The sequence below is a fragment of the Falco rusticolus genome, chromosome 12 (genome assembly GCF_015220075.1).
Source record: "Falco rusticolus isolate bFalRus1 chromosome 12, bFalRus1.pri, whole genome shotgun sequence".
NCBI classification, from domain to species: Eukaryota; Metazoa; Chordata; class Aves; order Falconiformes; family Falconidae; genus Falco; species Falco rusticolus.
The window spans coordinates 1,897,948-2,149,974 of NC_051198.1; the positions used below are offsets into that span (position 1 = coordinate 1,897,948).

General features: G+C 40.0%; 6 protein-coding genes across 20 annotated transcripts; 3 read left to right on the plus strand and 3 right to left on the minus strand.

Moving 5' to 3' along the window:
• Window positions 1-6,238: 6,238 nt before the first annotated feature.
• Window positions 6,239-126,465, plus strand: EML6 (EMAP like 6). Of its 6 annotated transcripts, XM_037404986.1 has the most exons (44): window positions 6,248-7,040; window positions 42,455-42,614; window positions 48,534-48,632; window positions 50,755-50,823; window positions 53,477-53,662; window positions 55,571-55,706; window positions 59,638-59,839; window positions 66,104-66,241; window positions 68,884-69,140; window positions 70,762-70,974; window positions 71,881-72,048; window positions 72,964-73,070; window positions 76,083-76,201; window positions 76,862-77,048; window positions 77,742-77,847; window positions 81,366-81,459; window positions 85,224-85,324; window positions 87,187-87,389; window positions 88,771-88,882; window positions 89,489-89,616; window positions 91,248-91,389; window positions 92,598-92,750; window positions 93,021-93,152; window positions 94,936-95,024; window positions 95,633-95,809; window positions 95,918-96,119; window positions 96,347-96,473; window positions 105,508-105,522; window positions 106,783-106,791; window positions 108,381-108,459; window positions 109,649-109,778; window positions 110,983-111,081; window positions 112,273-112,293; window positions 112,660-112,833; window positions 113,537-113,745; window positions 114,700-114,857; window positions 115,583-115,697; window positions 116,942-117,130; window positions 118,240-118,412; window positions 119,003-119,165; window positions 119,879-119,982; window positions 121,110-121,263; window positions 121,665-121,765; window positions 123,330-126,465. In XM_037404986.1, the coding sequence occupies exons 1-44, from the start codon at window positions 6,844-6,846 to the stop codon at window positions 123,352-123,354; spliced, it is 5,922 nt and encodes a 1,973-aa protein (XP_037260883.1). In that variant the 5' UTR covers window positions 6,248-6,843; the 3' UTR covers window positions 123,355-126,465. The 6 variants fall into 6 exon arrangements, with proteins under 6 accessions (XP_037260889.1, XP_037260887.1, XP_037260883.1 ...); XM_037404987.1 differs by lacking the exon at window positions 112,273-112,293; XM_037404988.1 differs by lacking the exons at window positions 105,508-105,522; window positions 106,783-106,791.
• RTN4 (reticulon 4) lies at window positions 126,318-173,604 on the minus strand. 5 transcript variants are annotated; one of them, XM_037404993.1, is made up of 9 exons: window positions 173,006-173,604; window positions 157,187-157,243; window positions 153,899-156,349; window positions 138,602-138,809; window positions 135,668-135,806; window positions 129,741-129,810; window positions 129,016-129,062; window positions 127,728-127,786; window positions 126,318-127,343 (listed from the first exon to the last, which is right to left on the minus strand). In XM_037404993.1, the coding sequence occupies exons 1-9, from the start codon at window positions 173,466-173,468 to the stop codon at window positions 127,301-127,303; spliced, it is 3,537 nt and encodes a 1,178-aa protein (XP_037260890.1). In that variant the 5' UTR covers window positions 173,469-173,604; the 3' UTR covers window positions 126,318-127,300. The 5 variants fall into 5 exon arrangements, with proteins under 5 accessions (XP_037260890.1, XP_037260891.1, XP_037260892.1 ...); XM_037404994.1 differs by lacking the exon at window positions 153,899-156,349 and having other exon boundaries at window positions 173,006-173,586; XM_037404995.1 differs by lacking the exons at window positions 153,899-156,349; window positions 157,187-157,243 and having other exon boundaries at window positions 173,006-173,585.
• A 49,805-nt stretch (window positions 173,605-223,409) lies between these two features.
• Window positions 223,410-229,977, minus strand: CLHC1 (clathrin heavy chain linker domain containing 1). The gene is made up of 6 exons (XM_037405839.1): window positions 229,864-229,977; window positions 229,029-229,238; window positions 228,833-228,947; window positions 228,080-228,257; window positions 225,848-225,948; window positions 223,410-223,767 (listed from the first exon to the last, which is right to left on the minus strand). The coding sequence occupies exons 1-6, from the start codon at window positions 229,975-229,977 to the stop codon at window positions 223,565-223,567; spliced, it is 921 nt and encodes a 306-aa protein (XP_037261736.1). The 3' UTR covers window positions 223,410-223,564.
• Window positions 229,866-231,884, plus strand: RPS27A (ribosomal protein S27a). The gene is made up of 5 exons (XM_037405401.1): window positions 229,866-230,023; window positions 230,380-230,434; window positions 230,576-230,661; window positions 231,274-231,405; window positions 231,687-231,884. The coding sequence occupies exons 1-5, from the start codon at window positions 229,976-229,978 to the stop codon at window positions 231,834-231,836; spliced, it is 471 nt and encodes a 156-aa protein (XP_037261298.1). The 5' UTR covers window positions 229,866-229,975; the 3' UTR covers window positions 231,837-231,884.
• A 562-nt stretch (window positions 231,885-232,446) lies between these two features.
• On the minus strand, window positions 232,447-244,278 carry MTIF2 (mitochondrial translational initiation factor 2). Of its 6 annotated transcripts, none has more exons than XM_037405397.1 (15): window positions 244,070-244,278; window positions 243,549-243,674; window positions 242,647-242,875; window positions 241,494-241,599; window positions 240,415-240,586; window positions 239,804-239,964; window positions 239,198-239,374; window positions 238,536-238,675; window positions 237,239-237,363; window positions 236,255-236,459; window positions 235,133-235,385; window positions 234,372-234,512; window positions 233,443-233,607; window positions 233,091-233,231; window positions 232,471-232,710 (listed from the first exon to the last, which is right to left on the minus strand). In XM_037405397.1, exons 3-15 carry the CDS (start codon window positions 242,866-242,868, stop codon window positions 232,541-232,543), a joined length of 2,178 nt encoding a protein of 725 aa, XP_037261294.1. In that variant the 5' UTR covers window positions 242,869-242,875; window positions 243,549-243,674; window positions 244,070-244,278; the 3' UTR covers window positions 232,471-232,540. The 6 variants fall into 6 exon arrangements, with proteins under 6 accessions (XP_037261291.1, XP_037261294.1, XP_037261293.1 ...); XM_037405396.1 differs by having other exon boundaries at window positions 244,042-244,278; XM_037405395.1 differs by having other exon boundaries at window positions 243,814-244,278.
• Window positions 244,279-246,833: 2,555 nt separating this feature from the next.
• LOC119156004 (prolyl-tRNA synthetase associated domain-containing protein 1-like) lies at window positions 246,834-248,164 on the plus strand. Its single transcript, XM_037405231.1, has 2 exons — window positions 246,834-246,962; window positions 247,627-248,164. Exons 1-2 carry the CDS (start codon window positions 246,879-246,881, stop codon window positions 248,050-248,052), a joined length of 510 nt encoding a protein of 169 aa, XP_037261128.1. The 5' UTR covers window positions 246,834-246,878; the 3' UTR covers window positions 248,053-248,164.
• Window positions 248,165-252,027: the final 3,863 nt, after the last annotated feature.

The following is a 252,027-nucleotide window of genomic DNA, read 5'->3' on the forward strand; positions in this document are numbered from 1 at the left end:
TGCTGGCATTATCCATGAGAGGTCACCCTGTCCAGAGAGATGCTTAGCTGCAGCAGATCCACTACCGCCCGCACAGTACACCAAGTAGTATTTGTGCACTGGAGGGAATTAAGAGCTTGGATGAAAGATCTCTTAACTTGGAAAAGTCAGATATTGAAAGAGTTATGTAAACTTGTGGCAAGATTTAGTCACATCTCACATGAATCATCGTAGGAAGGAAGCAGAGTCAAGTATGGCAGCCAGAATACTGAAAGGTGAGGAACACCACCATCCTTGCTGCGGCAGGGAAAATTAGACTGTGGTTTCTGTGGGAAGATCAAGATCTCTGCGGTGGTGATAGTGATTTTAAGTCAGTCACTGAGGCTCCATAAAAAGCCTACAGAAAGCCAGCCCCATACGCAGGTCTGGATGAAGGCAGGCAGCAGCCTGCCAGAGGCTGGATCTGCTGCTGGGCCTGGGGTGCCCTGGGCAGGAGGTGCTGTGTTAGCCGGGGGCGGCTCGGGGGGGCTCAGCCAGGCTGCCGCAGGGGCTGGCCGGTCTCTGCGGCCCACCCTGCGCACTCTACCTGCAGACTCTGAGCAGGGATGAGCGCGGTAGACTAAGACAGGTGTTTTTTATTGATCTGCTGTACGTGGCAGTCCTGGACTGCACTTAAGACATGCAGCAAAACAAATGTATTATGGCTGGTCAGAAGGACTTTCTCTCCGGGCTAGGATTTGAAAGGCTCTGCTGTGTCTGATCTTTCAGAAATGAGCTTGCTTTGCATTTGAGGATGGAAAAGACTCATTTTTTTCTTTTCTCTTTTTTTTTTTTTTCCTAACACTGTTTCTGGCCAGATCCTAGCATTTCATCAATGCAAATCAGTATTTCTGCCCACAAAGAGTAAGAGCTTAGAGCCAATTCCCCTGTTATTTATTTTGTAGTTAAATTGTAAAATCACTGAGAGGCATCAATCAGGATTGGATTAATGTAATGCCAGGCAACAAACAGAAATAGATCACAGTTCCTGCTCCTGATCCCTCCCCCCAGGTTCTTATAGATTTTATATAATTTAAATATTTACAGCTCAAATAAGATGTACCTGTTTTGACATACCAATTAATATGCCATCTCTGTGCATCTGCTATACATTCATCCATAAAAATAGGAGTTATAAATGGTATTTTTTGTAGCAAAGATCTAGGGCATAGCACAGATGTTTCTGGGAGGGAAAATCTCAGTGTTTATTGTTAATCAGAGCTCTTAGATATGTATAGAGTGGGCAGGATATATCACAGAGGATTGGAGTTAATTTGAGATCTGGTGCTTTTTGGCATCTTCTGTACAAGGCATGCTTTAAAACAACAACAAAACACCACCACCACAAAAAACCCCAAAGCCCTCAAAAATCCCAGCAGCAGTGAATGGTCCCTTTAGCAGAGAGCGATTGTGGTACCTGTCATTCAGGTACTACTCATGCAAGATGCTATATTAGGGGATTTTGCATTTAAAACAAAGGAAGTAGTAAATGTCATGAGATGTATGTTCTAGGCTAGGCCAACAGGCTTCTTGCCACTATGAGGAGGAAAAATGGTGCTATTGCAAATTTTTATTTATCTTTTGATTATGTTCTTAAATATATTTTGAAGAGTGATTTTTACAAGAGTTACGTTAAATTGGAAGTGCATTCAGACTACTCTTTTTCAAACATAAATACCTTTCTGTACTGAGGTTCACACTGTCTTGGTTTGTATTCATCCTTCCCAGCCTTCCTCATATTTGTGATACTGAGAACTCCAGAACCCCATTTATGGTTCTTTGCAGCTGCCAATCTAAAATAAAGCATATGTTATTAGGCCTCTAGCTCAAGAATTACATTCAGTTAGATTTATACCTAGTGCTAATGCTGAAAAGATGATGTGAAAGTGTCGGTGATATTGGCGCTGTTCCGAGGCTGAATGGTAGCTTGCAGTATCGAGGAGTGCTTTTAGTGACATGACAGCTCTGAATAGGAAAGCAATAATGCCTTCATGTTTTGTAATTGGAAAATAATACAAAAATACCATGTCACAAAATCCTTGAGAGTACAGATTATAGGAAAATAAGTAAAAACAGCTTAGAGTTCCATGTGTTTAGTTTTAAGGTTTTTCAGAGTGTTGCATCACGACTAGCGTACTTCATTGCTACAATAATGATAATGATTTATAACACAATTTTTTGAAAACAGAGGGTATATTTTTAGTAAAACATGTCTATTGTTTAATCCCCACACACTTTGACAATGCTAAATGGCTCCCCCCCCCCCGCCCCCCCCCCCCAAAAATCAACCACCCATAGTTTTACTGAAGGATGAAATCAGCTTGGCCACCGCTGCTCACAGCAAGATAGCAGCTGTACAAGCAGAGACTTGAAACTAGTTTTTTGTTTGTCCTTGTTGAGTAGGTGAGGAGCCTATTTTTCATCTGTATTAATTTTTTAATCAGAGTTATTCAGTGTCACAGCAAATGTAAAAAAAGAAGGCTAAGATCACACGGAGGTTATTCCATTACATAGTGCTGAGATGAGAGAGGATGAAGAATTCATAATTCATTGGAAGTCTTATTAGATACCCACATCCACTGCTCGACAAAACAATTTTCCACATTCTGATGTTTCAGACCATCAAAAATAAAATAATGAGACTGAAATTTTTCCATAACTACATGAAGATAATTTACGCTGGTTTCCAGCACAAGTGGGTAACGCAACACATGGTTGCTTTAAAGCTGTTCTTGCTTCTGTCCTTCTGAGGCTACACAAAGATTATGAAACACAAAAGAATGTGAGAGGTTATATCAAATTTCTCTTCTAGGAGAAAAAGCACCTGCCTACACGTGGATGGCTGTGGCAGCGTTGTCAGTGGGACCACCCAAGTTCGTTACATGACCTGTTGGGGAGTGGTGAGCAGATTACAAGTCAACAGAACGCTAGCTCTGTTTTATTAGCGGTTTTGTCATCGTTTAGCCCCAGCTGGCAACTAAACCGCACACAGCCACTCGCTTTGCCCCCCTGCAGCGGGGTGGGGAGCGGATCGGAAGGGTGGAGGTGAGAAAGCTCATGGGTTGACGTAAGGACAGCTTAATAAGTAAGGCAAAAGCCGCACACGCAAGCGAAGCTGCTCCCCACGGGCAGGCAGGTGCTCGGCCATCCCTGGGACAGCCGGGCTCCATCACATGTAGCAGGGACTTGGGAAGGCAAACGCCATCGCTCCGAATGTCCCCCCCTTCCTCCTCCCCCCGGCTTCACGTGCCGAGCGTGAGGCTGTACGGTGTGGGATACCCTGTGGGAGCTGGGGCTGGCCGTGTGCCCCCGCAGCTCCGTGTGCCCCCAGCCTCTGTGTTGGCGGGGTGGGGTGAGGGGCAGGAAAGGCCTTGGCTCTGTGTAATTCTGGCCAGCAGCGACTGAAACATCCCTGGGTTGTCAGCGCTGTTCCAGCACAGATCCAAAACAGCCCTGTAGCCGCTGTCGTGAAGGACATGAATTCTATCCCAGCCCAAACCAGCACCCTTGTGTGGTCCGGGGCATCACAAGGTTCTTCCAAGAATGAATCTGTAAGAAAAGAAGTATCTTAAACCCTAAAGGGTTCCTTTATGATAAAAGTTAAATACATATTCATCATTTTAAATACATTTTCTAAAAAGAAGGCAAGACAGAGGGTTGATTTGGCAATTGCACATTACTGTAATTTTCAGTGTCTAAGTTTATTTCTCTAAATGAGTGGGAGATAATCATAAAGGCACTCAGGAAACTGCTGCACCCTGTATGAATGTGAAATATTTTAAATAGCTCTTAAAACCATTCCAATTACATGCAGAACTGACTTTTAACATCGGTAAACAGCAGCCTTAAAAGTCTTTGCGACTAGGTTCCTCAGGGACTGCTGGAAGAGGGTCTTTTTATACAGGCATGCCAGTCCCGAGGACCTGGCATATTACCAAAGGGAAATGAATGAAAGATCAAAGACTTGTCCCGACAGATTTGAAATGGCAGAGATCAGCACACGAATGTAAATGTATTTGCTGTTTTCTGTGTTATCATTCTGTTTGAAAAGGGCTTTTGCAGTAATGGATTGTGAGCTCGGCCACAACGATCGCCGTGCTGGCAGTCCAGGAGCGCACAGAGCAAGGTGTGTATGTGGCTGCGTGACTGCTGCGATTTGCCCAGCGACCTGCTGGAAAATCCAAGTGAATGCAGCAAAATGTGGACTGCAAAGAAAGGATGGACTCATTTTGTTGTACCTTCGTTTTCCTAAATTCTTGTGAGACTTTTGGATACAATTGCAACAGGAAAAGCAGAAAGATGAGATTTCTCGTGTGCGTTTGCATATGGCCCGTGTAAATACGCAGCACGACTTCTGAGGGAAGGGCTGGGGGCAGGTGCGTTCAGCGTCTGCCGCTCCTTTTCGGCTCGCCGGTGGAAGTGCCTGCGCGAGGTAACCCCACGCACGCCTGCACACGAGCAGCCCCCGCCGCAGGACGCGCCCTCGGCACGGCGGGAACGGCGGCGCGCGGGCGGGCGCGCGTGGCGGGCGCCGGGCGGGAAGGGCTCGCGCCGCTCCCGTTGCAGCCGGGCCGCCGCCAGGGCCCCCGCCCGCCGCCAGGGCCCCCGCCCGCCGCCAGGGCCACCGCCCGCCGCCAGAGCCCCCGCCCGCCGCCAGAGCCCCCGCCCGCCGCCAGAGCCCCCGCCCGCCGCCAGGGCCGTCCCGCCGCCAGAGCCACCGCCCGCCGCCAGGGCCACCGCCCGCCGCCAGGGCCACCGCCCGCCGCCAGGGCCACCGCCCGCCGCCAGAGCCCCCGCCCGCCGCCAGAGCCCCCGCCCGCCGCCAGAGCCCCCGCCCGCCGCCAGGGCCGTCCCGCCGCCAGAGCCACCGCCCGCCGCCAGGGCCACCGCCCGCCGCCAGGGCCGTCCCGCCGCCAGGGCCACCGCCCGCCGCCAGGGCCACCGCCCGCCGCCAGGGCCACCGCCCGCCGCCAGGGCCACCGCCCGCCGCGGCAGAGCCGTCCCGCCGCCAGAGCCACCGCCCGCCGCCTCGCCGCGCGGCGCCCTGGGAGTCGTAGTCTGCGCCCTCGCGCTGGCGCCGCCGTGAGGCGCCGCGGCGGCCCGGCTGAGCCCCGCCGTTGCCGCTCATCGCGCTGAGGGAGCGCCGGCCTGTGGCGCCGCCGCCTCCGGTGCGCACGGGGAAGGGGCGGCTGTCGTCGGGCGGCGGGGGAGCCGCCGCTGCCCGCCCCGCCGGGCTCCAGCTCGCCGAGGCGGAGGCGCGCTCCCGCCTCCCGGCGGTGTCCGGCCCTGAGGCGCCGGGGGTGGCCCGGCTCGCCCGCCCCGGGCGGGGACGTTGCTGCGTCGGCTGGCGAGCGCCAGGCTGATCGCGGTAGGGGCCGGGGGCCGTGAGAGGCGATACCCTCGTGGCGGCTGTGGCTTTGGGCGTGATGCCAGGTTTTACTGTAAGGTTTGCCCCAGGTGTGGAGCGCAATTCACTCGGGGCAGGTGGTGCCGCTTGCGGGTTATGTTGCCTGCGTCCCGGGGAGCGCTGCCGGCGCCGTGGCCGTTTATGTAAGCCGCTATCGACACGCTGCTCTTCGGTTTGGGCAGACAGGGAACGTGAGGCAAGTTGTGTGGGGAAAGGTAAAGGGGTTAGCCTGCTAGCGGGCAGTTGATCCTTCCCTTCTCCCTGGCGCTATGCTGTATGAATGAGCCTTCGGTTTTGCTCCTCTGATTTTAGCGTCCTGTTCCCTGTGGTTGTGGCCGAGTTTCCGGAGGGTTGGGATTGGTTTCTTGTTGAGTGATACTATAAAGCGCTGGATACCTTATCACAAACAACATGCAGCAACCTGACGCAGCTGATAATGACAATACAAATCTTGCTTTAGAAAAAGCAGAAGACAGGAAAGGAAATTTTTCCTTGGTAATATTCCAAAGGATGACAGTAAATAAAAACACAAGCCCCCGCTGCTTCGTGGCAAATTGGAGCGGTTTGTAACTGAAAAATGGGAAACGCAGTACTGTTTTAATCACCTAGTTGCTGTAGACTCCAAAAGAAGGAAGTGTTGGGTTGCTGGGGGATAAGGAAAGGTGGGGTAATATCACCATGTTTATGCTGGATGTTCTATATGAATCCTCTCTTCTCATATTATCTCATACGAGGACTCAGAGCATTGGATCCTGCTGGAAAGGCTTGAAAGACCCTAGACCACTCAGAACTGCCACAGCATGGATCAAACAGTGCCCCCCCCCCCCCGCCCCCCGCCAGAGTAGTCCCTTTGCATTTGAAATACACATGCATTCTGCAATTCAAAACCACGGGTTTTGTGTTTTCTGTCTTTCAGTTTTGACCCAAAGATAGCTATCTTAAAAAGGAGAGCTCCCAGGAAGCTTTTTGCAGGAAGCCAAGAAGGTGCAATACGGGAGATGCAGCAGAGAGCCTTTGGCAGGTGGTGGTGGTGACGCACAGAAGTTACTTTGCCTTCGGAAAGAAAAAGCCCTGTCTGCTGCTGATGTAGGTGTGTTTTTGTGATCTCCCTTCTCCCCCAAGAAGTTGCCTGGGTCGCGCAGCGGCGGGGAAACGGCAGCTGCTCGTCCTGGGCAGCAGCAGCAGCAGCAGCAGATTATGGTGGCAGCGCAGCGGCGAGAGCAGCGGCGGCGGCAGACCTGATCCGCGAATGCGTTTTCCACTTCAGATCGTCGCTCGGAGGTGCCACCTGAAGCTTCTCAGCTGGGCAGGGATCGCTAACGTTTGAGAGCGGAAAACCCTGGAGGGGGAAGGAGTTAAGGGAAGGAGGGGCAGCGCTAGGTTTTGTGTGTGCTTGTGGGGAGAGGGGATTGGTTATCATGGCGGATCGGACAGCTCCTAGATGCCAGCTCCGTCTGGAGTGGGTTTACGGGTACAGGGGTCACCAGTGCCGCAACAACCTGTACTACACGGCAGGCAAAGAGGTGGTTTACTTCGTGGCTGGAGTCGGCGTGGTTTACAACACCAGAGAGCACAGCCAGAAATTCTTCCTCGGGCACAACGATGATATTATCAGGTAAGGGGGCTGACTTTTCTGCTGGTGGGGTGGGGTGGGGTTTAAAGGGAAGGGAGGAGAATGTAGGGCTGGCAGAATACCCCCTCCTTGCTGCATACAGCTCAGCTTGTACCTGTCGTTTCAAAGCAGCTCAGATTTGTTAGCAGCAGGGTCTGTGAAAGCTGAATTTCTAGATACTGTTGATCGTCATCATCTTTGTAGCAAAGCTTCAAAATGTTGCACTAAGAGAGAAGATAAGGTTTTCTATGGCACTGCACCAAAAGGAAAGCACTTTGTTTCGGTGTGGAAATGCACTGGAAAGGTCTTGGTTCAACAGTGCTGCAAAATTGTGGATCCCGCACCTTGACCTTTCCACAGCTGGGACCCTGGCTTACTCATTCTGATGTCTTATAGAAGGCAGGTGTAGCTCACCTTACACTCAGCAAACCTCAGCACAAGTGTGCCAATAATTTGGCACACAGGTCAAACTAATATTTTTTATTATTATTTATTTTATATATTTATATATCTATAAAATCTGGAAAATTTAAATCAAAATCAAGTTTAGCTTTTTGTACTGCAGCCAAAAACTCCCAAGCGTGCTGGTGCAAGATGGCTACAGATGCCCAGGTCTTGCTCCTGGTCTGACCGGTTCTTTGTCTCTTTCTCTTAAATTCTGCCCAAGAAGTGAATTTAATTGATGATGTTGTCCTACTGAAATACTACTTTTGTTGCATCTCACAAAAAAACACAGTAAAAATGTGGTTACAGAGTAAAAAGGTAGCCTTTTAACACATCTGTCCAAAATACAGAAATTTACATCTGTAAAATAGAAAATGAATGTTGTATCTACTACTTTATGACAGAAATCTGAACCTAGAAAATCCTTATAAAGGATGTTGTGTGGTAATGATACTCCTTTGAGCATAGCTAACTGCTGCCCTCCCTATTCACCTAATTCAGCATGAATGAAGTGTTTTCCTGATGATGTGAAACCAGAATAGTCCCAGGTGACTCATGGTGCGGTAGTACTGTGGAAACATCTGCTGAAGTCAGAGTTTTGACACTCAGTAGCAAAATCACATAACTGCCATGTAATCATTCTGGAACCTTGTTTACAGAAAACCATCCACTTTTCCTAGTGAGAGCTTGTGGCTGCTGTGTATCCTCATAGCATTCTTCTCTTTATAATGTATTAAAGCAGTAGCATTTTATGAAGTACGGTGGATGTTTGTAAAAGTTTGTTCTGGTTTCAAAGGTATTATCAGTTCCAAAAGGCTGTTTATATAGACACTCAGCTGCTCCAGACCTTCAGAGAAGAATGAGTATTTTAGCTGTTTATTTTAGGACATCTCATATTAGGTGACTGCTTTTGGCAGCGTCACATTTAGAATGTACCATGGGAATAGAAAGAATATCGGATTCTGATATTTGTACTTCGATACTGCCTATGCCTGTTCTCTTTAAAGAAAACTAGCAACCACCTCTTCAGGCTAGGAGGTGTTTTGAGGGACTCGCTGTATGTCCAACTAATGCTTTGGAAAGATGAGTTTGGTTTCTGATATGCAATGAGATCAAAATTCTGTAGGACAACTGTAGTTTCTATAAAGGATGAAACATTTGGGTCCAGAGAGCATGAGCAGGACCCAAATAACAGTTAATTTCACCTTTTAGTGGCTGAGAAATGTTGCTGTCGCATGGGATTTAAGGAAGTAGAGAATCTCCAAAATACTGCTAGAATATTCTATTGTTTGCAACCATTTGTTTGCCTCCTTTGCTGTTGATGCACTTTGCAGTCCTTATTGATGCGATATCCCATCACTGTAAGCACTTTTAAGTAGATGGTTCCTTGTGTGGTTATGTGGTATGGCTAATAAATGCGGGAATTTAAATTCTCATATTTTCGGCTTCACAGCTCTCATCCAATTGAGATGAATGGGATGAATGTACTTATTCAATTTTTCTGGTTTTGTTGGTATTTGCTTGCCTGAGACCAGCTTCTAAACAGCAGGGCTTACATTCGCAGTCCAACATGTTGTAATTTCTAAAGAGATTTGAAACACCATTTAAAAAAAGAAACCTTGCAGATTTTGCAAAATACCGCAAAATCAGGAAGACTGGAAGACCTTGAAGTGGGAAGATCTTCCCTTCTGAGGACTGCCATTAGCCATTTCTGTGTTGAAAGGTTTCAGTGAATACTATTTTGTGGAAAAAAACCCTAGATGAACCCATAATTCAGAGAGTTGAGAACCTGTGTATTACCTTGAAGTATTTATTAAAATCATGAAAGTGGATATTTGTCCTTGGTGAAAAGGTCAGATGTTCAATGTGTTTTCACAAGATAAATAGTTCTGCCTCTTGTTTTTGTATCAAGATAATGCAGTTGGACATAATTTAGTTTGGCCTAAGGTAGACCAGAATGTATGGGATTAATGGAGAAATACCATTTTTTTTTCCCAAAATTTGTATTTGAAAAACAAGTTCTGTTTGTATAAAGAACTTGACCTATGCACTCAGCTAATAAGGTGGAGGTTCAGAGTACGAACAGGAGAGCTCTGAAGCATCTGTTTTCTGTGCAAAGCCACTGCAAGGTGTTGTGCTTCCAAGTTCTTCCTCCTTTTAACTTCAGGATGAGATGAGGTCCTGAACTACCCGAATTAGCTTTGAAGTGAGCCCTGCTTTGTGGAGGGGTTGGACTGGCTATCCTCCAGAGTTCTCCTTCAACCTAAAGTGTTCTGTGACTCTTTTGTTATTTCCAGCCATATAATACAGTTCTTTTTGCATGTTACTTAGTTCATGCTATTGATTAACAAGTACTGTCGTTATATGTCCTTACTTTGGATCAACACGTAGTTGAAATGAATAGAGTTGGCTCCAGTCTCTGAAGTCTGCCAATGCATTTTGTTTAGAGAATAAAAAGTCATGTCATTTATGAAGTTTACTTTATAATCAGATCATGAAATACACCCTGTTCTTCTCCCTTCCTCTTTAAAAAAAAAATAAAAATTAAAATTTTTGAGTGAAAATCTTTGATTCTTGAGTGCAGCCTGGCAGCTCTGGGGTGGTGATGGTCAGAATGCTCCTCCTTTCTCTGAGCTGTGAGCCCTACAGTTTACCCGACAGTCTGTGTTACAGGCTACAAAGCAATCGTGAAGTGTCTTGCACGGTAGTTCTACATTTGATTGTTCTGGAAAGGTGATCTAGCTGAAGCATCATAGCTAACGTGTAATAGCTAGGTAAAAGCATAGCTATTGCCACGTTTTAATGTGGAAAGTGTCATGTAGCCGTATCGTTGTGCGTGTAACTGATTTTCACTGAATTCAGTCATTCGTGCTTGGCAGGATTAGGTATCAGAAGCTGTAATATTACCATATGGGGATTGTTTCCTTCTTGAGTAAAAATGGCCTTTTGCAGCAGCTCATCATAATGGCTGTTAGGTTGATGTATTAATGAGAATCTTGCAATTCATGCAGTGTCACCACCTTCAATGGAATTCATGCAAGTGTAGGATCTATGTTTAGCATTACCACTTGCAAGACTGGATCGTTAGTTTTGACAGTAATTGAACACTTTCAAAAGAACAGTAGGTTTTCTTACTTCTATAGTATTACTTCTATAGCAGCAAGCAATTAGATCACTCCTCTTTTTTAATCTTGATGAAATATTGAATAGAGGCAGTTCTTTCCTCTAATTTTTCTACAATTTCTGCATGTGAAAGCCAAAAAATCTTGCCATGGAAAACATCAAGAATAAAAATATAACCAGCTGATACACTTTCCAGTATAATTCAAAATACAGTTGATTTTATTTATTTTTACAGAATTCATTTGCAAACAGAGGTTCCTAACTGTGAGAAAATTTTCCAGTGGTGTTATAATAAAGTTATATCATATGACCCTGTTCTTGTAGTTCTAAGAAATTTTGCAGTATTGATCAGTATTCCTGAATATGTCGAAACTTACTGAGAGAACACCTTTGACAGCATATTGAAGACTTCACCTACCTCAGTTTCTTCTGTTATCTGTTGTAGTGTTACACACTTACAGAAGCACATTTTGCATTCCAGTTGCCTTCAGGCAAGTCACTGGTGAGGCAGAGTGCCACAAGAGACCGTTCCCTTTCTCAGATCTCTCTGCAGTGTTTGCTGCCTGGGCATGGTACCTGGAAAGCCATCCTCTTATCTGTGGATACCAAAGCATGTTGTTTGTCTAAGGCTGCTTACAATGTAATAGCAATGTCGGATTTATCGGAATACTGCTGTAAGTATGCTGGGGGGGGATGTTCCACTGTGCTGACAGATTGAGATTAAAAATGTGGATGTGCCAGTGGTGATTAGATTTACTGGGCTGTGAGAGTGACTAGAGGCCTGGTTTGTTCTTTGGAGCGATTGTTTCAGGAGACAGGATGCATATTGGAACATGACTGCACGTTTTCCTGACTTTCTGCAGCTTGGAAAAAAGAAATACGATGCTTGAAGCAATGTCATATATTGTTGGCTGTAGTAAATCAAATTTTGGAGTAAGTAAATTGATGGCAGAGGTATGCAAATCAAAACCTCAGAGTTAAAATATCTAAACTATACTTTAATATTTTTACTTAGAATTGTGTATTATAATATTTCTGGTTATAGGGTCGTGCTTACTTGAAGGGATCTAAAATACTTTGAATTTATGTTTAGTTGCCACCACTTGGATGGTAAATGACAGCACTTGTTTGCTACAGAACGAAGCTCAAGTTGCTGTGGTTATAAGTGCATGGAAGACTGTACTGCTTGTGGCTTGTGCTAAACCTTCACAGAAGGTGGACATACAGGACTTCTGAAATGTAGTGACCTAAAAGATAGCAAAATAGCAATGAAGCAGTCGGAGGTTTTCAACAACAGAAATTCCAGACCTGTTTCTTATGTGAATGCTATGCAAGTTCCTGTGCAAAGCCATTAAAACTTGAAAGGACTTTGGAACAGCTAGGGCGAAGCAGAATGTGAGATCCACGTACACTAAGGTGCTTTGGGAACTGGTTTGAGACAGTAGGTTGTTAAGAGTTTCATATTTGAGAAATTAATCCCCCATAAAAACTCATCTAATCAGCTTATTGCTTCTTTTGCTTTCCATCTCAAAAGAAAAAAGGGGAAAATGCCATTTTTTTCATGAAATTCTGGTGGCCACTTTTTGCTCTGCCTCATTGCTGTGCTGCATTTAGATTTTAAGTCTTTTCTGGGGCATGAGCAGCTATAAATATTTGTTTCTTAAATATCCATATTAATGCATCAGACATGTTGGAATATATAGTTAGAGTATCTTATTGAATGTTATCTTAAAAATGCATAGATGAGTTAAAAGTGTAGAGAAACTCAGCAGGCGTTTGCAGCAATATGTCTGGGAGAACAGCTGTCCTTTAACTGCAGTATTTCAGCAGACCAGTCCACATGAATCCCAGTGGTAGGGGATGGGTCAGGTATGGTAGCAGAAGAATAAGTAAGATCTATTGCTTGTCCAGCCACAGCTCGCTTGCTTGTTTGGACAACTGAAAATATGTTTATTATTAAAAATCACAATTAGAATTTTGAACATTCAAATAATCAAATTGATTTAACTCATTTTCAAAATGGAAAAGAAATTACCATGTCCAACAAAACAGGAAGTACTTGCATTGCTCTGTAGAAAATGTTTGGATCTTTATTATGATTTTAGCTTTTCACAGCTGAAAAAGACAAGTGGTTAAGTCTGTATCAGATAATATATTAAATTTCTTATTGGATTTCCATGAATAAACTCATTAACACGCAGAACTGAGTATCTAGCTTATTAAATATCAGCGTTTTCGTATGTGTTAGTCTTATATTGGTATTTTGCAGTTAGAGATTTCTCTGTCACATTATTTCACCTTACCCCTGCCCCTTCACTGCTTACAGTATCTTAAAAAAATTAAACTTTTTTTTTTTTTTTTTTTTTACACATTTGCTCTGCATTAGCTATCTGCAAGTCTTTGCGGTTTTTATTTTAATTTTATCAGGTAGTGGTGTATAATTGCTGTTTTAACAGGATGAAAACTCATGGAAAACATTTTGATATGAATAACCAAATTATCTTTTTTATTAGAAGTATAGGGGTGGGGGGAACTTAGAGGTTAGTTTTATATTACCATTTTCTACTATAAAAATTCCTGCAAAAGTATACAAATTGTAATTTTTACAGAAGTTTATAAAATGTATCTTGTAGGACAGAAAAGATCAACCTCTATGAACTATTATTTGTATCTTTCTTACTGACTAAATAGATGTCAGATAGATTTACCTAGGCAATTTCCAGACACGCAGTTTCTTCCAAGTCTTGATTAGGATTTTGCAGGAAGAATCATATCTCTCTTTTAACACTTAATGGAAAAATACTATTGTGTATTTCAGCAATTAGGATTAAAAATTCATACTTTTGCCTGTAATAACTTGTTCATAACTGGGTATCTCAAGAAAAAGTTGTGTCTGGTAGGGGCTGCAAGCATCCTTCCAACATATTCACCATGCAGACTGGCAACTAGGATTTTTCAGATGAGGAGGTGCAAGTTGCTGTAGGCCAGGCTTTGGGCTTTTCCTCAAGGACACAAGGCCTGCACTTCCTTTGGTGAAACTAGAAGAGAGAGTGTTTTGGTTTTGTACTGCATTGCAGAAGAAAGCTCTTTTGCTGTAGTATATTTAGGAATAGAAACAGGGTTTTCAGTTTGTGGAGGCTGTTACTTATTTTTTTAAAAAAGTCTTGGATAAGAAGAACTGCAGCAATATTTGTAGGAGTACTTCTGAAACATCTCTGTAGAAGGACAAACTGCTGGCACTGTTTTCAGGTACCATAAATATTCTATGAAGTATCCTCCATGACTTTAGTACTAGGCTTGTGGCTGGCATCTATGTGCTTTCTACAGCTCCAAGGGTTTGAATGTTCCTCTGCAAAAGTAGGAGGGGTGTTAAGGTCTTCAGAAGTTTTCTGCTCACTTGCCTACTGCTCAGGCTTTTAGGAACCTTGGTGAACAGCAAAAATGCCTACTTTTTTTCCCGCTTAAAGTCTCTTCTTTGGAATAGCAGCTTGTTTTTCATGACATGCATTTCCACCCCAAGGACATTTAGTTGTCCAGAGTTTCTGTCTTAACACATGTTGAATTGTTCTTTAGAGGTGGTATTTATAATGGACTTGGAATGAGACCTCCAAAGCTTTAGGTAGGCCTGAACTTAAGGCCAAGTATAAACCATATGTTTATGTCTGTCTTGAAGACTGACGCGATGAACCAACCCATGGGATCTCTAAAGGAGACACCGTTGAACCCTGCTGTGTTTCCGGGGACAGTGGCATTGGGTGCACCCCGGGAAGAACATCACAGTGCTTTTGGCTGGGGTCATTGGTAGTGCAGGGAAAGGGTTATAGGCATTATGCAAATATGCTGGAAAGAAAAGTTACTGGTTTAGTTTTCACCTCACTTCTATGTTATGTTCTGAACAAAATTGTGAAAGTTGTTAAGAGCAACTTAATGATGGTGTATTACTCAAACGAAGCAAGGAGGTGTTGCTGTTTGCGTGACACTGCATAGTGGTGATGTATATAGTGAGTTGTACACTGGCTTTTGCAACCTCCTGAGCTTTTTGCGCTTACCGGTGCAGTCCCACTTACAGCGTAGTGACTCAACTCCACAGTCAGAGATGGACGTGTTGATTCCAAATGTTGGTGTGTTGTGTTGCTATCCACATTCAGATTTCAGAATTCTTGAGGTATTTTGTGTGTACTAATGTGGTTTTAATATAAAATGCATCAAGTTTCTTTAAACAGCCTAACAGTATAATGAACTTTGGTATGCTGTATCTTGGTGATATAATTTCTCTTGATGCTGGCACTGAAGCCTGTTCTTTGTTTTGTGACAGATGGATTGGAATACACTGAACCTATGGTATTGAAATAGAATATGAAATAAACTATACTCTGAGAGAGATATAGCAACCCCTTAATTTTGGTTGCTTGACACTCCTTGTTACAAAAGGTGTTACTGAATTTTTACCGGGAATTTTGAGCACCTTCATTATTTTTAGCAGACCTGCACATTCAAGCAATAATCCTACATGAAAGTTACAGACTAGTAATATAGTTGATGTATAGGCATACTAATATTGATGCATCTACATCAAAATTGGACGTGTATTTATGCAAAACATCTGCTTCCTCATCTTCAGAAATTGTCTTCCATATGCAGGGATAAAAATTGCAAGTGTCACTTACTCTTGTACTGTCTTTAGTAGTAACATTACTTGCAAATATTAATTGCAAAGTAAGGTTATCTATAACAGTTTAGGCCAAGATAAGCTGAACTGAAGAGTTCAGGATACAGTATAATATTTTCCCCGCTCTTTTTTTTTTAAAAGTAATGCTGTTAATTCTAGAAATTATTTAAGTTAACTATAGTAAAAAGAGAGAAACACTAAAATATCCCTTCAGTTTATTACAGCTTTACTTGCAATTAAGGTTAGAGTATTTTTTCCTGTCGCCCTGACTAATCAGACCATACTTCCTTCTATCTTAAGCTGTGTTTAACAAAAGGTTAGTCACTGCCAGCTTCTGTCTGACCAGAAAACATGTTAAATTTCCTTCATTTTTTCTTTCATATCTTTATTTTTTGAATACTATTCATAAAGCATCTCAAGGAACTTCTGGCTTAGTTCTTCAAATGCTGGTGTCTATGATTAAGTAGAAGCTGAGCTTTCTTTTTGGCCTTTTATCTGTCAGAATATAAGAAGGATGATGATATGTATGTGACAAGTTGCACTAACAGGGCCAGCTCTTTGGTCCTGTTTACACTGGTCTTGAGTATGTATTAGTGTGGCTGCATTTAAACAAGATTTTAGCAGTAGGTCTATAGCAGAAACCTGATCCCTCTAGGATTCCGAGATGTTTAGAAATGATACTTTTTTTTTTAAAAACATTCATTGAAATGCTGTTCAATGAAGCTACTCTTTCTATTAGCAGCTGTAAAACAAGTTTGAAATGTGCAATTATGCTCCTGATCCAAGGTCTTACGCAGGTCCAGTGACTACTGCGTGTGGACTGGCTCCACTACTTTGAGGTTTGCATTTTTTTAAAAATACCTGACAAGAGGAGGAGGCCACAGATGTCTAAAAGGATATTGCATTGAGCCTTTAGGAAAACTGTCTCTTGTTGAAAGAGCCATTTTAAAACTTTTGCTTGTCAGACAGAAGAGACTTGATTACATCTGGGAATTAGATACAACCATCGCAGTTTGACAAGCTGCCTTAAGGATGGGCAGCTCTGTGCTATATTCCTTGTAAGACTGCTTATAATGCAATCCCTCTTTCCCAAGAGGTAAATACTGTCAATGTCTTTTGCCAGAGAGTTCTCTTGGCTGTTTGGTTAAGCATCTGGAGGTGGCCTTGCACTAAACCGTAAGACTGTACCTGTGTTTTCCCTGCGTCTGTGCAGCTGACACCTTCAGTGTGGTTGCCTTAGGGTTGGCTATGTAAGTTGCGTTCCAGCACCTGTAGTCCTGATCTGTGGCATAAGAATGTAATGGTGTTGTACAAATGAGGATCTAACCCAGAATTACTTCTGTCGGACTAATCTTAAAGACATACTCTAGTTTTGGCCTGTAGTGGCTATTTTACGTCTTAATCCAGGAAACAGTTTTTAAAGAATTGCCCCTGAGCTACGTGGTTGTGGAAAACTGCATTTTGCAAAAGGTGCTTAAAGCAGGTAGCCCACTAAAATCACAAACAGGAATATTGCTTTCTCTTCTTAGAAGCATGTTAGTTTAATGTAACACCATAGGTCTGGCAGGTAAGTATCATTAATTGGGTAAACAAGTAATAATTCATTAAACATTTTAAAAAGAAATGTACCCCAGAGAACTTTATTACCTAGTAATAGATACATGTCTTCCTTAAGTGGTATGTTTTCACAAAAGGTTTTACCAGAACTTGTTCAGGTAATGCTGTTTCAGGAAATTTGCTAGATGCATCTCTTTGGATAGAGCCACCTGAAAGAAATAGAAAGGGATTGTGCACTAAAGTTTAACATAGACATGACATTGATAATGATAGAAAAGTTGCTTATCCAGACGCTTGCACAGAGCCTTCCTGGATATTTTTAGAAGATTGAGATTATTGGACATGGGCTCAGGATATGAAACTCTGCTCTTTGACACTCAGTAAGATTTTTGAGTGGTTAATGTTGCTAAATAATGGTGTTAAAAAGAAATGCCACTGTCTTTTGTGCATTGTCACTGTTTTTTAGGTGCATGGCACTTTCCTCCTCTTTATTTCCCACGTCTTCATTTAATGAATTGGTTTCTATACCACATGTCATGCTATTCAGAATGTAATTACAATTGGGGGGGGGGATTCTTTTGGATATGGGACTCTTTTGAACATAGAATTTTGAATATAAATTGTATCACAGATCTCAAAATAAATGTTTCCAATTAATTTCAAATGAAAATTTGATACTTCATATTGTGACTGGAAACTTTAGCAAGGACTAGATTTAAATCAGAGAGCTAATGCTCTTTATTTCTCTTCTATGAAGTGGAGATAGAACACCTTTTTTAAGAAATCTGCACATCTGTGTTAGGTTCATCTCTCTTCCATCCACTTCAGAGGAGCCTCCTTCTCTCTGCCAGAGAAGCTGGGGGATGCTAAGGCTTGCTAGACTAGAGCTGGCTTTTGTGAACATTGCTGGAGCCTGACGTTAGCTACTAGAGCTTTTGGATTCCTCCTTTCTCCTTTGTATATACTCTAAAAAGTTTTGCAATGATAGTTCAAGAAATGGGTCATGGTGTTGCTGGAGTAGGCTGAAGTTCTTTGGGAGCAAATGGGGGGCGGGGGGGGGGAAGCAGTCTGTGTGATGTATTTTTTGAGATGTGACCACTACGTAAGTGACCTTGGGATAAATGGAAAATGGGCTAGCAGCACTGAGGAGGATAGTTAAGATTATTAAGTGAATAGGCCGGTAATAAAGTGGTTATTGAGCAGTTTGTATCCATTTCCTATGCATCAACTTGTGAACTGTACCTCCGGACAGTGTTAAGTTGGCCTAATAGCCAGTAAGGAGTTGGACTTGATGATCCTTATGGGTCCCTTCCAACTCGAGATAGTCTATGATTGCATGTAATAGGTACTGGTAGCCTGCTGCATTCATAAAAAAGTGTTGATGATTAAGGTAAAGGACAACAAAGTGGTTTTGGAATAAGGCTCGTGTTAGCCATAATTGGTTTCTGCATTTTGTTACCTCCTGAACAGCACATCGATCCCATGACTTTCTCTGAATCAAAGAATATACAACTATTGCTTTGTTCCAAGTGAAACTTCCTTAATCTACCCAATAACAAAATTTTTGCCGGTGCATTGTTCACAGTTCAGAAGAGTTCTAAGAAGCAGCTGTGCAGGTGCTGATTACTTTTATTTCAAACTAGAAACTTTAAAACAAGCTGTGTAGGCCATGTGACAGATCTGTGTAAATAGGCTTGCTGTTTACAGGTTTGGTCTTGCAAATCTTTTTGTCTTGGTGGGAGGTTGGTGCAGTCAATACAGTGACAGTGAAAGCTGATGTTTGAGACGGAGGCAGTAGCTGCAAAGTATTTTAGACTAGACTTCTTCTGGTGATAGAGGTCTGGAAAAGCTGATTTCTCTGTAATTGCCACATTTAAAAATATATTATTTTGTAACCTGTGACTAGTGAGGACAACTAGTGTGTAAGATGTATGCATTTATTAATGGTCGTAAACCATTACTTTGGATCCAGCTAAAAGGGTGAAAGCTTTTACATTTCTGCTGTGAAATGTGTTTTGAGAAATAGATGAAAAACGGGAAGAGTTTAATCCACTATATAACTATAGCCATTGAATGTTGATAACTAGATTAATCCATCCAATATCCTCCATAGCCTCTAATTTAAGCTTATACAATGGATCAGTGAACGTACTTCATTCCTTGCAAAGGTAAATATCATTACATCTTTAAAATGTACATACACCTTTCTAAACTAAGGATAGTAATCCTGAGTTCATTTGGCTAAGTGGTAGTTGGTTTTGTTTTTTTTTAATTTCCCTGCATGGTCATATTTCTGGTTCAGTGAAATTAATAATTCAGAAATAGAGCTAAGATGAGAAAATGTTCAGGGATCTGCATCATAAATCCCTGTAAAGGGAAAGACAAGATTAAAAGACAGTAATAAAGCATGCATGCATGTGCACACACACAGAGTGTAAACATTGTTCTAAAAAAACCTGGGGTGTTAAAGAATTTGGAGATGATGAACTCCAGATACTAGCATTTTAATGAAATTTGCATTTAATTAAATCCCTCAAATTCTATCCAAAGATCGAATACGATGAAAACATGTGGGGTTTTATTTTTTGCTGTGACCAAAATGTATCGGGCTGTGTCTGGAATTTTGCCCAGCCAACCAAAAGGGAGATTTTAATTATTGGAAGGGGTAGAGGCACTGAAATACCACAGTTGCATTCTGTTTAATTGAGCAGCATATTTGTATCCCTATTCACTTTATATCACAGCCTTATATCACTAGTATACAGGTTTTGGACTATTCTGGTATTCCTATAGCTTATAGATTGCAAGCTTCTTAGCTGCTCTTGTACCATACTGCTTCAATTAATTATATTTTAGATGATGATGAATTGCCAACAAAATCACTTTTGATACTAAAACATTTCTTGTATGAGTGATGTCCTAGTCTGTATGGCAGCCTAAAATTACTTACTGCCTTTTAAAAATTATTCTTTTATCCTTTTAAGTTTTCTTATATCCTTTTTAAAATTACTTTTCATAAATTCAGGTCTTCTCTGGCAAAACGCAAATAGTTCTATCAAAAAGAAGTGCAGTTTTATCAATAATTACTATCTTAAGGAATAGATATAAAGTGATTTCTTTGAGATAGAACTGAGCTAAGAACTTAGTTTTGAGGTTTTGAGGCATTTGCATTTTTTGTTTTGTTTTCACGTTTACTTTTCTCTAGGTTTCTATCAGATTTTCAGATTTCTAAGTTATATTGCTTCTCTCCTTGTAAGGAGATTAATTTCTTCGAGAGAGAAATAAAATACAGCATGAAAGAATATCGTATCATTTTAGTTATGTTTGCAGAGTGAGTGGAGTGCATGGCGCTAGCTATGCTAGTCTCCTACCAGTTCTTGGCTACTCACCTCCAAGGCATCACCACTGTATTACACAGCTAGGAAGGGGGCAATAAGGAGTTGTTACAAGCAGCCAGCAGTATCATTATAATAGAAGCTATAGAAAATAATTCCTCTCTTCATGTAGCAAGAAAATACAGAAGTTGATAAATGTTGGTACCTTTAAAGGCTTTTAGCAAAATATGACCTATTGTTTTATTGCCTGCTCTGCAGATGTAGAGAAGAATTCTAGAATAGTAGAACTTCAAAAGCACGTAAGGCAACAGCCTCCTACAGTTTTCAACTCTTGCACCAAACTAACAATGTCAGTGTGTATTTTCAATTTTTTTTATTGCAGTATAGATTAATGAATTACTGGAGAAATTATAAATAATAATATAATTATACAGAAAATGCGTGGCTCACATTAACAATAAATGCCAGGAATGGGATATGTTTTTGGAGAGTCCACTGTATTTTTTTGCTTAGGCTTATACTGAAGAATCAGGTATGATATATCTTTTTGCAATAGGTAACTAGCATGGATGCAGTTTAATTCTCAAAATTCCTTGATTAAGAGAGGTTGTTTTGCTCAGGAAACCTGTAAGAGGACAGAAGAGTAAGTAGATATCTGAACTGTATAGAAGGACACATGAAATCTTTAAGAGCTTGTATTTTTCAAAGCTCTGAACTAGCTCTAACTAGTATCTTAAATCAGTAATGAAGACCTGTTTCTTTGTCTGCCCACAATTAAGTCCATTGTTATTTCACACACCTGGCGGTCTGCCATCATATGGTTAAATCTGGATGTCTGCTAAGCCAAACTGAATGCAGTTGATTAGCTTGTTTTATTGAAACTGCATTCCTTTAATCCTAAATTGGGTTCATGCTCAAATAGTCTGTTCAGTTTTAGCTTCTGAGTATCATATGAGTTATTAGCAAAACCCACTTTCTCCGTGTAAGGGGAGAGTGTAATGCTTTGTCTACAGAGGCAGAAGTAAATAGAAAATAAGGATATGAAGAGGAAGATGAATTTAGTTCTTCAGATGAGCCTGACAGTTGTGGCATGAAGCCTGCTGTCTCTCCTACTGTAATGTAGAAGGCAAAAACCGCTGTAACATCCATGATGCCATAAGCTAGAGAAAAAACAGAGTATTAGAAAATGACAAGCAGTAAACCGGATTATAACTGCCTGAAACTACATGCTGCCAGGCAGCTACATAATTGCATGAAACTATTTAGTCTCCCCTGCAGCCCTGAACCAAAAATACAGCAAAAAGGTCTCTGATGAGGTCTGCTCTCTGAGATTTCACAGAAAGCAGAACTCCAGATTCAGAATCTCTGCTTTGAATAGTTTGCTAAGAAGTCAAGAGAAACAATAATAGGCAAGAGAATGAGTCATAGTGCTTATGTAAAAAAAAACCCCAAACAAATATTATGACTTTTTAACTCCTAGTACCAGACTCGAAAAAGAATAATAATAATTTAAAAGGTGTTCTTTGGATAACTGTAATCTCTGTCAAATACAGCACTTAATGGATTTTGGTAGTGTAATAACTTTACAATACCTGCTCTTTCATATTTGTATCTGTGGCTGGCTGCACATCCAATAAGACACAGATAAAATTAATAACTATATGGATAATTAGTAACTGTATATTGTATAAAAAGATGCATGTGTTCTGAATAATAGGGTGTCTTGTATTATGAGGGTCCCTAATGTAGCTGCTCCTACTGAAGAAAAAATAAGCTGAAGTGGTTTGTGTATATCTTCAAAATGTATGATCAGTCATTCACCAGAACATGGAGGTTAGTGAACACTTCCAGTGATACCCTGGTTCCTCAGATATTTAATATTGAAAATTTTATCTACGTATGTAAAGCCTAAATTAACTACATGGCATTACTTTTTATTTGAAACTTACTGTATTTGCATTTTATAACAAATCAAAGCAATCCTGCCAACACTACTTAACTCAAGATAAGTCAGTATCAAGTGAGATAGTGCGTGTAGCCTGAGGGCTTTGAAGAGCGTGTCAAGTATTTATGTAGTTTCTTTCAGTTATTTAGCTTAGGTGCTACTTGAGTCAGGAGCCCAAGTTTATTTGGTTGTCAAAGGACTGTTTCCAGTCAGGCAATTCAAACCTCTACCAAGTTTGTTGCCTAAAATAACCTTAAATAGAGGTACTGAGTGATTTCCCTTCATACTTTTTTTCCCAACTATCCATTTTGTAGCCAGCACAGAAGAGAAGTTACCTGATTCAAAGAACATGCTAAATTTCCAAACTCCCTCTTCGTTTTTTGGATACTTCTCTTACCATTCTGTAGAGTTGCCACAGATGTAATTTGCTTTTCAGCTATTGTGATGGCTCTGTGGGCACCACCCTATGTGCCAACATATGAATTGCTCTGTTAACACAGATGGATCATTTTAAAAGTTTGGAAGTAAATTAGTCTTCAATTTCTAGAAAATACTTGAATTTCCAGGAGTTATTTGTATGCTATGATGGAAACTAGGATGTAGATCTTTAACTGTAAAGTACTAACACAAGTAATCTAAAAATCTTTACCCTTTTTCAAACCAAAAATCTTTATGGTTTACTAATGTAACTCTGCTGAAACTTTCAATAAAAATTTCTGTAGTTCAATTGACACTGAACTTAGCTCTTAATTGCATGATTTTAATATTGATGGTGAAGCTCTTCTCTTTTAAATCATCAGCCTGAAATGTCATTCAAATTAGAGTGTGACAGTGATAAACATAACAACTGCTAGAGATGGTGGAAGTCCTGGTGTGTGTAAATACTTCTGTTTAGCTGTCTATGTTATATGGCTCTTCCTCTGTTTGCTAGCAATGATCGCACTGACTCTATCTGCATGTGATCTCTGCTGTTCTTAGAGTACACTGGTTAAACCAAGTTCAAAACAAGTGAAATCAGCATACTAGATTTTGGGTAAGAGATTTACTTTACAAAATCTGGTGAATACTTGAGTGTGACTAGTCATGTAAGGAGATCTTAGATCTACCTAGAAGATGGGTGACAGCTGTTTATTTTTGTAAATGCCTATCTAAGAATATTTTCAACCTGAACAGATACTATTTTTCTCTGCAAGTTGGCATCATGTGAGATACAATTTTTCTGTAAGAGAGCTGAGAAAACAGTGTCCATTTATCTGAGCAAGGAACGTTTTGACACTTGTGTCTACATCAGTATAATTTTACAATTATATTTCAGTTAAATGTTAGACCTGGTGATGGGTCATAAAATAATTTAAATTAGGAGTAACCATGGTATTTTGTTTTTCAATAGAGGACAGATGAAATCAAATATGAGTACACTGCTGTTAAATAAGACAGCTCTTTAGAAAGTGCTGTGTTTCTTGCTGTATTGAATAGTTATTTGATGGAAGTATTCTGAATGTGCTCTGTTCATAGTGTATTGCATTTCACGCTTTCCCTGTGGTATCCATTATTTTTCATTTTGAATCTATGAGATGCCCTACTGCCTAGAGCTAAATGTTCTTTTACCTCATCATTTAGTTTGTTATGAATTACTTTATACATGGTGACAGTTAAGTGCTCTGCACAGATATTTTTTTTTTTGCCTTCTTCCTCCCTAACAGATACAACTATTTAATCAGCCTCACCCCCTTGAAATGGAGCATTTTCTGCAGTTGTCACAGATTACCATCACTTGCACTATAGTTTCTGTGTACCGATCCCCCTCAATCTTTTGTCAGGATTGCGTTCTGGTTTTTAAGTATTTTTTAATATGTATATGCACACACAAATATCTGTAGTGTGTGTGTGTATATATATATATATGTGGAATGATTATATAATTATGTAGATTTATATAATACATAAATATGTAAAATATACATATTTGCTTTTCAAATGAATTGTTGACTAAATCTTTTACATAAACGTTCAATATTACAAAAAGCCCCACACCTTTCTTCCATGTTACAGCATCATCTGTGCTTTGGATTTATGGACAACTGAGCTGATCATGGCCACAGTCTATGTAATTATGAGTTACCCCTGGCTAAACAGGAATATGTCTCTCCCAGAAAGATGTGTGTTCATACAGCAACAAATTAGGGAATGAGCTTCCCTTCAGCTTTCCAAAAAGTCCATTTCACCATAATTTCAGATCAATAGTGTTAGAACTCTTGACAATGAAATCATACTGATTGTGGCTGCCCCAGATTACTCCTTTAACTTCTAGACACTTCTGTCCTGGTGGTAGTAGTGATGCTGTCCCTTCATTCAATTCAGGAGTGTACTGGACTTCAACCTGGAATTTTTAAGCAGTTGGAACTAAATAGAGATGTTCAATACTGGCAAATCTGAGACTTTTCTGAGTTGTGACAGAATTTTAGGCTCCTAGGAAACGTTACCAGTAAAAAATAAGCTCCTGCAGTGTGACAGGAGGGGGTTTTTTGGTTGTGGTATGTGATAGAAATTAAAAAAAAAAAAAAAAGTGATAGGCACCAAAAAAAGTGACAGTCACAACCATATTAGTTCTTTGTGGATTGATCTACTGGCTTTTACAATGACGTGTCCAAATCTAGTTTATTGGTAATAGCATACATACTCTCTAAATCACAGATAGAAGAGCTTCACTCTATTTCAACATAATTTTAAGGCAAGAGCCTAAGCGATTACATTCTGCTCAGAAGATGATGGGGATTTTTAGCTCTTCATTTCTTTCTGAAGACAGATAATGGTGTTTCACGTGCCATTTCCAGTTATCTTCTGTACTGATTATTCCTGTGGGAATGTTACCATACTCGTTCTAACATGTTGTACTTCAGTGTTTCTTCTGTCTCCATTGAGTCAGTTAGGTAGAACAAGTTTCCTGTTTCCCTTGGCATCCACCACCCCATGTAGAATAGCGTCGATGGAACTGTAACTAAAGTACATTTGTCTCTCTCCTGTTTTGTTCTTGGATTGCTCACGGGTGTGGGACTTCCCAGACTCAATTGTTCATACAATATGCCAACATATTTTACCAATCTTATTTTGAAAATTTTAGCATGTGTCTTTGATCAGCTGTTTCAGAAACCAGTAAAAAAGCCCTGACATATTTAGTTCATAGAAAAACTTGCCAGCATATCATAAGTTTTGAACATAATTTTCTTGTTAGATATGTAATCTTTATTTTTCTTGATTAGTCTTCATTTATATTTTAAAGTATGCTTCCCTTGATTTAATATTTTTTCCCTTTTTTTCTCAAATTTATTATACTTCTTACATTGTTGTAAAAAGAAAGCTTAACTTTGTGAATAACACTTTGTGACAGTGAATAAAAATGAGTGCTTCTGGCTAGCCTTTAGGGAGATGACTTCATAGTTATCAATTAAACTCCCACGCAGCTGCAACAATCTGCTTTGACTGATGACCGAAGTCACCTCCCTAAAGGCTGGCTAAAGGTCTCTCTTCTCTACACTAACTCAGAGACATTCTTTGACAAGTATGTGGAAAGTTTCCTTGCTGTGTTTTCTTTTAGTTCTGTTCAGCTTGCAAGATTACATCCTTTTTTTTTAAAAAAAAAAAAAAGAAAACAGTATCTATTTTCACTCTTCTGTGTTAATCTAAATATTTATGTTATAGTTCCTTCTAGTCAACATAAGACGATACCCCTTGGGTAAACAATAATTTGTTACAAATCTGCATTGTTTCACCAGATCTGTGAGAGTTAACTCTTAGCTGTGTAAATCAGGATCTGTTTCTTTCTCTAAAATGAGGTTCTGTTGTTTGTAATTTTTCTAACACAAGAGAGTGCTGTTGGGTCAAGGGGCAGCTGACCGCTTGTAAAAAAGAGATGAGGCGTTTGGTTCTCCAGCCTTGAGAACAAATAGCATGGTACAGCTTGCATCCACACACTAGCCTGGTTTGCTTCCTCAAAAGAGGTGACAGCAACCAGATCACAGGAAATGTCCGTGCCACGTTTTTTCTTCCAAACCTTGTTCAGGCATTGTATGGGAAAGCACTAAATGCCATGGGCCAAAACTGCTGCAGTTTCAGTGACACAGATCGCAGCGGGTCAGTGCTGAATCCATGTTCTGGCAGTGGTTTATTTGCTAGTATAGACATAGCTATTAACACGGTTTATGCTGAGGGCTTGGCGATTAAATATCCAGCTCTGAATAATAAATCAGGAAATTGCTATTGAAGACCCTTTCTTGGTGGAATGCTAGGGTGGTAGCAGACTTCCATCAGGCCGCAGTACTAGAGGTCCTGGAGGTACAACAAGCCAGGTTGGGTACAGAACTGACAATTAAAACTTGGTCACTTGTAGAAGCTCTCAGGATTGTGCTACACATCTAGATATTTTCGCATTTGTAGAAGTAAGTAAAATAAAGCCCATCAAAGTGTAATCTTTTTCTCTTCTTTGCCCTCATACAAACATAACACAATTGCATGTATCCCTGAAAATTGCCTGCAGTACTGTTATGCAGATTTCCAGGAAGGATGGCTTTCCCAGAAGAGTGCTGCAGAAACTTTTGCTATTAATCTCTCCCACACTTCAGTGGCTGAACCGTTCTGTCCAAGCTATCCAGGCTAGTGTAAAACACAGAAATAATGGCACATATTCCCTGTTCGTTAATATTTTTATTTTCTGTGCATGTCCGTAGTCTCTTGCAGTTTCAGTGTATGTTGCTTACATTCAGTTGTGCACCAGAAACTAGTGACATGTTTACCTTGTTCATCAATAGAAGTGTTTCTCCTGAAGAAGGGACCTTGTTTCTTTTGAGGATTGTTTTCAAAATACTCAAATGAAACCTAAAAGAGATTATCTTTGTATGTAACAAGCTATTTCCATCTGGCTAGGAGGAACTGTGACTCAAATGCGTGCATTATCTGTAAAGAGATTAAACGAAAACTTAAAAGGGGCCTCTTTCTAAGCCTACTATATAGATATGATGATGGTTTTTAAATGAGGAATTGTTGGAAAAATGTATGGCAATCTTCAGGTTTGGGTTTTTTTGTTTAATATTGTTGAACTGCACCAGAAGGGTTATTTAGGTTTGTTCTTGATGCTTATAATATAACCAAATTACAGATTTATTTTGTTGTGGTCAAGAAACCAACAAGGGGTGACATCCTGTTGGACCTCATATTTACAAACAAGAACTGGTCAGGGATGTCACAGTCAGGAGCAGACTTGGCTGCAGCAACCACCAAGGTATTCAGGATCCTGAAAGACAGCAGTGAGGAAATTAAGCAAGATCACAAACCCAGATTTCAGGAGAGCAGACTTGGGCCTTTTCAGGGATCTGCTTAGCAGAATCTCATGTATCAGCATTTGATACATAGTGCTATTGCTCGTCTGTTTTTTGCTTTTAGTTTCGAATCTTTATCTTAAATGTGGAGCACCTCCTTGTTTTTATGTTGTTAGGCCATCATGTATAGTTTAAAATTTGTTTTAAAAAAAGGTCCAGTGAGCCATATTTTCAGCCAAATAGGATAATTTTAGTATTATTAGACTTAAATACAATCATTTCAGTCATTTTTTAATTAAATAAAAAAATATATATTTATCTAATGCCATGTGAAAAAAAAGACACGAAACTTTTTTTTTTTTTAAAAGGTGTGTTCCAGTCAGGTTGTGAAGCTCATTTCCAAAGTAAAAATGCAAATGTTTCTAAATATATTTATGACTTTGCTATGAGATCATAAAACCCAAAGTATATAATTTTAATATTTTAATCATGAATATGAAATAAAACTTTGGCTTACAATTTTTTTTTAATTCTGAGTTGATTACAGATCTTTTTTTACTTATTCTAGCTGCCTGCATAATACAAAAATGAAATCAAATTTATGCAAAATGCATTGAACAAATTAACATATTAAAAATCTAGTTGTTTCTCAACTAGTCTGATATTTTTGCCAGAAAGAGAAGAATGTGGATAATGTGTCACACATCAGTCAGATGTATTAATCTTTTGCTTTCAAAAATACAAATGTAATCAGAAAATATTCATGGCTGTATTTTTGGCTGAACTGCAAGTATATTAGTACTGCAGAGTATAATGTTCCTGGAGATATTTTAAACTAGCTAGCTTAGGTACCACTAGCACGGAACTCAAAAAGGGCAAACTTATCCTTAGTTTTATTATTCTTTCAGTGGCAAATCTGGGAATTCCTCCAATGTACCATTGCTTAAAATACATCTGCTTCCCATTTGATCTATTTGCCTATACTGAGAACACAACACATGAATACCCAAATCAGCTCAGAAGCTGTTTTGCCACACAACATTTTGAAAGCTATACCCTGAGTATGCTGTATCTATGATATATCCCGTAGACCCTGTAGATGCAGTAATTTGAATTAGGTGGATTTATTGTATTAAAATCTTAAATTAAATTTTAATATGCATGTAAAAAGTTATGATTGTATAAACAGTTATTGGTAAAACAGCTTTTCGATTTATTTCACTTGTAGAAGTTGTATTTGCTGTCATACGTTTCTGTTCTGAAGCTAATGAAGAATGAAATCTGTATATAGTTTTTCTAGAGTTGCATATGAAGCTTGGGATGTATTAAGACAACTTATACCTGGTATATCCTTCTCCTTTATGGAATTCTGCATTTATGAATCCAGTGCCAAATAATACATTTGCTTTGTTTCTTGAGAAGAGGTACTAGTCACTCTCATTCAGTTCTTTGATTTGTTCTGGTAAAGTATGAGGCTGTCCACATGATATAAGAATTTAGAGAATTTTAATTGTCATTAAGGTAGACAGCTTGAGGCTTTTTGAACTTTCTTACCCATCATCTCTATTGCTTTTAGCAATACTAATTTATGGTGCCTCCCTGTGTTAGGTCAGAGACATTTGGGAGAAGTAGATTCTGCTGTCATCTGTAGCAGAGGAGCTGGTGAATCTCGGTGGCAGAGACAAGGGATGTCTTTTATACAGTACCCAGACTACGTACAATGGGCTTTCTTAGATACAGACTGCATAGTGACTTGCGTGTGCATACTCTTTATGTTGTATATATGTTATTATGCACATAGACATAGTCCTGATATGCTTTCAAACAGTTATCACATGTTCTTCCTGAATATCGTTAAAATACTATGTTTATGTTAGTATTAACTCCTGATTTTTGGAATTATAATCTCAAGGATAAACTTTTATATCATAGAAGTCTAAGAAGTAATTTGTTTTTCTAGACCTGCTGAACTGCAGTGTCTCATCTGAAAGCACTGCTCATGCCCACATTACCCTGGAAAACAAAAAACATTGTTAGAGCTTATACAGTCTTCTGTGGGATTCCAAAAGGCAATAGCAAAGAAAGATTTTACTTTGATTTGTGTAATTAGTATAAACATTTACAGCTGAAGCTGCTTCTTTCTTTTCCTTGGTTAGACAGTGGGTTGATGGAATAATATAATTGACTTTCTAATGGACTTTCTAGCTCCTCAGGCAGTCTGCTTTTGTATGGACCACCTGTCTACAGTGAACTTGACGTACTGAGTAACTAGTAAAGCCATTTACTTTTTCTCCTTGGTTTCTCTCTTTTTTTAGAAAAGCATGAAAAGTACTTACATAACATGGCAGTAAATGACTTAAAGGAAATAATACTATCAAAAGAAAATACTAAGGGTTAAAAACAAATTAGAAGTGGAATAATTAAAATTTTTTTTAGTAACCATACAAAGTTTATTTGAATATTAAGCATCATAGAATTATTCTAACACATAAAAATGATCAATGAATCAGGAAAGACATAAGAAAATTAAAAGAAACCTACCTTCCTGATTATAATTTTTCTATACAGTTCAGTTTTAAAAATGACATAAGTGAATTTCTGTCTTTCACCAGATACAGGTGTGAGATAAATTTGTTTAAATCACATAGTTTTGGGTTTTACACTGCTATGGCAAAGGGTAATATTTTCATACTATCTTAGTGATTTCTGTAAAGATAAAATCAATGTTTGTACATGTTGAGTGAAGCAAGATTTTTAAGGGCTTTAATGTGTTTATCTAATTCTTACGGTATTTTTAGTTGTTTTAATAGGAAATGTAGGTCTCAGTGACATATGTCAGTGTTAGGTTTGTTTCTGTTAGCCAGTAGCCGAAAATATAACTAAGAAAAACTTGGCAGAATCTGACTTTTAAGTAAATTTGGAAAAATGTCAGTTTATTGAAATACTTTGAGTTACAGTTCTCAGATTGACAAAGGCCACAGGTTATATGGCCTAAATAAAATCACCATTTACCTACAGTTTGTGAAGAAATAACTTTACAGATATATTTGGTATCTGCCCTTGTTTGTAGTGGATATATTTATATGTACTGCCTTCAGGAAGAAAGGCTGCTTCCTTTATTACTGTGATGAAGAGGGAGGCACTAAGCTAACTGTACATCTGTTTTGTTATCTTTTACATAGGCTTTCACAGTCCTTTAACCTTCACAGTGCCTCTCTGTGATGAACAGCTAGAAGGAGGTGAGATAAACCCTTTGCTAGTAAACTTCCATCTAGTTGGCAGCTGTAATGTGGAGCCGGAGAAATTTTGAGTTCACTTCCAGTTTCTGAGAAGAAATGGACCTTGGTAGTCCCACAGATTTCTGTTGCTGCTAGATTAAAGAACTCTTAACATCTTAAGACATTTTCACCTCCAGTCTCCCTGTTCCCAGTTCCTGCATCTAGTGTAACAGTCAGAGATGGAGCAATCACAGCTGAAGTCTTGGTGCCTGTGTCCGAGATCTTCAGAGAATTCCACTAGCAAATAGATGTCTTGATGGTGATTTTCTAAGACATGTGAGTTGGCCATATGTAGGCATATTTTCACAGGTGAAGCAAAACACATACCATGCTTCAGTTTGAGCAACTGAGCTTTGGAAACATTTTCGATTACTGCAGGCAGTGCTATGAGCCAGATTTCTGTTGAAATTGTATCCTTTGATTACTTTTGATTAATAAGGTTTTTATTTCAGTGTAAGACTTCAAAATTATCTTGCTTTACCTAGACATCGGAAAACCTCCACCTGGCAAAGTGAACACCTTAACTATGCTTAGTGTGTAATGTCTGTGTCTCAGGTGCTAGAGATTCCAGTGGGGAAAAGACCTTGACTGTAGAATGAATTCTGTGATATCAAATTTATGTGGACTTGAATTTTAGCTTTTTCTAATGTCTTTATATTGTGTCCTGTGAGGATTTTCTAAAGCAGTTAAGCACACATTTTTCTCAGCTGTGTCTTTCACCTCTACTTCACCTGCTGAACTTGAAAAAACAGAAGTTTCTACTACAGCATGATCAACAAAGATTAGCTGCTTTTTGCAGCAGTTGGCTAATGTAGATACTTCCAGTTCCTGTGTACTGTGCAAGATTCTGCTCTTCATTATACCTAGAGGTCGCTTAGCTTATGGAGGGATAACTGGCTGCAGAATATGGATAGTTGTCATTCAGAAAGTACAAAAGTAAACTTAAATCTAATCTCCACCACAGGAAAATTTTTTATCTCCCTCACTGTGATCTGATGATCCAGAGTACAGTCCTATATTTTTGAAAAGTAACAAAATTTCTAGTCTTACCATCTCACAGAAATGCAAGGCCAAGAAACGTCAGCTGGCAGTGTTCAAAGGAAGAAAATCCATTCTTAGTAGCACTGAAAACTCCCCATAGTTCATGGCACCTAAAAATTAATCTTTTTTCTCCAGCCACGTTTAGTGTCATCACATTTATCATTTCTGTAGACATCTGTAGACATTCTGTGTAAAAAGAATCATCATCTGCTTCTGACTGACTGAATGCAGCTCTGCGTGCATTCGTTTGATATATTATTGAATCAAGCTCTTGCTGTTCTCTACTTCTTTCCATTAAAGTGCTTAAACTCAAAATGTTGTATGACAGCGTTATTGTTAGAAGAATGCCTAAGCAGGATGCATCTGTAACACCATGCGTTCATCGTTCTTCAGGTAAGAACAGTTTCCCAGTTCTGCTTATCAGTTAAAGGCAAACCTATACAAACAATATTGTTATCCCATGTGATTTTTTTAGCAGGAGCCTATGAGTTTTGTCAGATCATACAGATTGTCATAGATGTGAATGCTCAGGGTGAGATGGGATGATGAGATGAAATCTCTTAAAATTAAAGTGGGAGTGATCCAGAAAAGTTATGACACTGGCTGTTTTTTTCTGTGGTCTCAACAGTATTTCCTATTTCTCCTTGACTGTTGTTCTCTGGGCTTTTTCTATTTATTTTTATATCCTTTAAAAAAGATTTTAATATTTTTATAGTCTGTTACATATTTTTATATTTTATGTATTATATATTTATATTTAATTTCAATATATTTTATATTTTTAGTTTTTATATAGTCTTCTATATTTTATTGATTTTGTAAGTCCATCTTGATTCCTCCTTTTGTTAGCTATATCTATTTATCTGTCCTTTTTCCATGATTTTCTTTCTGTTTCCTCTCTCCTTTTTCTCAGGTGTTTCTGCAAACATTTTGACTTGGATTGTGTCTTGGGTGATCTGCATACTTAACACCTATATTCACTGCCGGTTGTTAGCTATACAAAAAATAGAGTAGACCCAGGAAATCCCAAAGCAGTTAATTACTGAATTAGCCTCTGGAAGGAATACCTTCAGCAGTGCTGTCAGGAATAGGACCCATCTGCAGCAGCACTAGTACAACTTGATTGACATCATCATTCTGTGGGCAATTAATTATCACACAGATATTTGCTGTTCATTGTGACCACCAGTTTTAGAGCTGCTGGCTTAACCTTTTGCCTGCATTATGGTCACATGTCTGCATTTGGGAGAAAAGGCACAGCTCCGTTCAGTCCAGTTGTTTCAGCCCTAGAGTGTGATGAAATCAGAAAAATAAGGAGTTTGATTACTAGTAGCAGTGCACAGTTCATGTCATCTGTTTTGACTGCACTTTGAATCTGGTATTTCAACACAGTCAGACTGAAATAGGGTGAACACAGGAAATAAAGGAGGCTACAGCATGTGACAGTGGCTGTGATTTCTTAACTTAAAAATTTTATCTGATGTGTAAATTGCATTTTCAATCACAGTGTTCAGAGTGGCTTTAAAATTCTTTATACCAGATGAACATGAAACTTTTTCTAGTTTCTGTTGAGCAATACTAAATTTACAGCTGTGTGTAATTAGTTTTTCATGTATTGAAAAATCATTGAGTTAACCTGATATCATTTATGTTACTGTTTTTATCTCAACATCATAGACCAAATATCTACTTGATGTTTTACTATGCATTTTATTGCAAAACATTATACATTGTCCATTTAACTGTCATAAAAATTGAACAAAATAGGGTAGGGGGCAAATGAAATGCTGAACTGAAAGTCTTCCCTCTCTCCTGACCCTCCATTTTTGGTCTCCAATTGTAGCATGTTTTTCTTTACAATTGATTTGATTCAGCTCTGTCTTACTGATTTTGTCAAATCACAATGCTTAAGTCAAGAAGTGCCACATATATCTGTCTTGGGTATTTATTTACTCATTCTTTGGCCAAAGCCTTTACAGTCTTGTCACCATTTTTTAGTGATTGCTATGATTTTCAGACTTACATGCCTATAATTTTCAAGCAGAGCAAAGAATGAGGCCATGCAGGAAGAGGTTATCCAGAAATTCTTCAGGTATCTGAAAAGCCTATTCCCTCTCCTTTCTAATTTATGGCTTTGGTAGTTTCCTGCTCTGTTTCTACACCAAAAAAAAAAAACCAACCAAAAACCCCAGTAAGTTTTATTTCAGACCAGAAAAAGTACTATAGCTGTTCTGGCTAAACCTCGCACATCAATGCAACTTTTTCCAGCTCATGTTTGTTTAGCAGTATCTCCATACTTCTCTCAGCATGGGCCAAGGCCCTCTCTTTCCAGTATAGCTTTATAGCTTTAGGTCTTTCTTGAAAAAATACTCACACCATGCTACATATGAAAAGTTCTGGGAATGTCATAGTTGTGTCATTTTGGGGGTTATTTTCACATGTTGCAGCATGCTGCAATCAGCATTGTGAATGCAAATATGATTGGACTCAAATGGAAACTCTGTGCACTCAGTGAAAGCTGAAGGGGAAAACTGCTATATGGTAGTTTAATTTCAGAATTGCACAGTGGGTTCTGTTTGGTGCAGTGCAGCTAATATGAAATACTGTCTATTTTTCTGATCACTTGTTGCTCAAAAACCACATGAAGACATCAACTGTTGTTTATACTTAGCTTTCAATGTCACTAAATGGGCGTTGGATAAAATCTAGGACTACTTTTCACTGGCAGAAGCTTAGAGTTGCAGAACATACATGAGATATATGTGAAGTAAATATGCATGAGAAAAATATGTCCTTAGAGAACCGTGTGACCTTTGTGTTACTGCAGCCGTGTGTGATGAGGAACCACTGTGCTGCAGTGCCATTCCCTTTTATTGAACCTGCCCAATTTTCGTCTGTGTACAGGTGCATGAGTGTAAATTGGAGCTGGCCTTAATTACAGCGCAGAATAGTTCTGCTCAAAACATTACATTTTAAAGAGTTTGTTTTCTCTTGCTTCTTTTCCCTTCTGTTGTTGGGGAAATCTTAATCATTTGATGAAAAGCAATTTAGTCTTTAAATCTGGACTGACACTGTGACCCTTCTGTAGCTCTGCAGCGCAATCACAAATTCCATGTTCTGCTAGGTTGCTTACACAGCCTTTTGGGCCTGATCTGTCAAGACTTCTAATAAGCACTGAGCAGCTGAACAAATGTTATTGAAATGTGGTGGAATAACTCCGTAGGCTTGAATAAGAAACACTGGCACAGGGAGCAGCTCAGCAGTAATTTCCCCAAAGACAAAGAGGAGTAATTTTAGAGTGGCAGGAATGGTTATAACTTTGCATGCTTTTGTCACCATTCTGCTCCCCCCCGAAGTGAGTTCTGGAAAATAGAAATAAAATCCTTGTCAAAATGCCCCTTGCATTTCCAGGACACTGTAAGTATACTTTAGCATAACAACAACTATTATACTTTAGCATAACGACAGCTATTACTGTGTGTGCTTCAAAGACCTGCATCAAGGCCAGCTGAGCCGAACATCCACCTCATAAATGATTAAACTTAAGACTCAGTTTGTGACCAAGACCAGTTGTGAGCACCAAGCCTAAACCAGTGATTTTCAATCACAGTCTGCATTGACTTCATTCAGAACTGTAGGTGTTTACTTCCTCTGACAAACAGATGGTAGCTGTCTGAGGCAGGCCACCAAATTCAGAAATTGCTGCTGAGAAAGTTAGCCTGTAATGACTTGTTCTAGGTAGGAAGCCAGTGCAGAATGACAAATAAGTGCTCGAACCTCTAGCTGTATCACTCTTCTTCCTACACAGGGAAGATGGAAGGGAAAAGCAAGCAGTGGAATAGTTAGTAAGAACGTAGACCTAAAAAGTGCCTTACTTGCCAGATGATCTTAAAAACATATTTCTGTAGCCATATGCTGTTCTGTGATATATATATATATAAAAGCAAGATATTACCGAATGAAAATCAAGCCAGTAAACTAAGATTTTGTCATTGCCCTTACCCAGTGGTGTTTCCATCAATATTTATATTCTTATTTTTTCAGGACAAACATGTTCTGTACTTGAGTTGTTTGCAACAAGTGTGTGGCAATATTTTGTAAATTTGAAAGTGTTATTACAGCTATATGTTCACATGTGTAAAAAGTAATTCATTTGTATGGGTGTGTGCATTAACTGTGTTATACACACACGGTCTGTGTGTGCATCAGAGCTACCAGGTCACTGTTGTCTGTTCTGGCAGTGAGACCTGCAGCGCACTCGCATAGCCTGTCACCTGCACTGTGGAACGTGCCAGATATAATTGGTTATCCTGGTGTGTGGTCTGCCCGCCAGCTCTTTACTGCATGTGGGGGTCACTGCCTTGCACTGGAAGAGCAAAATTTGGGAGCTGTGTATGTGCATGAGTAGCCATCACTTTCATTATTAAGAGACTGATTTTCCTCAAATAATAGTTGTGGTGTTTATGTTTCAGAAGTAATCTGGGAGGAGATGATATTCAGAATAAGCCTGTCAAATTCCTGGAGTTTTCTTGTCAACACTCCTTTTTGTTTTTACAGCATGATCTAGTGGGGTTTGTGCAGGTTGCTTTGTTCTTGCCTTGTTCCACTTCCCTTTTCCTCACTCCCCTTTCCTTTCTCTTGTTCCCTTGCTCCTGCAGGCCCCCACATTTGCTTCCATTTAACTGCTGATCTTTATTCCGTTGCTCCTTTTCATTAGGCTTCGTTATGTTTTGTGTTCTATTCAGAAATGGGGATCAGGCTGCGTCTTGCCTTACTTTGCTCGTAATACGCTCTGTCTGTACAGTGCATTACAGTCTTCCCTTTGGCCCCAACAGCTGAGGAAAGAAATTAATTTTGTTCTGTGAAATGAGGAATTCCTGAAAGAGCGTTTGTGTTCTTTGCTGACATGTGAAGACAGCTCTGTCCTTAGCACCGCATGAGCAGTGAAATGTAGCTGAAAAGTTCCCTGGTCTTCAGACATGCCTGCTGGTCTCTCAGGATCTTGAAAGTGTCACTCTTTCTGCACTGAGAACTAAGTGGCGGAGCTGAAGGAGGCAGCAAAGTAGAAAATACCTACTGGCACGTAATGGCCTGTTAAGGGGCAAGCTTGGAGCTTCTTGGAAATATTCTTTCTTCAGAGATATTTTTTTGCTGCAGAGAAAAGAAAATCATAGTTGTGTTATTTATCTGTCCGTCATTCAAGCACAGTGCAGTCAGTGCCCCGAGTACTTTGCTACAAGTTTGGCCTAAATTCTGAGGAAAGACTGCTATGTTTGTTCTGCAAAACAGTAGGGTTTGTAGCAGGTTTTGAGCAAGAAAGCATGAATTCTTTCATTAATTTCTGAAGAAAATTAACATATACAGACAGTATCTAAATTGCTATGGAATTTGATTTTAAATTTACCTCACATTTCTCCCCAAGTCTTCATTATCATTGTATAGCACTGTGTTACATAAAACGGCATAATTCTGTAAATGTTTGTCTAAACATGAAAGTTATCCCAAATTTAAAACAGGATGGATTTGAAGTAGGGAATAATTTATCTGTTTCTAACTATCTAGAGTTATTTTAGAACAGCATCAAATTGGCGCGCAGCTTTAGGGTGCACAACAGCCCTAGCACTGGGAATGACATCTTGCATTGTCAAGAGATGGATACAAGTCCATCTAACGCGGTGATTGTCAATGACAGTCTGCATTGACTGGATCCAGAACTCCAGGGGTTTGCTTCCCCTTTCAAAAAGCAGTTCTTGTTTGTCAAGTGGGGCATTCTGGAAACCTAGGTTTAGTTTGTATGAAAAGTGTATTTGCTTGATTTATGCTCACCAAAGGATAGTTAATAGGATGGTTACAAAAAGATTCAATTTAATACAACATTCATTAATACAAAACAAACCATGAAAAATTACACACTCAAAATTTGGAATCATAGAAAAGTTTAGTTTGGAAGGGGCCTCTGGAGATCATCCAGACCACCTTTCTCTTGAGAGCACAGCCTTAGATTAGGTTATCCAGGGTCCTGTCAAGCCAAGTAAGTCTTGAATCTGTTCCAATGGGGGAGATTGTGCCACTTCTCTGGGCAAACTATTCCAATCTTCAATTCTTCTTGTGGCGAAGAATGCTTTTCTTGTATCCAGACAGAATTTCCCATGAAGCAACTTGTGTCTCTTACCTTTTGTCGTCTCACCGTGCATCCTTGTGAAAAGGGTACTCCGCCTTCCCTGTAACTGCTTTTGATGTTCTGGAAGACTGTCATTAAATCCACCCTGAGCCTTCTCTTATCTCCTTGAAACTTCTCTTCCTCAACCGTCATCTGTTCCCTCATCCCTTTTTTGTTCTTCCCAGTCATCTATTCTTTCTACCATCTGTAATCCTCTGGTTCCTTGACTGTGTGCTTTATGAAGCAAAAGTTGTTGTATCCACAGTTTGGGAACAAATTAAATACGGAAATTACAATTTAATATTCAATGTAATATTCAACTATTTGAAGTAGCTTGCATTCCATATCTAAACTTTTCTACTTAGCTCTGTCTGTTTTAAACTTTAAATCTGTATTATATATACATAAGCGTATAGAACCTGTTGCAGAAAAAAGACTTATAGACAAGAAACAAATACTTTCAGTGCCTTGAAGTTCTCATGTGGTTATAAAAGAGAAAGAAAATCTTGGAGCGGAATGTTATTGCAACAGAAATTGCGGAGGTAGTAAGAGTTTACCATCTGGCAGGGCCCCCAGACCAGATGGATCCACTAATGACTTTTATAAAGCATTTCATCAGACCCTGCTGGAACACGACTGGCATCTTTAATTATCCTAAATTAACAGGGTTCCAGCCTTGGATGCTGGATTCATGATTGTTGATCTTGGACGGGAAGGAAAAGGAAATGTTCCCTGAAATCTCTTCTTCCTAACAGAGCTTTTTATTAATGAAGTGTAATGTTAAAATATTACCTAAAGTTTATTGGTTCATCTTAAATGGATTGTTGGCTTAAGAGAAGTGCCTATCAAGGTACTTAAAAGACATTTTTTGCAAACATATCAGAGTGGCTTTGGTATTCACAGTTAGCTTTATGAATACACAAAAGCATTCAGCTGCCCAGAAGAGCAGACTGCCAGGAATCCCCTTGCTTGCTTTAACCTTCCGTGGAAGGAAGGGAACATACATTTCCAAAGCAGTTATCTCTGCTTCTTACTTTACATGTGCATCTGCTCCTGTTAACTGTTGCCACAGAGAGAGGGTCGAGTCTATGGGGAAGTGGCTGCCACTACCAGCGAGCAGTGCCAGCAGCAACTGCTGCTACTTTTATCCTCTCTTGTTTCCACCCCAACTCTTTAGCAAGAGAGCATCCGCTTCCTTTTCCCACAAACCTGGAAAGCAGGGACAAAGTTTCTTGTGAAATTTCTTCTGCCCTTCCTGCTTAGAGCTTGTGGGACTACATCCTGGTCAGCAAGGCTGCCCTTGGTTTTCTGCTTCTTTCCCCTTGGAGCAACCCTTCTCTCAATGCTCATTGATAGTAAACCCTTTGCTAGTGTAATTTGTGGTTTGCTTATGGGAAAAGCACAAGAACTACGCGAATTACATTTAAGAGAAATGCTGATTTTAAGGTGTAAGTCTTGATTTTATTTTCCCATTTTATTTATTTTTGTTATTGGTTACTGGAACTGTTAGGTATTCTCTAAGCTGAGAACAGGTCTGCAAATGTACATACCCTGAGAAGACTGGGCAGACGCTAGCGGATGAGCAAGCAAGGGAGTACAGGCACGGGGAGGTACCATTGTGTGGTAGGGGGTGTGGGAGTGAAGAAATTCATAGCTTACTCAGAGGTGTTAAGTCTTCAGTGGTCCAGCCATTCAGTTTAGTCGAACAGCTCTGTTGTACAATAATGCATCTTGAACAGCTAATCTGCAGACCTGTTGCCTGTGACTTGCAGAAGAATGTCTGGTTGCATGATAAATACTTTTGTTTCTAGATGATCTTCCTGTTGGGAGGAACAGGAAGTAATTCCCTAATAATATTTTTCTATATCATAAATTTATGTTGTTTAAATGCTTAATCTATTCTAATAATCTGTTCATACTGCACTAATACCATAGTATTTCAGTATCTTCCCGTGGCACAAATGGTGATGTGGTATCGTTATAAATGGTATAGATACAGGATAGGATGTTTGCTTAGAAAGGTTGAATAAATGCACCTAACAGTTCAAAACACAAGCATTGAAGTTCATATTCATTTTAAAAGTCAGGGAAGGTCACAAAACCTGTGCCAGCAGGAAATCTTACAGTCCGAAGACAGGAAGTGACCCATGCAGCAGGATATATTTTATAGGTGTACATATACTTTTTATATTTTAACACACAACAGATACTTAAATCATATACGGGTTTCAAATCATCACCAAGATTTGTTCTTGAAATTGGACTCCTTTTCCTTACTCTGTAACCCACTGTTCTGTCTGCCAAAAATAAATGCTTGGTTATCTAACAGCCAGACTGAACGTAGGCAGTTATAGTGCATTGTAAAGGCTGTTAGCAAGAGATGAATGTCCTTAGCGGTTCTGAAAAATCAGACTTCTTATTTAGGTGCCAAAAATTGATATTAGTTCCTAATTTTAGTTCCCCCACTAGTTGACTTCATGCATCAAAAACGATAAAAGAAATAACAGATACATTAAGTACAGGTGTATTTACGTTGTAGGAAATGTGTTCTTGTTTTTAACGTTATATCCTGGAATGGAAATACAAAACATAAAATAGGAAGTTCTAGTATGTGAAAACTGAACTGTGCAAAACAGTGGTAGATGTAATTAAGCTGCAGTTCTGTTCTAGCAGTACGATAGATGAGCCCAATTAATCTTTTCCATCTGGTTCTTAGCATTGAGGGAAAGTATTCTGACTTAATTATAGGTATCACAGCTTAAGTATGGTGGAGTCATCCTTTATTCCCCTTATAGGTTTAGAATTGAGGTGAACTAGTTGACACGCAGTTGTAATGTAGAATCCAATCCTATAAAGGAAAGGAGGAATGCACAAGTGCAGGAGCAGATAAGACAATTTTACTGGGCATTGTGCTGAAATTGTTCTTTTTGCATGAATTGTTCTTTAACATGAAAAACTGAGTACCTATGTTTGTGACACTTCCTTAACTTTTTTGATGAATTCTTCTTAATAATTAGAATTATCTACTCCTGGGATAGAAGACATATTCAGCTTCCCTAAGCAATCTGTTGAATGTCAGTTTATTAATAGGATATTTTTCCTTATTCCATCTGTAGCTCACGTACTCAGACATTGTTCAAATTTGTTTCCTGGATAATAGTGTAAAACTGTCTTTGTATTCATATTACTTTAGGGAGGGTTTTTTATTAATAAAATCCCCAAGTTAGATTTTTTCAAACTAGATCCTCTGGGTTTTGGCAAAGAGAATACCTCAAGGGTTGAAGAGTAGCTTCATAATAGGTCAGAATAATTGCAAACAACAGCTTCTGGTACTGTGTCACTACTGATAGCCTGCATTCCTCATGTTAATGTGCAATGAGGTTTGCTAATTGGTGGCCTTTCGTCTTTTGTGTTACAGTGAAAATCTGGTATGTGTGATGAGCAAAATGGAATTTATTTTTTTTAAAATGATGCTACTGCTCGGTTCCAGAAAATGTATGTAATCTAAGAGAAATGCTCCCAACACAACAAAATGGAAGTCAATACTAGTGTTCATACTTAGGCAGGGGCGAGAGAGGATAGTGTGGGCTGCCTGGTGGAGATTTTCATGTATGAGAGATTGTGAACAGAAACCTAGTTTGCTTCTGCTAATAGAGCCAGCATTAGAGTGCAGCTTGCAGTAACAGATCTCTGTACAAATACTACACAGAATAAAAAAGTTGAGTGTTTAATATGTTTAATAAATGTATAAGAAAGAGTTGGCCAAAACAAGTCTTCTGAATGGTGGTAGTAGAGTTAATCGCTGAAAACCAGGAAACAGTTTCTGAAACATTGGCACCTTTCTTGGATTTAAGTAGTGGAAATAGTGCTTGATGTGAAAGTTCTTGTGCAAAGTACTGTTTCTAATTGGTTGTTAGAGAAAATGAGGTAAACTAATGGTTACAGTAAATTTTATCTCTCCGTAGACAGCAGTAACTTCAAGTAGATCTTAAAATACAGATCATTGTTCTTCAAATGTAGGAGAAACAATTTATTTCTCTGTCTCTTCTGAGGCTACTACCTTTAAACATGTAAAGATAAGAGCATTTCTTGCATGTGTTTTGCATAGTGAAAAATATTCATTAAACAGCCACTGGTCCATATTTCAGAATATTTGAGCTGATGTGTGAAAGGGGAATAAATTGTACAAAATGATCCACTGACTTCATAAAGCTATGAAAGACTAAGATAAAAGCCTGTGTGTTCATTCAGCTTATCAGTCAAAAGTATTAAAAAAAATTCTGGTTATGTTTTCCTTAAGTTTTCTAGTTAAAATATTATTATGTGATAAATTGTATTCAGCACTAGTCATGTTGGTCTACGTAAAACATATTAGGTAAATAATGGGATAAACTGTGTTTTGAAGACAGTCGGTGTGATCATTTCAATAAATCAAAAGGAGCTCATAGTTTTTGAGAATTAAAAAAAATATTACTTTTAAATCTGATTTTTACATTTTATACTACTTTACTGATCCAGAAAGTGTAATTATAACCAACTGTGTTCTATTTCAGCCTTGCAGTTCACCCGGATAAAACTTTAGTAGCTACAGGGCAGGTTGGGAAGGACCCTTACATTTGCATCTGGGATTCCTACCGTGTACAGACTGTGTCTGTTCTTAAGGATGCACATACACATGGAGTTGCCTGCTTAGCTTTCGATTCAGATGGCCAGGTTTGTATATCTTATTTCTCTGTGAAATTTCTCCGTGAAATCTTATTTCTCTTTGAATTTAGTTTGATTTCTGATTCTAGATGATATGCCCATTAAAGTATTTTATGTTTAGGTAGCTGTATGGCTGTAGCACTGAAAGTCCTATTACAATTAATTTTTTAATGCAAGGACTGTAAACATAACTCCTTCAAAGATGATGTTTCTGAGGCAAAAATCATGATGTAGAGGGATTGGGTGTTGGACAAATATCCAGAGAAGAAACGGCCCTCTGGCTCAAATGTATTACCTCCACCACATACTTGTCACCTGCTGTACAAAGAGATCAGTTCCTGGCAAAGTTCTCACAATCCTGCAGCTTTTTTGGCAGAGGAGCTCCAGCGATCTCACTGCTAGGAGAGCTCGTTGGCTGGGGTGTGCAGTCAATTTAATTGAATAATGGGGTTAGGACACAGAGTGTGTGGCTTTGTACAATGTGATTAGATTATATGATATTTTGAGACAAAATTGAAAATATAAGTAAATGGTGGGCTATTCACAGCTAAGCACGTTGATTTCCACACACATACACACACACAGAGGCAAACTGTTTAAAGCATTCAGTTGTGAGTGAAGTAGGACAATAGAGCTACGATTCACATAAACCTGAGAAATATTTCACATTCATAGTTTTATAGATACTTATCTGTGCAATTTTGTTGTTATTGATATCCAAACGAGCTTTCTGCTGTAATGCTGTGGTCATACTTTATAGATGGTTGCTGAAGTATTTTTTGGAATGCTTTGATTAGCTGATACCTGGATTCTTGCACAGATCCTGATTGTTTTTTGTATTTGCTTGTGTACCTCAGATTTACATCCCAATAGGGTGGAACTGCCTTTAGATGATTTTCTTAGAACAGCTGTACTAGATGGTTAGCTGTCTATTGAGAAGTGTGTTATTATCATGTGCCTAGCTACTCTTCCACTGACCCCACAGTGCTTTCACTTTTTACTCTTTCAGAGAACAGAACTGGCCGTGCAATGCATAAAATGTATTCTCACAGGAAACAAAAGTACTTTGGGGGGGGCGGGCATTATCTTGTGTATTTTCAGTTTAAAGATTAGTCTGAAATGAAGGACACCAACATGAGCAATTGCCTTGAACGCCTTTAAAAAGCATTGGGTAACTTGAATTACTGAACAGCAGTATGGATTGCATTTCCCCATTAAAAATTGGAACTAGCTTTCTATTTTAAGCCCAGTTTTCAAATATCTTCCTCCAGTTTTCTTAAAAGTAAAGCCATTTCCTCTGAAATCTCCTGTGCCAATTATAATTAAAGAAAAAGGTGTTTCTGGGAATTGTGGAATAAAAAAATCAACAGAACAAAATTTCTAATGCTATTATATTTTTAAAGACATTGCGTGTTCAGAAATACCTGTTTTTACATTTTTTGCTTATTCTGAACTTTGTAAGACTGGTAGATAAACTTATTTAAGCACCTAATGGGAATAAAGCCTCACAAAAGAGCCTGGTCAGTATGAATTAAAGGTGGAGGCTCTTCTGAAAATCCTGCTGGGTGCTGTGCTGTAATTTAAAACTGAACTTTCTGTGGTGTTGACCTTGCAGAACAGTAACGTTCTGTTTCTGGAAATGCTGGAGAAGTTGCGGTTTGTTCTGGAAATAAAAATTTGCATGGGACGCTTTTATATCTGGAGCAAGACCAATGCTGGAAAACATAAATATGGATAATGTATCTTGGCTTTTTGCTGCTCTTTCTGGCTTTGCAGAAGAAGCTGCTGTGCTGAGCCAAAATCAAAGGGCATGGTAGAAAGACGTTGAGTATTTGGAATTCAGAGCTGCTAGCAGTTCCAGTTTATTTAGTCAGCACACCCAAGAGAGCTGGCATCTTGTGACAGGGCAAAACAGACTCCATACATTGCTTACACCTTTCCTTCTAATGCATATCTTTATTTTATATTGATTATCTATTAATATCCAAGAAAGATTGGTATTTTAGTCCCAAACCACAAATAAATTCAAGTCATGTAAGGTATAGATGCAATAAGAAATGTATTCTTTTCTCTGCTACCTCTGTCAGCTGTCCACTTTCTAAATAAAAGTGGACTGAGGAAAAGCCCAGATAATTCTGCTTCTCTACCTGAGCTGGATCCCTATGGTCAGCTTGGCTTCCTCCCACTGCTGTGCACAGCTTCTAGTTCCAAGGGTAGCTGCTGTGTTGAGCACCACACAGCTCCAGAATGTGGACTTAGTGTGGATCTCAAAATAGTGACACTGCGTCTATATTTTAGCCAAGTTAATTAGCTATGCTTGTACCAGAAACTCTAGGGTGTCTGTTTCAGGCATTCAAATGAATTAGTTCTGAAATATTACTCCCTGCTGGACTTCAGCTGACCCTGCCTGGAGACAGCATAGTAGTTTCTGTGGTGCTTGCCTGGCATAATTTACCACAAACTGGCTAACGGAGAGTAAACAGGGTTTGTTATTTTTTTATACTATATGAAGAAGATCAATATGCAGCTTAAATGAAGGGATAGCTTATATGCTTCCTTTATTTTATGTACCTTCAATATGGCTTTACATTTGGAAACAGATATATTTTGAGTAAATTTTCCATTTTGTATGTTACGTGTAATTATTACTGTATTTTAAAAGTACTGATGGGAGCTGAATATCTTGCAGAACTGTTGCTATTTGAAAATACTTTTTTTTTGGTGGGGGGGCCTTTTTTTGTATGGTCAGGAGGTGACATTTGATGGGAGGCAAGCTGCACTTTGGTCAAATGTTTAATGAATAGCTGTCAGTTTGCCTATGATTAAAAACATCTTTTGTTGAATCGGGAATTAATTGCAGTTTCTCCTTAAATTACTAATACCTACCCTTCACAGAATTACCTACAAGGCTGATGTCTTTTATATTGAAGTATTTCACCAATACCGCACAGTTCAATTTCTGGTCTGAGTTATTCTAGATGAGCCCTTTTGTGTGCTTTCTAAAAATAATACTTTTTTTTTTTAAATGAAGTGAGGAGGGCACTGCCATAATACATACATACACTTCCAAATTTGGCATTAGGTAGCAGTAAGCTTCTTTAGCCAATCTTCTAAATCTGTGTAGATTTAAAAATAATTGTTTAATTATGTGCGTAAACTACTTGGCAGATATTTTCTTCTGGTAGTTCTGTGAATACTCTAAACATAATTCTGTCAACTTCTCTTCCAGAAGGAGGACTTAAAAGGGTGTTTCAACCAAAAAGGAAATTCTGCGTTTATCACTTTTCTGCCAGCAAGAGATCTTCCTCAGTAGACCTATGTTAAAAGAAAATATAAAATATTTCCTAATTTCCCCTAGTACTTTCACTGTCCATCTACCGCCCTAATGGTAATTTCCTGACTGGTAGTTACAGTTCAGATCTGCTGTTGTTCACATTATGAATCTAAAAGATACTGTAAGTACTGCCATGGTTTCCATGGTGAAGAGGGAGAGTATAAAAGAGGTGAGAAAAAGTTGGAATCGGTGAAGGTTCCATGAAAAATATCCTGTGTTTTGATCAGTACATCCAAGCCCCTGGCTAGGTGTAGATTGCTCAAGGACAAGTAAGACTTCTGCTACAACAGTCTTTTCTGAAAGTAAATGTTTCTGTGTTGGTAACTGGCAGGAGCAGGTTTCTTTCCCATATTTGATTTTCTTTTTCCTTCATGACCACACATCTGATAATCAAGCATGTTACCTTTGGTTAAATGTAGATATTCAGTACACATCTGAGATAGAACTCCAGATTTTGAACCTACCTTTATCTGCCATTTCAAAAACTCACATATGGTGAGTCTTTGGGCAGATTTTGTGTTAATGTATCATAATCAAATCTTCCAATTATTTGGTGTCTTGCAAGTTCCTGCAGTAGATTCTCACGCAGTTTGGTTTTTCAAGACCTTGAGTATTTTTATTTCAGTGAATGACAACATAAAAGTAGGCTGGGCTCAGAGATATTTGTGGCATGAATCTGTAATTAGGTTTTTGGGTTTTTTTGTTGGTTTGGTGGGGTTTTGGGTTTTATTTTTTTCTTTTCATTAATACCATGTTGCTTAGTACATTTGCTGGTAAGATATTGGTTGGGTTATGCATTATTCACTAGGCAGAGTTCAGGTATTATATTAGGCATAACGCATGTTGTCAACTCCCATGAAACCAGTCAAAAAAGATATATTTCATTGCTCTGAAATAAAGGAACTGTAACTGTTAAGAAGGCAGTGAAGGATGCATGTGGGCCTACTGCATTTAAACCAGAGCCTTTTGGTGTAGTGGCTGGCCTAAGAAGGAAGACGAACACTATGTTTCTACACTTTAAAATGGTGTGGAAAGGCATGGAGTACCTGGTCTCTGAATTATTTTGCTACAGAATGAAAACCAGAACCTTCTGTTTCTTTATGAATAATGATTTATTATCTCAGTTGTACAGTAGTTGATAGCCTTACTGCAATTAGTATTTTTTCTAATGTAGCATTTCAGAGGAATCTCTGGTAATTATGCTTGTTTTCTTTGCCAGCTCAGTCTTTTGGATTATCATAGACATCTCTAGACTGTAAACAATTTGCCTATTGAAAATTTGAGCCAAAAAATAGTGGACATTTAGTTCAAGGAAATCCAGTTGAAGAGATTCACTTTGCAAGTCATGTTCTTGAAGCAAATCTTGAGGGAAAGGATCTGGTCAATCTGATCTCTGAAGCATATGTCCCTTTGGACCAGATGGTTCATCTGCTGATCTTTGAGGCAAATAGAAAGGTTTCATTTATTGCATGTTCTTGAAGTGCAGGCTTTCCTATAACAGAGCAAAATGCATAGAAGTTTCAGTTGGACTGTTAATTCCTTACGATAAGAAGTTATTAGACAGGACAATGAGAACAAGGGATAGGCAGTATGGACACAACAGATCTGGCTGTTTTTAAGAAGTCATGTTACTGAGCTGCAAGATTGTTTCCCATAGAAACAGCCTCGCCTCTTCCCAAGGGGCAAGTTACTCAGGCATATTCCTTTTAACTAATGCATGTTGGACATATCCATTACATACCCCTATCCACACGCATTGGTATCACATCCATTATGTACACTTGCAGTTATGTACATTTGGCATTGGCTTGGTCTTTGGTACAGATCACAACACCCAGTTGTAACATCTCTGATCTGCAGTCAAAGCTTTCTCACCTAATAAGAAATCCTGGAAATAATATAAAGTTGGACATAATTAGTGCAGTCACTGGAAGGGAAAAAGTCTACAACCTTCACAATAACCGTTGGTCATCTGGGTATGTTGCAGATTTTCCCTTCCATTTTATTTTATCCTTTTTCTTTCTTGCATTATTGAGATTTATAAGTGTTAGAATTATTAGTTATCTTAATTGATGATTAATTAATAATTTTAATAATTTTAGTTACTTTGGTGGTTAATTAATAATTTAAGTTATTTTAATTGGTTTGATATACTAAGCTATGTAAAAGGCAATTATTAAAATTATATCCAGTTCTGATTCTAAAGGTCAACAAAATGAGCATAATGAACAAAATTGTATTTGGAAATAAGAGGGCTTCTATTTCCCCTTCACTTTTATTGTGAGATTAATAAATCAAATGCTAGAATGGTGTGTACCTGAAACAAACACTTCAAGTATTTCATTATAAGGATTGTACTTGAAACATTGGTAACCTGAAATCAATGATCTGATTTTTTAGAAAAGATGAGACATTTCAGTACTTTCTACAGGGAGTAAATGTTAAGCGCAAGTATCATGATGGTGCCTTTGTGATGTAGTTCAAACCCAAGTCACATGTGGGAAAATCAGTTTGTACACCTAATAATCTGAAATACAGTAAAGTGATTTTGGAGTTGTTTTTCTGTTAACTGGATTACTATTGTTTTTCCTTAGCGTTTAGCTTCAGTGGGACTGGATGCCAAAAATACAGTGTGTGTTTGGGACTGGAAGAGAGGAAAACTACTGGCAACAGCCACAGGCCATTCAGACAGGGTAATTGTATGAAGGATTTACTGAATTTTTTCTGGGAGTTGCAAAATTTTATTAAAATAATTTTGGTTTGTATTAGGTTAATGCAAAGATGATTTTGATCATTCTACCTGGCTTTTAAAATACTGAACAAGGTATTTGTTTATTCTCATTATGCCAGATATAGCATGCAGCACTGTGTTAGTAACTGAGGCGCATGATGGATCCTTGAGCTGACTAGTAAGCCTAGGGAGGAAGTACTTTGTAATTGCACACTGATTAGGACGATTTAGTGCTCTTTACATGAGCTGCGAAATGCTATATCAATGGACACAGATAATGTTCCTTCTGAATATGTCAAAAAGACAGTTTATCCTGAGGGAAAGTTTAATTCTCTCTTTTATTTTGCTTAAGAGAGTTACCTGTAGAAGAAACACAATTAGGATAAATATTCCTTTTATATCTATTAACTTCAGGTAAAGGATCATAAACCCAATAAATAGGAGAACTGAACAGGTTTGAGTTTGGAATATTATTCAGGATTAGGAAATGTTTAACAGGTTTAGCATAAGTGGAATACCTCCCCAATATATATAAGCACTAGGATGCAAACATTAAAATAAATTAAGGACATGTTCTGACAATTTTTCTTTTATCCATATTATGATATTATAGCATGTTAGAATGTTATAATATTGAAATAGCATAATGTTTTACTACATGTGATGGAGTATTTATATATGCAAAGCAACAGACTAAACCCTTCTTTACAGTTTGTGCGCACATGCAGTCTATTTGCATCTTCTGTGTCATCTCAATCAATCTGGTAGTTAATTTTTACTTACAGTGTTCACAACAGAACAGAATCTTTGTCCTTATTCGAATTTCTCTTTCAGAACTGATTCACTTCCAAGTTACATCAGTGGAAGTTTTGCTACTGACCTCAGTAGGTACAAGATCAGGTTCTGAATTAGCGGAAGACTCCAGGACAGGCAAGAAGTACTAAGATCTTAGTCCCAGTAGAGTTTCACAACCACAAAAAGGAGATTTTGCACTGAAGAGGGAGTGGGAAAGAATGCATATCTAATTAGGGCACAAATTCTGATGATTTAGCATGCACGCATCATAAAGCATTTCTGGAGTTGAAGTATCTTCTGTGTTCTAACAAGATTCAAACAAAATAGTACTTGAACTATTGTAAATCCTGATGATATCTTTATAAAGAAAACAAGTAGTTTGCAGGAAGGCATTGCTTCCTCGTGTATAAAATGAACGATGGGTAAGCTTAAGATAGTATGGTCCTGTAAGGTGATTGAAATTCTCTTGTGACTTAGCTCCTCAGCTAGCTGTTAAGTATATCAGAAGCAAAATGTCCCATTGTCTTTCTCTACAGACATACATTTCCTGAAGTAATTTATGGTTGTGGTAACCTCACTGTTTTTCAGCTTGGGTGTTGAAAAGCTGAATGCCGGGGGTAAAAAGTCTAAAAATGACATATTGTTGAAAATCTGGGCCAAATTACAAACTTTTTGTTTCCAGTCTTTATACAATATTCTTCATTTGTCATAATCCCATAGGCATAGAATAGACTGTAAGTTTGTTCTGGTAAGCTACGCAGGATCTGATACTTCATTTTTTGATGTGTACTATTAAAAATGTAAATGTAACATTAATCAAAACGAAAAATTCAATTTTAACTCTGTAGATTAGGTCAGATGAACTACATTCACTCATTTTGTCACCGTGGTCTTCCATAATCTTGTTAAATTAGACACTGTACCTTTTACCTAAAATAATGAATAAAGATAAATATACTGATCTTTCATCCCTAAAGGAGAAGAACGTTATATTACACTATAATTCCCATTTTATGTGAGACAGTAAGTACCATTTATTCAGTAACACCTTGGAGCTGGGATAGATTGGAAGTGTGAAGGCAGGAATGAGGTGTGTTGACAGAACTGTGTGAGGAAGCCTGCATATTTGCCTTCATCTTTGTTTACAAAGAGTTCCAAATTTACCTAAATATCATTCTTTCCTTTTTAGTAGTACTTTGTACAACAGAGATTATGCCTAAAAATTGGTGGAAGCTAACTGACCTGAAATGCAATTAATGTATAAATCAGCTTATTGTATTTCTTAACAGATATTTGATATTTCCTGGGACCATTATCAACCAAATAGAATCGTCAGCTGTGGAGTAAAACACATAAAGGTAAATAGTTTTTATTGCTTACTTGTTAAAAAGTAAATAAATATCATGAAATAAAATTGTCCTCTTACATGATGTAGGCTTTAAATATAAGATTATATATATTTTTCTTTCTTTACTCTATAAACATTTTAGCAAAACTTTTTGTTTGAAGCCTATTTAGACATTGTGACTGAGGCACAGATCCACTTAACAAGCAAGGAAGGAAGATCATTGGTACAGTTTTTATCATTATATACTTGTAATTTTGGGGTTTTCTGCTTTCTCCATTCCACCTAAATTGTCTCAAAATTGTCTCAGCTGTTAGTGATTTCTCTCAGTTACTGAACAGGTATAGGAGGAACTAAGTTAAAAGAATGAATTGAATGAACTGCTTGCTATTTGGCCTATCATGCTACCAGCATTTGTAGCAGTACCAAAGAGAAGGTATGCAAGACCTGCAGAGATGAACAGATGAAAACTCTAGTGCCCCACTATTTGCTCCTTCTAAGTCACCTTTTCTGGAGTTGTTTTAAATATGAAAATTAATATATACTATAGTTTAGGACACAACATTCTCATGTCTGTGAAAAGCTTAGAAAGTAATCCTTCTGTTTGCCAATATTCCTTGCAGGTTTCTAGTTTTCTTGTGTCTTATCAAAAGCATTCCTAACAGATGGCAATTATTTCACATGACTGGGGTGGGAAGAGCTTTAACTGGAAGTTTAGGAAACCCGTTAATATCTCTAGTTCTGGTTACTGAGAAGCTTGTGCCCTTAAAACCACCGCTGCTTTCAAACTGTGGGTGGTTTTGACAGCAATGATACCATCTGTTGTATTCTGCAAGCTGTTTTCCCAAACCTGTCATTGTTTGGCACCTGTATTCTGTTTAAAATGGCCATAATTACCCTGCACATGCATAATACCAGGCAAAGTAAATACGTATAGAGGCATGCCAAAAGAAAAGAAAAGAAAAAAATAGTGAGGAGGGGAAATGAATCCTCTCCAGTTCCCCTCCAGTGATGCTCAAACAGCAGTCTGTATACTTGCCATTTGTTGTAAGGCTGTGGACATGTGATAATTAACTTGCAACAAAGCAAAAGAACAGCTCTAAAGTAATTGTATGACTGTGAGAATTGGAACTAATGCTTGGGAATAGTGCCATTTATTCCTTTAGTGTTACAGGTCTGTTGGCTTATTTGGCTGAGCAGACATTAGAAGCTGTGGTAAAGCCTAGGAGCTGAGGAATCTCACACTGATCTCAGGATCCTCCCTCCGCCCGTTTCCTAACACTGCTACCCGCTCTCTTGCCCTTCTACAGCTAACCAGAAGTGAGGCGAGTATATGTTTTACTCACAGGATGAAAGCCCTGGGGAAGTATTCCCGCTGTCTTCTCATAAATTGTCTTAAGAGGCAAAGGGAAAATTTAATTGAATTAGAAGTACAGAAGGATCTGAAATAAAAAGTCTTGATCCAAGGATTTGCTGGAATTCAGCTTTATAGGAATTTTATAGGAGTGAGTACAGAGAGGAAGACCTAAGAATTCAGCTTATAGCCATGAAAAGATGTAGGCATATAAAGCAGGAATGAGATAGACATTATGCATCTATGTTAGACATTTCAATATTCCTGTCCAGTCCCTGACAGTATCTCTGCAGTGCACAACAGACCACAGGGCATAGATGCCTTGACTAATAAAGACCTGAGCTGGCAAGTCCATTCAGGACTGTGCTACACCACGTAGATTTACTGTTCTGTTCCTGCGTGTGTCCAGAACGTCCTAGTGCTGGCAGGCCTGAATATTTCAGCATGTCTCTTACAAATCTAATTGAAATGCTTTTTGCCTTCCCAGGAAAGTCTGGTCCTTGAGAGGGAGCTGAGTACATGAACTATCCTCTCTGCTTGATAGAATTAATGTTTATTTTTTAAAAAGGGACTCTGATTCTAAAAGAAATAGTATGGTATTTCTAGCCCACCACTACAGGCACCCTTCCAAGACAAACTTTGTATTGTCTTGACTCTTTTTCTCTTCCCCAGTCAGTCTTACGTTCTTTTTTTGCAGAATGTTACTGTGTCTGTGTAGACGTAGAGAACCTATTACTCTCATAGTTCGAGAGTTGTTTCTTATACAAGCATTTGCAGTCTCCATCCAGTAGATGGTTACTCAGTAAATGTAACTATATTTGAGGGATGTATATCTCTCAGTACACTGGAAAAGGGCAGAGATGTCTACTCCAGGCACATAAATTCTGTAAGATAAAGTATTTTATTACTTCAGAACTACACCTGTATTTTAAGTTTTGCAGGCAAGAAAATTGAGATGTTCCTGGCTTTAAAAGGTGTGCATTCTTACTGACAGATATCACTGAGCAAAACACCGTAAAAGATAGTGAGATAATGAGAAGGGGTAGTGTAGCAATAGCGAGTCAGAACTGTGCCTCACTTTCTCAAACAATTTGCTTATTTTGGTTTATTCTTAGACTTACTGCGTTTACCTGGGGGGTTCCTTGGTTAAGTGGGCAGTTTTGGAGTAATGGGCAGCCTGGTAGGACTACCAGGAGCATGTCTGTCCAGATACTGCTCTGTAAGGATGTACATCTGTGAGATCTGCATACTAATATGAAAAAAACAGAAATTGTGCAGAAATTTTTCCTAATATGCCGTTTACATTTCACAGTTTTGGACATTGTGTGGAAACGCACTGACAGCAAAGAGAGGAATATTTGGTAAAACAGGAGATCTCCAAACTATACTTTGTTTAGCATGTGCAAAAGAAGATATCACGTACTCTGGTGCTTTAAATGGAGACATCTATGTTTGGAAAGGGCTAAACTTAGTCCGCACAATTCAAGGAGCACATAGTGTAAGTTATGGTTTTAATGTCAATTTCTGAAATTATCTTTTTTTGAATTGAAAAACTTCTTGAAGGCTTATCTACAGAGATGTTCTTCTGTTTCAGGTCAGAAGAATGTCTAAGACTGTTTATCAATTAAGAACTTATATGTAATCTTAGATTTGTTTACATGTTGTCAACAGATGCTAGCTGCTGAACTGATACTGACAGGACTGCTGATATTTATAGCATTGATTTAACCAAGCAGACTAAAGTGACCTGTCTAAATCTAAAGTTTTACAGATTGAGTAGCTTCAGTTATGATCAGTTTACTTAAAAATAGTTGGTAATTAAATCATCTTATTTTAAATAGAATTTTATCACTAAAATTCCCAACAAAGAAGACTGACTCCTCATAAAAGCTTCAATGTGGAGTAAACCTGTTTAATCTGTGAATTGCACTCCAGATATATTCCAAAGACAGTTTACTCCAGTTGGCTTTGTAACACCACCACCACCACCCCTCCCAGTTTGGAGCACTTATAATGACAGAGAGAAGGGGGAGTGCATTGGATCGATTTCTAACCAGTCTAATAAATGTGTATCTCTGTTGTTGCTGCAGTAAAGGCACAGTAGGATGGTTTTTTTTTTACTAGTTTCAAATGTATTTGAGAACTACTCCAATTTTGAATATGATTGTGGCTAATGGCATTCTAGCAAGGGGGGGGGGGTGTTGAACAAAAGGAAACAAGTGTATTTTCCTTAGGAGTGATATGAAATCTAACAGTTGTTGCTATAGTTTTCTTCTAGAACCTTTCTAGAAATAGCACTGCAAACAACAGGGTTTTTTTCTGATCTTCCCAAATTAGTTACGTTGATAGTGAATCAAGATTCATAGTAGCTCTTCAAATTAGATCTAAGTGTTCAGGAGACTAATTGTTATTTATAGATATAATCCCTAGTTTGTGAAAGCAGTCAGACTGAAGTCAGTGGGACACCTTACCTGCAGAACTACTGTGTACTTGCCAGGTTGTGGTTATGTGCAACTGCAATAACGTGGGAATATCTTTGGCAAACGGTAAACCCCGGTAGTATGTTTGCAGAATTCTGTTTGCAGGATTTTATTTAGATTCATTAGAATGATTAAATACAATCTCTTTCTATATAATGTGTTCTGTTTCATCATTAGAAATTATGGGGTTTGCATAGCTAACGTGCATTCGCTTGCCCAATTCCTAATCTCCATGTAATTGATTATTAGAAATGTTCATTTATTAAGACAATGAACAAGGCCATTTTGAAAACAGTTGTTCATTGTATTAATTTCCATGCAGTTCGACATGTCTCATAACTGAGAAATGTTCCTAATAAAATACTGAATCAGCAGGCATTCCATGAGCTATTCCAATGTAGTACAGCATACTCATCATAATGAGGTGTTTTCAAAAATGAAGAAGGAATTCAAACTGTAATAGAAACTTGTCTTTCAACAAAGAGAATGAATTGACACTCTTTCAGTTCCTGTCAGATTCCAATGATGTCTGAATTCATGAAAGAATGTCTCAATCGTCTCTGCACCTGTAAGAATATTCGTATTGCTTGTTTGCTTGTTTTTGTTTATTCTGGGTAGCTATTTATTTTAAGTGTTCCATTATTTATTTAACAGTCCTTATAATAGTATTAACTAAACTAAATTTAAAGTTCTGCAAATAGGCTATATCACTGCTATTTGTACAAAAATTTCTACATAAATCACTGAAGTGGGAGCACTTGAAATAAAAGTATCCCCCTGTGTTTGCTGGTTTGCTTTCTGGATGGACAACATTTTGCTGCCTAGCAGTTTCTAGACTTTAACAAGAGTCTGTTCAAAAACATTTGGTTTGTGTGTTTAAATCAATTGTAAAGAACTTTAAAACTTGTTATACTGTTGGTTAACAGGCTGGAATTTTTAGTATGTATGCTTGTGAGGAAGGTTTTGCCACTGGAGGGAGAGATGGTTGCATTCGGTTATGGGACACTGAATTCAAACCAATTACTAAAATTGATCTCAGGGAGACTGAACAAGGATACAAAGGTAATGAGTTATTACTTTAATGGTTTTTCACACATCTAGATAATGGATTATGACACAATTTAATCTGAAGCATTAATGTATCTGCATACTGCTGATTTTCTTAATGACTGTATTTACTTTTGAGATCTGTATTCCCCTTTTTTCTCTGACAATGATGTAGCCTGAAGAGAAGGGGTTTCCATGTTTTGTACTATAAACAGAGGGATGCTTATAGTTGCAGCTCCCCACCATGCAAATAAAAGAAGATAAGTAAAACTAATTAATCACAAAACAATAGGAGAATGAAGTTGGCCAACCTTTAACTTAATTAATTGCAATTTGTTTAACTAATTGAGATTTCTGGAACCTGATATTCAAAGATGCTGACCATCTTAGCGCTCTATTAGGTTCATTTGGAATGGTAGCACCTGGCATATTTAATAGAGAGAATGTTATTAAATTCTTGACCATCATATGCTTCCTATGAGCTTAGTCATCATTTCATTTAATGATTAGACTCTCGGAGCACTTATAACCTCCATAGATCATAATGCATGCTTTATCAAGACCTTAGTCTTCTGGGAATTCTACTCTTGCATTTGGATTGAGAGTATAGCAGTCTGTTGGCTGGTTTGAAGCAAGCTTTATACGCTTTTGGCAGCCAACTTTGTAATGGCTAGCGTTAATTTCCCCTGCTTCTTGGCTTGTGTTTTCAGACCTAGTCTTCATACTAAAATTGCCATTGAAATAGTCAAGAGGCCACTAAGAAGGAAAAAATTTTCTTTCTCAGTTCTGGATATTTTGGCCTGTGATCTAGTAATGAGCTAGTTATGTTTATTTTTCATCTTAAACCAAGTGAGCTGATGATTCTAATACTTGTAAAATGCATAGGTTTGCAATATCTAGGTTCATCCAACAAGCAAACTGCCAGCAGCCTTAGATGAACACTGCTCCAACAGTGCTTACTGTAGTGTAAACTCATGGAATTTAGCCCTTAAGAAAGTCAGATACCCAACCAGGAGTCCCTTTGCTCTCCTGTTCTGTCTTTATGTAGTTTTTTGCAGCCAGGATCATAATGTTTAACATTCATTTCTAGAAAACAATAGCAGTACTTTATGACCATTTACAGCAGTTTTGATAAATTTAGAAATACTTTCTAAAACTGTGGAGAAATAAGCTTGTATACCTGGGTTAGACAGGTCATTCTGGCTGATACCAGTCTTGCAGGCCATCTGTTCCTAATAAAAGTCAAAATAAATAGGAAGGGTGACACAGAGAAAGCAGTGCTCACCAGTGAAACACGCATCTTCAACTTCCTTGGTTCTTTGTGAAGTGATTCTGGGAGGGAGATTTATCCCACACATTTGTGAGACCAGAGTAGAAGCTTTTTTTTTTTTTTTTTCTCTCACTGCTGCCTGGGATGTGTCAACACTGAAGGCAAAACAGACTTTAGCTAACTTCAGTTACTTTTAATTGACTGTAGTTATCTTCTGTGGCAAATTATTACTTCAAAATTATAACTTACATTACAGAGCTGTAATGTAGTCATAAGGTATCTTCTTGCTGCACGTTATCTGCAGAAAGCACCTAGCTATCCTGCAGGTTGCCTAAGAAATTTTGATCTTGATGGAAGTGAAATCAAGGAAGGGCTTAGTGAAGGTGAATTCTCATTAGACACGCGATGGAGTGATTCTAACTTGATGCCGTTATTTCTACCATCTCTTCAGTGCTACAGGATATAGAACATATAGATGAGAGCAGCTGAGTAGAACCAGGCACTGTAACAACAGCGATATGGCTGAGAGACAGTCAGTAGAGGTTTTTGCTGTCTTCTTACTCAGGGAAAGTAGTAGAAAATTTCATTTCCAGAAAGTGAATTGAGTTGCCATTTAGACTTGTATGTAGGTGCTAACAGTTTGTTCAAAATTGATACATTAATTGATTTCTAAAAACTAAAACTAGAACACTGTCCAAATTTTGTCTTCGAAGTATTTATTCAGGTTTACGTTTGTTTGTTAAAATAAAAACATTGCCTGGTTTAATGGCAAGAAACTGACTTAAGCAAAATTTATCAAAGCTTAGGCAAAGACGGTGTTCCCATGAGCATAATCATTGAGACTAAGTAAAAAGACATAATGGTGTATCTGTGAAAAGTGTGGTGGGACTGCTGATCTGACTACAACTATAAAAAATTAGTGCCTTGAGGGTGACTGCAGGTCATAATAGCCAAGCATACACTTACACCTTGTCACCACAATTTTTTAAAATCTTTACCTTTTTCCTATTTCAGGGTTTCTTCTCTCTCTGTTCTTTCAGTGTGATGGAACTCTTGCCTGCAATGTTTCTGTTATGTCTGTCCTTTTCTGCTGTTTCTGTCTAACATGTCACCCACTGATGATCACTTCCATTTATTGCTTGCTACTAACAGACTGTGGAAATTCTGTTTCTGTTTTCAGTTATGTCAATGGCACTGATTAGTTTAAGCACATATGTAACTTCAGGCAATGGTGGTAGCCTTAACTGCTTACCTATGACCTTCTGTCCCTCCTTTCCAATTACCTTTTCCAAAGCAGTTTGCAAAGGCATCAGCTTTGAAACTTAAAACATCTTTCTAGGGTGCCAGGAAGACTTTTTCCCCACCCTCTTATATACCAGTCATCCTGTACTGAAGGGTACTAAACACCTGTTAAGTGAGATGCATCACCAGTAACAATCTGATCATGGGCTTGGGTTTTGTATTTAAATATATATATATTAGTAAAAAAATCTAATACATAATCTTTCTTTATGTGCAGTACCTCACAGAAAACATTACCTTTCCCACATCAAAAGATGTACTTTGTATTCTAAAACTTAACAGTATCCATTTTCCACTTAACATCTGAACATCATTTATTGTGTGGCCTTTGGCGTGTACCAAGAAGATGTAAGTCATAACTTCAGTTTTAATTTAGCTAAGTCACAAAACGTCATTATCAAAAGTAAAAAGTACAGGGAATGGACAAGACAATAAATGAAAATTAATTTGCCCTTCTCAAGAGATGACACAAAATGCCTACAATGTGTTTTATTTATGTGACCAGTAGTTAATTGCATTATGTATTTGGTGCCAAAAGATGTTGAAATGATGAAGTGGTTGACAATGACTATGCGACAAATGGATTTTTTTATTCATTCACATCTCACAGCATCTAGACCCATTATTCAAACTTTGATTTCCATATACTGGAACAGAAAATACAAATGCTGCAGGCAGTTCACCAGAGAATGCTATCAAATTGCTCAGCCACCTAAGAGGGTATTTTTAAGATTGTGGGTAGTAAAATTCCAGCTGCTAAGTTAGGATCAGATTTGTGGAATAAGGTCAAGTTCTCTAAAAGTTATGCAAAGCAAGATTCTGTTGGTTTGGGGTTTTTGGAGGATTTTTTGTTCATGGTTTGTTGGTGTTTTTCAATAATCTTTTGGGGCTAAAATGGGGAAGCATGGTAACGTCGGCACAAACCATTTAAGTTCACCATTTGAATTTTATTCAACATTTTATTTAAATGTGCAAATAAGAAAAGTACTGATAAAAAGGAATAAAACCAACTTCAGTCACAGGAAACTACTCTAATCTAAAATTTAGATTTTTAAATCATGTGAAATTAATTGTTTTTTTGAATTCAGTTCCCAAGGTGTGCACAAAGCGTAAGAGCTTGATCCATTGAGAAACTGGCAGCAGCAGTATTAGACACTCAGCATTTTCGCAGGATTGAGCTTTCTCTCTTTGTCAGGTGGAGATAATGTAACAGAATTGTTTTGAGATTTTAATCAGCTGTCATGTATCGTAGGACTTCAGTGTCAAAACATAACAGTTGTTGCAAATTAACTCTTGAAGTCTTAATGATCTTCATTGTGCTATCACTTTGTCTTGTCATTTCCATTAATCTAAGATTATTCTGTCCCCTGTCAGGTTTGTCCATCCGAAGTGTCTGTTGGAAAGCGGACAGACTTTTAGCAGGGACACAGGACAGTGAAATATTTGAGGTGCTAGTAAGAGAGAGAGATAAACCCATGCTGATTATGCAGGGCCATTGTGAAGGGGAGCTCTGGGCCCTGGCGGTCCATCCAAAGAAGCCTTTAGCAGTCACAGGCAGTGATGATCGATCTGTACGGTAAGGCTAGATCTTATTTATTTTTTATCTATTCTTTCATGTACACATTAATTTGTAATTTATTCATTTTATGGCCCTATGTTATGACTCCACCCCCCTTATTCTTAGCAGCTTTGCTTTTTCTTGTCAGCCCTCATATTTGGGCTCTACACATCATGCAAAAAGTATTCAGAATTTGTGTTCAAAACATGTTGGATTTATATACTCTGCTTTATGTACCAATTCATTACTGTTCTGAACAGCAGATGTAGGTATCTAAATGGAGAATGGTCACCTCATACTTCTCTTCTGTTAATAATATGCCACAAAGCTAAAACCTGAATATCTTTGACCGGTGTTTTACACAGCAGGTGTCTGCCTCAGCCTCGAGTATTTAGAAAATTTGATCTAAAACCTATTCAGTTAAAATGCCAGAAAATGAGATTAATGAAAATGGGCTGGTGTACCCCAGTGAAACAGATCTGCCTCAAGGCTTTGTAGCAGAGATTTGAAATTTTGTACACATTTGTGGGAATTGTTGCAAAGTCAAGGATGTTCCTTTTCCTGTCCCTGTTAAAATTTGGCAAAGTGATAAGCCTCTGAAAAAAACCCTCAGCATTTTTAATATGCTTAGTAAGGCTTTACTGTAAAGGTTAGAAGTTAAGCTAAGATTCTCATTGTAGTGGAAGTACTCCCATACCCATGCAGCCGTTGTGTGGTGTCTCAACTGGGCGTGGACACTACGCATTGTGACTTACTGTTTACCTGTGACTAAAGAGAGTGAGATTTTCCTGACTGCCAAAGCTACACAGGGGGACTGGAGAAATTTTGGGGAGACCTGGCTTTATTATGGCAGTCTCTGGAGTCTTTCATCAAATTGTGGTTCTGCTCTTGCCCTGAAGCCCTTGCAGCACAGCGCATACAGTGGGGTTCATCACAGCTTGGCTTCCCAAGCTCTGATTCCCCTAATGTCCTTCTTAGTGGTTTCTCCTGACCGTACTATCCTAATTTCTAGTCCCTCCATCAGGTTTTTCTCCAGCCCTGTGCTAGATGGATGATGACTGCTTTTCATCTTTTGTAGATAATTTGAGTGTGTATTTTCAAATCAACCCCAGGCAGTTACCAAACAGTTTTTCTTTTTTTACGGGCTACTGGTCAACTTATTTCAGAGACGTACATGTGGATTCTACCACTCAGCCATATTTCAATAGGAAAAAACAATCTCCTGCCATACGTACAGCTTCTAATTTATGCTCCTTCAGATTACACATTATGATTCACCTCTGCCATGAAGCTTGCTGGTCAGTTGGAATTTCTTTTTCGCTTTTCTTTCTATCTTTTTACTTGTACTGGTTTCCTGTCCCTGCCATCCCTCATCTCTTTTTAACCATAATTAAAATCCAGAGTGTGTTCACTGCAGTCTGTTCACTGTACTAAGTTCACTGCAGTCATGTTATCTCCCCATTTCCTACATATTAGTATTACTTCTTTCAGTTGATAAAATGCATGAATAGTCTCTTCTGCTTGGGTTTGCCTGCAGAGTTTTATAGACAGGCACAAATTCACACTGCCTGCTTTCTGATAGGGTGCAAGTCCGTTCAGAAACAAGAGCTGCAAAGCTGGGATTAGTATTGTACTGCCCTCAAGCTAATAAGCCATGCTAAGACTTTGGATTTATTGTCTTGGACTCTTGGTTAGCATGGTAATTCAGCTCTGGCTTGGTGCTGGATAACGTACTGCTACTGAAAGTGTGTGTGAACAAACTTGTGCCCCTGCCCCTCTATGGAAGACACTGCAAGCATGCTCTTTGGGCACATAAAGCCTTAATTAGTGGTGCTCTTATGATTATTATTATTGTTTAGTTATTATTATATTACTGATGCCTTTGAACACTGCCGTTCTATAAAATGTGTGTTTGTTAACATTGCAGGTATTTTACTGCACTACATTACACATCCATTTAGGTGTTTAGGCACTAGAGAAAGTGGGATTTGAATTCTAGTTCAGACAGTGGTATTTTTTTTAAACTATGGCTTCATGCAGGGAATTCCAGTGAAATATATAAATATTTTCATTAAGATAAAGAAGTACAAAATGTTTTCTTACAATTCTTTTTTCCAAATAATAAAGCTGCATTGACAGGAATGTTTCTGTATTGCTGTTCATTGTATAATTTTTATTAGTATTTGGTTATCACATTATTTTGAAAAGAATGGCTATATAAATTGCTTTACAAATAAAAGTATTTAGTGGCCCAGGTTATATACTCATGTCTAAGTGAGGTTCTAAATGAAAAAGACCTCTGTGGAGTTAAGGGGAATTACCGTAGATTTTCCCTAGTGCAGCTGAGAGAAGGCTCTAGCCAAATACAGGTTTCCTACATTTTGAACTTCAAAAGCCTATCAACTAGGAAAGCTGCCTGCTTCCTGTCTCATACAACAGGAACAGGAAAAAAGCATCATTCTCATCTGAGTGCTGAGGCATACAAAATTATTACATTTGTTCCGTGGACCCCATGTGTCTTTTTGTAATGTAACACTAGAAAGTCTGGCTGCCAGACCAGAAGTAGCTGCTGTTCTGGCAGAATATCTCTGCTCCACTGTCTGCCTTCCTGAATGATCTCTTTCTGTGTTCCTGCATTTATGAGAAGATTGATTAGAAACCTGTTTTTATGTGAATGCATTTGAATATTCATATCTCTGATTTTTGTGTGGAATATTGTTGTGCCAGCTGAATGTAACAAAGCGGCAGTAAAGCTCCTGTCATCAGCCACGGCTTTTCCTGCAAATGAAGTGGTTACCAGTAAGCCTTTGGGGAGGCTGTAATCTGTAGGTACTCCAATAAGCAAACTCACCTGTCAGGTATATGACAGAAAAGACCAGAATACTGACTAATAAAATAATGTTTCATGAGCCTATCTGTGTTTTTTTAAACAAACACATAGGAAAGTTGCCAAAGAATGGTGGAAACACATCTTTGCTTTATTTGGAAATATATACACTATATGGAAATTGTTTGTTTGTCTGGCTTTTCCAAAAACAGCGTGCAGAAGTATTTTGCCAGAAAAGATACTTTTTCTGGTTTTGTAAGCAAAGCCAGGCTTTTATTTTGTCAGTGGTGTAAACAAATGCCTGTATGTATATGTGTCGTGGTTTAACCCCGGCTGGTAATTAAGTACCACGCAGCCACTCACTCACTGCCCCCTCACGGAGAGGGATGGGGAGGAGACTTGAAAGGAGTGTAAAACTCAAGGGCTAAGATAAGAACACTTTAATAATGTAAATAGAAGAAAATGAAAGAACAATAATAACAACTATGACAATATCAGTTATAATGAAAAGCGGGAGGGAAGGAATAAAATCCAGAGGGAGAGGAAGAAAGACAACGTGCTGCGCAAAGCAGCTGCTCGCCGCCCGCCCCTGACGCCCAGCCAGTCCCCAAGCAATGATCTGCCCGCCCGGGCCGGAATGACCTCCCATGCTATGTTTGGGTCACCTGGGCTGGCTGCATCCCCTCCCAACTCCTTCTGCCCCTCCAGCCTTTTTGCTAGCAAGGCCTGAGGAACTGAGAAGTCCTTAGTATAAACATTACCTAGCAGCAACTGAAAACATCAGTGCATTATCAATATTCTTCTCACATCAGAGCCAAAACACAGCTCTGTACTAGCTACTAAGAAGTTAATTATCTCCATCCCAGCTGAAACCATGACAATGTGTACAAAATACTTTTTTTTCTGTTATGAAATTAAAAAGCCAATATTTGAGATTACCTTTCCATTAATTTGCAAAGCTTTTTTGGTGGGTTTTTTTTTTTTTCTTGTTTTTTTTTACAGAAAATTGAATCGTTCTACTTGCAATGCCATTATTGCAATTATGCTTCTAATGTATTGGACAAAGTGATTCACATGGAAACAACGTTTTGGAGGCATACTTTATCTTGGTGTTTCCTTTGAAATCTTTGCAAATTCTTTCTGGTTCATTCCTTATTGTATTGGGCTCATAGCTTCTTCCTAGCAAGGCTGCTAAGATTCTTGCATCTGATCCTACTTCTGTTTTGTCTTTGAAAACATCTGTTTTTTCATGAGGAAATGGTACTTGTCAGTTTTTTCCACAGAAAAGCCTTTCAAGTTCTTTCTCATCCTTGAATTCTCTCAGCCTAAGAGGAAATCAGCATCATTCAGGGTTGTTGATTCTCGACTGATCCTGATAAACATTAACCTCACAAGGCCTGAAGGGTTTCTGTTTGAAAAGAATTGCTCAAGTCATAGGTTACCACCCTTTCCCAATGCAGGCAGGCAAAGCCTGTAATGTAATCCTCTTACTAAATTTATCAAACTTTTCTTTTTTCCCCTGTTACTCCAAGACTGTATCTAAATGTTACTGCTGGGGTGTCAGAAAATTCCTTCTTTTCAGGAGATATTCATGTTCTGTTTATGCTATTTGTTCTAGTGCCAACATGTTCCTTCAACATAACTTTTTCTCCTTTGACGTTTATCCTACTGATGTATTTTTCGAAGCAATGCTATCTCTTCCCAGCCTTTGTTTCGCTCAGGTATAAAAGTTCAAGTCTTTTGATCTTCTTTAATGTGATACAATCTTCATTCTCTTATTCATCCTAATAATCCCTCACTGCCTCTGTTCCTGTTTTTATTCTGATTTCTTGAGGTAATTCATAAAGAACGTGCCAGATGAGGTCACTATGTGTTGTGTGCTATTGTTTTCATGTACCTCCTGGAATAGCACCCAGGATATATTTTAGGATCAAATTTCCTTTTTCCTGTCTGCAGCTCACTTGTGGATGATGGTCATTCTATAATTGAAAAGTAGTGTGAGATCTTACTCCTTTTTGCTGGTTCCACTTGTGTTTCAAGCTTACAGCACCGTGCTAGGCATAAGGCTCTGAAAATAGGGCTTTGGTTAAATTTCATTCCATGTCTGTTTGTTTCATCATCAAGAAACTTCTGTTCCTTCTGATACAATAAATCCATCCCTGGGTTCACAGTGCCTCCCAGCTTGCTGTCCATAGCAAATCTCATTAGCATTCTCATCTTTTGTGCCAGTGTCTTTAGTGAAAATATTAAATGTTACTATTCCAAAGCTTGTACCTAGAAATCTCAGTAGTATCTTCCATCCAGCCTAATTGTTTCTTTCTGTAAAGCTTGCTATAAAACTTCATTCAGTATCACATTGCACTTCTTGTACAAATTGTCATTTTCTTGAGTTTAGCCAATAATCACATATGCTACGATTCAAATATTTTACTGAATATTTTATAAATCTTGTACAAATGCATTAATTTATGACACTGTCCTCAAAATAAAGATAGTTGGGTGTTGATGACTTAATTTTTCTACCCCAAGAGGTCTTTTGTGCATTTTGTTCTGTACTTTATTAATTATCCTTTTCTTTAAATTTTTTTCTAAATCTTACATGCTAATGAGATCTGATTAACCAGTTTGTAGTGATCTGGGAAACTCCTTCCATTCCTTCTTAAAGACATGGGTACATTATTTGCATTTCTCTATCTTATGGCATAATTTATTGGTTGATTCTTTTTATTTAAAATTATGTAAATGAGCAAATCAGCATGTGGTTTTGTCCATTAGCTCATTCAGGGTTATGACAAGAAAATTTTCCCCACAGTGGGTATGTTTATGCTCTGAATATTGCTTTCACTTTTAGTGAAAATTTTAGTCTGATCTGCATTGACCCTTTCTGTCTACAGAAACTGCATTTTTTTATTATTCATCCAAGGGAGTTCTATTATACCAAATACAGTTTGGAGATAACACCAAATGATTATGTAATTTAGCTTCACCCTGTTTTCTCTTCTGCTATCACAGATGTATGTTCAGGCCTGAGGTGCCATTCCTGCTAGAACTGGGGACAGTAGAGACTCCTTCATTTTTGAAAGAATTTTGAACCTGGAGCTTCACTTGAAGGTGTCCAAAAGCTGCATTTGATAGTATTTGCCAAGACATTCAGTGCCACTGTCGTGAAATTCTGTGTTCATGTATTGATTCAGGCAGTCGTTGTACACCCTCTTTCTCTTCTGGATTAATAAGCAGTTTTGAGTTTTTGTGTAAGTCTGTAAGCTCAAGTCAGTGAAATTATCTTCGTTCCATGGTTGGAAAGGAATCAATACATTATAAAATCTAAATATAAGATATGCATTTAAATAGGCCTTTCCCAGTTGGGTTAGGCTTTTCCTTTTTTCTCTTGATGATACTGAAATATTGCACAGCCGGGAAAAATCTGCTACTGCTTTCAATTTCCCTTGATGCAGATTGTGGAGTCTTGCTGACCATGCCTTGATAGCTCGTTGTAACATGGAAGAAGCAGTGCGGAGTGTGTCTTTCAGTCCTGATGGATCACAGTTAGCACTTGGAATGAAGGATGGCTCCTTCATTGTTCTTCGAGTGAGGTAAGATGGAAAATTCTTACATTAGTTTCTCATGTTAGTGGGGTTTTTTTCTCTGAGTAACTCAAGATCATATTATAAAGTCTTTTATTCCTATAAAAATAATAAAAAAAAATCATCGGGTATTTTATCAGAAACAGAGAGTAAAAATTGAACATATGTTTCCATAATATCACTTGGTGTTTTAAAAGTTGGTAGTTTGGCAATGAGGAGAAAACCTGTGCTTTATTTAATTCCAAATATTATGTCTTAGTAATAATGTAGATAAAATTCAAGATTTTCAAGTTTTACTTTTTTCCTTTATTGAGAAATTATAGAGATATTTTGTGAAAAGAAATGTGCATAACAGAGATAACAACATAGTTTTGAGAGGGATCTCCTTGATTAAGTGGTTCATTTCCTGTCATTGACAAGAATGGCTGATTGAAAGACTTTGAAGCATTTGCAAGACACACGTGAATTCTGCTTTTCATATGAGATGGCAAGTGGGTTTTTGCATGACTCCATCTTATACCGCAGATGTTTTCTGTCTGTAATTCTATTATGGAAGACACACAAAAGCATGTAAAACATAAAATTAGCCATAGAGTGAAATAGCCAAACAAAATAGTGTGATTTCAAGACACATACGCTATTTTAATTGATAATTGGAAGAGCTTACCACTTATTTAACATTACTCCATATGTTTGGTAAGCATATATTTAAAATATTTTGAACTACTAGCCGATAGGAGGGAAAAGACTGTCATCAACAGAAGATCTGTGAAATCTCCTGTAATGCGCTGCTTTAATGACTTCAATAAAACTGATCTGTTCATATTAATTTAAAATCCCTTTCAAAGACCAGTGTTTTTCTAAAGAAGTTAATCTTCTTTGTCTCACAGTAATCTTGTTTTTGCTAATGGGCCTGATTCCTAACATTATTCATGATTCAGCTGGTGGAGACTGATAATGATAAGCCCAGCAGTATTCCTTGACAGTGGCAACACCCTCATGTAAGGCACTGAATGCAATTGCTTCTCCACCTGTTCCTTTGCCATGACAGGTCTTCTGTGAGAGTAACAGATCTACAGCCTGTGATCCAGGAAAACTAGACAATGGCAATGTTGGTTGTTGGCATTTCTTTTCAATCATGCACTCAGCAACGTGAATCTTTATTCTCATTTTTCTTGGCCATAAAGGATCTGGATCTATGGAAAAATCCGGAGAATTATCTGCTCTTCTCAGTAGCAGTATTTACTGCTATGGAATAGTTATGTTACTAGTTTTCAGTAATAAGGCAGAGCTAAGAATATTTTTCTTTTCTAAAATATATTTTGAAGGGAAAAAATGGCTATGAATAAATAAGAATATTCCCAGCAAAATTTCTCCTGTTAATTGACTTTTGGAGTTTCACCTTTTTAAGAGAAGTGTCTAACAAAATTATTCTGTTAGATTTTTTTAAGATCCTGATTGTCTGCAATATGAACCTTTCCAATCATATCGGCATTTTCCAGAAATCTTTGTCTTCAGTTATAGATTATTCTCCTTCCAGGATTCTGCTTGCAACAGTTTTATGTATCAGTGTTTTTAAGACATATTAACAAAAATTATTGTTTTTTAAGTAAATTCAGGTATTTTCATAAATTTGATACTACTAGCCATAATTAATTAAAGCAAGGATCAGGAAGAATACTTAAAAAGCTTAGAATAGTAACAGAAGCATGACACCTGCAGAAGACACTTCCTCCCAAAATTTCTTTACAGCACAAATGTATAATCTGGTATGGATTGTCTTTGTAAATACATAATTAATGGCACTGAGACGACTCATTGTTCAGTCAACTCAAGAGAAGATTTGTTTTTGATTTAGTCTTAATTTTTTCCTCATAGCCAAAGAATTTGGGAAACGTACTTGCAAAAATTTTGTCTGCATTCACTAGCATTGCAGTTTTTTGTTTCTTGATTGATAGGAAAAGGGGTTATATCAAATGTAATTTGATACAGAAGAATTGAATATATTTTTGAAAACTATACTATATAGCTGCCTCTAATTTTTTTTCAAAGACACATGCAAGGTATTATCCCTTCTCTGTTTTCCCACTGTTTGATGATGGTGGTGCTGGAACCTCAAGACCTGTAGCTGACTGGTCATGGTGTGTGGGATTAGTTATATCTAACTTTAGCCATCTTAATTGTTAGCCTTTAATCTAAACTTTTCTTGTCTCCCCAAGAGTCAGTGTGGAGAAACAGGTATCTCTCTCCCACAGGCCATTTCAACAGGGTCTTGCGAGAGACAAGGTAATTGCTTTTTAGATAGAACTCTCTTCCCTTTGTCTGTGTAAAACAAACAATAAACCCCCCCAAAAATGTAACAAAGAAAGTCTGGTCTGGTTTAGATTAGATAGCTAACAACATTACAGCTAGAATTAAGTGAATAGAATGAAAAGTATCGTTGACAGCTAAAGTCATCTCTTGTCTTTTGCTTTAGAAGTGTGCTTGTAACCAAAGAAAGCAATAGGAACTTAGCAAAAAAAGGTTTTTAGTGAAATCTGTTTTTTGTTGTACAAATAATTCAGTGCATCTATTTTCATAATTGTCTTAAATATTTGTGGATTGTGTGTTCACAAGTTTACAGTTCACGTTTTCACTATTGTTTCTTGCAGAGACATGACAGAGGTAGTTCATATTAAAGACCGAAAAGAAGTGATCCATGAAATGAAATTTTCACCAGATGGCTCTTACCTTGCTGTGGGTTCTAATGATGGCCCAGTGGATATCTATGCGGTTGCTCAGCGATACAAAAAAATAGGAGAATGCAACAAATCTTCTAGTTTTATTACTCATATTGACTGGTCTGTGGATAGTAAATTCTTGCAAACCAATGATGGTGCAGGAGAAAGACTGTTCTACAAGATGCCGTGTAAGTTTGCAAGTGGCTTATGTTATGAACAAGGAAACTTCAGTGTGGAGTTGCAGAGAACAACAAAAATATAATAGTAATAGTACACTTACAAGCAGAGTTTCTTTGCTGAAACTTACATAAATATTTACTGTTCATTTTTAAAAGCAGTGTTCACAGAATATACCCACCTTCAGCTTTGATTAGGTAAAAGCTGCCTCTGCATTTACTGTGCATAATTGCATGTTTCTGTATAGCAGCTTTAACAAAATGACTCATTTTTGCTTTGTAGATAAATACCAAAAGCACCTCTGTCCTTGTTGTAGTTCATTCAAATGATGAACAATTCCAATATTAGTGATTAGAATGTTTTTAAGAATGTAATAACTAAAAATGGGAGAGATGATTGGGTCAAATTATTTAACTGATTAAGTTTTAATGTTAAAATTTGTTATTAGAAACAACATTCCAAACTGATAGTACTAAACTTTGACAGGCCAAGTGAAAGCCCTGAAAGCCACAACCAATATGTGGATCATAGCAGGGAGTGTGCAGCAGAAATTGAGAACGCTGTTGGTAACGGCTGTGACTCGAGTAGCACAGCCAGAATTGCAGAAGACAATTCAAAAGACTTCAAATAAATTAGAGATGCCTCTATGGCATCATACATGTTACCTCAGTACCTCTTCTGTTATTGCAACAAAACTCAGAATTCTAATTATGGGGTTGTGATAACGACATAGAACGGGCTTAGAATGAAAGTATGAATATCACATTCACTTGTAATGTGGGACATTGATATTCACATCATCAAATTAAAAAAACACCCCACAAATTCATGTATACCAAACGTGTAACCTTTCCTTATATATTTGGAAGAGTGCATTTTTCATTTGTTGGTAGCAACCTCAACTTTATATATATATGTCATATATATTAAGATCTATGCCCAGTACAATCGCACTACATGCCCACAATCCAGCTCATCACCTTTCAGGATGATTGTCCTGTAAAAGTATTTTTAATTAATCTGTAACAGCTTGATAAATAATTGATTTATTCTTACTCTTATTTGAGAATGCTTTCTAATATTGAGAAGCAACTGGCATGGAACAGAAGAGAGCTTTAGGAATAAGATTTGTTCTTATTTGAGCTAGTTTGGCAGCCTTCAATCAACTATAAAGCAGACTCTGTAAATGAAAAGTACCATAGTACGACTGGCTGACCAGTTACTCAGATTTGAGTGACTTTATATGATTAGAACGAAACAATTCCTTCTAGCACATGTAGCATTGTTTTAAAATGTGTGTTATTATAGCACTGGAAAGCGTTCTAGGAACTCATGTTATGTAGATGTACTTTTTATTGAAGACATTTCTTTGGTATAAGTGATGTGGAATTACAAAGGTTTTCCACTGTTGTATGTTCTTGGCATGTTTCTGTGCAGCTGCATTAGAACTCGTAAGATGTGTGATGACCTTAAACATCACAAATGTGAGATTATACAGATTTAAAGGAAATTGTGAATCTTTTTGATTAATTTAGGTTAAAAGACTATTTGCAATAAAATTACACAGGTAAATGATGAAAAGAAATGGAGTTTACTGAAAAACAAATGGATTATTCACTTGTGTGTTTTCAGCTGGGAAGCATCTAACTAGCAAAGATGAGATAAAAGGAATTCACTGGGCCTCATGGACCTGTGTGATAGGATCTGAAGTGAATGGAATTTGGCCGAAATATGCAAATATTACAGATGTCAACTCTGTGGATGGAAATTACAACAGCTCAGTGCTAGTGACTGGAGATGATTTTGGGCTCATTAAATTATTCAGATTTCCATGCCTAAAGAAAGGTAAGGCGGTATTTTGTATTTCTGAACAGTGCAGTATTTACCTTGATACCTTGATAATCATGCTTTCTAATGGTGGCTTTTGATTCTTGTGTATAATTCAAATTGATGTGTGTACAGTTCATATTAGTATTAATGGACATAAAGATGAGCATTTTACCCTCTATATATCTAGCAATTTCCTGCCAGTGTATATGTGCTTCGTTTGAGAACTGTTGCGAATGTGTGGTTTAACGTGTGCTTATTCTGATACTATATTTTCAGAAATTAATTCAGTAAGACTTTACATCACATCAAAATTGTATCAACACCAGACGCACTACTATAATTCGTCCATGTTTATGCCAGTAACAATTTCAGAAACTTCAGTAGGGTTTCACTGTCTGTTAGCACGTGTCAGTGTAGCTGTGTGTGAACTATTTGCTTTGTATCTGTAGTAGGCTTTTAACATAGGTTGTTTCCCCAGGATTTGCACTGTACCATGCATAAAGCCAACAAAACTAAATAAAACAACCTTTTGGCTTTCCATGATCTTCAGTGTTTAATTTGGTACCATATTGGTATGCTTTCTTACAGTGAATTTTAATTTATGTTTATTGTACTATACATAATACATGTGTAATTCCTTTAGCAGGAGTGGCTATGAAGGTGAAAATCAAACCCTATGTGTATCTGGTACTTCCTGTCAGGATTTAAGTACTTTTCTGAAAACTGAAGTGAATATATCATCCATATTATTTTATGCCATTTATTTTACATTGTAATTAATTTTAGTATCATAATATCAAGAGACATTTAAGTATTTTTTTGCATTCAGTTTTCGTAAGTGTGTTTAGACTGTGTTTCCATTAAAAGCCTAACATTATAGTTACAGTGTTACATACCAACAACTCTATATTTGTTTTTTAGGAGCTAAATTTAGAAAATACATTGGCCATTCAGCACATGTAACAAACGTCCGTTGGTCCCATGATTTTCAGTGGGTTTTAAGTACAGGAGGTGCTGATCACTCTGTTTTTCAGTGGCGATTTATTCCAGAAGGGATAACAAATGGCATCCTTGAAACATCTCCGCAAGGTAAAAATGATCTCTTCTGGAGTATTTATAAATAAAACCAACATAGAATGAAGCGCTGGTGGGAAAACTTTTACAGAATTGACAGAAAATATTTTTATTGCAATTCCTGCAATTACATCTACTCAGCATGTTTGGGACATTTTACTTTTCATAGACAACCATTTTTTTCAGGGAAGGTATATTAAAAACTCCTCTGCAGTCTGTAATATTGTTTGTTTAGGAATACACAAGTAGTATTCATTGAAGTATGTGGAAAAAGACATTTAGAGGGAGATTACTAGATCAGATTGAATTGTCAAAATCAGCTATCTAATTTGCATTCAGAAGTCTCACTGCAGATGCTGAATTGTTTAATTTTTTTGATGCAATTGTACTTTAGAACTTTTTACTTGTTATATTCATGATACTTACAATATTCTACAAAAGCTGTGTGAGCTACATAGTGGTAGTTGCTGAAAACTGGATTCCCTTCAGCAAAAGGGCGAAACTTCATGCCATTCCCACACAATTTGGTAAAATATCTATGTTACAGCAAATCTTTTTAAACACAGGCTGTGATCACACTGAAAGTTTTTTATTTACCATTTCTGTATGTTTTAACTCCAAAGCCTGTTAAGAAAGCAGTATTCTCTGGAAATGTACAAGTAACTACACAGTTATTCTGCTTCCCTCTGCCACCTTCCTGCCCCAGGCATTGAAACAGGAGAAACAGAAGTGAAACCTGACAAATTAAGTCATCCCCCTGATTTTTACAAGATGCTTAAGCTTCCAAAGCTCTTGAATGCTGCGTCGCACATAGTCCAAATTATATAAAAGTATCACATACTATTTTCTTGTGATGAGATGCATTCAATATATCGTTTAGTCTGTTGGTTGTTTGTTGTTTTTTTTTTTTGTGTGTGTGTGTGTGTGCAGAGGGTGGCGTTGATTCCTACAGTGAGGAATCTGATTCAGATTTATCTGATGTGCCAGAGTTAGATTCTGACATTGAGCAGGAAGCTCAAATCAACTATGATCGACAGGTGAGTAAAAATTAACACACTATCAATTTATCATAACTATTCAGTAAAGAAGTTTGCATCATCAGACTACTCAGAGAAGATTATTTTGATAGTATTCAGCTGATTATGCAACCAGTATACAAAAAACAAATTTACTTTAGCTGGAGATGAGAATTTAAAAGGGTTTGGAGAAAAAGCATTGGTATATATACTACTATATGTTAGAATAAAGAATATATCTTAAAAAGCACAAAATTAAACAAGAATTTGTGAGAGCTTATTGCTATTGCTATTCCCATTCCCAGGTAGGTGCTTGAGAAGACTTTTCAGTCTTCTCAAATTCAGAATCCCAATTTGTGGAATGCAGCTCATGGAGGTTTTTTTAAGACTTCTGCATATTCAAAGCAGAATACTCTTAGTATGAAGCCTGTATAATACATTTATTTGTGACAGATTCTTTTTTATTGCCGAGGATGACCATGTCTCAAGAATTAAAATTGCCATAGTTTATGGGAACCAAATAAAACTGGTCTTTAATAATCATTTAATATGCTTAATCTTTTTTTCTATTTACACTGCAACTATATTCTGAGATAAATTAAGATAGATTGCTTCCATGCAAGAAGAAAAGAAATCAAGTTTTCTTTACTGCATTGATTTTTTTCAGGAATGGTAGTATGCAATTCCACTCTTTACCCTGAGCTTTCAGTGTTGATTTATGCTGTCACTATGGGCTTGCCTGGTGATCAAGACTGTTGCCTGAACTTGGTTACAGTCACCAAATCTGCTGAGCTCATGTCACTCGGGCACTGTGGGACTGCACCCATCTCTGGAAGGGCATTCTCTTGACTGCCCTTGTTACCATGCTCAGCTCTTGGCTCCTTTTCTTTTACAAAGCAGTTTTACTTTGCTGCTCCCTGATGCAAAGTTTCTCTCAACCTGCATCATAACAGTTTGCACCCACACTATTATTATTCAAGTCACAAAGTTACATGACGTTTAGAAAATGCCATAATAGAACACAGTTTTACTCTTTTTGGGTGCATGGATTATGATTACACATTTCTGCAAGACTTCTACTTCATTTGGAGTGTGGGATATTTAGCTCTTGCCTAACAAGAAACTATTCAGTCCGTTTTCATTCATCAGGCTGTTCCATGGCCATCTTTATTGCACGTTGCTTGAACATGTCTCTGAAGACAGAATTATTTTCCTCGTGGTTCTTTCCACTCCATTCATGATACTGAATGCTTTGCGAACACTGATCTTTGCAACAGTTTGATGTGGAAAGGTGCTGTTATCCTTGTTTTGTAGGAAAGGAAACATTAACGTAGAATTCTGCTGTAGCAGCTGTAGCTACTGCGAATAGAATATTACTTGTTGCCATGTCCTGTTACCTTATCAGCTGCATTTGTGAAAGGTCAGAACTTCCTCAGACCAGAACTGGGATCTGGTACTAAACATTAAAAATATGCAATAAGCCTGCTTTGAGCTGGTTTGAGTAGTGCAATGGCTGATACAGAGCTGCTTTCTAGAATGTGGAAGGAGCACCTCTAATGTTCTATGCTTTAGCCAAGGACCATCCTTTGTCTTTTCACCTTACCTTCTAGATTCTGCAATAAATGACATAGGTCCCTCTGACAGCAGCTTATTTTACTACTTTATTACAGAGATCAATTGTGTTTGCCAAAAGAAACAGAGATTTTGTCAAATTTTCTACCTCCTCTCTGTCTCACTCCCAAGTCTCACTGGAGTGCTTGTCCCATCCTCTTGCTCTTCTCCTCCTGATTTTCCATCTGTTTTCAAATCAGACAGCAGCATCCTCCATGCTGTCTATGTGTCAAAAAGGACATCTGGGTTTAAAAACTAAAAGTGAAAAAATAGTTGTAGTCATCTAAACAGCAATATTCCAGGCAGGTAATGCATGAAAAAAGCTAGAAGCAACTTAAAATAGAATCTTATCTAGAAAGTGTGAGACAACCCCAAGCATAAGCTGCATTTTACATTTTTTTAAAGGAAATAATTTGCAAAAATCACATGGTAACAAAAACATTAATCTTTTTTTGGTAATTGAGTTTGTTTGGGTTTTGTTTGTTTGTTTTTTTAATCTTATGGATGAAGCAGTATAGAGGATTCTTGATTTTTGAGATGCATTAGAAAATGATGATTCTATATTCTGTTTCATTGGTAGCATTCACTGAAGAACAAGAATAAGTGGATGAGAACTCAGCATAAAGTGCAATATGTATGAGTGACAGACACAATATGTTATGCTCTGTGTGCCTACCATTTCAAAATCTCAGCCCATTATATGAACACATTTCTTGTAACAAATCCAGTGTTCCATCTTTGCAGTCAGGAGATTTCCATGGGAATGGCAATTTCATTGTCCTTTTGCAAAATCCAAGAAACATAGACCCAGAAACCAAACAATAAAGCTGTATTTCAGCATTATAATGGATTTTGTTTGGTACCACAGCTTTGAAGATGCTTTGAACATCTTTAGCAGCTCCGCAGAGTTTCAGCATTTGTGAAAGATTTAAACACATAGTATTTTATGTCTTTAGTCTATTTATGGAGCTGTAGTTCTACTTCAGGATTCTGGATACTTTGGAAAATCACTTAAGTGCTGTTGGTTACTGTATATTTCAATATAATCCCTAGATAGAATTAATTCATTATGTCCAGTTTAGAGTATGTACACTCAAGCACATACGAAGTTAAAGTGACATTTAAAGAGTTCCAGTCAATATTGAAATTCCTTTTCACTAAGTGATGCTGGAATCTTCTAGAAAAAAATACACTCTGTGCTACTCCAGACTAATGTTCTGGGTCACTCACATGTCAGGGGACTTTATTGTTTGGAAAAAAATCATTATTAACTGAAGTTCTGTATGGAGCAATAGTGACGTACTCCATGTTGTAACTACTGAACATCACATTAACATATATTTAACACTTAAAGTTACTTTCATATATACAAATATTTCAAAAACAGGAGATGTGCAAGTAACTTTAACAATTATTCTTCAGGTTTACAAAGAAGACCTACCTCAGCTGAAACAGCAAAGTAAAGAGAAAAACCATTCTGTGCCCTTCCTTAAAAGAGAGCGAGCGCCTGAGGACAGTTTGAAGTTGCAGTTTATACATGGGTAGAGTAATGTTAGATAATACTTGTTTTTTCTGGTTCTTTTTCTGAAACTTCCTAGCAATGTTAATCCATTCGTATCAGAGCATTTAGCAAAGCATTTTTCAGTGTTTACCAAGAATAATTTGTCATTATTACTGTGGGCAATTTTTTGAATATCAGACATAGATTTTCCTTTTTCAGTTGTATTTGTTAAGGAACAATAATAATAATAATAATACTGTAGCCATATAATAAATAATGCATCAGCATTTTATAAAATTATATTTCTGACTAGCTGTTTCCTACACATTATGTTTCCTGGAGCAAAGATTCTCTGTTAAGCTGATCATGATTGTTGTGATTTGTAAAAATGCCCAATAGCTTTCTGCTTGAATCCATTCCATGTAAAACTTACCTGGACACAATTCTATGTGAAATATATATTTTTTTTGTGAAAATAGTACTAATTTAGGAGTTAGGTGCAACGTAAACCATGAGAAGATTCATGAATGTCTGCTGTTGGTGGGAAGAGCCTGCCTGTGTGCTGTGAGACTTTTGGTATAAAGCTGACACCACAGCTATACTCTTTTCAAGTTAATGCACAAATTGTCTGCACAACTTGTTACAGGAGTTACCAGAATAGTTTTGGAACAGAATATAACTTGTTTTATATTTACTTCAGTTACAGAGGCTACGACTGTCGAAATAACTTGTTCTACACACAAACTGGAGAAGTAGTGTATCATATTGCTGCTGTAGCTGTTGTATATAATAGGCAACAACACACTCAAAGGCTGTATCTTGGTCACGATGATGACATCCTCAGCCTAAGCATTCACCCTGTGAAAGACTATGTTGCTACTGGACAGGTGGGTATTTAGAAGTGATGATTTTGGCAAAATGTGGAAATAAAATCCCTTTACAATATACAGTTAGGAAAAATGTGGTTCTCGTTGTCCTTCAGTAGTATAGTGTTTCCTCCTAAATACAGGTGAGTTGTGTGTTGTTTCCCATATCCCTGCCAACCTGCTGGGGAGTACTGGACTGGAAACTATTTGAGGTGATTGATAAATCATTCCTGTATAACAAAATCTGCCAATTTTATGCTGTGGCCTGGCAAAAAATCTTACATTCACTCTGAACCTCTGTTTTCATCTGTAAATACAGGAGCTGTATTTTATCTACATCCTAGGAGGATCTGGGGTTTCATCGGTCAGTCTCAGTATTTTTGTACTGTAGTAGTGTTCAAAAGCCTTGTTCAGATAAAGGCTGTTTTATGTTGGGCACTTTACTGATACCTGGTACTGAATATGATATATTCAGTGTATTCATATATATTCATAGATCATGATAAGTTATATCATTAATGTGATACTGAATACTGATGTTTTAGAGACTATCTACTGGTCTAAAAGAGAAAATAGATCTTGAAAAAGATAAAATAAAGCAGTTGGAAAAGCAGTTACCTCTGGAGTGTTTTGAAGATACGATAGGGCTAATTACTGGTACTGGTGTGCTTTGCACTTCTATGCACAGATATTCTGATTAACTCTCTGATTTAGGTTGGAAGAGATGCTGCTATCCATGTTTGGGACACGCAGACACTGAAATGTTTATCATTGCTCAAAGGCCAGCATCAGAGAGGAGTGTGTGCACTGGATTTTTCAGGTAAGCCATAACCTGCATTTATGTAAACAATCAATCGAAAAGCAATCCTTATGATGAAATCTGAATTTGAATAGCTAGCCAATTTTACAACCAATACAGATTTTACCTAAAAGTCTGCTGACATTTTTGATAAAAATAGTGTGTGTAGTGAAGTCAGTCAATGGCCTTCTGTCAATCGATCAAGAATTGATTTTTGTGATGCATAATACATAATACCAAGTGTACAGCTGGGACTCTGGTAGCTATCTACATGGTGATGTAATAATTTAAAAGCAAGCAGGATAGTGACTTGAAGCGTATAAATGAGGTGGAAATGTGATCTCTGGGCTCATACAGTTCTTCACATTTGCCAACAATTCCCACATTTTTCAGTGAGTTTACAGAAGTAGTAGATATGACAAACAGTTGTCTTCTGTTTCTCCTGTCTTTCTGGGATGGACGACCTAAGTTGTCTCAGTTCTCAATGGGTATTCCCTGTTTCAGCATTGAAAAACATCATCCATATGGTGGTGACTTACATACTTTTGCATCTTTATAAAAATGCTTACAAACTCATTCTCCTTTTTTCTATATTTTTTAAAAAATGAGATTACTTTAGCTGAACTATCCTTTTCTTAATCTGAATTTTTTCAATTTAACATAATTTATTTAATATTCTCTCTAGAAATGTGGTAAGAATTCATTAGGACGTAGATCACATTTATGAGACAGGATTATTTGAAAGAAGTTTTACTTCCACAAGGTCTGTGGTACCGAGTCATACTCCATTATGAGAAGAGGAGCCTTGGTGTTCATCCAAGAGCTGGAATTCAAATGTGAAATTGCTGATCCACTGTGGCATGTAACGTAGCTCTGAAAGTAGATGCGGTACCAGAAGAAGGGAAAATTGATAAGGATGATCTAATTGACATCATGTGCATAGCTGTTAAAAAAAATTCTCATTAAGATCCCTAGCTGAAAAAATGTTCATATATTTAGAAAATACTTTGTGGTTTACTTTTTAAACACAAATTAGATTCCTGTTCTACGTGTACTAGAATCCATGTACCTCTATCAAAGCCTAAAGAATAAGCTGGCCACATTATTCTGAAGACACAAATCTGTAAAAAAATATTAAAGCTTTTCCTAAAAGTAGCAACCACGGGCATCATTACAGCATTGCTTTAGGACCTGATCCTGAGAATGCACATGCTGCATTACTCACTGGCTTCAGTTAAGATTCTTGGCATAGGGAGGAGCAGACAGGTGTGCAAATATGCACCTCACTATGGGATCAGAGTGTTACTTTGGTCTTATGTAGGGAGTTTTCATTGTGTTAATAACAGATATTTCTAAATTAGGTTCAGGTCACACTACTTGCAGCTTAAAGAAAGCCAAAATTCCCAACCTTTTTGGGTTGGGTGGCTGACTATACTGCCAGTTCTTTCTGCACTTTCTAACACCTCTGCTATTGGTCATTACTGAAAAGAGTGTACAGAGCTAGATCACTTTTGTAGGACCATTCTGATGGTGTTACGATTTGAAGATTAGAATTTCATTCATGCAATGTTTGGTTGTGCCCTCTGGTGGCTAATTTAACTTCTATAGTTTTGGATGTGAGTTGGCTTGTATAGCCCGTATTAGTGCAGAAAACCTCCTGTTTCAAGTGAATAAAGCTTAAATTGTATTCTTACCAACATAATTTTGTCAGCCATGCTCAGTTTACATGATTGAGTTACCCCTAAAAATAACTATCGTCGTCAAAAAATACAAATATACCTCCTAAACATTACATATTACTGCACGTTTACCTTTCCTATCAGCTATCACCACAGCATTTTATCTCACTAAAACTGAGATATAGAATAGTATAGGTATAGAATAGTTCTTACTGCCTCCTTTGCTTTCTTGTCTCATTAACTTTTTGTGTTTCCTTGTTTGTGTCTTTTTTTTTTTTTTTTTTTAAATAAACTCAGTTTTGGTTTCCTGTCCTGTGTTTCAACTTCATTCCACTCTGCCTACTTACGCTCCTTCCATCTAGGCCTATTTCATTCAACTGTGAACTCTTTCCCTCTTTCTGTGATTCCCCTACTCCTTGACTTGCTTCTCATAGAACTCGGTTGCTAAATACTGTGAGCCCAATCTCGCTGTGAGGGCTTAGTCAGCCTTGTGAGCTTTGATGTAGTCCTAATGCAGTAATTTATACCAGTGGCACTCTCACTATTCTTGAAGTCAAATATGCTTAAGCGGAGAGTCTTTACCATCTCTGTTAACTTACAAGAAGTAACATCCTCAAATCATTGCTTCCGTTCACTCTTTTGACCATCTCACCAGTGCTCTACCTCCTCCAGCTTTAACTTTTCTTCAGTTAAAAAAAAAATTAGGGAGTGAGCTCCTGCTACAACCTATAAAGTTCAATTGTCTTGTCATGTACTTCAACAGTTGTGGTTAAGTTTTTAAAATTTTTTAAAATTTCATTATAGTAGTTTGTCTCTAAAGTTTGTTAACAATGGTCTTGTTTATCATTATTTCATACACATAGCAAGGATGCCTAGGTGTATGATATTGTATGTGTGTGATATGTACGTATTGTATGTCTGATACTCTGTTCTTGGTTTTCTTCTTCTTGTTATCAGTAGTTCTGTGTATTTCCTGCAGTAGAAGAGATGATAGCCAGCAATTAATTTTAGCCTTATAGTTTCTTATCATATTTATAGTTTCATAACATTGGCTATTAACTTTTAACCACCCATTTCATTATACACTAGTAATTCTTGTCACCATTTCAAGCAGAAGAAAGGAAGCATAATCTGGTCAGAAATATTTCAAATAAAATTATTTTGGAGTGCTAGGATTTTATGAAATTGACTTTCATTGTCTTGTTTCACCCTACCTACCTTCCTTGTACTTACACACAGAATGTTTTGTTGTCTGCCTTTGGGAAAGGTCAATGGTTTGATAAGGAATACAAATTTTAAAAAAACTAAATTAGGTCAGACATACAAACATAATAGAAGATAATGAAGTCAAAAGAACACCTTTTCTAGAAAAGAATAACCTGTCTTGTAATCATCCAGTTAAAAATTGAGCAGAAAAACCTATTCTGTCTCTGATAAGGGTGATGCCATATTTAAAATCACCTTGGTTAGGTAATGGATTAGTAGTGTGCTCTGTGAAATCTAGGGATTCCAGTTTGATGTGTCATCACCCAATAGGTACTCATTTTGGTGCTAAATATTGCACTTGTGAATAAAACTTTCAGCAGGTATAGACCAGTTATCTTAAGAGTTTGGACATGCTGACTGTCTCAGTTTGTTTAATTCTGTACGCACTCTGCTTTGGGAATTGAAGGCCATCAGTGAATCTGAACTCTCAAAGTATTAGTTCTTTTTTTTTGTTCTTTTTTTTTTGTTTCATATATATACATATTATATACATAATTTGAAATTCAGGTTACAGTGTATTTGTTATGTTCATTGCATGTTACATTTTCAGCTAAAGACTTAGCACCTTTAACATTAAGTATTGTTTCTGCACAGCTGATGGAAAATGTTTGGTGTCTGTTGGACTAGATGATAATCATGCCATTGTGTTTTGGGATTGGAAAAAAGGAGAAAAGCTAGCAACAACCAGGTAAGAATACATTCCGGTGTGTCTCCTGTGATTATGTTTTTCTGAATAGCATCATCCACATGTATTACTTTGCTTATAGGAAAAAAACTGAATACCTCTCTGAAAACAGAATGGTGTTTCAGAGCAATATATCAAGACTAAAATCCTTGGGATCTACAGCTTAGTGTCTGGAAATCCTGTGAACTGTTTCTGTCAAAAATTCCCTAGCTTTTCTGTTAGGATAGCTACTTTGATATTGCAGTTCATTTAATGATTTTCAAGTTAACATTTTCTTCCAATTTTATTCCTGATTCAGGGCAAAGTCATCAGAGAGGTCACATTTTCCTTTATGTATTAAGATGATATGCTGGGTTTCATCAGTATACATAACCAGATCACTTTTCTAAAAAGAAAAAAGAGTTCCCTCTAATACAAGTATATTTTTCTTTGATGAATATGATCTTGACTTTCTTCTGAGTCAGCTTTTTCTGAGATACTTGTTCTATGCAGTTACTAACTGAAGGCTTAGCTAATAACCCGACAGTGAAGAAGCTTCTGCAATTGCTTGAAGGGACCAGTGCTGGGAAGAGGAATGGATTATGGTTTAAGTGTTTGCTTTATTTCTTCTAAAATATTGAACTGCAACATTTTCTTTATACTGAACTAGTTGTACATGTCAGAAGCATCAAACTTTTTGAAAGCTTGGTTTCTGTCTTACATTTGGACAAATCAAACATACCTCTGATGTCAAGATACTAGAATTGTATAGAATTTGTGTAAGCATGGGCGTCTGTACCAGAAAGGCAAGGAGTTAATTTCATATGCTGCCTGCAAGCATGTAACAACTAGCATTGGTCAGTAGAAATTGTAACTGCAAAAAAGTGCCTGTAAAAGATAATTTACTTTAATTACTATATGGCGACTAGTTTCAGAAGGAATAAGGTTTTCTTGTGGCCACACGATCTGTCAGTAGTGTACCGTTACTGAAGAAATAAATGTTTTGATCCTAGTATGTATGTACCATAATCTATATTAGCTATATAATTTTATCTCAGACATATAGTTTATTAGGCAGCAAGATTTTAACTCCTGTTTAAAATTTGCGATGTAGGGCTTGTTTATCAACAGTGTTATCTGTGTTGTAAAACGTGATGTTTTCATTTGCTTTGCAATCCTAGTTTTACTGTCTCCAGACAGATTGTGCTTCATACTCACACGTGGAGAAATACCTTATATATTCCCATAGAGACCTTCTCAGCTTTTAAAAACAAGATAATGATGGGCTGTAATGGCTACCTGTCTCATGTTGCTCACAGGACAGATGTAAGATTAATTTCTCAGGTTCTTTTCAGCGTATAATACTATATGTACCCAATGTATCTACTATTATTGCTAATTTTTTTGTTTTGCAAATATGCAGGGTCCTTGCAGAGAACATAGAAATAGTTTGTCTTCTAAAATGTTCCAGTTTAAATTATTGATTATATTTTAGCAGTGCCTAAAGGCAAGTCCCTCATTCTGGTGAGCACAGTAAGACATATAAAGAGAGAGACAAAGGCCAATACAGGACGATTTACATCTAAATTTTAGACATGACCTTTGTGGCCTTAGGAGACAAGAGGAATAGGACACCTCCTTTTAATCATATAGATCCACAAGAAGAATTCATTTGAAGGACTAATCTGATTCTGCAGTTCTTTTATATATATTTTTGTTAATATTATTTTTGCTTAATCTTATTAGGATTATTTATTTCAGCGTGACTTCTCAGTTTTCTTTTCTGGTTGCAGTGTTCAGAATATATGTATATTTATTTGTTTTAATTGCTTCCTAGATAAATTATACAGCTTGTTTCCCATTCTTGGCTTCACAATCTTCTGTCTAGTTTCATTAAAATCCTTACTGAGTAAGCGTATGCAGTTGGAATCAAAATCTATCTGAGCTTCTTTTGCTAGCTTCTTATGTCTTATATGCTGATACAGTGCTGGTCCTGTTTGATCCTTGTGCTTTGTGTTAGTGGACAGCAATCCCTGGGGGAGCTGAAGGAGGGCGTTGTCAAATTTATTTACAATCTAAATCAGCGAACATCATGCTCTTCTCCTTTCTTTACTCTGTAAGAGTGAGTATCCTGTACCAGTCCCTCAGAACACAAGGACACAGAGGACATTGGGGTGGCAATGTAGGCCATGCAGTCCAAGTCTCATGTGTCAGCACTATTCATCCTATCACAGATGCAGGCATGCTCTTGTCATTTTATAGGGACACCTGCACTGGGATGCAATTAGTTTGATTTTGCACTCGAGGCAGTACATTTTGCTTTCCAGAAGCAGCAGTACAACTGGCCTGAACTGAAAGGCTGGGCATCATTATAGCAAAGTAGGGGAACAGGAGAAAAAGGAGTCGCAAGAAGATGTACTTCAAATGTCAAAGGTGTAAAGGACTGGTTTTCATCTAAACTGATTCACCAAAAGAAAATACTGAATCCAAGGAGGTTATCAGAACCATGTGATTTTCCAGACCTCCTAAACCTGTCAGACAAAGGTGCACCCTCAGCAAGTTTGATGCTCAGAGGGCTGGAGCCTATGAGGACAGGCTGCGAGAGATGGGGCTGTTCAGCCTGGAGAAGAGAGGGCTCCAGGGAGACCTTAAAGCAACTTCTGGTACCTAAAGGAGCCTAGAAGAAAGATGGAAAGCAACTTTTTACAGGGACGTATAGGACAAGGGGTAACAGTTTTAAACTGGAAGAGGGGAGATTTAGATATTAGGAAGAAATTCTTTACTGTGGGGGTGATGAGGCACTGTCCCAGGCTGCCCGGAGCAGCTGTGGCTGCCCCATCCCTGGCAGTGCCCAAGGCCAGGCTGGACGGGGCTGGTGGGAGGGGTCCCTGCCCGTGGCGGCGGGTGGAACTAGCTGATCTTTAAGGTCCCTTCCAACCCAAACCGTTCTGTGATTCTGTGACATTATCACAGCACAAAACCTGAAAATTGGAAAGCTAATGATTTTTTCTTTTGGTGTTTTATAAAACACTGAAATAGAAATAATTTCTACTTTACATCTAGGAATATTTTTTGCCATGGTGAAAATTAAACTTACACATTCCCATAAATACATACTCCCAATAATAAATTTGATTACCTGACAACTGAATTTGAAGGTGTCTATGCTGCTGAATGAACTGTTTCCTAAATTACAATTTTATAATTTTTTTCCTCTTGAAGCACAGTAGGTTAAAGACTCCCTCATGTTCCTTGACAGAGCATTTTAAATATTTATTAATTGAGTTCTTATCCATTTAAATATTTATGTTGCTCTTTGTAACTTCTTTTAATTGCATTGACCTTTGTTGCCTGCTTCTTCATTATGACTTAAATGAACGGAAATTCAGTGGGAGACAATTTTTATTCACCATGTTTCTGTAGTCTAATTCCTATACTGCATATGCTCAAATATATTCTGCCAGCCCTGCGGGGTCAGACTCCCAAGGCTAAACTCTTGTGGGTTAGAAATACGGCACTCAACTTCTTGTTAGATGGGGTGACGATGCTGGGACTTGTCTGCCAATCCTCCTAGTGTTATGGACCATGCTGTTGTATTTGCACCGAGACTATGACAGTCATGGTGATAAGATTCTCATTGTTAAAGACTATGTTTGCTTATGTATTTGCATATTTCACAATATATTGCAATACATTCATTGAGATACAATGAAATGCCTATTCAAAAGAAATTAGTTTGAAATAAAGTCATTCCTTACTGTGTTTTTTAATTTTTATTTTTATCGCAGGGGCCATAAAGATAAAATATTTGTAGTGAAGTGTAATCCACATCATGTAGACAAACTAGTCACAGTTGGGATGAAGCACATCAAATTTTGGCAGCAAACAGGTACTGTCTTGAATATTTTCTATTTAATTTATTTGAGACTGTGTATTTTTAATACTGGAACATCATGTTCTTGGTTTAAGAATTTTATTTATTTGTAAAGCAATTTTCTAGTTAACAAAATACCGAAGGGGTGAAAACCTACCTCTGAATCGGCAAATGTCACAATATTCCTTTCTCTTTAGAAGTCATTTTGAACTAATTGTTCTTTAACTCTAGTCATACTATTAAGGATTTCTCCTGAACAGGCCTCCTTGGCTCACAGAAAACATGCAGTCCTATAATTCACTTAGGCAGATTATGACCCTTGTGAAAATGCCAGCTGGTAGCTAAGAATCTTAGGTGCCTTTGGCATGCTGCGAAAAATGGTAGTGTCTGCACTTCAAGTCAGCAACCCTTCAGTTTCATGACAGAGCTGTTTTTCAGTCATCAGAGATGATTTACAGAGATGGAAACATATTTCAAGGTGCCAGGCTGGAAAGATAGGTTTCAGGATGGACCTTAAAATATGTGCCTGGGCAAAACAAAAAAGAAATAAAGAATCAGGTATTTTGCAGAAGTTCAGTTAGAGTAATTTATGTTTTATCCATTGGGCTAAAAATCACGATATGTTATCATAAGAATCAAGATATCAAGGCGTGTATTTTTTGTATGACACAGGAGTTTTGTTTCCTTTTCTAAACAATGAAAATTGAAAATGCTTTTTTCATTATTTATAAACAGGACATGATTCTGCAAACTAATAAGCAACATGTTCAGAATAGAAAGTAGCTCTCAGTCTAGACTGTTCTGTCAAACTGAGAAAGACAGCAAAGCTGGTTTCTCATTGAAGGTATTTTTTATGCAGGACTGGGTTTTTTGTTCTTCATAACTTTTAATCCTATACATACTACATGAGTACTCAGTAAAAAGATTTCAAGGAGCATCTGTGTAAAGTTCAGCAAAGGTAGGCAGCATAAGGGCAGCTAAATATAGAACTCAAGGCAACTCAAAGTTAGATAGTTTTAAGAAGTTCATATACTTATACTGTAGTTTACAGTGTTCAAGTGTTTCAGGTGCTCTCAGATTAATATTTTTTTTTTTACATTTTTTATGTTTGGGCTATTTTTGTAGTAATTAAATAGGGTTGCATTGCTGTTTGCAAAATTCTATTTCAAGAATTTGCATGAAGCAGTATCTTACTCCAAGAATAGTCTCTTTGGTATATTTTGGATTAAGACTTGGTCAGTGGAATTGTGACCATCATTCTGGTGTTAAAAATTAAATACGTGATGCCATGATGCAAGGACAGCACTGCCTATATTATTTTGTAACTGTATGTGTATTTTTGTCTATAAGCACTCAATTTATGGGCACATATGGCTACTTCTGCTGTCTGAACCAGAGTAAGGCAATTTGGTTTTCTGACAATCAGAAAAGAAGCACATCCTGGCATTTATTCTCCAAAGCTGCTGTCAAATTGTCAGGTTGCCAGTGGACAACTAAAACAAACCCCTAGCATCTCATTTATAGTTGTGGTCACCCCTAAAGAGAAGAAGCTTGGTAGGCAGTTTGCAGACTGTTCTGTGCAAAAAAATACTCTGCCAGCCATTGTATTAAGTCTTTTTACACAGTTTCTCACCAGAATTTATCATTTGCGTGGAAATCACAATCGGGAAAAAATAGAGCCTGTACTGCTTCAAAACTGTCATTACTAGATAAACTTTCTTCTATTATGTTTTTCCCTTGTGCACTGTGTTTTCAGTATTTCTAGTATCTTATGTCCTAGGCAATCACAAGAGATGATGGGGTCAAGATATTTGTCCTTTACAGCACTATGGCTACAAACCGAAATAGAAAAAGACTTACTTTCATTTATATTGCAGGTGGAGGCTTTACATCAAAACGGGGAACATTTGGAACTACTGGAAAATTGGAAACTATGATGAGTGTTTCGTATGGACGAATAGAAGATCTGGTTTTCTCTGGTGCTGCTACTGGAGACATTTACATCTGGAAGGATACTCTGCTGCTTAAGACAGTGAAAGCCCATGATGGACCTGTATTTGCTATGCATGCATTGGATAAGGTATTTATCGTCTTAGGTGATCCACTCATCTTTAATACTTTTGTTGCAATAATGGATTTTAGAAGTGTATAACTAACATATCTCCTAATGAAGTTACTCAGGTTTTGTACATGTTTGCAAGCAATATATTGTTCTGCATTGCACTAACATTGAAGATGTTTTAATAAACAAAGGCATAACAGAAAACAAGTTGCACTGGATGAATCTGAATGTGATTAAAATCACAAAACCAATATTAATGAATTCTAGATATGTATTTGTCTGCACCATGTTGTATGTGCTTGTTACCTGGCCAATAGACTTCTGACCTGTAAATGTGCAGAATTTGTTTCTCAATGAGCTCATGCGTGTCATTTTCATATTTTTAAACCACAGGAGAGTAACAGGTAACATTCATTGCCTCTTCAACTTGATCCCAAAAATATTTCTGCATTATCAGTTCCCAAAATGTGAAACGTGATTTTTCAATAATATTATCCGTGTATCTTAAGCAAACAAGGATTTGGATATCCAAAGGTATTGTTTTTTCTGGGTTAATTATTCCAGATATCAAAAGTATTTTCCTTCAGTTGCATCAATAAATATTGAAAAGAAACTATGGCAAAATATGTTATTGACCTGACATAAACAAGGTTGGGGCAAAGTTTTGCCACTTGAAATCCACCAGCAATTTGAAGATGTTGATAATGGAATATCCTTTTGAGATTATTGTTTCAATTTTAAAAGTAGAGAAGAGCATGAGAAGAAGAGTATTACAATTTTTATATGTCAAGGTCAGTTAGGATCCCTGTGGCTCAGTCCCTCCTGGCCCCAATCAATTGTTCCTAGCTTTTTCCATCAGTTTTTCTATTTGATTTTGGGACTTTTATGTTCTGAACATCCTCTTCACTTATGTTTTTGTTGGTTAGTTGTTTACACTGTCTTTTGCACTCACTTGGCACAGATAAAGAGAATCTACTAAGGGAATTAATCAAAGAATTGGTCCTTATGTGTTATTAGAACTCAGTTTGAAGAATCTATTAAGTCCATTGAATTTGGAATAACTTAAAAGCCTGTTACTACCAACTTACTGCCTCTTCTAAGGATGAAGCATGTATTTTTCCATAGCTTATTTCCACATGCATAAAAATGTTACAGTCCAGCATTACTATGTAAAATGGTACACACTCTGCATGGTTATAAGTCCTTATAACCCTTGAAAAGCAACTTTCTAAATCTTATCCCTTATATTTTTTTCTTCATAGGTACAGGCTCTAGTATTTTTAATCTGACATGTGAATAAAATGCAGGGAAGAATTTATACTGCCTTTGGATATGTCTTTTTAAATATTAACATATGTATGCTGACGTGTGTGTATGTTTTCATATTGTGATTGTTCAGGGTTTTGTAACTGGTGGCAAAGATGGAATTGTGGCGCTTTGGGATGATATGTTTGAAAGGTGTCTGAAGACATACGCTATTAAAAGAGCAGCACTATCTGCTAGTTCTAAAGGTATTATTTTTCAGTGTGTTTTAGTAAGGACTGTATGCATGACGGCTGGTAAAATGGCAGTAAGAGGTGTCAAATCTTACCAGAACACCAAGGGAGCAGGAATACACTACTTAATACTCTGTGCTGTATTGCACAGTCTTTGCCATTTATAGTTTGTTCTGCTATTTCCTCCTCTATTCTGTGACACTTGGCTTTGTTTTCACGGAAGAAGTGATTTTTAAAAGAAATGTCTCAAGCTGAGACCAGGTTCCTTGTGAGCTGGAAAGGCCTGTTAAATTCCCCAGGCATCCGTGTGGAAGGCTGCAAGGTGATATTCACAGAGGATCACAGAATTAACGTCCATGTTGCTGTAGCATCTGAACCCCTGATACACTGTCACTGTTGAAGCAGTAAAATATCAATCTTTATCTTACCACAGTATAGACTACCACAAGCTCCCCTCTTTTGAGCTATTAGTTACCTCTAGTAGTTTGATCAGGCAAGTGTATCTCATGTTTCATGATTTTAAACAGATTTTAATTATAAGTGATATAAGCTGTATAAACTATAGGTTTCTATTTTGATTTCACAATAAAAACCTAAAATCACTATCTTTCTATTCTTCAGGTTTACTTTTAGAAGACAATCCCTCTATTCGAGCCATCAGTCTAGGACATGGACATATACTAGTGGGAACTAAAAATGGAGAGATACTTGAAATCGATAAAAGTGGTCCTATGACTCTGCTTGTTCAGGTACTGTATGGATCTTCCATATCAAAATATTCCCTGTAGAAATACAAGATACGGTAAGATTTTCCTAGCAATTTTCTTTCTGTTTTCGTTAATCCTGTTGGCCACCATTCCTTTCTTTGCTCAGGCAGAAGTTGATTCTTTCTTACGTAAATGACTTTGAGATTCACTGTGCGTTACAGAATCCTGAAGGTAAAACAAACAGTCCATTAAGTTCAAAGGTTGATGAGACTTCTTAGGATTTTTTCAGACATTTTAGTTTAGGACCCAACATAAAAATGAAGCATAGAGCTAACGCAATTTATTTTGTTTTGACAGTGTGCTTCCATGTATTTGCTTTTACTGAAATAATACAGTATATTCTGAAGGATCCTATACTTTAACGTGTGAAAAACTGCTTTAGAGTTATGACAGTTTACTACAGTGACACACAGTTCTCATTGCATGTGCTGCAAAGCATAAAGAGACCTCTTTTGCAAGACAAAGGATTTTGCAAAATTTGGTTTAAAACATTTCATATTTACATCCACTGATGTATTTGATGTTGCTTTGACTTGGTGTCCTGAATAACCCTCATGTCTATATGTAGAAAATTGTATATATCATTTGCTGAGTTACAATTTATCAAGTTTTTACTTTTTGTTTGCTTTAACTGACTAAATTAACACTTTTTTTACAAAAATACTGTTTCTTTGCTATTTTTCTTTCTAGTTAGTTCTGATCACATAAAGTAATCTTTCAAATTTATATTGCCTACACGATAGCCTTACTAACCTAAACGTGCAAAGTTTTATTTTATAAATTATTTAACTCATTCCCTAATTTAGAAGGGCAATATCATCCTAATATAGTTGCCTTCACGTGAATACTAAGGTTACAAGGTAATAAAAATACCTTAAAATTACCTGATTGCTGTCAGTTTTGTGATAAAGAGAAGTGTTACAATTGTCATCCAACTTACATTACATGCATACATGCATCAACTTGAGCCAACATAGAAAATATATAAGGTGTAATCAAGGTGTCATGACAGTTCCTCCCCTTTTTCTTCTTATGGTATTTTTCCATCTCAACAAAAACACCAGTTACAAAACTGAAATCCAGGCTGAGAATAGTCAGAAATGATTTAACCTTGAAATGCAGTGCCAGCAAGCTGTATGCAAGTTGAAGGAAATCTAGAAAAAGCAGAAAGAATGATTAAAAGGTCTGAAAACCGAGTTCTGAGGAAAGATTACAAGAAGTAAGTATGTGTATGTTGGGCAAACATGTTCTCCAGGATCTAAATTTATTACATGAACCTCGAAGACAAATTAGCCCGTGCTAGGATTTCAGGATACAGTCCTATTTGGGGCATAAATATTTCCTGTTCATTTGAAGTCTGGAAGAGAGAGAGTATTGGAAGAACGTTGGAATTACAGCTAGTAGTAGTGGACGAGACTATGGAAAAGTGTATTTTAGGTGGGTATCAGAGGTTGAAACAGACAGGATATTCAGGTCACTCTGAATGTGGAAAATTTTTGAGAGGAGATGGTAAAAGCCTTATTGTCCAAGACTTGTAAAAGGAGGCAGGGCAAATGTTAGAACATACTACATAAACACAAGTGCATTGTTTTATATTAAATTATTTCCTTTAGGGACATATGGAAGGAGAAGTCTGGGGCTTGGCAGCTCATCCTCTCTTGCCTGTCTGTGCAACAGTGAGTGATGATAAAACACTACGAATCTGGGAACTTTCTTCCCAGCACCGCATGCTGGCAGTGAGGAAACTCAAAAAAGGTAATTCTCATTTGGCCATACACTGTGAGGGTAATGGTACTATTCTATGTCTGTAACAGTTCCATCTTTGCTTTTGGTGCACATCACAGGCATTAATTAGGTAGGAAGAGGACAGTCATTAAGAAATTGGAAGCATAGGAGGTAGATTGTCTTTGGCATGTGTCAAGTCAATGAAAAGGGTAGAAAGAAAAAGGATTATAATCTATTGTAATGAATAGTAATAAAATTAACTTTAATCTCTTTTCCTCTGATTCCAAGGGGAATGAGTTGAGCTCAGAATCATTTTCCTTCCTAAGAATACTTAAGGCCAGTGTACTCTTTGCTGACATTAAGAAGTTTCCTTATAAAGACAAATGTAAAATTTTCTACATGTTGAGCACAATCAGCCTTCAGTGGCCATATGAACTTTACATGTTATACAAACTTCTTTGAAAATGAACAGGTTTCGTGCCCTCACGTCTATAAAATTAGGTGAGCTATGTTGAAAAGCTGCCTTCTCAAAAATACTCTTATTTTGTTTACTCATTGATATCCTTAGGAAATTTTACAGTGTAAATTCAACATGCTTCATTTTCAGTGACAGATCCAAAGCACAGGAACTCTAAGTGGCTGAGGGAAAACAGAGTCAAATGTTTTGGAGAGGTGAACTCGGGGATGGATAAGGATTATCTGTATGAGACAGTATGGTCAGAAATAATGTTAAGGGAAAAAGTAAGTGGAGGAAGTGTAGTACATCTCTGTTTTAAGTGTGCTCCACCTGAAAGGAAACATTATTCAGTCATGTAACAAAGAAGCTTTCAAGTGTAGTATCCCTGAAAGACATGTAGTTATGCTGCCCATAATAAGTCGTTGAATTTTCCATCTGGCTATCCTTTCTGTATGTTGTGGGGGTTTAGGGTTTTTTCCCATTTTATTTTATTATAGTTCTATCATTGGTGCATTTAGAACATAGTTGGAAGGTGATATTTGCACCTAAACCCATTTCAAGACTGATCAAATCACCATCGTCAACTCAAGAAGAGCCTATACAGAGGGTACATTCCCATTTAGTAAAACATTGATCATAGCCCTCCTATCACATAATATATTTGTTTTAATGAATAAAAAAATCTATTTTAGAAGTATACCTTTCAGTTGCAGTTTATTGATGGTTTTCTCAATCCCAAGTTTGTAAACCTTAAGATACTCTTTTCCGTTTTCCTTTGTAGGTGGACGATGCTGTGCCTTTTCTCCTGATGGGAAAGCCTTGGCTGTGGGCTTGAACGATGGGAGTTTTCTGGTGGTGAATGCTGACACTGTTGAGGACATGGTCTCTTTCCACCACAGAAAGGAAATGATCTCAGATATAAAGTTTTCACGAGGTATAATCACATGATAAGGTGGAAGGGGAGTGTTTATCCAGGAGTTTGTTTTTCTCCTCTAGACAAAAGATAGAATGTTCAGAAGGTGGTCTGGCTTTATATGCACTCCATGCATTTAAATACTTTCACTTCTGTGTGGTTGTATGCAGCCTCGTGTAACGGGGCCCACCCCTAACTGGTGCATTTGGATGCACTACAGTAGTAAAAATGTGTAACAATAATAATTATAACATGTACACCTTTAATAACCTCAGTGTCTCTTCTTTACAGAATCAGGAAAGTACCTGGCTGTGGCTTCCCATGATAATTTTGTAGATATTTACAATGTACTTACCAGCAAAAGAGTTGGCATTTGTAAAGGTGCATCTAGCTATATCACACACATTGACTGGGACTCGAGAGGTAAAATGTTTGAGCAGAGATATGGATTTAAAATGACTATAAAACAGAATATCAGAAAACTGTTCTTGTACCAGTTACTAAGATACACTGTAACAACTAATGCAAGTGATTTTTCAGCATCAAGCACCATATGGGTGCATTGCACTTACGTTTGTTGGTGTAACTCGTCCCCCCTTGTAGCATTTGTACCAGAGTATGTGCTACTTGACTGCTGACAACGTACGACTAAATGTCACTTACGAACATAGCGTTGATTTCCTTTGCCCTGTTCTTTTTATAGTTTTGTAGTGTGCGGCACATTCTTCTTTTCCACCTTTTATGTCCAATTTCCTTTCTTCTTTGCTGAGCGTTGCCTGGCAATCACTGCAATGAAGTTAGAGCGCCTTATTGTCACAACTAATTAAGTCTAGCAGGATCAATAATGAGCTCATGCAAATAAGCCTTCCTAGACCTAATATGATTTTGTGTGGAATCACCTGTGTGTCTGAGCCCTGCTTCCCCTGTTGTGCTAGTCCCAAGATGTGGTGCGAGCTCACTGACATCAACAGAACTCCTTTCAGAATCTGTCCAGGTCTGGGTTCTCGAGCCAGTAAGCCATGCTGCAACTGAGCTGGCACTGTGTGCCTGCTTCCAGTCCTGATAATCTGACTGCTGATAGTTACAAACATGATATCAGCAATTTGTCGCATACTACCCGTATATCTGTAGTAGCCAGTTCTGGGATGTGTTACATGTACAGATAAAAGAAAACTGAGAAGTTTTTGTGTCCTTATTGGTATTTATTGCACTAATTCTAACTGAGCTTCTAGCTGTAAAGGATTAATATACTAAATTGTATAAGCTTGTGTTATGCAGGTCAGATGGGAAGGGCATGATATTAATATAGCCCCATATTGCACATCTTGTGGTCAGTGATTCCAACGGCCTGAACGTATCTCATGTAACAAAGGGTAAGATGCCCAGCCAAAGTACAGCAATGTTGGAACTGCACTAGTTCATGTCGGTTGATAATCTAATTGAGCATTTCTCAGTAAAAGGTGCTTTCCCTGGCAGTTATGCAGTTTAGCTATTGTAGAACTGCATTTACGATAATAAATCCCTGCAGTATTTCTTATACTGTTATAGTTGTTATAATTTGAAAAAAATCAGAAAATGCCTTAATTTTCTTATATCAGAAATATTCTAAAACTGAATTTGAAAGCATTTTTTGCTTCATCATTCACAAATGCTTGCCAATATACTATCAGTTGCATGCAGGATTATATTCATGATATCACATTGTACGGGTGTAGTAAACTCCCTATGCAAGGACAGTTTGGTGTGTAGCTGGACTGTAAGCTAGTTAGGCAGTACAAAGTAGACAGGTGCTTACAATGTTTCTAGCTTTCAGCAAAACAGTCTTGCAAAATCATTATAAAATAGTTATGAAAATGAGTAGGACAAGGTTTTTTGAGTCTTTGGTGGTTTTTTTTTTTTGCTTTCCATTATCATGATGATGAAAACACAAGCAAAATACTTCTTAACAGAAGAAAGTGATTTGCTGCAAGACAGTAACTTTTTAAGGATGTTGGATGGTATTTAAAATATTACTTCGGCAGTGAATCAGGAGCATAGGATTCTTATGAGAGTGATTCTAAGCATCTGTTTTACTTTTGCTATGAATAACTCTCTGGAGGATAATTTCTTAGCTTATCCCCAGAAATCTCTTCACTCAATCAAAATAAAGTTGATAATATTCATGTTAATGAATAAGATTCATAATAAACTCTTGTTTTGTATCCAGGAAAGTTACTGCAAGTCAATTCTGGTGCCAAAGAACAACTATTTTTTGAAGCACCAAGGGGGAAAAGGCATATTATAAGAATTGCTGAGGTACGAATTCTGCTTACTGCATTTTTTTAACTGTGAAAGTTATTTTTCTGGACTGTTGAAAAAGAACATGGTTTTGTCTTCAAATGGTATATTTTTCCTTTTGAAATACTATATTTACAGTGGTTAGAATTAGAATTATTTAATGATTCTTTATAATGTCTTTCCTAGCATTTGTGTGTGGTGGAACCTGCAAGTTTCTGCTTGTGTATCTAAATTTGTTGTTTGTTTAATAGCAGTCATTTCGCATAATCCCCTTTCCTGACCAATCGCCTGGTTTCTGTGTAATTGGTGTGCATACAGGTTATAAACCATCTTTAGACACGGCTTTTAACAATGTTGATTCTTCTACAGAATTGCCAATGTTTAGCACCTCAGAAAAATCTTTTAAGGAGATTTGTATTCAAATCATGCTCTGCCTTGGGAAAGCAGGAATGTTTAGTTTTAAGCCTTTTGATGAGGATATGCAGTTTGTATATTAAGCTGGAAACAGTACGTAGTTTCTAAAAACACTGAAAAAAAACTAGTATCAAACAGAAAATATACATGTGAAACCAGTGTGAATTTGGTATGTATTAAGATGACTTCTTTTGGGGAAATTTTGATTGCAGATAGAGAAGATTGAGTGGGACACCTGGACATGTGTTCTTGGTCCTACTTGTGAAGGAATTTGGCCCATCCACAGTGATGTCACCGTTGTAAATGCAGCTAGTCTTACAAAAGATGGAACACTATTAGCTACAGGAGATGATTTTGGGTTTGTGAAGCTTTTTTCGTATCCAGTGAAGGTAATAAGCGTATTTATTTCTGAGACTAGAAACTGCAAAAGAAAAAGAACTAAGGAAGACACTTCGCAATATGTCAGATTGCTAATACAGGAATTCTTTGTGCTGCAGGGCCAACATGCAAAATTCAAGAAGTATGTGGGTCACAGCGCACAGGTAACCAACGTGCGGTGGTTGCACAATGATTCTGTGCTGCTGACTGTAGGTGGTGCTGATACAGCTTTGATGATCTGGACCAGAGAATTTTTGGGCATTCAGGAGAGTAAGCTGGTTGATAGTGAAGAATCAGACACAGATGCAGAAGAAGATGGAGGTAAAAAGGATTACCAAAAATACGTCTTTAATTTAGTCTTTATTCCCCAGGGGCTCACACAGGTGTTTAACTTGAAGTGGGCAAGAAACTTTTCATGTGCTAATGTTCAGTGTAGGGAGAGCTCAGTAGGATTTGTTTCCTTCCTTTTATTGGCGCAGATCTTGTTTGCTACTCTTCCACTATGAAACAAGGGTAGTCTGTTTTATTTTATGTTTTATTTTTCAAAGGTTATGATAGTGATGTTGCAAGAGAAAAAGCAATTGACTATACCACTAAGATTTATGCAGTAAGCATCCGAGAGATGGAAGGGACAAAACCACATCAGCAGCTGAAGGAAGTTTCAGTAGAAGAGAGGTATGTCACACAAAGGCATTCGTTTCCAAATGTGTGTTGCATTCTCTTGAATCTCTTTGAATTCAACTAAAATTAGTCCCTAGAAAGAAGCAGGAATTTTAAAATTCACAAGATAATATTTAAAATGGTATTCATAGGGTACAACATGTTAATGTGATAGAGAAAAATACATGTAGGTAAGTAAAACACCAGTGAGTGTTTTGTTCTCTTCTGCTGTCCACACAAACAATTATATTCTTTCCTAATTAGCTTGCGTAGCTGTGCGTATGTCTACAGCAGGACATTTGTGGTTGGGTGAGCTTGTAAATACTTTGCAGTTAAGGCTTTTGGTGATGTTTTGGTTGAAAGATTTTCAGTGGCTTGTAATTGTGTCAGGTTGTTACCGTTAAAGCTGAAACTTCCTACGGCACACATGGACCTTAGGCTGAATTATTCTGAAAAAAAATGAAAAGCAAAACCAGCTGGAAAAACACTATTGGAGAGGACAGTAAAGAAAAGGGATAAGAGCTAAGCACAGAGGGTGAGGTCCAGTGAAACACAAACGTAGGGGAGTGGGTGAGTGAAAACTGACTGGGACAGGACTGCTGGGACAGAACAGGAGTTTCTATAACCAGTGAAATACGTTCCTCTTTGTAATCTGGAACAGTAAATCTACACCTGCGAGTCCAGTTGATGACTCAGCTGTGAATCCATGCAGTCTCTTTCGATAAAATTTCTTTTTATAGGTGGTTGTTCTTTTATCATGAGTTTTCTTGCTTTTGCCCAATGTTGGGCACTGACAGAAAGGACTCCTGAGGGTTAGCCCACAGAAAGAATTTAAGCCTAGTTGTTTCCCCTCAGTTTCCCCAGGATGCATGACTAGTAACAATACCAGTAGTGTGATGGCATAGTGTTGTCCCCACAGGCATCCTGCCCTAGTTAGAGAACAGGATCCCTAGTCCTCGGGGAATACAGCGGGTGTGGAAGTAAGCAGTGCTGTGCTGTAGGATCCCTCCTGCAGGTATTGCAAAAGATAAGAGGGCTGTGTGTAGGAAGAGGCTGGGGTGGCAAGAAGAGAGCGCGCTGGAGCCTGTGGAGAGCTGCCTTCTTGTTCCTGCTTCTGTCACAGAGCTTCTTGTGATGGCTGGCAGATAGAATATTTTGCAGGCAGCCTCTGGCTCTGAGTACCACCTCGTTTCCTGCTGTCAGCCGAGAGGAGCGTGGCTGAATTTGCAGAAAAACTGCATGCTCATAGCTGCAAGTGGAGATCATATAAGCGGTTTTTTGAACAAACACGTAACACGTAATTACACTGAACAGATTAAGTGGCTGCTTCTGAGATTTTTGGCTCTAAATCTCCTTGGTGTCCTGATTTGCAAGATACAAAATGGAGTTAGGAATACTTCCTAATCTCCTACAGACCTTTGAAAAATAAATTAGCTTCTGTTTTTAAAGCTCCCAAAGAAAGCAGTGCTGAGCATCGTGGACAGCAAGTAATAATATTTTTTCACTTGGTATTTGAATAGGAGAACAAATGTTGAGTATGAAAAATGAGAAGAATAATGTTGCACACCCCCCCTTTTTTTTCATCACAACATTTTAACAAAAACATGCAGCGGAAGGATTAGTGATTTTTTTTCAATATAATGTTGGACCATAACCATTTCTTTTCCCCTTCTTTTATGGATATCTCTTTCCATTTTCTCATTTACTCCTATAAAGTCTTTGCTCCTCCATTTTTCTATGAAAAGGCATAGTGTATTATCTAGTAAACATGAATGTTTTGAGATTGAATTAAAAAAGGAAAAATATTATTTTATTTTGGGCAAATACTGCTAAATCATTATTACACATGAAATAACAAGTGCCAGTGGTACAATGGCCAGATGTTTTACACCAGCAACCCTTGTACCCTGCAGCTGCTTTATTCTGCTTTGATGATGCAAAAGTAACTGTCGAGTGAGTTTAATTGACCAATTAAGCTGGGCTTACAATTGTTTTGTACTAGTGAATTGCCAACAATATGAGCATAAGCATCAGCCTCTTCTGCAGCTTTTCAGTGCTATTTTCAGTCCAGGAATGAAAATCATTGCAGTCCCTTTGGGTCCCTAGGAAGCTTTTCTTCTCTGAAACCTGGCCACGGGCCTGCTGTCTGATGCAAGCCAGTACTCTGCTTCTCAGAGGAGCATCTCAGTCTGCCACATACACGTCAGGCTTCCTGACTCGAGTCTGTCCACATTCTTAGTCCTGCGCTGGATGAGCTGATTCAGCTGAGCCTGCTGTGTTGCTGTGGAGGAAGGCACCCCCTGAAATAAACAAGCCGTTTGCTTTTTTTCAACCTTTTAAACCAAACCTGCGGTACCTGCAAAGCAGCATGTAAGAAGAGAAACGAAGCAGGCTTCCCATTTGTCACAACGACACTGATCATCCTTAATGCCGGGAAAACATGCTTTGTGCTATCCAGCACCACAAAGCAACACTGAGGCTGGAAGCTCCTCTAGTATTTCCACACTACCCACTCTGTTTATAGCTGGTGCACCTAATTACATGGGTAGGCACCTCCTCTGTAGTGAGGTTGCCTCCGATTTCCGTAGTAGTCTCTTCGTAATGACTGTAAATGAAAATAGCATACTGTAGCCTATCTGAAAGAATAATCTATCCTGTAACAAGCTCTAGACTGAAGAGAGCAAAAAGGAAAATGTTTACATTCTCTGTACCTTTTTTTCTTCTTACTGTCTCTATGTAATCAACAGTTTTGTATTTCATTTTAAAATAGCTTAAAAATAAACCCTTGTACCGTCCTTTCCATCGTTTATGCTGAAGAGTCACAGCTATTCTACACGTTCTTTATATGACCTCTAGGGCTACTTCAATATAATCACATCTTTTGTATTTGGAATTTGCTGTTCTGTTACATTTGTCAACAGATCCCATACTTTTCATATATAGCTTCTTAGTCAAAGATAAATTCCCTTCCCTTTCTTCATCGGATTGGTGTACATTAGCAGAATTTATAGTCAAACAGAAGCAGAAATTATATGGTGAAATGCAGGCAAATGCAGTTTCTGAGGGTGTTGTGCTGGGATAGAGCCTGAGGCTGTGAAAGGTACTGGGTTTTGGATGCAGTTAGAGGAGATGAATGTGTTGGCGACTGCAGTTGTCAAAGGCTTCAATTTTTGGCCACAGTTGCACTGATGTGTGCACAATTTATGCAGAATCTTGACACTCCCTATTACGAGTGCTTCAGGGTGAAGCTCGCTTCCCTCGTAAGACATAAGGATTAGGAGGGAGGCTTCATAGCTGTGCCACGTTCATCTTTTCAGAGAATACAAAGACATGCAGCAGCTAATGAAGGGTTTGTCTGAGCATGTTCTAAAAGCTTCCTGAAAGCACTGGGCTGACTTTTCTTTGCATCTGCAAGGGTCCAAAGTGACAGTCAATCAAGCCAGATGAAATTGAAAGTTTACAAGTACTCAACTGTCAGTGTTAAGGAAAACCTAAGTTCTAAATCAGCAGGTCTTCAAGACATGGAGTCTTGAAATCTCTCTGTGCACAGAGCTGAGTGAGATGGCAAGGAGTGATACTGAAGCCAGTTCACAAAGCTTTAAAGCTTCTGTAAAGGGCACAGCTGAAGTAGCCTCTCACAGTCCCTTCAGATACGAAGAAGGGAACCAAGAGGCTGTATTCCATTCTCTTTCAGGCAGGTACATGTGAAAACCTGGTAGTCTTTTCAGGGGGAAGATTGTCTGGAGAAGATATTCTAATCCCAAATCTTTCGTCTTTCTAATTGTGCCGTATATCTGTATGAAGACCCCAAAGACTGTGCATTTGACGGGATTTACACACTGGGAATATTCTGAGATTGTTAACATACTGTCTAAATTTTGAAAAATATGTTACAAGCTGGAAGGCCACTTAAGATAGTTAATCCCAAGTCCTGAAAAACTGCTGGTCCACTTTCACTGCAAAATGCAATAAGGATCTGAGAAGTATCCCCCTTCCTGTATTTTCATTGCATGTCTGAGACGGGAAAAATTGTGAGATATTCAGAAGTATAGTGAGTAGAAACCCAGAGTTAAACAAAGTAGATTTAAATTAAGAAAAGGAAAAACAGAAAAATAAGCATCCAGCTCAAGCAAGAGGCAGGAATAGCTAGGGCTGTTGCTCTGAGCTTCTTCTTGGGAGCAAGGACTTCAAGATAACGATGTTTCTTTCTTTAAATAGTAATATTTAGAAGGTGAACTGTTGCTGTGAACAAGTTATTTCCCTCCTTACATAATACAAATATGCTTTGAAGGTACTATGTGACACCTAGTAGACAGTTTTGGTTCAAGAAGATGGCTGTTTTATTTTCCTCTTCATTATAGCTACATTTCCATCTTTTTAACATTTGTGTTCGCTAGAATAAGCTTGCAGGACTCTGTGTTTCTGTAATATTAAGAGTGGTGAATCTGAAAAACTGGAAGTACATTATCCCTCTAGAAATAACGAATCGTTGTACAATTCAGGAGGAGTTTGATCTCAAGAACTGAGATGTGTCTCCTGAGAAGATTGCAAGTATGTGGCTGAATGCTGATACAGGCAGCACCGGGTTATGAGGGGAGAGTTTGCAACAAACACCACCCTTCTGGAAAGGAATCAACAATTCACAATGACTCCCCCAAAATTAACGCAAAGACTTACTCTGCTGTCTTTTTGTCAAAAGAGATCAGCCACTAATTCGCCCTTCTCTCCCCCATCATGGGAGAGAGTAGGGGGACAGACTGGAAGTAATACTCGATACCAGATAACCGCCTTTGAGATATCTGCAGTTACCTGCTCTGCATCCTCTAGTACTACCCAGCACGTGCTCTGTGCTTAGCGCGATCCAGCAAGGTGAAAAGGAAATCTGTATTACACTGGTCTTCCCCAGGGTATTGGGCCCCTGAGCAAACAGGGCAGAGAAATTTCATTATTATAAAGGGCAAAAAAAACTTGTATGTGACAAATTTGGGGATAATATTAAGGTTTTTTTCCTTAGAAAAGAAAATGAAAGCACTTTATCAAATGTACTTTTCCTGTCTTATTTATTTACATAATGAAAAAAATGATGATTCCGTTAATACCTCCAAGGAACATAGAAGTTACATGATAGATTTTACTTGCAGGATTTGAAATAAGTCATGGTCTAGTATTATTGAGGGGGACCCAAGGTTTACTGTCTCCGTCAGCAGTTACAGCTTTAGGATGGAAAAAGAACAGAAGAGATGAGGCTTAGGAACAGTTTTAAAATGTCTTGCTGTTGTACTTGTCAGTGCGTTCGGTTCAGATAATTAATTGATTGTTGTTTCTCTCTCCTCTCCCCAACCTTCTTGTTTTTCTTCTTCTCCCTTTCCATGTCCTTTCCTCCCCACCTGCCCTTATTTTCCTCTTCCTCTTTTTGCTCCTCTGATTGGCATCCTCTTCGTTGCTCTGCCTGTAAGGTACCGAAGCGGGGTGCCAATGAGAGGTGCTGCAGGAGCAGTCTCACGGTGTGGGAGCTCCAAGAGCAGTGCTCCCACACCATGGGACCACTTGGTCACTGGTGGGACTATCCCAGACAATCCAGGACAATTGTAAGCTATACTGCGTGTTCCACAGGCATTGTGCTTTATTTCAGAAAAAGGCTGACTTTTGAACTGGGACCGGTTTAACTGGCAAAGAATTTATATTATAAAATTAAAACCAGCTTGCGTGAAGACTACACTTAATGTTACTAATATGAAAGGCAAAGATTTGTTTGCATTTTGCATTCTATTAACCACTAACATGTATCCTGTTTGCAGCTTTCATTTAGTTTGATTTGCATGATTCTACATAAACTGAAAACTCTTGTAATACACCTGGTGATGGAAACCCCTTTAAAGCAGGTTGAATGTGTAGAAAACAAAAAGCAGCATTAGCATGTTTGTCTAGTTTTCTGTTTTCTTAACATGCTTGTCTCCCTTTCCGTGGGTTATCTGTCTCAGAGCCTGTTCTCGGTTGTGTTATTACACGTCATTTGTAATCATATGTTCTGATAAAGAGGAGAAGTTAAGGGAGGTTAAGTTGGATTTTCTCTCTTCAAATATTATTCTCTTGATTATTTATTTCTTTAAAATTATATGAGCTGAATTATATAAGCTTTCAAAATAGCCCCCACACGTGGCAAGTACAAGCCTTTGTATCATAAACTGAATTATTAGACATATGGTTACAAAATTTGTTCACGCAGTTTTACATGCACACTGCTGTGGGCGCAGTGTAAGAGCTTTGAATGTAAATCTGTGTTGTATTGATGTGTAGGTGGGAGCTACTCAAAATGTATCTGGAAACACAGATCTCTGGGGTGGAGAAAATAACTTGGGCTTATTTCAGCAAAAACCCACTCTTTGAGAATGAGTAGCATCCTTTGGAGTATTCACTTATACCTCCTCAGCAGCATTATGTCAAGTTAATGCATCCTAAATGGATTTGGCAGCACACTGGTTTCATCACAGTTGTCCCCAGGCTTGAACACATTGTGCCTGGTATTTTTACGATCCCTGCCAACCTACTGCAGTCGGAGCCAATCTCACTTCTCCCACAGGTCAGCACAGAGCTGGCCCAAAGGCATTTGTGTGACACTTGGTGGGTGTGGAATTGAGGGATGCCAATGCTGTCACGACACATGGCGTGTTACCAGTGTTTCTCTCTCAGAACCTGAGCGCTCTCTGTGCTGAGGTTGATGCGAAACATTCAGCTTTGTTTGAGAGTTGTTGTGTGGGTTGTAGTCCAGGACGGATCAAAAAAGTGTTGTTTCCGATAGGTTTTGTTGTGCAGGGGAAGGATCTGTCTAGTATGTTTTACCTCCAGCCCAAAAGTTCTCCATATACTATTGGTTAAATATTTTTACTTGTACAATAAGCACAGCTTCCAAACAGGGAATCAGAGTTTATGTAAGGAACAACAAAAAAATGGAAAAGGCTCTTCCTCTCGAACATGATCACACACCCCAAGAGACATCTAAGGAAAGAGAGAGACCTTCCAGAACATGCTAAAGTTGGGTTGATTCTGATGCTTTGGGAGTGTATGGAGAGAGTTCTCCCGAAGTCTCATTACCTGAGGTATTTGAAACTTTTTAGCCCAGGCAGAAACGTGGGTTTTGCCTAAAGCACATTATTGCAGGGTGTTCCCTGAAGCCGGTTTTGGCAAACAAGACTGAAGGATCTTCCCAACAGCCCTGCCTGTCCAGTGTGTTGCACGTATGGCCCATCTCTGCACAGCAGGGCCAGCCGTTTACAATAGCTGTTTAAACTAACAGCTTTACAAGATGTTTTGAACAATGACCTTGTTAAAAAAGAAAGGCCTTCAGATTTCATTCAGAAGTGATTACCCGTCTTACTAAGCTGCTTTTCTCCTTGGTTCACATTTGGAGACTGAACCAGAATGACATGTGAATGCAATGACTAGCTTCCCTTGCAAAGCACAAAAATGGCTATCACTGCCATATGTTCTGCAATACCTTTGGGGGGGGGGGGTTGTTGGGTTTTTTTTGTTTTTTTTTTTAAAGAGTGCATCAGCATACATGTGAAATTATAAATACTGTAACCATGCTAAGGCTTTTTCAGTGCTACACTTTTAAAAAATAATTTACACTACAACTAATGTTTCCCTCTAGTTTTGTTTCAGCTGCACTTTGGTCACTGTGTCAGTCTCGGCTATTTTTCCTATTGAATACTATTCCTTTTTGTTGTCTCGTGTTATCTACAAAATGTAAAGGAAAAGTAACAGCAGAAAAGTTATATGTAAAACTCCTATGTATGTTGGCATGGGAAAATGCAAAGGTTTAGAATTCACAAAATCTTTTAATCACTTCTTACAGCTCTTGGAGTTTTGCAGCAGTTTTAGGGTGCTTGGGAATTCCCCTCCTGTCAACTAGCAGAAGCACACTTTTAAAAGCTGCTTTTGCATTTTTTTTTCTGAAACGAACAGTATTATTTTCTTTAAAAAAAAAAAAGCTTGGGTTTTTTGTTCTGTTGTCCAGACACCAGTAGTAGATTGTCTTACCTCTCTTCAAACCTTGCTTTCTCTTCTTGGGAGCAGTCCTGCTTCTTTTTGTTTTTGTGTAGCATCCAAGTATGTTCCCTCTCCAGCAAGCAGCCATCTAAATTCACGTGTTAGTCTCCCTTTTGGACTCTCTTTGGTTTCTTCTCTACCCATGCCTGCTGGGCCCAGCCCGTCACCTTCTCAGTGTCAGGATGTTTTTGTCCATCTGTCCCTGCTCCAAACCTCATTGTTTATCGCTTTCATGCAATGTTGTTTTTGAAGATCCAATTCTGTTCCCGTTGGTGTCAGAACAGAATATTTGTGTTCTTGCCAATTTATTACTGATGCAGACATCTCTCACCAGAGAAGCAATTATGCCATGTGCTTTAAAAACATGAGTTTGTTATCCCTATCCCTTAGAATTTATTGTAAAGATTATTTTTGGTCTGGTTTTTCTCCATTATTTTCAGTATAAGTGGATCTAACACCATCCCCCTGCTCCCCACCCCCACCCCTGCACTTTGGCCCTGTTCTCGGACATCCCTCTCTCTTCTCCCTCAAGGTGCCCACTGTTCCAGAACTCCATTCCCTGCCCCCCCCCCCCCCCCCCCCCAAGCTCTTGGTAAGTCCATCCAATTTAGGCTCCTCTTCCTGCTCCCTGGTCTTGGCCATTTCGGATGGCCTTCTCACCTGGTGAGAGAGTGAAAGAACTGTCACTCACATTTCTTTACATTTCTGCATGCATGAAGACAGTGGGTGAGATTTTTGTCAGTTTAAATCTGGAGTTAGCACACTGATTTATAGCCGTGCATACTTGTGTGAGTGTATCCTCAAAATAATCGTTAATAACAGGAATTTTATTTGCTGTATTCACAGTATCTAAAGAACTGAAAACCTTCTAATGTCTGACTGTGTCTTATCTTTCCTGGAACTCATCCATCCTGTAACATAATATAAGCACATTTATTATAAATTACTGGAAAGAAACCGTTAATGCTTGTATTATGTTTTAACTTGCTTTCCTTTGGAGGCAGGGAATTGTCAAGTAAGTACTAACAACACAGAGCACAGATAAAGCACAGCTTGTGGTGAATGTACGATGCAGATTGCGAGGTCAAAAAGGGTAAATATATGTAATTTTCTGCAGAGCAAATTTCTTGTCTTGACACTGCCGCCATATGTATGAAAATAAATCAGGTGTAGTCACAGACTTGTTCAAAATGAAATGACTTCTAAAAATGTAAAACATTTAGTGCTGCTTTACATTTGTTTTATTAAGACGATAAGGCAATGAATGCATACATCTGTGTATATATACATGTATATATGTATATATGAATGCACACAACGTTCGTGTTTGTGTGTACTGTGAATAGATATATATAAAAGTACATGTGTGTATGTGTATGTTTCCAAATTAAATCTCATGCTTACAGTCTAGTGATTATCAATCACGTCATAGCAGTAGTGTTCTCTTGCTTTCGTAAAAAAGTTTGGCTTGCTCTTGTCATAACTCTAACTGATATTCCTAGGTAAAAAGTGTAAAAATGATCCATTTTAAAATTACACTAAAACAGAAAAAAGAGCAGGAAGCGTGCAAGGAAATTATTTATTCTTTTCATAAGTGCTGATTTAAAGGCCCTAGTAAATCTGGGCTGAAATGAAATAAGATAATTAAGTTTTGTAACCACTTCCTCCGCCCTTCTCTCCTGGTGACTGCACTGCTGAGCGGTCCAGTTACCGCTGACGGTTATGTAACGTGGCTTGACCGACCGCTTTCAGAGAGAATAAAGGTACTTGTTTCCTTGCGAACAAAAAAGTACAGGCTGTCCCCCAAGTGAGCTGGCCTACCAGCGAACAATTACCAGGCTAAATTGCAGGCTGAGCTGGGATAGAAAACAAGCATCCATTGTGTGCGTTCTCAGCAGTGCTTATGAGACTGTCACGTGCCTACCAGTTTCCATCCCTGTCAGGCACCTGCAAATAAACAAACGTGCGGAATCACGTTCTCCTTCAGTATAAAGCATGCAGGAAGCATGGATGTAGCTTCCCTTTTTTCCCTCCGTCCTGTAGGATCTTTAGTTCAGAGTATACCCAGGGCTGCCAGAGTATGATGATTCCAAATTGTAGACTGGTGCACTCTTTAATTTCTGTTTTAGTTCATGCTGGCATGCTCAAATAGCATGTTTTGTGCCACAAAGGAATGACTGATCAACTCTAAAAATGCTTGTGCATGAGTAAAGTGGTCAGAAGTACACCTAAACTGTATTAAGTTTCTTACTTGGCTTTGTTTGCTGCTTACAAGGGGATCAAGGTAACTCTTTTGCTCTTTTAATGTCGCAAGATCCACCTGCTAATGTCCTTTGCTAGTACTCAGTGAGTTTGCTTGTTTGCTTGAGAAGTGGGATAGTTTGTTTACCTCCGGCTTTGTGTTCTGTATTTTGTAAAGCTCAGATCTTCATTCTACTTACTCCTGCAATAAGTATTCTAGCTGTGTAGCAGTGTTCTAGCTGTGCGTTTTGTCAACTGTTGCCCTTAATACCTTCCATAAAAACCACAATTCCAGAAAAAGCAGCTCCCCCTAAGTGAAAGGGATTTCATTCTTCTGCAGTTAATTTTTGCAAAATGAAAATTAATGGTAGTTACAGGATAAGGAGATCAACAACCTAATTTTCACAGCATATATGTAATGTACATCAGGTTCGAACTTTTTGAAATCTCAAACTGTGGAAATGCTTTCCAAATCTGAGTGTTTATTAAGTAAATTGAGGCCAGGCATTTTGGTATTTTACTTACAGAGCCCCACTCTGGTTTAACCCCGTCTCCAGAACCTGCAACTGGAGTTTAAAGGCATGCAGTGGGGGTGGGTTTGTGTTACTGACAGCAGCCACTGAGTGATGTTTTGGAGCAAGTGTTTAACCATAATACCTCATTTTATTCTCCTGCCATCACCACTTCTGCCCCAGCCTTCTAGCAAGACCTGTTTTCTAAGTCAAAGATGATCAAACGTAATTAAGAATCCAGGTCAGATTTCTATGAGCTAATTTCTCCAGTAATCCGGTGCCATTTTTATGGCGCTGTTCCACTGCTGACATGGTTACAATTAGCCCTCATGGATTTCCCTTAACAGAAAGCGAGAATCATTGTGCTTAAACTAACACAATGGTCACCTAACGCGGAGGGAGCCTGTGCAGCAGGCGCTTGATTTTTGCAAGGTCATGAACTTCCAGAGACTGAGCTCCCTCTACTCCTCCTAGGGTTGTGCCCCTTCTTTTTCTTTCAGAAGGGTCAATAGTAGCAGTAAAGGGTATCTGTCCATAAAGACCATTTGCACAAGTCACATTTTGTTTCAGTCTGTTCTACATTTGTCTTTTAACAACTGTAATTACATAAAAATGCTTTGCTGGCCTTAGTCTCTGTTAAATTCACACGGATGAATGACTTGTACATTTAAAAATTAATCACTTCATCTTTAATGTGATTTTGAGGAGATTTTAATAAATCATGTCAAGGTTGATGGGCTTCTCAGAAGCAGCAAGTTGGGGAAAGGTCAACTGCTAGCTGTAGAAAATGTTTTAGATCATTTCTGAAAGCGTCAATTTATTGTCATTCAGTATTCAAGGATTTTTCCATGGATTGAAGTCATTATGGTTTTTTTTAAAAAATGGTGTAAGGCGTTCTGTTCTGCCACTCATCCACAAAATCTACATCAATGTTATTTCTGCTCTTTCCATCGAAATGCGTATGATTTTAGTCAGTTTATCGTACAACTCTAAAAAAGCTAGGAATTAAGCTAATATAGTTGCAGTGGGGCATTTTCTGTTCACATACGCTATGGTTTTGAAGATTTTTATCTTGCTTTCAAACATATTGATTGTATTCTTTTTAAAATGTTTGTTTCAGGCCACCAGTTAGCAGAGCTGCTCCTCAACCTGAAAAACTGCAAAAGAACAACATCAATAAAAAAAAGAAACTGGTGGAGGTAGGCTTAATACTTCTTCATTTGCTTTAGAAACAATAGGTGCTGGGTGATAATCATCCGTGTTTTGAGGGCAGCTAAAGTCACGTGTAGGTAGAAGAGAGCGCCATTCCGAGACAGTGCTTTCAGCTCTGGTGGCAAGCACCAGCAGGTGATGGTAGACAGCAGCCTCTGTCAGACAGAACCTGGGATGCAGGGTGGCAAAGCTTGCCTCTAACAGCAGATCTCTGCACACCCAGAATTTGTCTCCTGATTTGAAGGGCAGGCAGAGCCCATACTCACTGCGTAACCCCAAGGTTATGGGCAGTCAGAAACCACACTTTCACACTCATGTGCAGGAGTTTGCACAACGTTGCTTATTTACTTTGGAATGCACCTTTTTCCTCAAACTGTAGGGCCCCCCCCAAGCAACTTGATTGAATTTCCCCGTAATAAGCTGAACAAGGACTGTTCCGTGATCTGTGTGGAGCATTCGCAACAATCACTTGGTCTGTCAGTGTAGCTTGAGTTGTTCCAAGTAAGCTGTAATCGTGTTTGGGATGGATTCATGAAGTCTGTCTTCTGGGCTGTAGAGGCAACTTTAGCAGCAATCCATTAACTATCACTGTTTTTCTGGCGGAAATTTTCTTGGCAATTGCTTATTGTAAGCTGAAATTACACCTCTGATTAATATTTATAATTATAGAGTTACTTATAGCTTGCCCTTGCTTCATATAAGGACTTGACGGTCAGAATTTGGTCTGTTAAAGTTTGGTAGTTTGTGAGAATGATTTTTGAAGACTCTTGAAGTAGAAGTCAAGATATTTGCAAATATCTGATACCCTATACGGCTATTAAACTGTGATGGGCAGATTAATAATGTTGGGCCTGGTTTGTAAGTTGTATCTATTTTGAATGGAAATTTACAGAAACCAAACATTTACAGCCAGCTGAATTATTAGAGAAATAATAATATAAATGCAGTGCCTTAGTTTACCGATCAAAGCATTGTAGATAGCCTGTGAGAATGTCATGCCTCAATAATTAGCAAAAGAACAGGGATAACTGATGAATTATTGTTTAATTATTCTAGTGCCTCTACAAGTAGCTTGTGTAATTATTTTAGAACTGTGCTTATGTGATCTGAACTCTGTAGTTTCCTTTTTTGGTCTTTCATTTCACTCTTATTCTTTCTTCTGTTTTACTTCACCAGGAGCTGGCTTTAGACCATGTCTTTGGATACAGAGGATTTGATTGTCGCAACAACCTTCATTACCTAAATGACGGTGCTGATATTATTTTCCACACAGCTGCAGCAGGCATAGTTCAGAATCTTTCTACTGGTAATTCAACTTGAAACAATACTTTGAGATAAAAAATGCTTTACGAGTGCAGTATTTCTGATTGAAAGCCCTAATTTTTTAAGATTCCTGTAATTTTCTCACATTTTGCATCTTGATAAATAATGCAAAAAAGTTTTAGGTGGCTGTTGTATCACATCAGCAGTTTCTCCTGTTGGGGTCATCCTGTAGAGCCATCCTGTTCATTTCAAGAGGTACAAGATTCTGGGAGGAAGCGAAATAAAACCCAGTTCTGGTCCCGCAGCTGTGCCGGTCTAAAATCCCTGCTGAGGGCACAGGAGTGGGGTTCTCAGGGGGGAGAGCCTGGGTGCTGAAACGACTAGTACCCGCAGACATGTGAGGAGCTCTAACATCTGTCATTTCACTTTGGGATGTTTTCACGAAGCTGTTCTCCAGGGAAGGGCGCATCCTGATGCAATAGTGTGAGCAAATTGCTCTGTGGAAGGGGTAGAAATATTCCATGCCTTTTGGGTAATGAAAAGGAAGAAAACTGCCAAAAATTTATCTGGCTGTAGGATGTAGCACCAACATACATATCTAGAGAAACAAAGATAGAAATTAAAGGAACTTTGGCTTTATTATATTCCCTCTTCGTGCCACAGTGAACCAGAGGGCCAAGAAGCGGGGAGGCAGAAAAGCTGCCACATCTGGTGACCTGTGGGGACCCCAGTCCTCGCACAGCCTCTGACCTGGGAGGCTGGGAATATGCCTGGGGAGGCTGGGAAGCTGTTCTCTTTGGGCCCTTCCCCTTGGGAGGATACTGCCAAGCACAGACGTCGCAGGGCTGTGCTCTCGCCTGTTTCCCACTGACTGCTCCCGTGTGCTGGGGAGCCTGGGCCCTGCCTTTGCCAGCTTTGCTTTTTCTTGCAGGTACAGGTGGCTACAGGATGATTCTTGAGCTGATTCCTGGTTCCCTGGACGTAGCTACTTTAACAAATATTGCTTTTTATATATATGTGTGTGTGTGTGTGTGTGTGTGCATCAACAGTTGCGTTCACAGTGCGTTCGGTCGTGGCGCCTGGCAGTGAGAGCGGAGCAGGTGCTGACGTAGTTGCGGCCCTACCCCCAGCATCCCCGGGGAGTACCGCCTGGCAGCAGGAGCAAGCTGCTCGGATAGGCTTTGCTTCAGTGCCAGTTCTCTTTCTTCGATCCTGTTGTGAATAAAAACATGTCTGAATTTTATTAGGTAGTCAGAGTTTCTACCTGGAGCATACTGATGACATCCTCTGCCTCACCGTGAATCAGCACCCGAAGTATAAAAACATTGTGGCTACCAGCCAGATCGGTAGGTGACTCTCCATATAACAAAGTTTTACTCAAAAGTTATCAAGGGCGCTGATTTACTTTGGGCTTTCTTGTGTAGGAGTTTGTAGCAGGCCATGCCAGTGTTACTGTCCTCAAACTTTTCCTTTGATTTCTTGCAGTTTCAATGTCATCTCTGATTGTGAGGGGTTTTTTTTAGAGTTAATTGCAGTATAATCCTATTTCAGAAAGCAACCTTAGATAAACTGTGCTAAATCATCTCATTGATGTGTAGGCATAAGATTTACAGAATGCCCTCTTTCCTTCGTGTAGCCAAGGCACTGTTTAGCAGTGAAAACACAGCAATGAGAATTTCCTGTGCAGGAGAACAAGAGCTATACGGAAACGAAAGGAAACGGAGTGAAAGCTCAGCAGAAGTTGTGACACATGGCAGGGGCCAGTTGTGAAGCCGCGTGTGTTTAGGTGTTTATTATTTACACGGAGGGTCCTGTTGGGACTCTCCCATACAATGTTTACTCCTTTCGCAGGACTAAGCATTGGATGGGAAATGCAGGCTTGTTTGTCCTAAAGCTGGAGAAGGACCTGTTGCCTTCCACTTAAACCAGCTCAATACTGGAGTAATTAACCTCATGACAAAGAATGGTGTCATTCTAATTCACATCAGTCTGGAAGGAGTCCATGACTTAACAAGAGGCAGAAAAGTGGTAGTAGATGAACGCCTGGACGGGGCGCTGTCATTTCAATCTGAACGTTGAGTAAACACAAAGATCTGGACGTGTTGTCAGAGCTCCAGTTCCAAATACTGATTTCTATGACACGGAGAAGGTGCCTGTTCAAGGCCCTTTTCCCAGTCTGCCAGTAAGTGCCCATGAAATCAGTTTTTCTGCTTTTGGTTGCTCTTCTGTAGAACTACAGATTGATTTATTAATTTTTAAAAACTGCATGTCTTCAGCATTTCTTTTAAATAGCATTTTAAAAACTCAAAGTACTAAATATTGTTGCAAGATTTGTGTATAAAAACCAATATACCCAAAAAAGTTCAACAATATTCCTGCTTATTTGTTTTGTTGATTTAATCCATATCCATTTTCAGATTTTTAATTTTTTTTTCCTTCTGGTGCCGACGCTGGCACTTCAGCATTAGAAACATGACTTATTTCACCTATTGTTTTCCCTTGGTGCTTCCTCATTTGCCATTGCTCTCACAATGCAGGTGATATGACAGAATTTCCAGGTAAGGCTGATTTGTTTGTGAATTTTAGTCAGCAGAGTTATGTAAAAGTTTCATGTTACCTCGTATCTGTGAATCGCGGATACAAGTGAAACATCTACAGACGATTTCTTTTGCATGAGGCTCTTCACGAATGTTATGCTGTTCTTTTAGAATCTGTCTTACTTCATGAAATACAATGATTTCCCCTGTGTTTTGCAAGCATTTATGATTTTTTTGTTTTATTTTTTGAGTACTGTTAAAAGAAAACAAAGCCCCGCAACTTGTAAGTGTTTGTTTAGGTTAAATGTTCTTGAAAAATGCCCATTTTGCATTGAGACTTTCCAGATCCTGAATTAATTCTTTTCCAATACATCTTTTTGCACGTAGGTACAACTCCCACAATTCATATATGGGATGCTATGAGTAAGCAAACGATTTCAATGCTACGTTGCTTCCATACCAAAGGGGTCAACTATGTTAACTTCAGCGCAACTGGCAAACTTCTGGTTTCAGTGGGAGTTGATCCAGAACACACTATCACAGTGTGGCGGTGGCAAGAAGGTAAGACTGGAAAAATCATGTTCCTTCAGCCTAACGGAACTGGGTACAATTGCTTGCTTTCCCTTTCAAGTCTTTGAAATAGATTTGTGTTCTTAGTCTGAGTATCATGGCTCCCTAAGTCAAAGTCAGTTAAAGGAGATAGCAAAGTACTAGAAAAACATCAATAAGAAAATAAGTTTATTGTAAGTAGAAGTAAGTTAAGAATGTTGTTTAATATAAAATTCCATCAAATTGAGGAAAGTATTTTGGTTTTCTTCCTAAAATACTCAAACTTGAAATTCTGCACTGTAGCTAGGCCTTTGGGAGGTCATTTCCAGAAAATAATTACCATCTTTTGAAACGGTGGGGAGGAGGGGTGGCTCAGCTCATTAGATGTGTCCTTGTGCATTTCACCCGATGGCAACTCACAATTTCTCTGTTGCTACTTCACTGACCAAGGAGATGGGTCATGCTGTGAAGACGTAAATTTGCATTTCCTAAAGCTGTCAGATGCAGTGGAATACACAGGGCCCTTGCAGGTTGCATGAATTAAGATGTTTGATACGCTAAATAGTGTTGGGATTTGCAAAAAATGATGTTAGCTTTCAGCATCTGGGGCACAGTTCTCTAATCCAATACCGGGTGAATTTCTTTTATAAAATCGTGTCAGAGCTTAATTTTGCGGGTAAATTTAACTGTTTTTATCCTTTCCTAATCAAAACAGGGGCTAAAGTTGCTAGCAGAGGAGGACACCTGGAGAGGATATTCGTTGTAGAGTTCCGCCCAGATTCAGACACACAGTTTGTATCTGTTGGTGTAAAACACATGAAGTTCTGGACGTTAGCTGGCAGTGCTTTGCTTTATAAGAAAGGAGTCATTGGTTCCATGGAAGATGCCAAAATGCAAACCATGCTTTCTGTTGCCTTCGGAGCAGTGAGTTCAAATTACTTGCTACAGAATTTTATGATATATTTTTATTAAAACTGCAAGTGTAAATTTTCTTTGTTAAAATCCAGTGCAGCGTGGACCCTGCAAGACCCTGGAGCTCTTGCTTAGCAGTTAAACTTTTAATGTAAAACCTGTCCACCTTTAGATCCTTATGTAAGTTTTCCAAGCCGGGTTGAGTTTCTCTGGTCATGAACGTATTTTTTTTTTAATGTCTGTGCATACCTACAGCATCAGCTGCCATGGCTTTTACTTTTTTACTTTGCTAGTTCTAGTTAAGTTAGAAAAATGCCATAGTTATTTTGTGTGTAGGCTCTGCAACCTTTTTTCCTGCTAACAGTACTTGGTATGACACATGCTAGTGATCCAGCTAACGGTGACAGCATAGAACACTCTCCAGTATGATCATTAAGGAAACATAGCACCATGCTTTAGTCTGCACAGTTAAGGAAGTTAATACGTGACAATAGTGCAGAAGCAATGTTGCCATGATACCAAGGTCTGAAGTAATTTCTGCTTCATTCACAAACCCTACAGAAATTACCTTTGCAAAGGTTAATCACACATTATACAAATCACCAATTCAAAGAAACGCCTTGCTCCTCATTATCCACCCTGAACAACGGTACCAATGTGTGAAATGTGAGCGTATAAAATCAGGCTCCCAGACCTTCATCCTTGTGCCCAAACAAGTGACTTTGTTGTCAGGAATTGCTTAGTGCTAAACATTTCTTTCTATTCTGATGGCATTAGAAAGAGCATTAGGGTGCAGTTATTAAACTCATTGAACTCATTCCCTTGATGCAGATGGGTTTAATTCCTACCTTCATTGCATAGTTGACTTTTCTCGGGAAATTCAGTAGCTAAAAGCATTTTCATTCAAGCTGAATGAAAAAGCTAAGGTATATGTATTACATCAGAGATTGTTGCTGTTCTTTGCAGAATAACCTTACATTTACTGGTGCCATAAATGGAGATGTCTACGTCTGGAAGGATCATTTTCTGATTAGACTTGTGGCAAAAGCTCACACAGGGCCAGTGTTCACAATGTACACGACTCTTCGAGATGGACTCATTGTCACAGGAGGGAAGGAGAGACCGTAAGACATAGAATCTTCCTAAAGCGCACACCTCTTGTCTCTTGCACATTAGGGTGGTTCCCCCCGCCCCCCCCCCCCCCAGTTTATCTAATACTCTAGACATACACAATACTTCCACAATACTTCCCAGGGACAGATGGTATCTGTACTGTAGCTGTTTCAATCTAAATTTTACTTAACATGCCCAGGTGTCTTAGTAAGTAAAGGACTAATAAGTAGTGCACTCGAGGGTCACAGTAACGTACGTTACACACAAAGGCCGTACTGAGCTGCAAATTAGCCATCAACAGGAACCCCTGTGTAAGCTTCTTGTTGCCTGGGCTCCCGCCAGCTTGGCATAGGTGGGTTTTTCTTAATTTTTTTAATTCTGTCAAGCTACAGACAACCTCTCCCAGGGGGGACTCTGTGATGAGCAAGTTCTTTGAGTTCCTAGAATTAACGTATGTGCCAAGCTTATCTTGGTGGCAGAGATTTGAGATTAAGTGGAAGAGAACAATTTGGGTTTTGGAAATGAGGCACAACGCTGTTTAAAACATGAAGAATGATTTAAATGTTATTATCTGATTTCTGTTGCACAGTAGTGACGCGTCTCCATATACAATAGCAAGTGATTCGATGTATGTTTTATTATTTAATTAGAAAAATACCGATGGGGTTTACATATGGGATTTGTTGTAGCCTATGCAGGAGGAGACATCTGGGTAACACAACACGCTTCTTTGCAGCACTAAAGAAGGGGGAGCTGTAAAGCTATGGGATCAAGAGATGAAACGGTGCCGCGCATTTCAGCTCGAGACAGGCCAGCTCATCGAGTGCGTGCGCTCCGTCTGCAGGGGGAAAGTAAGTGAGCTGCCGCGGCAGATGTTACGCTTTGGCACGCATTGCTCTGTATTGGTGGAGGCTGGGTGGGAAATACCGGGGAGAAAAGTTACGTGAAGTTATGGAAGGAGGCTTTGCCTGCCCACCTAGTGACATTTCCTTACTTGTCTTCCTGAGCTCAGCCATGGGCTTTAATCTGCGTTCCTCATGCTTAGTGCCTGCCGTTCTCTGCAGTCAGCAGGGAGAGGGGAGGACCTTTAAGGCCTCTAAGGACAGTGCTAAGTGTCGGAACGTGTTTCACCAGGGCAGGCCCTTGTCTCCTGCCTTTCTTTTCAAGAAACAAAAGGAACTTGGGTACCTACTCTACAAGGCTTGCTGCTTCTCGTGAAATGTAGGCACAGCTCGAGGTGCTTCGGTGAGGCGGAATGGACCCTAGGTCGTTTTTTGTTGTGGGTTTTTTTTTAAGTCACAAATAAAACAAGTTGCCACTGAGAATTAGTGATGGACTTTAAGTTTTGGTAAAGCGGAAGACTAGAAATAACTGAGTAATTTGACATGCTAAAGTCACTCTTGCACGTGTTTCAGTAGTGCTTGCAAGCGTTGTGAAAGGAGCATGCGATGGTGCGGGAGTGTTTCTTCATGTGATAGGTATCTGTCCAACCCAACACTTCACAAAATGGTCTCTCTCTACCTTCATATATCAAGTCTCAGGAATTTGACATGCTCTTTGATGACACCGCCACTGAGGAATGTTGGTTTATATTTCAAATCAAAGAGCAGTGAACCAGTCCCAAACTGTACCTATCTGTGCTTTTTCCAAGTATTTGGCAAGAGAGCTCTTGTGGTTTGGTCAGTGACAGTGCGGCTAGGGTAGATACAAGGTGTTCTTAAACAGCCTAACTGAGCCTAAATCCCTGTTTTGATCTTTTATTATTGCCCAAATATATTTCATTACCTCAGAGGTATGAGAATCGTGCTCTGCCAACTTGTATGTAAACATTTTGATCTGAATTAAAATCCTTAATGGCAAGACAGAAGCCCACCACAGTCCCTCAACAGTAACACCAGACGATGATATCAGATCGCGAGATGTGCAAGTGCCAGTGATTTACTCTCCTGTTTTTAAGATGCTGCGTGAACAGGCAGTATAAATCAAGATGAGTTATCACAGATATTTCTGCAACACATCAGTATTTTACTGCTGTTGATCCTGTCTGTTACACTGACAAACTTTCTCTCATTCTTTTTTTTTGGGCTACAAATAGGGGAAAATTTTAGTGGGAACAAAAGATGGAGAAATCCTTGAAGTAGGAGAAAAAAATGCTGCTTCAAACTTGTTGATTGACTGTCACATGGAAGGGGAAATCTGGGGCTTAGCAACTCACCCCTCAAAAGACATATTTATCTCGGCAAGTAATGATGGGACAGCAAGAATCTGGGACCTGTCTGACAAAGTGAGTGCACTAAATCTAAAAGTGTATGATTAAAAATGATCATTTTATACAACCATGCATTTTCCCCACTAAATGACGTGCCAGCTACGTACACCCCTTTGTGCAGCCACGTAAAGCAAGCAGGGGTTTTCTGCTGTTTTGGTACGGTTCTTTTTCTTCCTGCTATGTGGCTGTGTGAAAAGGTGAGTCCTTGGTGGGGTAGCTGCTCTTTCCAGAGGCAAGCAATTTGCAAAGAAATGCAGTTATTTAAAAGCATTCATGCTGATGGGATGCCTTTTCTTGCGTATCACTTATTTTGATCTAAAAGTACAGGCTGGCATGGATTAAGAAGCATTTTAATTCCATGCTGTCGGACTGGGTGGCACAGACTGTCCTGTCACCGACTAACAGGCGGACCCTGACAATGAGCCCGCCGGAGGGCAAGCGTGGCCCCCTCCTCTGCAGAGCCTGCCTTTAGGACCAATCAAGTTGCATGTGTGTGGTTCAGGATTTTTTTTTTTTCCAACTCAAATTGTATATCAACCACCATTTTAAAAAGTAACAAATCAATAAAATGTTTTTTAAAAATAACAGAAAGGTCTCTGCTTATGCTAACCTACGTAAACCTTTTCAAAAGGTAGTTACCTGAGCTAACAGGAATGGATAAGTATGAATATATTATAAATATCATCAGATAAGTAAACATGCAGGTTTGTTCTAGTATGTTTTAACATCGCAAATCAAATGGAAAAAAACCCCTACCCTGAGCAGCAGGTGTAGACGCTATCGAAATCACCTTTCCAACAAAATGGGAAATGGATTTTTCAGCCTTTTCTGCTAAACAGTATTCTTCCTGCTGTAAAACTTGAAGTCACCCTGCAACAAGATAGATGCAAACATGAAACTCCCATCTGAATTACAGTATTTTGAAGTCTGTTTTGTGACATATGCCTAGTGGGATGTGATTTTTTTTTTTTTTTTTAATGTGAAATTTCAGATTTATATTTAGAGGAAACTTTAGACAATTTGTTTTTAAGAACTCACTTTTATACTTTGTGTTTGGAAGCTTTCCATTTGCTTGGTAGCGTTCTCCAGGAGGAGGTGTGAGCCATTTGCTTTTATTAATGCAGAAACTGCTGAACAAAGTGAACCTAGGTCACCCAGCAAGATGTGCCACGTACAGTCCCGATGGTGAAATGGTTGCCATTGGCATGAAGAATGGAGAATTCGTTATTTTGCTCGTGAACAGCCTTAAGGTTTGGGGCAAAAAGCGAGACAGGAAGTCTGCAATTCAGGATATCAGGTGAGATTTCAGTTCAGGTTCCCTAAACATGCAGCCCTTACGCAAGAATAAGTCCATCAGGTTTCAAGTTGATTTTCAGATTTTCCTGTAACTCTGCATTTGTTGAAACCTGCATGAAATCATGAAATGCAGTTACTGGCTGACTGGTGGCTTTACGTACACCTAAAGTTATGTATCTTATATGCCACACACCTTTGGTTTTCCTGTGATTAATTCCATTATATCCACTTGACTATAGCCGGTAATTTGCACGCTGTGGGGCCGTGATTATGGGAATTAATCTTACAGTTTATTTTAAAATTGCAATACCTGTTGCTTCCTCACAGAGTATTGGTGTTACTCTGCACATTGTGCTGTGCGCGTTATGCAAGTGCGATATTAACATCAGTTAACGACATACAACGTCCTCAACCCTCCTCATCTCTTAAGCATCGCGGTCTGGTTTGGATTCAATCTAGCTGCTGCCAGGAAGGTGGTTCTTGTTTTCCAGTGAAAGAAATTTGTTCTCTTGTGTTAACCTGAGAAGCAAAAGAAAACCTGGCTTGCACAGAACAGTAAATTATATCCCCGTTCTGTGTTTTGTTGTCTAGGATCAGCCCAGATAACAAGTTTTTGGCAGTGGGCTCACAAGAACATACTGTAGATTTTTATGATCTCACTCAAGGTACAACCCTAAACCGAATCGGCTACTGCAAAGACATCGCGAGTTTTGTCATACAGATGGATTTTTCTGCAGACAGCAGGTACATTCAGGTATGTCTCGGGCAGACCCCTGTTTGTGTTGGTTGTGACTTCCCTGTTAGCAGATGTAACAACAGGATGGAGGTAAGAACGGGTGAGGGAGGCTTTCCAAAGTTGTTCTGAACCTCAGGTGCCCTAAATCTTCTGAGGTAGGCCAGCCAGCCCTGGTTGCCTTCAGGATGTTCACAGAGCTGTTTGCTTTCTAAATGCTCGGGTCTTCCCCCTGGGTTCTGCATCGCTGACTGTGGCAACATAGCTCAGTTCCCTGCAAGGTTCGAGCGTGCTAAAGGCAAAGTATTCTCTCGTTTCAAGGGAATGGGTACAACACCGAGAAGGAAATTGTGGATCGTAACAATGTAGAACCGCTTCTCCTCCTTCCCCTGCCGAGGATGGGATGCGTATGATAGCTGAACTAATGTGTGCGGTTTCCTTCTGAAAATTTTCTGATTTAGTAGAATTGGGTTGAGATAAACCACAGAGTATATTAACTAAAAGGAAATCTATCAGCTATGCAATATGCATTGGAACACATCATTCGGTTATTGTCCTGTAACATTGTTATTACTTCATATTGTACATAATTGATTATGATAGCTAATTAGGGAAAAAAGAGAAAATTTATCCTAGATGTTTATTTCCTGATAAAATCTGTAGAGACTATTACTGCTGGAAATTTTATAAATATTTATGGCGAGGTTACTAGCTTTTTCCTTTCCGGCTTTCAGGTATCAACGGGTGCCTATAAGCGTCAAGTTCACGAGGTACCACTAGGAAAGCAAATAACAGATCCTGTGTTAATAGAGAAGATCACATGGGCCACGTGGACAAGGTAAAAACCTAAACCCAGCGTTCTGCCTGATCGGGGACGGGTGTGATACAGAACCAAGATCAGATTGTGTAAATGAAATGCTGGGGTTTGGCAGACCTGGCAGAACTCTCCCTTTCCACAAAGCTCCATCAAACACCTTTTTTTATACACATTTGTAGCTGGTTGGTGTCTGGTGATGCCAAGGGCTGTCACATTTGTGTGTGTGTGTCTCTCTCCCCACAGCTGTTTGTTGCCTTTGGTCCCAGGCTTCGCCCCAGCGAGGGGCAAGGCCCCTCACACCGCTCTGTGCTTCAGGCTTTGCTTTTATTGGCAGGCTGGTGTAGGTGCTGCCTTATCCCTCATCAGCAAACACAAGCAGCATAGGAGGCACGGAAACGTGAGCTGACTGTGTTAAGGAAGGAGTTGTGGGTATCATTAAAATATATTTACTGGCCAGGATTTATATAGGACCCTTCCAACACGCTTACGAAACACTGTGGAAAGTGGAACAGGCCCAAAGCAATCTGACAGTAACCGGTGGGCGGTAACGCCGGCGGGCTTTGCAAGGCGAGTGGGAATCCTCCTACGCTAACTGCTCTGCTATCAAGCAAGCATAAAAATCTGCCCCAAATTACTCTTTCCTAAGGACTCTTGACAGATTGTGGGAGTGGGGCAGGCGCACCCGACAGGTAAGATGCAGGTAAAGAGGAATGATTATAAAGGAACTTAAACTAAGGAAGAACAGCCATTTTAAGAAATACCCTACGTCCAAACAAGCACCCCCTCATTCAAGAACTCCTGGCCCTGAGAAGAGAACATCGCTGTCAAAAATCACCGTGGGAGGGCACGTACTTGTCCACAAGGAGGGGAGGGCAGCAGAGCTGCACAGGCCGCTTGTGTAAAACGGTGCGAGTGGTTTTGCAGGAAGTAAACCTTAGGATCTCAGCTGGAGATGATTTGGGAGCCACACGACAAAGGGGTATTCATGTGGTCTTCCCCAGTGATGAGATCGCGCTCAGTGCAATGATTTAGAGGGAAAAAGACTTTGATCTCAAAGGCAGCAACATTTTTTTTTACTGGGCTGTGTTTATTACTGAGCAGCAGCAAGTAAGTCTTACACTCTTTTTTTTAACTTGGTTTTGGAACAGCATTCTTGGAGACGAAGTCATTGGAATTTGGCCGCGAAATGCAGATAAAGCAGATGTCAATTGTGCATGTGTGACCCACGCTGGCCTAAACATAGTCACAGGAGATGACTTTGGTCTGGTGAAACTGTTTGATTTCCCATGCACAGAAAAATTTGTAAGTGGCTATTTTATTTTAATCTAAACAGCTTCCTTCTCCCCATGTTCAGACTCCTTAGCACAGGATTTCAAGATGTCCAAACCACACGGTCCCACGGCTCATCTCCAGGCAGCTCCCGGCCAGCGCCGGCCTGGGAGTGCAGGAGCACAGCTGTCCCCAGGTCAGCTCGCAGGTGACAGGGTAGCTGCCGCCCAGGAAGGCCGGTGCCGAGCTGGGATTGCCGAGCTGGGATTGCCAAGCTGGGATTGCCGAGCTGGGATTGCCGAGCTGGGATTGCTGCGGGCTCCCGGCACCAGCACTGCCCCGGGGGGATTTCGTCTGTACTCGGAGGCAACTTTGTAACTCCGCAAGGCAGTGCTACCCTACCAATTCCTGAACTTCTGCTCTTTGCCCAACAGGCCAAACACAAGCGGTATTTTGGGCACTCCGCGCATGTCACCAACATACGCTTTTCTCATGATGACAAGTACGTTGTAAGTACAGGAGGAGATGACTGCAGGTAACTGCTTATTTATTTTTAAAATAATCAAAAACCGGGGCTGTACTTTTCTATGCCAAACCCAGAGCCATGCACTGAACACCTTTCTCGCCCACTTCACATTCACTGAAGCCTGCTGATGTGTGACGGTTTCAGCTTGTTTTTCTGACTGGAATGGCTGTATTTTATGGTCACTTACACCCAATTTGCTCCTGCCACCTTGGCGCCATTCACAAGGTCATCTCTACTGGGTACGGTACCTTGCATTTGGGTCTCTGTGTTTACCAGGCACCTGGGGGAGGGCAGAGGAGGCAGGCCCTCAGTCCTGGCTGCTGGCGCAGGAGCCCCTTGGTGTGGCTGAAGAACAGTTAGGTGAGACAAAGACAGCTGGTGGAGCGTCAGTCACATAAAAATAACTGAATAGCTCCTGCCCAGCAAAGGGTAGACCAGGAATTGCAGCTGAACAGAAGGACAGATAGATTTAGAAAGACATTTCAAATAACAGGAGGCTTGTCCAAAGGTGCCTTAAGTTTGTGTTGGGGTGTTTTGGGGTGGGTTTTTTTCCTTCCTTAAGTGGGGGGGGGGGGGAAAGGGCAGTACTGTCAAGCAAAACAGGGAGCAGGAAGGTGAGGAATTACAACAGCAAAACGTCACACTAGAAAAACTGAAAAGCAACAAGGTAGGAAATGAAAAGGCACAAATTCTCACAGGAGCAAGTATCAGGAAGCTGCATTCAAGAACCAAGTATTTATAACTGCTTACTTGGCAGGAAAAATAAAAGCCAGAGACTGCAGGACCAAGTCATTTTTGCCAGTGAACGAGACTGTGCACCTTTCCCAGAAGCAGCCTCCCTCCATACTGATGTGTGTTCCCTGACAGGAGGCTCCCCTCAGGGAGCTGCAGCGCCTGCAGCAGATACTGCCCTTCCCTTGGGTTTGTTCAGACCATGCAGTCGATCTAACTCTTGCTGCGCGAGATGAGCTGTTCTTCAGATTTCGTATTCACAGTCTTTTGCGCAAGCCTGCTGGTAATGCAGCACCCCACACCCCGAAATAGATGTTATCATTTTCCACTTTGGGAGAAAAAGAAAGGAGGGGGGTGGGGGGTGGGGACACCAACAAACCCTTGCAAAAGTGGCTGCGCAGTGGGAGAGCAGGGAGCTCTGTCGGATCAAAAAGCGGCTGCACAGGAACAAAGGCTGCATTTACCTCAACTCCCACCCTGCAGGCTGCAACTTACATGAACGCAGAAAAGCTTATCAGCTGCCTTAATTTAGACAATGTAGTTCTGGTGAGGATCTGATGCAAAGCGTAACGATACAGAGTAAAATAACCATTTCCAAGCTGCAGGCCTTCACCAAAGCCTGCACGCGCACTAGGTACAATGCTTTAACTCTCGCCTGAGCCAAGTGCACTCGAGGAACTCCAGGGCTTCACGTTGCTTTACCTGGCATCCTGCTGGTAAATCTACATTTATGACCATGTATGTATGTATGTATGTAATGCAACCCCTCTCTCGGTATGGCATGCTGGAGGTTGTCGCCAAGTTACTCAGAAAAGTAAGTATGTCCTCAATTTCCTTGTAGTGTATTTGTATGGCGATGCCTTTGAAAGGAGACTCTTCTGCCGCTGTTACTGCCACCACCAAGGGACTGCTCTGGACTGGACAGCCATGAATGCCTCTACCCCTCCGGCTGCTGTCATTTCCATATGATGCTGCATGGATTACACATTTTCAGATTACTCGTACAAATTTACTGAATGTGAATGTGATCTTGCATTTGAAAGACCAATATCCTTGAGAAGGAAGCTGAAGTTTGAAAGGGCGTCCTTCTGTAACCTGGGTAGGCCGACGTGATGAACAGTTCACTCACGAAGCTGCTTTTGCCTAATACTGTGTTATTCAATCCATGTCTGAAAAGGGAGCACGCTGAGAAAAGGCTGGGCCCTTCACAATTTGCATAATTTCAAAATTTATGGCTTGAACATTTGTTCAAGGAAGTTGGTGTCTTTTAACCACACCTGCTTCTTAAAAACTCAAATTTGGTGCAGAGTAAAACTGCAAGCTTTCAATCAGCATGCTGGGGTTCACACTTCAGCTTTCAGTAATCGAAGGAGCAAAGTATCATTTTTTAAGTCCATTTTATTTTTAAATGTATGTATTTGGCAAAATTTTCTATCCATGAAGTGCCTTTGAATAATTTTCTAGTAGTACGGGCTACAGTCTTACCTCCCACCAATTGCTTTCAACATACGGTGCTAGAACTTTCACAGGGAGGAGGGCTAACCATTAACACCTTTTCCAGCTGTGTACTTACATTATCCCTGCTTTCTGCTTTGGTTTTTAATAAATACCTTCACGTGTGAATTCCAAAACGTTTCCAGCAGCAAGAAGCTACGCGCTCTTATAAGGACAAATTCCTCTCGGCATTACACCTCTTGATAGGCTGTTCACAATTGGTTTGCGATGGTAGTAGCTCGACTGCAGCCAGAATTTGAAGCTTAACTCAAACGGTGAGTAGAGGGGAGAAAGAGTACGGTGAGACTTGGTTAAAGAAATTTTAACACAAATATTGAGGAAATTGTTCCCCAAGAGTTCCAGCACAATCCCCGTCTACGGGAAAATGTGCTTTATAGGTAACTATTTCTACAGGCAGTGGCCACGTAGTGTATTTGTATTTTAGAAGCGGTTTGAAAGCCTCCAGGAATCATCACTTCCCATTCTGGAGGGGCTTCTTGAAGATGCCCAAAGGAACACCTGGTACCTCCCTAGCGGGGACTGCGTGTACCCTCCAGCAGGCAGCTAGTCCCATCCTGCTCAGAAGCAGAACATAACTCCCTCCTGACAGCAGAACCTTTACCTGTCCTCGAGAAAAGCATGATCTTTGCTAAATTTTGGCTCCTCTCCCCCATCACTGCTTCTCGTGCAGCCCCCTCGTCTGGGACCGGGCTGTGGGCAGCAGGCAGCTGAGGTGAGAGTTGCCTCCCTGTGGAAGTGGAAACTACGAGCTGATGTTCACAAAAGACCAGTAAAGCCTTTCGACATTTGTTAAAGAACATTTTGTCAAAAGCAAAAACTACAGGGACAGTGGAACTGGAGACAGCAAAAGTAAGTTCCACTTTTTCCAATTAAACTGTTTAGGGAAAGGAACAGAAAATGCAGGCAATGTCAGAAGAAAAGATTGTAGCGATTTCTGATACTTTGAAATTACCTTTCTATTTAAAAGACTGTTAACCGAGAAAAATAAAGGCCAAAAGAAAACATTTAGACTTACGTTTAGTCTTTGAAAAGGAATGTTAAATAGTGCTTTAGTCCCAGTTCAGGAAAAATACTATTTTGAACTGTGGAAACTTGGAAACTTCCTGCCAATCCACTCCTGGCGCCCACTGCATAAAAAGGTAGCTGCTGGCTGCAAGTAGTAACCAGTTACATGTACATTCAACACACAAAAGTGCTTCAGCAACCTCAAAGAATCACCTTTTTTTAAAATTGTATTTATTAATGCCTTATATTACTATACAGAAGATCAGTTTGTCAGATACACAATAAGAGTCCCTATGCAGTCTTTTTTTTTTAAAAAAAGAAACCTTCTTGATCATATAATGTATCATGTTAGGTGGTGATGTCAGTGAGCACCTTCTTTGCCTATGTTGTAATAACGTTTGCCTTCCTTTCGCACTGATTGTATCCCAAATAAAACCAGTTGTGTGGCAGAACGCATTGATCAATGGTGATGTGAAAAAATATCTTAAAGCAATAGTGTCTTGTCAGGAAAACACTTAAAATTTGTATGTTTATATGGTTTGGGTGTAAGTATAAAATGTTCGGAAGTAATGATGTATCATACTGTAAACTAAAATATTAGTGCATGAATTTATTTTTCAATGATCAAGATGCCATTCATTCAAAATCTGTGTCTCAAGGAAATATGGATACAAGTTTTCAATGTCCAGGTCTCAAACCAGATTCAGCAAGTTGATCTGAAAAGATTATTGGACTTGCTTCACCATTTCCTTCAAACTAGAATATGACATCATACATTACTGTCTCAAAAATAAAAGAAACCAAGGATCTTCACTTTGTTTAGCAGAATCTAAAATTTAGTCTTTCACCATTTTCTATCACCGACTACTCACAACACTTAAGTGGCGTCTGACACTCCGTGTCACTGAGCTGTCGGCACAGCTGGCAGCGGTAACAACGGGGGCCTTGAGCATTCAGCACAGTGGCCTCCTCGCTGCCGGCGGGAATCTGCGCTACATGAACCACACGCCGAACTGAGCATCACCGGCCGACACGGCTCCCTGGGACATCAGCTCTGCAATGGAACTGAACAAACTGCTTCACACTGCACATATGAAAAGAAAAGGGATCCTGGGAAATCCACCTACTCACATTGCTATACGTCTGACAAACTAGTACTTCCACCACCATGTACAATGGCTATTTAATCACTATGAAGTTAAACAAAATAAACACAAATATATTAAACTTGCCTCAAGAAAGCAAAATACCAATATCATTTTATGTCTATAAGCTTTATTGATACTTGGGGTTTTGGTTGGTGGGTTTGTTTTTTTTTTTTTTTTGCTTTTTTGTTGTTTTTTTTCTTTACATTTCACAATGCATTCCACAGACTTAGTTCAATACAGCTTAAACTGCAAGTGTATAAATTTTCACTTATCATTTCTTGCATAACAAGGCTTTAAGTTTCCAAACAACAGTTGCAGCATTAGATAATCGGTCCACAGATTATCAGAGTTTGAGAGACTGTAGATTTGCTCAAAATCAACTACTGTACGTTTGTGCAACAAAGTGTATGCTGTAATTATCTTTTAATGTATGTGGAGGTTCCTTTGTTCATGTCTCTTTTGTTGTTTTAAACAGATGCTAGTGTTTACAGACAACGTTTTAGTTTTTCAAGCTTGTGTGCTATGGAGCTAGTCCAGAAATCAGTCAATTCTCTGAAGTACGAAGCACTGTGGAGCAGCTGAAAGATCTAAGCTTTGTGAAACACATATATATATATATATATTGGCAATTGATAAAACAATAAAATCACAATACAGCTATACTCATACCAAAAAGGCAAGATTTTTCAAAACTTGCTAAAATGGTATATTCTTCTAAAACATCTCATTTTAGAAAATCTGCATCAATCTACACAGACCATACACAGTGCACAAACTGGGAAGTGTTACCCTCCGCTCCACCTGCACTACCTCTTCTGGAACGCAGCAGGGACTACCTCTGATGAAGCAAAATGTACAGCTTTCTCAAATCTTTTGTATTAGCCAGTGCTGCACACAGGATAAAGAAAGATGATTAGTTTTAGATCCATACATAGCAGCTTACAATACTTAAGATGATGAAACACATGGCAGTCAAAACAGTTATTTTTCCTTAAACACTGCGTTGCTAAAAAATAAAGATCTGTGAAATTGCACTGCAATGTCAAGGGGTTTGCTATTCCCTGACCCTCCCCATGTAAATCCAAATGAGTATTTTTTCCCCCTTAAAAGATGAACTTCCTATTGATAAGTTGCTTCAGGCTCTTTACTCGGTTTTGCGCTTCAACCCAGGGATCTTTGCTTGGATCCTGCAAGAGGAACAGGAGAGGAAAAAGAACAGCGTTTGAGTAACAAACGAATAACAAGTAGGTGTCAACACAGTCTTAAAAACAGCAGCACATAAAGATCACAATCACGGTGACCAAAACTGGTAAATTCTCCTTCATTTAGCCCTCGGGTGCAGCTGCTGAGGGTCTCATGAGCGGTTTCAAATACACAGAATTCTATCAGAAATAATACAGGATTAACAGCCTCAGCAAGAAAGGAGCTGATTTCGGAACCATTCCAAAATCAAACAAAGGATGTTCTCCTCCCAGGACTAGCGCACGTGATGCATTTGTTACACACAGCAGTACCAGACATACCAAGAACTGTAAACGTTATAAAGTGAAATAACAAAAAAACCAACTCACTTAGCCATCGCGTCTTTGACATTCTTGTTCACGAGCCCCAAATAATGGTCAATTTGGGCCTGGAATGGAAGATGAGAGGTGTCAGAGCCAGCTCGGGAGCAGGCACCGCAGTGTGCCTCACACAGAAGACCGCTGGCGGATGGAAGGGCTCAACCGCGCTCATTTCCAAGTCTGATGCCAGAGCTCCCGCGGCTTCAGGCTCAGCACACCCTACCTAGCGTCTGCCTCCAGGCGTGCACACAAAGGCAGGGAACAGCAGGCAAATACCCAAACAGATTCACCCCGGCTTCTGCACGTTCCACCGAACAGGTCACCAGCGTTTCCCTTGCCTCTTCTCGAGGGCGCGCAACCTGGGCCCTCGGTGAGGGGCAGACGGGCAGCGCGGAGAAGAAAGCTGCTTAGGTGGGCCAGGCCTCCTAAACAGCTTATGCCTGCCGAGAGCAGCCTTCAGCTTGTCAAGAGGATTGAGGAGACCAAGCTAAGCCACACAAATTGTCCGTCATCTTTCCTTGGGGCTACAGGATTTCCTTTCACTGCAGCGTACTTTGTCCTTTCCTGGGAGCTCGGAGAGGAGCCCAGGAGACTCCGCCATCTGCTCTGGCCCCTTCTGCCTCCCTTCCCAAGTCCCAGGCTGGCCTCCATGAGCAGCGTTGTTTTTGAAAGAGGAGAAGGAACGGCTAAGCCAGAGCTGGCCTCCCCCCTCCTGTGCTATGACCTGCTGAAGACAGTCCCTGCTCAAGCTCAGCTAGAATTTAATCATAAGCATTTTATTTTGGCTCCTTCTTACCTCTTACTTTTACATTAGTCTCTCCACTGGAGAGGCACCGGACTGTGCCAGGCATCTCCCACCTCCTCTTTTTGCCAGGGCTACAAACTCCACAGGGCTTCAGGACACGAATCCTGAAGATCAGCTCCAAAGAGGTTTCTTCAGAAATTGTTTTAAAAGTACTTACATCAGGACTGACTGTGCGGGCTGCTCTTTTAGCCCTGACCCAATCTGGATCAGGAGAGGAGGCCTCCAGGTTAATGGGGCTTTTTTTCTAACTGTTTGCTGGGGAAGCCTTCTTATACTTCCACCAAAAAGGAGGAGGGGAAAGCACACGCAATCTGGACTTCAAAGTGAACTTGATTTTCTTGGCCCCAGCACTGACTCCTGGTTAAAGGCCTATCTTTTAAAGGCTTTAAAGATTTTCGAAGATTGAAACAAATTTTGGTTTTACTTGCTTGTAGCTTTGCTTCAACGGAGCCAATTTTATGAAACATTTCACAAATCACATTAAACGCTCACCTGATGTCTCTCATAAATAACAGGAACACTGAAGAGTGAAATCAAAGCTGGAAAAGAGCACATCAAAGGTATGAACAGACGGAAGGGATGGTGTTCAGGTAAAACAAAGACTAGTTTCTACACCTTGACATTTATTTCAAAAGGTTGCAAGAAAAAGATATAATTAAGCCATGTACAAAAACTGTTGGCTGGTAATTTAAATAATCCCTCTTAAGGAGAAGCTGGGCTGTTCTCCAGGTCTCATTAACAGTACAGTAAGTCTAGTCACAGGTCACTTTTCCACTGTGGGTTATGCAAATTCTTCTAAAAGGATGCTCAGGCCTCTGCCAGCATCAGTCGGTTTCTGCCACCTGAGGCCAGCCTGCTCTGGGGTGCAAGAAATAAAAGTGTCTGCGCCAGGACACGGCCAGGGGCAATTTTGTACCTCCTCCAAAGCTCAATGCAGCGATGGTATTCAAGTCAGGCTGACCCTGATAGGGACAAGCACAACCACAACTGCTTTCAAATGATACAAGGTCTGGAAAACTGACAATCTCAAGGAATTCAGCAATCCAAAATGGCCTGTTCTGCAGTGTTATCAAGGTCCTGGAAACAGGACACAGAACTGTAACATCTCGCTACGCTCCAGAACACAGGAATAGTTTAGCCTCACAGTACTGAGCAGCTTCAGTGCTTTTCCAGAGTTATTTTGTATGCCAGTATTTAACGCAACTCAAAACACTTACCCAGAATCAGTAATGTCAGACCATTAAACAAGGCACCGACATAGGTGAATACCCACATCAACACTGCGAACTAAAAAGGAAAAAAACAGCATGTCAGCCCGGCGTCTGTGTCACCAGAACATACCAGTCACAACAGTGAGGGGCCTTCTCAAAACACATACGAAACTAAAATGCCCCAAACGCCACTTCCCCCTTGCACATCTCATGTAATTATAGATGAGTGACACGATGGCTGAAGGGCTCAGTAATAGGATAGTCTAGGTCATCGGGCTGAATTCAGCCCGAGTCAGCAGTGACCACTGTTAGTACTCAGTGGCCGCTCAATGCCCTCTGCATTCATACAGCACTTCCAATTCCGCGTTTATTAACGATGGGCAAACGCCATTCCTACCTCCCACCCTTTGAAAAGACGGAACTAGGCAGGCAAGTGAGAGGTTAAAGAGCTGGCATGTGACACAGCACTGGGTGACAGAGCCAGAAAGAAGCAGGTCGTTTGTTTGCGTGGCAGCGCAGCAGCCAGCACACCAGCGCATCCCGCTCTGGGCTGTGGCGCAACCAGCAGCGCCAAGCTATCACAATCGCACTTGGCTCAGCAAAGGTCTCGGTGAAGCGCTGACTAGGCAAGGCAGAGGTTTCTGTCACACCAGGGGAAAAACCTGTGTGGAAGGTGAAGTAGCAAGGTTGGCTTGATTGGCTTTTTTCCCTTAAAAGAAAACATAGGAGAGCTTTGAATATCAAAAAATTCAGGAGACAGAGGAATGAACAGTGCCGTAAAATGGAAGCTGGCTCTGAGTCCTAGAGTAACTCAGAAGGAAAGCCATCCCTTTGCTTCACTGCTCACACTGCCACAATTTCTGGCTCCATGTCCCAGCCCCTAACTCATACCCAGCGGGGGTTCCTCCCCCACCACCATGCTGCTGCCTGCACTTGCAGAGCTCCCTGTGCGCTTCACCAGCTTTACACAAAGGTCTGCAGAAGCTCAAGCCCCTCAGCCTTCCGCCAGGTGGAGAGTGTCCCAAGCACACCTCTGACCTATAGCGGGGTGGGCGGGGGCTGAAGGCTGCCAGCTCTATTTCTGTGTAGGATTCCTCCCTGAGGAAAATCAGCCAGTTTCTTCTAGTGTTGCACAGCTTGTAAGGAGCTGAACAGAAGCCAGGATCTGGATGTCAGAAACACTGGGCTTACCAGTGCTTAGTCCTGGCTAAGCACTGAATTACACTCTGTATTGTGCGGAGCACACAGATGAGACCCCTAGCTCCTTAATCAACTACGCACATCTGGTTATTTTCTGTGCAAAACACTGCAAATTAGCCAACAGCTGGACAGACATGGTGGGAGGCTGCTGCTGGCATCAGAGAGAGAAAGCCTGGGCACAATTAACCACCGGAGGTGAAGCACTTTGGTAAGCTGGAGGAACATGCAAGGAAAAAATGGATACAAAGCACTGGAAAGAAAAAAACCGCATGTCAAAGGACTGCGGGTGTAGGCAGGGCTCTAGCCTGCAGCCAAGTTATGTACCCCAACACCCATCTTTAGCTTATCATAAGATGCAATAAGAGACCAATCCATCGTAAGAGACCAAACCAAATCAACAGCCAACAACAGGAAAGGGCATGACAATCACTATGAGTTTAATTGCATGAGCCCTGCACTGACATGAAGTTTACTTCAGGAGCTGCATTCAGAGCTGATCCCATTCAAAATGCAGGAGGATTAACTGCAAGTGATGCAGCTCTTTGTCAGCTCTTCCCAGATGCAGTGCAAGCAGCACTAGGGGCACAAAGTTAACCCTCAGGCAAGGCTGCGATGTTACCATCAACTGCATTCCGGCTGAAGGATTTTGGCAGGTTTATCAAGAAAAATAAAGCAGATTTCTCTAAACTCCCTCATGATTCATTCAAACCTTGGCCCAGTTCTGCTCCCCACAATGCCAGGGTGAGAGCTGGCTGCCAGCCCCTCTGCACAAGGCACTTTAATGGAGCAAGCATTTTCCCTTCAGAGCAAGCCGGTGCACGCAGCACGTCCCCCTCCCCAGCCACGGGAGGGAAGTCAGCAACCTCTACTACAGCAAAAAGCCCCCAAGTTTGTGACCATTCAGAACAATTCCCTTGCAGGCTGCGCGGTCCATATAAACTAAGTATGTCGACTTCAAGCGCACACAGCAAAGCATCGTGACAGCTATCCAGGATCTCCCTGCACAAACACAGCTACCGAAGCTAAGCACCGCCCCAGTCTGGTGACAGTTCAGTAATATTGCGGGAGGTTATCACCAAGGCAGAAAATGTGAGTTTATGTAAGCAGAGCGGTAACAGATACGAACCAGTCCCAAAGTCCAACAATTAACAGAACTATCCAATCCTATTTAGTGAGCACTGAATTTACGGCCTGAGAAAGATCAAAATCCAGGCGTTAACATTTGACTGACACAGGCTCTGCTTCTCCAAAAGTCTCTCCAGAGCAGCATCAGGGTCTAACGACGAACTGTGGTACACGCACAGCTTCTAATCCACTTCACTTATTCACACGAGGCGGGAGAGGGAACCACGGAGCCCAGCGAGGCCACCCCCCTCTCTACCGCATCCATGAGGGACAGCTACTTTGAAGGCTGGGGCTACCAAAGTAAATGAAGTTCAGCAAAAACCTCAGACCCCCCAGCTCCCACAACTCCCATCTCTCTTCACACCCTTCTGACAGGTAAAACAGCACTCCTGGGACTGACTGGAGCTGATCTCAATCCCACACTGGCGTACTGGTCTCTTTTTTTCCCCCCTTAGAAATGAGACAAACTCAGAGAACCTTGCAAATGCAAAAAGGCTTACCCCTGAAACACACGTCTGAACACTTTAAGCTCTAAGATGGAAAAAAAAGCAGAAGGCATCCCAGGATTGACCTACAAAGATAATATTGCTCTTCCCACACACTTGGGACACAAGGAAAGCACAGGGCCCAAGCTCAGCCTGAATGTTACGATACAGGAAACCAGTAAAAACCCCTGTGTACCCAATGGAACGAACCAAGTTTTTGCCTACCTCATTCCAATGATTACTGACTCCCCAGTACCCAAAGCATGCTGCAATGTAATGGCAAATCCAAAGATGTGCATGTGTCAGTTTCATTACTCTAAACCAGTTCAAATATGGCAAAGAGCTCTGTTTCTCAAAACATCAGTTAAGCAATGAAAATTGAAAGCAATTGTGCCCCACTGTCGGAATGGCTACCACCGCGCAGCTGGGGAAGCAGCACTAGACTGCTATCCATCACGATAAAGTGCAGGTTTCTCCCGGGGCTCTGGCAAGGGCTGCTCTGGAATTGCTCCTCAAGAACTGTGAGGAACTTCTGCTGCTGCATAAATATTTAGAGTTCATTTTAAGACTTCCATGACTGAAGCATTGTTTAATAAAAAAAGAAAAAATCTTAACAAGACATTTTACAGCCAGAACTATTACACACAATAAACTGACCTGCAGACATTTTCTAAATTAAAGCTCTGTAACTTTTAATTATACATAAACATGCTGTTTCCTACAGTGAAGATGTTTAAACTACACAAGCCAAGGTATTTTTAAACCAGGGCCATTACATTACGTAAGACCCCAGCATCTTAATGTTCTCCTCAGGCTCAGGCACAAACCCTTCAAAATCAGCCGCTTGTGCTTGTGAACTGTCCTGGCATTCCCTGGTTTCATGTAAGGGTTGCTCTCTACTATGATAAATTAAGACTAAATAACCTACATAAAACATTTTATACGTCAAAAGAAGAGAGGGGAAATTAATTAGTTCAGCTGAATAAACATGTCTTTCCTATATACCATAGTATTTGGAAAGTGATTAGTGCCTTAAAGACATTCTGACTGGAATTAATTCTAACATAATTCCTCTGAAAGGCCTCATTTTTAAAACAGTGTTAACTGGAACAGCAGTTGGCTGTTCGCTGCTTCCTTTACTGTAAGGGATTGTGATCTCTAAACAAATGGTGTGGAAATGCTTATAACTCAGATGAAGGAACATATCACAAAGGGCTTAATTATTAAAGAAATACAAGTGACCTTGTGAGTGCAAGTTTTTCTGTGATGCTTGTTGTTTAATCAGATCCAAACATGACTTAAGGAAAATAACTTCTCTTTGAACACTGAAACTCAATGCCCTTAAACACAATAAACAAAGAATATGTTCCCTTCCTCCCTTGCACATCCAGTTTAAGTTATCAAAATGCAATTCTAGCCATGTAACAGCAATTCTTTTGGTCAAGGCTGTGGCCTTGAGATGCTGCAGAGATGAATCCTAAGTACTCAGTCACTCAAGTGTGAAGGCGAGACACAGCTTCTCACAGACCAGACTGGTGGGCAGTGGGCGAGAGGATTTAGCCATCAAAATGCAATCCCTGTGTGGAAACACTGGCAAGGCACAGCCAGTAATGGCCTTATTTAAGCCATTTTACCATAAAACGACTGCAGCAATATCAATCATATCCAGAAAAATGACCAGAAAGTAAGAATGCACAGCCACCTCCCTAAAAAAAAAAAAAAAAAATTTACAGCCAACCCTTTAGGATCAGGAAGATTATTACAGTAAACCTTGGGGTTAATATCCCATTCTCCTCTTTCCCTTCTGAGAAAATTTATCTTTATCATGAACAGCAGACCCCAGGAAACAACCCAACAGCCTTATAATCTTTCCTATCTCCAGAGGGAAAGGACTCCCACTACAGGAGACCAGCACAGCATCAGGTACAACTTTCCTGGCACAAACTCTATGATCAAGTTGCAGCATAACAAGAAACTGGGTCTAGAAACTCTGCGTAAGATCCCGAGATCTGCCTCCAATTTCTATTCCACACATATAACAAAGACTTCTAGAGCCTTCCTATTTTTCTCCAACTGTCACTCGAAAGCCCTTCCCCCAACCCCACAACTCAAAGGACTTTATAAAGCAGTACGTAAGGGATTTACTGGAAGATAAATGCAACTATTTCAAGAAGATTAAGCAAACTGAAAAAGAAATGGACAACACATTGGTACTCAGTAAAGGAAACAATTGTTTGAAAAATGAAGAAAGACGATTAGCTTAAAAGGAGAGAATATAATTCTCACAGAACAAAGCTGAAGGGGTTTCAGCCAATATTTTTATTTTTTTTCCCCCCAGATTTTTTCTTAATAACTATTCTTCACTGTCAGTTTTGCTCTGCCACCTTCAATAAATTCCATTAAATATTACTTGGACATATTCAAGATACCTGTTAAGCAGTATTGCACACTTTAGGTAAGGTAACCTGCAAAACCCATTGCAGTGATTTGCATCACTAGAAGCAGCAGCTAGTCACACCCAAACCCAGGGACTGAAACAAGTGTCCACCTCCCTGGTAAAAGAAGGGCATTGCTCAGCCCCCAACTCTCCCAGCAAAAGAGGCTGACACAGGAACTCCTCCTGTTTAAGGCAAGGATCGGTACACTAACCACACGCTGGTCTCTGGACAGAAACAAACACAAAACCCAAACCAAACCAGACCTGTGGCAGTCTAGCCCAAAACTCAGGTCTTCAAGAAGGACAAATATATATTAGTGACACATTCTGAATGCCTGTATTAAGAGCACTAGCGAGGAGGTTTAACAGCTGAACTGCATGCAGCCAGAAACTATTTCAGTTTTCCATCTGTTTTTATTATACTGTCAAAATAAAGTGCAGAAAGTCACCCACTACTACTGCACACAGAACTTTATACTCAGCTCCGTGGCTAACAGAAGGCTATACTTCTTGAAAAACAAAAAGGCTTATTACTTCCAAAAAGCAAACTAACACTCATTCTTTACTTATACAGAGCCAAAGATGCTATTGTTCATTCATGTTTACAAGGACTACTGGGCTTTGCTAACCTAGGTCAGCAAGGAATTTACACAAGGCTGCTGTATCTACAGCTGAAGCAAACTTACCTTCAGAGAATCAACTAAGTCATCGACTAGGAAGAGACGTCTCAGCTCTTTGACTGTGCCATTAACGTGACCAAGCACAACGTTACTGTATTTCTGAATAAGCTCTTCAGACACAGCTACATCAGACTCCAAGTAGGCCCTGCAAGAAAGAAGGGCTTATGAGACTTTACTGTAAAGACTGTTGTCAAAGCGTATCAAATATATAGATGTTATATATGCAATATCAACATACCTTCTTTTTATGTTATAAAAACAGAAACCTTCCCTCATCAGGAATGCCAAAAGGATAGAACAGAACTAACCTAAGTTACTCTTAGAAAGTAAAAGCCAACCTCAAAAAAACCCCAACCCTACAACCTCTTAGAAGAAAAGAAAAAATGTTTCTTTCTTACTCCTATGTTGTGCTAGTGCGTTTATTAAGTCACACACAGTCTTACCTGGCCTACACACAAAAGGCGCACTGGCTGACACACAGGTGTGACCAGACCAGGCTCGCGAGCAGCCAGCACCACTGGCCATACGCTGCCTGGTCTATGAAGGCTCTTCCTACTCCTCAGCATATGCTGTAATCTAGAACACTTACAACAATGACAGACAGCCAGGCTGGGGGGCATTGTGTGTGTTATTCTCAGGTTTTGCTGTTGTATGAGGCAGCCTGATATTCTACCAGACTTGGTATTTCATTTTTCAAACTGAAAAAATCCTGCACAAGTAACATTCATTCATACCACTGGAAGGCCGTTCTGAAGTCACCATTATGCTGTAAGAAACACACTAAGGCACAGTAAAATGAGCAAGTCTTTCATCATTTGCTTAAAAAAATAGAAAAAAAAAATCCTTACAGTTAGTGACAGCAGTTCTTTTAATAGAAAGATATAAGCTCCTATCTGGCTAAGCGTTCTTTACGCTACAGCGTTACTCTTATCTGTATCTGCAGCGGCTATCGCAATTTAGTATCTTGAAATTGAAAATAATTTATCTAATTTGCATGTTGGAGAGGGATGGAGCAATGCAGCACATCTGTAACAGGGCGCTCATTTTACAGTTACTACAGTTGTTAAACTTTTACTTTCATTTCTGCTTTGGGGTGGTTTTGATTTTTATTTTTTTTAAAATAAAAAATGCACAGTGGAGGCTCCTATGTACATCATTGAAGGTGAAGCTAAAACATGGCTTTGTGGCAAGTCCGGCACAAATGAAAATACTTTAAATGGTAACTACAGAGGGCAGCCATTTCAAGGCTACATTCTGCCATCCACACTTGGCTTGAGTCTGCACACCCTTCTCAACTCATCAGCCAGACAGTCGGTACCTGAATCATACATGAAACTGATCTCATGGATGTGCTCTTCACTGCCCAACTAAATTCAACTAAAAATACCCTTCTTGTAGTTGAAGCTATACAGATAAAAAGTAAGCAACCACGTACGTTGGACTAAAACGCCTGGAAGCTTCTTATGAAAATCAGTATTTTTAGAAATAAACTGCAGAAAGAGCTCAGGTAGGAAAAGTTCTGCCTGTTCTTGCAAAGAAAGAACTTGACTGGTAAACTGGAAATGCTGTTTGGATACTGACGAGCACTACTGGGTAGAAGCTCCAACAGGATTTTTGCTGGGAATTACTCATCCTAATGATGGTGAATGACAAGAGCCATACAGGGCCCTGATGGTTAAAAAACCCCACCAAAACAAACCCAGAAACCTGAGTTTACAAGAAGATACGTATTTCACACTGCTATACTGAATATGGTTGCCAATTGTTCAGATGTGTTTTTTTTATATTAGATCTAAGCTTGAAAGCCAATACTCCCTCTTTTCCCAGTTTTTCTCACAGCTGTTCTAGGCACAGACTGGCTTTCTCTGGGTACATGGTCCACTACACGTAGTCAGGGAGGAATGGAGGTAAACCCAAGAAAACATTTTGCCCGCTTTACTGAAGATGAGAGGAAAACAATGAGAATAATTAGAAACACCACAAAATTAGTAAAAGAGCTGTAAATAGGAAGGCATGCGGGAGTTTCTGAAAGGGGCAAGGGAAGCTGAGATTGAACTGCTTCACTGGTCAGTTAGAGGAGAGAAGCCAGTCTGAGCAGTGTGAAACAGGGCTGGCATGGGAAGAGGAAACATGCACATAGTAATAACACATTAATCAGTTTTTACTTCTCTTAAGATGCAGCTCCGCAATAGTGGGCACCACCATACTCGCCGCAGGAGAGGATGGATGCCATGGATACCGTGTTCCCACACCGCAGGAAGTGCACACAAGACATGCCCCAAGGACTTGGCTCACTCATCACAAACTGCTCAGAGGTCCTCTCTGAGGGCCTGAACCAATCCTATGATTCAACTCCTCAAGCCTTAGAGTTCAGAGTCCAATTTTCTGGATTTCTGATCTGAGCAGGCTGCAATGAATATTCTGCTGATGACAAGGCACCCTTGCATGTGGAGAACACAGCTATTGCTGCTTCATAGTAAAACATCTCATTTTAAGAGTATTCTTAAAAAACAAGTTCCAAAAAGATAAAGATATTCCCTGTGACATTTATGCTGATTTTTGCTACATATATTGCATTGGAAGTGCTACATCTGCTGGGTATTCTTTAGATTTTGTACATCATCTGCCACTGGTTCACATTCTGAAGACTATGCCATTCTAAAACACTTATTACTTCATTTGATTCAAGTACTTAATTTTTTGTAATGTAACTCTAGCATTCCAAAGGAAACCTCATTTTGTTTTCTTTATCACTGTGTATGCCTACTGAGAAAAGCTGAAAGAAGAGTAGTCACAGGCTGGGTAACAGATTTTTCAGTACAGACTATTTACATTATTATGCAACATATTACGGCATATGTCATCTACTGCTTCTAATGGCACCAAAACTGCCGTTCCCCAAAACAACACACTTTTTCTTAATTAAAAGAAAAATCTCACCTAAACGGGTGGCCTTCATCGGACTTCTGGATCGCCTGGATAACTCCCTTATATATCCTAAAGCTGATGGTCACAGAAAGCAGGGCCAAGGCAATGTAAGCTGTCACACTCACGATGCTGAACACTGTTAATGAAAGCAGCAGGAACAAGCTGGCACCAAACACCACTCCCGTCTTCTTAATGTCTCGCCAGTAAAGGAGGTCAACAACTAAAATTTAAAAAAGGTAAGAGATTAGAACAAGTTACCTTTTGCATCCATACGAAAACAGTAAAACATGATTCACTTGACTGCTGAGAGTCATCAAGAATGGAACTTGCGATCTCACTGTCAAACCACAGCTGAAATAACAACTAGAAATAGGTTATTTTAGCACAGATTCTGCACTGGACTTCAGATTATTGGTATTACTGTTATTAGGATTACCTCCAACGTAATTGCTAAAATTTACGAACAATTCTGCCCTTCAGCAATGTCAGAATTAATCTCTTCAACTACCGTGCTGTGTTCTGCACCAGAACCACAGCAGTTTGTGCTTCATTTCATTTTATTTTTGTGAATTTGGCGGATGTTGCTCACTGAAGGGACTTATTCAGATCCTCTGTTAGGACAAAGGACAAGACACTAACAGATCTCTAAACCGTTTTATCTTTGCAAACCTGGTAAGAGTCAAAGGCACTGCTCAAGAGTCATTAACAGTTCATTTGGTTTCCTTTTGACTGAAAACACATCAGTGGGAGTTTATAATAGTGTGCTCCAATGCAAAGTACTTCATTTGTAAAGTAAGTTTATATTTTCCTTAAGTGACCCTCATGAGAGAACACAGTATCATGCCATTTTTAGCATCACTGTTTAAAGTAAACTGCACCCTTGCACAAGTCATAGGTAATGACCTAACACATCCACTGCAGATTTGTTTGTTTTGAGGTGCTGCTGCATCCGGTGGATTCAAATCTGGCAAACATCATTCTCCATTGCTGAGTACAGAACTGGGCAGGGGCATCTAGTCTAGTTTAACACTTCATGGCGAGACAAAATAAAACTCACTCTTGACAATTTCTACTTCCACAGCTGATCAGATTTTCACAAGAAAAAATTCCTCTTCTGCATCAAAACTGCTTGTTAATAGCAACAATGTATTAGATACAGAACTCAAGATACATTACAGAAAAATTATTACTATTACATCATCAGTTTAGTAATCCTCTCTCATCTTAAACATCACAAAGCCAATTGTAAAATAGTATATCACAATTCAGAACACTTTTTTTATTCTGAATGACTGTAAAAGAAAATTTTAAAATAAATTTGACTATTATTTCTCACAGGATGAAAAGGTGGTAATGCACCAACATTAAATACTCAGTAGCCTCTGCAGGGAAAAAGTCTGCTTAATCCCTTTGGAGTTACAACATGAAAATGCCACTGGGGCTCTAGTGCAATTTCACTGTGTTTCAGAAGCTGAAGTCCCTTCCCAATTATTTCTGTAGGGAAACTGTACTGAGCAGCAAGCTCTGGAAAGATGAGAACTCTGGTCAGAAACTTAAAGCCATCATTTTCATAACGCAAAATATTTTACCCAAAAATTTAATTCATGTTTTACTAGAAACTTCCTGAAGTTCTACAGACAGAACCAGGTTACAGTTGCATGAACATCTTTGTATTTATCACGCACCAAAACTGCTGTGGAAAGAAACAGCCTCACCCCTTCACCAGCACTCAGTTCCACTCCTTTCCTCTGCATGGCCACGTACAGAACCAGCCCAGTTTTCTGCATGCCACTGACAACTACTGCACAAAAAAAATAGAATGAAAACTAAGCAGCCAGCCAGATCAGATTCTGGTTGTGGTTCACCACGTGACTCCACAAACATATGGGGTGGGAGATAGAGCAGCCAACTGAAGGAGGCGACACTCCTGCTCTGCTCTCGGAACACCACCAACCCTGAAGTCCTGTCAAGTTGCAGCCCAACCTACCTGTGCACCCTGTTGACCTGTTATTCCGCTGGCTCTCTTCATGTTACAAAGCTGCACTCTATTTCCCCTGTCAATCACATGAAGCTCTAAGCAAGACAACTGTTCTTTAATGTTTGTAAAGATCTGTCTTGGTTTCAGCTGGGAGAGAGTTAATTTTCTTCCTAGCAGCTGGTACAGTGCTGTGTTTTGGATTTAGTAGGAGAATAATGTTGATAACACAGTGATGTTTCAGTTGTTGCTAAGTAGCACCTACTCTAAACCAAGGACTTTTCAGTTTCCCATGCTTGGCCAGCGAGGAGGTGCACAAGGAGCCGGGAGGGAGCATAACCAGGACAGCTGAGCCGAAGGGCTGTCCCATACCACAGAACGTCAGGCTCAGTATATGAACCGGGGTGGGGTGGGTGCGGGGGTGTGTGTCTGGCTGGGGCCTGCCGATCGCTGCTTGGGGGCTGGCTGGGCATCAGTCAGCGTGGGGTGAGCAACTGTATTGTGCATCACTTGTCTTTCTTGGGTTTTATTCCTCTTTTTCTTTTTGTCGTCTACTATATTTTTTTTCCCCATTTCAATTATTAAACTGTTCTTACCTCAGCCCATGGGTTTTACCTTTTTTCCCCCCGATTCTCCTCCCCATTCTACCTAGGGGGAGTGCAGTGGGTGTGTAAGCAAGCAGCTGCGTGTTACTTAGCTGCTGGCTGGGGTTAAACTGACAAAATAAAAAAAAATATTAAAATAATCAAGTCATAGCAGAATTCCTTTTGTACAGGACACAATCACTAAATTTAACATTTTCTTTTGTTTCTTTGGCTTTGTCTCTAATCACAAAAGTGTCTTGTTAGCATCTCTGTACACCTTATGTTAAGCAAGTTTAGCATGTAAAAGCAACTTAGGAACAAAATTGTGAGCTTGACCTAAAAATCATTGTAAACCGTAAACCTCAATCGAGCTGCAAGTATCCACAACACCTGGGTGAGATTTTTACTAGTCTTGTCAAAAAAGTTGGTGGATTTTGTGCTCCTAAATCATGCAGAAATTTTGGGGAAAACTCCTTTCTTTCTGAGTATTTGCTGCAAATACTGAAACTGTATTTATTTTTAAATGCTGCAATTTGAGCATCCATACATTCAAATCTGGGTGCTGCTCCCATATCATGTGACACATTAAGTATGAGCCTTACTTGTCTCCATTTGCAGACAGTATTAGTTCTGTAAATGAGATACCCCCTCCTCTGTAATACAGTTTTAAAGGGTCTCCACTGATAACGACTTCTTACTGCTTCATCAGAAATCACTTACTACAAGTAGTAAGGCATTTTACCTGAAGCGAGTTATAAGGAATGTGGACAGTAACTCATGTGTATGACAGTTTCCAAAACACCAGAAACAGAGGTAAATTGCTGGAATTAAAGCATACCATTAATGCCAGACAGCCTCTAGCAACCCATTTTCAAGTCTTTTGTTCTCAGTAATCAATAAGAAAAATCCCCAAGCTAGTATATCCCAGACCAGAGTTAAGCAGCACACAAAGCCTTTTTCCTCACTCTAGTCTCAACTCCATTTGAAGAACTACCAAATCAGCCTCAGCTTAATGACACACGGATCTGGTTTCATTGTAAATTCCTCAAATGGAAATTCAGTGTTAGAAGTCACTGAAAAACTGATTTGTAATTTTCAGTCCAAAAGGGCACACAATGCAATTGATTTCTATTCTCCAACTGATCAGAAACAGGTAATTTGCATTTCTTTCTGAAGTAAAAGAAAAGATTAAAAGCATTACTAGAAGCAGCTTTCTGGCTTTAACTTATACATGAGATATTCACAGCACATAAAAAAAACCCCACCAAACCCTAGCCAATTCTCAGGAAGAACCCTGCCAATCAGCATTTTTCCTCACGGAAATGGTTTTAAGCTTTATTTTATACAACATGGAACTATAATCTCACGCATTTAATGCAAGTATTCCAGGCCTATTCTAAAGCAAGAACAGCTGCCTACATTTGGTAAGCACGAACTGTCACTTGGCACGTCTAAAAATAGTACTGCTAGCATCCGTGCCTTACATGCAGCACTCATCCAATTACATTTTGCTTTTAAAGCGAGTGCTGTGATAGGTTTATCACTGTATTATTTTTTTAAGTCTTTTTTTTCTTTCACAGACACTTAAAACCGAACGATTCTTAACGTTTTTTGATGACAAACCCAAGTGGTTTAATATATTTAACCTGATAATCCTCTTTTAATAAAACCTGAACGCAGCAATCCTCTCCTTTTTTTGACAGAGAAATTAAAAGCCTCGAGATCTACAAGCGCGTTTACTTCACATGTATTAAAGAAAACCAAGAAAAAGGGACTAACCCATTTTGGCATCCATCTTGAGTGCGGCTGCACGCCCCAAGCTCTCGCGCAGCTGACTGCCCGCGCCGTGTCACTTCCGGCGGGCGCGCGGGCGGCGGCGCGGCTACGCAACGGGCGGCGCGGGAGGCGCGCGCGGGCCCGGCCGGGCGCCAAGGGCCGCCCTGTCAGCGCTCGGGGACACGGGGGTGCACGCCAAAGAAAGGCCCTTTGTGGAGAGGGATGATTAAAAAAAAACAAACCAAAAAACCGCAAACAGCGTACGATTTACAAACGTTGTACGAACGAGGGCCGTCGCGCTGGGACCTCTCAGTAAGCTGAAAGGTAAGCAGAGATTCTTTATATTCTCCCAACAAAAACCGTGCCGAGGCGCGAATAGGCGCCTCCTCTGCATCAGCCTGGGCACAGGCAGCGTTGCGCTAACACGGACATGTAACAGAAGCGATGGAAGCTGGCTGCTTTCAAACGCCGCTGAAGCGCACCGCCGCAGTCACCATAGCACCGCGCAGAGAATTCACCGGAGACCAGCAAAAACCAGCAGCCGGGCACCGACTGGCGAACTGCTGCCCGCGCTGCTCAGGGGCACTTCCCAGCTGGCGACACACACCTGAGCGGCCTCCGGGCTTTGCGCCGGGCCCTTCCGCGGGAGCCCGGCCGCGCCGGGTGCGGGGCAGCCGCAGCTGGAGCCCCCGGCCCTGGGAGCAGCCCCTGACCCCTCCCGCGGGCACAGGCGCACACAAACAGCATTAGCAGGCCGGGGCTTTGGCATTTTCAAGATTTCCTGCATCTGAACGACCACTTGAAATCACGGGTGACATGCCAGTGGGAGCAGACCGGACCACAGAATCCAATCCTCCTTCTACCCCGATCAGATGTGCTGGAAGCCAGCTTGGAGGGCCCTTGACAGCCTTGTTGCAAGTCAGTAACAACAAAACAATCCCAGGCTGGTGAAACTGGGGGGGTTACAGCATGACTACAAGCGGTGCCGAGCACGTGGAGCTGACTTCAACCAACAGAGCTTTCCCTGTCGCGGGGACAGGCACCACGAAGGAGTGCCACATCCACGGGGCTGACAGGCTCGTCTGACTGGACCCTTAGGGTCCAGAAAACAAGTCTGCACCATGCACGTTTCAGACTTGGCACATCTGCCCCACAATCCCTAGCAAGAAAAAGCAATACACGTTTCACGAGTACATGCTAGAATGAAAGCAGAGTCTGACACGACAAGACTGTCCCCCAAAAAGGCAAATACTACCTAGAAATTACTAATGAGCCAAAGCGGAATTTCTTTCGGTTTTACTTAATCATACACCCGCGCATGTGCGCACAATGTAGGAACTGGGAAAATTATTGCAAAGCCCTGATTACTCACAATAAAAATTTTAAGAGATCAAGGACTGCACAAGCCTAAGCAACCTTTTCCACCATTTAACTAATCTGAACCAGAATTCAGATAGATTTTCAGCACATTAATACAATAAATAAATAAATATATAAAGTCAGGATAGCCTGAGAGTATACCTATGGTGCTCATCCTACCATTAGCATTATTTGGCTATTAAAACCTGAGAATTCAGTGAAATAATTAAAAAATAAATATTACATTTTAGTACCAATTACTCCACAGGGGCCTGTCTTTAAAAGTGCTAAAAATAAAAAGTCACGCCATCCCCAGAATAAACCTACTTCATCCTGCCTATCTAGATGATCGATACCACAGGTACTAATACCACAGGCTGTACCACTTCCATTATGCTGCTTCCTCAACTACTACAGGTGTAGCACAAGAAACAAGCATACCAAAACTGAGTTAAGGATTATATTAATTAGAAAGTAGTGCTTTAGCTGGAAAGTCTAACTATGAACCATACTTTTGGCTCTTCTCTGCTTTTAGATTTGATGATTTTTTTTAAAAGGTTATTTTTTAGCATGGAAAGAAACATGTTGCAATATTTGCTTCTATATTTATTTTGGGGCAAGACAAAGAGTGTAATCTGTCCCTGAACTTTACCCATAATTTTCCACGCCACTGGAGCCTGACCTAACGAAGGAAGACATGAAACAAGGAGTCTTCATCTTGTTACAATAAACAAACGCTACCAGAAACCACACTGAACCAGGATTCAACAACAGTTACAAAAGGAGAACCAGACTCTTCTGCTTCCTCAGAAAACCTTCTTCTTGCTCTGCTTCCCTTTTCTTTTAGACCTTATTCCTACCAATTAAATTATAATTAAACCTTAAGGCAGTAGGGACTTCTTTGGAAGGAGAAATAGGCACTTAACCAGCTTCCTCCACCCAAGGGGATATCACTATGCAAACCCAAAGAATTTAAAACACTGCTTGAAGCAGTTATACTAGCACAAAATACCCACGTAGGATGGCTTGAGGTTTGCTTACACATACAGTAGTGCTTACACACTACTCGGGTCTACATTCTGCAAAGAAGCCAACTGCACACACCCCACCTTACTGGCCTCCCTCCTGGTGGGCCATACAGGCATGCTTACGATTGGCAACTCGTTAATTTTAAACCAAGAAAGACTCCATTATTCTCAGGGCCTCAAACTGTAGGCTCAGAAATGTCTGCCTTCAGTTGGAGTGAGGGACAGACCACCACCAACCCTGCTTGTCGGGTTGTGGAAGAAAACCTGAAAATTGGGCCTGAATACCAGAAGGTAACTTGCCTTTCACGTTTTAGAAAAATGTTCTGACCTCACCCCCTCACCCTCTTCCCCCCGCCCCACCCCCCCCCCCCCCCCAACCCCAAGAACTTCAGGCCTGACATACGGGGCGCTGAACATTTAAACTAGTCACACATCAAGAACATGTTACCAAATGCTGCAGTATATTTTTTCCTAATATTTTACAGCCCTTTAATGAAAGGTTAGAACTTTTAGAAACGTGTTTTGTAGGGGCAAAGTTTTTTCCCCTGCAGGCTTTTTTGCTACATATTTCAGTTTTGATAGAGCATTCAATAGATACGAGACAGCTGGCAATTTTGTCCAAGTGGGAAACAAACACAGATTTTGAACAACAGTTAGAAAAAAAAAAAAAAAAAAAAAAGAGGAAAACTTCACAAGTACCAAGCATGACAGGGCCCTTTAAGAAGACATTTAAGTATCTAAGGATGATTAAATTTTTTTAAAGCTTGTTTTGTCAATAAAGTATGAAGATTACATATTCAAATAAGGCTTAAACTCTTACACACTGAGCACTAATGTAATGATCCACAGAGATTTACACTGGTGATCTCCCATTGGTGGTTACAGGAACAAAGGTCAGAACCACACTAATTTAAGGTTAGCTACTTATTTACCTAAAACAATTTGATAGTATGGCTCTAAATTCTGAAAAAGAATCAGTTTTAACCTAGAATCCAACAGAATTATGAAAAATCCAAAGCAAACGTGATTAAGGGTATACTCGAAACATGCTATGCCAAACATAAAAAAACAACCACCACCACCCTGCTGTAGTCCGCATGCGAATTCTCCTCATAAAATTACTGAACTACATGAACTGCATGCAGACACGACATTCTTTCAAGTTAATGGTTAGTACTGTTATATTATTAATAATCTAGGAATTTCAAAGGCACATCAACTAAATTCAGACTATGCTAGCACTTGTGCAGTGCGTACCAAAACAAGCTGTTCTTCAATATGCTCTGTAGGACTGAAAAAGATCTGCAGTGTCACACAAGCTATTTCACCTACATAAATAATTTATTCTCTGCATTGCTCGTATTTACCCATTTTAACTTCAAGCTTTTGCATTTTTGCATATAGCATGCACATATCTTACATCTTCACATACATTTCACAACCAAATACATGCTACAAACACCGTTTCCTAAAAACAACGCGCAGCTTCTTTACCTTTAAAAAAAGAAAAGGAAAGAAAAAAAGGGAAAAGAACAAATACCCTTATCCTTCCAACTGCTTGGCTGACTGTCCATCTCTCCACAAACGATCTACCCTCCAGCTGTGATTATCAATTATGCATACCAAGAGGACAGCTGCAAGAGAAGAAATCTACAGCCCAGGATGGGAAACATGGGCTTCCCCAGCAGCGTCTGCAGTCTGCTGCTGCACTGGTGCTGCAGGAGCCCGGTCAGCTGACGGCGCGGGGTGTGGAGCACTGACGCAGTGCAAGCTGTCACCAGGCTCCTAATGCTCCGGCACTAAGACTAAATAAAATGCAATCCCCAACTGGTGCAGCCATTTGGTTCTTAACCGCTTGCCAACAAAACCGAAAAGACACAAGGCAGTGAAAGAATTCGCCGGCACGAGGGGAACAGCTTCTCCCTGCAGAGCAGCACCAGTGCATTGGTAACACCAGTGCATTGAAAATGCCACTGCTGCAAGGCTCAGCGCAGACTAACAAAAGCCAAACCGCCCTAAGCTGCTTTTCACAGCAGAGCAGAGCTAAAAGTAGTCACCAGACAAGCTTTGAACGGAATGCTTTTCAAACAATGGTTAAAGCACATCTACAAACCTCCTAGATATACCCACTCACTCGTGTTTTGTTTTGTTTTTTTAAACAAATGTCTGACTGTCTAGAAGACTAACAGAGACACCTTTGTAACACCCCTCTCCCTTTAAAAAAAAAGCTTGAAGGAAAACAGAATAGGACCCTTTCAGTGCCTGTAACAAAAGCAAGAGGGCAATGAAGAACACAGTAAGTCTTTCTGCTGATATTTTTAATCCTTCTGAACTGCTCAGCTGTATTTATTCTTAATGGAGGCTTGAGAAGAACAGTTACCTCTAGCCCTCTACCCAATTCCTACAACCACCTTCCCCCTTTTTATTTTACATCAGCAGTTTCTTTTGTCAGCTGCAGATCTGACAATTAAACGTTCCCTTCATTTAAATAAAAACAAGAACCTGGAAGTTTACACTGCTAACATACAGAAAGTATTGTGCAGACATAAGATAAGCATAAACTAGAAACTCAAAATCTAAAAGAGAAAAGCTGTGAGAACAATGTTGTCATTCTGTTTTCCATCCCTGCTGAAGAAAATATGACTTTGCTAGTCTGGAGTCTTTGTAATACCTAGGGCTGACAATAAAATGCTAAAAACTCCCCAGCACTGCTCCAAAGCCTCTTAAACATTTGATGCGCCATTTTCCGAAGAACTAGAGAAGGGCATTTATAAATTTCCACACAAATACTGTGGACTGGCTAGGATGAAGATCCTGCTTCGGTCCTTAAATAGACAGTTTTACTTTCCATTAGAACAGTCAGTCTTACATGGAGAAAGATTACCACAAATTTACCTGAAAGCCCTATTTATTGCTTCAATTGCTACGTAAATGTAAGGCCTCCTTTGACAGCAACACCAGTTACATGTATTTTTAAGTTATGCAAAGATGTGCATTTCATTCACAATTTCAACAGGTAAATCTAAACACGTACTATAGAAGGGAAATGGGAAGTGTATATTAAAATATCATAGCGCAAGAAACTTGAAAAGTTGCACTGTACAAAAAAGTACAAAAACACATCTGAAAAACTGCTTCTGTCTTTGAGCTGAAATTCTTAAGATCAACTGGAAGCCCAAACTCTCTGATTTCCCCCCCGACATTTGTTTAGATGACTGCATTGTCACTGAATTAGTCAAAAACTTGATGCTTTCAGGAAGTTCTTCTCACCAATTGTCAAATTTCAAAAGATACACAGTTAAAGCCTCTTCCTTATCTTCTTCCTATTCTTTAGTTACATACTCAAAATAGTACACTTGGAAAGACTTTCCTAAACAGACATTTTGTAGCAGCAGCCATACAGCAGCCACGGCAGATGAGCAGCCGCCAGAACATGGACAAACACACAGCTGAGCTGGGAGCGCAGCTGCCTTACCAGTCCCTGTCCTGTGTCTCCAACGGGCCACTGACTCCCTCCACAGGAGCTTCTCCCTGCCCTCAAGAGTCTCCTTTACTCTTTGCATACTCAAGTGTTTGCTCATACCACTCCACACAAACGATACCTAATACGAAGTCTGTATCCCTCTGCACTCACATCTCTTATTTCAGGTGAGAACACACCCGTGTAACCCCATTCCACACATAAACTGAGTACCAGCACTGTCAACAAACTTCAGTATAAGCTTTATTGTTTCAGTAGGGAAACTGTATGCCTGCTTCTACACCAACATTTAAACAAATACTATCCGACAAACAGGCTACTTACAAGATGGTATTATCAACTCACCCAGACAACCAAACCAGATGCAATCAGTTCTAAACATACTGTTCTACTGAAAGCGCCTATGTTCAAAGGGGCTGCATGCCTGCAGGCTGAGTACTTCACTTGCTACACAGACGTTAAATTATCCTGAGCAGACGGACTGACAACACTATTTTTGCCCTGAAGATCATTCCTGACTCCCCACGGGAGCGCATTTTGGATGACTACCTAAGTCTGCTCTCACCGGAAGCCTCATTCAATGCTGGCCGCCTCCCTGTGCTGCTGGGAAGGTCGATAACTTACCACGAACGCTCCATTTTCTCCATAATTCTGCCACTCTGCAAGTAACTTCCCAAAGGCCTTGCTCTGTTAGTGGTCTTAGCTATGCAAGCCTTTGCCTCTCAACAGGGGAGACATGACAGCTCTAATGAAACGCAGCCTAGGTCTTCCCTTCAGAAAAATTTCACTCAGGGTTGTTTAGGCCTGTTTTCTTTCCTCGTTCCTCCTACTCCTCTGCAAATTCTCCACCCTGGAACAGAAGTCTGCAATTTATTATTATTTACCTGGTAGCATAAAGATGACCTGAAGAATCAAAGAATCTAAGAATCCCATCAGATGAAATTAAATCAAGATTTTATGTTGAGTTAAAAAATATTTTAAAAATAATCAGCTCCTGAAGGAAACTCCAGAAGCATTCCAAGGTACTTCTCCCCCAGTGAAAAAACAAAACAAAACAAAACCCTTCCCATCTGCTGAATAGCTCTATTTAAACAACTATAAATACAGGAACCGACAGAAATTAACCAAATGGGCATAGTGCTGGTGTAAGGCAGCATTTCTGACTTATTTTAAGCTTTTCATAACTGTAATGACCTGGTCTGCTGTTACAGAATCATGGGTAGTATTTTATTTCTACCCCCATCATTTAGGAGCAAAAAAGGAAAGCTTCATCATTAGTACTACTCATTCAACCTCTCAAAGTACGTTTCCCACGTGGACTTCACCTTTGAATTTGCCCCCTCAAGAAAATCTGAGAAGTGTAAGTTATCAGTAATTAGCTACATTTCTATAACTCAGTTACAGAATGCCCTCCTATAGCAGGTATGAAAACAAGAGATCTGTGAAGCCCTAAGATTTAATTGGAAATGAATGTCTGCAGAGCCGGATGTTCAAAAACACTATGAAAGAGGGAGTCCCATGAAACTGCCCGCCTCAATAGTAATGATCTCAATGCCATTTTCAAATATCATAACACTGACCATGAACATACAGAGAGGTTTAATTGAAACTGCCGATGTGGTTACATTTCAGTACACAACTTTCTGCCATGGTCAGAAGTTTAGATTTCAGGGGGCTGCGGGGTGTTCTATAAAATACTTGGATTTTGTAATTCAATAATACGAAATCCTCCACACCCCCCAATCAAAAAAAGGTTTCTGGAGAGCATGGTTTTCTAGCCTATTTGGGGAATTAATGATGTTGATATAAAATAAGGGGTTATCAGTGAAGCAAGTACAAGAGAAGGGCCGAGATACATAATACATCTATTTAGCTTTCGATTCAAATGTACTCAGTTTAACAGCTCCGTTTCTCAAAAGCTGGGATGCAGTCTCCAGAAGGCACAGCGTGCTCAAGCTACAGCCCATTTACAAGCACTAGATGGCATCAAAGCCCTCCCCGAGGAGCACGCCGTGACATACGACTGGCGAGTCCCTGCCGCACCCTGCCGCTGCCCACCCACAGCCCACCAGCACAAGCCCTGGCACAGCTGGACGTGCACCAGCCGTGGCACAAGTCAGCAGCATCTGAACTGTCAGGAAACATCCAATCTGAAGTCACATCTTAATATGCACTATTTTTATGGAGATCAGAAATGTGCGTTTTGAAGTCTGGTGAGAGTACAGCAGGATTGTTATCTGCTAGAAAGGCAAATACAGCACATACTGAGAAACAGAATGGCAGCGGGAGGGGGGAGAATCACTGGATCCAAGACAGTAGGAACTGCTGGTGGTGTGTGGGGATAGCTGCTGTTGAAACTGCTATAAATAGAAGCTTCTAACAAGGAGAGGCATTTCTTTATAGTTAACTACCGTTCTGAATTTGGTTTGGGGTTTAGTTTTTTTCCAGACCTGTGCAGCTATAAAGTATGAAGTCCCTGTGGTCCAATACCATTACAAAACAAAACAGGTTACCCAAGGGTCTGCCAGGCAGCTTTAAACAAACCTCATTCTACCCTGGAGGCTGTTCAAAGCTTTATGTTTGCTTTATTGGAGGGGTGGAGGTTTTTAAAAAAAAAAAAAGTCCACATCCTTTTCAGGGTTTGTTAGCTCCCTGCAATCCGCTGGGACTCCTGCAGTTACACTTGCAGGTACACATAAAGCATGTTGGCACTTCAGTTAGCTTTCAGAAAAACAGGACTGTTAAATTAAGGTCCTTGAATGTTAAGTGCATCAGTAAGGCAGTTCAGATTAATGTTCTAACAAGCATCAGAGTCGTACAATCACACCAACTGATTTCCAGAAGTCTTGAGGCACAGTAAAACCTATTTCAGTTCCACTGATGGGAAGACTGAAAAAAACCCACACAACAGAATTAGACTCAGAAGGCCAAACACAGGCACAGATCCATTCTTTGCCTTGTGATGAATTAACACTCCTTTCTGAGAGTATGGAAGACAAATGTATGTATCAGTTCTTTAATGCTACTTTGAAATTGTGCATAAGTAGCGTGGTATTAAAATCAGACAACTGATTTTGTTTACAGCTTGTCCTTACACTCTTCAAGGCAGGTCTCAGAAGTCCAGTTCTGTATTCTATAATACAGCAGAAGCAAGCAAAAAAGTAAACAGCACATATTGCTGAGAAAAATATAGGAAAAAATGCATCACATTTTTAAGTTCATATTCTATCTATTTAGCTTTAAGTGTTCCTCCACAGTAAAGCAAAAAACAAGATTAATTTTCCTTCCCAAACAACACAGCATGTCCAAAGTTAACATTGCAACTGCTTTACAGAGCAAGCACAACACACAGCAAGGCTGCAGACAGTTCCACCAGACCAGCCATGTGCCTGGCCCAGCTCCCGCCCCTCAACTAACGCCACTGCCGGACAGATGAGCGCCCTGTCCCAGCACTGTGCTGCTGGATGGGAGCACGAAGACACCATGCAACTCTCTCCTCTTCTGCTGTGGCAAATGGTTTTATGTGCAGCTTCTCTGGCAGACAGAAGAGCAGCAGCTGTGTCCTTCGCAGACCCAAAGCAAGAGTCTTTCTTCCCAAAGCAGTGATTTACCACCCCCAGTCTGCTACATCTATGCAATGACTAAATACACCTCTGCAAAGGCTTCTTGTTAAAAGAACTAAAAAGCTAGTATACCAACTGTAACGTGGGGGGGTTGTTTGTTGGTTTGGTTTTAAGTAGTCTGATCTCTAAACAATTAACCCTTTAACATGAAGTATAGATACACAGCAGCTGTTCTCTAGGCAGTACTATATGCTGGAAGTCTGAGCGCAAGGAGAGAAGTCTTCACAGAACACAAAACACAGTGTTTTAACAATGCAGGTGTCGCTGAAATTTCACCACAAGGGAAAAGGGAAACTCTCTCCTCTCTGCCTACCTGTAGGTATAGAAGACAAATAGCAACTATCATGCGAAGTTAACATTAAAACTACATCTTCTATCTTATTTTCCAAATCCTATTGCAACTGCAACAACACCCTGATGTTCCCCTCCACACACGCCTGTTACTCCCTTCCAAAACACATTTGATGTAGAAGACGTACAATAGGAATGTAGTATTCTATGAACTGTAGACTGCAGCACCTGCAAATATACCAAACAAACATTTGGTCTTCTGTTTAGAACAGAGTCATGCTTTCTGCAGTAGCTGTTTTTAGCAGGAACACTTCTGGTGCAAAACTCAAGTAGCAGCAGAGTGTTGCAATATCAAAAAGCAAAGTACTCCTCTAGCCTACACAAAGAGCTGGAATTTCATGAGGCATTCACTTCAGAGAACTGAATGCAACAACAGTGGTCTTACCCTTCCTGCAACCTTCCACTACTTTAACTACAGATTATTAGAAGACAAAGTAACTACGCTGAAGTGCAAGCCCCACCTGCAAAAAGAAATGGAAGTTAGTATCTGTGCTGTGTATAAACCCATTTTAATGTTTGCAGGATACTCTTGCTTCTTAATGGCTACTTTCCTAGTAACACCAGTACTAAGCTCCCTCACGTGCACTATTTTATTTTAAACCACTGGCCTCGATCTAATGCAAGCTGCAAGTCACGCGAGTGGAGATGCACGGGTTCTTTTCCAGACACGTACAGCAGCAGCAAGGGTACTTTCCTAAGTTTTGACATCTGATGTCTGAACTGTGTATGAAAAGAAATGCCTCTTCAAATCACATACACACAGCAGACTGAAATACCATCTTAATACATATTAAGAGCAAATTTGGAAGGCCATCTCATGCCCAGCCTGTAGACAACCACAGAAGAGCTTGCAGTGAGTAGTGACTATTTCTGATCAACAGATCACCAGCAGGAGAACTGAAGAAGAAAACAGGAGACAGTGAGTCCATCCCTGATAAACAGAAAAAAAAAAGTACTAAAGCAAATCAGAATATGAAAAAGGTAAAAGTGCAGGCACTAACATTTTCTGTAAACCTTCAGCCTACATAGAGAAGTTTACAGAAAGTGACTTAAAAAGAATGCCATGACATGCTTAAGTTTAGCTAAAGAATTATGTAGATTAGTGAACTGGAAGACAGCATACACAGATTACCTGAAGATTTATTCAGCTTTGCTGAAAATACAGCAGTAGGTTTTTCCTTTTCTTTAACAGAAGCAGCTTCTCGCTCAGCTTCCTTCTCAAAAGCTTCTGGTTTTACTACACTGACTATCTCTTTTTCAGCAGGTAAAGGTGAGGTATCTGTGGCCGGTAAGGACATCATGGACACTTGAGGCACTTCTCTCTCCACCTCCTCCAAGGACTTTTTCAAGGCATTAGTATCTTCCTCAGCTTTTATTTCTACATTCTTTATAGACAGATCACAGGGTAGCTCTGGGCAAGGCAACTGCCTCTTCTCACCTTGGATTGCCTTACTGATCTCTTCACTTTCATCTTTGTGCATTACTTCTCTGTCAGTGGCTTCTGCCAAAAACTCGGGAGCAGTTTTAGGATGAGCTAACATCACAAAGTCTTCTTCCACTGGGACTGGGGAAGACTCCACGGGTGAGAGAGCTTTGTTGTCTCCTGGTTTTGGTTCTGTAGCAACAGATACATCAGCTGAATAAGCCAGAGCACCCAGCTCTTCCATTTGAAGAGGAATCTTCTCCGTCTTGGTTATTTTTGTAGGTGTTGGCTCAGATGGCAGAGCAGCAACAGTTTTGGAAGAGTCCAGTTCGGGTTGGAAAGACTCCAAATAAGGCTTGCCTGTGGCAGCTACAGAATCCACCAGTCGTTCCTCATATTCATCATCAATTACAATGTTCTCAGTTGATTTACTTTTTAAGACGAGAGATGGATCTTCACTCACTTTCTCAGTGAAGTCGGTTATCACCTGGCTGTTGAACAAGTCAGATTTTCCAAACTGTGGAGACAGCTTTTCAACATGTTCCTTGTGTTCAGGCACATCCTGAGAAGTGCATTCTGTTATTAGTGTCTTCGAATAATCTGTAAAGGATGGAGAAGTAGATTCACCAGAGGCCTTTGTTTCCTTAATTAAGTCACATGCAATAGATATATATGGAGTCTCTACATCTTCAGGACTGACCCTACTCTCATGATCTGTTTTTTTAAACGCTAATGCCTCTTTTGCTTCTTGGGCCTGTGTCAGTGGTACATTCACTGCCTCTTGGTATAAGGGAGGTTTTTCAGTCTCTTCTTTTACATTCTCATAATTAGCAATAGGAATAAATGTTTCTAATGGGGAAGCTTCAAGCTGCACAGCAGATGCTTCTGCACTGGCAGCCCCAGTGCTTAGCGGGGCTTCCATAACAATATCTGGCAGTATTGGTGACGGAGCAGCTTCCGACCCTTCAAATGAGGGACAGAGTTGTGTCACGGGTTTGAGAGTCTCTTGTACTGACTCGGAGGTTTGAACTAAATCAATCTTTGTTTCATAAGCAAGTTTTGTACATGCTGCATCATGCATTTCACTTTCATACGCTTCTTGTACTAGATCAGGAGTAAGACCTTCAGGCATATTTGCTGCAGTGTCAGATGGCACTGTTGATACATTCTCTGTTTTAGCATAGTCAGCTTCCCGACCTTCCTGCTTGCCAACTGCTGGAGCACTAAAATTATCTTGTTCTGTGCTTGTCTGAGCTTTCATTTCTGCGATTTTTTTCTCATCATCGGTTCTATTTTCTGAAGTGCCTTCCTCTAGTGGAGAAAGAGATTTGGCTTTGTTACCATCAGGACTTACAGAGGATTCCAGTTTAGTACAAGTGATGTAAGTCTGTGAGGGTTCTTTTACAGCTTCTGGGGTACTTGGGAAAGAGCGATCTTCAGTGCTGCCTTCACTCTCTCTTTCGTAATCCTTCTGCACATTCAGCTTACCTACACCATATTTCTCATCTAAACTGCTTTCTAGTTTGGCATCTATTTTACTTCCAACATCCTCTCTCACACTACTCAGTCTGTGGCTAGCACCTTTTACTTCCCATATTGGCTCAAACGGTTTGAAGTCTGCATATTCTTCACTCCTAAGAGGGTCTTCTTTCAGCGCCCCCTTTTCACCATCATCACCACCTCTGTATTTGTCTTTGTCGTAAAAGAGATCTTCCTCTGTTTTCTCAAACAAATCTTGAGGAGTTTCTGGAGACATTTTCAGCTGCTGTGCAGGCATTTTCTCCAGATTAGGTAATTCTTTAGGGCCCTCTAGCTGTGTTCCTTCCTTCGCTTGAGATAAAATGGCTGCTTCTGCTTTAGCAAATGGGGATTCTGAGTATTTCATCTCTGAAATGTCTTTTTCATTCCCCTCTGCAAGAAATGGATTTCTTGCGTTTTCCATAGTTTCTTTATAAACCTCACTTGTATTTTCTTTGTAAATGCCTCTTGCAGTTAATCCACCTGACAGTGTATCAAAGGCTGCGTGCTCTTTAAAGGGATCAGCTGAGATAGGAGAGAAGGAGGGAAGAGAAGGAGCAGTATCAAGCGGGACTGCAGTAAAATCCTCTTGACCAAGCGACTTAGTGCTACCTGGCTGCTCCTGCAAGTCCATAATTTTTTCTGTGACCATGGACAGAAAGGAAAGTTAGAGAATGCAAGTGCTCTTAAAGTCAATACAAACTTTCATGACAGGTTCACATGATGGTAGTTATTAAGAGGTTCTTCCAAGTTCTATCATAAATACTACTAGCCATTAAAACAAAGTATCAAGTTAAAGTATGTTATTCTATTTCATTTCTAGCAGAGAAGTATGCGAGAGCCTACAGAAGCAGCAACTTTATGCAGCGCAAAGGTCACAGTAAAGCTGAAGATGCCAGACAAGTGCAGAGCATCCAAGTACAGCAGGCAATATTAACAAAGTAAGAGAGGGAGAGTGGGGTGGCAAGATGAGACAGAGGGTATGTGTGTATGCTTGTGCATAAACACATGCACAAATGTGCATGCTACGAAGAAGTCTTCTTATTAAACACTTTTTTAAAAATGGGAATTTGGTAAACAGTGTAGCTAGCAAAAACCATTAAAGAAATACTACAGGTACAAATTTTACTTATCTGAAATACTGCAGAAAGTTTTACTTTCTGCTATATCAGCAAAGCAACTATGCTTTGATGTGTTAACCTGTTAATAGTATCAACTTCTCTCCTACATCAAGGGTCCAAGAATTCACAGATGGCTGTAGCTCATTTGTAAAACAGTTTACCATGTCAAGAAATGAATGTGTATTAAAATCTTGAACAGATCAACTGAAAAGTCAAAACAAAAACATGACAGAACAAAACAAAATTATTCTTGGACCCATGCTGACTTTTAGTAAAGGCAGACTAACTACAAAGGGTTAATGAGATCGGGTCAGAAATGCAGGATGTATTCAGACAAAGGTGAGCAGAAAGAACTTGCCTGCAGAGGAGTGCATCAGAGGCGCAGATGTAGCAGGAAGAGCAAAAAGGGTCTCATCTGAAAAACAAACAAATAACCTCAGCAGAAATAAAGGGCTAGGTTGAAAAGAGGAGAAAGCACGCAAGTAGTCGGTTCCCAGTAAATCAAATAAATATATAGCCAACCTCTACACCCACAGAGAACCACAGAACTAGATACAAGCCAGGTAATTTGAAAGAGACAACGCTCAGATCTCTCCATTTATAATGGGATCTTTACTGAGGCAGCTCAGGGATCTCCACCCTCCAAGCCAGCGACCAATCTTAAGGTTAGACACACCATAGTAGCTGCTCTTTATTTTCATTCTCCAAACTTAGGCTACCGAGCAGCTACAGTGTCTCTAGCACCAAAAAAAAAAACCCCACAGTTGCCATTGACAATGTTACACTGCTCTTCATCAGCTCACTTTGTCAGAGGGTCTACTAACACCAGCTTAACAGCAGCCATAAGGAGACTCAACCAAAATTTGTGAAATGTTAAAATGACTGAACTAAGCTTTGAAAACTTCCCACAGAGCACTGATCCGGCATGCTGATACTGACTAAACCGAGAACAGTAACTGACACTACTATTTGCTTTATGTTTACGTCTTTTACTATTTTTATTGTCTTATAATGTAGAGAAGTTTCCAAATGAAGGCATTATTTTTAAAGCCTTCTCTGGCATGACCCAAGGAGCATATTTTGCTTTGCTGAATTTGTTTTAATTCTGATATTTCACAAAGACAATCCCAGTTCCCCAATTTCAACTTGAAGAACTAAGTAAACATAAGGAAGGACACCCTGCTTCCAAGCTAAGGAAGTCACTCCCTTTCACTAATGCACAATGGTGAGAAGAGTTTCATATTGCGCATTATCTTAAGTAAAAGCATACAACCATGACATTTTTACTAAACTGCATAAAGCATGTAATGAAAAACCACTCTAGAAGCAGCAATACCAGCAGTTGTGAGCAACCAGGCAAGTCAAAAACAGTCCTTCTCTGGATTTCTGTGTCAGCAACAGTATTTTTCCCAGGTCCACCGTAGCCTGTTGGCATTATTGTGTTCATGTAAAAACAGTAGCATTTAGATAAATATATTTCATTCTGAAGAGTGCATCAAATTTTCAAATTAAGGCTGTTAAAGAATATTTGCAATTTACGTCAATTGTATTATCAGACTGTAAAACTATATTAAAGCATTGCAATTAGATTTTGAATTTCCAGTACAGACATCAATAATCTTTAGTTTTGCTATTTGCCTGGACAAAATCAAGTACTGAAAAAATTAAGAACTTGGGGTTTTATTAAAACCAAAGAAAAACAGAAGCAATTGATTTAAAAGATGAAAGGCAAGTAGTAAGAAATATAGCAGACACAGCAGCACATACATAATAATCAAGTAAAGCAAGGCATTAAGGTAATTTTTGGTTTGGCACTGAGCCATGACTTTCTGCAAAAGCAATGCCACTTCAAGATACTCATGACCTGTCTGTCTTACTCAAGTTAATCCCACCAGCAGGTTTCAAAAACATCAAGTCTCCTCACAACCTATGTTTCCTGTCACAACAAACGGTGGGTTGGTTTTGTTTTGCAGAACATTGTTATCTTCAAGTGATATTTATAATCCACAGAACACAGCAAGATACAAGAAAACTAAGTAATGAAGGTGGAGCGTAGGACTCTGTATTTAGAAGCTTCCTGAACCCCTGCCGGGGCCAAAGGGATTTCTGTTCAGTTTTCTAGAAATAACATTTTCCTATTAAGGACCACACAGAGAGAAACCTCAATTCCAAATTTAGAACACATTAAAGCAGCGTTGCAGTTCAGTGGCGGCAAAAGCTTTTAAGGACAAAAACCCAAAAACCACACTGGAGGACAACTGATCAATAAGTGACATTTAAGTCACAGAACTGCAATGTGCATCCATACACTGCCAAGTATCATCACATTCCCTTTATTTCAGCAGATGCTCAACTCTGCATGCCCTGGCTCACTGGGATCCCTTCTGCAAGCAGACCACTTGCATGGGGCCCACCGCCCCACAAGACAAGTTAGCAAGTCACCTGGTCTGGAGAGCAAAACAAGGGGCTTCAGTAAGAATGGAGCCTGGGGTTCCATTCCAGTCTCCAGTCCAGTCTAGAGAGCTGCTCTGCCTTCCTTAAATGAGGCTTTTGGCAGTAACACCAGAGTTTTTTCTTCAGTTCCCAGTGTGCCTGGTCCATCAAGGATTACTGCTGAGCTTCATATTTTAGACTAGCAAGCCTTCGGGTTTGCACCAAGCAGCAGCACACTCTCCTTCCCTCTCAATGTTAGGCCCAGGTGGACCAAGGAAGCACCGTCTCCCACCACAAATGCAGAACCGTCCCCCTCTATGTGTGTACTGGATGCTGATCCTGCCGAAATACCAAATCACTTGGTGGTCAAATGGAATAGTATTGCCCACATACTCCATGCTTGAGCCAGTGTCAATCTATCACCTCAACTCTTACCCACCTGTGGCACACTGCCCTCGGAGCACTGCGCACAGATACCAGGTCCAAAGCCTCAAGGGACCCATGATATGGCAGTTCACCAGGAAGCTGGTAACAGAGGCTGCAGGCTGAGGAGTAGCCTCGCTCTCACCTCCTCCGAGTCATGTCACAGCAGCATAACCTTTATTTGCTGGAAGGGGCCTACACTTTGGAGTGGAGAAGGGAGAAAAAGCAGGCTGCACCTGATGAGACCAGCTTGCGCAGCATGAAGACAGACACCCCTGACAGCCCAACAGAAAAGAATCTCACAGGGAAACCAAGAACAAGTCAATGAATTGGAAGGGCCAAAAAAGCAGACATAAAAGAAGGGCAAAGAAAGAATACGGAGTCCACTGGGGTAAGGAGATGAAGCTGAAAATGCACAAGTCCCTGAAGGTGCAGTACTATTTATGCCCGAAGACCAAGAGCAATCTGTAACCAAAATTCTAGACTTAATCTATTTAACACTTCCGAACCTCAGAGAGAGAGGTTTCAGTTTCTGGTGAGGAACACTGGTTTTAGGAGCACGGGCGCTGGTTTTTCAGTGCTCCATTACGACAGCACAGTGCAGAAACTCCTCAGGTTTGCCTTCCATTTACTCAACACAGAAACATACAACAGCTATGCCAGTCACTGAATTCCCAGGTTCTCTTAATGGGAGGATATTATGCCCACACCCAAATTTTATTTTCCACATCTAGCTGGAGTGTGAAAAGAGATTACATAAAAGCAGTATTTCCTAACCAGCAAGGAGAACCACCCACTTGCCCTCCACCCACATCAGAATGGCACTTCTACTGCTGAAAGGAAGATACCAGGTCCTTTCCCTGCTCTAGGCCCTATATGACAACTCCAGCCAAGGAGGGATAACAGAGTAGGACCTCTACAACTTCCACATCAGCATGATTGCTAACTGAACCAACCATTCTCTTCAGATCGTCATTCAAATGCCATGGTGAAAGGAATGGCATTTCCTTTCCTTGTCATTCTTTCCACCAATGACACTTACACTGAAAAATCCTTTCCTCCAGTGTTACATGTAGAAACCTTTCAGAAACAGAACTCTGTGCTTCAGTAGACAAGAGAAAAAAACCACATCATGTATCAGCCTGTCACCTGGCATACAGTAAGGCTGCCCAGGCTCAAAAGCATACCACAGGGAAGGTGCAAGCCACTCCAGCCAATACTTGCATAACCCTCTAGAGAACTGGCCGCCTCTTCCCACCCTTCACTCAAGTGGTAGCACTGGTAACAGCTGACCACAAGTGTAGTAAGTTTTGTAATAAAGTACTATGTTTATCAGAATAACTTCATTTGTTAGAGAAGCTCACAGAAGATAAATCACTGAGGGTGGCTTTTCCTATTTGCATATTAATGGCAGAAATAAGGCAATTGAAACAAAGTAGTAGTACACTACTACTAGAACCAAGTAAAAAAAAATCAGAATAGACCAAGCTCTAAGGAAGATTATTTTCAAGTAAAGGTACATATTCAAAACTCCTTTCTTGATCCATGAAGCAGGCCTTTGTTACAGCAAAACTTCACCCAAAGATACAAAGAAATCTAAGCAAAGCAGTCTCCGGATTTTATGAATCATAACAAAAAAAAAAATCAGTAAGATGAACTGCTCAATTATTGTTTCCATCAGAAGACAGATTTTGTTTCATGAAATATAGAATGAGACCTCAAAATGAACACTAAATCTCCAGGAGAAAAGTCTTTACTCCAAATTTCATCTGTCAAAAATCCATAATGGTGCAGGTTAGTAACTTACCCTCAGCATTACCATTACAATAAAGGCAGATGACCTATTTGTGAATGGCATTACTATCATATTAGTTACTGAAGTAGTCCAATTGGTGGGTTTTAGAGAGAACTTTATAGACCAACTCAACCTTGCTCAGGTGATTTTACACCATTCAGTAAAATACTAGTAGTATATTCAAACATATACACCCACACATCACCAAATCAGTAACCGCATGACTGCTGTTTGCCTAAAGAGAGAAAGTTAACAATTTTGCTCACTAGCACATACTTGCCTGGCTTTTTTTTTTTTTCCCCTCAAGCCACATATACAAACATATTCCCCTAATGTGAAATGAATAGCATTTATGAAACAACAAAACAAAGTGAAACACAAAGTGATTCATTCTGATTTCATTCCTACTTTTTTTTAGCCAAAACCATTCTGCAAATTTTACCTTGGCTTTCACAACATAAAATTTTCACAAAATAAGAATTCCCTCAAAAGAAAAAAAATCCACCCACAAGCAACCCTGTACCTTCTCCTTTCATTAGCATGATCTTTCATACTTTAAAGCTTTGTATTATGGTTTCAGCTAAAAGGTAAGTTCCACTAATAAGAAATAGATCTCAACGTTTTTTTGTTTAAAAATCAGCTGGCACCATCACAACAAAGAGATATCATTTTAAACTCTCATTTTAGTTTTTGCCAATTGCCCACTACCTGGTGTTGTTGCAAGATACTGATATTACCAACATAAAACTTTAATATCAAAATTTTGGATAAAAAGCAGAGAAATAAATGGAGAGAGATTTTTTGGACAACTAAGAAAGAGAAAGTAAAGTTAGTGGCAAAGGTTTCCAGAGAAAAAGAGAAGAATGCTTAAAACTAAAAACTAGCAAACTGACAATTCCAAGAAAAGCAATTTATTTAAAAAAAAAAAAGCGCCTTTTTTTTCCCCCCTTCTTCCCCCCAAAACACACTTGCAAACAGAAAGCAGAGGACTTAAGTCTACTCATAGAAAATAATTCAGCAAGAATGTGTTCTACACCCCATTGCTGGATTTTTGGTCCAGCTGCTCTCACATGTGACTCCTCCTAAGCATCTGCAGCAGGTCTGTGATAAGGTAGGTTTATTAATATGATACTCCATTTTTTAATGTGTGAGCTCAGCATTAAAAAAACCAAACTAAAATATTTTATTTTCTACATATAAACACCAAGTAAACTTAATCTTGATGCACAGTTTAGGTTTGGTAGGAGACTATATTAGGCTGCTAGATGGCAGTTTCGATATTCAGAAAATAAAAAACATTTCCTGGATTAGTTTGCTGGAGAACGTATGCTATTCTTAAAACAAAAGAGAAAAAAACAGTTGGCAAGAATACAGTTTTTAAGAAGCTACTTCACCTTTAGAAAGCTATTTCACATTTAGAAAATTAGCAAAATGCCTAACACACAACACAGGAACTGCTTTTATCTTACAGGAGCTACCACAATGGGACACTGATTGCGAAGGGCCTCTCTTGTTAACATTTAATATTGCCAAATATTTAACAATGAAAGAAAACCAGGAAAAATTAATACTCAAACGAATGGCATATCTGTGACATGACTCACAGCAGTGTAAAAGTTACATTTGTGGCAATCCCTCTAGGGCAGATTACAAAATTCTTCAACCCACCCAGTTGTTATTTGCCCATAATGAAGGCTGCCCCAAGCAGCATTTCTGATCTCAAACTAGTATCTAAGCAATAAACACATATGTAGTACCGTGAAGTTTTACACTTTTACTAAAGAACTACAAACACCTCAAAAGGCTTCTTCAGACCCATGCAGTACCCTCACACTTCATAACCACAGGGAGGAACTGCCATGGGGTTTTTATCCTGCATGTGTTGATGTCAAATTATATACAAGCAAGTTGTTAAGTCTTGGCATGAAATGTCAGATGACACATGTGGTCATTTAAAAGTTAAATTAAATTATTTCAAGGGAAGTTAAGTTCTTGGATGCCTAATTTCCTACTGTAGCAGGAAACAAGGGCACGTAACTTCACAAGAATTTCCTGAGAAAAGCTGCTGCCTACACAAACTCCATTGAAATCATATACTGGTATGATGCAATTGTTCTAAATTCAGTATTTCACCAAATATTTAAGCCATTCAAGGTTAAGAACACTAACTGTTAATAGCATCCTTTCACATCGTTAGATCAGGCTGCAAGGCCACAGCAAATAATGAGGTTTTCTCATCTGGCTCCTTTTAGCTATACATGCACGTTCATAAAGAGAAGTTTCCAGTTTAGGAAACCCTGCTTGTAAACTACTTTGAAATCTTTGAGGAAAGTATACAAGCTGCTGCAGAAGATGGAGACTGCTGAAGATTAAGTGAAAAAAGGAGCTCCATTTTTAACATCTTGAGGGTATCACACCTAGGATCACAAAAGGATCCAGGAGTTTTGATTATTAACAGGGGCAGCTGTAGGTCACCTCAGGTCTTCATGGAAATTACTGCAAAGTGGTTTTACACATCCCTTGCAGAGCGAGTTCCACCAAACTGCACAGGAGAGTTCTCAGTTAATGTTATTTGAGATAAAGAAAACCAACCCCAAACAAGCATTTCAAACAATGCTTGCTGCTTTAAATATTCTGTTCAGGGAAAAACTAGTCTCCAGAATGAAGCAAGCATTTTCTTACTCTCTAAACAGAAACCTATAACCAAACTGGTTTAAGTAAGGTTTTGTGGGGTTTTTTTTTCAATATTATTTATATGGCCCAACTTGCAACAACTTTTCCTTTTTTGGAAAAATTACACTTGAGGCAAGTGGCCCAGCAATGAAGATACTCTGCATCATACAATGGCAGCACTAAGGTATATGCCATTTCATCTTCCTCTGATCAGCTAACAGAGGGAGAAGAAAGACCCACCCACTTCCCCTGCAACACCCAACTGCCAACCAAAGCCAGAACAGATGGACAAGGAAGATATGTCAACTCTGGCTCTGTTGCAATTCTTTCTGCTACAATTCCCAAATCACCAAAATAAGTACCCACTATAAGGATGTTTTTAAAGGGCCATTAAATACTTCTGACACGTAACTGCCAGCCTCACCTCACTCTTTCAAACAAACATTTTGATCAATAACGCTATGGACAGGATCCAAGCAGCATTTCAGAAGATGGTTCTACAATGCCACTTCCTATTAAAAGTCCCTCATCCATATGGGTGTTGCTGTATCTCCTCAGAGCAGGGGCAGAATTTTGCATGCCATGTTTTGTTATTAAAAGTAAACAAGTCACACAGGTCAGCTCCAAAGAAACTTTTCGTTATTCTTGTAAGTATAGCAAGAGAACAGGGAATTCTCAGGAATAGGATGCACATACCTATGACAGACCAGCAATCCAGTGGCTCATCATGAGTAAAATTAAATCCTCTGAAGAATGAGGATAAACCATTTGGCTTCTGAGCATAAACTAAGCTCACAGACAATTAAAGTGACACACAGGACAAGAAACGCCACATAGATTAACTGTGCCTTCTCCCCCCAATTTATCAACTGACCTCACCACATAAATTCTGCCTTCTTTTAGAGTCAGCATCAGGTGGTGGGTAAATAACTCACTTTATTAAAGTCAGGTGGACACAATAATCAACTACAACTGTTCACAGCCCACCTGATGGCTGGAAATACCCACTTCACAATCACAACTACATTTAAATCACAAATACATTTACTAGCAAAGCTTGGAATGAATTTAGAACAATCTCAGATGCGAACATTCACAGATCCAGCGTTTACAGTCACCAATTTAGATTGTTTCCTTCTGCTTCTTTCTCTTTAATATATTAAAATAATCTAGCCAACTGCAAACACCTGTCCAGCTAGACATGGCTTCAAAGATATGTATTCTGTCTTTGGCAATATTTGTAACCAAAAATATACCATGTAATTCCTCTAAAAACTAAATTAACTCTTCCTTAAGACCCAGACTCTTTAACCACATTTTGAAATAAACAGAAATCTGAGTTCTGGCAGTGCCATAAAGCAGAAAAATACAATAATTACCCCAGAACTTAATCAAAGGCATGAGGTCTAAAGAGCCATGCAAATCCTATCATTATGCAGACATTATCCAATTTAATTTTACAGATTAAACCAATCATAAGATTCCCTTTCACCGATTTGTACAGATGGAATTTTTCCCTGCTTTCCCCATAATTAAACAAATTAAGCAGTATTTAGATTAGCAACTTTATCATTGCAGAAGAATATATTTATTAGCTCAATTAATCTTTAAAGAATGGAGAACAGATGCTGCAAGATTTCTTTTAGCATCTATTCCCAAGACATTACCTTGTGTGACAAGCCTCTGATATAAGAGCTTACAGTCTGCAAAATAAAAACAAATCGATGCATAAGATATCTTCAGGTCAAAAGAGGGAACATGGACATTCATTAGAGGATTCATTATAGCCACTAGCATTTGTGTAAGACTATCTTTACATGAAATGGATAAGGGAGTGGGAAGATTGCACACACTGTCCTGATGTCCTCCTCATCAATAAAGATGACCAGGTATCAAGCAGCACTGCAGTAAGATTTTGACCAATACAGGTTTTAGCTATCCACTTTTTTTGTTTGTTTTAAGTTTTTAAGTTTTTGTTTTAAAATTTAAGTTTTAAGTTTTTGTCACTTAGACACAATCCACATAAGAAAATAAGTTTTCTGGTGTATCTGATTATGTGATCTTTTAAAGAAAATGTGGGCTTAAAACACTGAAAATTCATGCCCTTGCCCCAGGAACAGCATTTCTCAAGCTGAAGATGAAGAAAAGCAGCAACTTTTCTTCCACCACTACCACATACATTTTGCTACTTCCTCCAGATCTTGCTTGTGCCTTTCAGTTCTGCAGCTACAACCTGCTTTTGAAGGCCTCACACATGCTCTTTCATCTGTTTTACTTGGCATTCATTTCCTTATGAAACACAAAGGACAGAGAAGGATAGGCATTAAGGAATTTCACCTTCTGTCAGAAAAGAGGGAACAGCAGAGTTAAAAAAAAAAAAAGACACAAACCAGTAACAACTGCTTAAGTACTAAAATTTTGACATTAGACCAAAAGCATCCAATAAACTCAAACACTTTTAATTGACAACAGAAAAGTTTATATTTATCTCAGTCTTGTCTTATTTAAAGACATCTTAATTAACATATTCTTCAGAGCCGATGAAGTTGATGACATGATTACTGCGTTCATTAAAAAGCTGCAAGCAGAAGTTCACAGTACATGCTGAAGACACAAAGCAAGCCTTCCAGCAAAACCAGGGAGGGTCACACTGGTATTCCTAACACTTCTACATGTCAGAGGAGGGGGCACAGAAGTATTCTTCATACATCAGAAAGTAATAAAGGAGACAAACCCATTAAAAACCACAGGTAAAGGTAACAGCAATAATTTAAAAACATCTGTAACTTAAAATCTTTGTTTTGACAGCTACAGTTAGCAGCAGATTGATTATTTCCATTTGAAAGAAAAAACATTCTACTGAGATAATTTGATTTTCTCAGATTTTGGGAATATTAGTAACCCCATTATTTTTATTGTAATAGTTCTCATTGATGGAAATACCAATTTAAAAAAAGCTATCCACCAAACTTACGTCATATTGCTGTAGTCCAGTGACGTCAGTGCTAGTTGTACTGTGCTTCCCTAAAAACTGTCTTAAAAACTGGAAAACGCTATGCAGTGTTTTCAAAGCATAGCAGGAGTAATTTCTATTTTAGATCACAAAAGAAGAAACAAACAAAAAAAAGCCACATGAAAACACACTCAACTATTCTACTCAGAATGGGTCTCACACTTTACTATTTTTTACCAGGCACAAATAGCTTTTTTTCTTTCATTTCTAATGCAGCTTGATAGTTACACCATTTTCCTCCTACTTCATGCATAAGCATTTCTGAGTATCTCAGGACAACTCATCTGTAAACTATACGCTGCTTTACATTTTCTAGCCAGCAGAAGATCAAGAACTATTTCCTTGCTTGTACAGTATCTAGAACCCAAAGGACAACCATACATTTCTGATTTTTTGCATGCGAGTTTCATAGTTACTATAGTAACATGCCAGCTCAATTCAAAGTATTAACAGAAAACAAAGAAACATAACTCAAAGACACCAAGACATGCCTCAATTTGTGGGTTAACTGTCCTTTGTTATTCTAACACCTTCCTAGCTCACAAATCCAGACCGATCTAGTAAGAGTCACCAAGCAGTTGGGTGTGGCAAAATGGACTTTTAAACAGGCAGTCAAAGCCAGTAACCTCCCTCAAAATCAGGTGGCAAGCAGCAAAGCCCCCACAGAATTCTAACAGGATGGAAAAAATCAATCTCCAGGGTTAGAAGAATGATGCCTATATGCCTTCTGCTAAGTAGCCAGGCTCCCACACCGAGTGCTCTCCAAAATCCTCATCTTCCCCATCCTGAGCACTGGAAGAAGAAGAAGGAAAAGCAAAGCAAACATCCTCACGATACACCAACCAGAAAGTTACACTAGAAAAATGCATCACAAATTACTGAAATAACAAGATGCATCTGCAAGCCACTTAGAAACCACGTTTTTCCAGTCACTAATCTACGTTTAAGATTGTCTTTTCACCATGCTGAATGCCAACAACCACAGCTTATTTCTCTCCTCGTGAGCTGCCAAGTTTGAGTCTCTTGACCTTAGGCCTTTCTATTCCAACCGCCACACATTTCTAACCCATCTGCAGATCAGCTGTTGCAAAAGAACTTGACGCTTTCCTAGCAACATTGTACTAGTCAGCAGGAGAGAACCACTGACCAGGAGACTTAAACTTTGTCCTCAACTTGTTAGCAGCTATCTGTGAGATAAGAGATTCAGTGCTCACCAGGTGGTGATGCAACAGAACAGACAAAATTGTGTAGACATGCCACAAACTTCCTTAAGTACAGATAGGAAGGAAGGGAAATAAAGGGCAAACAAATAGTAGTTCTTCACTGTCTCCTAACTTGTGGTTTGTAGGATTTCATCGCCAAGAGGAAAACTCCCAATGCAATTCAAAACTTCCCTGAGGGCTACATCATTATATAGTAGGTGGAAGCTGTGTGGTTTTTCCTGGAAAGCAAGTCAAAGATATACACCAAAGCAAATATACTATCAAACTTGGCTGGACTACCCTTGCACATACTTCTGGTTAACAGAATAGATAGATGTTTGGCTTTAGAAACTCTTACACCAGCTGAAATACAAAAGCAGGCCCCACTGTGCTAGACATTGCACACGCACATGACACCAAAACAAATAAAAACCAAAACAAATAAAAACCAAAACAAATAAAAACCAAAACAAATAAAAACCAAAACAAATAAAAACCAAAACAAATAAAAACCAAAACAAATAAAAACCAAAACAAATAAAAACCAAAACAAATAAAAACCAAAACAAATAAAAACCAAAACAAATAAAAACCAAAACAAATAAAAACCAAAACAAATAAAAACCAAAACAAATAGCCATCTCTAGGTGAGCCAACTCACCTAGATGAGAACATGAAATATGAAAATGAAGTTACTAGCTTCACTATACCAGTCAAATTGCTGGTTACTCTCCTCCTTATATGTCACTATAATGGAAACTATGTAATAGAAATAAAAAAAAAAAATCACAGTCTACCTTTGATATACCTAGGTCATAACCATGTCCGTTACAGCTTTACTGACTACACTTGGGCAGAGAAAAGGTCTTGCACCTCAAGGAAACACTGAATATCACTGAAGATCAGTGGGAATATATTTTAATAAATCAAAGTCACCAGTGGCAGTATTCAAGGACAGCTATATTTTTTGCAAGTTGTGCTGCATTCCATCCTTAAAAAAATAAAAAAAACCTGAGAAGCATATATGCTGCTTCAGAATTTGTATAAAATGCACACTACAGGATCCGCATCTTCCCACTGCAGGATAAAAGGTACAGTCTCTACGAGTAAGCAGAAGTGTGCATAGATCAGTCTGTATAATCACCACCTACTGAGGGTGAACTCTTAATACGGAGCAGCTTGCATGCTCCTGGTACAGCTTGGGGCATCCCTGCTGACCTCTGCTTGACAGTCTGGCACATAAACAATCTGTTCATGAAACCTCCCTCCTCAATGTTGATGAATTAAAACCAGGCCCTATAAAACTAAATGGAAAAACAAGATTAATTAATAAACATTTGCGTATGTATTGAACCGTGGCCGAGTTGCAGGCAACTGACACACAAGGAAATGTATTTATTCACTTTGGATGTTGGTCTGTGGGCAGTCTGGTGTATTTAGTAGATGGGTTACTTGTAAGTGTGGTTTTAACTTCAAAACACAGTAGTTTCTTCCAGGAAAGTGATACGTGACCTTCCTTTAAAAGCGGGATCTAGTACTGCTAGGATTTAGGGCTTTAAAGATGGCAGGCGTTATCTTCTCATCATTTACTGGTTAATCTTACTTTGGACAGCTAGCAAAGAAAAAAAAAAAAGCGCATTACTTTTACCACGTAACACTACCTCAAATTTACTCTTCTTTGCACTGCATACAAATTTAGGTAATCGTAACATCTTAGTAGTAATCTCTCAAGAAGAACTGCAGGTTTTGCTACCCACATAACTGTACGTAGCAAAAAAACAGAAAGCATGCAGGGGAGCATAAGTTTTACTTTAGTCCTTGTTTTCTTCTCCAGCAAATATTTGTATTAGCTCTTAAGAGGATAGGCTGCTGATACACAGCCAGAGACTTGGGTTAGATATAGTTATGCGACAGTCTCTTACAACGATAATACTGAATACTCCTAAGTACACAACCAACAGAAATTACAAAGATAAACTGCTTAAAACATGTTCAGGTATATTAAATAATATATTTTAATGGGCCATCAAGTCATCCAGACGTTTCCTCTATCGTTATACTGACAAAAAACAGCACCATGGCCTACTGTTGCAAATAAAAAAATCCCTACTATTCTTTGCATACTGGCTATAGGCAATACTGCTTTCTTCTTCTCTTGGAGATAGAATTTCAAAGTTATTTGCTTCAAATTCTCACTAAATCAAAGCCTTAGATTTTAAGTATGAAGAGAATGGAATATTTTCAGGTTTTCTAGAATATGAACTCCAACTCTGTGCTGTATTTTAAACTCAACAAACAGAGCTGAAAGTGAATGAAACCGTAACACTCCAGAAGAGAGGGAACCATCCCAGCCACGTGACTATCCGTACCACAGTCACTGTGCCACAAATTGTGGGCATCAAATTGATTTTGCCAATTCCACAGCAAAACTAAAAGTGAATTAGTTTGAACCCAACTTAAATATTTTGATTGAGAGAGTTCTGCATCTAGCAGCTGGTGTTAAAACTAAAAAATATTTGATGTTTAAATAAATACTTGACAACTTGAAACCAAGTACTCCTGTCATGAGAGGACCAAGGCATTGGTGGCGTAACTAGACAATGCTTTTATAAAAATAATTTGTTCTAGTAGTTTCAAGTACTTAAGACATAGCCTCCAATATTCCAACCCATCGTTAGATGGGCATTATGTGTTACAACACATTGTCTTGGGAAACCAGGCCTCCCAGAGACTCCAGTCAGAGCTCTAAATTAATCATCACTGATGAATTGAAGTCACTCTTCAACACCATCTCAGCTACACTATCCAGTTCTCACACAGATAAGTCTCTAATAAGAATTACTGTGCTTTTTGCCTAACACTTCAGGGGTCAGAGAGTAGAAAAAAAAAAAAAATCAGCTCTAGAAATCACAATTTTATCCCTACTTTTCAAAGCAACAGCAAGATTTGGTTGATCCTATTCCTTCCATTCTGTTTTGTTCCAGTCACACCTTCCAGAGCTCCATTCAAAGAACCTGCCTCAAAAAAAAAAAATCTGTTAACCCATCATATAGGATCCCTCCCCTTAAGTCCTTTGCGAGCTTTTGTCATCATCTGTCCTCCAGACTGGGGAGGGAATTCTCCTCAGCGTACTGCTATAGAGAGAGCCACCAGAAGAACAAAAAAAAGTAGGCTTCATGAAAGACAAGAGCACAACTGACCACAAAGTCCTATTGCATATGGAAATAAAAATGCATTGTGAAACTGCCCCCCAACAAAATTGAATTCAGGTTTAACAACAGGCCTTTTTTGTTATTGTTCCAGATGCTTTTCTAGAGTAAGTCTTGAGAATCATGCCCACTCATACCATGACATCAAATTAGTACTGAAATCCTGCATCTTTTAAAACCTATACAACGTAGCAATATGACAACCGCACAATGAAGACAAGAATGCACCATCACGATGATAAGGCGCTTCGATTTGCTCATTTTCGCTGTTTTAATAGCCTCGAGTTAGCTCTTGTATTCTGGACTAAGCAAAAGCAGAGCCAAGGCACAATCACAGTCCCCATGCAACACATTAGTCATGCCGGGTCAGCTATCAGACCTTGCAAGAAGGGGTCTGGCAGCAGCACCAGCAATTGTTGGGGGTGGGGTGGTGTGACACGCCCTCCACTACGGCAGCTCTGCACTCCGGAGGACCCCGGCCCGCAGGGGCGACCCCCTCCGAGCAGCCCCGGCTGACAGCTGTGGCTACCTGCAGCCACCCAGCAGGCATCTGCAGGGCCGGAGGCTGGTTATTTTCCTGCCACACCTACGGCAGCCTCTACGCCTTTTGTGCTTCCATACGCACTTCACTAGTTTACGCTCCCTTTTGGGCCTTACGATTCATTGTCTGTACCCGGAGAGCAGCGCTCCCCACACCGGCCCGCCGGCCCAAGGCCTGCCGCCCGCGCCAGGCCCGCAGAGACGCCCATCCCCTCACCTTCCGCCCGGCTCCCGGCCTCCGTGAGGCGCGCTCAGGGAAGGAGGGCGCGCTGCTCCCCGATTCCTCTCCTGGCCCCTCCCAGCGAGGTGACTCGCTTAAAATGAGTAAGATTAAAAGCAGCTGTCTCCCTCCCCCCCTCACGCTCCCCCAGCCGCCGCAGGGCCGCCCGTCGCCCCCACACACGGGGCCGCGCCACGGGCGCCGCCTGCCCGGGACGACGCGCCAGGGGGTCGGGGAAGCTGCCGCCGCGGGCAGGTTTCGCGCCAGGGGAAGCAGCGGCCGCTACCTCAGGCGCTGCCCCGCGACGCGGCCGTTGCCAGGCGGCGGCGGCCTCGCCCCCGGGAGGCCCATGTGCGAGGCGGCGCTCCCCCCCTCCCGCCATTAGCATAACACAGAGGAGAGGGGAGGGAAAGAGATGAAATTGAAAAAAAAAAGGGGGGGGGGAGGGGGAGCCCTTTTTCCCGCATGAGCTGCGACGGGGCGGCGGGGAGCGGGGCCGCGGGGCGCGGCTAAGGGGAGGGAGCGATGCTGCAGGAGGCGGCCGCGGGCCGGCAGACAAAGGGAACCTCCCGGCGGTGCAGCGGGGAGTGAGAACGGGATCGATTCGGGCGGAGGCGCCCGGCTTGCGAGGACCGCCGCCCTCCCCGGCCCTGGGGCGGAGGTACTCACCAGCCGAGCCGGAGGAGGACCCTCTTCTCCGGGGCGCAGCGGCGGGCTCGGACTTAGGCGGCTGGGGCTGAGCGGGCCGGGGGGGTGCCGAGGGCTGCTCCTGCGCGGGGGACGGCGTGGTGGCGGCGGAGGAGGAGGAGGAGACGGCTCCCAGGGGGCTCCAGTCGGGCTGCGGTGGCTCCGGAGCGGCGGGGCGGGGCGGCTCGGCGGCGCCGCCGAGGTCCAGCAGCTGCGGCGGCCGCTCCTGCAGGGCTGCGGCGGGAGCTGTGGCGGGCTTCCTCTCCATCACCTCTAGCTGCTCGTCAAAGTCTTCGTCCTCGTCCTCTTCTTCCTCCTCCTCTTCCTCCTCCTCCTTTTCGTCGTCGAGCACGAACTGGTAGTTAAACTGGGGCTGCTGCGGCCGCACTGGCCCGGAGGAGGAGGAGGAGGAGGAGACCAGGGGTGACTGGTCCAGCTCGTCCATGGTGCCTGGAGCTGGCGGAACAATGAGTGTGCGGCGCTGGGGCTGTGCCTGTGCCGGCTGCGGGGGGAGGGCGTGAGCTGCGCTGCCGCCGCCGCTGCGGGACCCAGACTCCACGCCCTGGTGAGTCACCGCCGTGGGCGGGGGTGAGGCGCGGCCGCCTGCAACGCCCCGCCCGCCGCGCCGCTGAGCGACGGCGCCTTCAGCCAGTAGGAATGGGAGAGGGGCGTGGGCGCGCCAATGAGGCGCGGCGCTGGGTGCGGCTGCCTCATGCATATGCAGTGTTGGGGTGGGGCGCGAGGGCTGGCCGGGCGCGGAGGGAGAAGTCGGGTAAAGTTCAGCGCGCGGAGCGCGGCTGGGGCGGGAGCGGCCCGCGGGGCCGGGGCTGGGCCCACTCCCACTCCCACCTGCGCGCCCGACGGGCGCCCCGCGGCGGGGGCGGGGCCGCGGCGCCCCCTGCGGGACGGGGCGGGCCCGGGGGTGTCCCTCCATCCATCCGCGGGCCGGGCTCGGCGGCGGCGTGACGGACATCTTGTGAGCGCGTGTGGTGATTCATCGCTTTCCCCTGCCGGGACCGGTGTTCCGTGGTTGCTGTTCGTACAGCGGGCGGAACCCCTTCGCGCCCGGGGCAGGGGGAGAGGGCCGCAGGGTTCCCCGCGCCCCCGGGCACCGACCCGCCGCGACGCGGTTCCTCTCACCCTGGGTGCGACCGAAGGGTCCCGAGGCTCCTCCGCACTGCGGGGCTGGGCGAGGCTCCCTACCGCTCCCGCGCCGGCTCCCCGGGCTCCGCGCGGGCGGGGGCATCACCCCCGGGGTGGGCAGCGCAGCCTCCCAGGGGCATGGGTGCTTTAACCAACACATGATGCAAAAAAACCTGCTGTGTCTTAAAACAAGAGTGAGACATTTTCAGAAGAGGCAAACTTGTTTAATCCCTGGCGTAAGTCAGCCATCCGAACAGATCTAACCAGCTCTTTAAAAATTTAATTATGCAACTTGTGCGGGCGAAAAAAAAAAAAAATGGCAGCTTGTTCACAAAGTGAAAACTGGCGTCTGTGTGCGTTAGGCTCCGGTGTGGTCTCTTGCTTTCTGCTCAGAGACGGAACGCTGGCCACAGCCCTCAGGGTAATGATTTAACTTAAACCGTGTATATTTGGATGTGATTTCTACCCACATGGCTACCACAGTCAGACCAAAAGGACTTATAATTCTATATTTAATACTATTCCAACATTGTTACAGATTCTTAACCCACAGATGATTTATTCTCCCACATATGCCAGTATAAAGAGTTCAAGGAAATGTTCAAAGCAAATTGCAAGTTCAGTGAGACACAAGAACTTGAACAACGCTCGCATTGCTTCCGCTGCTCTGTGCCCAGGTGAGCCGCCCCGCTGAGCAGAACGCCCGATGCCCTGGCACCAGAAGCTCCCGAGCAGGCCCTGTGCAGCACACCTGCGGTGAGGGGCAGCTGCGTTTCACGCTGCAGAGGGAAGAGTCTCCAGCAGGAAACTGGGGTTAGATCTCCAGTGTCTGATGGCTTCCTGAAACACTGGATGGCAACACATGAATGGTGGGGCTCTAGGGGTCCCAGCACTGAGTCCTCTCTTGTCTCAGAAAAATATATCATATTCTTTGCGTAAACTGAACCCAAATATTTGAGCATGGGGTGGTTTGTTGCTGCTATTTGTATTGGGAAGGCTATTCTAAAATACCCCCTTCCCCAGTCTTAATTTGCTCAAGGCCAACACGTGTCCTATTCCCTTTAATTTAAATTTTTCTTTTCACTGACACTTAATATTTAACAGGCTTTAAAGAATACACTTTGTCCAGCCCTTGCTTTCTTAAGCTAAAACTAGAAGAGCTCCGCTGTCACCCTTTCTCCTGCTCCTCTGAGCAGCCTTGCCCTGCACCAGATCCAGTCTCAGTTCAGGCACAGGAAGTTCCAGTTGAGATTTTTTGCAGGAATGACATTAACATTCCCTATCTCTACCATAAATTACTAGAAGGAATGTGAAAATTATTTTTATAAATACAGTGAAGGCAACACTGTTGCCCCAATGGAGATAAAAATTTCGCAGCAGGTGAATAAGGACTTAACAATCTGCAAGGTCTTCAGACTTCACTCTTCTCCACTACCATTTTGTATCTCCTATTGACAAATTATCATGTATATTTTCAGGTCAGCCCTTCTGACAGTGATATAAGGGGTGTTACAGTGGCAGCAGGATTAAATTCCATGTTTTGTAAAATTCAAAAGTTCTGGCTAAATTCTTTTCCCAGATTTATTGTTACATCTCTGTTACCGCCAGTGGACTATGTATGAATAAATAAAGACAGAAGAGGCTCAGTGGCTCCCATCATGCTCACTGAAATTCATATTGTACCACTTAGGACAGAGTGTAACCCAACATTCAGCTCAGTCAGCTTAGGTATCGACCCTGAATGCCACCTAGCTGTCAATTATCCCTGAATGATATTCCGATCTGGTAGAAACAGTGGGTCCTGACATGGAGGATCACAGATCACAGCCCTAGATCTCTGCTGTAACTCCAGTACCAGCACTTCTACTTCCCCAAGCCAGTAATTTGGTTCCTGATTTACGATACAAAGTGATACCTGCACTCTTTCCACTTACCGATTGCTATGCCTACCTGGTGTCTTACACCAGCTGCCACAGGGTAAGTACATGCAAAGAAAATCTGAACACCGCTTCCTTTCTCTTCCTACCAGCTAGTCAATTCGGAGAATGTACGTGGGGGAGAGCACTCACTTCTGGGTAATACAAATTCTCAGAACATTTTTACTCTTTGAAGAAGCTTAATATACTAAAATGTATCAAGAAACGAGTAACAATCTAGTGATGGCTTTTATCTGAGAAAAAAGCCAGGCGAGACTTAATGACCTTATCAATGAATAGAGAGAGGTCTGTAATCTTCAGTGGCATTTTACCCTGTTCACAGTAGATGACTGGGCCTGAAATAGTTTACTAAAAGGAAAATTCAGCCTTTCTGTGTACTTATTTATTACATAGCAGGAAAGTAAAGGGGGGTGTGTGTGTTTGTCTTATTAATCTGCCGTTTCTGTGTAGCAAATAAAAGTACTTTGACTGAATAAAGTCATTATAATTTCACTAGCCAATCTGGTTTTTGCATCTCTTGGTTAAACAAGAAAATGGAATTTTAACATTCCATTAAAGTATACCCTCAGGCAACAAGGTACTTTTGAAAATTTGTGAAAATCTGAGTACAAACATAGCGCTGAAACTAATTTTAACATATCAAACTGCAGTGATTTTTGTTCATTTACAAGTAGGAAAAAATCTATATATAATTTAGCTGATTTTATCAGAATGCTTGAAAGAGAATCTATCATCAGTTAAAGACAAATGAAAGGGGTTTTTATTTAGAGAAAGGAAGTGACTAAAGGTCTTGGAGGGAAACAGGAAGGGAGTTCCAGATAGCCTCAGCAAGTCAAATTAACAAGCCAGAGGAAAATACAGCTCTCCAGCACTGAAACTATACTGCGAAACACCCTTTCTTTTAGCTCTTTAGAAAATTATTTTACAATTCTTTTATGAAGGATTGTCAACAAGTAGGAGTACTTTGCAGATATTCAGCAAGTTAATGTACAACTTGGTTTTCGTGAGGTGTTTTTACATAGCAAACTTAGGAAAAAAAGCATTCAGCACGTGAAAGAGAAACCAGTTGGTATGTTTCTGCATTTCCACAGCAGTGCTGACATTGGCTACGTACTGGTTGGATTTTTGAACTTCTGCTTGATCTCACACAGAAGTAATATGATATCACAGCATATCGTAGGCTAGGAAAATAATTGTGATGGGACAAATGCAGTATTACCACTTCACAGCGGGACCAAACAGAAGAAAAAATAATTTGGTCTCAGATAGCAATTTTAAAAGATGGAGTTAAAACTGCAAGGGTGGCTGGATTTCTGTCCCTCCTTTTAAGCCTGAGGTACAATCCTTCAGGTTTCAGGCATCATGTCTTTATCTCTGGAAGGATAAAACTCCGATTCTTTTGCTTTCAGATTTTGCCTGTCCTCCAGTGCCTTGGGCATCAAGTATATTTACCTAGCAAGTTTGTCTTTGAACAACTGCTGTACTTCTTTTCAAGATCAGTGCTGGGACATTGTGACAAAATCACTGCTCCGTTTATTAATACAAATGCAGCACATGGAAGGAAAAAGTGTTAAAGCAACAGTACAGAGGGATTACTATCTCTTGATGGTAACTGAGTCAGGTTCAGCTTTATCAGAATCTTCTGTGGGGCCTGCCTTTCAGCCTCATCCTCTGCAATAATTAACATTTTCTTGAAAACAGCTTTTTAAACCTTTTATGTTCTTGTTCCAGGCACTTCCTATTCTGGTATCGTTTCTAACATCCCATAGGCTGACTGAGATGAAGCCAATTTTTCCACTTTTTTTTTATGCCTCCCAAGATCATCTTGATAAATCAAAACAGTCGGTTTCTACAGTAAATGTCTCATAACCATGTCAATATGCAGTATCCTGATCCAGATCTGTCACTAAGCATTCTTTAAAACTTCCTTCAGCCAGCCAGCCAGGTGCTAAGCCAGGCCATCTGCATAAAGGAGAGTGGTTTAAGAACAGCTCTAAATTACACCAACTGCCATGAGTGAGAAGTTGCCATTAGCTGTAGCTTTAATTTCCTATACCTGGGTGATTTCTTCCTAGGCCACAACTTGGTCTGTTTAAGCTTTCATTCAAAGGAACTAAAGCTGATGCGTAACATTAAAATCATGTTACAGCAGTGAACAAGAATATATTTGCTCACCATTAAAATATACCAGCATTTGAAGTGAATCAAAGCAATGACAATGCTCTCCAGCAAATGAAACTGACATGAGAAAGTCATCTCACTAAAACTGCACAGGAATCCACTGTTAATTGAATTTTGATCTGTCAACTCTTTTCCTTGAGAAAGAACCATTGGGTCTTAAAAGACAATACATAGTTAAGATACCAATTTTATGTCTTACTGACGTACAGAACCCTAAGCAGTGGCATCCTTCCACACCCAAAGAAGACCTTGTTTACACTGAAGACAGATGAGACTTCGGTGCAACATAAGAAGTCTCAAACATTTCCTGTAGCGCTTCCGTGTTCCTAGATAACCTCCTATCTAAATACTGACCCCAGCGAAGGCTGCTTAACTTGCAGGACTGACAGGTTCCCAACGAGAAGATAGCGTGGATTTAAAATAAGTATTATCCTTGAAGTCTTTTCCTTTCTGCCCAGCCAGGGGGCTGAGGGTTGGATACTTTGAGAGACCAGGCAGTCAATCAGAAAAGTCCTTAAGTGAAAATGAAGACTAAAGATTGAACTTTCATTATGAAATGACGTGATATATTAATAATAAATTGTATCAAATGTGTCCATTCACAGGTTAATAACAGTGTATTAGGAAAACATGACCATGGGAATGTGGCAGAACAATTGCTAATACTACTTTCTAAATTAATCAGATTACTGTAGAAAATTTAAACGTACAAGAATGTGAAGTCTTCTGAGACTCTCTGTGAGTATTCATTGATTTTCTAAGGAATTAGAATGAATGGTGAAAAATTTTCGCATTACCCAGAATACAGGCAATTCCCCACTTTAGGGTTAATATTGCTACTCTGCAACTCCCCACACTTTCAAGAAAAACAATTAAACTCTTCACTTACCAGTTTGGCTATAATGCTGTACACTCTCCAGAAACACAAGGACCACCAGCTTCCTTGGACCTAGACAGAAAAAATCCATTCTTTATTAATACTTCTTGCAAACAGATCAAGGTAGTATTATAACTGCTTTTTCTAATTCGTGTTTTCCCCTCCTACTTTTCATTTAAACATCAATGCTTAAAATCTGTATCGAGTTTAGATCTCAGCATGCCTAAATCTATACCCATGGACATGGCTAAATTCAAACTTTCCAGCCTTAATACTTAGCTTTTTTTAATGTTTTTATTATAGTTATGTTCTGTATTATGTGAACATCCCCCACACTGTAATTAAAAGTAATGAATGAGCAACGATTGTTCCCTGTGTGCCTGAGGGCTCAATGGAGGGAATAATGGCCATTGATGCCCAGGTACCTTTTGGGTCATTTGGACTGACATATTTGTGACATTTAATTCCCAGGGAGTAAAGGAAGAAGGATCTACTCATTACATCACAAACTAGAGCAAGGGCAGGACAGTTCTACAAGTTACAGGTGTAGTTTTAGAGCAGGAACAGAATTTGGATGGTGTGTTCCAGGCTCAGAATATCTAACCCCTCTCTAAATCAGAGGTGCTCAACCTCTGATTTCTTAACTTGGAACATACAAGTGATTGAGCCAAATTAGCTGAACAAACCAATTGAGGAAAGTATGTTCCCTGCGTATTCAGGGGAAGATGCAGGTGGCAAGAGCTGATCTGGCAGCTCCACCATTCTGATTCCAGACACTGAGCTAGTGCTGCTACAAGCTCGATGACTAGAATTTACAACTCTAACAGCAAGAATGACCTATCTGAAATCATGGTATTCTATCTACATTATTTTAATAGCTTTTTGAAAACTTAGGAATTCATGAAAGTTATAATAATTTGGAATTAAAATTGGTTCATTTTTTAAAAGGAAAAGTGCATATAATTTAAATTAGAAATCAATATTTGGTCTTTTTCAGCATTGATATTTAACCACGTAGGAAAGAAACAGCCTGGGAACCAACATTCAGGGTTATTCCCTTGGCTGCCAAATATGCCCAAGGAGTAAACAGATTGGTAACAGCAATATTTTCACCATTACTGTAGACAAGGTTGGTGGCATTGCTACTGGGACTATGAAACTTAAATATACAGGCAAAGTTTGCACTGGAAGCAACAGTACTGATTTTAAATGGCTCCCATTTGAAAGGTAGGAGCCCACCATCTTCTAGCACATTGCTCACTGCTTAATGACTTGTCCTTTGTAACTGCTTTTATCAGATTACAGCAGCTGGAGTCTTCACTTGAGTTATGGTGGTGTTTTGGGGTCACAGTGCCTCTTTGACTTGCAAAGGCAAAACGTATGGCAGCTTTGGAAGACGCCACCAAGACTGTAACTGCTGCTTCTTTCTTATGAGCATTTAGGGAGTTCTTCCTTTTATATGGGTGAGACAAAGACAGTACAGCAAAAAAAAATTTCAACATGACTACCCTGGTTTCTCTGTATCACATCAAGCTGATCATCCACTGACTCCCTCACCTTTCCTCACATAAACCACCCCAGCTTTTGAACACTTTGGACAATTTCAGTTAACTATGGCAGTGGCAGAAGATTCAAGGATATTGAATTCCTGATAGTTGTGTAAAAATCAGCAGCTGGCTAAATTACAAAGAGCTGCCTAGCTCTCCTGTGGAGAGGGAGCCAGGAGAACTTGGTTGTTACCCATTCCATTTGGGAGCCATCAGCTAGTATGTAGTTTCCACAAGCCTGTCTGTCTTTTACCTACATGCCAAAACCAAAGAGGAGGATGAGAGAGATGTGAGAATGACTGAAGATATTCCAGGATAGAGATGCAAACAATGCAAGACCTGAAGCTATATGAAACCTGAATTTTCTAGTTTTACTGGTTTTGGAACTGGTTTCTGACTGTTGTAGATAGGGATGTATTTTAGGTGAGTCACGCCAGTGGAACTGTGCTACCTAGGTGTAGCCAGTTTTAGAAGGACAGGAAAAAAAAAAGATATAAGTCTTGTAGGCTGAATTCTCTCTGATATATCCTGTGAAAATGAGCAGAAACAAAAGGAAAAGATCCTGAAAAAACAGCACATGAAAAAGAAGTTACACAGGGCTACTTTATACCCCAAAGAAAATCGAGGTGCTTCAGACTTTCTAGGCCATGGTGTTTAGCAGGTACTACCTATTCTGTTTTCAAATGTCTTTTTTTTCAGTGCAAATACAGGTTTTGCTCTTCTAACTTGTGAAAAACAACATATTTCAGTAGAATCTGACTACTTGAATACCATGTAACACCTGCTCAAATTACTACTTCAGCACAGGCTATTAGCTAAAGTTAAGTGGTTGTATTCCATCAGGTAGAATCAGGTTGCTAAACAGTGCAAGTTTTAATGTATAAGCCTGGAAATAAATATAACTTGAACATATCCCGGGCAGAAATGCCCAGGATAAATTAAAAAAACCACAAAACCCCACAGTTTGGCTTTAGAGGTAGCTAGCTATTATGCTATTTATCTTTCATCCAAATCTTACCCACTTTAAGCTTTAGGAAATAAAATCAGACTTTAGAACTAGCAGTCTTTAAGATTTATCCAACTAAATTGATTCAACAGAGTTCTTGTAAATTTTTCGTTGTGCTATTGTCAAGTTGAACAGATCTCTTTGATGGAGCACATCACCTTCCTGAAGCTAATATATATAAACTAAGATGGCAGGCGCTATCTACCATCAGGAACTTATTTCATTCTCCATTTCTCTTTGCTTGCAATTTTTATTTTTACCTAATCCCTATTCACTCAGATGTTTCATGAGAATAATGACTGACTTAAAATTTCTTTCTTTTTTTTTCCCGCCAAATGTCACCTGCTGAATCAGCTTCAAATGACTGCTGCTAAAAGAATAAAATCATATAATGCTTCAGCTGTGTAGTCTGCTGTAAAGCCAGCCTCACTGAGTGATGACAAGTAGCTTTTGACATTACACCAGTAGTAATTTCTTTTACCTAGACTATAATCTAGACAAGAAACAAGTTAATAAGGCATACAAATATGTGCATACTTATAGGCAGCCACTGAACACATGTCAATTTTAATTACTCTTTCAGCACATTGTACTTCTTACAGTGTAAAACTGTTTCGTAAGTATCCTAGTAAAAAGAATAAACTTTAAAAAGGCCTATTGATTTCCATTTGAAATAAATACTTTTGATGGTGCGAAGACAGCCTTCTTGTTCCTGTTAGTTAAATCTGAGAATTCCTCTATTTTACCCCATAGCTGTCTGATCACAGACCATATACAAGCAGTTTCTTCATGGTTTGGCATGCTCATGTGGCTGATGTGATGGTAAGATATATGTCTGATGACTCATGTGGTCTCTTTTCAGCACTTTAAACCAAGTGCCATGCTTACCTTCTACTCTTGTCTCAGAGGAATTCCCAGATTCAGCCCATCTTTAGACAAACGCCCTCACCAGATCATCACTGCCATCAGGCTGCGGCTCATCTGACAAAATAAAGCCTGAAATTCATACAGATATTCAATATATTTGTACTGAACTCTTTCTTTGAAGCAAAGTATCCTTCATTTTTCTTCAAGAATATAACAAAAAGAAAGGTTGTAAGACACCAAGATGTAGATGCATTTAATATTAAATAAATATAATATTTCATCCAAACCTCTATCCTGGTTTTTCTGCAAAGCGGGTAGTGGTTGCTATCTCTGTAGATTCAGCCCCTCTGCCCCGATCTTAGGCACTTCCCCCTCGCCCCACCAAATCCATTCTGTGGCTGCCCCAGGATGCTGAACTTGTAATTTCTGTATCCCACTGTGGGATAAGAGGAAAGACAGCTGGGAGCAGACAAAAAGGGATGCTAAAATGGACTAGACCTCCAACTGCTGTCCCACAGAACAAACAGTACTGTCAACTGCCACAATCTAAAACAACTAACTTTAGCTCCCTCGGACTAAAACAGCCCAGGACTGGTTAATTCTTACTTCTTCACATAGCATCCATCTAACTGCAACCAAATAAAAATAAACGTATTATTCCTAAAAATAGTACAGGATATCATCTCCCATATTTTTCAGAAATGGCAAATGCTATTTGAACTGCTTTAACAATGAAATTGGGTGCCGCCATATAAATACATAGTATATGATACATTGGTTCAATTACAGATAATTTTATGGCAATTGAGTGACATTTAAATTTCTATTGCATTCCTACCAGTATGTAATTTTTAAACACACTGTGTTAGGGATTTCATCTTCCTCTCTGCTTGGAAATTGTGGTTCAAATTACAGATATTCCTTCAGCCTAAGTATTTATGCATTTATAGTTGTGTGTGGCATATATATGTATGTATGTATGTATAAATTCATATGCAAAATGTGAACCAAAAAAGCAAAAGATACTGTCTCTGGCCTGACCGGCTGTTCGGCTTTAATTAGGTTCATGTTTACGCTATGGAGTGCTTAGGCTTCTCAGTCAGGTACCACGACTCACCGCGTTATGCAATGTACTGGCATGTTAAGAAGTCGATTCCTCCTACACACAGCTCGCAAAACACAATACAACAGGTGGATGAAAGACATGTTGTGTGGGAGTGTTTTGGAAAAATGAGGTAACAACAAACCAAAGAGGTCAGTGGAAAAAGAGCAGTCAATTTGCTACCTACCATTATTGGTTAGTCGATTTCTCTTGCACATGTTTTTGATTTGCTTGGATTTGAAAGACATCTAGAAGCAAGCAAGGAAATATATACATGGATTGGGAAGACAAAAAGAGTAAATAAAAAGATTTTCAGTGAGCCAAGAATAGTATCCCATAATATTAAATTTAGATACATAAGCAGACCAAAATATAACAGATAGCATATACAAGGCACTATATATTATACTATACATAATTGCACACATTTCTGTGAGTCCTCCTCTGTTGTAAGGTTCTAAGGCAAAGACTGCATAATCTCCTATTTACAGAGCGTAACACCATGAACCCACAATCCTGATCATAGCCCCTGCACAATACATAGATATTATAAATACCTCCTGCCAGGGTGGGCTTTTTCTTTTTTTCTTTCTCAATCAGATTTCTCACAACTCCGCAGACAGGCCAAACACGTCAGCTGGAAGCACTGCTGAACCAGGTGCTGGTAACCCACACTGCAAAAATTCACAAGAATCATTACGCCCATGAAGTCAATGGCACAATATACAGAACAATTTAATTTCCATTTATTCTGCTTCATGTCTAGCTTCATGTCAGCACATGACTGATTTGTTTTAAACTCCTGAGTACTGGCAGCACACTGATGTGTGGGATACGTGTATGCAGTGTTTGTAGCCATGTCACCTGGGGCAACGTCACATGGGATTGGACAAGATAGGCAGGTTTTGCAATACTTGGATAAGGAACTCAGAAGATTACTGCAAAAGATAACATTGGGTATTTGTGTTCTCATACACAGAAACTGACACTGCCACAAGCTGGGTTGTACTCTTCCAAAGATAACGGCCATCTAAACCAGCATGCACAAAAAATGGCTGGTTCTTCCTGTCCATATGTCTGAATAAAGTTGTTTTCTTAGGAGGAACAACCAATACTGAAGCCAGGAGTTTGGGGGCTTGTCAGTGATGGTTATGCGGGGAAGAGACTTAAATGGCAAAGGAGGAAGGTGGGAATTTGTGCACAGAAGCTGTGAATGGTAGCTGAGCAAGCTCCCAGAGCTTTGCGGCCTGGATGGCAGAACAAGCCAAGCAGTGTCAGTCGGCAGCAGCCAGAGAAAAAAGAAAATGGGCAGAACAAAATGGAATCTGTATCCCTACATTTTTGAAAGAGTAGCCTGTGGCCAGACGTGAGAGGGTTAGGAAGAAAAGAGTGAAATGAATCATGAGCCCAATATACAGAAATTGTAAAAGGTGAAGACACAAAGGAAAGGGCAAGAAATCCCCTTTCCTAGCACAAAAATAGATAAGGCAGGGAAACAACGAAAAATGTAATTTCAGGTTACCTTGCTGCACTGCATGTATTAATAGTTTGATTCAGTTCTGTTATTTGAAATGAAGACAGAAGAAAGGAAAGGGCATAAAATCCTCCTTGCAAGCAGGAAAACAGATGAGGCAGAAAAACAACAAAAAATCTGATTTCAAGTTACCTTGGCAACTTTTTTTAATAGTTTTTTTATTATTTATTTAGTAGTTTGTATTTATATCTTTATTCCATTGTTATTTATTTCAGTTATACATTTAAGCCTATATTATTCACTACTCTCTCATTCAAAACTTATTTTTAAAGACCAGTTTTTCTCTCAGGCATCTGCATGTAAGCATTACTACAGTAACATACAGTTGTTTATGGGTGACTGAAGGCAATAGGCCTAAAATCTGCTGCAAGACAAATTAAGAGTTTTTTTGGGTTTTAGTATGACGAGGACTGACTTTGCACCTTTACCTTCTGCTTTTACCATTCTGCTTCTTCCGGTTGTATGAAGATATTAAAATAGGAAGGTGTTATCCTAAGTTAGACAATTTTCTGAAACAACCATGCATTCATTTAATGAATAATAGCAAGCTGGAGTCTCTGCATTTATGAATACCGTTCAGATTAAACTTCTTGTAGACTAATCATTTACCCTCAAATTACTATTAAGCAAAAAAACCCACCCACAAATAAAAGCTGAACAGACATCTGAACGTATAACAATAGTAATAAGCAAAAGCCTTACTATGATTAAACCTTTAATGTGATTAAAGCATTTTGGAAGGATTACACCTAAAACCTAGAAAGCACAATAGAGCTGGGGAAAAAATCAAAAGGTATTCAACTTGGAAAGGAACAGTTCAAGAGATGCAGCCATTTAACTCATGGCTTCCTCAGCTGCAGGAAGTATGATCCAGTACAGCTGCTTCAAACCTAGAGACTGGTGTAATGAAGTGAGAAACACAAATGAGCTGAACTGACAAGAGTTTGGGAAAGCAATGTGAACCTCAGCTAGCAGGGGGAAAAAAGGACACTTAAAAAGAAATTGATGTTGTCCTAACATAAAGTTACCAATATTAACATAATCCTGAGTGCTCATGAGGGTTTGAAGTACCACAAGAAGAGATCTGAAACCCTGCTGCATCGGTTTGAGAACTGTGGATTGTGGACCACTTTCTGGGCATGCAGCAGCCCTGCAGAAATCGTCTCCCCCTTGTTTCTCCAGAGGGAGCTTTTCTTCTACACAGCTCTGCTGTGTAAGGAGCACAACCTCATTCTAAGAATACCACAGCCCTTTGTTGCAGCTTTACACGTTAACGACATTGGTAGGCTACGATATTTTCAAAAGATAACCCCAGAAATGTGTGAAATCATGCAAATATATATTTTCTTCTGGAAAAGTGAAGTGATCCTTAATTTTTATCAACCTGGGTAAAGATCAGCTCTAGAGAGTTCATATTATGTATTTAAGAGAATTGTCACTAAAATCAGATTGAACCTTCTTATGCAAAGAGTTACTGGCTTAGATCCTCAGCTTGTATAGATTCAGGTTGCTTTATTGAAATCAAGATGCTGTTGGGAATTCATGTTAGCTGAGAATCTGGCTTGCTACAGTTAGGCTTAAGAGGTTCAAAACTGACTAAATGAAGTGTGGGCTACATGAAAAAGCACGGTGTCAGAAAATATCTCTGTGTAGAATAACACTCCAAGCTGAAGTCTGATACCAAATCCACCATACATCACAGAAACATGGAAGTGGATCTGACTCCCAAAGTCCGCCTTCCTGATGTTTAGTCAAGAGAGGTCAGAAGATCATCCATTCTTCACATACCCATATATCACAAGCTAAAAAAATACTTCCCAATACTCTGCTACAAGCTTTCAGCCCACAGCAAAGACCAAAAGCTAGAACTTGCAATATTTTTTATATGAATGACAGTAGGTCTCTTCACAGATAAATTTTAAAAATACTCTGCCTCCAAAACCAGTTACATTGTTTCCTGTTATTGTCTATAATGCCCTACAGCAATTTTCCTCTGTACATTTGAAAAAAGCAAACCCAAACTGGAAATACTGCTGTTTTTCAAACTTGAGCCCGTATTCCCACTACTTTAGTAATACAGTTTCTATTTGGGATGATATGCAACACTGACACCAAAGAAATTAAGAGATGGATTTAGTAGGACCATGCTGTGATCTTAGGCTGACAAAGAACAAGCCATTAAAAGGGCTCTGCAAAGTCTAAAAAAACAAAGAAAAGAAACCTTTAAAGCAATTGTTGTTCATAATCTTTTTTTTAAAAAAATGTATACTAGGGTTTGTGCAATATGCATTTTTAATGATATCTGGCTTAACTATTAACTGTGTCTTTGAAAATAAGTGAATGTTGCCACTGTCAGTATTTTTCAGAAATTAATTAGATGGGATGTACCTATAAAACCATCTTTTAACTGCACCCATTTTCTTGTATCTGAAGATTTCATCTAGTCTTTGTACTTGATTCTAAGCTAAAGATTCTCCTGAATAAAGTCCACATATTTCTAAGAACAAGCAGTTCAGATATTTATATTCTAGTTACCACCACACCACAAGAACTGAAATAGCATCAATTAAAATTGTCATTGACCTCTTACAGAGCACTGAAATAAGTGCCATTCTCCCTGTGTCCCAGCTGCTTTTTATACAACGGGGTATTTTATTTCCTCTGAACATTTGATAGGAAGATTAAACTGTCCAGTGTTTCCAATTAAAACCAGTTTATGTACTACAGTGGGTTTAACTACTTCATTAAACCACTCATTATGGATCTCCTCACAGCACTATTTTCAGTTCTTTCCTTCAATCCATAATTTTTTCACTTATGGATCTAATAAAATCATCAGGAAGCTTAAATTTCATTCATATGCCAAGTATCACAAAGATGTAATTAAAAATTATTACCACTATCCCATCTGCCACTTCTGTGTGTTGTCAGTGCACCTGACTCCTCTGTGCGCAGAGTGTTAAGAAGTCTGAAAATTAATGCAGTATGAACAGAGAAAATGTCCGTGTTTTCTAGATATAATTTAAACTGCATTTCTTTTACAACACCTTATGCTGCTCCTTCCCAACCCCAAGAATCTCTGGTGTGCCAGTGGGCCTTCATGGGAGAGAAGTGTTTCTCCTTTCTCTTTGGGAATACTGCCAATACACTTCCTTGCCTCTTTCGGGTGCAATTGTCTTTCTTCATGTCTATGTTTTGTTCCATTTAGATCAGCGTAATGTTAGACCCTTTCTGCTGATGTGTATGCATGCAGAATTAATAGACTTCATCTACTACAAAAAGATGTTGGCAGGAGTTTTGTTGGCAGCAGACAGAGTAAGCACATAACTCCCTTAGTGGCTCAGTTACCCTGGTTGCCAGCCACATTCAATATTGGCCTCAAGGTGCTTCCTCTTGACCTTTAAAGCCTTGTGGAATCTTGACCCGACTGCATTCTCCAAGGCAGCAATTCCCTCTCCTTCCCGAGTACTAACAAGCTTGCCCAAGTCCTCCCTGTCTCACTAGCAGGTATACAAATACGCCCAGCTAACTAGCAACTTGACTGCATCTGCTATCTTTTTGCTGCACAATGTCCAACCTACTGTGATCACCAAAGAGATTGTACTCTTTTTGCCCCTTTTTTCCCCAAAAATGCTGGTTTGGCATCCAAAGTTATGCTGATGTCCTTAATTTTTATGTAAATGCTACATCTGGTTGTTATAAATTGAAATACAAACTGAAGATGTCACCTTTGATCACATTCTTCCCTCATCAAACCAATACTGAGATTTAAGAAACAGGTGACAAGCATACACTGCTCCTGATGGCAATTCATATTACTGGGTGAAAAGATTAAAAAGAGTGAGCTTTCTTTAGTGTAAATCGATCCACACAATCTACCTTTATTTCAATTCGGTAAAACTTTCAGTAAGTAAACCACGGTTGTATGCGTGATGTAATTCAAGGACAACACCAGCTCCTAATCCTTTTGACCCTCACATCCATGAATGAAACCAGAAGCACTATCTTTGCTTGTGTGTCAACTAACAGGTCTTGAGCTTGAGCAGTGCTTGAGGTGTATGTGCGTTCCCCTTCATAGTCACAACCTGCCCTATCTAGTATCCAAAACTGTGCTTAGTAGCAAAGTATTTGCTGGACTGGACCTAAGAGCAAATTTATATTTAAAAAGTTTTTACTTTAAGAAAATTAGGTTATATTCTGAAAATAAAACACAACTTAAAACAATTTGTTGCCAGCTTTGGGGGAAAGAGATCCAGATTAGCACTGTGACCCCTTTGGCCTTTATGGCACTTGCGTCAATACTGCCAATAGTAACAAGCCACAACAAATAACAGAGTTTGCATCTATAGCCATAAAGGCATCTGCAAAACCATTGTACGCAAACATGTAGTTAGAGTTGCATTTCAAAATACAATTTTAAACACCAAACTCAAGCTAACTGAAAAGACCGTTTAAACAATAGTCAATAAATATGTCACTAAAATATAGATATTTTTTTCTGTTTACTTTTCAGGGGATTTGCACATCAGTCCTCTCATGAAAATGGTTTTCATAGATAAAAATTTTAAGCTTCTTTTTAACAAGTCCATACTTCAGCTTCCCAGTAAGAGTTCAGCTTTTCCAAATATCACCCCTTGGGGAAAAAAACATTGGTTCCAGAGAAACACATAGTTGTGTTTGAATGGAGGGCACAGCTTCTGTTTTTAAAATCCTGGTTATACTTAACAAAGTACTGACACAGGCCTGCATTGCAGACGGCTTATTTCTGAGCATAAAAAGACAGCATAAAGTGAGAAAGCTGATACAGGCCTCTTTTTATATTACTGGAAAGTTTGGCTCAACTCCAATCTTCCCTCAGTTTAGGGAGTACATGTCAGTATAAGAAAACAAAATTATTCAGACACTTTACCTTTCTAAGATCATTTTCCTTGAGGTCTGTCTCCTAGTCTTATTCCACGTGCCAGAGCTTTCTGTGACAGTCACAGGTTAACATAAAGTGCATGTGATAAATACTGCAAGCGGTACCTTCACTGTAATTGCTGCTATAGGTACAGTGTAATTGCTACAAATAAGCAATCATTTTTATCATAGTAAAAGAAGGTGTGGTTTAGTTTGCACTTGTCAGAGGGTCTGTAGGAGTTTTCACAACAGAGAATCAACACTGCTTTTATTTTAACAACAGGAGCTGTTCAAGTGATGGTATTTAAGGAATGAGGTCACATATTCAAGCTGTTTAGATACAACAGTGTTCAAAGATGTCAGTCAGGCTCCAAAGTAGATAAAAAGTGCATCAGCTTATCAGCCAGGCATTTCTAGTGCTGGTGTGCTTCTCACATTTAATAAAGCAAGGCATGCAAAGTGAACTCCATCCTGGCACAGAAAGATGCTTCTAAAGCCACAGTTAGAATTAAAAAACTTGACACATGTCTCTCAATGCCTACACTTCAATGGTTCAAGAAAAAAAAAATCAGTGTTCTTACCTGAATCAGTTGTTTTTCTCTGTATTAGGAAAGATCTCAGTAAGATAAATGTTGCAGCCGGAAAACCTAGGCAACTAAACATATTTCAGTCACTATATTGATGAAACTTACTCAGCAGTGTAAAGTACTAATCTGACTTTATAATTTAATCCAGATGTATTTGTCTGACATGGAAGATTCGGCCCAAGGTTTTTTGCCAATGGCAGAATATATTTGAGTTTTCCCATGCATCCACATAAAGACCAAAATCTACTCCTTTCAGTATCACATTATTTGAAAAATTGGCTTGATGGCTGGCATGGTCTGAAATTACTTGGTATGACTGTAACCTCAGAAGAAATTTGCTTGATCACAACTGGACTTAAATTTGATCTTTTGTAAAAAAGATCAACAAATTGTTGATAGTCAAGTGGTCCAAATCTGATTTACCATATGCAGTTCTACTAAAATCAACAGGATTATAAACACTGATACCAGATTGTATTTGGCCCACAACCTTTGCAATAAATTTCTTTTCAAATATAGGCAGTTTAAAAAAAATCTCCCTTGTCCTAAATACATGTAGCATGATTACACAGACAAGTTTATCTGAAAAATTTAAATCTTGTGTCCCAACATTTTTACACTCCTGTGAATTTCTTCTTAATAGTTGCTAAGTGGTATGTCCTTTCTGAGAACACATTTTAGAGAAAGTATTTGCCTCTGAAGTTTTTACAAATATATTTCTGATACATGTCTAAATTACCATTTTTGTTAAACAGAGGCCAAAATGAGGAATTATAATCACTTCTCTGGAGAATTTACACTGAACAAGGCTCCACATTGAAAATATTTACATGCATGACTTCAATAAAAGTATTCATATAAATAAAATAATTCATGTGTATAAATGTTGCAGACCTCAGCCAAAAAGACAATAGCACTCAGTGCAAAAACCCTGGAATCGTCTTTAATACACACAGGATAAACCAGGCTGTCAGGCAGTGATCTGTATTAAATTTTTATGAAACAGTTGATGCCAAGTACATTTCCTCTGACTTCATAAAAGGAAAACAATTTCTTTCCAGGCCTCAAACACCTAGCTGATACTTACATTAGGCTTTAGCCATTTACATCATTACAAAGATATCAAGATTGGGCCTTTGCACTGAAAAATATTTTAAAAAATATTATTATTAAGTTTCTAGCTTCCCCTAAATTGTATTTCACTGGGCATTGAAGCAACGAGATTGCAACAGTGATGAAAAATATTTACAGCCTAATTGAATTTACATTGCTTGATGTTTACACAGAAGCCAAAAACATTCAACAAGCCTCACCTGTCCATGTGATTAGTGCCCAAGGAAATACCCTTTGTTGCTTAACAGCAATACTTAGGTACATGAAGAATTAGCTCCAAAGAAAGGACCTGAATTTCAGGAATTAGCCCTGAGAACTTGCTGCAATGCCTGCTCCCATTATTTTTGTACAGCTCCAAGGGACTGTAGAATTAGGCCTAGTATGGTACCAGAAGTCCAAAAATACTTAAGTATAATTGAAAAATATCACAACTTCAGATTTTTCCAAATGTGATTTTATTTAATATTTGTTATGTTAAAGAGGAACAGAACATGTAGGGGTAAAACCCTTTAACAGGGACTTGATTCACAACAGTCATGTACCCTGCATGACATAACCCTTCAATGCAAAATATTTTTCAACCATAAAAAATATCAAGCAGCAAGTTATGCAGACAATTATTTCACTAAATTTGAAGCAAATAAAATTAGCAAATCAGTAACTGTTGCTTACCCACTTTTAACCTGGACAGCAACCATCTGAACCGTAAGATATTCAGTATTTATCTCTACAGAAAAGAAGAAATGTGGAATGTCCAACTGTAGACATGATCAGTGAAAGTACTGCCACAGAAAGTGAAAGTACTGAAGGCAGCAGCCAGTGTGTAAACTGAGACAGTTAAAACTGACTATCTTCTGTTTGAAAAAAAAATATTTTCACTGACATGACTAAAACTATTCTTGTTGATTTCCATGCTGTATCAATCGCTCTTTTCTTTCTCTCTCCCTCCACCAACAGCAGACATAGATAATTTTTGTCCTCTCCTTATTCCAAAATGAAATTAAAGCCTGTCTGGAAAAGCCTGATTTTTCTTTCAGGAACTTTCATCTTGTTCTTTTGGCACTGTTTGTTGTCTCTCTTGTTTAACCTGTGCATGTAGTCTACGTACCTGAACCTGCCCCAAAACAAAATTATGATTTAGGCTAAAAATAGAAAGCAGATTGTATCTAGACTTCCTGTTGGAAGTATAAATTGTTTATGTTCATTGAAAAAGAGGAAAACCTGTTGCTAGCTACTGGAAATAATCTTTCCAATAGACAAACCTGACTGAAAGACAGTCTCCCTAGAAAGTAAGTCCCTGGACAGTCTCCCTGCTCTCCAGGCTCCCACTGAATATCCTCCTTCCTTTTGAACTCTCCCCATGGTGGAAGGTGACGCAGAGACTGAGGTCTTATTAAGGAGCATTTACATTAACATTGGTTGTACACGTAGATTGCACTCAAGATAGCCAACAGCAGTAAGTTAGTCCCTCAATGTAAGCTGCCATGGCAACACTTTTGGTTTGGGTTTTTGGGAGGATTGGCTTTTGGTTTGTTCAGTGTTTCTTTTACAAGTATGGTGGCATCACACTGAACATCCCTGTTGAGATATGACAGGTTAGAGGTGACAATTGCTTAGTTTCTTAGAGTCATCCAGGCTGCAGAATTGTTATCAGTGCTGGAAATACAGTTTTCAAGTTCAAAACCTTATTACACGGCACCAAGGCTATGTTAATAAGGTTTCTGTTGAGCATTTTTTCCCCAAAAAGTTTTTGACCAAACTCACTTGTCTGTATAATACAATAAACATCTCAAAAACCTCCCAGACAAATGAAACCTATCTTAAGTTGTCCATTAAACAATTTCCAGCCAAGGTAATTTACTTCCATTACAACCAATTACTAGGGAACTGACAGCATTTTACCACTTCATTATTTCATGTTATCAAAATGCTGGGTGACCTACCATGTTCAAACATCTCATTTCTTGGCTGAGGAAAAGCTATCACAGTTATTTTACATACCTGATTCAGAAAATCTGCCATTGCTTCTTAAAAATGGAGTTCAAATAGAAATGAATGATTCTATTTCAGTTGTTTACCAGAGATACTGGTAATTACAAGTGTTTCTAATTTTCTGTTTATCGAAGGTACATTACAATTGTGCTACATGCTGTAGTACTTATTTTGGCCAGATCCTCAACTACAATAAACCAGCAAACCTCACTTATGTTAATTAACTTGTGCAATTTAGGCCAACTGAATGTAACTGCCTTCTGGATTTTTCTGTATTTTTACGCTTGCTCACATTAATACACTTGTTTCTTGTGAGAAGCAGAATTACTAATTGTAAATGCAAACAGAGCAAAGTCCAGAAGAGTAAGCCTGGAATAGCCTCTTCATTTCTCTACTGTGATTGGCTAGACATTACACAACAGCTTCAAAAAGAAATACCCCAAAACCAGAACGCGTTGTCATCTTTTGGTCAGCTATAGTATATATTACCTCACAAACTATTCTTCCTTTTGACAGCCCCAGCAGAGCCTTCTCCTGTTTGAGCTTTTGCCAGCAAAGCTCTGAAAATGGTGTCAGGGAACTGATTTAGCCCAGTCACACAATGATGCTGAGTAACTCTGATCTTCACCGGGAGTCACTTCTGCTGCTGTCACTTCTGAGTCATGACCCTTTCTGAGGAAGGAGCCTTTGCTGCTAGCTCAAACTTTCTTTGCGACATCAGTGCTGAGTTCAAAGTGGCAACTTCCCACAACAAAACAAAAGGTCCAAATAAGTTCCTTTGGGGAAGAAACAATCACCAATCCCTAGCCATCACTTACTAAATACTTCTACTTTTTTATTGTTTCTTTTCTTCACACGGAAGTCAAATTGTCTTTGAAAATCATACATCCAAATCCGCAAAATGAGAACTTCCTAAAAGCAAGTTCTGACCTCACTTCAATACTCTCTGCCTTCATTCCCTTTGGTCCACATCATCTTCCTCTTTTCCTCTATAGTTGTTTCCATCTTTCTATGTTTGTTTCCTTCAAACACCTTCTAATCTTTTTATGGTTTTTAAACAAAAACATGTTTTCTTTTTTTTTATTTTGGGAAATAGTGGTAAAATTCATTGTTGGATAGTAAGGAGGACACACAGCTTTGAGGTGACTGCAGATCTTGCCTCCCAGCCTTAGACTCCAGACTACCCCAACTCTGTAAAGAATTTTTCCACTGAGTTCAACAGACATTACTAGATCTCTATGGCTTGACTTCGCCATCTTACAGACACATACAAGGCATTATTCTAAACTATGACATACTTTACTGTTCTTTCTGGCTTACTTTTAGAGTAGTAAACGGGAGGATTCATTTTACTTCTACTACTTGCCTTCCCTTGTAAACATAACATTTATCTCCATATGTTGCCTAGTTAAACCAAGTCAATTTATTGTTTATAACTCTGGATTTCTGATTCAGTGCCAAGAGAGATGACAATAAAAAATCATTGAGAGTGAGTGCTCTGGGAAGCTACTTCCAAACAATAGATATTTACAGATTTTGTTAATTTTACAGGCAACTTAAGCCATCGTGCAATCTAGAAATACTTGTGTCTTCAAGTTAGGTAACTTAGATCACTCCATGCTAGGTAAACTTTTACATGTCACTCATTCTATGTAGGCTGCCAACATTTACGTTCTTAGACCGATGAAGTGTTCAAACCATAAGCACAAGCATCTGAATTCTTTCAAAAAAAGGATATATAAGCATAAGACAAGGAAGAGGCAGTCATAAGAAGTCTTTATCAGCTCTGAAAATACTAAGTCATGCTCTGAGGAGTGCTGAAATTACTTTTCTTTCTCAACCCACCTATGTAATGCCTTTGCAACACTGGCAAACCACAGATAAGCTTTCTATAACTCCTTTTTAAAACGTCACACATCTGTGAGAGTCCAAGTAGCTGACCAGTGTTGTCCCACTTCAAGAGTTGGTTGGGGTAAACTCTCTCTCCCTTGCAGTGTGCTCAGAGTTAATCACCTCTTCATGAAACAAAACAAATTTATTTGGATTGAGCTTCAAACTGACAATAAGCTTACCACAAACTATTAACAAATAAAATGGTTTTTGTTGCAAAAAAATACACACACCAGGATATCACTCAGCTTTAAGAATCATGCCATGTAAAGTTCTCTTAAATATGTCAGATGTAGTAAGCCAAAAATTGTAGCTTAAATTGTCTATACATTTACCCTTCTGTGCAAGTAGGTTTCTCTTTTCCATTCCCCATTGTCCGTCGCACATTTTCACCTGTCAAAGCACATTTTTAAAACCAGCACTGGGGCAATTTCTTCCCACACACAACCCAGTAGGAATCCCCAACTAAATAATTTCTGCATTCTCTCTTTCACCACAGCGTAGCGGCATAACCATACTGGGCTTCTGAAAGCAGTTGATGGCTGCATCTGTTTGGAGACTTTGAAAAAAGCCCACATTTCCCCAGGCTCTTCAGCTTTGAAAAAAGCTTGCCTGTATTAAAAGCGTTTCCCTTTCCTGCCTTATAGCAGGCCTTACAGCCTCACCAAAGTAAGGACATATCATCAATACAGACAACATTCTTTTCTAATTGAATTATAAATGTTTCTTTTTTTCTTTTCCCATATAGACAGCAGTATTCTCAGTTCAAGTATCTCCCTCATTCTTTTTTCAAGACTTCAAAAGTGAAATATTGACCCAAAACACTTGCTACAAACACTGTGACATCGCATACGCCAAGCTCTCTGCAAACAAGGTGGAAACATAGGACATCAGGGAACAAACTTCACAGAGTTTTCCTTGAAGTTGGAATGACTTGCTAAGCCTGAAGGATAAGCTAAAATTTTACATTTCTTAAACTTATCAACAAAAAACACTGTTTGTTATACACGTTCTAGATCATGAATATCTGGAGATCTGAAGCCTTCTAAAAACGCAGAGGGTGGGCTAAAACAATGTAGAAAACGTGAGGGTTTGCAGTCCTTTCTCTGCCAATGGTATTTGCACAGCATGCTTGACTGTGCACAGATGCAGCTGCTTAAAGAGGACCCAGGTAGTCATGATGGCTGCAGAAACAAAGTGTCCAGAGCCCGGCATGTCACAAGCAATGAGGCAAGCCATGTCTTGTTACTGCCTTGGGGATGAACAGCAGTGGGGCATTTTTTTCCCACAGACACCCCAGTAGGAATCCTCACTTGGTAACTGAAAAGTCTCCTTGTTACCTCTTGGTCTTACACGGTTACAGTGCAAGAGCTGAGCAAAACCCTACAGATAATGACTAATCATCTAAAAACATACCATGCTGGTTTTCCCAGTGAAATGTAGCAGCTACAGAAAATCCATTTACAGCCTGTCAAGGATGGGTGAAAGAAAGAAAGGAAAATCACAAAGGAGCTAATTCTTCATCTTTTTTCCTTTTTAGTCATTAGTCAGAGCCCATTAAGCCCAGCTACGAGTTCCCTATTAAGGACAGAAGACCCCTGCAGATATAATGGGGAATTTGAATGTGAGGAGACCCTTTGCAGCAGTCTATGCACTGCCATCTGCCTACCACCAGCTTACTGTTGACAATGCTTCATTACTGTGAATATCTTCGATTAGGGATCTTGAGTCAGCTGTGCCCTCTTGGTTTAAGTCTTGCAATATGTCACTGCAGCAGTACAAATATAGCCAGTCCATTACTCTCAGGTTGTTGGCTGACTAGGCAGCTTTTGGCTGAGAAAATGTTCTGTTATTTCACCACTGCGACCAAATTTTTGTTTCAGATATAATCCTGCTGTCTTAGCATTTCCTAGTTAGGGCTACACTCCTAAATATCCAAGGACAGACTTGGCCTTTACTGGGTAAATGCTGGTGAACAGCTTGGAAAGGAATCCACAACTAAGCCTCTTTTTTTTTTTTTTTTCATCCTGAGAGTTAATAAAGGGATGACAAGACACGCAAAAATGGACAGAAAACAAGATGTTAAAGATACTAAAGGATCAAATTCTGTTCTCAGTAAAATATTAACTGCAGATATTCTGCAAGAATTTACTAAATCTAGCACTAAAACTACTTGTCTTTTCAAGGGTATGGAGAAATATTCAGTAACCCTGAGTCAGGTGTTCCTGTTTAAAAGACTATACAATATACCTGTAATCCCACATGCAGTAATTTAAATACAATATTGAGTAATGCTTTGGAACATAATAACGCTACCTTTTTATTTACTACTTAAGAATATGGGGATCATGTCTTCAGAAAAACTTCCTGACATAAAATATATTAACTGTAGAAAGGTTGCCTTTCAGGGTGGTAAATCTGGTGCCAAGAAGTAAGTAACTTTTTGTGTGCATGGAAATAATGTGGCAAGGTCTTGTAGGCTGACTACAGATATCTCCCTCTTTACATTCTGCACACACTCAGCCCTATACTGCATGAGCTGTTTTTGTTTGCAGATGACAGGGTTTCTCAGCAACATAAGAATGTGAAGTAGAAACAGCATGTGCCAATAAGAATAAAGCAAAAAGTCAGTCTTGGTTTCCTTTCACAATCTGGTAGTTTTCCTTTCATGCATTTCCCCTAGTATGCTTTTTGCCTGCAGATTACCCAACAATTTTCAGAGCTCATCTCAGGTGCACTCCTGCTGCATACACAAAAATGCCCCAAAAGAAAAGGGGAAATAAAGGGCATAAATGTGAGTATAATAGATGAAATGGTTATGCTTCACATGCACCTACACAATATAAATAAACAGATCTAGATCCTATTCGGTGTCACTGGGAAAACTCTCACATCGGATGCAGTTTTAGGTCTGTTGATAAGCAGACTTGCAGCTTAGAGCTTAGCCCTAATATTCATCCCACCTGGGTATTATGAGTGCTTCTGAAAACCATACTGGTTTCATCTGACCCAAGAGTGGGTAAGTTAAAAAGGAACCTAATGATCAGTTTTAACGTTCTGGGAATATGCAAGAAAGCCATTCAAAGCTTTTTTTTCTTAACGGTTATGTCTTGGAGTAGAACCATTGGTCTCTTTGGCCACATTTGACTGCAAATAACATTCCCTAGTACTGATGTCACCGTATTAATTAGCTTTTAAACGCAGCCCCCTAACTGTCACTGAGAGCTGCTTCTTCACTGTCACTGAAATTAATTATCTTTTGCATCAAGCCTCAAATTGATAGGCAATGAGGTGAACTACCAAAAAAAAAAAAAAGGCCTAATGTAGCCAACACCAAAGTGCTCTCTGTCATTTATGCAGCCTCTCTTCAGCCTAGAAGAAGCAAGAGCAGCCTTGAGACTCAGCACGTTTGGGAGGGTCCAGCAAGCTAAGCCATATTCACTTACCAGCTCTAGCTTTGTTTGCAGAAGTTGAAACCAAGTGGAAAACAGTATCAACAACTCCTCACCGCTCAGTTCGATTTGTCCTCTAATGGCTTACCTTGGGGAAGGAATGAAACTTGTTGCTGGACACCCTTCACTCCTTCACAAAAGGAGTACAAAAGAAGGAAAGACGTCATGTCTCAATTTCACTATTCCCAGCAGGCTTATGTCCTATGTACTGTCAATCCAGTCCTGAATATTTATATCACTACCAGTCAACAGACTGTGTTCTTTCACAAACTGCCAGCCAAAGTGATTTCTCACAGCCAAGCAGCTGCTATTCTTCTCTGTCCTTTCCAAGGGCTCAACTTCACAGTCGCTAGATAGAGAAAGATCAGGCTAAACAAGGGGAAAATTCACATGTTCTTAAGTCTCAAAACAAGAAATAAGACAGATTCATTCACAGTCACAAGGATCAAGGGCACAAGAAGCTATCAATTTTTTTGATCCAAGGTCTTTTCGAAGAGGAGTTGCATTAGGAGACTCTATAGAAATAATATTAACATTTTGGTAGCTAAGTCTGTGAAGAGGGTGGTTTGGGCATCACAATAGAGATGACATTTAGCTGGCCACATGCCTGCTAACTTGAAGGGATCAAACACTCTGCCTGATAGAGGAGGTGATGGGTTTCAGAACAGTACAGGAATTATAACTCAGCACTTCCAACACACTGGATGTCACCCTGATTGTTCATCTAACACGTCTGCCACATGACTAAAGAAACCGCGATGGAAATTCTTTTTGTCAGTGTCATTCCTCTATTTTGTCATCTCTGAAATTACCATATGACCAGCTGGGATAAGTGTCAAAGTTTTAAATCTGCAGCATCTGTCTCACTCTTTCTAGCAGGATGTGGGGAATACAACATTTTACTAGTGATACTTGAAGAAGTTATCTTGAACAGAGAGTCACAGACCTGTTCTGTGACTCACTTAACAGACAAGGGCTAATTCAGCCTGTTTATAGTATGATGCCAGAATCAACTTCTCAGAATGTTTTGTTTTGTTTTGTTTTCAAAACTTTCCTCTAATTGAGGCAATGTACTGATCCAGGATAGTTCAATTTTATGTTAATAAGCTGTCTTCTGAAATTGTTATGGAATTTCCTCACACTCTGCAGAAGCAGGGTTCTCCTTACTAATACCAAATACAAATCTTGGGATGTTGATTTTTATTCCTCTCCTAGGCTGTCCACTGTTTTTTACAGTGAGCCAGACTCAAGGACATTATCACTTAGAGAAATTTTCAGAAAAGCACATTCATTTTCCTATTCTTTAGCATGGTTCACAGACTCACAACAGTGGCATTTCCACAGTAGTGTGACTCTAAGGTGAAGACAGGATCATCTTTGAAATGTGATCTTTGAACAAATAGAGATTATTATATATCCTCTTCATTGTTCCCTGGAGATTGAAAAGCGCATCATTTTGCTAAAACTGAATGCCTAATATAAAGACTTAAAAATGATTATACCACTGTATGTGTATCTCGGCTCTCTATTTGTCTAGAACAATAAACAGAAAAAAACATTGAGGAAAAGATTAAAGTATTTTCCCTCCTTCTTTTTAAAAAGCCAATATTGAGTCAGTTGTGCTGGAACAGGCCCTAGGACCATGGTTAGATCAAACAGTTACAATAAAAATTTGGAAAATATAATAGCTACCATCCGTAGAGCAAACTGTAGGGCCTGTTCAAAGACGGTAAAAAGAAAAGTCTAGAATATAAACCTTACTCTTTTTCTGCTTCTGAAGCAAAAGGCAGAATGCGAATGAGTTCAACCTAGTCCAGTCACTGTTAGATGATGGATGACTTCATTCATTCAAGTTGTAGCATTCCCTGAGGTTGCCAAGACTCAGAGGAGACAAAACCTGCTCCTGCAAATTCCAGCACAGGTCCACAGGCTTTGACCAGAACAAGACAGCTCTGCAAAGCCTGGTGTTTCTTTACTTGGGAAGCACTCTGGTGCATGGGAGAGAGAGATTACAGAAACTCTAAAATGGCCAGGTGGATCTTAACAGAATTGGACACTGTTGGTTTTGAAAAAGCATGGAAGCTGTAAAGGTGCGTTACCAGATTGGGCCAAGTTAACTTCAGACTTGGTGGTTAAATCCCCAGACAAATGGATTCCAACAATACTGTTTTTTCCCGCTCCCAATGTCTTCTAGCATAAGCAGCAGTGCAGTTTTAGGCTTCTGGTTCTTTTATGCAAGGGAAACCTCTGTTATTCTGATGCTACTGAAACAGAGAACAGTTTCTGCAAGCAAAAGAGGAAGAAAGCTGCAGTCACATGCAGTGTCACACGGATGAAGTCATACACTGGCATAACAGCAAGTGTTGTCAGTTGTCAAAGGCCATCTGTAGCCAGCAGACTTAAACTGTCATCCTGGAAAAAGATGCAAACAAGCCTAATGGGAGATTGCATTATCCTCTCCCTGGCATTCAATCAAATGAAGCTTGTTCCCTGAACAGATACAGAAAACAAAGGGCCACATTCTTTCATTTCCTTTTTTTTTTAAAAAAAAAATCATTATTTTTTGGCAGTTGATATATTTGCAAAATGACAGGAAAAATAGGAAGAACCAAAGAACTCCAGAATTGAACAGCCACTTGTCAAATGCAGGCCATATATACTCATTTGCTGCTACTGGAAGAGAGAGATTTTGCTCTGCTGTTTGCTCTGCAGAATTGACGCACAGACTTTTCATTTGAAACATTTAGGGGTTTGCTAGGTATGTGATTTGACACTCTCTTTGTGTGCTTTCTCTTTTGGGGGATTTTTTACAGTGCCAAACACACAGTGGGAACTGCTTTAAAAGGATACTCAATAAGAGATCAATTCCTCGCAGCAGGAAATGGTTATGCGCTTAAAGATGATGCATGAAGCATTCCTGAGGGAAAGTACAGTGATGGTTCCCAGTACCCTTTGTGTATCCTCCAGCTGGTGTCAGATTTCCAAACCAACCTGCAACAGAAGACAGAAGATATGCTTGGAGAGAGGTATGCATTCCATCACGTGTAGGCCCCAGTGATGCAAGAAGGGAAATATTCCTATTCTGTATTCCAGGAGGCAAAGATAAACGCATTTCTTTGGTTGGTTCTAGTGCAGGCAGGGGCCAAAGAAGAGGAGCACTGAAAACTGAAAAATGAGTCCTGGGATCTGTGCCTGGTACTGATGCAAATGAAGGTGAAACTATACAAACAGCTACACAATCAGACCATTCATCATTCCTTCATTAGCAGCTTTTCTTTGCAACACCACCACCAAAGAAAAAACCTTCCCTCTTTTTATGAACAACCGAGAGGACTGAAAAGAAAGCCTAATTGGTGAGCATACAGTATGCACACTGTAAGACCATTTGTTACACAAATGAGATAGTCCTGAATCCATAGGTGGTGGTAGTGTAATACAACTTACACAAGCTTTGTAATACAGAAATTTACTGAGTATGTGGTATGGAATCTCAGTTTATGGCAAAACAGTTGCCTGCTAGAACAGAAAAGCTTCCAGCCGCAGTGCTAAGCAGATACAAACTACGCTCCAGATTAAATCAAAGACATGTTAGGAAAGGTCAGATTTCCATATTACTTGCAAATCTAATATGCTAGTCTTGCTTACCTACATGAACATAATTACTATTAGTGAAAAAATATTAAATTGTTTTAAAATATTTTATATTCCTTTAACAGAATAAAAGTCTTTCATGTTCTATTCCCTTGGACAATCTAAGATTAAGGTTGAGTTTTCATATGTGTGTATCGTACTCTGGGCTCAAAGAATTCCATACTGTACAGCTGCCTGCCACTCCCCATTAAAACAACTTGACTTCAGCTTCTTAGAAACCTTTGCATCAAAACTTTCCATGGCATTGGCTGAAAATTTTGGAGGGCTTTTCAGCAAGAAATGATTCAGCTGTTTCCCAGAAATCAGTCAGAGAGAAAAATACACTGTCATGGTGATATTAAAAAATAAATCTGAAGAGGATTGAGTTTGGGTTTTTTTGTTGTTTTGGGGTTTTTTTTAAATCTTGAAGAGCATATAACTGGTAAGGTGTGCATCTTATTGTCCCTGAAATAAATCTACATATAATCCTCAGAAAAATTCTAACTCATATGTACTTTATACAGATTCTTGAATTTGAAGCTACTAAATTTCTAGAGATCCCGATGTCGTTTACAAGTCTGTATGCAATCAGACTGTGGAAGCACTACCCGCTTGCAGAGTCTGATCTCCAGGGACTCACAAGGACTTTCATCCGTAATTGCTGAACCCAGATGCTAGAAGGCTGGGCACTAAAAATGAGGTCAGGAACCTCCCTGTCCTGCTCACCATAACGTTCTCTTCAGTGCAGCCAGCCTGGAGAAGGTAGCCGTCTGCTTCAGAGTGCACGTGGGGGGGACAGATTGACACAAGGACCTTACAACGGAAACGAGCAGTGGGATAAGATGTCTTGCCTGCACCGCAACAGACAGCTGATTCTACCTATTAATATAAAATAAAGCATTGCCAGGTTACCCACAAAGATCACAGATGGGTACTTCGGGCAGCACAGCTTGTTTCTTTACTTCCCCTTTTTGTTTCAATTGTAGTATTTATAACACTTACTAATGCATCACACTGACTAAACTGTTGATCTGCGGAATAACAGAGCCAGGAAGATTTCTGTGCTCAGTTTCCAATTTTTAACCACAAGGAGACAGGGAGAAAAGCAGAGGCTGTGTGTGCAGCTTGGACTCTTTGGAGGAGTGCCTTCTATCACACTGGGATACTGCTTCCGGACCGACAGAGTAGCACTGATGCAATTCAAAGTATGCTTGCTTGTCAGCTGAAAGAGAGTACCACAGAAGTAAGATTCAGTGAAATTAGTATATCAAAAAGAAAGTGCAAAACCACCAATAATGCGTGAAATAAAATAAAATGATGTGAAGGACTGCTTCAGAAAAAAAAAACCAAACAGCAGCAGAGATAACATTAAATTCTGCAGAGGCATAAGAAGGAACAAAAGAAACTTAAGACAAAAAGGGATTAAGCCTTTGGAAACAGACCAACAGTCAAGGATTCTTTGGATTTAAGGTCAGCCTTACCCACTGGCTGCATTGCAGAAATCGTATCTGAGCAGATTAGAATAAATGCAGATTTCAGCATTGTGGTGCCTGAGCCTGAATACTTGCCAGCTCTGTCCTTGATTTGACTTATGCTCAACTCTAGGCCAAGTCTGAATAGCACTTCTTCAAATCATGGCTGATCAATAAGGATCTTTAATGCATGAGCTGCCCTATTATAAAATATACAATATGGATAACTGACAGTAGGAGACAGATGAATTCACAGAAGAAAGCTGAATTTGAATATACGATGCACTATTAACTTATGCGGTGCGTGCTTGTGTGCCTGGATCTTACAGCTAGCTGGTAATATGGATATGCATGTGTTCCCCAGAATCAAGTACTACTACAATAAAGAAGGTAGATGGAAGTGTGATTACAGCTGGAGGTTATCTGAGACAACTGTGCCAGACACAAAAGCCAGAGTAGCTATATAAAGATGACCAGTTCCAGAAATTCACAAGTTGTTCTTCCAAAATATTTTGTCAGTTCAGAGGCAACTAATTCCTTTCAATCTAAAGCTGGGGTTACAAACAAACAAAAATCAAAAGTGGATAAATCAGTTCAGATGAACAGTCCATGATGTTCCTAAAACATACAGAGGTTCAAATGGAAAGTTTTCATTCTAGCTAAAATTAACACATCTGCTATTTGTCAACCTGGATTTATTTCAGATTTGGTTTTTACATGTACCTTTACACGAAAATAAACATGCCTGTAGAACAATTTAAAATGCACAGCTGCTGAACTGGTTCAAGCATGACTCAGAATGAAACATGAACTGCAATGCAGGAAAACATAGTCCTTGCAGTGGGATTTTACAGTCTCGGATCTTGATTTTCCATTATTTACATAGCTCCTGACTTCAAGAAGACTATGCTTAGGCGATGGCTAAAATGCAAGTGACCATATTGGGGCCTAAAAGGACACAAACCAGGATCAGGAACGAAGCAGGGTGCTGAACACTGGGACAGTTTAGTTCACCTCACCTACAATTTAAGTCTTTGCAAATCAGAATTATATGCAAGGTGCAATGTGCAGTTCTGAGAAAGGGGAACAGTGAGGAACAGTAACTAGCTTATACAAGGCTTCAGATGGCCTGGACGGGTAAAGGCCTGGGGAAAAACGTGTCAGTTTGGCCATCTTTATTCTGAATGCTTGTTTTCATCATAAAAAACACAAGCCCTACACAAAGGTAACAGGGCCTTGCACATTTTCCCTGCAGGATCTGCTCATCACCTTGCAAAGTGTGGCACATATGCACAGTGACACCAAAAGCATGTTTTTATAATTCTGTATCATTTCTGTATGTCAACTGTTCTCAAACGCAAAGGATGTGAGATTTATTTATTTCAAGTTTGCTTGTTTTTCCTTTTTTAAGTGAAGCTTACTCACATTTTCTAGATTATTAACAAACAAATTTTCAGGAATAAAATAAAAAAGGTCATAAAGAAAACTAATTAATATTTCTGACAGGTATTTCAACCTTAAAAGATCATTTAGAGAAGACCATTTAGAGAGAAGTCTGTGAGAATAATATGGTCACATTTGCTCTTTGAGTTAAGAGGCAGTGCTAAAGCCACATGCAAACATAACCGGATTTAAAACTGGATACCTAATTAAACCCCACAGATTAGATCAAATGAATTAAAACAATTTTTTTTCTCATGCATCTTTCTCAGGAATTTAGTTTAGTAGTACCAACAGAGAGTTACCGCTATTTCAATGCAGTTTCAACACCTCTTCTCAAAGGAGAATGGATACAAGACATGATCCCCTTCTACTTCAGTATACCTTCTTGCCTAGTTGCCTGATACTAGTCCAGCCCTTAAAAAATTAGACATTCTACAAAAATAACTAGCCCCGCCTAACATTTGTTATTCATAACTGATAAAGCTTTTCCTGTAGCACATACAACATTTTCCCTAGATTAAACAGGGAAAACCAGACCTAGATAGATAGTTACTGAAGCTGAGATACAACATATATATAGAAACCAAAACAAGTTTTAAATGAGCCCAGCTTGCTTGAAACCCAGAAGCACTCCAGCTACAGCAATCCTGAAGAGAGTCTGCCATGGGCTAATTTTCCCTGTTTCTGGACAGTCTAGTTCACGGTCAGGCTGAATACCTCTAAGCTACACTGCAATCTCCAGGGCAGACATGTCCTGAGGGAGAGAAACAGTCACTTACTAAAGCCGATACATTCAGTCTACAGTCATCAGTACCATCAGGATTACACTACCTCTTGATTTACTCTTCCTTTTTAAAAGTTTTTTCAGATGCTATGGCTCAAAAATGAAGTAAAAGAACAACACCACAGGTACATCGGTTTCTTTAGTTCAGGGACACTAACTGTGGTGAGCCATTAACAGCTCTTATCAACAACTTTTTTTTTTTTTTTTTAATCCTGAAGAATAAAAAGGAAATTAGTTATTCTTCAAAAGTCCTTGTGGACAAAGTAATAACGAGTACTGATGGATACTTTTTGTCACTAATACATGCTTGAGAAGCTCTTAGACAGTAGCCAATATGATTTATCTGCAAACAAGATGCCTTTTTGACTGGACCTTAGTCTGCAAGAAGAAACCACTTGTAAAGCAAAGGCACAATATGACAGTCAGAAGGGAAAAAGAGTATTATCTCAGGTGCCTAAGAGCTTGTCATGTGTTAGCACTGCAACAGGAAAGCCTGATAACTCAAGTGCAGCATGAAATGTTTCTGGAAACCAAAACATTTCCATGTACTCCCGTCCCCCATTTCCCTGGACATGGAATAATTTATTATATATTATTTTATATATATATTATTATATATATCATTAAATATGAGGCATAGTCTTTCTATACTCCTGACAAAAGTTTTTCTCATACAGGGCAAATGGAAATTCCCTTAACAGGCAAAATGAAAGGTTTCCTATTCAGTCAAGAAGTCTGCCAACAGTGATGTCAAAGACAGAATATATACTGGAAATCCAGATTGAAAAAAATTTCTCCTTATTTCTATTGTAAGAAAACTAGAACTGAAATTCAGAAATTAAGCTCATAATGGGATTCACAGAGACCTTCAAACAGCCCCTACATCTGAGAAAAGTTAAGATCCAAATTAAAGCTTCTCTTTCAGGCCCACCCGTATGCCTGAAGATATCTGCTATACCACATACACAGAATTATCCTCTCCTGAAGCGCAGTAGTTCAGGAAGAAGCATGAACATCTCCCAGGACCACACTCAAAGCAATTGAGAGTGGGTCCTCTCTTGGGGAAGTGAATTCAGCACCTGCCAACACCAATCTCGCTTACTGGTAGAACTGCAGCAGCAACTATTGAAACTATCATGCCTATGTTCCTTATATTCAACTTCTACATTAAACCTACTAATAGTCGGTTATATTACTTGTGACTAAAAATGAGAGTAAGCCAAATGAGTAAAAGCAGCAAAATTACAAACAAATTTCCATTTATAAGTAAACTCTTTTTAGAGATTTCAGGTTAAATGAACCACAGATGCAATTTGTTCATAACCATATTGTAAATGACGGAAAGACTGGAAGAGCAGAGCCCATTATCTACCTGTTTATTTTGAATGAACACGGTTTGTCAAAAGAAGAGGATGCTTTTGTCAGTGTGTGTACAATGTCAAGGACAGCAGCGCTTGGCACCTTAGCTAGGCCCTCTTAGTCTATCATGAGAAAGATTAAGATATATTTCTGTTGGATCAACACTGTCTCAGCGCAAGGGAAAGATTTATTCTTCCAGTTTCTTCTAAGATAGGTGCAATTACTATTCTAATTTTACACAGGGGAGAATGCCAACAGAGACAAATCAGGTCACTTAATTAGCAGCCACAGAAACTTGACAGCATAGTTCCAGGTTAAAACTTTATTCTGTAAGCAAATATATTTATTCAGCGTTTATCTCTGTCTTTATCCCAGGAGACTCATGAGCAGCTCAACAGGTATGTTTGGAAATTGCTGTTTCTCTGTATTCGAGGCTTCAGCAACTGCAAACTGATGTGCCCTGATGCGCCCAACTGGGCAACACAGAGCTACGGCAGTCAGAGCTTCTAAATTGTTAATGTTTTAGACAAGGACATTTTCAGTCACATGCAGTTATCAACAAATCCACTGGGGCCCAGCTTCTTACAGATAGTCCAAGCAACATTTATATCCACTGACTTCAGGGGGAGACACACTTAGCACCTCAGGGTGTCATGCCTGGAAACTAAGTTTCATTCTCTCTAGCAGCAAATCTACATTGGTATTTACTGCAGAAAGCTATTACAAGGGTTGCATAATGCTAGTAGAGTGCTGTGAGCATGAAATATGCCTTGTATCATTAAATATGTGACAGATGTACCTGCAGAGAACTCATTAATTCTAATTTCTATTCCTGTTAGTCTAGAAATATTAGCATATAATTGTTAGTTTCTAAAATATTCCGGCAAACTTTTTTTAACTGAAAAACTGTGTCAGCATTTATTTTGGAATATCAGATGAAGTCTGTTCTCTTGTATGCCCCTCAAGTAATGTGCTACAATAACCTCAATTACCTAACAGGAAATGTTAAGGCCTCAGCAAGAAGCCTTTCTGCAAGACTTTAAGTAGGAACTGTGAAATTTCTTCTCACTAAACCTAAATGAAGAAACCTTCAGTATGACAAGAAAATTCAGAACGGACTATTTTGAAAATGAAAACCAAAACCAATGCATGTGCAATACACAAACTGTATGGCAATACTAAATGTATTTTGAGATTGCATTGCAGTGTCTATCATGGAGCAAAAAGGCTGAGTGAAGCAGCAGCCAGCAGTAGCATGCTGTAGGCACATTGTTAGCTGTAACTGCAGTCTGATATAAAGAAATCCAAAGGAATTGCACATCTTCCTCCCCAAAGAGTATGCAAGTTGAAGAAATACTGAATTTATCTCTTCTGTTGTTTTCTTTTTCCCCTGGAAGTCTCAAGATCATTCTACACACATTCTACACAAAAATCAAAGCCTGGAAGTAGTATCAGACTAACCAATAGCTGTATACAAAAGCCCTGTAAAAATGAACACATCCATCTTAGTGACAGAAACCACTCACATTCACAAACACTGCTTCCCTAGTAAGAAAGGGGAAGACCACTTGTTGTTCGGTACAATAGCATATGGGGACCAGGATTTTATTGTATGTTTCCCCAAAGTGCAGCTTTGGAGACAAAATCTTTTATCAGCTTAGACCTCTCAGGCTGCCTCTTTAGCATCTGGTGACTTGAAAGCCTGACAAAGGAAAAATTCATTTCATCAGAAAGATACCAAAAGATGGATGTGCAAACAAAGCACAGCAGCATCTCTGCAAACAATGCATAAGAATATCAACTGTGTATGAGAAACTAGACTATGAAAAAGAAACATAGCTTCAACTCTTTCATAATGCTTAAAACACAAAGGTTTGCAGCAATTACAACTGCAGCCAATAGCAAGGTTGAAAGTAAACATACTGGCCAATAGATCTTTGCTGGAAATAAGCTCTTTTATTATTATGGGAGGAAGTTAAAGAGAAGAGAAATGCATGAAATCAGTATGTGAGAATGTAAATACTTGCATAGCATGGTATCACAAGTGTGGACAAGAGCAATCACGATGTGGTTTTGCTGAGCTGTTTCCCACAGCATGCAATTACCTGATTAAAGGTGATATAACCACCCATGTACACAGAGGGGATGAACCAAATCTGCATAGGCAAATCAGGGCAAATTCCCCTCTCTGCTTACTTATGCGTACCTCATTTCTGATTGATTATTTTTTATTTCATTGTACTGTTAACCTAGAATACAGATCTGTCTTACTGAAGCTGAGGGTTGGGTTTGTTTATGGAATAATATGATCAAACACTCTGCAGCAAAGTGCCTCTTCTAGTTACTCCAAAAGCACCTGCTACTCCGAGTGTCTTACAAGGTTTTTCCTCCAAGTATGCAGAGTGAGTTGCAATATTTTGCATAGGATCTGAGATGTTTTATTGCTTCGGTTTTTCTTTTAATTCCTACTAAATATTCACAGACTGCACATCTACCTCAGACTTTTTGTTTCAGCTGTTTTTTAAATCAGCACAGTGCGGCTGGCATCTTATCATGAACAAGAGTTCCCTGTCTGCTTAAGATTTTCAGGCAGATTCCTACAGCATCTTGCACGCTGCAATTTCATAGGAACTCAGAGTCCCAACTGAGTAGGATGAAAGTCTTTGAGACCTGTTTCTAAGCAATATTGTAACTCTTAAGCCTCTAATAATACTTGTATTTTGAAAAACCAAACAAAATTTGGTTTCTTAACTAGTATCTGGGGGGAGGGAAGGGCATTTTCTGTGAAACAGATCATGGTGCATAAGCAAATAGCCTAGTGCATTTCTGAACAACTGCTAAGTATGGAAGCAGGCATTATGAAAGGATAACATACATTAAAGTGTAGCACAGCTGAGAAAATGTTTTTTACAAGTCTGCATGATAAACTTCTGTACATTTTCTTTGTGCTATCCTGAACTATACTGAGAATTATAAGGAGCACTTTTAAAAGAGTACATACGGGAGAAAAGAGACAAGTAAAGGGTCATTTAGTTTGACAGAAGCCATGGAATAAACAGACATTATATACACCAATTTTATACTTTCAATCCAACATGGAACTTCAGTAGAACAGTGATACACAATTTATGCTACATATTAAACATACACAGATAGTTAACATAATACATGCTACAATACATTGACAACAACATATTTTAAGCAACTAATATTCTGTGTACTATGCAGGATTTTATCTGTAGGACTAATGAAGGGTATTCATGCTACTCTGTCACAGTAAAGCTATTAGTATAAATGGGACCAGCTCTTAGTGTCACAGACAGCATAATGCTAAAAGGTTTAATAGGCTATTTGGCAGGAGACAGACAGAATAGATTCAGCTGCTAAAATTGTGACACTGACATTCTGCCCTTCGTTACCAGTGTTCTTATCTTTCCCCATAGAAAAATAAGTGCTGGATGGTGCAAGCTGCTGGTCTGTTGGTTTCTAGTTAGGCTGCACGACAATAGCCCTGCTTCACAAAGAGCAATTTATTTCACAGGAATATTTGTAATCTGTTGCTATTAAAGGTTTAATTAAATATAGCTTTAGGGCACTAATTAACACATAATAATTACATGCTCTAACTATCCTCCACACCCATCACCTAGAAAATACACAAAAATAAATAAAAACGGGTGCAGAAAGAACATACATGTACTAGCCTCACCTCCTTCCCATTGAATTCAGCATTCAATTCTACATAATAGTTATGAAATTATCAGGCAGAGAACACTGCCCTAGAGAACAAATTGCCTAAAAGTAAAATTCTGTGTCTTGAAAAGTAGGAATTACACAAGAGTGTTAGTATGAATTTATGTATCACAGTTTTATTGCCAGTCCTACTGACATTTTAAGGCATATGGAATACATCAGGGAAAGGATATCTGAATAGAATTGTGAAGACACATGTGGGATACCCTGAAACAGTTAAAAAGACAGACTAGGGGGACAGGCCAAAAGCAAGCACCAACAAGAAAAAAGCTGTGCATTAGAAAAAATGCCAATATAAAAACTGTGCTTTTCCAAACCCGAAAAGGGTCAGGCATTTTTTTGCATCCTTCACAATTAATAGGCCAGAGCACTGCTCCTGGAGTTCTCAACTCCCTCAAGAATGCTTATCTAATCCACTTTTTAATCCCTCTGTGAGCTTCAACTGAGTGCTGAGAGCAAGAGAAGAAAGCTCCCACATCTAGGTGTCCTATCTTACTCTCTCCGATATTATGAGAGTAAAGAAATGCTTGAACATATGTTGCAGAGCATGACTAAGCAAAAAAAAATCATTCCTCACATACCATCACCATTACACCCACCCAAGCAATTATTTATTTGCAATTAACTCGTCTTCTGCAAGGCTTTATAAGGGTTTTATTTACCATATGCATTTGTTTCACACATGTCACTACTTTTGAAGTGAAGCCACATCTGGAACGGGATTTTTTTTTCTTCCTGCCATGGGCATTAGCCTCTAGAATCCTGCAGTGCTTCTCTTCCCCTGTCACTAGCGTTACAAAGCCACTTCTTGCCACAACCAACCTCCAGACGGTTTCGGTTCTTACACGTAGCAATGGGTGGCTGTTGATTGATGCATGACTTGTTGTTCTATGAATTAATTTAGGAAGACATATTATGTGGGGCTTCTGAAGAGGGGCACGTAAGAAAATGGTCAGGTAATACACCAAAGCAAATGATACTAGGTGACAGTGGCTCAATATTCGTGGGCGCCATCTGCCGGCATTTTATTAATTACTGACACCTCTAATGACATCAAATGCCCACATCAAAGAAAGGCATTTTCTTTTCCAGAAGTGGAAGTATGTTCACCTGTAGCTTCCAGCAAAGGTCTGGAACACAGATCTTTCTAGCTTTCCTCCAGTCCCACTCATGGCAGCTAAAGGTGGGCCGGGAAAGCCCACGCAGCAGGGGACACAAGTCCTCCGTCAGGTAGAAAAACCAGGTAGCTCCTTAGCCTTTCATTACAAGCCTATGACTTGCAGCCAACCACCCCTGTCTGTTACACTGTTGCACTAGAGGACAAAATTCAGCAATGCCAATCTCTGTGCTCAGACATTTCCTACCACCACTAGCAAATCATCGCAGCAGCTGAATATGACTCTTTGTCCAAGCTACTAAAACCTACAGTATATTCTATTTATACTGCTGTTGTTAACCCACTATACATCACACACATTTAGACAACAGCTGATCCTAAGCCACAAAATGTTGGTCTTGGCTATGAATATGACTCAAAGTTTGCAGTCATTCTGACCAGCAGTGAAGACTCTGATTCAGCCTCTTAATAAGAGCTAGAAGTGTGTATTGTGCCAAGATGTGGACTCAAAACCCTGAATCCCCATTTCGTGTAACTCAGAAACACAGATGTAAAATGCCAGTTCACGCCTATTCCTAGTCTAGATGTATTTTCTCTTTGCAGACAATGGCACCACACACTGTTCTAGAAAGAACAAACTGTTGTTTGTAGAAGTCTCTGTCATTCAAAACCCCACAGAATAAATACCTCTAAGAGTCAGATATTCCTATTAGGCTCAAGAGAATTAGGCATTATTCATGTGTGACAAACAGAATCTAAATTTACAAGTGTATGAATCAAGAAGGGAATTTCCAGAAGCATTTTAGAATGAGAAGACTATTTAGCTGTCCCTCTTCAAACAAACCTTCTGTCACATGTAGGCTCTGCAATGAGGAAGAAATCCACCTCTAAAATTCTCTGCCAATGACACAAAACTCAATTTGGAAACATTAGCTGATGAAAAATACAAACCTGTTCCTACAACCACAGCTATGAAGACAAATTGAGTATACTCACTGAATGAAAATTAGAAGTATTTTTAATAGCTGGGCTTAGCAGAAGCAACTGTACAACTATTAAGCCCTGTCATACATTTTTTTTGTTGAAGGATCAACCCTAAGAATAACTAAAAACCACCACTCTAAGTATCTCAATGTACAGAGGTTTTAGACATGTGCAACTAATGATGGATGTATAAATCCTTACACATAAGAATATTTATGCCCATACTTGGTGCAGAAGGAAAATTCTGAATATAACCTCCTCATTCAAATATTCCACGAGCAGCTGCCAGTTTTTGATTGCACACTTCAAATCCCAGCCTGGAATACAACTGTTGGGATGCATATTCAGGCAGCATTACTTGTCTGAGTCAGATACAGACCTGCTGCAAATGTAGGTAAAGCAGTCCTGGTTCTGCTGCATATGACACAGCATGCCAATTCTGCATCACCCCTGTTCACAAAGAACATTTATTAAATCACCAGTTGCCTTTCTGGTCCTCTATCCAATCCAGTTTCAAATATCCTAAAGAACAAAACCATATTCTCCCTTGAATAACACTTCCATAATACACTGTTAAGAAATACCTCCTCACAATCAGAGTATTTTTATCTTTTCTGAATTTTTTTATTTCAATACTGATATGACTGTAAAAAATTGCATTCTTTCTTTGGGCTTCTATATCTCCTTCTACTGAAAAGCTCAGTGAAAAGAAAGTACACACACGCACAAAAAATAATAAAAAAAAAAGACTCCCTATAGGAATTAAAACTATAGGAATTAAAAATGAAAGGCATAAAAGTTATACATCCATCAGCTGAAGGGCCACTGGATGACAGTCTTTTCTATAAGAAAAATAAAGATATGTCTGTCTTCTGACATTCCCTCAATCTTTTTTTATGAATTCATGGTTGCTTTCTTAAGCACGGCCTGCTGTTTACCCAGAAACATCTGCATTATCTCTGTTTCTCAGCTCAAAGATTGCCTGCGCTTCCTTAAATTTCTGTATCTTCTATCCTCTCCTAGGGCTCTCTGCTGTTGGGTTATTTCTGCTGTCTGAAAGTTCAGAAACAATATTAAACCTTCCTTTTATCTTTCCTCCTTCCTCACTTCCATATGGATCTCCTCTTTCAGCTTTCCTTTCCACATTCTCCTTTCTGTGCAGCTTTGTCATCCCTATATGCAACATACTCTCTCTCCATTCTTCCTTTTCAGGAGCCATCAACCTTTCACTGATAAAAAGGGTAACAATACAAAAGCAACTATTGTACCTGATGACATAAACATACATTTTTGTGGAATAATATTGCACATTCACGGTACAAAGTTGCAGCTTTCCAACAAATGTGAGATCCTGATGCTCTGCTATAAGACATTGAACAACAATTAAATGCCTTGGATTACTAAAGTACCTTGGATTCCTAGCACAGAATCACCACCCCTTTCACCAGCTCTCATCTCCTGTTCTGTCCATACTGCTCATTACAGAGTTCTTTACTTCACCTTCCAGGTGACTCTTAACTCGTTTCTCTTCCCCTTCTGATATCTTTCCACTTACCTTACCACTTCCCACCCTGATCTAATGAAATATATTTATTCCTCTTCTGGATTCTAAACTCTACATCTCATTCCAAAGTATTCCCGCTACCAGGACCGATACAAATTGACCCAGCTGTTCTTTTCAAGCGATGAACTCCAAATGAGGAGGCAAGAGTAAAAACTTTAATGAATATTTGTTCCGAAGCAGTAGCAAAACCACTTCCATCAGCATACTGTGGCTTTTGAGAGTGCTACACAGACCAGCCCAAACAGTGTTAACATGTCTGTTAACATCGTTCTGCTGCTGCCATCTCTACCTATTTTAATGGAAAAATGTACAGGACTAGGTTATGATTTCTATTACCATGCTGCACAAGAGCCCCAGATATAAACAAGACTTCATTTGCAGGGTACTATATGTAGAACAAAACACAACCAGTGCTCTGAAAAATTTCCTAAGATGAGAGACAACACATGTACATTTTCTACAAGGGAAGTAATGAGATAATGATGGCCAACACAATACACTTCCAATCAAGATATTTGTAGCCATAGCTACAAATATGTAAGAATTTATATCAGAATTTTCCAAAAATGACTACAAAACCAAACAGGTTGATCCAAACAGTATCATTCATCACAATTACAAAGAAAAATCAAGTTGTCGATAGACACTTTGACTGCAACGCAACTTTTAAAAGACTACAATGCTGCTTCTTCAAATGGACTGTGTCAGATATAATGTAAAGCTTTTTTGCACCAAAAAGCTAACATAGAACAGCAATAAAATGTACGTGAAGGAAAACCCGGATCCTTCATAAGATGTGATAAAAGCAAACATTAGTTCAGCCAATAAGTATTAATTCATTGGAAATCAAAATTGCAAAGACAGAATGCAGTAATAGCTAGAGTATTCATGCTCTGCTACCGATGAAATAAAAAATAATAGCTATTAAAACAAAAAAATAATGAAGAAGCAATGTTTAGAACTAAGAAACAAGTTTCTTTTTCAAGTAACAAGTCTTCATATTTAACAGCTTTGATAATGATATCAGTACTGCAAATGCACTTGTAGAAACACTAATGAAAAGTGTGTGGAGTGAGTTTTTTTAATTTATTTTATTCTCTCTGCTCCTAAAAAAGGATGATCACAGACACCATCTTGATAAGCCTGTTACCGAAAATCTTCACATGGCAAGAGCCCCAAGACACATACCATGATTTCCTGAGAGCTAAAAGGTAGAAGATGCCCTGAGTGTTGACAACAGCTCCTAGGGGTCCTGTTGGTCCTCTGAAGGATGTGAGTGTGTGCCAGAGCAGCTTTGCTGTTGGACTATCACAAACTTCAGCTAGATCAGATGCCTCATGCCACATTTACCAGATAAAGGCACCTAAATGACTCCCTAAGAATGCTGTTCCAGTGTACAGAAGGATATTAACACTATCCAACATCATGTACCTCATTCAATCTGCTCACCTCCTGCAGAAACCAAGAGGGAAAGAAACTACTCCAAATGGGGAATTTAGGAAGAAGCTTAACTGAAGTACTTCGAAGCAGTCTCTGGCACCATTGTCTATGCAACAAGGGCAAATATCTTCTCCAAGACACGAATCAATGTTCTCGCTCCTCTTTCCTCCATCCTTTCTATAGCCCCTGGGAAATCTCCCTCCTCCCACTCCTTACAACGTTTCCTTCTGTGCTTTTCTGCCGCTGAATGATCTTGTTGCCTGAGCAACTGCAGCTGAAGGGGAGCAGGGAGCAGGTTCTGGCCTAGTTGTGTGCTATAGGCAACAGCACTGCATTCTGACCCTGTGACACACAACAGCAATGGTAGCAGCCTCAGGAAATTAGCAGTTCAGGTGAGTTAGGTGCCTTGAGTTGGGTGTAACCTTCTTACCAGGTGCTGGGGATTTTGCAGCCACCCTATATTTTTGTTCAAGTACGAATAAAATAAACTAACACGCAAGACTGTCAAACAAGTAGTTATTTAGCTCATCCACACACCCAGATTATATTCACAAAGCAGCCACACCCCAATTCTGGTCCTAATAAAACTCACAAGTACAAATTAACTAGTAATTAATCTCTAAAATCAGAATTATCTGCTCTAGAAATTTCACATTATTACCACGTGTCTCTCTCTCCCTTTGCTCTTTTCATTGTGTATTTTAGAATTCAGAAAAGTAACCAGAACAAAACTACCTATCAATGACCTTTCCAATCCACTTCAGTACTTATATTTTGCTTTCTTTTCATCTTTGCTGTCTGTCTCTTGGTATTTGAACAATAACTGGTAAAATGAGAACGCAGTCTCAGTGCTATCCCTGTACAAGAAAGAATAATCTCTGCAAGATATCCAGCAGAGACTTCTTTTCTAATATTGTTTTATTGGAAAAAAATCCTTTTATTTTAAAAAAAATAGAATTCTGTTTATAAGGTTTTGTGTTGCTACAGTATATGAAACACTACGGGTTGCCCCCCCCTCCCATGATGGTTTATGATCAAAATGGTTGTAACTGACTACTTGCTAGTCTGCTGATTGCAGGAGGGAGGGCTCTGCAGCTCTTTCTGCATTTGAGCAAACCATCACTGTGAACATAAAGCATGGAATAGTCTGCGTCAATACTTCTTAACAGATATTAGGACCAGTCTTGTTAAAATAAACCAAAAAACATCAGGGATTGCAGACCTGAATGAGTGTAGCTGCTATGACACTTCACTTTTTTCTTATTATTTAGTTTTTACTTCTGAAGCAGAAAGGTAGTTAGTTAAAAGTTCCAGTTACATCAGGGGTTAATGGTGAGTTACTGGAAAATGACTTGACCTTTTAAATTTCGTATCAATGTGAGCTTCATTCAAAATTAATTTACTCCAGCTTATCAAATCTGCCTTCAGCAGCTGCATGCTTGCTAATTCTGTCCCCTGTACTGTATTTATAGCATTTTTTAATTTAGTTTTTGGACTATGTTTATTTTTGTTGAGCATAAAATAGAGAACAACTGGAGTTTAAGCTTGACAGAATCCAACCACAAAAGCTCAGAAACTAATAATTCATTTTTTGCTCTATTATCTTCAGAGATAACCTACTTCCATTTTCAGCTATTCAGCAGAATAGTCAGGGTGAATATCACTGGAGCAAAACACCGTCCAGATTTTATGTCTTACTAAATTCATTGAAAAGTTTTAATTAATGAAGTCTGGAGCACTATGACTAGATAGCAGATTCCATCAATTCATTTGGAATAAAACTATCAGGATTTCTCAGAAGTATCTGGAAGTTTCAAAACCACCTGTCAAAACAATGTTAGTACATCTAGGACATAAGTAATTTTGCTTCAGAGAGCTTAGATCATTGGTCAGGTACATCCAGTGCTGCCTCTTCAATAGCTCCTTCTGACTAATGGCTTCAACAAATGATGCAAATTAGCTGACTGTATATACAGCTTTCAAAAACAGAAGGGAGGCTCACAGAGTCATAAAATTTAGGGACAGAAAAGGCATAAGGCCAAACATCCTTAGTGTGACTCATGGATTGCAATGGGATTACAGAAGGATAGAAATAGACCACATTTACCATATTAGGTCATCATGCAAATATTATTAATCTTCTGCCAGTGAAAGATTGCTTCCTACCATTCTGTGATTTAAAGTATGAGGATAACTGGCCCACAAGGAAACAAGACAGCTAGAAGAAAAAAAGTGAAATAATGGGAAGAGCCTCAAGAAACAACATAAAATATTTTAAAATTGAGCATCCTAATTTTCCCTAAAAGGTCTTAATGGGTATCACTGGTGGATTCTTACCAGTACAACTCTTATTCAATATCATTTATCTATTTATCAATACAAACTCTTTTGTAGTGATGACCCTCTACCTGTGATTTGCACTTTGTGAAAGCTGTATCACAAAATTTTATTTTGCTTTTGATAACTTCAGAAAACCTAACTCTCACATCACTTAAGAGTTTTGTGATTAAAGCATGCAAAAGGCTATGTTACGGCTATCTCCTCTCCATAAAACTTGCCAGAGTAACATAAAAAATCCCATCTCACAAAGACAAGAATGCAATAAAAATAGTATTATCATTTCTTTAAGCTCTAATGAAATTTCTCAGGGCAGATGGAGCAAAACCATCTTCTATGTGTTAACAGCACTCACCTAGGAAGTGGATCTTGGATGGGCTGGGCTTTGTACTTTTTCCAGTAAATAAAAAAAAATAATTTAAAGACAGAAAATGAACAATGAATTAATTTTAAGACGGAAGAATTCCACACAGCACAGTCCTTCTTCAGGTAAGTGTCCTGGGCACTAGGCTACGTAACTAACCTCACCTTTCCTCTCATTTCAGTATCTTTAATCTCCCATTCAGCACCTATCTTGTAAGAAGCTGATCTCTTCATTAAATCAAGGTATAAATCTGTGGCTGACCTTTGTGAAGTTTGCATTTGAAGGAGGTAACTGCAGCACACCAGTAAAGGTAGGAATTAAGTCCTAGCTAGTCAAAGCTTGGAAATAATAAATTACCTAGGACCATGATGCTGTGTACCTATAAATTTTGTTCATTCTTGAAGTATCTTTAAAACTCACAACCACTTTATTATATTTTGACCAACTGTTTTATCCAAGTCAAAGTCTGTCAAACACTGGGAAAATGATAATTTCTGAGTTTGATTAATAAATAAAGAGAAAAAAGAAATATAAATACTGCCAGTACCCTAAATGTTTCAGAATCTCTCTTACCAGCGAGGTGATGAGACAGCTCTACTACTTCGTCTGTGAAACTGGGTAACTCTTCTTCAAAATAATGTCTGAGTCTGGGGACACAAATTTTTGTAAGGAACGGATTTTTAATCTTGCTTAGACATTTACAGATGTTTCTAGCTTTTTGAAATTCCATCTCTATATGCAACTTTGAGTGTTTGAATATTATTAAAATACTACTTGGCTTTTATGGACATTTGGGGGTAAAAGTATATTGTCACCTTGCAAAACAGAATTTTTAAGAGTTTGTACAAGATGAAGAGACTGAAAATTCTTGAGGTTGCTGAATAAATCACACAGGTCTAAATAGCTCTCAATTCCAACACATGATTAGCAACTGACTCTTGGGGTGGGAGACACCAAGTTCTTCAGAACGAAAATAAGGTATAATAAAGCAACACCAGTATAGTCCTCCCCAGTAACAGTTGTGGTTGCTTTCAAACAAAGTGACACTGCACTCGCATTGTTTTTCTTGTGTAGCATGATTTCTAAAACTTCCAGAGAATGCTCAGTATGAAACAGCTAGCTAGTAAATAAGCCAACTAAAGGAGCACGTACCTCAGGCCTGCCATTTGACCATGTATCCTTGCTAGAAATCACTTCTGCAGAGTAAAAATAGCTATAAAGAAAAAGAATAAAACTTTGTTGTTCAGCCCATCACTATCCTGTTCAATTTAACAAGCACCTTCATTTTTCAGCTGCTGCAAATATTAAGCAAGAACCATGAAATCACTCTGGGGAGTATCACAGTTACATCTGCACTGCTTTCTTGTATGTTGTCACCTTTTGTGCAGTACGATGTCAAGGATATTTTCATTGTTTTCACCCTTTTGGTCAAAATCCAACGTATGTTATGCTGTAAACAGAGTTACAATATATACAGTGTATCTGAGGTCAAACACCCCATCTTATTTTATAATCAGTGTGACAACTAATCAGATAATGATCTTTTGTCAGTCATTATATAAAAGAAATAGCACCATTAAAATTAATATATATCCACCAGAATAAAATGAAATTAGAAAATTGAACCTTAAGTTTTAGTAGGCATAGCAATATATAATAATAAATCCATTTTCATCTAGCATGGACTCTCCATTTTTCGATAAAGGGGTGTTACTACTTCTGAGAGTTTACATCTGCTCTCTTTTCCCAGCACACAAAATATATTTGGCCATTCTTTCTGATCCCTTGCTTATGCCTGGTATTTGATTATACTTCAGATTTGAACTTTACAATGCAGGCTGGTAACAAGTAAAATTCTAGAACTTCATAACTAAATTAAGTTACGTAAATGGGAAACAAAATGGCTATCGACCTCTGCATTCATCATGTGTGATGATACCAGACTCTGGACTCTCCTATGGAATTCAACTGCTCCGCATTTCATAATCAAAAAGTGCAGACATCTGTGGTCACTCAGGTGGTGTCAAGCTGAGTTAAGGAAAAGATCAGGCGTCAGTTAATGAATGTTCTAGTTCTGCTACAGAAATAACAGTCTGGACAGCTAAAACAATCTCAATTTGGAAAAAAAACATTTTGTGCTCCTCATGTTTCTTATAAAACCAGTCTTCAAAGTATACTAGCCTGTATTTGTAAAGAGCATGCAATACTTCCCCCTCCCCCCCCCCCAGTCATAAGCACTTGCTTGGGGCTCTATTCTGTAGATGTGCTGTGTTCAGAAAGCCCACAGAAGCCACTAGCACTGACCTTTCACCTGACTGCTCTTGAGTATCTGCATTAGCATATATGTTCATAATGGCAGGACTACATTAATTTCAGTAACATGAATCACAAAAAACACCAAAAGGGAAAAGTACATTCTTAATTTGTGGTCCATTCTCAGTAATTCTGGGAAAATGTACTTAAACATCAGCCAAAATTCAGCTACAATGATATGTAAAGTAGACATCACCCAAGTCATTTATTCATGAATATGTTCTTTAAACTGATGCTTTAATAAGTATTTTAAATCCCTATTCTCACATTCTTTTGACAGTATCACCTCTTTCTCCCCCCTCTCCTGCAAACAGGCTTGTATCAACTGCCTTTGACTTTTAAAAATGCTAGAAATTCCTTTTCAGCATAGCAGATGGAGTACAGAAAATGCTGCAGCAGATTAAAAAAAAAAACAACCTAGGAAAAGATGTGTTCAGCTAAGACAGCAACAGCATCCTGGCAAAGCCCTACTTCCCAGGGTCGCAGAACTTACCTTTTTCTACAGCACTGAACTCACTTCAATTGCCACTAAACTGGCCAGTCTTTGATAGATTTGAACCACTCTTGAGGTAGAAATTCTAATGCTCCCTACAAGGAGTGTATCCTTAATAAAATTTACATAAATTGCAAGATCTTCTGAGCAGTACTAATTTGCAAACATTTGGAAACACACTACTAAGTGGTAGGCATTACTAGAAAAAAATATTTAACACTAACTTATTTAAGAAAATATCTCTAGGTTTGCATATTTAAACAAGGGTTATATTTAGAGGACATATTATTCTTCATGTTGTAAACTAAACTTGCACACCTTTCCCTGTTCCTCATGCACAAAATTCTTCAAGTATCTGTAGACTTGTAAGACTTGTAATTCTTCTCTCTTCAAGAAAGCTCTCTTGTGAATCCTAACTGCAGATTTATCTGTATAATAAATGTGGCCCAGCAGGCCTTAAAAAGTGCCAAAATAAAACAGCAGTAGTTATATCTAGCTTAATTATAGAGATATCTGTTATTTGGGAACATGTAGCAGAGTGAAAACAGCAAATGACATTCAGCATTCTTCCTGTTTATACTGGCTGTAGGCTGAAAGCTAAAAAGAGGCTCTGCCAACATGCACCCAGTGAATCTGCTGGCGTATGACTGCAGTTGGACACCTTCCTTTCCCTAAGGCTGAATTACCCATCTCTTAACAAAATCAGTCTAAGCTAAGTTCCTGTACTGGCTCTTACAGTGTAATATGTTTTACACAATTCCCACAGCAATCCAAGGATCAGGTGGATGCATGTAACCATGAAGCCTCAGTTTGTTCCAAGTAGACTTTGTGGTATTTTGGCAGGCAGGATTTGTTAGATTATTGTGATAATCTAACTTGCACTATGACTCCAGTAATGGCCTATCAGGAAAAAACAAAAATACCAAGGCATCAGGGTATGCCTTCACTGCACTCCCTTTGCCCAGCTCTCTCAGAACAATGATCCACTCAGACCAGTTTCCCCTATCCACGCTGATTCTAAACCCTGTGCAGTATCTCTCTCCACTACTATACTAAAGGCCAGACACTAGGTACTGAAGCTGAGAACAGGATGTAAAGTATATGCATACCACCATACCATTCCAGAGTACAACATGATGACCGTCTTCTACACCGAGAATATATTTTCAGTTAAACAAAAAACAAACCCGCACACATTCTCACAGAGACATTTTAAAAGGGACAGATAACTGATATTTGATGGTAAAATAATTCTCAGCACTGCTCTTTAGCATGCTTGGTGTTTACTGTGGTTCGCGCAGAGCTAAAAGGATTCTTCTCTTGACCGCTCTAAGAGCTCCCTCTGTTGTTACACAGAAGTATCACCGGAAGACATGTTCCATTATCCTCGCACCTTTTTCACCTTCAAGTGGCAAATCTTCAAACACTCCATCCTGATAGGTGAGAATCAACACGATTTTCTCAGATAACTTTTCATGCTTATTTTCTGCACAGGAGACTGCTATCTTATTCCAGTCTTCCAAAGTACAGATGGTATCAAGTAGAATAATCTGTCCCAACGCATCTAAGAAAAAAACAACCATATGTAAAGATCCTGCATTTGCCCTAGTAAGCTTTGTACTATTCATATTAAGCACATCACACAAATCATTCACTGTTTTTCCAGATGGATTACAAGTCTTAAAACTGAGTTTAAAAAAAAAAAAAAGCTGATGAAATTAAAGATCCGTAAGAAAAACAGCGTTTATTTTAATTTAAAAAGCTTAAAGGCCAAAATCCCCGATTGCACTCAAAATCACTTCTGAAACCCCCATGAGCAATAGAATGACAGGGGAGTTGCAGGCACTGAAGCTAAAGGCAGTTTATTGGGCCAAGACACAATAAGCACAATAGACGCAAATAACCATCCATGGACAAAGAAAACCTCATTTTCAGAAGTATAATCTTTAAATTTAAGTACTTTCTTAGCTAAGTCCAGGCAGGTAAATATTAATTTGTCTGCACACTAGTTTTTCAGGACCTGGCACTTGCTGCCCATGTGGTTTGTTGCAGCTGTCTGCCCTCGATTTGAATTCATGTTGCCTGAAGAGTTTTTGCCATTGTGTCCAGCAGTGTAACAACAACAACAAAAAAGTCCAAAAGTTCCTCTGAAAACTTACAAATCTTACAACACCATAGGGCTTTGTGTGTGTGTGTGTGTGCTAAGCAGGAAGCACTGAAGTTGCAAGCTGCCCAAGAGCCAGCCTACAGAGGCTCTGCTAGAAGCAAGGCAAATGCCTGGAGTTATTTCAGTGGCCGGGTTGCCCCAAGGTTGCAACAGCACAGACTGACCCTGTGTGTGAGGGCAGGCAGGGGGGGCCTTCAAATCTGACACCATGACCCTCATCCCTGTGGGAGCGCTGGAAGATGTGAGAACACATGGTTCAGCTGACTGTGAAGGAAAAGCTTTTATTCAGATCACATTATAAACTAGGAACACTGAATCTGAAGTCATTTAAAGGCTGAAATGGGAGTTGAATTGAAATTTCAAGTTAGAAAGGTTCTTACTAAAATTTTGCTGTGCTTACTCTTCTTGCTCGTTTCCTCCAATAGCTAAAACCCATGCTTTTTGTGATCAGCTAAGATAAAAGGCAGGACTGTAGCCCCCATAGATGAGAACAGTCATTTTCTAATCCACTGTTGACAGTGAATTAATGCAGGCTAGGACAATTTTCCAAAAGAAAGAAGTAATCATCTGAAAAGTCAAATACCAAAATTATGTATTTGCATATGGTTACCTCTCCCCTTCCTCACCATAAAAATCCACCATGATCTTGACTGATTTCCCTGAACACTGGGGAAAAGCTAGTGGTGACATTAAAAACTAACCTTCTTTTTTACTTGGAAAAAAAATATATAAAGAGTATTTTTTTCCTGTAATTATTTTAGAAATCTCGTAGAATGAAAAAAATCAACAAACACTAAAAGAGATGATAACCTGAAAATCCTCCCTCAAAATCATCTGAAATATGGCCAGGAAATAAAATAAGAATGAGAAACTGTACCTTAACAGAGCAACAACAGTCTAAGCAAGAATACACATAGAAATAGAAAAGGACACTGCCGGAAGGCACCTAAGTAGAAAGAAACCTAAGAAAGAACATAAGGCACCCTTCTTTCCTTTCACCATTTGATTAATGAACTCACAATGCACCAGAGAGGGCCAAATCAACCTATCAGCCTTGGGTTTGGAACTGCAGGCTATGAGAACCCCCACAGATTCCTACTGGGGTCCTTCCCAAAGTGCTGTGGAGATTTTCTAGCAGGTGTACAAAAACGATTTCCTTACTTCATCAGAGCATGCATGTATTGGTATTATGATAAAATACACAGTATTTAACAGTACTCTTGACATCTTGGTAAACACAATGACAAACATTCAGATATTTGTATTCACTTCAAATGTTTTCTATACGAACGTGGTCAAAAACATCACCGTTAAACCTGAAGTAAATACACTGTAGAACAATCATGGAAAAGAATACAAATGCCTTACTATTCACTTAACGAAAAGTGCTCCAGTTGCCAAATATAATCCATTGCTTCAAAAACTCAGCCCCACTTATATAGGCACAGAGCTACATTTTTGTGTGTACCAGACTGACCATACGCAACCTGAGCCAAAGCCAGGCATTTTGACTCATTGCTTGGTTCCACCTTCCTATAGTTATAAATAATATCTTCTACTGCCTCAGAAAAGGTAAACCTGAAGAAGACAAGGTAATAAAACCAACCAGTGTCACTAATGTGTTACATAACTTTGTGTCGTGGTTTAGCCCTAGCTAGCAACTAAGCCCCACACAGCCACTGACTCACTGCCCCCTGCCCTGGTGGGACAGTGGAGAGAATCGGGAGGGTAGAAGTAAGAAAACTGTGGGTTGAGATAAGAACAGTGTAATAATTGGGTGGGTGGGTGGTGGCGATTGTAATGAAAAGGAAAAGAACAAAAAGAGAGAGAATCAAACACCAAGAAAAACAAGTGATGCAAATGAAAAACAGTTGCTCACTGCCAACCGACCAATGCGCAGCCAGTTCCCCAGCAGCAGCCCCGGGCCAGCTTTCCCCCCAGTTCATGTACCGAGCATGATGTCATATGGCAGGGGTCCTCAAACTTTTTAACCAGGGGGCCGGCGCGCGGATGAAGTGGCAGGAAGCCATCTGCGGCTGCTTCGTTTCCCCCCCCCAACCCGCGGTGGAGGATGGTGGCGGGGTTCTGTAAATGCCAGGGGGCGGATTGAGGACGCTGGGGGGCCGTATCCAGCCCGCGGGCCATAGTTTGAAGACCCCTGTCATATGGTATGGAATATTCCCTCAGCCAGTTTGGGTCAGCTGTCCTGGCTGCGCCCTCCAGCCTCCTCACTAGGGTGGTGTGAGAAGCTGAAAAGTCCTTGCCTTAGAGCAAGCACTGCTCAGCAACAACTAAAACATCAGTGTGTTAACAATGTTATTTTCACCCTAAATCCAAAACACAGCACTGTACCAGCTTCTAGGCAGAAAACTAACTCTATCCCAGCCGAAACCAGGACACTTGGGAATATTTCAAAACAAGCTACATGCAGATTGTGTAGATGGGCATATTTCTGCATAAGTGTTTGTAAAGGAGTGTTTCAAAATCAGTACAGTACTTTACAGCTTTGGAATAGGAGGTAAAGCTCCTATTGACCTATACAAACAAGGCACCATTATATTTCAGTAACAGAGTATTTTTCAACAGGCTTCTCCAGCAAACAATTAAAAGCAATTTGCAGATCCCTGACTACTGTAAACATCTATAATACTTGAAATTAGAAACTACAGTTGCTTTTCACTCTTCCACCCTAGAGGAACTAAGCTATTGTCTACTAACACTGCATTTAGTAATATTTTATGATTCCCAAGGTGGTCATAAAGCATGGCTTGAGAAACACTGTTTCACTGTGATGATGTAACTAGCTAGGTCTTATTACTGTAAGAACAATAATGATTTCAGCATGTCAAAAGAGCAGGCTGTAACTGTTTTTTTGCATTAGTAGGCTAGGTTATGCGTTAGGACTGCAATAAAGAAGTGGTATTTTGATCCTGACACAAGGTGGGTTAGAATCTCAATTTAAAACTAAGATATGGACTAGCGTTAAAGAACGCTGTTGCTCCTCACAGGAGTCTTTCAGCATGAGAGAGGCACCCATTAGTTAACTTAATACCAGACCAGTAACATTTTCACCTTTTCAAACAAATCTACTCTGGATTAGGAAAATGTATCTCTGACAGCTTAATGTCTTCTCCAAATAAAAAAATGGAGAAACAGATGCATTTCTAGAAACTCAAATATGATTGTATCCTATCCCCACAAATGGGAAGAAAGAGGTCAAGTGCACTTACGGGGTTTACACTTTAAGTATGTTTTTAGTGCAATTGTGTTTGAAACTGTGGATCTGGTACTGACATCAACAACAGAATGAAAGAAATTAATATCCTAGTGCTTGCAGGTTTTTAATACACAGAAGTCTGTGAAAATTTTATATCCATATAGTTTTTATGTACAGTTTAAGAGAAAAAGTGGCTCAAAACTGAAGTCTACAATGCTGTAAGAAAGGCTGATAGGAACCAAAACAAAATGTGCCCTTCCAAAGGAGCTGACGATATTGTTTGGTCTACGCTCATACCGAATTCAGGATTTAGTAAAAGAACAAAAAAGATTTCCATTAATGTATTTTTGCTTGTGTTTTGTTTGAAAGGATTTACTTTGAAGAAAAGGCAAAGCCTCATGACTTGGGAAGTAAAGGAAGATGGGATGGCATATCACAAACCCATGAATCTCGGTGCAGAACCCACCACATACTTTTTCTGCTTAACCCCACGTGTTAACTAGATTTAGTCCCTTTCCAGATAATGCACATTTGATTGCTTCCAGAGTTATGGCTGAACTTGGAAGGTGTCCAGCTGCAGTACTGGAGTTTATCAGTTCTTTAAGGCAGCTAACAACTAAAGGGATGGAAACAAAAGTCATTGGCTGAGCACCCAGAAAAGTATCTTTCACTGTTTATGACTTCTTAAGTTCTAGACTTTGTTTGCTGATACCCACCAATTTTTACCTCAGATTTAATAATCACAGATGTTACTGAAAACTAAGGCAACCAGTACTTCTGGAGCAACCATTTCCATGTAATAAAAGGTATTTTCTCTAGATGGGCACTAAATTTCCTTAGCACTTACAGGTGTGGAAAACCAAAGAAGCAGGGGCTGTGCATTTTAATGTCTTAAAATAGCAGTTTGACTCCAGATTTAAAAGCAGACTCGGTAATCTTTATTCCTATCCATCCCGAAACCTAAGATTCTTTATTCTTGGCATCTCTGTCAGTTGTCTGAAAAAGGCAGGCACAATCAGGCAGGCAGGAGTCCTTCAGCAGCTTCAGCAATAACCTTTCAGCTGAACAAAGAGTAAGGCTAATACAAGGATACTATGGGATATATGGCATGGGTCTTTTTAGTTACATAGATTTTCTCCTGGTTTAGGACAGCTTTATGTTGTTTCATCATTTCAAAACTGCCAGAAAATTAGAAAAATGGTTATCAAGCATGAACCTTACTGTAACTTCTAGTAGTACGAATTCATTGTAGTGGACTCCATTCGGCTGCAAATGGGCACAAAACCAGCAGAAAATATACCCATCCTTGATTTCTGTAACAGTGCCAACAGCTCTCAATCAGTCTGCTTATACCTTTTTCCTGCCAGAAAAAGCAGCAACAAACCCCTTTTTAGTTATTAAGTATTGTTCACTGCTCATTTACCTGAAAAATATTTGTTACCTTGCCAAATGCATTACGGTATATAATGTAACACTCCTCAGATGGTCCTTGCTCAGCACAATCCACTTTCTCAGTTTCTGTCAATATATATGCTTGTAGAATACCTAGAAAACTTCTGTCCTTCTCAAAAATGGCGGGATGGAAGTCAGTTTTTCTCTGCTCCAATGTGATAGCATGGCATAGCAACCTAGCACCTTTCTTACACAGAGTCTAAACCTCTTTCCTCCTTTGTTCAACAACTGCCTTCAGATCAAAACCTGAAAGAAGAGTTGAAATTGTTAAAATAGCATCAGCTGATACTCATGTATTCAAGTGAGCCTTCATCCTGCTTTAACCCTCCCCATATTCAATTCATAAGCCCACCTAACAAGTAATTTCCAAATTTCCAGTGCTTCTCTATCCCTAATTTACAGCTTTTCCGATCCTAGAAATATTTGCCCTATAAACCCAGATACCTTTCGCACTGACCCTGTGGAATCTGCAGGTGGCGAGGTAGCTGTGAGATGTTTAAACTGCCTCCACAGGGACTGAGGGGAGAACACAGATTTCTGGGATTTCCCGCTGTAGCGCAGACTGCGGTGGCACAGCTACCTGAAAAACCCGCAATCCCCCGAACAGCCGCCACCGCCCGGAGCAACTACAAGGCGCACAACGCGCCCCCGCCCCGCCGGCCCGCCCGACGAGCCCGCTCCCTCACGGCCGCGGAGGACGGCGCGGCGCGAGGCGGGCCGCGGGGCACTGTGGGAGCTGCAGTCCCGCTCCCCCTCCCGCGGCGGGACTGCAGCTCCCAGCATGCCGCGCCGCCCCCCGCCCCTCCGCCGGCGCGGGTGGAAACCCCGTGCGGCGCAGCGCGGCGCCCTTTCGGCGAGCCGCCATTCTGGGAGCAGGTCGCGGCTGAGCCGTCGCTCCGCGGCCGCACGCGTGGCCGCCCCGCCGCCGCCCTCGCCATGCAGATCTTCGTGAAGACCCTCACGGGGAAAACCATCACGCTCGAGGTGAGCCGCCGCGGCCCCCCACCGCGCTGCGCCGTCGGGCGAAGGAGGCGGGAGCAGGGCCCGGGGAGGGCTGGCGCGGCGGAGGCGCGGGCCGCGGCCCGGGGGTGAGCCAGCCGGCCCGGCCCCGTTGCGGCCCGCGCCCTCCTCGGGCTTCCCCGCGGCATGCAGCGCGGCGCGGGCGAAGGGAGCCGCCGGCCGGCCGGGCCCCTCGGCGCACCGGGTGCACGGGGAGGCGGCTGCGGGCCGGGTGCGCCGCCGCGGCCGGGGCAGCGTGCTTGCAGCTCCCGTCCCGCGGCTCCTCCGGGCTACCGGAAAGGCAAAGCGCGTTTTGAATCCATTGTTTTGTTTCATACCAGGTTGAGCCTTCTGATACTATAGAAAATGTGAAAGCCAAGATCCAGGATAAGGAGGGTAAGGTCAAGATGTGCCTCCTATTCGCTTTCGGGTCGATGTGTATCTTGGCAGAAGCGATTGTCTGCGGCAACCTATTATTTCATTGTAGAATGTCATCGTTCGTGTTCCTCGTTTAATCTTGATTTATGTCACCGTTAGGCATTCCTCCTGATCAACAGCGACTGATTTTTGCTGGTAAGCAGTTAGAAGATGGACGCACGCTGTCTGACTACAACATTCAAAAAGTGAGTAGGAAAGGCTGCAGCACTGTTGGAGCAGGCTACCCTTTGCTGCTGAGCCTAAGAAACACTTTAAATGGATTAAACCAAATCAGCTGATTTGGGGCTGGGTAGCACTTGTGATGGGGGAAGTAGTGATGCTAAGACTGCTGCAGCCCAGTCTAGTTTCAGGTCACAACATTGCTAACAGCTTCTGCTGCCAGCCCTCCCTTCTGTCAGACCTGGCGTGCTGCGGCCCGCTGCTCTGGAGGCTAATGGGACAAGTCCTGCACATTTCTGCCAGCTTAACCTGACCAGTGAGCGCCACTAAAAAGGAGGAGCTACAAGTAGCTGTTGGTTCGGCTTAGTTGTACCATGAACCTATTCTGCACTTGCAGTTAGAACTGAGGAATATAGTCACAACGATATTTTACAGTAATTAAACCTTATGGGGATTGAGATGCAGCAGCCCACTGTTCTCTGGAGCCAGTTCATTTGCAGACTTGTAGGGAATAATAGTCTTGGAGCTTTCCTTATTGCCTGGTGCTTGAGGTCTACTTTCTGTTGATAAAAAGCCTGCTTAATACTTTCTCAAGACGAGCAGCATTTTTTAGTCTATTTCATGTGCTTCACAAATAGGAATCAACTCTTCACCTTGTGCTGAGACTTCGTGGTGGTGCCAAGAAAAGAAAGAAGAAGTCTTACACTACTCCCAAGAAGAACAAGCATAAGAGAAAGAAGGTTAAACTTGCAGTGCTTAAGTACTACAAGGTATGTAGAACTAACTATAGGTGAAACTTGGTGAAAACCTAGCCCTCACCAGGAGGGACGTAAAGGCTGTAACTAGTCTGCATGTAGCCTGGCGTATTTAATTTCTTCTTATATTCTTCTATTTGCAAGTATCCCACCTGTTAAATAAAAGCGAAACTGACGTTTTGCAGCTGGGCATTTCAAGAAGTCGATGTAACTGTCATAAAAGAAAAATACTCAAAATTTGCCACCTTTTAGCGCTGGTGATAGTATATGAGATGTTGCTTCTTTGCCCTTCCCAGGTGGATGAGAATGGCAAGATCAGCCGTCTGCGCCGGGAGTGCCCCTCTGAGGAGTGTGGAGCTGGAGTTTTCATGGCTAGTCACTTTGACAGACACTACTGTGGCAAGTGCTGTCTGACATACTGCTTCAATAAACCAGAAGACAAGTAAATGTACTAAACAATAAAAATTTGAAGTTCTGTACGGCTTAAGAATTTATTTCTGCTTCTTGTGGCATTGTTTTTCTCTCTTATCAGCAGAGAGGAAATAAGCTGTGAAACTGGATGCTGATTGCCAGCTGGGATGAAATACTTTGACTGTAGACTGGAAGCAGTAACTTCTTTTAAAGAGTGGCTTTGATTACTTAGTCTCCTTCAAAAGGAGATAATGGGTAGTAATAGCAGAGAAAAAACTCCAGCGCTAGCTACACTTAGAAGTAATCTCTTTAAACATGAGAGGAGCACAGTACAGTACATCTAATCCAGAAAAACAGATGAAGGGGTCTGAAGTCATGTCTACAGAAAACAGAAGAGCCCTGCTCACAAAATGCAGTTTTTCAGTATGTAGCCTGCACAGCAGCACCAGGGAGGGGAAGAAGATGGTTCAGCTATTTTGGAACCAATAGATAGTCATCAGAAACATTGACACAGTGATAGTTTTACACATGTGAAATGCTTGCAATTAATTGCTGTAGGTTATCCCATATTCTAATGAGGCAAGCTGGTTGCTTAACAAGATTTAAGAGTAGGACATCTTATACGAACATCAGATAGAATGAAGCTTGTACACCTCTTAAAAGTTTCTTTAATATTAAAGAGTTGAAGGCCAGCCAGGAATAATACATGTCCTTTTGTGTTAATGTATTCAAATGTATTTTAAAATCCTGGATCCCAGGAAGTTGTCTGTTGAACTACTTTTTCTTCATAACAGATAATTTCGTCTCCAATATTGAATTCTATATGGTTTTCCAAACTCAATCCACAATCCATACCCATTTTTATTACCTGGACATCATCTTTATGATGCTTCAGTGATGATAAAGATCCTACAAAGAGAAAGTACATCAAAGAGCACAGAAGTGTTTTGGTTTGCCCTTCTTAAGAGAACTAATGTTTCACCTCCTAGCAACAAAATGAAAGCAAAACAATGTAGGGATTGTGTGCACTTGCAGCTAATGAAAGTCAGTCCTTTTCTGCAGGTAAACCCTGTGATGCTCCTGCTTTCCTACCAGAGCTGGTGGTTAGAAAAAGGTCTGGATAACAGCACAGTGGCATTTTGCATTTTTTTGCTAGTTGGAACAACTCCATCCTAAACAGCGTACAGGATTACCCTATGATCAGATACGTGCATTTTGCACTAGCTTCACAGGGAACTAGCAGTGTCTTAATATTCTACAAATACATGTTTTGTGGCAATTACTCTTACCTTTCCAAATAACATCCCCGTTACGGATGAGCTTAAACTTCATTTTTTTGTCTAGCAGCCCCTTCTGTACTCTGCATCCAGCTACTGGAATTTTGTTTTTTCCTACTGTTACAGAGAAGATGTTGAGAACAGAAGCTTCCCCTAAAAGAAAAAAAGTTATATGAAGTATACTAAAATAATAAACTGGCAATAAGTGGAAGCAAGCTACACTTTTGCTTAGCAAGCTTTCTAACAAAACAGAAAAGCAGCTACAGAGGAATATAAAATATTTGATACGATAGGAACACTTCATTGGAGAATAAACTTTAGGCTACATTGCAAAACAAAAGTTTATCAGTGAATGAAAACTCACCTATTGTATTCTCTACCACAGAGGGGGGTAGTCTGCTATTTATCTCTTCTTTCACGTCATCAATAAGTTTGTAGATGATATTGTGAAGTTTAATTTTTACTCCCTTTTTAGCAGCCAGCTGTTTAATACTGTCATTGGCTTTCACACTGAATCCAAATACAACACCTGATAAATAAAACAATCAGCAAGTGATGACTACAAGAGAGCACTCCTTAAACAGTATGTGAAAGTGGCTGCTGTGTCTATTCTGTAATGCTGAACTTGCAGGGGAATTGCTGGTCAGCAAAAGAAGAAACTGCTACTTCCCTTTACCGGAGAGGCTGCTTATTTCTCCCTCTATTGCACACTGCTACTAACCTTGTATCAAATGGTTCAAAAAAAGCAGTCACAGAAAGTTCCCCAATGACAGAACTGGAGGTATCAAAACAAACTAATGCTCACACACAGCTCACCACAGCTCATGCGAAGGACAAGGTCCTCACATTTTTGGGCCAGAAAAAAGTTTGGCTGTCCAAATTAAGCTGGAAGTGTATTCTTAAATCATTCTCATCCAACTGTGGATGGACTATGGCAGGTGAGAATTACGGGGTAAAAACAGGAACGACTGACAGTCTTTCCAGTCGTGTCCCTGAAGAAAAGGAAATCTGTAACCTACTTTCCTAGCTTTGCCTGGTTTGAGCATGAGAGTAACCCAAGTGAGAGTCAGAGTTTAACCTTAACAATTCAGCTACTGGCAACAGCTTCTCAAGAGTCCTTCCATTTTCCTGACATGTCCAGCCTTCCCCACCTGCATTCCTGTTCCATGTTAAAGGAAGCATTATATTGTTTACCTTATTAATGCTGCTAATTATTGAGAAAACAAAGCCAGAATTAAGGCCTTCCCATTTCAATAGTTTGTACAAATTGTAATTTGATTTTTAAACACACACCATTAAATGCTTCAGCCAGACTTATGTCAGTTTCGCTGATGTCTCCCATTCCAAAATAAATGATATCCAGTTTACATTCACCGTCACCATCATAGCTGTCCAGAATGTTCAAAACAGCTTCAACAGATCCATCCACATCACCTGTGTGTACAAATGGAAGTACTGCTGACTTTGTATGTATCAAAGAAGCACTGAAGTAGAACTAAGGGCACGACAACTCCATGCTATGCAACATGGCCTTTTGACATCTATCATTCTTATTATATTTTCAGTAGCATGTTAAAACACATCTAACAAGTCTATTAATTCAAAAAAGGAACTTAATAAATACAATAGGACCAGAGGCTCTGTATTTGCTGCCATTTTCACGTCAAGTTTGCATAGCTCCCTCTGTGCCACCTGAACTAATACGTAATTGCTCTTGTCCTCCATTTTGCTGATGCAGTACTGCTGCTCATATAGCTTGTATTTTTAATTTTTTTGTAAATTTATATATATAGGCAATTGTATGGGTTTTACAAGTGCCTGTATATTATAGGCTCATAGATTTTCCTGTTGCTCTGGCCCTGCTGGAAGCACATCCTTCTGACCACGGAATGTTTTCTGATGCCCCTCCCCTTACTGAAGAAGTTCAATAATCTGTTCAGTTTAAAACTGATGAAACTTCTGGTAACAGAAATTTTGTTAATAGTTTAGAGCTATGCTTTCAGACTGAACATTTGAGAAGCACAAAAACAACAGAGCAGTAAACAGGACAGTACCTTTAACGACTACCGATAGCACGTTTTTGTCCATCTCTGTTCTCTCTTTAGGCTTTGAATACATTAGATGCTTATTGGCCTTGTACAGCACTGCCTTCCTCTGTCTCCAGGTCAGATGGGCTAGCTTCTGTTGCTTCTGCTCATATTCCATCCTGTGCTCCTTTTGCTTTGCTTCAATAGCTTCCACATCCCTTTTCATCCTCTCCTGTTGTTCAACATAGGTTCTCCAAGCCACAACTTCACGTGCCCTTTGCTGGGCAGGAAGACAGAAACATTACCTTTCAAAGCACTGCATCAGAAAACACACTAATGCAGTTTCATCCTTTTGCATCTTCTCTACAGGCTCACTCATTTTCTTTCACATTTAACAACAGATTTTGCTGCAAGGATGGCAGAGAATGAGCACAATAGCTCCCTCCCTGGGCTACAACAACATGACTCAAGGCCTGTTTCTATAGTACGTCTGCACTGCAGAAAAGAATTATTGTTAATTCTTTCATGTGGTAATCAACCAGCTTTCACAACACCTATTTCAAACATACTTTATTTATACGTATTATTTTGTCAGAAACTAGTTGTCTCATTCTAAAATTAAAACACTGATATCATTAGGTATGGGATGTTCTCCAGGTAGGGTGACAGTGTGATCACATAAAAAAGAAAAAAGCCTTCTGCACCCTTAGAAAGGGAACACGTTAGAACATATCCCAGCTTACCCCAGCAGAAGCCACTCAGGACTGCAGCCACTGCAAACAAAGCACCAAGGAAGGCAGGATGACCATGAGCAGCAAAAGCATGAATCAAAAGGTGACTCATTTTTAATTCCAGAGGCAGCCTGCTTTCTTCATGTGATTGTAAAGCAGGTTAATCTGGATGCATGGAGATGAGGACAGTCCGGGAGATGAAAGGTAGGGGCAGTGGAAAAGAAAGAGGTAACGTACAAATCCTCATTCCTCTTCTAGAGCACCTAGCTCAGGTCTCTTATTACCCATGCCTGGCCTTCATCTTTCATCAGATTATCCAGGTTTAGAATGAAAGCTATCACTTTTTTTTTTTTTCCTCAGCTCCTTCCCATCCACCTTACTGCTGTGTGAGTTTTGCATTAAACAGTTCTTTCTGTACCTCAGATTCTACTTCAAGGATTTCATCTCCTGCTGAAGGGACTTCCTTCCAGCCCATGATTTCCACTGGGATGCCTGGAGAGGCTGCATCTACAGCTTTGCCGTTCTCATCAAACATGAAACGCACTTTTGCCCACGTCTTCCCTCCAACCAGGACACAGCCTTTCCTCAGAGTTCCTCTTTGTATGATGGCTGTGGTAACTGGACTAGCGAAAAGCAGAGGAGAAAAATGACAGACAAAATAAAAGCGACTCTTCTCCCTGTTTTCATGGTTAGCACAGGTACACAAGCAAACCAAAACATGCTAGTGATTGATCACAGGCAGATATTCCTGTGACATTTTACTAAAGCACCAGTAAAATTTTAAAGTGACTTGCAAGAGGCCCAAAATGTGTACTGTACTCCCTTCATTTCTGCAGATCAATACAACATTTGGCATTTGTGAGATCAGCAACAGACTGATTTTACACACTGACTCCCCCACCGCCCAGAAAAAAAAACAACAAACAAACCCCAACAACTTCCTGGAATTCAGTTCATTTTTAGAGGGCAGAACACACCTTGTTTGCAGTGAACCTGCAAAAGGACTAAGACATTTAAAAGAGTAAAATGTCATCTTACTCACAATTCGCCCAAAAAAGCGTAAATATTATCCTATGACTATTAACTCAATAATTCCTACTTTTTTAGTGACATTAAATAAAAACACATCTGCTCTAGCATTTTAAACTATTTCCTGTGCCAACAGGATGTAATTTCAGTGATATGATGAATTTTGCCCTATCAGTTTGTAACTTCTTTTTCTGGCACTCATTGCTGTAGGGTAACATTTCAATGCTTGATTACAACCACTGCAAAGAAACCATTAGTTTTATTTAACAACAGCAACAAGAAGTTCAGTGTTAAACACAGAGGTACAACCTCCGGAACCTCCTGCTCTGTTACAAATTGCTCCATCAAGTTGTAAAGGCAGCAGATCACTTACCCTTTCCCTTTGTCTTTGCGAGACTCAATTACAGTCCCCTCTACCAGACCTGTGGGATCTGCCTTCAGTTCTAACATCTCTGCTAAAGCAACAGTTGCTTCTGCTAAAACCATCAGGTTTTCACCCTGTATAAAACCGTACACAAAAAATATAAATATATATATATGTGTAGAGGAAGTGCCCTATTAAAGTAAGATCAGAAGTTGAAATCTTAGTGCCAGATTCTCCCTTTTAATTCAGAACTTCTAACAACACAATACAGTCCAACAGCACAGATCCCCTTGCCTTCAAGGCAAGCCAGCACTGAAGTAATAAACTATTAAAACTCCTGCACAGCTGGTCCAGACTGCATGAAATATTAGGAAGGACAGTTTCCTTGCTTCTCTGTTCATAGCATCCAGGTTAATGACGCAGAAAAAGACCTTGCAATATTCTGGTACAAGTTTATTAGGAATGCAAATTAAAAAAAACCAAACGGCAACCAACAAAAAAACCCCCACAGCTAAACAGACAAATCAAAATTGATGACACCTACCACCCAGTCAAGATTCCAGGACATCAAAGAGACAAAACAGTTGGTCTGTTTTCTTTTTTTCTTCCCTTGTTCTAATTACATTTTATTTTTGAGAACAGATACAACAAGCTAGCTGTCAGCAGATCCAGATCTACAGGAATTAAGGCAACAACAGAGGTGGGTGGAGAAGCCACTTTTATGTATACCTATTTTAAAGTGTAAGGGCATGACTTCAAAAGGTATTGAACTTGTCAAAATTTTAGAAAATTACTTGGCATGCATTTAGAAAGACAGCAATAAAGCTAAGATACTGCTGCATCAGTTTGGACAAAGCTGTTCTGGCCACCACAAAACTAAAGTTCAGATTTTAGTTCAGTTTTTAGCTATCAGTTGTTTGCAAAGCTAAGATGGTAAATCTTGTAAGACCACCACAAAACTACGTTCCTGTGATTAGCCATGTTTAGGAAAATACTTACTTACTCTCTGATTTCATACAAATGAGCATATGTAAGAAGAAACAGCAATTAAGATTAACCTGAAAAACAGCCACTAAATTTCCAGAAGAAAAATGAGGTATTATTATTGTTCACTGAAGGTCTGAGCCTCAAAATATGATACAAGTATGTTTCAAATTATTCCAGTGAGACCCAGCAGCTCTTAGCTCATGGTAAGGTGTCAAATACTAGGAAAGTAAGCATTTTATTTTTCCAGCTGCCAAATAAAATGCAGCTGTATGCACATACTAGATGCCCATGAACACCCTTTTTTCCACCAAAACCTTACCTTGAGTGCAGAAATATTTACAGCTTGAACATCACCTCCAAACTCTTCACAGACCACATCGTAAGCCAGCAGTTCCTTCTTTACTCTTTCAGGATCAGCTTCAGGTTTGTCACATTTATTAATGGCAAGGATAAGAGGAACTAAAAAGAGAACACACTCATCACCAACATAAGCAAAAACTTGCTGCTACTAGTACAGTTGCAATAGAAGATTAGAGCAGCTTATGAGCATGTAGAACAAATCATCCCACTTGCTGCCTACTCCCTGAGCAGCCATTGAGATCTGAGCTACCACAAGTAAGCTGGAGGAGTTACCCTAGTAGGGAAGGGGAAAAAAACCCAACAATAAACCCCACACCCCACCTCTGTAAGTGCTCCTCTCACGAACCTGCAAGTCCTGAAAAAATTATTTTAATATCTTTATGTAAAACTACAACATTCAGTACATTTTCAAACTCCTTCCCAGAGGAGAAGGAATAGGACTACAACAGTTATATCCCAAGCTCTGTGGATTCCAATTCAAGGAGTCTCTTTTGAGAGGTAAATAATAAGCACTTCACTAACGTCTAATTGAACTGCATAGGAACACACACCTTTATTAACTTTGTGTACTGGGCTTGCCACTCACTCCAGAATGTCATGTTAACAAGTCAAACACCGTACCTCCTGCATTTTTAGCATGTTGGATAGATTCTACAGTTTGCTGCATTACTCCATCTTCTGCCGCTACAACCAGTATGACGATGTCAGTAACGTGGGTACCTCTTGCTCGCATGGCTGAAAAAGCTGCATGTCCCGGAGTATCAAGAAAAGTTATTTTTTCCCCAGAAGGCAAATGCACTGTGAACAAGTATATATAATACATTTTAAAATCCACATTTCACATAGCTTTATTTGACTTGTTGTAAATCAAGCATCATTCCTTTAGGAGCTTTTTTAGTAACAATGAGGTATTTTAGGCAGACAGATAACTGTCAGCATGCAGGTCAAAGAAAGCACTTTTAACTCCTCAGGAAAGAAAAATCATCCTGGGATCTTTCATAATCCAAAATAGTCTAAATACAATTTCAACTGCACAGGCAATCCACTTCAAAGTTCCATCCACTTAGTTATGACAGTTACCACCAGTTATGGTTTCCTTTTTCACTGCTTATATAGAAACTGTTCATGTTGCAACACTTTTCCCCAATGAACTGACAGCAAGTCAGCCCCTTATGCAAAATTAAGAGTAAACTGTTTTATACACAAGCACATACACTTGAATCATACCCAGAAAAGCACCAATGTGTTGTGTAATGCCTCCTGCTTCCATTGACGCCACTTGAGTTTTTCGTAGACTGTCAAGTAAGGTCGTTTTCCCATGATCAACGTGGCCCAAGATAGTAACAACTGGGGGCCGTGGTGTTAGTACTGCTGGGTCTGCAGGCGGCCTACAATTAAAACAAAAATGTGTTTTGTAAATACCAAAGAAGTTCACTGAGCGGCATACGTGCCCACTACAGCTAACGAAGAGTCATTTATCAGAACTCAGTGATGAACAGGTAAGCCTAGCTTCTCACCACTACGATCACAAATTCTAGCTACACCACACAGTTAGCCCTCTTAGTACCCAGCCTTATTGCTGCATCAATTAATACTGCAATTCAATGTATCAAAGAATTGGCTTTTCTTCAGAGAATGGCATAGAAAAAGCTCACCTAGAACAAATCGAATCTGACTATCAGTTTTACCGCAAAAGAAATCAAACTTTATCTCTTAAATATTATCAGGTTGCGACTATATCAGGTATTATCAACATACCGTCAGAACAAAGAAAATACAGTATATGAAAAAAACACTTGCAGCAACAAATAGGATAAAAAGAGCACTTCACAACTTACCTTTTCACAGCATCTGTGTTTTCTCTTTCTTTTTCCTCTTTCAGTTTTGCTGATTTATACTTCATTCCTGATTTTTTAACAATTATCTTGATATGGTCTTCATGTAAGATGGAATCTGGTTCTAGTGAAGCAAGGTCAATGTCTGTGTACAGCAGCGCTTGGTAAACATGATCTGTAAAAAAAGATAAGGACATTTAACAATTACATCCACAAAAACATGGCACACAAAAAACCCCACTTCATAAGACTTTCTCATTAGTAGTTTATAACGTGCTAGTGAGTTTCACTCACAAAGCACTTTTCTTTTAGTTAATCCAAGAGTTCCTGTTACACTAAGACCTTGATTCAGAAAGATTTACTGAAAATGACTGCTGTATTAGATGCTACAATGTTGATTCTCCACTTAGATTTTCATTGCTTGCTTTTCAGTTATCCCCTAAGAAGAAAACAACAAACTCATCTAAACCAAATAGCACAGAAGTGACTCAAGGAGTCAACCGGTTCATAGGCCACTTTCTTTGGTAGTAGAAATACAGAACATATCGCAGTAGTCAGAAATTGTTACATGCTATCTCAGGAACATACAGCAAGACGCGACAGAACTTTCTGCTTCTCTCCTCACTGCCTAAAGGGAAGTTTGCCAGAAAAAGTACCCAGCTGGATAAAAAGAGATCGGAGATAGGTACAACACAGCTATGGAATTATTTCAAATGTGGACAGTTAAAACACGCTAAACCCCCTAAAACATCATTGAAAACTGCTCAAGCTGAGCCACTATACAACCAGGCACAGTTCGTGGAGTTAAAAGAACAAGCCTGCTTCTGTAACCCAGCTGCCAGGGTAGTCACCTGCAGAGGCGAGTGTTTCCAGACTTTTTTCCAGTCCAAATGTTTTTCTCTTTAGTCTGCCACTGCGTCTACCAACATTTTCTTTGGTATGCCTTGCTACGGGAGGGAGGGAGGGATTAGCAACTATTAATGCCACCATAGGCATCTTTGCCTCTACCACTTGCAAAAGCGGCATGATAGATTTTAGCTGTTGTGTTTCATTTGATTTCAAATAACAGAGCAGGCTCTCACCTATGTCTTTACCCATAGCTCGAGCAAGTTCCTCAATAGTCATCATCTGCTTTATCTCCACTTCACCTTTTGACAGTGGCATCTTCTTTCTCTTCTTTTTTGTCTCCTAAGTGGAATTAGATACATATATAGGAACACATAGCTGGCATAAACTAAAAAATAGTAAAAACTATTAAAAAGGCAATGATCTCAAGCTATATGATGTAAACACATCTTTTTTACATTACTAATAAATACAATAAACAAATGACTTAACACATCACACTGAATATTTAAAATTTATAACATACTATACTTAATCTGTTTTTACTTTTAAATTTTCGAAACAAGGAAACAAAATAATTTCCATTTAATACTTTCCTCCTGCCTCTGCAAGATTTATGATGATGCTGGTGTAAGCACTTTAAGTCAGTATTTGAGACGGAGTGTGCTGGTTTGGGCTGGGATAGAATTCATGTCCTTCACGACAGCGGCTACAGGGCTGTTTTGGATCTGTGCTGGAACAGCGCTGACAACCCAGGGATGTTTCAGTCGCTGCTGGCCAGAATTACACAGAGCCAAGGCCTTTCCTGCCCCTCACCCCACCCCGCCAACACAGAGGCTGGGGGCACACGGAGCTGCGGGGGCACACGGCCAGCCCCAGCTCCCACAGGGTATCCCACACCGTACAGCCTCACGCTCGGCACGTGAAGCCGGGGGGAGGAGGAAGGGGGGGACATTCGGAGCGATGGCGTTTGCCTTCCCAAGTCCCTGCTACATGTGATGGAGCCCGGCTGTCCCAGGGATGGCCGAGCACCTGCCTGCCCGTGGGGAGCAGCTTCGCTTGCGTGTGCGGCTTTTGCCTTACTTATTAAGCTGTCCTTACGTCAACCCACGAGCTTTCTCGCCTCCACCCTTCCGATCCGCTCCCCACCCCGCTGCAGGGGGGCAAAGCGAGTGGCTGTGTGCGGTTTAGTTGCCAGCTGGGGTTAAATCACAACAGGGAGTCACACTACAGTCACACACTAACTACATTTTACCTATTAAATGTAAAGTAAATTCTCTATATTCATTAATAAAGCTCCTTTTTTTTTTGTAATTAAGGTTATCCAATGGAGTTCTTGTACTTTGACATTTCACACAAAATCTGAGATTATTGGGTTTTGTTAATTACCTCCTTTGTAGCTAGATGTCTGCGTTGTGATAAGTCAATACTGATTAATTTGTCTTTTTGCCAGAACCGTGGATACAGAATGGACCACACAGGATGTGCAGATGACTGCACAGGCTTCCATTGTGCTCCGTGAACTTTTCCGTAGGAGAGAGTACGCAGCTGCTGGCAGGCACCACGTAACTGGACCAGATTTTCAAACTTTAGTATCAACCCTCGATTCATTTCTACACTGAAAATACAAAGGACACATTGAAATCAGTCTCAAAGCTGAAAAATATTCTTTTCTATGATAATACAGACAGGAACACAAGGCACAAATGTTATGTTTCAAAACAGGGTTTTTAATGCTGACAAAATTGAACAGTTTGGTAACTCTTCCAGTTTTTCAGTTTTCGTAAGTGCTTCACCCTTCTCCACTATCCCACTGCAGACACACAGATCTACTAATACCGCCACAGCTTACAGATCTTTCACTTTTCTCCACTGATCTTTAACATAAACTACTGAAATCCCATTTCAGGTTCTTTAACACTACCTAGAAAAAAAGGGGCATTTGCACTCCTCATGCTATACTGGTAAGTTATCCAGATGTGACCCAGCTCTCTAGGCCAGTAAAGCACATTCACAAAACCCTGCTTACATGGGCATGTACCAATGCTAAACGACTACAGCACTGCAGTAATACCGCTGCTGTCACGCAGAGAGACGTTCTTTGAGGCTGAACGCTGGCTTAGCAATTAAAAGTTTCCAAGGCTCTTCTGTCAGATCATCCCGCATCTTAACTATCTTAACTTTGGACTGAGTTATTTTACCAATTATGCCACAAAACTGTCTCCTATTTGAACATGTCTTGTTCAGAGTTGTCTATTTTTCCTTCTGCTCAGTGATGACATTCTCTATACCTTCTATGTCTTCTCTCAAAGGTGGCTTTGTACCATCTTCCAAGCAGCTCCAAATGAGTGAAATGCTTTATCAGTTCCCCTCAGAATGACTGAGATCTATTTAAAAACTCTCCTGTATCCCCATACCTGCAAGAAGTGAGCAGATGACAAACCAATCAGCCAAAAACAACTACCTCCCCCCCTCCCCCGCCAAAGAGAATTTTAAAGCGGCAGAACAGCTAAAACCGAGGGACCCCCAGGAGCTGCCCCTGGACGCTGCACACACCGAAAGGCAGCACAAGGCCAAGGAGAGGCCGGACAAGCTCGCAGCGTTGAGATCCATGCAAGGTTGCTCACTGCAAAGAAACCACCCTGGCTCTCGGGGCCCGCGGGCCACCAGCGGCTGGGGCAGACACCCCTCTGGCTCGTCCCGCTCTTACGCTCAGCCTTTCGGCCAGCGCTGAGGAGAAGCCCACAGGCCACACGGGCCTTTCGCCTCACAAGCCGCGCTCACCACCGGGAGGCCTCAGAAACAGCCTCACCCCGCTGCGCGCCGGACCGCACCGCAACGACGCGCACCATGCGGCCATCAACCTCCCGGACACCTGCCCGCTGCAACCCTCCCCGCCGTCGCAGCCCCCACACCCCCTTCTCCGAGCCTGCAGGTGCGGCGATCGCAAGCAGGCGGCCCGGGAGAGCACTGGCCGCAGGCGGCGACCCGGCGGCCCCCGCGCCGTCAGCCCGCTGGGGGGGGTGTGGGTGGGGGTGGGGGGGTGGTGGGGGGTGGTGGGGGGGGGGGGTGGGGGGGGTGGGGGGGTGGGGGGGGTGGGGGGGGTGGGGGGGGTGGGGGGGCCCGGCGTCCCCCGCGCCCGCCGCGCGCTCCCTGCCTCGCGCCGCCGAGCCGCTCTCTGCGCAGGCGCCGGGGCGCGAGGGCAGGCGCAGGCGCGGTGGGGCCCTGGGCGTGGCCGCAGGGGCCGGCTGGGGGCGGGGCGTCTCCTCACAGCGGGCGGGAGAGCCGCTGGCGGCGGCCTGGCGTTCCTCAGCCCTGGCACCCACCCGAGGGCTCGGCATGCTCTTTTATAAACCGCTTTAACAGGGTTTTCTCCAGCCTGCTGGGAGATAGTACCTTTCCCTCGCGACGTCCTCCCACCCATCTCCAATCTAAAGCCTTAACATGAGTGAACCTTCTAAAGTTCTCTCTTAATTTGTCATCTCTGAAATGATACCACTTAAGAGACAAGGAAAAAAAATCTAGGGGCAAGTGCTGTAAGTGGTTTTTGAAAAAGCCTTGGTGTTCCCTCATTAATACCATTTGTAAAACCCAGAGATAATCCCAAATTACATCCCATGACACCCTTTAGCCTTGGGGGTCTGCTTGGGACAGTGGTGCTCCTACAGTGACCTCCAAGCAGCTGCAGGTTGTAACAACCCTAATTTCCTCTGCGTATGTGTGAGCTGTGTATTTTACATGCTTTGCCTGTAATGGGGGACTTGCAGCAGTTCCCACTGGTGGTTCTTCCACACGCAACAGGCAGTGCTATGTGTTTTGCTGCCCTCAGGATCTTGCCACTGCAAGTATTTGCTGTTTTGTGATGCTGAGTATTGGAAAAAAACACCCATGTCCTGTTTCAAAGGCACCGTCTGCTGACGAATGCACCAGGTACTAACTGAGACGTTAAAATGCGCAGGGACCTCGAGTGTTTCTCCAGAGGTAAAATGCGAAAAAATATCTCAAAAATAAACCACAGTAAAAAAAGCTTAAATACCAAAGGATGTACAGAGGGCATTAGATACAGCCTGTTTCTGCACAGGGAGACAAATCAGGCAGAAAGATGGTGCAGAGCTGCCAGCCTGCACGCCGAGGGCAGCGCGTCCTTCACGCGATGGGGCTGTCTGGGGACCCTGGGATTGACCTGAAAAACGTTTTATTTGAAAGATAAATTTAGCACGCAAAACAGTCGCCAGAGTTTACTGCAAATCTGCTTTTTGAGTTGATCTTCCGTTGGATGTTGCCTGGAAATCTTTCCGTGCACTGCTGTAAGGCTCTGGGAATTAGCGTGGGATCATATTTTATCCACATGTCTCTTAACCACAAATTCATACTGTTTAAATTTAAAGCTTTATTATGGATTGCCTGTTTTCCTGAAGGGCAAACTGAAAACAAATAATTTCTGATGTCATAGGTCAGGATGATGGTTTGGGTTGTAGAAATATTTTCCACTTAACTATGTAGCTGTTAATGCTTGGCTTTATCCCTTAGTTGCAATTCTCGATTATTATTGGTTGCCTTTAAAAAAATAACACATTTGATTATGCAGTTCTTTTTAGCGTGTATCATTAACTAAATAGTTTACCTTATTTTCATCTTTCTAGCTTTGAATTTTTCTTAATGTCCTTATTTAGCTGCAACGTTTTCAGCGTAACTGTACACAGGCAACAAGCTCGCAGCTGAAATTACAGTAAGCACATGTACAAAAAATGTAATAGGTATAGATCTGAGACAAATACCTGTTTTGAAACCAATGTTCAAACCAAATACAGTTCCCGTTGGATGCGAAAACCTGATGTATGTCGAAGCATTGTTCCAGTGTCACCATTTGACAAGGAAAGAGACGGATTGTTTCAAGAAACTTGAGATACTGAACTGCACGGGAGGGGAGGTGCAGGGAGCTGTACGGAGAACGCTGTTCTCCAGCTAGACGTGTCCGAAGGAGGGTGGCAGTAGCCTGCGGAGCTGTGAGGCGGGAGGGACAGCCGGGTTCTTCTGCCCTACGGGGACGGCGAGCTCTGCCCTCCGGTGTCACAGGGCCCTGAGCCGCGGCAGTGGGCCCGTGCCTCTGCAGGCCTGGCTCGGCAGGGCCTAGGCCAGCGGGCCCCAGGAGCTACACAGCCACAGCCTCAGCCCTCGCAGCCCCTCTGGGCACCCTCTTCCGCCGTTTGGTTTTGAGGCGAGAGCCTCGGCAAGCGGCTCCGAGCCGCCCTGCTCCCAGTTTGCCCTGATGGCCCAGGCCGCTCGCGCAACACGTGCTCTGTGTTCACACGCTACAGGCGGCAGAACCCCTCCGAGCCACACCAACTTCCCACCTAGAGCCGTTACATCCCCCTCTGAAGCCTGGGGCGGGGGGGTCCGTATCAAAACTTATCGCAAATATCCCCGCTTACCGCCGGCTTCGCGCTCCAGGCCCTGGCCGCGGGGCAGGCCAGCGCCACCTTGAGGCGGCGGGGCGGGGCAGCACGGGCGCCATCTTGAGGCGGCGGCGGGGCGAGGCGGGGCAGCACGGGCGCCATCTTGAGGCGGCGGCGGGCGCGGGGCAGGGCGGGGGTGGCGCTGCCCGCCCCTCCTGCCCGGCCATGGCGGCGGCGGAGCCACGGCAGGCGCTGGCCCAGCGGCTGCGGGACTTGGGCATCGCCACGGTCACGGCCGAGCACCCCGAGGTAGGGGCCGCCGCCTCCCCCGCGCTCCCGCCCGGCGGCCCGAAACGGGACGCAGCAGGCTACAGGGCAGCTGTGGGCCCTGAACGGGGTTTTTTAGCGTAATTCACTATCTGCGTGTAATCTCGCCCAGCGAACCTAGAGCCTGGGCCAGGCAGAAGGTTTGGGTTTTTGGGGGGGCTGAGCATTTTGAGCACAGCCGCCATTCTTTCCCCTCGTTCTGTCCCCTGCCTCCCCCTTGTCCCCTCCAGCTCCCCAGCGGCTGCAGGAGCTGCGGCCCGTCCGCTTCCTACCGTGAAGTCGGGCATCCATGATGCTTTCCAAATTTTTTTCCCCACTCCCAGTTAAAAGTCCACGTGTGCCACATCATTCGGCTCCGTCCATGGTGGAGCCACAAAAATGACTGCTGTCAGGGCTGCCTTTTGCATTAAAGAAGCGTGAGGTTCTTGCCAGGTACGCGAGCCAGAAATGATTCAGAAAGTGCGCAGGAGCACTATGTCACATTTTATTTGTGTTCTTTTAAAACTTATTCATAAAAGGGTACAGTTTTCAGGCAGAGTATAACATTCAGTATTTTCTAAATATTTAAGCAAAAGATACCTGCCAGTACACAACTAAAAGTCTAATGGGGTATAGAGTCTCACACTACACCGGTGATATTTTCCAGGTGTTCACTGTTGAAGAAATGATGCCTCACGTCCAACACATGAAAGGAGGTCACAGTAAGAACCTTTTTCTTAAAGACAAAAAGAAGAAAGGATTCTGGCTGGTGACTGTTCTGCACAACAGGCAAATTAATTTAAATGATCTTGCTAAAAAACTGGGTGTTGGAAGTGGAAACCTAAGGTTCGCTGATGAAAATGCCATGCTGGAAAAGCTAAGAGTGGGCCAGGGCTGTGCGACACCACTAGCCCTCTTCTGTGACCAGGGAGATGTGAAGTTTGTGCTGGATGCTGGCTTTCTGGAAGGTGGCTACGAAAAGGTGTATTTTCATCCAATGACAAATTCTGCAACCATGGGCTTAAGCCCTGATGACTTTTTGAAGTTTGTGAGATCAACAGGCCACGAGCCTATCATCATACATTTTGATTAAGATCTTAAGTAGACAAAGTTCACTTTTCTATTACCAGGCATAGATTTTGTAGAGCAAAAGAGCAAAACTGGTGAAAGTCTCATTACAAATAAAATCTGAAAAAACGAGGTTACTCCTTTTTTTATTTCTTCAATTGGGTAAGGTTATATTGTATAATCTGTTGAGGAAAAAAAACACCTGTCTTTGGGTTATCAGAAGTTTAACAGAAAATTCTTAAAAAGACGTTTGCAGTCTACCACTAAATAACCAGTAAGTAGAAGAGGTGTGATTTAAATAATGTTACAGTCTTTATTAATAGAATAGATAAAATTGGAACTTGCCGTGTGTGGTACTGGCCTTAAAGGTTTAAACTTAAAACAACATCCTTAGGAAATAACAAAGTTCTAAAATATTTGTCAATACGCACAGGACAGAGATGTCTAGATTGTGCACCTGTACCCTTTTATACTCTACTACACATTGCTTGCTTTTTATTATTATTAATCTAGAAAAAAAACCCCAAACCAACTTGCCTACACTACAGAAAACTCACTTGATTGTCTATGGTTTTAGTTGCATTTTCACTTTCACAGTATCCTCCCCTTGAGAAATAATACATTAAGTCTTGTGGCGATGGCCCCGTCACGACAGGTGCATGCCTCACCCATTTCCAGAGCCTCTCCAGTGCGAGCAGAAGGCACGGGAGCCACCCCAAGGCAGGCGGGGCGGAGTGGGGACCCCGCTACCAACCTCTCTCCTGGCAGAAGAGCTCCAAGGAGTAATGTTACTGCAGGTCCCTGACCAGGTGTAGTATGTCCTGGTGGCACCTAGGAGGAATGTTAATACAGCCTGGAACTGTATTAACTTCTGGGCACGATTTCTATAGATTCATGAACCCATGGAGGACACGCATCTTCTCTGCTCCACTGCACCTTAACCAGCACCTATGGAAACGGAAGGAATGGTACAACTGGCTGTACTTGAGCTTCTCCCTGCAGGAGGGGCCTGCACACACAAACGTCCCTGCGTTTAAGAGGTTGAGGAGAGGCTGATTTGGCTTTCAATAGCCGATACACATTTAGTATAGAAAATCTACTCTCACAAGAACAAGACCAGTACATTCTCAACATTGAATAACGTAATTCTCTCTCCTCCTTTCTCTTGCCCAAAAGAGTAGCACCCCCTTCAAACATCGTCTGTTGAAGACGGAAGCAGTAGAAATGCCACAAACTCCAGTAAACATACTGTGGCAACAAGTACCCACACAAAACCCAAAGACTGGGGAGTAGAGGAAGCGAGAGATGAGGAAAAGGGCTTTTGAACACAGCCTAACGGAAGCGTCACGTACAAACTATGCCTAAAGGGCAAGCAACAGTGTCAACACAAGCTGAGACAGAACTGAAATAAAGAATACTGAAGCATGAAGAAAAAATACATAACAGGACTTGCAATCTTGGGTGATGATTTGCTACCACATCGTGCTAAAGGATGCAGTACTAACAGTGAAAAAGGGGAACACTTCAAATGAAACAAGGCAAAAATCAGCCAGTCTGACTCGGTTTCGTTCCGTATAGCCAAGACCATTCTATGAGAACATTAACATTTGTGTGTTGAGTTGGTGGGCTTTTTTCCCCCCATTAAGGAAATGAAATCTTTAATTCTACAGAATGAAGAACTACCACTGAGTAAGAAAAAAAGTATCTTCTTGGGCAAGTTATTTCACAAACATCCTTACCATGGTTTCCTTCATTTTGGAAGGATTTGGCACCTTTCTCAGAGATGCAAGCTTAACAACAGAATATTTCAAGATACAACAGTTTAAATTCTCCCCTCCACCTTAGAAAGACACAAACCAACCCCATCTATCACGGCAGTCATGTCAAATGGGAAAAAAGTGACCTAAAAATATTGAAGCTATAGGAAGAGTCACTAGAAAGATGTCCAGATAAGACATATTTTGCATTTGTTGTCAAATAAAAGACTGAAAGGAACATCTGGTATTTAGACATATTGGGTTGATTCATGAAGTCTGGATTGACAAGTGCGTTACTAAATTAGTGAGATAGTAAGATACAGTCTGAAGTGTCTTTAAAAGTAAAATTTATCTGACCCGCTGCCTGCCACCAACTCTCCCTCCCTTTTAAGGCTTCTTCTTTGTGGCACCCTAAAATCCTCTATCACTTAACAAAAAAAATTAAATTTGACTTGTCAAGGTTTTTAAGTCCAGAAAGCTTTCAATGTGAAAAATTGTTTTAAAGACATGTGCAGAATAGCAGTTTACTAAGCTTCAAGAATCTTAAAATCCGTACTACCTAAAATTTAGCTACCTTTGCCCTCAGAAGAGATTCAGAGGCTTGTCTCAGCAGAAAATGATGACTGAGCAAAATCAAAGCTTCAATTACTGCATTTGGCAAATCTATAATGATTTCTTTTAGTATTTACCTATGAAATTAGTGTCTTTTTAAAATAATATCAAACTAGTGTACAGTTAAGATCTACACAGGTCTACACAAATAAACAACACAAAACAAACTACACACTGTCCAGAAAAATTCTGCTAGAGTTTTAGCTGTTTCCTTCTGGAAGAAATACTCACTGAACACATCACTGACCACAATGCTGTTACTTAACACCAATATCCTTCCGGTAACATCAGTTTCCAGTAAAAGTGTGTATAAATGTACACACAAAATAAGAATAAAAATTATTTGGTTTGGCATTTTAATATCATAATTAATAAATGTATACAATGGCAAACATTTAAAAAACCAGTATGTAAAGGAAATTACAGTTTTAAATAAGAGCTTTTTAAGTTTTGTTTCACACCTAGGTACATTCCTTTAAGGCAGTTTTATTAATATCAAAGCATTATTTACATACGCATTTATCATCTAACTCTAAAATAATCATACATGAGCTCCTTTGTTGAAGCTGCATCATGTCTTGGAAAAAGTTTAGAAATAATTACGCATTGGGAATGTTACTAAATCCTCAGCAGACTATCAGAAAAGTAAATAAAACATACACTGTGTAGTACTACAGCCTTTTTTGTAATCTTGAACTAACAGTGGCAGATTTGGCAACTCTCGCAGTAAAAAGTTGTGTGTGTGCTCTTGTATGCTGTCTGACAGCCACCGCACGCTTCCCCTGGGAGTTTGTGTTTCAGAAAATGTGTAGTGGCTCTCAAATTTACATTTTGATTTTCTTTTAATTTTAAGGGCACAGACTGGGAAGAGGAAAGAAAGGAAGAAGAAAATAATTTCAAAATGATCAGAGCACAGAGAACCTCCTAGCCACTCTTCTGCTCTGACACTTCTTTGCAAAAGAAAGTGCTGGGAGTAGAGTCTGGTCTCTCAAATGCAAATGCATCTCTGGTGCTGCTTTATGGCCAATTTAGCAAATACAGCCCCAAGTCCCACCCCGTACTGATGCAGCTGAAGCGGGCTGAAACCTGCTCACGCTGGCACAGGCGGGCACGAGCCAGGCCTTGGGCACACACACCCACCCTCCGCTGGACTCTGACCTAGCGGGGCGAGTTCTGCCCCCAAACTCCTGCCGATTCTCTCACGCAAGGGAACTGTGCTTAGGTTTGCGGGTGAGGGGGGGTTGTTTCTAATACACATGATCAGTTAAATAGTAATTGTAAAGTCTGAGACTACACCCTGGCTACAGTACAGATGCTTTAAGGTGTAATAACATGCAAAAAGCAAGCATGGAAGTTGTGATGGGTCATCTTGGGCAACTTAATGAATGCAGACAAGAGCTGAGCTAGTAAATGACATGTCAGGAGGTGCCCACGTGATGAAAACGACACAGCCAGTTGTGGGGGGGGCTGGTTACACATGCCCAGCAGTGCTCTTTGCAGAGAAGCACGTGCAACGCAGTCGTGGCAATATGCCACTCCTGCCTGATTCCCAGGGTCTCAGAGAGCCTACCTGAACACATACAGCTGCCTGGATTCTGTGAATACAAACAGCATTTGGCACTACAGTTTAA

Bases quoted from the DNA above. Each gene is read 5' to 3' on its own strand.
- RTN4 (XM_037404993.1), bottom strand. From the start codon at position 173,468: ATGGACGAGCTGGACCAGTCACCCCTGGTCTCCTCCTCCTCCTCCTCC. The intron at 135,807-138,601 runs GTGAGATTTTTC...TCTTTCTTGCAG, and splicing joins GATGAAGGCCACCCGTTTAG to GGCCTACTTGGAGTCTGATG. The intron at 127,344-127,727 runs GTGAGTTGGTTT...TTCCTCTTGCAG, and splicing joins GTCAAAGACGCGATGGCTAA to GATCCAAGCAAAGATCCCTG.
- LOC119156004 (XM_037405231.1), top strand. From the start codon at position 246,879: ATGGCGGCGGCGGAGCCACGGCAGGCGCTGGCCCAGCGGCTGCGGGAC. The intron at 246,963-247,626 runs GTAGGGGCCGCC...GATATTTTCCAG, and splicing joins TCACGGCCGAGCACCCCGAG to GTGTTCACTGTTGAAGAAAT.
- RPS27A (XM_037405401.1), top strand. From the start codon at position 229,976: ATGCAGATCTTCGTGAAGACCCTCACGGGGAAAACCATCACGCTCGAG. The intron at 230,024-230,379 runs GTGAGCCGCCGC...GTTTCATACCAG, and splicing joins GGAAAACCATCACGCTCGAG to GTTGAGCCTTCTGATACTAT. The intron at 230,662-231,273 runs GTGAGTAGGAAA...CTTCACAAATAG, and splicing joins CTGACTACAACATTCAAAAA to GAATCAACTCTTCACCTTGT.
- MTIF2 (XM_037405394.1), bottom strand. From the start codon at position 242,868: ATGAATCGAGGGTTGATACTAAAGTTTGAAAATCTGGTCCAGTTACGT. The intron at 238,676-239,197 runs GTACGGTGTTTG...TTCTCTTTTTAG, and splicing joins ACATGCTAAAAATGCAGGAG to TTCCTCTTATCCTTGCCATT. The intron at 232,711-233,090 runs GTAAGAGTAATT...TTCTCTTTGTAG, and splicing joins CGGGGATGTTATTTGGAAAG to GATCTTTATCATCACTGAAG.
- EML6 (XM_037404986.1), top strand. From the start codon at position 6,844: ATGGCGGATCGGACAGCTCCTAGATGCCAGCTCCGTCTGGAGTGGGTT. The intron at 59,840-66,103 runs GTAAGGCTAGAT...CCCTTGATGCAG, and splicing joins AGTGATGATCGATCTGTACG to ATTGTGGAGTCTTGCTGACC. The intron at 92,751-93,020 runs GTATAATCACAT...TCTTCTTTACAG, and splicing joins AGATATAAAGTTTTCACGAG to AATCAGGAAAGTACCTGGCT.
- CLHC1 (XM_037405839.1), bottom strand. From the start codon at position 229,977: ATGGCGAGGGCGGCGGCGGGGCGGCCACGCGTGCGGCCGCGGAGCGAC. The intron at 228,948-229,028 runs GTAACAAATATT...TTTTTCTGGCAG, and splicing joins ACCGTAATGCATTTGGCAAG to GAAAAAGGTATAAGCAGACT. The intron at 223,768-225,847 runs GTCAGTCTGGTA...TTTTTTTCTTAG, and splicing joins TTTGGCTCAGGTTGCGTATG to ATGCGTTGGGACAGATTATT.